The sequence below is a fragment of the Manis javanica genome, chromosome 6, assembly GCF_040802235.1.
Source record: "Manis javanica isolate MJ-LG chromosome 6, MJ_LKY, whole genome shotgun sequence".
NCBI lineage: Eukaryota > Metazoa > Chordata > Mammalia > Pholidota > Manidae > Manis > Manis javanica.
In genome coordinates this window covers 65,238,517-65,457,533 of record NC_133161.1, presented here as the reverse complement: position 1 = coordinate 65,457,533, position 219,017 = coordinate 65,238,517, and the positions used below count along the sequence as shown (strand labels likewise).

The 219,017-nt window shown below is 40.2% G+C and overlaps 1 protein-coding gene, 2 long non-coding RNA genes and 1 other non-coding gene across 18 annotated transcripts; 3 read left to right on the top strand and 1 right to left on the bottom strand.

The window, feature by feature from the left end:
- Nucleotides 1–2,813: 2,813 nt before the first annotated feature.
- On the bottom strand, nucleotides 2,814–122,063 carry ICA1 (islet cell autoantigen 1). Of its 9 annotated transcripts, none has more exons than XM_017658117.3 (14): nucleotides 121,938–122,063; nucleotides 104,540–104,630; nucleotides 101,569–101,734; nucleotides 98,219–98,291; nucleotides 93,349–93,472; nucleotides 89,232–89,430; nucleotides 40,819–40,944; nucleotides 39,628–39,726; nucleotides 28,277–28,371; nucleotides 26,216–26,268; nucleotides 24,851–24,913; nucleotides 24,706–24,738; nucleotides 15,346–15,615; nucleotides 2,814–3,074 (listed from the first exon to the last, which is right to left on the bottom strand). In XM_017658117.3, the coding sequence occupies exons 2-14, from the start codon at nucleotides 104,554–104,556 to the stop codon at nucleotides 2,953–2,955; spliced, it is 1,440 nt and encodes a 479-aa protein (XP_017513606.3). In that variant the 5' UTR covers nucleotides 104,557–104,630; nucleotides 121,938–122,063; the 3' UTR covers nucleotides 2,814–2,952. The 9 variants fall into 9 exon arrangements, with proteins under 9 accessions (XP_017513606.3, XP_036875706.2, XP_036875705.2 ...); XM_037019811.2 differs by lacking the exon at nucleotides 121,938–122,063 and adding an exon at nucleotides 121,612–121,920 and having other exon boundaries at nucleotides 101,569–101,731; XM_037019810.2 differs by lacking the exon at nucleotides 121,938–122,063 and adding an exon at nucleotides 121,612–121,919.
- On the top strand, nucleotides 54,949–89,202 carry LOC118972646 (uncharacterized). Of its 2 annotated transcripts, XR_005061709.2 has the most exons (4): nucleotides 54,949–57,912; nucleotides 65,021–65,131; nucleotides 65,230–65,363; nucleotides 83,378–89,202. It is a non-coding gene; the product is annotated as an uncharacterized lncRNA (long non-coding RNA). The 2 variants fall into 2 exon arrangements; XR_012132274.1 differs by lacking the exon at nucleotides 83,378–89,202 and having other exon boundaries at nucleotides 65,230–72,879.
- A 29,202-nt stretch (nucleotides 122,064–151,265) lies between the features above and the next one.
- LOC108395661 (uncharacterized) lies at nucleotides 151,266–206,283 on the top strand. Of its 6 annotated transcripts, XR_005061705.2 has the most exons (10): nucleotides 151,266–151,863; nucleotides 151,937–152,105; nucleotides 152,495–152,650; nucleotides 154,030–154,225; nucleotides 178,546–178,728; nucleotides 181,258–181,446; nucleotides 182,058–182,227; nucleotides 182,721–182,758; nucleotides 195,587–195,722; nucleotides 206,145–206,283. It is a non-coding gene; the product is annotated as an uncharacterized lncRNA (long non-coding RNA). The 6 variants fall into 6 exon arrangements; XR_005061707.2 differs by lacking the exon at nucleotides 206,145–206,283 and having other exon boundaries at nucleotides 181,258–181,376; nucleotides 195,587–196,943; XR_001852718.3 differs by lacking the exon at nucleotides 206,145–206,283 and having other exon boundaries at nucleotides 195,587–196,943.
- A 691-nt stretch (nucleotides 206,284–206,974) lies between these two features.
- Nucleotides 206,975–207,162, top strand: LOC118972673 (U2 spliceosomal RNA). Its single transcript, XR_005061746.1, has one exon. It is a non-coding gene; the product is annotated as a U2 spliceosomal RNA (small nuclear RNA).
- The last annotated feature ends 11,855 nt before the right edge of the window (nucleotides 207,163–219,017 follow it).

Here is a 219,017-nt window from a genome sequence, read left to right as displayed (position 1 = left end):
TCATAAACCTCCAACAAAAAGTGCTGGTTCTTTCTAGTTGGTGCCTTTCTAATTCTGAAGCTGACGAATGCTTTTCTCACTCTTCCAGAACTCAAAACCAACCTGACATTTCTAAAATTATTATTTTGAAGGCAATTAATCTATAAAGTACGTCAAAGCTGTGCCAGCTGGGGAAAAAAGTAAGAAAGGAAGAAACAGCAGTGTTTCTGGCTCTCTCCATTAAATGGGAGTATTTTTCATGCATTGGCTGGGGCAGGGGGAGAAGCCAAGGCGCGGGCGTGGATCCCTGGAAGCCGCATGTCAGTCCCCAGGAGCAGGGCTCCCTGACTCCCCCGGAGGGCTCCAGCGCCCCCGCGGTTCCGCCCAGCTAGCAGCAGGGGTGAAAGCACGGGCAGAGCAGGAAAGGGCGGGAGAGCATGTGGCCCCAAGGCTGGCCCCCTAGGAGGCCCCCTAGCTGGGCTGGCACCCAGGCAGCAGCTGCTGCTCCTTAAACTGGAGAGGTGGCTGAGGGGGCTTTGTGTGAGCCAGGATCAAAACACGCCTATCAAGAGGGATCAAGAGCCTGGCCAAGTGGACTGCAGATGGGAAAGGGAATTAAATCTTTTTTTTTTAAACAAAAATGTAAAGAAAATTCAGGGACAAAATGCCTCCAGGTGCAATTCTTTCCTTTTTCTTTGTAGCAAAGGCTGTTCAATTACCACAATCCTCTTCTCCCCTTCACCCACAGATCAACTTTAAAATACAACCTGTTAGTACTTAAAGTGATCCATTCACGAAGAACCCCGTACCTTCTTGCTCTCCCACCACTCCCCCCAACCAGCCCCCTAGGCCTCCAGCCCAGACAGAGGGAATCAGAGGTCCTGATCTCCTCACTAGGTGGCTGTGGGTTTCCACGGCCACAAACAAATGTGACCCGGGATGCAGCCATGAGTCCTTAATCTGCATTCCATACAGGCAGTACCACTCAGCTATCATTAATCCCATGCTTACAAGAAGACTCCAGGGTGACTACCAGGGAAGACAGAGATTTGGGGAAACAGAGGCGCTGTTCCCTGGGTTTGCAGCACCTCGTGGTAGAGGCAGATTCACAAGGAACAGGCCTTCTGAGCCAGGCAGGGTGCCATGTGTGCGCTAATTGGAAGAGGGCAGGAAGGGAACTGTCTGGGGGAGAGGCGGGTGGTTCCTCAAAGGAAAATCGTGGCTACACTTGAGAACTCTCCTGGGGGAGGTGGGCTCTGAAGGCTGCTGAGGCCTGGGGAGGCCTGTGATGGCAGCGGAGGGGAAGGAGAGGGGCATCCAGGTGGAGTGTGAGGCCGATGCCCAGGTCCAGAACTGAGAAGGGTCCAGGAAGTCCTCCGGCGTAAGTGGTGGAGGGTGGCGAGATGGGGCCCTGGGGCTATAACCTTTTATCTTCAAAGACCATGAATTCCAGGCTGAGGAATGGCTAAGTGCAGTTCTAATAAATGAGACTCCATCATCCATGGGCAGCCTGTGCTGGTTGGGCAGTAAGCAGAACTACATGAGCTACATGACACGGGAGCTCCTGGCCCCATTTTAGCTGTAGGTCTCTTCCTGCACGGAGGAGGAGGAGCAGGGGGAGCAGGGGGAGGAGGGAGATGCCACCCGCAGTCCCTGTCTCCAGGCCCCTAAGGTTGCTCCTAGGGGATGCTGGCTACTGGCTACTGCCTGGCCCTTCCACGGGGGCACACAGCAGGGGGCTGGGAAGCCCAGCATTCGTGCGTGCATGTGTCTGGGAAGTGGCAATAGGAGACCCTTTGGAGCAGGGGACTAAAGGTACAGAAGTGCAGCAGAGACCTCTGTAGCCCAGTGGAGCACACAGAACCAATTCCTGCCTCATCATCCATTCTACTGGCTCGGGGCTACTGGCTTACTGCAAGGGGCAGATGCAGGCTTCTGAGACACATGTGGCCTCTCACTTAGCACATTACAGGTGATGGGAAAGGAGGAGGCGCACCAGCCCTGGTATCTCTAATACTGGGAAGTGTTTGAGCAGCTTATGTGCCCACCTGCAAAACAGTTGCTCCTAACCCTGTCTAAGACACCACAAATCCATGTTCTTCTACCCCTGCCACCACATCTGGCAGTGCGGGAGGTCACAGCAGCAGCTTCTTGCAGGTGGGACCTGTCCTCTTCTGTCCGTCTCCAACCCCACGCCCACAGCACCTCCCCCTGACACCCCACAACAGACTCTATTAACTTGACGTTGCACATCAAATATCTCTTCCGTTTAATTTGAAAAAAAAAGTTAATATCACAAGGGGCTCCAGAAATACATGCTTTTGAATTCCCATCACGGAGAGGACAGAAGGGACACTGGCATGTGCAGAGGGGGCTGCTTTCCATACTCACGCTTGTGCACCAGAGCCCAGCACAGCTCCGCTGCCCATGGGGAAGACCCAGCCCGCCGGGTGAGGGCTGGGGGGCTGGGCCTTTGGTTAGCCGGCGTGTGTCCAGAGCTTGCTGGAAGGTGGCTTGGCAGGAAGGAAGCTCCCTGCATCCCCCTCTAAGGCAGAAAGAGGCAGATGGCACAAGAGGAGGCATTTAAGGTTCCTTAGCCTCTTGCTGCCTCCGAGGCTGTAGGACACATTATAGAAACCTGACACATGGTAGGTCTATGATTTGACCTTGTATCTCACAATAGCCCAACGACATAGCAGCAGCCCTGATGTGGATGTTGGTAGGAGAGCGGCCAGCCTGAAAACTGCTCCTGGATGCTCCTGTGTTGTTAGTCCTCACAGAGAATACACTAAAACCTTTTATACCAAATAAGAGTAAATAATTATACCAATATAAACAGGGCCTTTGACCCTTTTATTTTATTAAAATGGCACGTAAATAGTAAAACAGCATACTGATCACTTCATAATGTCTGCAAGCCCCAGGTGCGCTGCTCAGGCGCGGCATGTGGACACCCTCCTGCAGGCTGCAGACTCATGCGTTGAGCAATTCATGTTCTTTATCGGTTTTCCCAACAGCGTCAGGATTTGATAATGGGTCGAGGTCAGCGAAGAGGCTGAACCAGGCAGTCAGGTCCGAGGCAGCCTTGGCAGGCTCTGGGGAGAGAAGGGGAAACATCAGCGAGCGCACCTTCCCGGCACCGGGCTCCGCGGCCACGTGCACGTGGGTGCCGGCTCCTCACACAAAGGGGCAGTTCCCAGTCAGACAAGCTGAGGCAGGGAATCCCACGTCCCGCTGTGGGCTGGCCGTGTGACATTTCTAAACCATGGCCTGGAGCTCAGGGAAGGCAGAGCCCCAGTGTTAACTGTCCCCGGCACCCCACTCCAGGGGACGGCCACAGCCCACCAAGTGGCCTAACACCTCAGACCCCACTGTTTCACACACAGGAACTTTCAGAGTTACTTCAGAAATCAGACTGAATGGCTGAGGAAGCAAGATACCATCCAGTGTCCACTGGAGGAATCTTCTCAATCTGTTGGATCTGTTGGAGAAATACCATGGCCACTCTCTCTCAGCTTAAAAGCAGCAGGCCCAGAGGGGGTTTGAAGCCTAGCCAGGCTGCATCTCTTCTCTCAGGGACACGCTGCCTTCAACGCTGTCCCATCAGAGGAAGGAGCTGCCTGCTTCTCTCCCTGGACCCCAAATCGCCCGTCCCTCACGCTTGGGCCTCGCAGGAGTATTGCCTTCCACGGTCCTCACTGACCTACCTGCTCTAACTCCCTGCATGCTGCAACTACCGAGCCAAATTGTCTTCCAGATGAGAACAGCATTTTCCAAAGACTGCCTGATGCAAGTGATCCCTAAGTAAATTAGGGGCTCTTCCTTACATAAATCATTCCACATGAGAACCTAAGTTCATCGGCTCGGATGACCCAGGTTTTTTTCCTCCTCCAACAGATGGGAGTATCAAAAGCATGAAGAAAATGGCTGACAGGTTAGCCTTCTAGCAGAGGGCAGCTAATAATGTGCTTGCCATCTGGCTGAAACGAGTCTCAAAAATATAGGCGGGACACGCTGCTGCCAACAGGTTACACTAGAGCGGCAGGAGGGCACGGACGGATTATGCCACATAAACAGGGCCTTTGGGCTTTTCATTAAAATGGCACAGAAATGTTGGGACACTGGATTGATCAGGTTATGCATCTGACTCCCCTGTCTTTTCCTTCAAAATCTCTTTAGATATATTACTTTGCAATGAGATCATCAGTGCATCTATTATAAAGAGAAAACTTCTGCAAGTAAGGCTAGTTGGTAATTTGCAAGTTCTTACTATGTAACACTAATTGAATTCCACCTGCAGTTAGGTCTCAAGTCCCTTGATTTATTTGAATATGATAAACCAAGACTTGAGAGATCTCGATATAATTTGGTTGGGCGGTGGGGTGGGGAACAACTTCAAAATGGAGTGACTTGTCTTTCATTAGTCATGTAAGAGGTCATGTAAGGCAACTATAGGGCAAGACTGATTGATTTAGGAGACTTGGTTTATCTCTATTCTTGACAGAGAATATGAAGACATCTTAAAGAGAGTTCCAGTAAAAGCACGCTACCCCCTCATTTCCCCTTCCTCCTAACATCCCAAAGCTGGAGGCAGCCTCCGAGGGTGCGTGTGGCCTTGCTATGTGGAGCCAGGTGACTGTATTTTGAGGCAGCCCTCATATTCCCAGGCCTCCACAGTTGGAGTTTGGAAAACCAGGTGTAACTATTCACATAACACCTAAAAGAACATACTCAGAATGCTTTCTGATGCTAATAGACACTGCCTTTAACTTCCTGTGGTCACCAGAAGGGATGGAAGAGAGAGAACTATAAATACAGACAACACCTCCAGTCAAGCACATACTCATTTGGGGGTCTGTCTCAAAAGAGGATCCATGAACTTGAAAGGCCCTCTTTTGAAAATCAAGAAACCTGGCTGTTCCTGAGGAATACTAACTAAATGTCTTGCTTGGTGGTGCCAAAGTATTTTCAGCTAAAGAGAGCAAACCTCGGTGGTCTTTCCCACCAACTGCTGTTTCCACCCAATCTTGGGGAGCACCCAGTCACATGGAGACAGATACTTGATTCCTCTTCATTAGATTTGATAAAGGGAATTATTAATTAGGACATAAGGCCAGAAAAATAGCATGTAATTCGTAGGATCATGCAAAACTCTTCAGCCTGTAGCCCCTGCTTTGAACACTAGGTGTTCAAGTAGAAATTAGCAAAGATACAAAGAAAAGAGTATTAGTTCTGTGGGAAGAAGGGCAACTGTCATTCAAGGGGTAACCCACTGTCACCTTTCAGAGCAGGGCTGTTGTCATTTGGACTGGTTGCCTTCGGTGCTGGCCATGCAGCAGGGGAGGGGTGGCATTGCTCTCTGACCAGCCTAATGTCCAAAACCAGAGGTCATTAGGTCTCGGGAGGTCCGGTCCCTCTTCCCCACTAGTTGCTGGGCACACACATGGTTCTCAACCATGGCGATTCCGGAGCATGGGAAGAGGATAGTGTGACAAGACTGTCCCCCCTACAAACCATGGTTCTCACACTTGAGGCACATTTTAGGGGAGAGTAGATAAATAATCATGCCCAACTCAAAAAGTATGGAAAACTAGGGCAAAGATTGGATTTTGAAAAGCAAACAAGGCATTGCTAAGGTTAAAGTATTTTTGCCTTTAGCTTTATGCCCATTTTTCTTCTCAGGCAGCATCATTTCACAGTCACACCAGACTAACAGCTTTCCAAGGAAATCAAATGCCTTGTTTTTCTGTCACAAGTGGGCAAAACTTAAAAAGGTGAACACCTAATTAAATGTAGCAACAGACCTAGTAAACTGCATCTGCAGGTCTTCCCTACTTCCAATATGATCCAGTTCATTGATTTTCTATACAGCCAATTTAAATGGGGAGGTTTCGTTAATACAGAAAAGTAAACAGCAATCCAGTCCAAATAATAGAAGGGGAAAGAGAACGCCCCTTCACTTGATGCCTTACCCTTATAATGATATTTTGCTTGTGTAATCCGGCATTCTGTAATGGCCCTTGTGCTCTGACTGCCCTAATGATTACGAGGCATTTGGCACAGTCCTGCTGTCGGGGAAGACAGCATTTACTGTCTGGGCTGGATGCTTTGGCATGACTCATATTTTTTTTATTTTTTATTTATTTTTATTTTTATTTTTTTATTAAGGTATGATTGATATACACTCTTATGAGGGTTTCACATGAAAAAATTATGTGATTACTACATTTACCCATATTATCAAGTCCCCACCCATACCCCAGTGCAGTCACTGTCCATCAGTGAGGTAAGTTGCCAGAGATTCACTATGTCCCTTCTCTGCGATACACTGATCTCCCCGTGATCCCCCACACCATGCATACTAAACATAATATCCCTCAGGGCATGACTCATATTTAATGTAGACCCTAACCTATGCTTCTTTGCATGTCTGCTTTAGTTGTTTGTGTCAAGTCCCGTCTTCTCAATGAGACAAGGAATTGTTTGTTCAGTGTGCTCCAAAATGCCAGTGCAGTACAGCTAGGTGTTTGTGGCCTAAATCCATGCGGATTCTCACTGTGAAACGGAGACCATTAGATGATGTATCACTGTTCAGTTCATCCTGGTTAAAACTGTATCTCTTTACTGGGATGCTCTGGTCACAGTGTTTTCTACAGAAGAGGTTTTGTCTCTGCTAAGGCCCTCACAGGATATCATGTCTGGGTGGCAGCGTTCAAGTGGCGAAGTAAAACCAATTTCTGGAGCAAGAAAGCCACTCAGTATATGCCACAAAAATGACAGGATTTAATGCAGTTCATTTATCCTGCCATTCTAAGATCCGTAATCAGGGATGTAATTAGGGAATCATATTTATTAATTTGTGAATTTGTCCCATCTCCTAGAATTGTGAGCCCCTTGAGGGCAGGGATCATGTATTATTCATCTTTACATCCTTTAGTGCATTGTCTGGCACTCAGTGGGTGCTGGATTAAGATAAACTCTTGAAGAGCTCTTTTAAACCATGGGAAGTACACTTCTGAAGCATTCAGAGATGGCAGAGCAATGCTTGGCACAGTCCGTGTGATAATACCCACTGGCTGGCTCATTTCATTTTTGGCAAGTGGCACACAAACTTCTGCCTGAAGACTAACCAGTGACAAATAAAACAAGTGCCTTGACCTTGGGTCCAACACACTGCAAACATACAGAGGGTTTTAAGAAGTACTGTTAGTCATTGGGAGGGTGCTTGAACATGTAGCTAACATAATTCATAAACAATGAAAAGCACCAGATTTTGAGGGAACTTTCTGGGATGATGGGAATGTCCTAACAGTGGTTTGTGGTGATGGTTGCACGATATAAATGTACCAGAAATCTCTTAAACTGTTCGCTCACAATGGGTGAATTTTATGGTATGTAAATTAGAGTTCAACAAAGTAGTTTCTTAAAATGCCCAGATTTGGTGTTATGCAGGAGTAATGTAACCTCCCTGGTTCCTGAAAAACTCGTCCTTGAGCATCTTCCTTCTACACCCAAGTCATAGAAAACAGTGGTTAATGTGGAAAGTTAAAATTATGGTTCCTTTGGGTAGCAAACAAAGCTGAAAGGGTTAGCATCTCATGGTATATTCTACCATTTTCCCTACAATTCTGTCTCAGACACCAAGGGTAATAGAGAACCATGTGTGCTTAGGAGAGTCCACGCACCCTTCCCACCACCCCTGCAGCCTGGCCTCATCTCTTAGAGCTATGGTTCTCAAAGTGTGCTGCCCATACCAGCAGCCTGCGCGTCACTTGACAGCTGGTTAGAAATGCAAGTTCAAGGGCCAGCCCTGACCTACTGAATCAGAATCCCTGGGAGTGAAGCCCAGGAAACCGTTTTAACAAATGTGCAGTAATTGTTATGCATGTATAAGCTTGGAAAGCAGTGCCATAGACAGATGGCCCCTAGGGAGGCTGACTGCGCCACCATCTCTCAGCATCAGGGTCACCTTGGTTTGAAGCCAGAGCTGGAACAAGGAGGGACACCCTCCTAGGAAACAGCGATCTTCTTCAGGACCCAACGTCCTGCAGTTTTAAGTTCTTTGATCCTGACTAGCTCTCTGGGTGCAGGGAGACCAACACCCAGAAAGAAAGAACCCAAACAGATTCAGAGAAAAGCCAGGTGAGCGATAAGGAAGTCAACCACTTCTCAGTCCATGTAAGCTATCTGATACAATGGAACTTAACAAGATAAGTCTTCCCATTACAAAAACACGCTCAGCACTCATTTTTTAAAATGGCTGCAGAGAACACTAGGAGAGAGAGGCAGGTTCAAACCATTGTATTTTTCAGAGCATAAAATGAAACACATTCCTATGGAGGCAGAAATAAATCTATATGTCAAAACAGAGCTCTTCATGCTTTATGTAATAGGCCTGTTCCCAAAAAGTTATAAATAAATAAAAGGTCTGTATGTCAAGTCATAGTTTTAAAGTACCAGAAATACAAATCATATTCAAACCTATTGCTTAAAGGATTACAATGGCAGATTCCTTTATAAAGACAATAAATGCTCTCCTCATGGGATTCCTTTCTAACTGAATAGTGCTCACCTAAACACCCACAAACTTTACAAGTGACATGTGGAATCTGTGGATTTGGGAGCTTCTCTGTAGGGGATGACATGAAGGAAGATGGGCCTAGAGACATGGGGGACAGTGTATCTCAGAATTTTCACAAAGACAAAGGGCACCATTTTTCCTTTGTTCCATAATGTGAAGCAGAAACAGCAGCCAGTTTGCAGAGTCCCATCCCTTCCTCGGTACCGCTACTGAGCGCAAGTCTAACAATTCTGCTATATGTGCATGAGGGACAGGATGGTACAGCTGGGACACCAGATACATTTTTTTAAAAAACAAAGAGCAGTTACTAAGTTCAGCTGAAATGTCAGCCTCACTCAGCTCACTCTGGGAATTACTTAGGGGAGGGGTGCAATATAGGGTAATTGTGGATGGAATGCCCAGCCAGATTTCAAATGTCATGGCTCCTGTCAGGAAAAAAATGTGATTTAAAGGGAACTTAGTGTTGCTCATATTCCTGTAATTGGCATCAACTGTTCTTTAGTTGGTGTTAGTTGGCTGAGGCATTTTTCACATGAAGGGTGGCTAGAAAGATGTCTCCCCATGGCAAAGTAACTGAGCAGGAGACAGTGGTGCAGGGTGGGGGCAGGGGTGGCGAGCTCTGGGAACAAGACTGTCCTAGCCCTAGCGCTCTGTTCTCTGACGTGTCAACTGTGCTACTCGTTTGTGGGAAACATATACAAAACTTCATTGCAGCAATCCTGCCCCCTTTACTTACATAAGGGAAAATGTAAATCAACCAGAAATAACACTGGCCAGCTAGACAGCAAGTGGAGCCAAAATAACACCATCCCGAGTAGCACTTTATCCTGAGTGACGTTTCACTTGGTGGGAGAGCAGAAGCCCAGGCTGGGCTGATGGTCACCACCTGGGGAGCTTCAGGGTGGAGTTGGCAAGTAAAGGGGAAAGTGGGAACTCCATGGCCACGGTGGCCAAGCACCAACCTGCGCCTCACAGTTTCCCCTCTGAGCTCCAGTTTCCATACATGCCAAGGGTGGATACAAATTCCTGCCTCGTTAGGTTGTTGTGCGGATAAAATGGGATGCTGCAGGTGAAACTAGGGAGACTGAGGCTAGGGGATAGGGCCTCAATAAATCTAAGTTGAGTCTGGGTTTCTGTCTAGCTCAGAAAACATGAAGACCAACCTTGAGATTGTGTTAGGATGGTTTTGTTTTAACCTAATGGCTCAGTATCAGTTGCTCTTTCCTGCCCTTCTTACTGTCCACCTATCCATCCACAAGTCTTTTTTGAACATCTATAGTATTCCAAGCATTGAGCTATATGCTGATGGTGTGAGCAACACAAATATAGGCCCTGCCCGCAAAAACTTAAAGCAAGAGACAGAAAATTAAATCAATGCTACAGTGAGATGAGGATAAGTGGGATGATTCAAGACTGGTATAAAGGGAATAGAGAACAGAAGCACCGACCCCTGGCTGCTGGAAGAGGGGGAGCAAGCAAGAGTCCCTTGGGAGAAAGACACTAAAGCTGAGAACTTGAAGGATGAGCAGTTAGCTGTGCACAGCAAGCACATGGGTGTGCAGGCAGGGGACATGCTCTAAGGGCCGGGGAGAGCATGTGTCAAGGCCCAGTGGTGGAGACAGACAGGCTCACTGGAGTTCCATATGGTTGGAAGTCCAGCCTACTGACAACACACGGTTCTCTGGCAGAACAATGTCACTAAGTCATGCTAAGTAAAGGTGTGGGATTCCCTCATCTATAAAATGAGGGTGGTGCTGATGATGGTCATCAAGGTCCCTTCTCCGGACTAATGGAGGCACTTAAATTCTGCAGATATCCAAGACCTACGGACGCTCCTCGGCTGGCTCAGAAAGTGCTGCTGCTCTGAGGGAGCAAACAGCTCCACTGGCTTGTGACAAGAGCGTCTGCTCCATGTTCACATGACCTTTAAATGCACCAGAGTCTCTGTCACATCATTTCATTTGAGTCCCAGAAATATTAGTCACCTGAGCCAGGCTAAGACAGGAAGGGCAAGAGGTGAGCTCTGGTGGAGGAAAGGAACTTGAGATAACCCAAAGCTTGATGTGATATTACTCTTAAACGGAGACCCACCTTGGAGTTGGGTAAAAGCAGAAGAACATCTGGAAGGAAGGCAGGACTCTGAGAATCTGGAATGAGTCCTAACGCTGGTTTGCAGACTCCTACATTAAAAGATGTCCTGGTGCATTTTTTTGAGCAGATGGGAATCTTTTCAGTGTTGGTGTCTATTCCAAATGCAAACTCGGATGCGGTGGAGAGCAAGGAGGCCGCTGCAGGAGGCCTACGTTCCTGCCGCCCGCAGGCAGGCAGCCCTCTGGGGCCCCTCCTCCTCCCTCTAAGGGGCCTCAGGGAGGAACGACTTACGCATTGTGCATGGCACAGGAAACCCCAGGCCCTACCTGGCTGGTAACCTTGGAAACTCTTAGAAATCCTAGACAAAATTAACCCCTTCACATTTTCAGCACAACTTGATCCTAATGTAAGTGCCCTTGTGTGGCTCTCCTAGCGCTTGAAATGGGCGAGGGGAACAGAGGTACTTGTTCTCTTACTAAATCCCCCTTCCCTTCTATTCCCCCAGAATGGTGGGGGACCAAGTGAGGAGAGAAGCCAAAGGGGGGAGGAGGGAGGCAGAGGAGGATGGGGGATGGGGCTGCTGCCCTCCACCTTGGGCCCTCGCCCCTCTGGCCCCGAGGAGAGGCCACACCTGGAGCTCACAGGACCCAGGTCCAGGGCTGCCAGAGCCAGGGTAAGTGCACCAGAGAGAACGTGTGGGTGGCTGCTAGCACAGGGGAGGTTTGGGAGACAATCTTGGTCTCAAACACTCTATTCTGGAACATCACCCAACTGGGACGCTGCCTCCCCACCCCGACATTCTGCCTCCACGACAAGCTGGCTTTCCCTGTCCCTGTGTGTGCCCAGGATGCATAGGGCCAGGCTAACCATTACAAGGCTGCTCTTCCAGGAGCATCCTGGGAGGGCCATGAAGGGAGCCACCAGAAACAAGGCACTGAGAGGCACCAAGACAGAATGGGGACAGGCACAGGTTCCATAGTCAGAGGGCTCAGGTTCACAATCCCACCTGCCTCCTGCCAGATGCCGTGTGAACTCAGGCAAATTACTTAGCTGCTCAGCAACTCAGCTCCTCGGCTGTAAGATGGAGTGGACATAGCACCTGCCTGGGAAGAGTGTGGTGAGGATTAAGTACGTTCCCACACTAAAAGGTACAGGGGACAGTGCTGGGCATATAGCATGTACCCTATGGAGTCCTAGTTATTGTTTTACCAGCTCCAAATGGCAAATTCACAGAACTGCACAATCTTAGACCTCAACGTCTCTCAGGTGGGGGTTAACCAAGGAATAAGAAGACACTTGGGGAAAGGTGGATGGTGTTCCTTGGGTCTCTCCTGAGGGACGGGTGCATTTAATTTCTCATGTTACAGATGAGCATGCAAAGGCCCAGAGAATCTGAGTGGCCTGAGCAACCTTCGCAGAGTGAGTGCGGGAAGAGAGTTTGCAGAATAAAACCCGGGCCCTGATCTCCCTGCCACGGCTTGTTTCATTGAGCCAGTATGTCAACGAACTTTTCTACCTGTTTAGTCTGATGACTTACTCACTTCAGTGGTTTATTTCATTTGGTTTTTGAGGTGATCTGGATGATTGGGGAAGCAGTTTCAATACAACATGCCAAAAGTTTAATAGCTATTTAGATGCTTTTGCAATTCATGTATACAGATGGCTTTCCTAGACCATGGATGCAAAAAAACTCCAGAGCCAACATTCATCCTTTCCTTTTTTAGGGGCTCAGAAGAGTCCTGACAAAAGCCTAGAATGTGGTTATTCATAACTGGATTACATGATCAGTCATGGAAGCCAAGAGCCCATTCTTTACATGTTCTGAAGGTTTCCTGAGTCCTGGAAGTGCCATGGGTGGAACTGTGGGGTACCCGCAGGGAGTCTGCAGGTGTGGGGGAAGCTGAATGGGCTCTGCTTTCAAACACTCAGGTTCCACTTTTTTCCTGACATTTTGAGTTCCATAAACATTCCATCTGTGGCTGCTGATGTGCAAAGGAAACAGGGTGACTCAGAGGGTACAAAATAACCCCTTTAAACATTGATCTAGATGGATCCCCAGCAAGGGAATGGAAACACTAAGCAGCCAGAATGATCTTTTTAAAGCAGCCACAATGATCTTTTTAAATGCAAAGTTAGATCCTGTCCATCCTTGGTCCCAGATGTGATGGTTCCCAATTTCACTTGGTCCAAAAAAAGACACAAGTTGGGCCAAAAAAAGACACAAGTTCTTCCAAAGGCTACAATTCAAGGCCCGGTGTGGCCCAGGCTCTGCCTCCCCACCCCCACGCACCTCTCCCTGTTGCTCCAACCACAACACTCATCCTGAAGACCCTCGACCACGTCGTCCCTTAGGCACTGGCACAGGGGTTCCCTCTGCCCAAATCTCCACCTGGCAGAGTCTCTCACCTCCTGCAAGTCATTGCTCATCTTCTCTATAAGAATCCTATTTACTTCTGCAGCTCAGCCCACCCTGCCCCCTGCGCACCCCCCACCCACCCCATCGCCAACACTCTCCAGCACTCAGGCCCTACTTTTGCCTTTTCTTCCTAACATCAATCACTTTTTAAGCTACTGTGTGACCTGCTTCTTTATTTAATTTATTGTTCATTATATCCTCTCCATTAGAATGGGATTCCAGGAAGGCAGAAGCCTTGTCTCTTATGTTCTCAGATGAATCTGCAATGCCTGGTGCCCAGAAAGATCCAGTAAATATTTGGTGAATGAATGAGAAACTTGCTAAAGATTTGGCAGGGTGGCAACCCTAAGTGAGATTTTGTTTGCCTCGGAAATAAATGGCCTCCCTTTGTAGTACCTCTTTCTCTCCCTACAGTACGAGCTTGCATCTCTCTCTTGCATCTCTCTCTCAGCATACCTCCCACCTGAGACCTGAGTGTGGTGTGGTGCCTTTCCCCTAGACGTGGAGCAAAGCTGAAGTGCAAAGGCCCTGGCCACTGCTCTTGTCGTACCTCTCGGGCACAATTCTGGGAACCCGGCCATGGGCCCCGAGCTGAGATCCACTCACTGCCTGCTCAGGAAGCAGACGTGGGGCTCTGACTCCCTGGCTGTCCACTCGGCATTCCAGCTAAACAGAAGCACTGCCACCTCAGTCCCCTACTGGCAGCAGAGGACCAGTTTCTCCAAAGCTGCGCCTCCGAGGGGTTCATCCTGCAGCCCAGCTGGAGACTCTCCAGCAGCCCTAAATCTGAGTTGTGGATCTCTGCTCTAGCCTTCTCACTTTCCCACGGGCTGTTGGCACCTCCACTGCAGGTGGGTGGGAGCGAAACCCCAGGTCTCGGCTGCACTGCTCACCTGGAGTGCCAGTGACAGAGATGGTGAAACCCGGGGTGAAACTCAGGGCAGAGAAATATTTTTGGGCTTCCCTTACCCTTCTTATCTCTAACTCTATTACTGAAAATAAATGAGATGGCTACAAAATTGGACTCACAAAGGTAGATAAAAGGCATCATGCATTTCATACAAAAGAGGGAACTCTTGCTATGTCCGTGATCTCATCTCCAAAGACCTGAAATGTTTTTAATAGTTCATAATTACTTAATCATTCCAGCTCTGCTGTTTGTTCTCAGCTTTAAGTGTCAGATAAATGCATTGTTTATTAAGGAGATGAGTTCATGGAAAAACCAAAACAATGTGAGAGTTTCTTACTAGTGATTCCTGTCTTACCATTAAAGGAGGAAAAGTATGTTGAAATACTAGAAAACTGTTTCCTTCCCCACGTCTGTTTAGAAGTTGAAACGTAAAAACTTAAACTTCAACCTGAGCTTTGGCTTTTGCACTCTCAGTCACGTGCTCCCCCTGCCAGCCACCCTTGACCAGCACGTGTTCTGGGAGTGCCTTGAACCCTGACCAATGTTACTGACCACTTTTGATCAGCATGGAAACTCTTATTTCTGCTGTGACTGGAATGCATGGGACTATTACACCGTGTGTTTCCAGCCGGACAGGAATGGCTGAGCCCGGGCAGCCTCATGGTGGGGATGGGCCAGAGTTGGGATGGAAGAGAAAGCAAGGGAATGCTAAAACCCAGTGTGGAAAGAGTTAAGAAGGCCAATGTAATTAATGTGAGTCGGCACCCTGAAAGAGGGCTGTCTGTGGGGACATGGCAACTTGGCCCGGTGAGTGTACAGGAGAACCCAGCCAGCACAACGGCCTGGCAAGTGTGGTCAGGCCTGCAGGGCCATGACCGTGAAGGCAATCAGATCCTCTCAAGCATGCCATGAAAAAGCTCAAAATCAAAGTAAGGTGACAAGATTGAGAACAAAATGCTAGTACTGTAAAAGGTAACTGAGTAATGGATAACCATGTACGTAAATGTATATTTCTGATAATGTCTGGCATAGAGAAGAATGCTCTGCATACCTTATGTAACTCACAGGGCCAAAATGAATGTAAGTCACCCATGCAATACTGAGAAATAGATACAGGGAAATGAATCTAAACCTAAGTTGCCAAAAAAAATAGGTCTTACATTTTTATCTCAAAGCTGGAACGTGGTTCTGAGATTTCAGCTAAATAGTCACTGATATAAAAGAAAAACACAAACAAAACAAAAAACAGACAAAAAACACTGGATATAAAAGAAATACCAGAAAACATAGACAAAGAAGAAACAGGGCTTCGGATTAGAGAACAAACAAACAAACAAAACACCCCACTTCAACCCCCGTAGGACATACCCTGAAGTGAGGCCTGTAAGTCTTTCATATTTTGGTCTAAAAGCTGCGAAGGGAGGAATCCAGAGCCTGCCTGGAGTTTGGGGTCTGCCTCTCCCGGGGCCGCAGGGAGTGCTGGCTCCTTCAGCTGCTCATCTCCGAACACAGCAGCCCACTCTTTGCTGAACTCGCCCTCTTCCAGGGAGGAAGCACTGAAGATCTCAGTCAGCAGCAGCAGGTCGTCTTTGTCAGCACCTTCGGGGTCCAGGGTCCCTGCTGCTGGGCCCAGGCAAGCTGATCAGAGGAACACAGGACACAAGACATCACCACCAAGGGCCCAAGCCTTGGGCAGACATGCAGGGGGACTGGGAAGGGACAGACTGGGTGAGGGCCAGATTTAAGAAATAATCACAATATAAATTAATCCCACTATAGCCTCTCCCAAGCCCTTTCAGAATGAAACTTCTGGTTCTATTCTCCCTCATCCTCCTTCCCTCAAAGCAAGTCCAGTTTCTGAGCATCATTAGAACTGCACTTGAACAGTTTCCACAAAAACTCTAGGGTTTTGGTTTTTCCTTAATATAAAAATATTATAATAAATATTATTAATATATAATATAATAATAACTATTAATATAAAATGTTTCCTTAATATAAAATCCAATTTAGCACCCAAACATGTCTCAGACAGGAAACAAAGCCAGGACTGAATGCAGGTTGAAGATCTTAATTCCTTGTCTGTAAAGCTTCCTGGATCTTCCCATACAGTAAGTGCTAGGTCCAGAGCCAGCCCACCATGTGGCAGTGTGTCCTGCCTACCAGATGGGGAGAGGACCCTTGCCACACCCTGACTGGCCCAGGCAAGGAGAAGGGGTGGAGGATGTCGGGAAGTCCAGCAATGACCCGGAAAGGCATTCTCGCTTCCGTTCTCCTTCAGTGCAACCCGACTGCGTAAACCAAAGGAAAGGTGGGTCTGGTTGGCCTGAGAGCAGCGTGAAAGAATGACAGGAAACAGGGCACATCATGGAACTGCGTAGAGGATGAGTTTCATGGGCCAGAGACACAGCCCTGGAGGGTTTTTGGAATGAGCACTGGACCAAAGGGGAGTCCCTGGACCATTCTTTATTTGCTGTGTGACTTCAGCAGGACCCCTAACCCGTCTGAGCCTGTTTTTCATCTTTGAGTATTGTCAGGAAGACCAAAAGAAATACACCTGAGACTTCACTGCCTGCCCAGAAGGAAGACTTTAAAGAAGAGATCCACTCTTACAATATGAATACTGGCAAAATACTGAATAAGGAATACAAGAAGAATGGGGCACCACTCTCAGCAATCCTACTTCAAGACTTTTCACTGAGTTTTCTACATATTTCAAAAACCAAGGACTGACAGTTTTATTAACTGTGGCTTAGTTGTGGTATCTAATTGCCACTTAGAGCATGCAAACATTTTTGTTCTAAGTCATGAAGAGAAGGAACCTTCATGATTTATATTTTCTCTGGGCTATATTGTAATTCTGATACTGTCACATTAAGTGAGATTAACAGGTTTTCCTCAAATATATGAGATAATTAGTAGTGAAAGTTTTTTTTTTTAATCTTATCTTTGCTGGCTTTACTGGATCTATTTTCAACCACACTTTATATAAAGATGTACAGATTGCAGGGATTTTTGATGTGCTGAGCAGACGGGCTATAAATCCTGGAGGGGAGGAATGCAGTCACTCTACTATCACTGTGGTTTAAAAATAGGGGCAAAATATCACTTTAATTGGACAACTGTCTAATTTAGGAATTCTTATTGTTTGTTATTGCAGAAATTTGCACCGAGATACAGCCTGCAGGTGGGGTGGTAAGACAAAGGGAGGATGACATTTTATTAAACAGGCTTCCGAGACAGTTCTGCCCTCAAAGGTGGCACAGGACCCACCCAGGCAAGGCAGACATGCAAGTGAGACAGCCTTTGTCTGCGAGTGCAGGCAGGAAGCCTGGCTGTGACAGGACCTGTCCATCAGCCTGCCTCTGCGCAGGCTCCCCCTTCCTCCCTCCATCTCTCTGGCATCACCCTTCTCACGTACATAAGCTTCGCAAGCCTCCATACTTCCCACTTTCAGCTGGGACTGAATGCCCACACCTTTCCCTATGGTTTGCTTCCTAGCCTGACTGAAACCAGAAGATTGCTGAGCCAAACCTGTCTTACTGGAACCAATTCAAATCGATGTGTAGGCCCTAGAGGGACAGATGACTGTAAGTGAGCACTGGAAGCTGGAAGTGACACGTGTTCCTCCTGAAGTCACTCTACAGCCCTCCATTAAGTCAGACCCTGGGGTTGGCTCCACAGCTCTCATCTGGGTGTCAATCCAGGGAATATCATGACTAACATTAGCAGCAACGATAATAAACTTTGAGGCTTCCCAATATAACCACGGACTGGAGAGGCTCTATCTTTGTCTTTACTCTCCAGGTTTTGTGTGAGGGTATTAACTGCAGTCTTGCTAAGGTAGCATCTCTTCCCTCCTCTTCACTTTTCCCTTTGAGAAAACACCTTCTCTGCAGGATCCTGCTGAGATACCACTTAAGAGGCCCCATCGCCCCTCACTCCCAGGTGGACGGGCAACCCTGGCTGGCCAGAGCCCTTCCCTGCCTCAGCCATGGGGACTGACTCAGGGAGGGGCACACGCCAGAAGCTTCCACGAGTTTGGTATATGGAAGCTGGAAGGGAGAGGGTCTTCCTTCCTTTGGGATCCAAGTTCTAAAGATGAGGCTCCTGGTGACGGTGGAGCCAAATCTGGAGGGAAATAGTGTCAAGAGTTGGAGAGAGAATCCTGACAGCACTGAGGCCCTGCATTCAGCCCTGTCTGAAGCCAGTCTACCTCCGTGTGTCCCCGCTTACATGGATGGATATTCAGCACAGTCTCTTATTTTCTTTTTTAATGTTAAAGCTTAACTATTTAGAGAAGGGTTTCTATTACTTCTAAACAAAAGGTCCTTATAACTGTATCCTATCAAACTCAGAGTTACTCATAGAAATGAGAGTAGGACCCCATGGAGAGGATGATATTGTTTAGAGCTGTTTTGAACAGAGCTCTAGTCTGAGGTCCACCAATGCATTTGGTCGGTTATGTAGTGGCCTGGTTATTTAAAGGTTAAATACACCGGGCTGCACAGTGGATATTTTCTCCTTTAAGAGAACTTATTATGTAGCTCAAAGCAATGAAACCGGCACTGACTTAAACCAAAAAATAGGGAAACCCAATTATTGCTCTGATAATTAAAATGCTTAAAATTACTATACATAACTTGTAAGAAAAACTTAATCACAAGTAGAAAAGGACAGGTTTAGGTCTGTAACCAAACAAGCCAAGACTTGAAAAATAACACTAGTCAGTTTGTTCTTAAGAATCACACTATCATTTTTTTTAGAAATTATTCAACTCAAGTGTGAGAAAATGGGGGACACATGCACAGAAATGATAAGCACTGTGACAGAAGCCCTGCTAAGAAGAGCTCCAGGACCACAGTCAAAGCTTCCACCCACAGAGGCGAGAATGAACCACTCCTGGGTGAGGACGCCCATTGGCCCCTGCTTTAAAGGATGAGCAAAGGTTGTGGAGCTCTCTGCCAAACCCACAGCTATACCCCAAACCCCCTTCATGCTCTTGAAGGCTCTCAGGTCTCCAGGTTTACTTTCATATCAAACAAGCCAACCACAGGCATTACGGCAATAAAGGCAACAGACCGACACAGTCAAATTCTCACCCTGGGGCCTCCACCTCCAAGGCCCATCATGCTCCGTCTGCCATTCTCAGGCCAGCCCTCCCTGTGCCCTCCCCCTCCTTTTGGAGGCTCTGCTCCCAGCATTATTCAGCTCCAGCATCTGCAGTCTTTCATTCGCTGAGGTGTCTTCTCCCTGACCTCAGAAGCCAGGTGTCCATCCCAGAAAGTCAGTCTCACTTGCCATTGCTGGCTGCCCCAGCTCCCCCTTCAAGTTACTGTTCTGGTTTCTTGTTCCTTCTGCAGCCACACACTCCACACTATCACCACTCTTTTTTCAGCAGCTTGTAATCAAGTTCCTGCCTAATTACACCCTACACAGAAGCGGCTCTCTCCCAGCTCCCTTTCTCAGGCCTCAGCCTCTCCAGCACTTTGCATGTTGCCCACTCTGAGATGCATGTCGTCTCCCGGGAGTCCCCATGAAGCGGCTCTCTGGGGTGTCCCCCTGGCTTCTGGGCCACACTTTCCCTGCTGTCTCTTCCTATTCTGGTTGCCTTCCGGTTTCCTTCCAAGCCATCCTATCTCCCTTCCCATTGTTTTCTACCAGAGATCTTATTTTTTTCTCATGGTTCCAATGTGACTTGGGAAGATTCTAAAATCTCCAATTCCAAGTTTTTAACTATGATGACCAATTACAGACTCAGGGACCCTTTGGGGTTTACCTATAGGCGAGCCTGCTGCTGCTCCAGAAGAGGCACCTCCCACTGTATGCCCTTCTCAGTTTAGCTGTGAGGTTATTACTCTCTTACTTAAAACCCTCTGGGGCTCCCTCTGACAGCTGAGGGGAGCAGCAGTCAGGGGCCTCTACGGTCAGGCTGTGGTGCAGCCCTGTCAGCACCTCATGGCACTTCAGGGAGGCCTATGGTCCACAAAAGTCCTCTGCCTGCCATTTCTGAAATATGTTTTCCCACCTTCCTGTCTGGAAACTTGCTGTTTGCTTCCAATGAGATACCCAAAGAGAGGAATCATACTCAACTAAAAGGGATCTGAGAGGTCATCAACTCTAACTCATTTTACAGATGACGAAAAGGCAAGAGACTTGCCCAAGGCCATATGATTCAGCAGCTACAGATCACCTGGCGGGGGGACCCCTGGCTCCCAGGCCAAGATGTGTTCTCAGTGCAGCACACTGCTTGTACTTCAGAGCCCATTAAGGATCTCACATCTAAACTAATACTTAAGCTTTTGTAAAGCTTTGAGGGTTTCTAAGATCATAGCTCCACTCAGCTGCAGGCACCGCGGCAGAATGGCCTGAAGGGCAGTCCACCCAGTGTGTCTGCCCTGCACTGCCCAATGCTTCAAAAATAAAAACCCTATACCCCTGGGGAAACTGATCCTGAGCCAATGAGTTCTAACCAATTCTGACCTAATCAGTTTTCAATAAGTGAAGACGGACATACAGAGAAGCCTTCTCAGGTCAGCCAGACTGCGGGTAACAGAAAGCTAATGTGACACCCTGGGCACAGCCCACTCAGGTGGTGGTTTTGAAATCATGCTGGGTTTTCATGACCTCAGCAAAAATTAGGAACACAGAAGATGGAAACATAACTACATAGACAAAAAGCAAGAGCACAGGAAGACAGATAAATGTCACATAAGTTACCCTCCTCTGTGTGTGAAACAGGAAGACTCTGTTTCTCTGGTTTTCTCCCTGGTCCCCACTCTCAACATTATGACTAACTGTAAAGGCCGCACCCTTGCAACACACAAGAAAAACTCCAAACACCAACACTATCATCCCCTCGCCCAGAACAATGTGTGGGGAAAGATGGGTAGGAAACCACCTTAAGAAAATGGCTAACAAGAAAAATATTGTTCCTTACAAAAGGCTCTGGTAAAACAAATTGTACATGTTTGGAATTTAAGAATACTGCTTTGAAACTCCCTTCTGGTGAAAAAAGACATAGATAGTAAGAGGTGAGGGAAAATCCACCCCTGCCCACTCTCTGGTAAATACACACACACACACACACACACACACAGATACACACCCCAAATAAAACAAAACCCACGAAAAAACCCTTCCCTGCAAAAAAGAAAATCCAATAGTGCTAGATCCTGAGTGGGCATTCATAAAATACTCTTGATGACTGATCCTCAAGTCTGGTCCTCCATTTTAGCATCAGAACTTAACAAGCAAGCAATCTTCCTGGAAACCCTGACACCTGGGGCAGGGGTACACCCATAGAGAACACTACCGAGTACGTTGCGATCGAATTATAATGGTATTTGGTTTTAAAAGTGCACTATTATTTGATGAAAAGAGCCAAGCCAGCAGCTCACCCTAGGATGCTGAGGGAGACAGGGAGAAGGGAAAGTTTGTGAGAAAAGATAGCGGGCTTAATATTTGCCACATTACATGTGAGCAGGCAACCGGACCCCTAGTCAGCTATATATATAGAGAGAGTTTTGCATGACCTCAGGAGAAACTGCGCATGGGGACGTATGCTTGTATTACTGCTCTGGGTGGAAGGATCATGCCCAGGCCTCAGGAAGCTACTGAATGAACTTCCCAGTTGTTCTGAGAGTGGGTCAGAATTTGGAATCACAAGTCTGGAAGTAGTGACCATAGAAGTAGCAGAAGACAAACATTTTAAATGTAATGTGGACAACTAAAACTTAAAAATTGGTTCAGTTGGTCGTGTCCTAGAGAGGGATCTTTTGGTTAAGGCCAAGGAACTGAATTCATCTCACTCTCTTCTGCTGTACACCACCACTTTGTTCAGTTGTGTGATAGTTATTTTTCTTGGTCGAACTTTGAGGAACACAAAGACATTGACTATATAACTTGTGAATTGAGGTCGGGATTGTCACATGTGGTCATGAGGTAATTTCAGAGCCACTTTCAAGTATAATGTCACTCAGTTTCTTTTTCACTTAAAACACTTTAAAAACTGGCTCAATATTGGTTTTCCATTATATTATGTATTTAGTAGGAGAAACACATTTCCTTATGACACTGAATTGGAGTGATTTTCTGGGCCATGGCTTCTGGAGAACAGTCTTGCTATTGTCATAAGTGGTCTGTTTTTTGATAATATGATTCCACAGCTTAGCCATTACTTGTCTGATGGAATCATCACTGGGAGTGAACAGCCCCCAAGCATCAGGGGACTACAGCCTATAGCTCCCAAGTCCTGTGAAAAGCCAGTCATCCCTGGATTAAGCTCTTTTTATTTCTTGATTGTTTAATGCCTTGCATATTATCATCAGTGTTTTAATTCCAGGATTTGGACCTTTGGGCAGTATTCTGAAGGGCACACATTTTGAAGGCAGCTAATTAATGAGTATTCTCTTCAGTCACCACAAGTTCTCTGTGCAAATGAGGGAGTATTTTTATACTTGTGGCCATGCTAATTTTTTAGCTGATGCTACCTTAGGGGTTGACAAAGTAGAAGAGGCAGATAGTGGGAAAGAATGGGTCATGCCTCAAGAAGGGCTTTGAGGGTTGGCAGGGGAAAGGAGGGAAAGGAAAAATTATGTGACACTGCATGTAACTGAGAAAATCTGTAAATCAGTTTTCCTGCCTGAGAGCGCATACACATTTTGGAGAAGAGCACCCACATCTCTTTATATTCAGAATTAAATTAAGTGCCCCCCAAAAGGGTATGAGCTGCTATTCTATGACACAAAGATTGTAACTATAAACTAATGAGGCATAAAAGTTGTTCTAAATAAATATATATAAATTATATTCCAATGTATCTTGGCACATGCTTTGGAGGAAGCTGAAGGAAGTAAGCCTGTATCTCAGGCAGTGAGCAGCATTTCTGATTTAATTCTGTGAAGAAAGGCATGGCAACTGGGTTAGTGGTACACCATTACTACCAAGTTATAAAACCAAGAAGTGTGTTTTGTAAGGAGGGGGTAAACCTGAGATTATAGACTCATATTTACCTGTGTCAATGTAAAGAAACACCGGATGGACACAGGAGGGGATGGGAATACTGGAACAGACGAGAGTGGGCCACAGACATGGGAGTGAGAGGGTTATTTTTTTACTGTGTACATTTTATTATTATTTTGGTTTTTGTACTAATGTGAATATACCACCTATTCAAATATTATGTTTATTAAAAGAACAAAATTAAATAACAGATAATAAAAGCAAAGAGAAAAGTACATAAATGAGAGGCTAGCGATAGCATAAATAATCTATTTATCAAAATAAGTTGAAGCATATGTATTATAAATGATTTGTTAAACGTTAAGACTCGCTAAAACTAGGTGGTAGGTGCCTATTGCTTGTTGTATTACTGTCTTTATCTCACCTTCCTAAGACTGAAATATTTCCCTCTCCAAAAAAATAATTTGTCAAAAAAAACCACCTTTATTATCAAAGCATTCTATCCTTAAGCCAAGAGGGGAAATGTTTTTATGAAAATGGAGTTCATGTAATGGCAGTCTGGATTAACTACTTGCTTTTTTACTTTTGTAATCTGGTGCTATTTCAATATTTACAAATAACTAGTCATTTTGATAAAATACACATGGATATTCATGAAATATTGCATGGTACTTTGTGAGGAATGAGAAATTAATACGGAAAGCAGGTTCTGCCTTCAGGTTTATATCCTAAGCCCTGGACACTTATTTTGAGAGTTCTGTGGCCTTTCCAATTTTGAAAAAAGCTTCAACCAGTGCACTCTGTTTTTCAGATTTTCTTCCTCTCACACTTTGGGAAATAAATCCAAATCAAGCTCAGACTGAGTAGCGAAAATTGCCAACTGGGGCCCGCAGGATGATCTTTCTAGTCCTATACAGGAGACCTGTCAGACCAGGGCAGACTGTGCCAGCCACCCAGGGTAAGGGGTGCTCCAGAATTTGACTCAGAATCTTAGGTATATTGGACTCATGGTAAATCATTAGAGGGAAACCCTTGGGAGGATGGAGAGCAAAGGCTATGACCGGGCTGAGCACACTTAATTTCTTAGGATCATGCATGTCTGATCCAAATTCATGGTTTTGGATTCTCTTTTGGGGGCTTATTTAGTAAATGACCTTAAGTCTGGTAAATCTGGGTGTGGGACCTAGCCAGGCAAATGCACCCTCTGCATTTAACTGAAGCTCAGTGGAGATACAGCATAGTACACCACCGGGCATTTCTAGTCCTACTGTCTCAACTTCTGATCATTTGAAGAGTGTCCCTGTACCAGAGACCATGAAAGATCCTTTACATAATGATGTCCAATTCTGACATATTGTTATTGGTTCCATTGTACAGATGAGAAGAACTGAGGCCAAAAGAGCCTAAGTATAAAGCAAATTACTTGAGGCCATACCAATTATTTATGGCAGAACCACTATTCAGGTCCAGGTCTATCTGATCCTGAAAGCCATGTGTTTTCTACTATAGCATACAAGCTTTAACATAATAACTTTCAGCTTTATTGGTTTACACATTATGTAATTATACTAAGGATGACAGATCCACACACAGTAATTTGTGCTTGGGCATATTTCAAGTCATTTATAAAGACAAAGAATAGTTACCTAAAAACAGTTTGCTTGGGACTGCAAAGCTATTCAAAAGATAAACATTGTATTTTCTGCATATAAAAATAATATTAAAAAATTAAATTATAACCCCAAAGAAATGCATAAATCTTACCACCTTCCTCAGGTTTCATGTCTAATAGTTCATCTATAGGACCATTAGAGGAGGAGAAAGAAAACAAAATTATGAGTCAGCTTCATTTTGTAAGCAGTTTGAGTCAAATTTTTTAAACTGAGGCATTTTCTTTAATCTAGATTACCTGAGCAAGCATTTTGTGTAGAGCTTATGTCTAAGGCAGATAAAACATTTTTTCCATCTTCAGCTGTAAATATAATGTGCATTAGGTTATCACCAATTTAGAATGGTGTGTGTGTGTTCATATACTATTGCAATGTAAGGTAAACACACAGCTTCAGAAAGAAATGACACCCACAGAGTCACACATGCAGAAGCAGTGTTCCTCGTATTACATTTTACATTTTACTACAGCCATTGGTTCTCAATGAACACTGAGTTAACAGCCCTGAATCTTAGCTTTGTTTGGTAGAAAACTATATGATGCTAATCTAACAATTCTCTTTCCATAAACAGATGTGTGACAAGTAAGTATTGTTTGATGGTGCTAATGAACCTTAGCCATATGGGGCTGGCTGAAATCGAAGGGCAGATTACTGAGTGAAAGAAGCCCATCTGTAAAGGCTACATACAGCATGATTCCTACTATGTAATGTTCTGGAAAGGGCAAAAGTATGGAGAGAGTGAAATGGTCAGTGTTTGTCAGTGGTGTAGGGGGAGGGAGAGAGAAACAGCTGAAGCCACAGGGGATTTTTAGGGCAGTGAAACTATTCTGTATGACACTGTAATGGTGGATACATGCTATTATACAGTTGTCAAAGCCCATAGACTATATGATAGCAAGGATGAACCTAATGTAAACTAAGGAATTTAAGTGATAACGACATATCAGTGTTGGTTCAGACACTGTAACAAATGCATTACCCTGGTGGGGGTTGTTGATAATGGACACAGCTACGCATGTGTGGGGGTGGAGGCATGTGGAAAATAAATCTCTGTACTTTTCGTGCAGTTTTGCTGTGAATCAAAAACCTCTCTGAACAACAAAAAGCATGTGTTTGTGTGTCTATATGTCACCAATAGAAAAAACTTAAAACTTGATTTGCTTATATGTATATTAGACTTTCAGCAGGTCAAATAGAGGATGACACTTCATTATAATGGATTCCATTCCATGTACATATAAAGCAAGGTAATCAACAGTTACAGTCCAGTTAGAACTAGTAATGATAATAGTAGAATGTTATTCTGTCATTAAAGAAACAGCTGTCAAGTCTCAACTGTGGCTGCTCCTCTGACCAGCTGCTGCTGACGTGACCAGTGATGCTATTTTCTGGTTCAAAACATACAATCTTGCTCAGTAATGCTATAGGGTTGGTATCATTGATATTTGAAGATTTGAAACTACAACAAAAGGAAGGCAATTAACATAGAATTTTAGTAATTGGAAAAGAAGAAAGGCCTAGGAGAAGTTTGCCAAAAAAGAAAAGGGGCTGGTTGTTAAGCAGTAGTATTTCAGAAGCAAGTCTAAATAAATATCAAAACTTACTCTTAAAATTAGAGGATTCTTTGTGCTGGTTTTCATCTGCTAATGAAATTAACCTTAAAAAAAAAGTTTAGTAATTTAGTACTGAAAATGTTGTATTTATGATACAGCCAGGTTTTCTGTACAATATCTATTACTGCTCTGTAACACACATGCATTCACTCAAACACACATACACACTGAAGGTGGAATGATAGTCATTTACATGCTATACATATTTTGAAGAAGAAATAAATTTGTTGCCTTTCTTCTGTCCCAAGTCTTGTTAGGAGCGTTTTAATATCTGAATTTGGTTTCATCGCCAGGCTATGTACTATGTAAGTATCTAGGTAGGTAGTTAGGTTTATCTAAGACAGAGATACATACAGTTGCCACTTTTAAAAACACAGTTAAAAAACTGGTGGGCAAGTAGGTATTTATTCTGATTCCTGGTATAATAGGAGAGGACAACTCAGGAGGTTCACTAAATCACCTAACTCTCAAAGCATGATCGTTCTCAAATGCAGAAGATTGTCACCTACTCAACCTTACTACACCAGGGTAAGATCATGGCAGAGCTATATCACCACCCTGAGATTCAGCTGGTGCCTCTGAACCTCCCTCATAGCACAGTGGTTCATCATTACCTGTTATTTCACAACAAAATTCCTATTAATTTTTCATTTTTCATTTTAAATAGTTATTGGGCTATACTTACTGAACTCTTAAAAATTAAGTACTAAAATATGGTAGAAATCTTAAATTAATTAGAACTAATAAGATAATCTTGGTGATTCCCCTCTGAGTAAAGGCTAATGCTTTATTTTGATTGCAGTAACGTGTATTTTGAAAAGAAGCTGCCAGGACTCACTCCAGGCCCTGCCTCTTACTACCCAGGGGTTGTGGGCAGTCCTTTAACAGCTCTGAGCCTCACTTATACAATGGGAGAATGCCTACATTGATTATATGGAGGGTCATCATGAGAATGAGTCAAGGTAACATAAGTGAAGTGCCTGGCATTGTGCTTAGGACACAAAAAGTGCTCAGTAAGGGGCAGCTAGCATTACTAGTATTACCAGGCATAGGTTAAACTGCTTCCCCCTGAAACAGTCAACTGTATTAGATGTAGCTGTTTGTACAGTGAAAACTTGTTTTCATTTTACACTACAGACATTTTCTAACATTTGCTTTAAAATTAAAAAGGGCTAATATTGGCAGCAAATATTTCTGTGGGACAAAAAAAAATACATCTCTGAAGCTTTATTTAGACACACAGTAAAAACATAAGCCTGTTGTTCCTCTAGATTATCATCTAAACTTTTTGGTATGGAAAAGGAATAGCAAATGGAGGTAAGGTAATCTGTTTTGCTTTCCTAGGTCAGTCAGTTCAGGATGCAAGCTGACATCTCAACAGAAAAAGACACAGATTCACATTTCAACCTTCTCTTTGCAGTACGAGATTAGGAATCATGCATCACAAATGTTGAATGTTCATCTCAGTATTGAATGACTGGAGGTGCCTTCTTGGTAAAGAGGCAAGAAATGAGGATGGAGCAGTCACTTCCTGCACTCAAAGGTGCTATCTGCTTCACAGAGGAGAAAACAAAGTCTGAATAGTAGAGAACAAAATGTCAAAACCCAACACTTTGAGAACACCTTAGCTTTATATGTGTTCTGAGGCAATGTTACTGGTTATTTCCTCCTATGGGAGAAAAGCTGGGGGGATTTTCTACCTAGGACAGGATCTTGTAAATGATGGTGATAAAGGACCAGAAGTCCACGAACCCAAAAAAGAGTGGGTGGCTGGGGCTGAGGCCACAGGAGAGCGCCAGGGAGCACTGCAGACGTTTGCCCTTTCTTGACCCAGGGAATTCCTCACAAGTGGACCCCATCCTAAGACCCCAGAAATGAGTCTCTGATTGGGACAGTGAGTCCTGGCCCATGGGAATACATGCAGGGAAGTTTGGCCTCCATTTCAATACATCTACTCTGGGAAGCGCGGAAGTAAAGAATGACCGTGTCTGCAGCCCCAGCAGACTTGCTCTGTGAGGACTGCACTGCCCTTAGCTGTGCGAAGGGACTCACTGCTGACTCGGCTCTGTGGCAGCCTCGGCGCTCTTCTGCTGGGAGATCTTTCTTTCCTCTTTTTCGACCAGTTTTTTCATTGGGTCTTGTAAGCTCTTCATCATGATGGTGAGAAGGAAAAACAAAAGAGAAGGATGGATTATCAATAAAGAATTCAACCGCCACTAGTCCCAGCCACTGAAGCTTGACCTGGAGGCTTGGGGAGGTACACTGAACTAATCAAGGGGACAGAAATGGAATTTTCTATGTTCTTAGACACAACCAAGAAAGACTGGCCTATAAAGGAAAGTTGTTTTGTCACTAAACTTATATTTTCCCTTTTGTGATAACTTATTCAAAAGAAAGCCTTTTGGCTATTGCTAACTATTTTCCATCTTTCACATGCAGCTAAGATAAACATTCTGTTCTGCTTGCAGCCCACTCACTGACAGAGGAGCTTTCCCTCCCCCCAGAGATGAGACAGTTTCATTTTATTTTTAATTTTGTTTGCTATTTTCCTATCTAAAAACAGCTTTTAAAAAACAAGAGAAAACAAAACCTTTAAAAACACAAACCTAAATAGTGGCTTAACATATTCTGACAAGTTAACTCCCACAAGCGGACAGAGCAGGTGCACCCTAATCTTTGTAGATTAAAAACGGGTTAGAATCTTTTTATGGCACAAAATTTCTTGGAGTTACTGTTCTCAAGGTTTAACAAATACTTAAAGAAAGACTTTTTAAAAAGCAAGTGCCTGGAAACCATTACACCCATGACAAAACCTGAAAAAGCAAAAACATTTCTATACCAACTGAATCTTGGCTTACACAAAATGATTTTCTGGCCTTAACTAAAACACAAACTTACAAATACAAAAGAGCCATTTTAAGATACCCATCCTGCTTTTATTCTCAGAATGGTCACACTCCACTTTCGGTCCCTTCTCCTCCCTTCCTTCTTCCCATCTTTCGCTTCTCTAGGACATGCGCACCGAGGTGATCAGGTTTCACACCAGCTCTGACTGACGCGTGACTGCTGACTGGAGGGCTGCATGGAGACTCTCTGGAGGCCTGAGCTGGGATGGACCCTGGTGGCACCCCTCCTGTCAGCTCTGTCTCACTCCCTAACAGAGCACTTTTCCTCAAACGCCCAGGCCACCATGTTCTCCTTTTTCTCAAGAACCATAGCAGTTCTTTCTCTTTTTCCACTTCTAGTCTAAAGCTCTCTGCCTGACTGGAAAGATCTTCTAAAATGTGATCCTGTCTTACTGTCCTGGGTCGCTTTCCACTAACTGCCCGATGTGAGCTTTCCCTTCAGTTAGGTCTGTTTCCTCATGGTCTCCTGTGTGCTAGTTGCTTACTTCCTATCTTTATTCATTCTGCTGCTTTAACCAGAAAAGCTCTTTCTATCCACCCTCAGAAGTCCTATCAGTCTTTGCAAAGTCCAGATCAATTACCACTATTTTCCACAAAGCTTTGTCCACTAAGCACACCAAAGAAAGTCCTTCTATCTCCAAACTGCATTTACAGTCTTAGTAATATTTGATATCTATTCTGTATTGTCTCTTAAAAATATTTTTAGAATTAAAAATATAATAGAACCACATATAGAATGCTTGGAAAATTCAAAAAGGAAAAATTACAATTCTATTTTCCTAAAATAATGTTATTTTCATATATTTCATGTTTTTTTATACTCATACTATAACTGGAATTATTTTGTGTGTTTGTGTATATATCACATACATATATATACATACACACACATATATATACTTTTATAGGCATTAGATGATCTCTTATCCAATATAATCTGTGTAGGTATTTCATAATAAGAAACACTATTAGAGAATATTTAAAAAATTTTATACATCTTAAACATTTAATATTGATTTAAAACATATGTACATTCATTGAATGAATATATGTACACTCATTTGCCATTATTCTAATGTAAGGCCAAGCTTTTCTCATTGAAAATATGTCCCCAGATTGGAGTTTTCAAGCATTTTCTTGCATAAACCACATCCATCACAAGGCTTTGCCACCCATTTTAATGACTCCCCATTTCTGGACATTTAGAAAAGTATACTCAGGCAACAAATAGGTTTTGAGCACCTACTAAGTGCCAGATGCTATTTTGGATGCTGGAGATAAGTTGGCAAACAAAACAGACAAAATTATCAGCTAGTGATAGGCCTAGGTAGATAATTCAATTGGGGGCTAGGAAGTAATGGGGTCATTACTTCGGCTGACAGGAGGAGTGTCCACCATCCAGCTGAGAGTTAAATGATGTGAAGGAGCCAGCCTTGTGCAGCTCAGCGAGAAGAGGGGACCCCGAATGCAAAGGCCTAAAGATGGGAATAGCTTGGCTTGCTGGAGCCACAGAAAGTATGCCACTGGCCTGCAGGGTAGGGAACAAGAGGTCAAGTCTTATGAGACTGGGATAAAGAGCTCAACAGGGGTCCACACTGGGAGAATATATTCCTTTATATCCATATTCCTCACTATTATTCATATTCTTTTGCTTTTTAATCTCTCTAATGCATGGCACAGAATGGAATCCTCAGCAGGAGGGAGCAATTGCTATGAAAAGGACAATATTGGAACAAATAGGCAATTTGGAATATGGACTATAGTCTAGATGTTTTTTTTTTAATCTGGTAAAACCTGGGCACATGTGTGTATGTATTAGAAATGTGCAACCGAAAGGAAGAGTTCAACAGATGTCAAGGACTTACTCTTTTCAACAGATCTGCCAATCACAGCATTTACACACACACACACACACACATGTTCCAGCATTTTCAGCTGAGGTTCCTGTGACTCCAAGGCTCTGTTTCTGATTCTGTGACACTGGTTCTGGCCTCCTGGTTTGCTCTATTATCTTCTCATTCCATTTCCTTCTTATCAATCCACACTAGGCAGGGCCGGAACATGCCTGCTCTCAGCCAGCCCTGTCTAGCTGCCACCCCGCTTGCCTAAGCCCCTGAGATGTCCTTGACAGCTCCCTGGTTATCATCCCTTCTGTCTCCAGACTGACCTCCCCTCAAAACCACACTCAAGCAGCTCTCAGACAATCCCTTTGTAATGTAAACCACTCCTTCCTTCTCTCACCCCTTTCCCCCTTTGGGCCATTAGCAGGGACTCAATTGTCAGCTCTTCATCACCACAATCAAGTTTAGTCACTATTGTGCTTCAACAACAGAATGGATGCGGTTTCTGTTGCTACTTTACTTTATTAATAATAATTCCAGTGACAAGTGCTCTTCTCTTCCTACTATTACCATTGTCCCTGTAACAATTTGGCTGTTGCCGTTCAAGAGAGGTGCTAAATATGTACTTCTTGGTTGATAAATTACTGTATATAAGGTTAACTGCAAAAATTAGAGCTCTTTAGATAGGAAATTCAAAGCCTCAGGGGAATAATATGAAAAGGTTTATAAAATCACAAGCAAAATTAATATTGAGTACATGGGCTTGCTTATTAAATATTAGAATTTTGAGCACATACCAGCTTTACTGAGATATAGTTGACATACCACAGAATTTACCAATTTAAAGTGTACAATTATGGCTTTCAATATAGTCATAGAGTTGCACAACCGTCACCACAATCAAATTAGAACATTTTTAAGGGGCATCTCCTGAAGTAAGAGCTTTAGATTAAATGAAGCTAAATACTCCTCTATATAGCAGGGAAAAGAAGCACCATGACACATCTGGAACTTGTTTCTTACAAAGACGGTACACATTGAAGATGGTACACACTGTAGATTGTACACTGAAGATGTAAGAGGCTTCGAGGAGCTTTGAAACATCATGGAGGACAAATCATGTCCCCTTTCCTCCCTCAAAATTAGACCCTGGGTGTGACTGTCAGATACAGGATACTCTACACAGTGGACCACTCTCCACAAGGTTTTATTAAAAGGCCCAACTTGGGGGCCAGGATGAAGGTGAATTATTCTTCAGATTATTTTAAAGTCCACAACTCAGCTGAAAATGCTTAACCTTGTAGCATCCATAAAAGTCACAGGTGACAGCATTTTCCATGTGACATGAACACCTGCTCAGGTAAAATGAATCTAATAAGGTGGGCTGGCTGACTGTACAGACGAGGCACCCATCAGATGGAACCATTTTGAATCACCAGTTTATGGAAGCCACATTCAAGTCCACATCCAGAAATGAAATGTCACAGCATTCTGTTTCTATATGCCAAACCCATGAGACCCTTCATTAAAATTGCTGGTGAAAATCACTGTGCATTAGCAGCAATACAGCATCGTTTAAGGGAGGTTTTACATGGAGGAAAGAATGTTTTTAAACAAACTAACCTTTCTTTGGTAAGGCTGCACTGACATGCTAATAGTTTCCATCAATGCATAAATGATTTCAGGAAGCACACACACACTATGTAAGATCAGCATGACAGAGGAAACGTCAAGACAGAGTTTGCAAAAGTGTCTTAGAAAGGAAACAGCTTAATATAATAATGGGAGTTACTACTTCCTATATTAGGAAAATAAAAGGGCAACATTTATCTGAATTAAAGCAAAACAACTCAGCAAAACAAATTTCACAGACAAAAGGCCAGCAGCCAGCCCCAATATAATGACATAATCTAATGTTTAACTTTGACAATTGGGTAGCGTTTTTCTCTAATCTTTAAGACATTTAATTTTCTTATACTTCTCCCCATTAATTACACTGCATTTATATGTAGGTGCCAAATAATTGTATATAAAAGGAAATACAAGTGCTCAAAACAGTGAGGCATGGTTCAAAGATGCTGAACTCACTTGGGTGTGTGTATGTTGATGTTTAGATAATTGGTAGCATGTGAGGAATAAAAAGCTGAGGCCTGATGTTGGATATGAGCCTCACAATTCATGGATGTTCAGCACACACGTCCTCCCCACCTATGAAGTTACACATTTATAAAGACACCTATTATATAAAGCACATTACTTATCTAGGACCAGAAGGTATTCCTGAATTATACTGTAGAACAAAAAAGTTAAAGAGTAAAATAACGGAAAAATAGATGATCAAAAACAAGATTATGTGATCTTATTCTTTAAAATAAGATGGAAAATTGGTACTGGGAAGGCACCATAGTGTACAGGAAAGAACTGGACTTTGAAAATCAAGTGGTGCTGTGACATGGAAAGGGTCTTCACCCCTTGGGGGCCTCTGTTTGCCTATCAGAACAATGAAGCTAATGACAAATATATCGTTCTTGGGATATTGTGAGGATTCACTGAGATAATGCTTCAGCCCAGTACCAAACTCACTGTAAGCAACCCAAACGTGCTTTCTTATCAATGGCTTTTAAGATCTACAATGAATTAGATGCCTTAAGGGCTCATCTCGTGTTAGGTACTGTACTCCATGGTTTACACATCTCATCAAACCCAGATTAATACTGTATTTCTGCTCTCCTGACAGGGAAATGGAGACTCAGAGAGGTGAAATAACTTGCTTCAGGCCACTTAACCACTAACAGGTAGAAGAAATATTAGAACCTAGGTCTTTAAAATTCCACAACTAGCTAAGAAACAGTATTGAACAGCCAAGCCAAGAACATTCACTGACCTTCCACTTCATATGAAATGCCAAGGAGATCGAGAAATCTTCATCCCAAATTCTAAAGGAAGGGTTTTTAGGTTCCTACGTATCTGAAGGACTTACTTATATACGTGATATTTTTGCTTACAAGCAAACTCTTCAAAAGGTTATTTTTAATTGAAAGTCTGCAGCTTCTTAAAGTGGCACTTCTGCCTTCTCCTGCTCTCCTGCCTTATGGCCAGAAGTACCACCTGGAGGAAATGCCCCCTGGCAGAGTGGACAAAGCACAAGGGCTTCTGTTTCCAGCTCTGCCAGTGCTGGGCATGTGGCCTTGGGCCCTGGGTCACTAAGCCTTTCTGAGCTTCAGTTTCCTTGTTTGAAACATGGGATCAGGAACAAGTATACCCAATGTCCCAAGGTCATTTTGAGGGCTAACAAAAATATATGCACTTTCTCTCTGTCAATGCTGAACCTGACCATACTGCTAATTATAATACCCAGCCTTGCAAAATTAAGAGTCATGCATTCTGTGACAATTCTCAGAGCCATTATTTCGATCTCATCCTTAGCAGAGTACCTGTAACCACCCACACAATGGTAATAGTCTTTCCTTTCTCCTCCAGGAGGAGTAAAGGGATGAGAACAGGTGGGGTATGAGAACCTTGCTGCTGAAAGGGGGGCCTGAGCTGCCAGCTGCCTGGAAGAACAAACGCCAGTCATCATAAGGGATGGACGAACTGACGCTCAGCCATACTCTGGCTTGTCTACCTCAGATTTCCGTGGTGGCCATGGCCAGCCCCACTACCGGCTCCCTTCCCAGTGACCCGGATGCATCCCAATTTGCTGTTTACAATGATCTGACCTGGAGCAACTTGGGAAAAAAAAAATCATTCATTTAAATGCTGTGTAAAATAATGACAGAGAGAAAACTTGAAAGTCTAAAAGGATATTCTGGATGCTCGCCCTGAGTAATTGCCATGTTGGGACTGGCAACTAAAATAGCATTGCGGAGATATTTACCCAATTTTCATAAAAACTATTATGGCTTTATTTTCAAAGCAAGTAACTACAGAGCCATGTGGCTTGTCAGTAAATGTTCAAGTGATTAACTGAGAAATGTGGAGGTGGGTGGAAGAAGGCTGCTAGGCATACGAATTAGAGAAAAACAAAATTTAGAAAAGGATGTTTTTTTGAATTGTGAAAGCAAATTGCATTTCAGTCTTCAGAATGATGCTCCATATAACAGTGCTAAGTCTTAGATCCCAGGAGAGAAAGGAGGGAACGTTGGCACATCTATTTGGATGGTTATTTTTGAACATGCTCAGGGACAGGTTTTCAAATTCAGGCTTCCTTACAGTTAAAATACTGACACAAAGCAAGAGCCAGTCACAAAGCCCAGGCACATGTTTTAGACTTAGCCCTGCTGCAGGCAGGGGGCTCTCCTGCCTTTCTTGTCTGTAGGCCTGTCTAGTCCTCTCCCATCCCTGTGGGAATTACATGAGCCCAGACCAGTACCTGCGGGGCTGATTGGGAATGGAGCTGCCACAGCACTGTGGGAGTCAGTGAGTGGGTGGGTTGCATTATCCTGGGCAAGCTCTGCAAGACCTCCTGTGCCACTGCCATTCACAGCCTTTCCTGTGAAACTGACTGCATCTAGGGTGAAAAGGTAAGTAAGAAAGTCACTCAAGCTAGATTGCACAATCTGGCAACCTCAGCAAACCCTTCTGACAATGGCTGTCTTCCGGATCTATTACAGAGTTCTTGGTAAGTCCATCCCATTACCTCCGCCATGGGGCTGCTGGTGCCACCACTACAGCTTCCACTCTGACTGCCACCACCACCACTACACAGCTGAAAGGTGGCAAAGCCTGATTTAAAACCAGGTTGGATTGCTGCAGAGCTTGTACTCTTACAAACTTTGTTCCAGAGTAAAAAAATCTGGCTTTCCTTCCAAAAACATTGGAATAGGCCATGTCACAGAATCTACTTTCTACCAGACATTTCCATTAAACCGGCATTCTGACCTCTTTAAAAATACAAATGCAAAAGGACATGCCTTCACTTAACCAGCTCCCAGTGAGTGTTTTCACTTCTTCAAAGGGTCTAACATTCACTTCCCTATAAAGACATCTAACTCAACCCACATGCCAGACAGGGGAGAGAATGCCACTGACACCAACAGAATTTTACATTTTCCAGGGAGAAGTGACTTGACTCCTGAGGGCTCTCTGCCACTCCCCACGCCTGTTCTGGATCTGTGGGGAAATGTGTAAGTAAATGACATCCTGGAAGGATGAAGCAAACATGACCACATCTGAGGCTGGTAATTTAAGATGGGGTATGGCTTTTCTACAGACAGCATTTCATTAGTTTTCTTTTTTTTTAATGCTTTAAACTCACAGTCTACATTACTTTCTCTAAAAAACTGACAGTGCTTTCAAGATATGGCCAGTAATTTTCCATTCCTAGCCCCATAACTTGATAATTTCTACCATGAGAAAGATGATTTGGAATCAGCATAAAGCTAATCCATTAGTGGTAACCCATGTAAAACACATATGTTTAATAGCATCTTAATGAATCAATAAGTATTTATTCGAGCTCTGTTACAAGTAGGTTAAAAATTTCTGTAATATTAAATTTCAGTGTCAACTATTCCATGAATTGAAAGTGCTACAAAAATCTGTTATAAAATTAAAATGATGAAGGAATATGTTAATAAAAGTAGAATTAATAGAATTACATCAGACCTGAGTGACAAAGCAATAGCTGTTGTCACATAAAATAGTCACAGAATGTCTAAACAGTCACTTGGATATTTTTCAAACTGCATGAGGTGGAGCCTCAACTCACTTTTAGATTAAAAAATTATTTTGTAAAAGAACTATACATATATTCTAGAAAAGGGTTCATTAGAAATAAAACCTGAACTGCTGGGGCATGAGTTATCTCCCTGTAATTCTGCAGCCAACGGCTCTTCCCTCCTAACAGGACACACCAAGTGTTTAACACATTAATTACCATCCTTCATCAAGCATAAAACTAACAGTCAGGAAATACAGCTGCAGTGGTACAATTACCCACACACTCCGAATGCCCCCTGCAGCAAAGAAAACAAATGGGTTGCTTTTCATTAACAGAGCTTGGCAAACCTCTCCAAAGACAGTGTTTTTTTTTTTTTTCCCAGCCAGAGTCCCAAAAGGCATTTAAGGGGCTATTTATTTAGGTAAATCCTGAGAACAAATAAACGGTGAAAATATTTATTTAAATTTCAAAATATCCATTATCTATACACAGTGATATTCAGAAGAAAAGTAGATATATTGAAAGATGACTTGATTAAATCAAAATCCTTTAAATATAAGGCATGCATTTAAAAAAATATATTAGTGCACAGGAGTTGGTAAGTCAGGTAATAACTGCCCCACACTTGATCACGATACTTAAGGTACTAATGGCTTCCATTTCCATGCTTTGTGGCATATAACGATGTGCAACGTGTCTCTATCTGTGCAATAATGAGCTGTGTAATAACAGGAGTTTCTTACATAGGTTTAAGTTATATAAATAAAATGATTAGCTACTAACTTGAGATTCTAACATAATGTCATCATGAAAAGCCTAGATGAATTGCATTCTCAAGAGGTAATGAAACAGTTTATTTGGTGGATTTCTGGACATAGCATCCTTAGTATTGCTATAATCACACCTTAACAGATGCATTACTCTTACTGGGTTTAGATTACAATGAAACCATAAACTGTTACTTAAACCATAGTTTAAGGAAGGCTCGGGATGTAAAAAGCAATGGATAGAAATCTGCACAAAATATTTGTAACTACTGTGTCCTGAACCACTGCCATCAAACTTTCACAAAATTCTCTGCACTAAATTCTCTATGAAAGAGATCTTTTAACATAATCAGCTTGATCCTTTCTGCAGGATAATTATCATGGCAAAAATTAAGAAGCTGTAGTTTCCTCAGCACAGGTGACCAGGGATACATATAAGGACTCTACCATACTTGTGGCACAACTTCAATTTCATATAGTACTTTATGTGCAATTAACTCAAACCAGAACTTTTTTTTTTTTTTTACAATCAAAGACTAGTTTGATAAAGCAAGTACATACTTAAGGAGGGAGTGTGGGCGTGCTCCAGAGGGGGGCAGCACGGTGGGGTTCTGGTTGGGTGGTTTTATAGCTGGAGTTTAAGCAGAGGTGGAATATTCATCACGTTAGGTGGGGTTAACTTCTTTTAATTTTTATCTAGGATAGGCATCATTTCACCTGTCACCTGGCCAATTTGTTTTACATACAGTTGTCTTTCAAAAGACAACCTTTGAAATTGTATTTATTATAAAATAAAATCTGATGCGCGTTCATGTCCTAAAACCTAAAACTCTCTGCCTTATCAAAGGGTAAGCCATGGGATTCTACTCAGGCCTGTGTAGGAAATGTGAGTGGTGTGAGTTGTAATAATTTTAATCAATCTGCCTTGGACAGAGCTGCTTCCCACGGTGCTGGAAGCAGCGGTTAGTCCCAGGGAAGAAATGCCGTCCTCCGCGGTAACAGGACCAGTACCGAGGTGGTAAGGATGGCTGAGGTTCACTGTATGCTGAGCACGTGGCTGCGCAGAGGAGGATACACAGGCAATGAAAGGCCCTTGCCCTCAAGTGCTTACAGTCGGCCGACAGTCAAAAGGACACACACTGAATCCGTTCACCATTCAGCCTCATTCAGCCTGTCGCACGCACCAGTGGATGAACACGGGACCGGCTGATGGGGATTATGCTGAGCAAACTCCGTGGCCAGGTGTCCTATCTGGAGTCAGGGCACGTGCATCGCAACGTGAGCAAAATCTCTCAGCTTCCCCTCGGGATCTTCATTTAAAGGGCCAGGGTCTTAAAGGGGTTCTGTCTTAGTACGTTTGTAGATGCAGTGGCATTATAAACATCTCAAAATTGAAGAGATGTTTTAAGGCCAAAAAATTTCAAAAGCTTTTTACTGTTTGTCAAGCAAGGTGATGGGATTCTTATAACCTGCATGGAAAATCGGAGGGCATATAATTTCAAGGTGAAAGTTAGTTCTTCTTCTGGTCTTCTTCTAAAGACATGACCTGGCAACAAAAACCCCAGGGTTCTCTCGCCATCCTTAAAACCCTTTTGGAAGCCAAATCACTTCCTGATCTCAACACACATTCACCCTCAGCAACCCTCAGGGAGCAAAATGATTCCGCACCCAGGTACAGTACTGAGAATTAGACGTTTTGCATGTATCCCTTTTGAGATGAGAAATGATTGAGTTTAATGTTGCTTTTTCAATCAGAAAATATTGCTGTAGTCTTATGGAAAAATCCAATTCTGTATCAGATGGTACTTCCAAAATAAAATGAAATACCTATCAGAAATAAGGGAGGAAAGAAAAACACCTTCATAAATGAGCATATTTTGAATTTCACAATTAAGAAGTAATGGAGTGTGCTAGACTTACATAATCTTCTCTTTAGCAACATCAAACAAGCATGTTCAGGGAGCAGGTCCCATCATTAGACTCAAGTTCACCACAACTCAGCTCCCAGTCACATGACCCCAAGGTCCAGCCTGTGTTTTTACATTATGGTGGTTTACTGCTGTACTGACTACTGCTGCAGTGAAAAAGACTCTCCTGGGGGCATAGTTCCTCTTGAACATTTAGAGTCTGTTGGAATAATGATGCTTGCTGCAGTGGACATTGTTTGCAATATAAATAAAACTTTACTTTTCATAAGATTTTCTCCTGGCCGCCCTGGCTTTCATACCTTTAATGTAGTGAATTCATATGGTTGATAACCTCTGAAGCTCTCATGGATGGCTGCCATAGTATGAGACGTTTTCTCCCAAAAATGAAGCAGAGTGGTCTGCAAAGAAAGACAGTATAGCTGTTAATGTTTTGAATGTCCAGTTCTAGTCATGGGCTCAGAGAAGTGTGCCTGCCTGTGGCTTTCAAGGTCCTCCAAACTAAGATACCCACTCACCTCTGCAGCCCTATTGCCCATTATGCTTGTACTCATAGTCTGTATTTCAGCCCAGCTCAAAATGCCTCTTGGCTCCTCCAAACTGCTTCCTATGGCTTATGCTGCTCCAGCACCTGGGACATTCTCATCTCCATTCTCTTTGCACTTGTCCCACCTGATTCACTTTCCAAAACTCAGGCCTAATCATTAACAATCTATTTTTGTCTTCCCTTGACTGCTTCATCTCCCTTTTCAAAACCTCACTGGATTTTGTATAATTCATTCACTTAGCACAGCCTGCTCTCCCCTCGAGGTGGGGGTAAACCTAGTCCAGCTTTACTGCCTTTGACTTCCTTTCTAAACCTGAAGCTCCCTGAGGACAGAGAATCTGGCCTTATTGATTTTATATTCCCTATGATACCCACAGTTTAGCTTCCCCATTCAGTTGGTGCTCACTAGGACTGCTGATGAATACAAGTGCTATCCTGAAGGAACTCTGACACTATGAAGAGACAAAAACAAGTTCATTAAATTATGACTACTTGATAAGGAAGGGAGTGTGCCATGAGAAGTCCAGGCAACTATGCTGAGTTCAGAGGAGGCTTTCTGAAGGAAGTGGTGCTCAGTCTGGTGCAGGAAACCTACTGGAATTGGGAAAGGCACACATGGGGGGCAAAGGCACTCGGGCAGGACCCACCAAGGTGAATGCAGTGAGTGGGAGATCACAGGGTATGTGCTGTAAAACAGTGGATTATGTGTACACTGTATACTGTTTTAAGGGCACACTATAATACTCATTAGTGCATACAGGGAATATCTAGTATTTGGGTTGATTAAAATGTGGTCTCTGAGAAGGGAGATATAGGAAATAAATTATGAGAAAGGCTATCAGTACCTCATAATGCCCAAACCATACTTTAACTGCAAACACCATTTCCCTCTTATATGAGCCTCATAACACGTCTTGATTCATTTCAACAAACGTCATTTTGTTACCTGGTAGGTTGCTAGCATATGAGACAAGAGATTGCATCTGCTTGCTCCAAGAAGGTCTACTTTTTGACACACATCCATCTTCAACTTGTCAAAGCTTTTTTTGGCAAGTCGTACTTGTGTTTGTACCTATGAAAGTAAAAGAAAATCTCTGAACCACTCCAACTCTTAAGTAGTTAAAATTCACGGGTGAGAAAAGACCAATAGCAGGCTTATCTCTTTCATATAAAAGAACACCTTTGAAAATTCCAGGCAAGTAAGATACATTCTTTATCTCCAAAGGACGTAAACAACAGTACTGCATATCATGATTTTACAGCTGAGTAACTACCCTAATCATAATTTTCTCCACTGAATATTAAAACTCCTCTGTGCTCAAGGCACTCACCAACCGACCATAGTGTGAAAAGTCGGGAAACTTGCAGGGGAGCAAGGGAAGAACCTTTGTCCTGCAGTTTTCCTATAGTTCTTTTAAGCTGACTTCCCTATATACTCTTCACTCAGCTTCTCCTAACGTTAACAGCTTACATAACATGGAAGTTTGCTAAAAATAAAAGAAATCAACACTGATATAATCCTATTAACTAAACAACAGATGTTATTCGGGTTTCACCAGCTTGTCCACTATTATCCTTTTTCCTGTTCCAAGATACAATCTAGAATATCACATAAAGGACTTAGGACACAGCCTAAAAAGCTAGCCTCACGGATAAATGGCCATGTTTTTATTACTGAGCATGTACAGAAGCAATCCTCCATCCATCCCTGAGCTACACAGTGATTCAAAGATGAAGTCAAAGTCAGGAAAAAATGCAAAAATGTCTATTCTACATATTACTTGATAATAAAACAGATTTTAACATTTAATACAGCTATTTGAAAAATAGTAAATTCAAAATATCCCCTTCTCCAATATGAGCATCACTACCTTGTATTTTTAGCAGAGAAAACTAGCCAAATATTATTACCTTATCCCAGGTAATTCATGCAGTTGTAGTTACCAGGTAGGTAACTGCGAGCTGGGAGTAATGCTGATGCATAAACAATAGCTTTTATCACAGACTACTGGGGGGGGCAAGGATGAGGTCTACCTTGAGCACCATTATAGGATTAGCACCTGGCAACCTGGTACAGAGTGGGTGCTGAATGACTATTTGGTGACTAAATGAAGAAAATTTCCAGGCTACTTCAAAAGGTAAAGTACCTGAGTGCCATTATTTTAAAGTATAACCTTTAAAGTAGTTTTTGAAGTGATGATTTCATATTCTAATAAAAATAAGCAAGATTACTTTATATAAAATATATTAATTTTTACCACTAATAATATAGCTTATAATTCACAGCTTATAAAATATAGGACATTATATGACCATAGTAACAACTGATACAATTACTATTTGCAACAATTTAATGATTGAAAGAATAGATACAATTCACAATTGATACAACTGAACCATTAATACAAATCCCTGCCCACATGCCAGCCTTTTCTCTCCTAGCCTCTGCTATTACCCTTTCTGATTGCTGAGGGTAAAGGGCTTTGTCTGGGGAAGCACCTAACTGGGAGGACTGCTATTCTAGATTAGCCTCCCTGACTCCAAAGCCATGCTATTCTGCCTCCCAAGCAACTTGAGTGTTCCGTGGAACATCAACAAGCCCAGAGCTGAGTCTACCCAGAAACACAAGTTTTCCTTGTAGGTTCTATGGAATTGGAAAATAATGAGGCAGTACATTTAATACCACACTGACAGAATTAATACCCTATATGAATAGGGTCTTGTGTCTATAGTTATCTAAAACATTTCCTAAGAATTCCTCTGCATTCTCGGTATACCGAGCTGGGAAAACCAGAGAATAAAAGCCATCCGGTTCCTCTCAAACTGACCACACCATGAACTTAAATAAATTCCGGAGCTTGGTCATTTCCCACTGGTAGAGTGGAAAGGCCTAGATAAACGACTTGGGAGCACTGACTGTAAAATGAGTTTAGAGTGAGGTAAGTCGGTGATTTTCTGTCTTCCTTTGAGAGGAAAAGGGAGACACAAAAGAGAAAGCCCAAGTTCTGAGGGCAGAATTGGGAGACTGTGAAGGGGAAGATGTTTAAGCAGCTGAGACCCTCACTGCAGGGTCCTGGTTGGTGCAGCAATTGCTCAGGCCCAGAAGACCTCCTCAATGCGATCCTGAGAGGCATCCATCCCCATCCTTTCTTCTGAAGGAGAAGGTTAACGTAGGTGTGAACCTTCACGTGTGCTCACATTTGATGCATACTTAGCGAGCACTTCACTGGTGTCAGAACCAGTGCTAGGCACTGGGGAGTCATAATAGAGTAAGACACATAGTGGGTGGTCAATTAACAGTTAGGAATGGATGTACACAAGCATAAGGAGTCTCTAATCTTTTAGGGAAGACAGACACGTTAGCAACTATATTATAATATCATGCAAGTACAACACTAGACCTAAGAGTGAGGAGCAGAGGTAGCACAGACAGGGCATGATTAATGCTAGGGGTGGAGTGGGGTGGGGGCTGACCTTCAGGTGGAGGGCATTAAAGCACTGGCTAATGGCCTTAGAGAATTCCTACCCTCTGTCCTGTAACTGCTCTCCTTTCACTTTCACTCTGGCTTGGCCATGTAATTTGCTTTGGCCAGTGGGATGTTAACAAATGCTTTAAAAAAAAATGTAAGCATGCTTTCACTTTCTCTCTTGCTTCTCTGAGATGGCCATGAGAAGATGCCCAGTCCAACCTGAGGTCATGCCTGGTGGGGTATGAGAGGCTTGTGCATACAAGAGACATGAGGAGGACAGCCCAGTTGTCTCAATAGATCAGCCTTTGGCCAGCTGACCCCCGACCTGTGAGGAAGGCCAGTCATGGTGAGCAGTGCCCCTCTCTGCCCGACAGCTGGACTCACATGCATGAGGGAGCCCAGCAGAGACCAGCATTGCCCTGCTAACCCACAGTCCTCTGAGCTTATTGTCTGAATTCCCTGGGCATTTACAGGTGCATACTTCACACCATTATTGTGGCTGTAGATAACGGATATAAATGATAAGTAGGTAAACAATGAAAGCTTCTGAGATGGGGTGATAGCTAAGGTAGGACTTAAAGTGTAACCAGGAGTATATAGTAAATACAAGATCCACAAGATGGATCTGCTTATGGGAGGGTCTAGATTTTCTAATCAAATGCAAATTAACTTTTAGTGGGGCTATGAATTTTGCTTTCTCATTGACATTAACATAACCAGTTACTCATAGCTGTTTTTTTTAATCCCAAGAGAAAACTTATTTCACTTCCTTATAACACAGAACTCATAGATTAATATACTTTGAGATGTGCCCTAATTTAATTTTGTTTAAATTTTGTAAGGTAATTCTAAAAACCTAAAAGAAGACTTCAACACTTGACCCAGTGAGTTCTGAAAGACCATATGCTTTGTGTGTCAACAATGATTATTAAAATAATTAATGCACTGCTGAGTTTCCAAATGTTGGGCCCTTTCCCTGCCAAGCAAGGAGGATGTTACTGTTGGGCATTTTGAATATGGTAAAGTTCATTTAATATTTTGTGTTCCATGTCTACTCTCTAACACACATTTGCAGTCTACAGCCCAAGGAAAAAACACCAGGTATACAGTCAAGCATCAGCCACCATCAAGAGTCTAATTCTATATGCCTCCAGATGCACTTAAGTGAAAAATGTTTTATTATTCCTTTCAATCCCAGATAAATTATATTCAATTACATAAACATCTTGAGGAGCTCCTGTGGTTTTCAAGGTTCTTTAAAAAACCTTCAGTCAAATAAATGTACCCTTTGTTTATTTCTTAATTTTATTTCTGTTGCCCCACTTCTCTTCCCTTATTCTCCAAGCTCTAGGAAATGATCACATACATGAGACTCTCTTTAGTGTGAGTCCTACTTTCCCCAGGCTGTAGAAATTCAATTTACTAGAGAAAGGAGCAATGTCTTGACTGCCAGATGATAGGGCACTTCTCTGTACTTACTTGTCCTATCCTGAAATTCTACCTCTTGGCCCCAACTTGAACTATGTACCAAGAAGCCAAAGCTATTCATCCTCTTTGTGCAATCTGGCTTCCCCATCCAGTGGGAAAGGGCTCCTTATTACTCTGTAACCAAATAATTTGAGAGTAGTTTTGTATTTGTAAATGTTTTCTTTCCTTTTAAAATAAAATAAGGCAAAACTAAGTATCCTGCTCTTACTTTTTATTTTTAGGAAGTGGCTTTACCTCCCTCTACCCATTCTTTCAGAAAATACTTATTGAGGATTTTTTACATGCTGGTAGCACTGAGTAAAATGGAAGTAGTCTCTGCCATCATAGAGTTGACAGTCTGGTGGGGATTTTCACATGAGTGAGAACATAACTACAAACTAAATGAGGTGCTCATAAAGAAAGGAACATAGACCCACAAGAATGATTTACCATGGAAACTGACAAAGAGGATGTTCTTTAAGGAAGCAGTGCTCAAGCTCCATTCTGAAGAACTGAGTATGAGTAACTATGCAAAGAGAGAGAGTACTCCAGGGGAGACAGAAGTATGTGCAAAGGCCCTGGGGTGGAGGGCAAAAAGACAGGTTCCAGGCAGCCAGTGTAGCTGGGTTGCTGAGACTAAGGATAAAGGTGGTAGGAGATGAGGTGAGAGAGGTGGGTTGGGGCACATTCTGGAACTAGGGCCTTGTAAGCATGCTCAAATTTTAGCTTTTAACCTAGAAGCAGTGGAAAAGCACTGGAGGCCTTTAAGCATGGAAGAAACAGGAATTGCTATGTATTTCATATTTCTGATCTTATTGTAATTCCAATTTTTATAAATTTCAAGTTCCAATTATTCATTACTAGAAAAAAGATTAATTTTTGAAACCTGATCTTATATTCTGTGACCTTGTTAAATTCAATTATTGGTTTTAAAAGCATTTTTTTTAGATACCTTAGGATTTTCTTTCACTGTATATGCCTATATAGATAGATCTATGTACATACATCATGTTGTATAAGAATACAAACAGCTTTACTTTTTCCTTTCTAATTTGTATGTCTTTATTTGCTTTTCTTGCTTTTACGTACTGGCTCAAATAATGTTGAAAACAAGTTGCTGTACACACACACAACTGCCTTGTTTCTGTCTGACTTAGGTGGAGAAGTGTTTAGTCTTTCATGCTTAAGTATGATGTTAATTGTATATTTTTCATATAGGCCCATTATCAGATTGAAGATGTTTCTCTTTTACTCCTAGTTTTCTAAGAATTTTTATCAGGAATGGATATTGGATTTTATCTAATGCTGTTTCTTGATCCATGGAGATGATCATATAAGTTTGGTTTTGGTCTGTTCAAATAGAGAATTACATTGACTCATTTTAAACTGACATCCATTCCTTTGGTAACCACAATTAGTCAAGATTATATTTATTTCTAGTAATAGTCATTGTTTTGAAGATTATTTTTTCTAATATCACCTTGGCCACTTCAGATTTCTTTTCATTAGGATTTCCAGGCTATGTACTAATCTGTCATTTAACTCTTAACCTTAGCTGTACCTTTATATTTAAAGTGGGTCCTGAGATTACAGCCAGCTCAGTCTTGCTTTTTAAAAAATCCAATCTCTAATTTACCTTTCTCCATTTTATCTATAGAGACTCTACAACTATTTTATCTATATGAGACTTGCAAAATATTATCATAAGAAGAAACAGGGTCAGTCTGGTATTAAAGTGAATCTATTATGCTTCAAAATAATCCCATTTTTCCTAAATTACTTACAAACCATTTATATAGTAATCCATTCTAGATCTGATAAAGAATCAAAGTATAATTTATTACATTCAATATTTTAGTTTTTAAAATTCACCTTTAAAATAGGACTATATTTGCTTGTTATGTTTTTTCTGGAACCTCTGATTTCTCAGAGCTTATTAGCAGTATTTCTGTGCTTGGTTACATGAATTCTTTCTGGAACATGCTTTATTTTAATCCAGTGACTAAGTGTATTTAAATACAACTAATAATACACACTAGCCCCTCTCATAGATTGAGCTTCAAGTTTTTCTTAAGAGCTCCTTTCTGTACTTTTCAGTTTTAATACCACTTCCCTTAATGGAGATGAAAGTATAATAGGAGTTTAGTAGTTCTGCTTTATTTGCTTTCATTATTAGAATTAAATTATCCAAAAATATATTTTCTAGCTCTGTCCACAGTAAAGGTCTAAAAATCATGGCTAACTCAGAAGCATTGAGCACCCCAGGTGCCCAGATCATGGCCTCTAACTACCATGCCTATCTTAAAGTAACTAGTGTTCCAGTTACTAGTTACTTCAAACTGGCTGATTCCAGGGATAGGACAGGAAATATGTAAGATGATCCTGATGTAAGATAATATTTTGTTGCACAAGAAAGCAAGGAAGGGTCATGTCAAAAGAGGAGGCAATCTGAAAAGGCTCTCATTAGCCAAAAATAAACATCAATGAAGTAAGATTGCACTGGTGAAAACACATCAAATATATCAAATCCATGGGTTCATAATGATACTTAAAAAAACAAGGAAAGAAAGAAAATGAACTGAAGACCAAAAAACCTCATAGGCATCAGTAGAGAATGCCAGTGAACCAACTCAGTATTTTGACAAAGAACCAAACATTTTCCTGCTTTTCTCATCAAGCTGTACTATGTAAACTTTAGGAAGACCTGGTAGTTGATGATGGAAAGTTACTTATTACGTAATCATTCATGTTTATTAACAGAAAAGGACTCTATAATATATTAAGCCATCTGCTCCCAATATGGGCCTTTCTTCACACCCATAGCACTTTTGTTGTTATTAGAATGTTTCATAAACCTCAAATAATTCCAAGCTTTATCTCTCCTGGCAAGCTTTATCTCTTCTTAACTCCATTCTTTTCTCCCAAGAAATATTATTGAGTGCCTAGGGTTCTAGCTGCTGAGGATAAGCAGGGAATGAAGCAAAGTGTCTTCTTTTATGATGGCTACATTCTAGTGGTGTAACTGCACAATAAACAACAAAAGTAAATACAATGGTCCTTGACTTACAATGGCTCAACCTGTAATTTTTCAACTTTATGATGGCATAAAAGCCAATCTGCATTCAGTAGAAACTGTACGTCAAGTTTTTAATTTTGATCTTTTCCTGGGCTAGCAATGCTGCAGTAAGATCCTCTCTTGTGATGCTGGGCAGTGGCGGCAAGCCAGTCAACAACACAATCATGATGTATCACAGTTGATACACTTAAACCACTCTGTACCCATAAAACCATTCTGTTCACTTTCAGTACTTATTCAACAACTTACATGAGATATTCAACACTTCATTATAAAACAGTCTTTGTGTTAGATGATTCTGTCCATATAGGCTAATATAAATGTTCTGTACACATTTAAGGTAGGCTAAGCTAAGCTATGATGTTCTGTAGGTTAGGTACAATAGAAGCATTTTTGACAAAGATATTGTCAATTTATGAAGGGTTTATCAGAGTGTAACCCACCATTAAGTCAATGAAGATCTGTATATGGTTTGTTAGATGGTGATGATAAAGCAGCGTAGGAAAGATTTAAGCACTGGGTTTGGAGGGGTGGTAGAGGATTCTGCTTTAGATGGAATATAGTCTGGAAAAGTTTCCTGAGAAGGTGATCTTGGAGCAGGGACCTGGAGTAAGAGAGGCAGTAAGCCACGCACATATCGGGGAAGAGCACTCCAAGCAGAAAGAATGCGTGCAAAGGCCTCAAGGCTGCACTGTGTGTGGCTTGTTCAAGGAACTGTGGTCATTTTCTAGTTACGTGCATCTTTCCCATCTGTTTTACATGCCTTATTAAGATAGAAGTTTATTATCATTTGGATTAAAAAAACACTTACTCTATCTAACTCAGTGGGTTATTTAAAAAGCTCTATACTTTGAAAACCAACATATGAAAATATGAATAGTTTTAGTAATTTGTTTCTATAGAAAACTCATTTATATATCCATTTTTGCCTTTATGTTTTGTAATAAATCTAGTACATTGGAACTGAATGATATTTAAATGTACATATAAAATTTGCACATTCCTACCACCAACCTCTGCCCCCACTGGCCATCATTATAGCTTGGAATTTTCCCCCAAGACGGCAAGAAAAAAAGAGAGACAACTTACACTCTGCAGTGAAGGAAACAAACACTTCCCTTCTCAGCAGCATCATTTTAGCATTGCATTTCAGAGAATTACATTTAATACTGGGATAGTGATACTGAAGAGTAAGAGTGAGAGAGATTTTAGAACAAGGCCAGAGAGAGATGCATGTTCCACTGATACAAGGAAGTAGAGGGAAGGAATGGCACCATGGCACTGGAGAAAGTACTTCCACAGTTTGGACAACAAAAGGGAGAAGGGATCAACTCCTGGTCTTTCCAGGCTCAGCCCCTCAGCTAATGAAACAAGGTGGGGGGTGGGGGTAGAGGGATCTGTGGGGCCTGGTGGGCAAGCTCGGGAGGGGGATGGAATGAGTTGGCCAGGCTCACTTTCAACCTAACTCAAGGGGGTGGCAAGGGAGGTTAATATGAAGGGCAGGGAAGGTGAAGTCAAAGAAACAAAGATGCAAAAGGAGAGGAAAAAGAGGGAAGACTCTATACATGTTTAATGCTGCAGCTATGATGGTTAATAATCAGTATTTTGCCCCAAAGAAGATATGGTTGCCAATTTAATTCATTTTTTCCTAAAAATGCATTTTTAACTTTAACAATACAGCAGTAATAAATAAGCAGTGATAAGCATAAAGTTTTTAAGCTATGTTACTGCTAAATTTATAGATTAAGTCTTTCAGCTAGTATCCCCTTTACAAGAATGATGACTGTTTATTCAAGATGAGGGTTTGGGATCCACCTGTGTACTCAGGACAAGACAGATATATAGCTGACATAATCGCAGGTCATTTATATGAATATGGCATGTGACCTTTATCCAGATGCTCCTTTTCAGATACCAATAAAAAAGCCCCAAATTTCTTCCCACTCTGCTCTTCAAAAGTTCAGGTTTATAACATGTTCTCACTATGAGTGCTAAGTCATATAGGACAGTGGAGCACATCAATGCCTCAGGGTAATTTTCCAGGAATGCATAAAATACTGTGCTGGATGAATATCTTAATCAAAAAATTGTCTCAACAATGATTCAAGAGAAGTGGGGCCCATACCACAATCCACTCTCTTTTGAGTTTCCAGGTAAGACAGTTTTAACTCTCCTTTGTTTTTTTCACCTAATCCTGAGTTCCAAGTAGGGTAGGGAGAAGAACAAGGAGCGAACACTTGGGGAGGGCAGTGTTTTATAGCTGTTTCATATGTAGTTCCCCAAGGTAGGCAAAATTAGCCTCATTTGTATAGAGGAGAAAACTGAGGTATAAAATGATTTGCCTAAAACCAACCAGCCAGTAAGTAGACAGGCCACGACCTGCTGCAGTTGGCTATCATCATTTCCCCTCCTTTGACATACAGCTCTGCACCCATATCCTGCCTGCCTGCCTTTGGCCCATCTGATTCCTGTCCCACATCACCTGCTAGGCACCATGAGCTCCAGACATACTGAGGTGCCATTCTCCAGCTACTCTGCATCAAACCCACCTCCACCTTTGACACATTTCCTCTGCCTGGAGAGCCCTCCCCTTGCGGTCCACCTGGTAACTCTTATTCACCTTGTAAGTTTCCACTCCAAAGTTTTCTCCTCTGAGAACCTTTTCCTGTCATGCTCCTCAGCTGAGTTAGTAGCTTCTTCCTTTCTGCAGTTAGGAACTTTGCTAACACCCTTATGGCACAAAACTACAGTAAGTGCCACCTGCTCCCAAGTTCGCCCAGCTATTCTCTGGACTATAAGCTTCGTGAGGTGGACACTACACTACTCAATTTTATAATGCTAAGGCTGTGTGCCTCATAGGTAGCAGGTGTGCAAACACTGAGGGAATAAAGAGAGGATACGAGAATGAGTAAACAAATCAGGCCTTGCTTTCTCACCATGTAATATTGCTCTTCAAGAGCACACAGCATGCTGTTTGCTGAATTACTGTTAGACCTTCCCAGACACCAGCCCTCTTCCTCACCACGACCACCGCCATTTGCTACATATACCACCACCACAGGTGTTATACATGCATACACATTCTCATACAATTCTCACAATACTCCTACACCATAATTTTGTTTCTATTTCACAGAGAAGGAAACTGGGTTTCAGAACCATTAGGTAACTTGCCCAAGCTAACTTGACTGGCAGGGGAGGGGCAGGATATGAAAGTCCACCCTCATTTCACTGAATCCCTTTGTTTTCTCAACTGAAGCAAATCTCAAACCAGTGAGACTGACTGTATATTACCCAGAATATATACTTTATCTACTTACACAATATATCCATTGATGTAGGATCAAAGAGCAAAAGGTCTTCTTTTTCAAGCCCTTGGTAAACTGACTCACAGTTAAAGTTATTCATAACTATGTAGTTTATAATACGCAGATACATTCTAGACTAGTTTAGGGGCTAACACACTGTCCCAACATTCTTAATGCTTGTTCAGCTGGTGAACTTTTTTTTTTTCTGTTTTCTGTTTTTAACTTAAAAAAGCAATTCTGTCATCAGAAAATGTAACCAACTGAGTTCACTTCCTCTTTCAAGTCATTAGTGGAAGTAAAATTCAGGGCACAAGACTGAGCCTAGAATGCCAGCTTTATCAATTTCTCTCTAATCTGAGCAGCATGTATTTCAGAAGATAGTCAAAGGCTACAATACATATCTTTTTATCCTATTGGTATTTCTTGTACTTTATAGTGGTTTAAAAAATATGTCATTATTCCTTTTCTCTTTATTTCTCTCTTTTTTGGGTCATTTATTCATATTCATGTACTATGTGAAAGGCTGGAGGATTTGCTGTGTCTCTCTTGGTTGCCCAAGCTAAACCTGCTTTTATATTATACCACAAATTATTTTTATTATGCTTGTGGATTGTCATTCACTGTAAGTTATCCTAACTCACAAACATGAGTCAACTGATAAATCAACAGGCTAACTGATTAGTTGAAAATTATCTTGATTGAGCAGTGGTGTTTATGCACTCTGCAGTAGAGAGAGAAAGATCAGGCCTTTAAATTTGTGGATCCATTTTGTTATCCTTGAATCCCAAAGTCTGGTGGAACTGGGTGTTCAGGAGCATCTGAGAAGACTGAAGCATGAACATCTTCTCTAATTCCAAGAACATGGAAGGTAAAAACAGACTCTGTAATCTGCATATACTTCATGATCCAGCCCTCGCCCCATTCTCTGCTTTCCCTTCAGCCTTTCTCTCTTCCTCACCCTTTTCTCCCAGGGCAGTCTCCCAACACGCAAAGGGGTTTCATTCTCTTCTTTTTCACATGTTGTTGCCACTGATGATATATTTTTTCTTTTTCAAAATTCTGCTTGTGCTACCTCTTCCAGAAGACACACTTCAATTCTGAAGTCTGACTTTAGATGCTACTCCTTCGGGCCCTGACAGCACCTTGTAATACACCTTTATCATCTCACATGACACTTAGCACATTGCATGGTCACTGTTATTTAATTGACAGTCTTCTTTTACATTCTACAGTGAGCTTGTGGCTTATTTCCTTACCCCAGTAGTGATAGTAGGAGCTAAAAATGCTAATTAAATAAATAAATAGGAATGTGGAATGTGAGCAGATGTAACAACATGCACCATTTCTAGGTTTGGCCCATAACACCTTTCTCTACATGTTCCTGCATGTTTCCTTCCAGGATCAATGGGATGCCCACATCTAGGGAATGTTGGGAGGTATGTTTTAAGGATTGTAAAGCTGTTGTCAGCCTGGGTCTCTAAATAACTTATTAAAAGGGGAGCCAATCCACCAACCTGGATACCTGCCAAGGACTATTTGGTGACCAAACACAACAAAAGAAAACCTCCATTGGTTTAAGCCATGGAATTATGGAATTCCAGGTGTCTCTTTGTACACAGTCTGGCCTAGACTATTCTAACACAGGGGATGGCTTTAAGAAAAGGATAGTTAAAATGGCAAGATGCTACCATTCCTACAGGCATTTGTCAGCCATCCAAAGATTTGTTATTTCCATTACTATTTTGGTCATTCAACAAAAATGTTATCAGTGATATCAGGTAGTTACTAGAGTGTTCAAAAATTCATTTTAATGCCACTGAATTTTTTTTAAAAACTCATAGAACAATTATGAGTGGCTGATAATGGTGGGTGAACCCCAAAACAGTGAAACTATTGGAAAATTCTGTCGTGTTTTCTTTTCTCATTAGAACTGAGAAGTCCTAGATGACTCTGGTGAACCTCTGCTGATCTCAGGCCAAGTTCTACAGACTAACTTCCAAATTCTTATTAAACTTTCCTTGGAAAGGGAGAAAGTCACTTTTTAACTTTTTTACATAGAAGAGGTCTCTTGATACTTAGGGCTGTAGATGTATGCTTGAATGGTGAATAAATTAGAGAGCTGGACATGTAAATAAAAACAATACACCCCTCATTAAAATGGTCCTTTTATTTTTGAAGTGTTTCTAAATAACTGTGTCACTAAAACTCATTATAGTCTGTGCTTCTCTCCCTTTCTCTCTTCATACTACTTATTTTCAGTTGGTTTTTTTTTTAACTGTTTTAATGAGGTATAGCTTATATTATGGTACATTAAAAATACAGCCCTGTATACTCTGAAATATGTATGTACTCACATAACCACACACGGTCAATATGTAGAACATATTCAGCACTCTAGCAGCCTCCCTTCTATTCCACTCAGTCAATATCTCCTCAAAAACCAGTATTCCAAATATTCTGACCTCTATCACTATAGATTAGTTTTGCCTGATTTTGAACTTCATGTAAATGAAATTATGTGTTACATATTCTGTAATGTCTGGTTTCTTTTACTTAACACCGTGCTCATGAGATCCATCCATGTGATTGCAATGTAGTAATAGTGAAGCCTTCAAGTATTTATTGAGCAATTATCATATGCCAGGCACTGTGTAAGACTCTAGAGATAAAATGGTGAATAAGGCTATCCCTTCCCCTGCCTTCACAGAATTCACAGTGTAGTAGGGCGGCACATGTTAATCAAGCAATCAAAATGCAGTCTAGTGCTAGGATAGGAGACCTAAAGGATCATAAGGTAGGATCCCCACTCTAAAAGAAACTTCAAATTGCCAAGAAGACAAGATATGGGCACAAATAATAGAAAACAGAGTAGTGCTAGAAAATTACCCTAAAAATGGAATGAATGCAGGACAGGAGTCACATACAGTTATTTTTCGATATAAGGTATGCTATTACTAACACAGAAAGTTACCTCTTAGTTTCTATTAAGATGTTTTTCTTACTGACACAGTAGGAAGAACTAGTAGATTTGCCAGCATCTTCCATCTGTAGAATCAATGGGTTTTTAACTTCCACAAGCAAAGTCGTAATCGTGGTGCATTCTGAATTGGTAAATGCAATGCCTAATCATACAAGATGGTGTGAACATTCTGAAGGGCTTATGTTTCCTCTGGATTATATGTGTCTCATCCCATTTTTGTTCAGTAATGTGGTGCCTTCAGCTATAGACTTACATCAAGACCTGGTGCCACTTCCAGGCTCCGAGAGGACCAGAGACACTGCCTTCTGTGCCCACTGTACCTTTCGTCAATAAGATGTAACACGCTCAACAGTAAAAGGGTTCCATTCTCTACATTGAAGTAATAGTTGAATTCACACCATGATGTGTTTTGTTAAGAGGTGAAATAGAGCAGATAAAAAAGAAATTAGCTTCAATCATGATCCTTGGGGAATATACCACAATGCAAAATCACTAGATAGCTTTCTCTCTTCTCAGGCTACTTACAAATAATCCCTTTAGAATACATTTAGGTTTGGAGAAATAATTCATACTTGAAATAAAACCTAATGGCCTAATGTGGATTAAAAACCTATTGTGTGTCAAACATACATCCAGGAATGCACAGAAGATAAACAAAACTATCTTGGAGGGAAAGGGGAGAGATCTGTAAACCACCTTTGACATCATTTTGCACAAAACATTTTTAAGGTATTAAAGAAAATGAAAAGGGAAGGAGATAGATGAAGAGTTCTATTCTTCTGTGGTTAAAAAATAAAAAACAGAAGATGTCAGCTCAAATTCAAATTTAAACAATACTATGTGACAGTTAAAACTGGTATTTAAAATAAAACCCAATTTTAACCCTGATCTTTTAAGATGTATCTAATATATAAAATGCAGAACAGACTTATGGAACTTCAAATCAAATGATCCATTACCCATCCACTTGTTCACTGATGAAGGACTATGCTTCTGCAGTGGTTCTGAAATGTGCTTCCCGCACCAGGAACATTAGCATCACCTGAGAGCTTATTAGAAATGGAATTCTCAGGCCCTATCCCAGACCTACTGAATCAAAAAGTAGGATGGGGCTCAGTAGGATGTTAAAAAGCCCTCCAGGTGACTGACTGGGTTGCATGCTTAAGTTCAAAAACCAGCCTCCTGGAATGAAAAGGTTAATCAGGGCATGCTCTTTGAAGTCAGAGAAATTTGAGTTCAAATATTTGCACTTAGACATACTGTCTCTGTAACCTGGAACAAGTCTTTTAATCCCAGCTCTAATTTCCCAGTTAGTAAATAGAGACACTGTACCTTTCAGGGCTATTGTTAGGATTAAATGAGCAAATAATACATATGAGATCTACAGTGTATACACATCATATATACAGTACTTGGTACATGTAAGCACTCAGTAACTAATGTGGCACATGGAAGACCCTGGTTTTATGGGAGACCCTGGGTTCGATACTGCAGGAAAAGCTGTATTAATCAGACATGGCTACTTTCTTCAAGGACCTCAGTCTGGAAGAGGAGCTACACTAGCTTACAAATAATCATGATACAAAGTAGAAAGTGTTAGGTGGCAAGAGAGTGGTGTATAAAGTGCCCTGGGAGTATGAAGGAGTGGAGAAACCACATATTAAATAGGTTTTCAAAAGATGAAGCTTTTGAATAAGCACAAATGGAGGGAAGTGCATTCCAGATGAAGGGAACAGGTGAGAGGTGGAGAATTATGGATACACAGTTTGGCTAAGGAGATAACAGAAGGATGACCACATAACCTATTGTCCAAAGAGGGCCACTTTGCAAGTGAAAGGGAGCATCATTAACAGTTAAGTCAGGACAACAGTTGTAGAGGGGACCATGCATGTGGTCACCCTGGAGAATGAGAACTGGGGTACAGAGAGTGAGCTGGGTTTGTACAGGGAAGAGTCCACAACGACAGGCTGAGGACTCTGTTTTTAAGTCATGGGAAGCTGCGGAAGGTCTTGAGCAGGAATGTGACCGTGGCAGACGAGGTACCTGGGAAGATTACTCAGGCAGCATTGTGTAGGCTGCTGCAAGAATGGAGAGGAGGGAATGCATGAGAGGGAGATCACCAGAAATGATGAGATTTTTGAAACCAAATAAATGTGTCAGACAAGGATATGGAGAAGTTGAACCTGAAGCTATTTTCAAGCCTATGTCAACAAAACAAGGAAGTCAGGAGAAGGGGCAGATCATGGGGAAATAGCATGAATTCACTTTCAGATACAAGGTATTCCGTTTGATGGGCTCTGTTGCGTGCAACATGTGACTGGGTCCCAGTGTGCTACTGAGACGGGCAAGTGTGGCAACTGTTTCGAACGGAGTTCTTATTTCAGCAATGGTCTGTCCATTTCTCAAAAGAAAAGCTGCCCGACATCTTGATATAGCCTAAAGGCTATTTATATTCTCTAGATTTATTTTATTTCATGACCACTTAGGCCAATAATGCTTGCATTGTTATTAACATGGACCAGGCTCTTATTCTAAGCACTTAAAAATATTTTAGATTTACTCTTCCTAAGAATATTGCTTCTGAGTTATGATTGTTATAAATATGTTTATGATTGTGATATTATTATCCCCATTTTTCAGATGAAGACACTGAGGCACAAGCTGTTAGGAGACCTGCCCTAGGCAATACTGCTGTAAAGCGGCAGAGCCCCAAACTGAGCTGCAGAGTCTGCGGTCCTCACTGTGGGGCCAGGGGGCTTCTTACACCAAAGACATCCTGACGGAACCTGATGGGACTGGAATTGGAAAGTATTATCTAAAAGTCTCCCAGGCATCTTTTTTATGTATATAAAAAGATTTGAGGCATTATTTCCAGTTATAATTATCAAACTGCTCCACAGATGCAAAATAAATAGAATACTTATGACACTTTTGAGGACAAGGTATTCACAGATAGTATAAAAAAAAAACTGTCACGATGTGTGGACATATTATGGCATGTTTATTTGTTTCTAAGTCTCATCACTTCTACCCTGGAAATCTCTCATCCAGTCCCTCCTGTCCATCCCTGGAGCAGGTTACAGACAGCTACCGAAGTAATCTTCCTCAACAACTACTCTACCATAGCTGCTTCCTTCCTCAGGAACCTTCACAACGACTTAATTTCACAATGTCAGATACCAAGTCACAGAGTCAAGATCAAGCCTGAGCCACTATATTATATCACCTTCCAAATGATAGATGACCTTTTCCAACCACCTTTGTCATCACTAGTTTAAATAGTGAGTGTGGGTAAGGGCGGTGGCCTGGTAGGGCTAGGGTTATTCATACAGGACAGCAGGAGGTGGCCAGGCCTTTAGAACATTTGGGGGGTGGGGTGAAGAATTTTTTTAAAATCTGGGAATACCACCACTACTGGAAATCTGAATGGGGTCAGGGCTCTGAGAGGAAGAGAATCTTTTAGGCAGTGGCCCAGCAGGGCTGGAAGAAAGCAGTACTCAGGGAAGCACTCATGGGAATCAAGCCTCTGGTTTTGGCAGGAGCAGCCCCTGCATTCCACCTTTCAGTGATGCAAGGAGAGCAACACTCCCCCAGAGAGGCCAACGGGCTCAGACGAACTGTTAGAACAGCAGACAGAGAAGCCATGCTTCCCAGGGACCCAGCTTTGATAACTGGGGAGAGAAGAGAATTAAAACAGAAACCAAGGCAACGGGAAGGAAGAGAGGCATCCCCTTGTTGGGTAAGTCATCTGATTTGGATACCACCTTCCTGAGCTTTTACAGCCTCCAGTATTCATCTCAATCAATCACAGTGCTTAACCTGATAAGCATGTGCTTGGATGGCTGGCTCCCCCACTAAACACTGGGCCCCTTGAGAGCTGGAATTTGTATTATTTGACGTATCCTAGCACTTACCCCAGAGCCTGGCACAATGCAGGTGCCCTGAGTAAAATGCCTGTGGATGGACTGATGAGTGAATTAATGAAGGAATGATGAAATGAAGGTAGAGTTTCAATCAACTGGAGTCATTATAGTAGAAGGAGGATTATAACTCATTTACTCCAATTCTATTGTTTCACAGATGATGTGAGACTCAGAGAGGTTAAAGGGCTTGCTAAGCCCCCCCAGGGGGTTTAGTGCTAGAGCTGGACTGGGAACCCAGAACATGTGGGCTGTCCTTTCTCCTTCGTACCCTGCTAGGAGTGTGGAGACAGCTCCCACAGTCATTCGAATGTTTGTTGGGAATGCAGAATACATTTTCCCATGGAGACAGGTTTTTTTTCTTCCCCCCTTTTTTTTTTAAATGATGGTTCAGTTCCCAGGCCAGGCCACAAAAGCCTATTTACCCCATAGCTGAGCTCAACTATAAAACCAGCGGTAGCTCTGAGGCCTCACTGAACCCCCAGCTCCAAGCCTGCTATCTGGGGGGCAGGTGGGCAGCTGGCTCTGTGGGGGGGGGCAGAGCTCCCTTGAGCAGACCAGGAGTGTGGGGTAGGGGGCTGAGCAGGGGGGCTGGGCAGGGGGCCCAGGGGCAGCTGCTGGAGGCTAGGCCCCTCTGAATGCCTTGGTGGCTCTTAAGTGGATTGTTTGTAAGTTGGGAACTGTCTGTACTTAGAAACGCGGATTTCAAGAGGTAGGGTATCCTATTTCACTTGAAGGCCCACAGTAATGAGGGTTCTTTATTCGTAATGAAGGAGCCACTAATTGGAGGGACAGGCTCAGGAGGCCTGCTGGAATTTTGTACTCCTGGATCAGAACTGAGTAATATTATGCAGTAGCCTGGCAACCCCTTACTTCTGCATCAAATTCATATAAAAATCTATCATGAAGTGCCTGTCTAACATTCACTGTGTTTATTATTAATAATGATAATAACAGGGTGGCTTATATACAGCATTAAGCTGAGAAACTGAATGAATTCTCAGTTTCATCAAGTATTTTTTTCCCAGACAGATTAGGAACATTTGGAAAATCCTTACTCTCAGAGTAGGTTGAAAGCTTTCAGATTTACCCTGAGGAGACATGGCTCCAGTTACTAAAGGCCCATCCAAGAGATGATCTCTTTCCGTCCTCCACCTCTTCAAATGCAGAAATATTCCATAAACTCACAAATGTTGTAAAAGCAAATGTACAAAAGAGAAATTAGTGTTAATGGAGCTGAAAAAGTTATAGTAGGTGAATCAATTATAATAAGGTAATACAGTCAGCCTTCTGGACTTAACTGAAACGTGGTCAACTGCGTTAGAATGTTCTGGTGCCCCCTGGAGGATTCCAAAACCTAACAGGTTGTTTAGTACCTTTCTTCAGATGTTAGTAAATCCTACAGAGGCAATGTGTTTTTCTCCCAGGCTCAGATCAGCTTACCCTGGCTCAATCACATGCAGAGTAACAGAACAGGAACTAAATCTAACACTTAAAAGGTTTTACTCACCACAGGTTTATTGTTAGAAGGTAGGTTGTGGATCAATGACAGAATTTATTTTTGATCTGCAAAGTTTATAATTCCAGCAGTGCAAAGTTCACAGTTGCATGTGCGATCTCTCAATTTTTCCGGGCTTAGTGTTCAGTGAACAAGGAAGTTTGCTCCTGTGAACCATGCTTTGTCTTGCACAGACTTCCTGGAAAGTTAAACATTTAGCTTCTAAAATTTTATTGCCCTGGCATTCCTCAGAGACCTGACTCCAGTATGATGATGACTAAATGGCCAACAGAGTTGTTTATTCCGTAGCTGCAGAGCAGTCAGCAACATGAGGAACCACTGTCTGACTTCAGTAAGCTCCAGCGATAATAAGATCCAATAATCTAATAGGATTATAGCTGCTGGTCTGCCTTCCCTTCCCCACATCCCAATATACATGAGAGTGACTGAAATCACTATCTTGGTGAATAATGTGACTGATACCCTCCAGAATTAAATCACTACATCTGAAAGACATTGACTAGGTTTTACTAAATTTGCAAAGGCTCATGCCAGTACATTATTGTAACTATTATCAGAATAATTATAATACAAATGCAATATTATGTGTAGAACTAATATAAACTTCTTTCACCTTTTTTCAGTGCCATTCCATCATATACTGAATGCTTACTTTCTTAATTTGTATAATTAAAGGGGTGTATTAAAGTTTATAGAATTAATTCATCAAACAATTTCAGAAGGGCTGCAATAATTCTTCATATTCCTGGAAATCCTTCACCCAGATTCCCAAAATTTCTCCAACATTTACTAAATTTGTCTTTTCTTTTTCTTCATATACATGAACCGTTTTTCTTTTTCTGAACTATTTACTACGAGTAAGTTGTAGATACGATGTTTTCCTTATTCTTAAAGATTTCTATGTGTATTTCCCCAAAATAAAGAATCTGCTTATATAATCAGTATAGTTACCAAAATTAGGAAATTAATATTGAAATAATATTATTGAATCTGTAAAACTTTATTGAAATTTTTATCAATTGTGCATTGTGCCAATAATATCTTTTATAGCTAAAAAAAAAATCTAAAAAAAATGCATTCAGCTGTCATGGTTTTTCAGTTTCCTTTAATCTGGAACAGTTCTTAGGTGTATCTTTGTACAGACCAAGCATTTTATAGAATGTCCCACATTTTGGCTTGTTCTGTCCTCATGATTAGATTAAGGTTATATGCCTCAGGCCACATACAGCAAAAGTGATGTTGGCTTTTTCTCTGCACAGCATATTAGGAAGCACATATTGTTTATTCCCATTAGCAGCTATGTTAACTTGAATCTTTTGGTTAAGGTGGTGTTTGCTTGTTTTCTCCAGGTACAGTTACTATTTTACTCTGTTAATAAAAAGTAGCTTGTAGGGATATACTTTGAGAAAATGTAAAACCCTATTTCTTTTCAAACTTCCATAAATTAGTTTTCGCATTCATGGATGATTCTTGCTTGAATCCATTCGTTTTATGATGGTTGCAAAAGTGATTTTCTGATTCCATTATTCCTTCTCCATTTATTAGTAGGGAAGCTTCTCTTCTCCCTCATTTATTTACCTGTTTTTTTGGTTTTAATCGGTGTAGCTCAGGGATCCTTACTTTACTGAATAGTATAAATTTACTACCACTGCTTATTTAAATTAGTAACTTATTTTAATCCTTACTTTATTCCAGACTTGGCCAATGGGAGTCCCTTCAAGCTGATTCTTGGGCCATTTAGACATGTTCCTATAATTTTTTAAATGCTTCCTTTTTGGCATAGTAAGGTGTTCCAATTCTTTCCCTGCTTCAGTTTTGAATTCAGCCATTTCTCCACAGAATTATGATTTTAGTGAAGTATGAGGTATATAGAAAGAAAGATCTTGGCCCTATACAGGCTCATTGCTACCAGGCCTCATTGCTTCAAGAGGAGAGAGCTGGGAAATGTTTACACATACATATAAACAAATGTGTGCATTTACACATGCACTCACATACACAGCACACATGTACCTACTATGTGTATATATGTATATTATATGTATGCACACTATATATGTATGTGTATATTTTAGAACCCATGAGTTCACACCTATTATCTCCAATTTCATCCCAATATTGCAAGGTTTACTCTATTTGTTCCTTTTACCATAATTGTAGCTTCCTTCTCCCAAAGTGCAAAACCTGACTCCTATTATCCACACCTTATTTGTTCAATCCTAGAACATAAAGGCACAAAGACCACTGTTTGGGCTTCTTGAGCCAATGTGATCCCTACCTTATCTTATCAGCTCAGAAAGGAGAAAGCTGGGCTGTTTTAGGAATTGATATGAAGAGTGCAACTTGCAATGCCAATCCTCTCCATTTTTTTCTCCTCTAGGATTTTGCTATTCAGATCAATTAACTTTATATCAGAAACAAAGCATCATTTTGTCTCATTCTTGTAGGAAGACACCTTCAATTAGTTTAATATGTCACTGAACGTTTTGTGGAAAATGCCACGAAAGAACACCAACTGTTCTCGCCCCCACCTGACAAAGGTTTCTCTCAGACAATGCAGAAATAAGTCAGTTAAATGCAGCTTTTTTAATAGCACTATATTCCTTTTAGAACGTTTCCTTTTTGGCTGCTTGTGTGAAACTCAAGCCCAGCAAATATTCACAAAATCAACCCCAACAACTGGAGTACTTTCCATTGTTTCATACATTTATAAAATTATTCTGAGTGAAGGTGTCAATAGTTTTGTCTCAACTTTTACATTACCATGAACAACATTACCAACAAAAAAATGCAAATTCAACAAACATAATCAGCAACATACCAAGAGCCTAAAGATAACACTGGCTGAGATAAACTGCTACCATCTTTTTGGCATGGATGTACCTTAAAGAATGAATAGTTAGAAAGTAAGGGATTTGTGTAAAAATCGTGCTAATTTATTTCAGTATCATAATAATTCTACATTGCAAACTTATGAAATGTTTGTGGACCAAATTTTTTACCCTCTTAAACTGCCAAACTGCCTAGAGTCTATTTAAAGGGCTGCTGAGGAAGGCACTGTTCTTTGGGAATGAACCTAAGGACTTGTCTGTGTGTGGTCTATCAGAAAGGCCTCAGGCTGTGAACCCCAGAGACAGGGAGAATCCGAAAACAATCACCAAAAGGGAACAGCAGAATTTAAGGACAGAAGCAGAGGCAGATTTATATGAAACTGAGGGCGCTTGAATTTCAGGGCCCCTTCTAAGGCTGTGTGTCCTAGTTTGTATTTTTTTCCTAAAGAGAGTTCCAAATATCATATAAGCCAGGACATGGAAAAACTGGGTCTGCCCTGAATGGAAGGTCCTTAGAAATCACTAAGATCAACTGTCTGATTTTACAGATGAAGAAACTGAGGTCACCAAAAGACAACTTGCTGAGGTCAAAATGTGGACGTGACTCATTAATTAAAAGTCAGCCTATCCACACATTCCCTGCAGATAGGATGGTGCTGGACCACTTGGTTACATGGCCATAACTGCCCTGGCTAGGAGGAGTGGGCTTTATGGTTTATCCTGTGACCCATTCCATTCCATCACCACAGCTCACTAGACCTGGGGTTGTCACCTAATCCCAGGGAGTCATTCCATCTGGGTCAATGACCTGTGAGGTCACCTGTGATAAAAAGCTCTGCTCAAACACAGAAGACATTGATGAACTAGCCCAATCAAATTCTCTGTCCTGGAAATTTGAACTGGGGAATATGGAAAGAAACAGACAATTAGCAGTGGGGAACTAAGACAGACAGACTCAGGGCGTGGCTATGCACTCAGCTAGTTATTTGTGAGTTCTGTCTGCTGGGGAAGAGATGAGATAAGCCATTTGTCAAACCCTGTGAGACCCCCTGGTACTAGAATCTTTGAGGTCTAGTTGTGCTGTTCTTCCTGAGAGGCGTGCATGGCAACTCCAATAGCTGTGTTATTTCCCAGTTTCCCCTATGCCCCTGTCCCCATACTGGCCACCACTCCTCAGGGAGCACTTGAACCTTATGGAAAGCACTACATCAGCCAAACCTCAATTCCATGTTTTTGACATCCGTGATAGCAAAAAGCAGGGAACCAACTTCGAAGTGTGGTCTGAACTCATCTTTGAGGAGAAATGGCTCCTTTGTTTTCAGGAAAAGCACTTTAGTAGGTCTTTGATTACACAAGGGCAAAGCCAAGAACATATTCTGGAAAAGCAGTGGAAGAGAGGGAGGGAGTAGCTGAAGAGCTCTGCATTATAAAGTAAATGCCAATCTTCCCAGTGGACAGCATCTCTAACAGTTTCTCTTTAGACAAGTAAGACTTTAATCTTCTCTGAACCTCTGTGCAAGAGAGGGCCAATGGCATTCCCAGGCTGTGGGTCAAGCTCTCTCCTGATGACGCAGGAATGGCCTGACAGACACTGACTGAGGACACAGAAGCAGCCACAGTGGAATTGAGGAACACAGCATTCCTGAGCAATTCCCAAGAACGCTTGGGCAGGGACTCCCAGGGAAGTCCTTTGTCTCCAGGAAAAATAGGAAAAGTGCTTGGAGCATTATTACTTGATTGTTAAAGTGAAGTGTGACCACAATACTCCAGAAGTGAATGGGATATCTTGGTTTCATTTGGTTTCAAAGAACCTCACTGGCTTTCAAATACCATAACAAAGTAAGTAATTATAATCACCACCTAGTGTCACCTATAAAAACTAAGGGAAGAGTTTTTAGGTGTGAATAAATGCACATGTATGTAAAGGGGCCCAGGTACGTTTTGCCATAAGTATCTTTGCAACAAGCATTTTTGCCACAAACATTTCTATCACATAATTAGTTGGTCATAGGCAATTCTGCCATAATGGTTAAAAAAAAAAAAACCCACTGGTTGACAATATGGTTTCATTTCTCCATTGACACAGTACTTCCATCTTGATATTATATAAATTTTAGCCCTCATAATGGTCTACATGGTGGTGCAGATTTTTGAACCCACATTTCCCACAGAACTTTGGAGCTATCAGTGGACATGTGGAAATATGCCAAGAATCAACAGTTTTTACAGCACAATACAGAGCTCAGTTACAAAAATGCATCTACTATTCGGATACTGATATTTCTCTTAATGAAGGAAGAAATATTAGTGAAAAAAGCAAAAGTGTGATGTCAAATGAGGAGAGAAATCAACAAGCAAAAAAACTATGATACTATGAATGAAAGACTGAAGACAGTGCTTCAGTATAACTCACAGAGTAAAATCAGTTATTTATGCAGTTTTGCCTAAGCCTAAGCTATACATTTGAATGTTAAAATATTTTGTACTTCACAATAAACTTCATTACTCATTTTTCGTGTTTCATAATGTCCTTTTTTAATGTCCCTCCTTTACTTTTGGTGATTTTATCTTTTACAGCAAAAATGCCTATAGCCAAGTAGTTATGCTGTGATATGATGGCTGCAAAAATGTTTGGGGCAAAAATACAGCAGAGATGCCTAAGGCAAAAATATTGGACATGTATATAAAGTAAGTATTTGCATCACTTTTTATTATTTCTTTAACAGGCATCAGAGAACTGTTTCACACAGAACTAAATAATCAGGAAACTTATTCTTATTCTAAAGGCAGGCTAATTCAGTGGATCTGTGAAATCCCAAGTGACTTCAAATTTCCTGTTTTGCCATTAGCTGGCACCCTTCATGGTCCCAAAAAGGAGGAGGCAGTCCAAGGAGTCACATCCAGGCACGGTAACATCCAAGTAAGTACAGGAATGACCTTTACCTGTCCTACCTTCTTAGAAGCAAGGACACTTTTCCCAGAAGTTTCCATCCTGACCTGACTCCCTGTCACCTCTCACTAGCCAGAACTGGGTCACCTATATATTCTAAAACCAATCAGTGGCCAAAAGAATGGAATTATCAAGACTGTCTTGGACCAATGGTTCTCAAATTTGCATATAAATCAGAATCACCTGGAGGAAATTATTAAAACACAGGTTACTGGGCCCCATCCCCATAATTTCTGATAAATAGGTCTGAGGGGTGCTCAAGAATTTGCATTTCTAACAAGCCCCTAGGTAATGCAGATGTAAGCTGGTTGGGTACCACACTTTGAGAACTACTGTCTTAGACTAACCTCTTGAGGTAGGATGGATGTTGGGGAATCAACCAAAAATGTCTGCTTCAAGAGATTACTATCAGAACAGTACTGTTTATATTCTGGGATGACACAGTTCTATGAATTTTCTTTTGAAAATTAAAGTTCCCGTGTATTGTGCATGTGACATGCGATATTCTTTGTGGCATACCACAAGTCAAAATATGGAAGTAGAATACAAGCTAATGTCCGTGGGCAGAAAACGTGGTTTGAGTAAATGTCACCTACTGTTATAAACACGCACCCATCCTGCCTTGCACCCTGTGCTAGTCCACACCCTTCCCTTGCATACTTCTGTTCTCTGTTCCAAGGCAGTGGCTCTATCAACCGCTTGCCTGCTGAAGTGGGACTGACCTCAATCTGTCTCTTGGCAGAAAAGATAATGCAAGCAAAGGCATGAGTGTAAGAAACAGCTCACTGTTGGAGCAGCTTGATGTTTTTGCAGCACAAAATATCAGGCTGGAAGTGGTGTATGATAAGGCACTAGATTTGGACAAGAGCAAAATCACAGAAGGCTTTGTGGGACGCTGAGAAGCTTGAACTCCATCCTGTGGCCTCAACAGCCACTGAAAGGAGATGTGATGGGCTGGGTTTTGGTTTCATTTAGATTGCACTAGGTTGTCTGGCAGGCAGACTCAAAGCAGGGAGGCATAGTGGAGACCGGTAGTCCAGGTGAGTCACAAGTCCTGAAGGAGAGCTGAGATGGCAGGCTTACAGAACACGCAGATGTGCGAAATACTTAGAAAATCAAAATCTACAAAGCTGGCAATCTGTTAGATGTAGAAGGTACAAAAAAGTAAGGCCTTCAGATATTTCTTAGGTTTTTAGCTAGGTGAGTAAAGAAATGAGCCATTATGGGGTGGTGATACTGGGGCACAGAGAGATGAAATCTATTGTGGATGCCTTGTATGTAAAGCTTTGGCCCACCTCTACATGAAAGTAGAGATGCTTAATAGGTAGTTGGTCATATTGCAGTGGGTTTGGGGGAGAGGACTGGACTAGAGATATGGATTTAGAGTCAACTGTAGTTAAATCTGGAGCATGAAAAGATCACTCAGGAAAAGCATGAAGGTGAAGAAGACTATTTAGCCAAGGATGGGGTCCTGGGAAATACCAACATGAACGTGGTGTGCAAAGGCACAGGCAGCAGTAAGATGGCAAAGGTAGGAGGGAGATTAGGGTGCAGCCTTTTGTAGAGTCAAGCTCATAGAGTTTGAATCAGGAGGGAGTAGTCAACACTGTCCAACATTGTAGAAAAGAGGTTCCTTAAGATAAAGCCTGGAAAAAACAAAAACAATTTGACAGGATTTGGACGTTGGAAAGTCATAGACATTTCAGGAGAATATCTGGGCTGAATTATAAGAGGTGGGTCAATGGAAAATTTTTTTTTTCCTTTTTGAGAGTTGATGGGAAGGGTGTGGAAGGAAATCAGGTAGTATTCACTGAAGTGGGGGGCAAGGTCATGAGCTGACAGTGAGGATGGAGGATTAAGTTGAGGAGGGTTATCAAAGTTTGGGATAGTCAAGAGAGGTTATTGTCCTTTAGGTGTTCTGAGGTTGACACTGTCTGTATCTGGGGTTCTTTGATTTTCCAGAGCATTTGCAACCACAAATCCAGCAAATTATGCATATTTTAAATAGGTGTGCCACTGGATGACAGGAAGATATCTGTGAATAATGCTTAAAGGGACTGATAGGTTTATGTGACCAGAGTGTATTTTGCAAGAATGGCCACAGAAATATTTCCAGTCCTGCACAGGAGAGACTTTGTAAAAGTCTTAATGAATAGAATGCAGACACGATGCTAAATGACTTCTAAGGCAAAAGGCAACACAGCTTCCAACTTGCTCTTTATCTGGGGATGCTAGCATGCTGTGAGGAAGCCCAAACTGCCATCCATCTAGGAGCTGATGCTGGTTGCTGGCTGGGTGCTACGGTCAAGCATCCTGAGAGAAGAGCCAGGCTGACGCTGTACTGTCCTTTGCCTTGCAAGTCACAAGGGTCATTTCTGTGCCTTGTCGAATTCCTGACCCACAAAATCTGTGAGCATGATAAATAGCTGATTTATTCCACTATGTTTTGGAGTAATTTACTCAGCCATAGTAACTGGAACAGCATCCAAAGATCCATTCAAGTGAACATGAATATTAGGGAGAAACAAGATATTCCTGGGTCCCAAACACAGTCATCAGACATGCTGTTAAGTTCTTGTTCTGATTCCTCTTGAATACAAGATAATATTTTTATTTACTTCCCAGATTTCAGCTTAAATGTACCCTAAATGTCTATACCTAAGGCACAACTTTATCCCTGAAATGACCTGTATTCAAATACTTTACTAACTCTGAAGATTTCTTTAACTAGTTCTGTATTCATGACAACTAATATTTTGTCACATCTAAATAGTTTCCCAGTGTGTTAGAGACTATTTTCAAAAATAATTTATTGAATCTCAATACTACCTTTTTCTATCTTTGGGCATTAACCCAGACGTACAATACACACACACACACACACTCTTGTGTATGCCTAACAATAGGTCAAAATAACAGAACAATTTTTCAGCTCATTAAAGAATAAAATAATTAAAATTCTTTCAGTAATTTTTAAAAAATAGCTAAACCACATCTAAGAAAGCACAGATACATAAACCATTTTAAAACATGGCTCATGGTTTCTATTTAATGTCCATTTTCATATTTTGGAGCCCAGTACAGAAAATAGAGGTTATCATACCCTTTCCTTCTTGGGAAATTATTTTTTTTGACATAAAGTGGTCAAAGACATTCTATAGACTCTGACCATTATTGAGTAAATACTAAGCATATCATCAAACTGCCCCAACACCCCACCAACATGAATGCTGATTTCACTAGAAACTCCCTGCCTCCAAAATCACCAACTAGATTTATATTCTTTGATCACAGCTTCCAATCCTTGGGTTCACCTTCTCAGGGATCCTCAGTATAATAGCCAGAGCTTCATTCTCACTGATGCTGCAGATCCACTGACTTCTTTCTTAATTCTCCTCCCTATTTAGCCTGTATTATATGAGCATCATTTCAATCACTCCTCAGCTTTTCTTGTTTATCTTCATGTCACAGCTGCCTGGAAATCTCCAGTTGTGGATGGACCCAATCACCCATATTCTCATGGGTGCTTGCAGCCACCTTTGTGCTGCTGAACAAAAGTCACTCACTGGGGCAGAGTGGTATTATCCTATAACTGCATTCACCCAATACAAGTATCCCATATGGTGTCTGCATGTCAATTAGAACAAGACACTTTTCTGTCAGAAAACTATGGTGATACCTTGATTCTGAAAGAACAAGACGCTTTACTGCCATCTGCCAGAACCTTGTCATAACAAACATGCAAACCTGTGATGATATGATGCAAACAGCACCCCTCGCAGGTATAGCAACTTTGTGCAATATACAACCTTGACAGCTATACATGGCAGTGGCCCTGAAGACTACCCGCAACCAGGCACTCATGCCACTAAATGTTTCTTTAGTAAAATATGTCATCCTTTCTCCTAGTTTCTTAAATCCAACTCTTCTTTCTTCTCAGAGGATGTCTATTTCTGATACTTTAAGGAGAAAATCGGAGCCATCATATGCAAACTCCCTAATTTTCCTACCATCTGATCCACAATCTATCCACTATTTGTACCCATCCTTTATTCTTTCTTCTTCCTACTAAGGACCACTCCCTTTGTGTTCTGTATTGCAGTCCTTCTAGTCTAGGTGAGGACCCACCAAAACCAAGTTATTCCTTTCTCTTCATTATCTTCAGTTTTGTACTCTACCTCCCTCCCGTTTCTCTGCAGTCAAACAAGCTTTTGTGCCTCCTATCAGGAAAAATATCATGCTGAGGCTTCTGCCCTTTATCTGCACTCTACTTCCCACCCAAGGTTCTCCAAATGAGTGGTTCCCATGCCCCTATGTTCTTTTCCTCCTAGCTCCTCATTTTTCCTTCCATAAATGCACACTTACTCAATAATTCTATAAAAAGAACTTGTCTGATGCTAAACCAGGTACTTCTTTTACTTGTATCCTCATTTTCCATATCAGTGGGGATCTTCAGAGTAGACAGATTCTTCCTTTGAAATACTTTCAGTGGTTTTGGTTGCCATGACACCAAAAAATCTTGCTTTTTCTTTATTTTTTTGGTCTCTTCTCCACCCAACCTTTAAATGCTGAAATTCTAGTCCCCTTTCACTTTGGATGCCAAACCCTCTCCCAAGGGATCTCATCTTTTCTCATGAGTATCAGTCACAGATACTAGCCACTCCTAAATGTGAATATCTCATCTGGTCCTCTTTGTAGACCTCGAAAACACAATGTACAATTCCACTTGGATCTCTCTCACACTCATCTCCTATGTAACACACTCAAAGAATGAATTATTGCTCTTATGCTCCCAAATTTCCTTTCATTCTATGTTCCATGGCTCAGTAAATGCTGGATACTCCCTCTACTATGCCAGACACCTGGGGTCCATCCTTTAGTCTTTTTTTCCCCTATAGGCAAGCCTTCACCATATTCTGGCCATGCTAACCCAAAGCAGATCCCAAGTGCCTCAACTTGCCTCCACACCGAAACTATTATTACTGCCAACATCATTAGTCATCTTAACACTACTTAATGTTCCCCCTCAATCCATTCTTGCCATTCTCCCTCCCTTGTCCATTTCTCAATATACTTTCAAAAATGCATTTAAAAATGTATCTGTTCATTTTGCTTTCTTGTTTACAGCCTTCATGTGGCTTCTCAGTGTACTTACCTCAAATTCCAAAATCCTTACCTATTCTACAAAGTCCTGCATAACCCGGCTTTTGTCCTTCACTGACTATGCTCCAGCAATGTGGACATCTTTCCTCCCAACCCTTTCCTACCCTAGGATTTTAACATGCTGTTATTTCCACGTGGAACCTTGATACTTCTGGCTGTCACCAATGCGTCCTCAAGCTCTTAGGATTAGTGATCCCACACAGAGAAGCCTGCTCTCACTTTCATTTCTAAATGAGGTCCCAGCAACACACTCTCATAGCACACTATAATTTTCTTCCACTGGTTGTCAAAATTTTTAATTATATATCCTTCTGTATGAAATGTTTATCCTGTGTCTGTAACTCTGTTAGTTTGATGAGGACAGGGACCATGCCCGTTTTGCTCAGCACTGTATCCCCACTGCTGTGTACACAGTAGGGGCTCAAAGTATTTGTTGAATGAGTTAATGCCAACACTTAATGGCACCTGTGAATTGAAGTACTTTCTTCTTCTTCCATTATCACAGTGGACTGAATAGCTATTAGTGGGAGTTGTTAGAATAAGGTAGCTAGCATGTCCAATTTATATAAAATAGCACCAAGTAATAAGATGCTCAGATATCCAGACAAAGGCTTGGAGTAACATTACCTGCTGATATCTACACATTCATATCTATCACTTAACATCAATCTGTGATTTCTTTTCTTCAAATTGCTGTTTCCCACTAAGCAGTGGGCCCTCAAGGCTGCCTGGGCTCAATGGGAGGCAACTGGCACATGCTTGGAGAATGAGTTAATACTGAGTTGAGGATGAGAACTTCCAAAGCACCAAAAGCAGAGCACAAAGAAACTCCAGGAACAGTGAAGATGCAGAAAGCAAGCCAAATGTCATGGAATATAGAGATGCTGAGCTCTGAGGAACCGTTGGCTTTAACTATCCTGCAGAAGTTCAGCACGAACAGAGCTCACTGCTCACAACCGAGGTTGGATCATGTAAAGACAGGCAGGAAAAATGCTGGGAGCAGCTGCACGACTGGCTCTGGGCATGCATGTGTGTGTGCAGTCTCACATTCCTGCCTCACATGCTCATTCCTTCTGCCTCTCATACACACCCATCTCTCCAAAACCTGGCAGTATCTCTAGGTTTCCCATAGAGGGTAGTCACCATAATGCTTGTTTTTCCTTGTTACCTTCCCCCAAAACAAGCAGAGCCTTAGTAACCAGCAGTAAATTCAAGCTCATTTCCTGTTTCCCGCTCAGAAAGCTTGGCTGATGTGCCCAGTCTCACCACCAGTTCTCTACAAAGTCATGCTCAGGATGAAAGAAGCACTAAATCTGGAATTAGCTGGGAAAGGGGGTCTCGTCTATGCCCAATTTTGCTGGGTTCTCCAACATAACATGAGTGTCGACCTTCCTCCTTACGTTGTCTCTCTCTCTCTGCACTGGAGCTATGGCTTAAAAAAATGGAAAATTGAATACTCTGAGTGTGAGCAGTTATTATTAGAGATTATTCCCTCAACCAGCTTATCAATTTTAATTTTAATAGAAATACCTTTAGTTTGGAATAAGTGGCAAGTTCTCCCAATTTAGGTGAAACTTCATGGCTTCCCGTGAGTTTCTGGGGTTTGGGGGAGGACCTTAGGGAAAAGCCCTACATAGACTCTGCTCCTCATTTGAACACCCAGCTACCAGGCATAGTCTCTCTCCATTATGAGAGTCTTTGTCTTATCTCCTCAGCTAAATTGTAAAGTGGAGAAGGGTGTGTTTTCCATATCTGTTCTATTTTCCATCGCATCCACCACAGTAAGTCCAGTAATTGGCCACTGAAGCCACCGAAGCAAGATTAAAGAATGAAAAGTAACCCTCAAGTTTTTGCTCATAGTCAACTTATCTTTGAAGTGAATGCTCTTTGCAAAGGTAGCTTTTTGCTCCAGAATCAAAGCAAAATGGTAAAAAATCCAAATGTTGCCACAGAGAAAGGCAACATCTAGATAGTCATGTTGGGATGAATCTCCTCTTAAAACACCTCTTTAAAAAAGCTGATTATTTCCTTGATAAACATTCCCATTAATTTTCTATATACTGTTCTTCATAGAAGGATGAGTCTGTCCCTCTAGAAGCTTCTTTCTAGGAGACTTTGAGAGGGCTTGAGAATCCTGACCAGCATTTCAAGGAAAAAGTCTGTCCTTAGAGAGGGAAAGATGTGGAAAGGACAAGGCAGGCCATGATGGCCTGATTCACAGTAAGATGATAAGGAACCGTGAGGTTATAAAGTTTGCTTTTGAAAACAAGAATTAATCTCTAAATGACAAGGGATTCTCAATAAATGCACAAACATGCATAGAAAAACCTTGACACAATAAACGAAAAAGGAATATGATTTCTGCCTGAAGCAGAGGGACAAAAAAATAATAATAAAGGGTACCAATTGGAGTCACAAAGCATTGTCTCATTTAATTCAAGGTCCTCAATAGGTGCAGTGGGCCCTGATCTGGAGGAAGCATGCACATTCAATTTCTAAGGTAGAAACTGTAACTGGGTAAGGCTGGCAGGGTACTGACCTCTTTGGTTTAAATGCTAAAAGGTTTACAGACCTCTTCACTAGAAAATGCAAATATCGTGTGGACGGATACACACATATTGGAAGGGGACACACAAGATCATCCACTGGCTCCTACATCTAAAACATCCAGGAGTGTCTACTGCTTCTTTACAATCTACAAAATAGGGAGGATGGTTTTTGGCTCCCTTCCGACTCTTCCCAAATTAACACTTAGTTTCTTCAGTATCTTTATTGTCAAGTCGTTCTGCAAACCAGTCTGATTACAGAACCTGAAGAGCTTCAGTTTTACTAGGAGGGGTGTGGGCTGCACTGGGTGGACAGAGTGGACAAGGTCATGCAGATCACAGAGTTGGGGGGTTAAGTTAGGTGAGCACAGTAGACCCTTGTGCAGAGATGCAGCATGGCAAGACCACTGTTTGGAGAAGGCATTATTTAGAGGAAGTGAGTGTGTGTGTGTGTGAGAGAGACAGAGAGACAGAGAGAGCGAGGAGAGAAGGCAAGGAGTATGAAAGGGCCCAGCAAGGGAAAGGGAGTCACGGTTATTAGGTCTTTCAGTAACGTCCCAGGTGATGAAAACCCAACGTTACCTGTTGATATCTACACATTCATATCTATCACTTAATATCAATCTGTGATTTCTTTTCTTCAAATTGCTGTTTCCCACTAAGCAGTGGGCCCTCAAGAGGGCCCAGCCCATCCACCGGGGTGGATGCAGTGAGAGGAGGAAGGGACCAATGCAGGGGACATTTGGAAGGAGATCTCCGCAGGATAAGCATGATGGCTGCCTGGATAAGGGAGGAGAAAGTAGGGAAAAGTCGGATTTTTCCAGTTTGGGGCCTAGGAGACTGGCAGGGCCATCAACCAAGATAGGTACGTTCTAAAATATTTTCAGAAAGGGAGCTTTTGGGCTGGTGAGCGATGGAGGTGCTGGGAGAGAGGGTGCCTAGTAAGAAAATGGGCTTAAAGCAAGACCTACCAGCCAACACCAAAAACGTGGAATTGAAGTTGTGAGAGTTGATTAGGTTGCTTAAAGAATGTTAGATGATGAAGGGAGGAGCTGAGGAAGGCTTTGAGGAATGCCCTGCTCGTCAGCCTGAGGAGAAAAGGCACCAATCAGTGCAAGAGGAGAAAGGAAATGTATCAGAAGAAGCAGGATAGTGAACAGCTAAGAAATTACTCATTCCTCTCAATTTCTGGGACTTTGGGTATAGCTCCCTGTACCAGCGTTAATATGTATCTGCCTCTCTTCAAGACTGTGTGGAGGGCTGTTCAGGGCAGGGACCCCCCACTGCTGCTCTGTACCTTCTGCATCTACTTGACACAACTGCCTGACAGAGAAGGAGCCACTGAGAAAGACAAGTGTCAAGGGCACTGGTGGGAAGGAGAGGAGGCGGTACTGTCCAGCTCCGACAGCCCAGAAGGGATGTCAAGTCTGCAGCAAGATAATACGCTTCAAAGTAAGACTGCCAGGCAATAAAGAACTATACAATTTGTACCTCCCACGTTAGCAAGCGAATTTGATCATACTTTAGTTATGGTTGTGGTAGGGCTGGGGTGGTTAGTGACCAGAGAGAGGAAGGGGGAAAGCCCACCCATCCCCTCCTGACCGGGGAAGTCAATCAGGGAAATGGGCAGTGACACATGGGACCCAACTTTCTCCCACAGAGGGAAAAACTAAAGGCACAATGTGGTATGACCCCACGACCTGCTAGGAGTTGGCAAGGGGGTTGCTTCTCAAGCTGTCTCTGCTCCAAATAGGATCAGCTGCCTCCCAGTAAAGGGTGCAGTTGAAGAAGAGGGCTGAACTTGGCTCCCCCATATCTCCCTGGGCCCTTGGGGTTTGGAGGGGAAGAAATCCAGAGGGCATCAGATGATCCATGGGAGGAAGGGGAAGACAGCTAAGGTCACTGGCTAGTGAACTTGCCAGGGAATGGCCCTGGATCAGGTGTCAAATTGGAGCCCATGTTAGTCTGAGTTGTTATGAGGGTCATTCATCAAGAGAAGGTGGCTGAGGCTTCTAGAAATTGCCAGAGCTGAGGAAAGAGACCAGGCATTATCGTAGCCAAAGCCTTCAGGGACACGCCATACAAGCCCAGAGTGGTGGTACTGCAGCAAGACAAGAGTGGGGACAGATGGTGGCTTCAAGGGCATTATCAACCCTACCCACCTCCAGAACAGGTCAGCCCATTGCCTTCCCAGGGTGGAGAAGTGGGGTGGAATTCTGAAAGAGCATCCCAGATGATTCTACTCAAATCAGTGCTAAGCAACTGAATTTTGAATAGACTCAACATTTAAACTCATACAAGGGAGGCTATTTAACCTCATTTAAATAGCAAGTCTAGAAGTCTTCACTGTGCATGCTCATAAAGAAACCACTTTGGGACTAGAAAATAAGGAGATGTGTGGGTAGATGTGACCTAAGCAAATATACAGCCCTTTTCCTGCCTGGCACAGCCATATTCTGTTTGACATTAAGAAAGTTATTTAACCTCTTTAAGCTTCAAAATCCTCATCCATGAAGAGAGGATCATAGTATCTACCCTTTGGAAAATTTAATGAGCCTATTCATGTAAAATGCTGAGAACAGTAGCTGGCACATGATAAACTTTTAGTACTATATTTATTGATTTTGTTATCATTTCTACTATTACATTCAGCTTCAAAATTTCTTTGGGCCTATTGAAGAATGGCTGAATATTTTGTCAAGAAATGTCAGAGTACTGTATTCCTGAAATTCTTCATTTATGATTTCACAGCCTCTAGTGCATCCCCCCAAGCACAGAAATGTCATGCTGGGACAAATGAGAATTACTGTTTTCATACCATCCCTGCCTCTTCCTCACCATCTTGGTACTCGCTACAGAAAGTACCTCAAACCCAGGACATTATTTGTTGATGAATTACGTGAGCTGTAATAACAAACCCCTCTGCAAAATGACAGCGGTGTTGTAGGGCCTGGTGATGAAGCCTTCTCTGTCCTAGGCTGAGCTGGTCCTAAGAGGATGGAGGTAATAGACAAGCTGCAGGTAATAGACAAACCACAGAAGCAGGAAGGATGCAGAGTGGGAGGATTTATTTGTGATGCTGCAGGCATTTTAAAACATGCATATAGAGACATTAACAGGGCCAGATTGATCCTGGAAAATTCCCTGTGTTGAACATGTCTAAATTAATTCTCAAAATTATTTTCTGTGTACCCACAAGGTAGCATGATCTTGAGTAATCAATTCTAGATATTAACAAGCCTGAGACTCCATTCTAGCTTTTTCAGTCTTGAGTCAGCCTGGAGAACACTAAGGAGGATTTAGTTGAAATAGGAGAAAAGATTTAATTAGCAAGGTTAATCAATACTGATTGTAGATGTGCAAAGCAAGCATATTGCAGTGTTCTGACATACAAATCTCTAGGCTCTAGGGTTAAAGCAAACATATACGGCAAGTACCAAAAAGCATAATAATAATAAAGTGGGATTCCTAGAAAATTAGATGGCTTCATTTAAGTGACTTTTCCATATAATTAAGTTTACTCTTAAAAAAAAGAATTTAAAAATACGAATCTTCATACATTTGACACCTGACATCTTGAATGTCTGCCTTGTTAAATAGAGTAAATTCCCCTTTTTGTATGGGCTGGTCAGCATTGTGAGTGTCTATTGTGAGCACTATTCCATGGTGACGTCCTGAGAAAAGATGTCTCAAGGTGTGATCCATGGACTCCCACCAGGGAACCACCTTGGGAGCTCATTAAAAATCAGACCCCTAGGCATCACCCCAGGCCCTCCGAAACAGAATCTTTAGGTGAGACCCAGGGTTCTCCATTCTCCCTGTCCAACTCACTCCTCAGAGGATTCATATACTCAGCTCAAGCCAGAGAGGCCCTACCTCAGGGTTCGTTGGGTGTATTGGAAGCACTATACAGGGATTCATTAAGGAAACATCTTACCTGGCCTGCTATCTTTCTGTGTGCCTATTTGCTGTAGGGCCTCTGTTACTTTCCTCTTATGGTTCCAAACCTTTCTATAGTGTGCTGGCTTTAAACATGCAGGTCAATATGCACAGGATCCTGGGATGGGTGCTGGCCTTTCTGATGTCTCCTTCCCGACCATGGGCCTTATCCCATCTGTTCAGACCAGGGGCTCTGAGCTTGAAGTACAGCCATAGAATTCAGGCACCTGTTTCCAAGAAAGCCACACTGGAGACTAGCCATTTCCTCTCACAGGGCACTCGGGGAGGAGTACTCAGGGCTGAGCACAGGAACATGCTTAGATGTCCAGAAGACAGACTGATAGGTGAGCTTGATGAGAGAAAAAAAATACACATGTTCTTTAAGGCTGCTACTAAAAGGAGCCCTTGGGGTCAGAGAAAATGAGGACACAGGATGTGGAATGTGCTAGAAGATGTGGCTGCTACTTGAATGTGAAGCTGGGTCTCTACCACAGGGACATCTTCTCCCACAGTGATTCGCACTACACAGAGTTTCATCAACTAAATTAGGAGGAAGTCAGAGCAGGATGGTGGCAAGAGACTGACTTCAGAGTCACAGGCTGTGGGTTTGAATCCCATTTCGCATATGTGGCTGTGGGCACATCAGTCAGACTCATGTGGTCTTAGCTGTGAAATGTGACAAAGAATTCCTCATTCCCTGAGCTTTAATGAAGTAATGAATATGAAACAGCTTTGTAAACTGAAGACCATTTTACAAATATTTAATCAGAAATATTCTGTATTATGTACATATTTAAGTAGCTGCTACATCTATCTATAAGGCAGAATGCTAAGAAAAACCCTAGGCTGGGAAAAACTTCAAATATGTTAATTATCTTACATAAATACGCCTATCATATTGTTCAATGTGGAGCTTAAATATCTGCTGTGCTTTTGTACTGTGAGAAAGATATCTTTTAAACAAAAAAGAGCAGTATTTTGACTTTTGCACAACTCATTTAAATTCTCTTACAATATGCTGTTCTTACTTTCTTGATTAAGTGAAAAAGCTGATCAAATCTTCATTTTATTTTCAAAACTCTCTTTAATGTCAATTTCTTAATATCTACTTTACTCCCACAATTTATTAGCTGAAATTGCAAAATGGTGGTGAAAACAGGGACATGCCAGGGAGAGAAGGGGAACAAGTAGGTCCATATAGAAGACAAGGTCTTAGCCCAAACCTAACCTAAAATGCACTCAAGAAAGAAAAGAGGGAAGCTAACTTAGGAAACCTAACTAACCGTTGTCTGGCTTCACATCACTACTTTTAGCTGTTGTTTTTTATTTTAAAGTGGAAATCATGCGAAAAAAAAATTTTTTTTTTTCTAAAGGCAAAGCTAGTTCTTTCAGCAGAGAATTAAAATTAAAAGCAGACGGAGGCCCGGATAACAAGTACCAATAAAAGCTTTAGCTGACATAGCTTCAATTTACAAATCACTGGCTTTTCCTGGCAGAGCTCAGGGGAGGAGGGTGAGGAAGCATCGCCTACACAGCCTGGGTGAGGAAGATATGGAAATCTTTAAAATGAAAGATGCTTTCAACTCCTTATTAAAACACTTGATTTATGGGGACCATGATAAAATGCCAGGAACATCTGAGTATGCTATGCTGTCTCTGGAAACTCTGGGAGCAGCTATGTCCTTATGCCTGCCTTCCTCGTCGTATTTGACTTTGACATGTTTACTTTGTGAGCAGGAGCCCAATCCATGTAGGTACACAAAAAAGATGTGTGGCTTAGCATCTGCGTGTATTTCAATTTCTTTTTATCCAGAGCATTAGGAAGCCCCTGTGAGAGTATTAAAAATAATCTAATAACAAATAAATACTAGGAAGCCCAAGGGATATAGATTGATTTATGGCAAATGATATCTCAAGAAGTTTTTAATGACAAAATTAGGGCTCACAGGAGAGTAGGTACTCTTGGTTTTGTCTGTAAAACCTGGAAGACTACCAATAAAAAGGAACTGATGAAATTGCAGCGTTTAGAGAAAAGAATTGAGAGACATAGTATAGGAAAAGATTTTGTCTCAGCATATTAAACAATGTGAATGAGCACTCAAAGTGGATGATCAACACAGCATGCGTCATTAAAACCAGCAGAAAACCTCCAGGTTAAGAGACCAAGTATCAGCCCATAAGATGCTGCAACTCAGAAGGGCCCATCGTGGGGTGAGAAATATGGAGGCTGTTCCCTCCGTAAGAGCTGCCCTTTCTCCCTTTGATTGTTTTTTGGGAAAGGATTTTTCTACATTCTCACTGGTACAAAACAGAGAATTCATTCTGTCTAGGATGGAATTGAGGGGAGATGGGAAAAGTTATCTTTTCACTTTCTCACCTTTTCCCAGACCCTTCAAGACAAGCCTAACTCTGCTTGTACCAGTTCTTTTAAAACAGTGGAGGCTTTTAAAAGAAACACTCTTTTCTTTCTTAGTTTTGGTGGGTTCCCCTCAGGCGTTTTTGATCTTTTCATCCCAAAGTGACTTAACCACCTCACATGGCTCTCCCTGCTGACGGCTTTAGAAAATGACTTCATCCCCTTGCCCTCCATCCGGCTGCCCATATGACCTCACCTTTGGAACTTGCCTCCAAAGCTTGTCTTCTCTCTTCCTTTTATTATTATTAAAACCCAAACCAAACCAAAACAAAAACCCTTCCCATTTTGTCAACTTCATAGAGCTTTCTGCAATTATCCTTTCCTTGTACCAAATCTTATCTTCTCACTCTAATCTCATTCTTTTATATATTGTTTTGATAAAACATGACACAAAATTTAAAAGGTACAAAAAGGTACGTGGCGAAACTCCAACCTCATTCTCATCCCTGCTTAGCTCCTCTCCTCTCATCCTCCAATCTTGTCTCCTGCCCCAGAAGCAATTATTATTGCCATGTTCTCCCATCTTTTTCCCCCAATTTAAGATGAAAAAAATTGAAAAGGGAACAAGACCCTACATGTAATACATTTTACTCTGCTAGTTTCCTTTTAGTTTCCCTGTCTATTTGAGATATTTCTTTATTTCCTCTGCTTTCATTGATGGGCTTTTCTTTTGGTCCCTCCTTCTCTGAGGTTATATTCCAAGTCTCTTCACCTGGACCTCTCTCAGAACATGAACTAATAACCACGAACTATTTTTGCTTGTGAGAATGCAGAGTCTCACCTCTAAATGCCCAGAAAATAAAAAGATCTAAAAGAAGAAAGCAGAAAAAAAGATGTCCTGTCCGTTTGTTTATGTAATTAATCTATATGAAAAGTGCCTCTTATTCCAAATGTCAGCAGCCACCAGAAGACCCACAGTAAGGAAGCATCATCTAAATGACAATGGTTGTCTCAGAATCACAGCTGGGGAGCGAATTCAAATAGATGGATGGACAGATAGATGGGTAGTTGGATAGAAAGAGCCAGTCAACTGTGAAGTGTTACCAAAGCCCTAAAATCATATTTCATTTGATGGGAACAACAGAAGCCTGATTAATGCATGTGGGAATTTTATTTCAAAGTCATACCAATCTTTATTTCAAGGCCCTGCTTCTTACTCCTCCCTGAGTCCATGTACAACTAGCCAGTTTAAGACGTTAGGGCCCTTACGTGGTTCGTTTATCTTGTGTAATGGATGATCAAAGTAGATAATTGCTGAATATGAAACAGAATTTTTAAGTTGGGACAATTTTATTTTACCTGTCCTTAAAATATTATGCTAGATGGGTAAGCACACAACACTTTGAAGCTGCCTTCTGTTTAAGATATTACTTTTACCAGAAATGTATTGAAAGGAGGCAAAGTGAAGCCACTCTTTGAGAGAAGTGAGTTCAAAGTGGAGGAAGACTGTGTACGCTTAGGTGAAAATAGCCACCACTGGTGAGGTTATAAACTGGGCAACATGATGGCCTCTGGGGGATAATTTCCTTCTGTGATTAAGATTACATTAGTGCTCTGGAGACCAGTGAATAATATCGAATGTCTCTTTTTTTAAAATCTCAGAACTGTGAATGGTAAATACCAGTTTTATATTGACTCATTCTTTTGGTAATTCAAACATTAAAGTCTGGATGGAGTTAGGACTTGGGAAGCAAGGGGATTCTGAGTTTCGTTGAGAGACAGGAAAGCTGTGGATGGTGTAGGATGCCATCAAGGGCCAAATACAGCTTGGATAATCTTGCTAGAAATACTTTGTTTGGGGTTCACAAAAAGAATGCAATCATTTAAAATGTGCTACACAAAACCTTTCAATATCTCTTGAAGACAGACTAATGCAGAACCCAGGTCTTTTTTTTTTCATTTAGAGCTATCTTTCTGAAATACTAACAGTCCATAACGAATTTACAAATCCAGTCTGATGTAAGAGTAACAATTTAGACAACCACCAAATCATTATTTTCTTTGTTACCAAAAATGTGGTTGAAAAGAAGAATGTATTTGAAGAAAGTTGTTTTTAACTCTCCGAAAAGTTAGTACAGTACTATATGGCTGTTTGGCATTCAGGAAATAGTAGATACACTGCTCTGGCTTGAAATTAAGTAATATCTACATTCCATTTTGTCCATCTAAGTAAACCACCATTTTGTAAAACAGGAATATTTAGCAGAGTGGGATGGATAACTAAGGTATAACATTTAAAACAAGAGTGCTAAGCTAACCCACTAGGATGCAACTGTTTTCTTTTATACAAAATTCTTGAAGAGGGTAGAAACTGCAACCAATTTGCCATGAAAGAATTAGAGAGCTAGCTGGGAAAGATGGTATTTGAGCTGTTGGCCAAAAGGAAACAGGTAATCTAGAGGAATATATAGATATGACAGACTTGCAGACCAACTAGGGAGACAGTAACTAGTACATCATACCACTTGAATACAATAATTTTCCATGTAATCATAATCTAAAATGACACCATTGTCAGGAGCTACCAGAAGGAGACAGACGCAGACGGGACAGTCTGGGGCTGGGCAGGAAGGCAGGATCGGGGAGGGGGTGTCACAGGCACCAGCCATCCCTCTGACCATACAGCAAAGCACAACGTGACAAAACATGGAAATAATGCATCCAAGAGAGTCTAGCTGCGGTAGCAGCACCACTGAGAAGCTCTTGCTTGAAGACAGGCTCATTACATTGCAGCATTTTGATCTGGAACCTGATGCTTCTACTCAGTAAAATCTGTATGTTTTGTACATTATCATCCATGAAGTTCTAGAAACCAGGCTTGCATATACCATCCCATACACATACGGCCTAGGAGGAAAAGCCAGGCAACCTGGCACAAGGGAAAACTAACTTGGACCAGGTCAGTTCACACTTAGATATCACACTTTTGTCCAGAGTCCACTCTGAAATCTGAGAGTTAGGCAGGCTTTCCCCTCAAACAATTGGAGAAGTGCCATATGCAAAGTTTGGTACCCATCTCTCCCCTCCATCTCCACCTCCCCCATGAAAAGATCTATTTTGAGCAGCTACATTAGCTTTTAGGATAGTACATATGTTTATTTTTAGAAACCGTGCCAATATTTATAATTCTTAGAGAAATTAAGTAATATAAATTATGAATTAGTATGTGCAGACAATATCTTCAAAGATGATAAAATCAAATGCTTGCGTAGCCCGAGTCTCATTGGCAGCCTGGTCCATGCTGCAGAATGGATGAACCTTGGGGACATTATGCTAAATGAAGTAAGCCCATCACAAAAAGACATATATTGCATGGTTCCACTTACAGGAGTATCTAAAGCAATCAAATTCCTAAAAACAGAAAGCAGAATGATGGTTACCAGGGGCTGCAGGAGGGGGAAATGGGTAGTGGTTGTTTACTGGGTACAGTTTCTGTTCTGCAAGATGAGAAGGTTTTGGAGATCTGTTGTTCAACACTGTCAATGTACTTAAACTCTACCGAACCTGGATACTTAAAAATGGTTAAGATGGTAAATTTTATCTTATGTTTTACCATAATTAAAAAGTGTTTAATCCCCAAATTCCTCAAGCTCAACATGTACTAGAGGTGCCTATAAGTCACAGGCCTGCAAATTCTTTTCTGTAAAGGGGCAAAAAGTAAATATTTTGGCTTTGTAGACCACAGTCTCTAACTATACAGCTCTGGCATGGTATTGTGAAAGCAGCCATAGACGGTAAGTACATGAATGGGTCTGATTGTGTTACAATAAAAACTTTATTTACAAAAACAATTATCTGGTGGGCCTTCGGTGTCTGACCCTTGCAAAAGTATTAGTATCTTAATAAGAGATAAATATTATCAGTCCCTAAATACTAAAGTTTCCTCTACCCAGGAATTATGAAACACTCTTCTTTTTCAGAGAAAAGATTAGAGCAACAGCGACAGGATGAGCTGACTCAGCAGGACCAGGACTTCTGTGCAGTCGGAGGAAACACTACACTGACGACGGGCATGGTAGGCCTGCCCCGCTGTCTATGCTATTTAGAGATGGAATCATAAACACTTAGAGCTCGAAGACGGTGTGGTGACCATCTAACACCTATCTCCCTCAGTGAATGAGAAATTGCCATAGGCTTACCACACCTATCCACGCTGTCCCAGCTGGAGCAGGCAGAGCTGGGAACAGGGTGCAGAGCCATCCCAACTCTGAAGCCACGTTCCTGCCTCCTCTTTCCAAACAGGAGCAGCAGCCACCCATCACCAGCTCCGGGGCAGTTATTGGTTTCATGCATGCTCTTCCACATGGTTTTGGCTTAACCCTGAAACTAATTTTTGCTATTCACCGAGTTCAGGGGGGAAAACCAATAAAGACACATAGAGCCCCAAAGGCCTCATCTCATGAAATTCAGAAGGGAAAGTGAGGGTGTAATTATTTGTTCCCTTCCCAGTTGTACCATGTGGAAATGCATGTTTTTCCTGGGGCATTTAGGCAGCCTAAAGAAACAGCAACCCAAGGAGGGGGAGGTTCAGCAGCTAGATTCAGTTTTCTCAGGGACCACAAAAAAACAGGCGCCCGAGTTCAGTGACCAGAACAAACAAGGCGCACACACCAAAGACTGAGACTGACAGGTGGAAACAGAGAGTTATAAAACAGGTAGGTTAATAGGGTGTTAGCTGTACAACAGAACTCTCACTTCCCCCATAGAATTTTGGGACTAGCAGAGATGGAAGAGATAACAGGTCTCCTTATAGGCACTGCTTAGATACCCATTCAGCGCTGGTCTGCTGTACAGACCCAAACCTGACATTCTCCACACTCACTCAACCAACTCGCTGGGGGGGTCTTGGCCTGCCCTTGGCCCTGAACCAAAGCAGAGCATTGGGTTAAACCAGAAAGCTGGATGGTCTAGGCAGAAAAGAAAGGCCTTTATCACTGAATGGGGAGATGGCTGACTAGTGATAACCCTGCACTACTTGGCATCTCCAGCTCCCAGGGGACTTGCCCTCAATTGCTGAAAGAGCCCGACCTCTGACAGAGACCAATGATTTCAGCAGTAATTAATGATACTGTCAAATTAATTAACCCAGGTCTTTGTCCACAGGAAAAAAACCCTCTAATGTCAATACTGCTGTTTACTAGTCCTTGACCAAGCTCTATAGACCCAAACCTTCAGGTGGGACATAGGGACACCACTGACTGATGATCCTAATAAAGCCCCACATATTAAGCCACCACCCTTCGTTAATAAAATTCACAGTAACATATCCTTTGACAATATGACTTTAGTGAATTAACAGCTTTCCAAAATCTGAGACTATTTTGAATAGATACAAGCCTTAGAATACCTGTGTGTGCCATTCACATTTCCTACAATACCTTTTAGATACCCTTTTGCAGTATGGCAATGAAACACTAGACAAATGCCATTTAATAAACGGCCCTCATTAAATTGCCGGTTCCCTTGTCCTTGTCTATAAGGACTCCGACTCATACAAATGCGCACATATACATTTCTTTCTTTAGAGGATTCAGAACTATTTGCTTACACCTAACACAGCTTTTATTCCATTTAGAATAATTACCCTCCATCCCCTTTCTGACTTTCAAGAAAAACAAGACACTTAATTGACCACAAGAGGACTCTCTCAAGGGCATCGGGCTACAAAAGCTCTTCTGTGAGCTCACAACTTGGGCTGATGTAATCGGCTACAAGGAGCTGACTTCTATTTTTAAATCATCCCCTTTTACTCTGCTTTCAAAGAGCACATATATCACACATTGTAACTGCTCATAAAATATTTTGCTGTGTAGTGTCCTGGCCATTCCCCTCCTGGGGTGAATCACACTGTTAGGAGGGGCCTCCCACAGCACCCAGCCACCCAGTCCTGCTCACTGAAATTCTGCCACCATTTCCTATTCTTTGGTCTCCGGGAGAATAGCTACATATGGGCACACTCTCCAGGTGTCTTGTTTATCATGGAAATTTTGACGAAGAAGAGATGACTAGCAGGGTCCTTCCTCAGAGATGGGATCAAGCTTTTCCACCTCTTTGTATTTCTATCCCCTATACAGGCACTTCTAAATGCTTATTAATGTTGCTGCTGAGAGCTCTGTCATCAGGCCTATGTGCTTCAAAGATGCCAGAATGGAAACAGATTATTTGCTGTGTTTAATTTGAAGTTTTTCATACATCATTTCAGTCATGCTCACTGTGTGTCATTAAAAAAGTTTCGTAGCATTTTGAAAGCCCTATGGAAAAAACCTTGGTTGGAGGTGAAAGTACACTTGATCTTGCTTAATATTTATTTGTACTTATTCTGCTCATTTCTAAAAAGAACGAAGAGCTCTCTGATTAAAGTGCTGCTTTTACAGAGTCTGGCAGAGGTCAGAACAATACATTTCCCCATTCTCCTTCCCTCCTCATTTCGTGAACAGCCCATGTCTCATCTGGGTTTGTTCCCCCCGCAACCTCCCAGCCTTCAGGCTTGGGTCCCTCCGATCCCTTCTCCACACTAAGGTCTGAGTGAGCTGGTGAGAACACAGGTGGCTCATGTTCCTGCCCTTCTCAATACCCCTCCGTGGCCCCAGCTGCTGAGGGGATGTCCCTGTGGCCCTGCTTTCCTTTCTGGCACCATCTTCCCACACCCACTTTGCCTTCTGTGCTCTGTTTATAAGGACCTCTCAGGTCCTTAAAAGTGTCCTGCTTGCTTTCACCTCCAGCCTCTGTCTACGTTGCTTCCTCAGTCAGGAACTCTTCCTACTCCTCCCCCCAGCTCCCTCCTAGTCATTCTTCTTGTCTTATTCAGAAGCTGCCTCCCCTGGGAAGCCCTCCTAGGTGTGCCTGTACACTGCCTGCTACTTTATCCAAGGTTTCCTCAGACTGCACCATGTTGACGTGCTCTGTCCCCAGGTGACTACACATGGGGGGAGGGCAGTGATCATGTCTGCTTATTCATGACTATGTCCTACAGCATGTGGACTAGCACGCAGTGGGGCTTCAATATCACTTGTGGGATGAAGGAATAAATGAATGAATGCATACTAGGACTGCAACCAGGGGATCACACCAATGAGGTATGAGTTAGAATTTTGTCTCTTCAGAGGATATGGACTCAAAGAACAGAACTTACAGCAAAACACTACTTTAGTTCAGGATTCATCAGCTGGCATGTGAAGGAGGCAGCTGGCTTGGAGACTGTAATTCCCCTCCCACAGTGACTCCTAAGGAGCCACCCACAACTGGACCCCTCTTTCCTGAGGATTCAGACATGCTTTTCTGTAACACACTTTGAAGAGATAAATGGAGACTCTGTTCAAAATGGAATCTCATTGGGACAAAACACTAAAGCTCACTCAGAGTGAAATTTCACATTACAAACTTCAAGTGAACAGCAAACTCCACAATTTAAATTCATTCCAAAGAGGGCAGCAAGCCACAAATTAGTAATGCTACTTCTTACCTGCAAAACTACACATCAATTTCCAAAACATAAGGTCAGTTGCATGTGGCAGGAATGCCCTAGAGGTCTGAGAAACCCTGGGTTTGGCACTTCCAACTAAATAGCTGGAATTTGGCCATCTGATATAAATGCTAACTTGAGGCCAGGCATCAGGCTGGCTCTAGGGTTATGGCAGCGCGGAGAACCAGTCTGGTCCCTGTCCTTGTGGGGAGTCCAGCCTAATAATCAAACACAGACTTCAATACAAACTTCTTCAAGAAAAAATTCTCTCCCTAAATTCTAGGTACACCATGTTCAGCTATTAAATTAAATCCACCACACATGGGATTGTGGAGTAAGGCATCATGTCAGCTACTTCCGCATGGTAAAGGATTTTTTTTTAAAACCATATTTTCCACAAATCAACAGATTGATGACACTAAAGAGAGGGTAATGTTTCAACATTCAAACCAAATGACGAAGGGCTTGGTTTTTATTTCATCCTTACACAGCTAGTAACCACCCTCTAAAACAAAACCAAAATAAACACATTTCTGTGTGAAATTCTCCTGCCTTTCAGAATAATCATATGTTTACTTTTATTATCTGGCACACAGAAGGTGCCAGATAAATGCTTGTTGAAGTAATAAATCACAGGAGAGGTATCACTATGAAAATGCCACTGTCAATTTTAGGTGTGCTCTTCAACTTCATTTTTTTTCTCTTAGGGAAAAATATGCATTTTTTTCTAGGATTCTGATTTTCATTTTGGGCTAGTTACTTAATACAGATATACTTTTCTTCATTATAAAATAAAGTCTGTCTTGATTATTGTGAGACTTAAAAGAGGCAGTAGATATAAAGTGATTGGCTCTATGCCCTGCAGATAATATTTGCTTTTTCTTTCTTTTCTCTTTTTTTCCTCTCTACTCCATCCTCTTCTAACCCCCAAATAAAGCATCAAAGACAAACCAAATTACTGGTGTGATTAGGAAGTCGGGAAATTTTCAAATGCAGACTGAGATCACCAACATCTAGCTCTCAACCCTTGAAAAGTTTTATTTACCATTTTGTGGCCTTGATTTTTTCTTTTATAAAAAGAGTGAATTTCACTAGTCCATCTTTAAGGGGCTTTTCAGTTCTGATTTTCTTTGAACTCAGAAACCTGTCTCACAGAGAAGTTAGATTCTATTAACACATTAAGGTCATCTGCAATCAGAAATAAAATGGCTTCTGATTCCCTTTATAAAGAGGGATTCTAGATTACAAATGAAAATAAAACTTGACTTCTAAAAGAATTTGTCAGTCTAATACATAGGCCAATAATTGGTGACCCTATTCTTAAGCAACAGAAGGTCTCTCCTTCTTCCCCATGGCACACATCCCCTCCCCCGCTGCCCGTGCATCCAACATCCCACACATCTAACCTGTACCCCGGGGGCGGCTTCCCATTCCCAGCACTGCAACCATGTACTTCAAAAGAACTCTAGGGCTTTTACACAGTATCACTAATTACAAATGGAACATTTGAAATGCGTAAGTCAATTGACACAATCTTACGTCAAACCTAACATTTGCTTGATTTTTTTTCTTTCACACCCTGAAATATATCCAAGCGGAGCTGAACAAAGAACTACCAAGATTGTACACAACAAAAATCTCTCTGCGTTTTCATAAATACTTAGTATATGACTGCCACCTGGTGGTCGGCTGTATTCTGGTATGAGCAAATAGCCAAGCAGCTAAACGGATGTGAGATGATTAAAAAACCAACCGAACGTTGTTCCTCTGCGGCTCACCAGTTAATTTGGGGAAATTTAAGAGCATACCCATCTTCTCAGCTATTTCCCTCAGACAAATTTCTGAAGAGGACTACTGCATTTTATTTAATCCTGCACCTAACCCCCAGTGCTCCTGAACCACTTCACAAAACAAAAGGAGCATTTTCTATTAATTTTACATTCATTAGCAATCAAAAGACTCCCGCAGTCAACTATTCTCACCTTCCAGTTTCATTTGAGTTAATCTCGATTTTTAGTTATGCGTGAAAAAGCATTTAAAAGTGACAACCTTACAAAAAGTGCACATTATGTGAAAATCTGACTCAATTAGAACCAGTTACCAAATCCCAGCAATTTCCAGCTGTCTCTTCTATCTTATCCTTAGAGAATTATATATCACATTAATTGGTATTCTGTCACACAAAAAGACACCAGTAATGATTAATTGTATCCTCAGTGCTTTTGAGTTATTTCTACACTGGACGGATTCAAATCACACCTCATTACCTTCCAGTAGGTACCCCTTTTGGCAACCCTCATGAAATATCCTACCTTCCTGAACTTCTCCATTTGCTTATAGAGGTCTGGATCAAGCTCCTGTGACACATCCTTCATCCATAGTAATGCCCCTCTGTATTCAGTCCGGCACTGCTCCATGCGGTTCACTGTCAGCCAAGTGTCTGAGATGGCCCGGTGCCGAAAAGTCTCCACTTCTTGGTGAAATCGACACAAAGGATTTCGCAAGGCCAACCTAGACAAGAGGATAAAGCCGTGATCTTGAAACTAAGCAGGCGAGCAGTTTGAATCTTTGCTAGTTTACCAACCTTAAACTCATGAGCCTAGAACAGGGCCTGGAACATAGTGATGCTGTAGAAATATCTGATGCATTATAAATCGAAATGCTGTGAACTGATGAGTCAACCAGAGATGACTGCCCATGTCCTGAACCCTTAGATGACTTTTACTTAATGGTACCCCTGGGAAGTATCTCCACCAGAATCCCTGGGGGTGGTCTCATACCTGGGCAAAGAGTACTTGTTTGAAGCTGATACCAGTACTGTTAATGGAGGAAGCTGGCATAACCATTTCCCATTTCTACCCTTCGCCACTCCCTGCCTTCTGCTCCTCTGAAGCCTGGCCCTCTGAGGAGGGAGGGACATTCATGGCATTAGGGTCTTCCTGGCTAGGCTTTGGATTCCTCCCCAAAGGCCAGGGCATCTGCTGCTGGCTCCAACAGTCACCGAGAAGGAAGCATGAGCAGAAGCATTTTGCGATGGTCTAGGAAGGGGAAGAAGGACATTTATGGATGCTCCACTGTGTCAGGAATTTTCAGGTAGGTTATGTGATGGGATCCTTATAAAAAACAAAACTTAAGGATACTAAACCAGAAATGAATGTATATTATACAATGAAAGGGATATAAAATAATTATATTAGCTATAATATACCATCATTTAATCATCAAAATAATGTTTGAGGCATATCCAATTTTGGATAAAATATTTACTTCAGGGGGCTAAAATACTTTTTCCATCTTTCTGCCAAAAATGAGTCCTGTCAGAAGTATTACACTTTTAAAATTCAATGGTCTCCATGAAATTGTGCAGCATAGTTTCAAAAAATAAAAATGGGTGTTTATATTCCAATATTAATGCAAACTTATTAAGCTAAAGGAACAATGGTGTTAGTGAACTGAAGTCAGCTCTGGGAGGTTCCATCAATGTCTGCAATGTATATATGGTAAAATTACAGATGTGGCAATAAACTGCTTACAATAAAATCCCTTTTACTATTTTCTTAGTTTTCCTCTTGTCTAAAAAGTACTGTTTTAAAATATTTTAGAGGTTTCTCTAACAACAGCTTGCTGTCATCATCCTACCTTTGGTGTCACACATGTTGCTTTCAAAGACCTACTATTGTGCCATAAAGTTGGCTTGTGTTCTGTCACCACTGGATTAAATTAACACTCACCTTTCATCAAACTGAATGAGCAGCTGTAGGAATGACTACCAAATAAATCAATAACATAAATGCCAATGTGAAGATTTGTAAAATTGAACACTTCTACTTAAAGAGAGAGAGAGTCCTTGGCTGTCCCCCTAAGGAACCCGCTCATTTCTGGGCTCCTTTCTCACTTCCCTTGGACTTTGCTTATTTTCCTGAACTGGCTGGAAGGAAGTCTTGTGAATAAAATATTTTCAATGTCTTTGACTGTAATAAAGTTTGACAGAAACTTTTCAAGATGGAATGACATGATAATAAATGTTAAGAGCTTGAAGAAAAGAAAAAGGCAAATAAAATCACCTCATTTTTTTCTGTAACTCACTTCATATAAAATCAGAAAGGTGAAAAACCTGTTCACTTATGGTATCCGGGACTGTGGCTAGACCAAGGAAAAACTTAGTAACTGAGAACATCAAACATCAGAGGAAGATTGGCTCTTATTATTCATTCATGAGTATCACCCAAAGGGAATAATTAATGAAGTACCCAACAGTCTGCTCCAAAGACCTTCATCCTTTGTTAGGAAAAGGGGGAAGTGACCCAAGTAGTGGATAGTTGGGCTCATGTTAAATATATCATAGCATGCCCAGATAATGGAACACTACACTGTGGTGGTTTAAAAAAAGCTATATATATGGACATCAGGTTTTAGGGTTATTATATAAAAATTTTATTTGCTAAATGTAAACAAAACTCTACAGAAACTGTAGGATATGATGCTGTTTCTATCAAAAATATACTCTGGCATTTTCCAAATGATGGCCCTTCAAGGTTTGAGAATTCATCTTTGTGAGAGCTTTATGTCATGTCATCCTCCTATGTTCATGCGCAGGAGGACTGGTTTGGATGTCATGTGCCTGGTGAGCAGCTGAGAACAATGAAACCAGAGCTGTCTTGCAGGAGGCCACCTTCCAAATTCTAAAGCTGTCCAAGCTGCATTATATCATGGATATAGTACAGTTTGCTGTTTTACAGTAATGATGCTTTCAAGTATTATTTGCACTGTTTTTCTTTATTTCTTTTACTGTTTCTGTGTGTCTCTAAGGTTAGATTATATACAATGTCAAGGTACCCTATGTGTCCTTTATGAGGTCGTTTGGTACACAGCTCTGCAAGGGCATATAACTGTATCGCCATGTTATAAACTAATTGTACGATCAGTGCTGGTAACTCTTGCAGCAACTATGTTCAGGGATTTGGCTTTGCTTCCCAGGGATGGGTGGAAGTTTTGGCAGACAAGTAGGTATGAGAACTTTTCTCATTGAAATCAGTGAGAATTATGTTTAACATGAGAATTTACTCTATGAAAGTTTTTCAAGACCCAATTATCCTTGTAAGGCTGGGGAAAGTGTATATGCATAGAGGATATCTCTATGCATATACACATGAAAGGTCCTCTCTCTCTTTCAAGGGGTTAAAAGTAGGTCATCTCTCCTAGTAACATTTTAGCTGTTTCTAACTTTCTTTTGATTGGTCTCTGTTTTTAAAATTTTTTCTAGCATGAGTATGTATTTTTTTTTCAGAGAAAAAACAACTTTAAATAAGACTAAAAGGTGTAATTCAAGATTACAGACATTTTCCTTCAAAAACAGGGTTGCAGAACTATTGGGAAGGTCTTATTCAACTATGAAAGCTGGCATTGGCCACAAAGTCAGAGTCTGAATGTTATTAGGAAGAACCAAAATGCCTAGGAGTGGCACCACCGAAAAACTGACACATTGGTCTCTTTTACCTTAATTTTCATAGGAACACCTATGTAACAGGCCAGTGGCCTACACTTGGCTTGCAGGGAGAGAAAGCAGTAAGGTTAAACTAATTAATAAGGGAAGAAAATGTTGGACAATATGAGTTAAGTGAAATTTTTATAGCCTGCATATTTTTGGAAACTACCTACAAGCCTTATTTAGGTATAATCCTACCTAACATTAGTGAGTAACATTTTGGAGGCTTGTCACTTAGCGGAGGAGGACAGAAGAAATGTCACTTTGCTCAGGCACAAAATGCAGGTGCTCCAGCTTATTCTACAGGACCATAAAAATGAGTCATGGTAGTGTTAAAAGAATGTCACTAATTTGCCACAGTTTTCTCTGCACCAGAGCTTCCTGAACTTGAATGTGCATGGAAACCCACTGGGGAGCTCATTAAAATGCAGGTTTGGATTATGCATTTCTGGGGTGGGGCCTGGATTCTGCATTTCTCAGAAACTTCCAGATGATGCTGACATTGCTGTCCAGGGCCGGAGGAGAACGGTTCAGGGCATCATGAACACTACCTCTCTAAAGTTAACTGGCCCACGGAGAGCAGAGAGGGAACCCTTCCACCTGGTCTCATAAGGCCCCTGCTTTCATCAGCTGCTGTAAAGGGACAGACAGGCTGTTGTGAGCATCTCTGAAGGTCAAATACAAGCAAAGGACAGCACTCACAGTAACTGGCATACAAAAGGCCTCCTATAGACCAGGGAGATATGAAAAAAAATGAGAAATTAATAGGGAGGAAAAAAATCATACATGTGTCTTCCTCAGAAGGCTAAGCACAAACAGACTAAAGAGCGCCTTGGCCTCAGTGAAGAGCCTTCTAAGGAATGCAGGAGAGCCCCCTTCATGAGTGAGTGGGTCCCAGATTCTCCGCCGATCCCCCAAATAGACACACAGTGAAGCCCACACACCTTTGCTGGGAAGAAAAGCAGAGGGCCTTTCCCGCGGCTTGCATCATCTTCCCTGCTCTGGTTTTATCTTGGAAGCCTTGGGATCGGAGGAATTTTCCCAGTTCGTTTTCTTCTTGAGACAAGACTGAGGAAGAAAAGACCCAAAGGAGCCGTGAACAACAAGCATCTTTATTAAAGAGATGGGAGAGACAAGCCACAAGGTCCCCCCTCTCCTGGAGGCACAGGCAAGACGGGACTGAATCCAAGTGGCAAGTGACAAGGTGAGCATCTCCCCACACCCCACATTAACTTCCATGCTGTTCTTCCATTTACAAAGATGGGAGACCAAATTCACTTGAGTACATCTGTCAGGGCGTTTGATGTCCTGTAATCAGAACCAGAAAATGACCTCTGTGCTGAAAAGCAAGCCGAAGATGTGCGGCTTCCAAATGAAATTAAAAAGTTAGCTTTGGCAAGTAGGACTGTGGGAATCTTGTAACTGCCTGTAATGTAGGGTCAGATTCCTCCTATTATTCTCGCTGACTTTTTGATCTCTTCTTTCTGAGTTACCTTCTACTTGACTGTAAAACAATTCAAATATCTTATGCCTGACAGGGTTTTGGTGGGAGGTGGGGGTGGGGGTGGGGATTGAGAGTGGGTAAGTAACTGGGTTGGTGACTTAGATTTTCTAAAATGCAGAGCTGAAACAAAATCTGAATTGGTTATGCCTAATCTTGGCCTTATTTTTAAAGACAACCTCAGATGGCACTTGCAGTGATGCGGTGACTGTACAAGCTGTCTGCAGACTGATTTGGCAGTTAACATAAAAACCCTAGGGCTATATGCATCTTTTGACGTTGCACTTCTATTGCAGTGCATCCTAAGGAACTAGTAAAATGGGCACAAAGATGTATACACAAAGAAAATCATTTATAATAACAAAACTCTCTTGCTCTCTACTGGGGAAAGATTTAATAAAATAGATGATGATCTACATGACGGAACAGTGGGCTGTTATACAGCCACAGATCCCAAATACACATTCACCAACAGCTGAGCAAAGAGCGACACTGCTTTTTTTGTCTAAACATAGCACTTCGGATGGATGTAGCTTGACTACTGTTCTTATTTCACATTTCTTTATTGATGCATTTACACAGCATGTGCTCTAAAAATGCTTTCTAAATGCTACTGGGATGCCTGTGCGTTTTCATAAACAACCCAGAATTCTTTCAGAAGGCATCCTGTTTCCCACAACTTCTCCAACAGAAGCTGCAGAATGTTAGCCAGGAACCACGCATCCAAAGAAGAAGGTTCAGCTTGCTAACTTGTGACTGCAGCTCATGCCAAACATTTCAGTGCAAGATGCGTTTAGAAGCCAGTCTTCTTGAGAGGTAAATGACTACCCTCCTTCCTCTTCTATCCAGTTCAACTGGTCAAAGTCTTGCTGAAAGGCTACTTTCTCTGTGAGGTAGTCGATCCCTGTTTCCTCTATGATAGCAGTGCCTTCCCAGCATCTGAAATTACAGAGTTAATGGCTGCATACGTGTCTATCTGTCCCATAAGACTCTCAGATTTCTCAGGACAGGGACCTCATCCAAACTTTGGCTTCCCAAGGCTGAGCATAAAGGTTTATTCAGGGTACTAATTAAATACATATAAAATTGAACCAACTATCCTTTTTGCCTTGTTATCCCTGCACATTTAATTTTACGTTAAATGCTTACTTGATATTTATGCCGTGAATCTATGCAGTTCTAAAAAAATACCTGTAAGTTTTGTTTTTTTAGTACTTCCCATTCTTTCTCCTCTGCACTTACTAATATGGGACTTCACTCAACATGATTCTCATTATGGAGAGAACTTTCACATTTTTGTTCATAATAGCATGAAGGTACTCTCACTTTTTTTTACCTTGAAGCCTCAAGTCACATACAAATGAACACATTTAACTTAGGGCTAGAAAGACACCAATTTGTGGTGCCTGAATAATTATGTGTTTGGTGAAATGCACTCTTCCCTAATTAAACCTGAGTAGGCTGAAGTATTAGAAAACTCAGTTTTGGTTATTTTTCCCACTTCGAGGAGTAAGCTTGGGGTGATAAACTGGTTTCACGTTAAAAGGTGGATGTGGAGTAATTGGCAGTGCTGCTCAGAAGGTAGTGGAAAAAGTTTGAACCATATCAGGCTCCAGGCTGGATTACTTAGTGATGACTGTCATTTTCCAAGTATGAATATTCATTCCTTAATTATAGTGACAAAATTAAAATACTGAAATTAATTGATATAAGTCTAAAATTCAAGTGCAATACAGGTGTCAGATAACCCAACAGTTTCTACTTAAAACATTTCACTCACCTGGGACTCAAGAATTCAAAGATAAATAAAAACCTTTTCATATTTAATTGCTGATTAGATTTTCAGACGTGCTCTAAAAAAGCAACTCAAGAACTATGCAACCAATTAGCCTGGCAGCATTAATTCACTGAGCACAGATTTGTGGATGATCGAATATACACTGGGCATTGTTCTTGTCGCTGGGAATATAGAGATGGACAAGACACATGAGGGTCCTGCTTTTACAGAGCTTGTGCTCAAGCAGCAGGAGATAGAAAATAAAAAAGCATGTAATCATGAACTCAAAACACAAAAAGAAAAGTACCAGATAGAGCAACAAAGGAGGGAGACGAAGATACTGATGAGCAGCTGCTAAAGCTGGGTGGTCAGGGGAGGCACCTGGGACAGTTGACCATTCAGCTGGGCTCTGAATGACAAGAAGGGGAGGTGATTAGGGCAGGGACATTCCAGATACAGGAAACAGTGAGTGAGAAGGCCTCCGGTCACACGACTGGTAAGGAGGTGAGCTGGGCCAGCTCCCATAGGAACTCAAACACCTTGGTCTATGGGAATTTGGATCTTACTTTAAGTGCTATTGGAGGATTTTAGCAGAGGAACAATATGATCCAATGTGCATTTCCCCAAACTTCATATTTTACAATAATTTTAGGCTTATAGAAAACCTGCAAATAGAATCCCGAGTTCCTCCATACTTCCTTAGTTTCCCCTAGTGTTAACATCTTACATAACCACAATTACCAAAAGTAGGAAATGAACACTGGCATATTACTATTAACTAAACCATGACCTTATTTGAATTTTACTAGTTTCCCATTAATGTCCTTTCTCTGTTCCAGGATTTGACATTGCACTGAGCTGTCTCCTTCTGTCTGGGATGGTCCCTTTCTCATCTGTCTTGTCTTTCATGCCTGGACACCTTTTAAGAATATTGGTCAGGTATTTTGCAGAATGTCCCTCAATTTGGGTTTGTCTGATTTCTCACAATTTGATGGGGTTACAGACTTTTGGGAAGGACACCCCAGAGGTGAAGCACCCTTCTCAGTCCCTGGTATCAGGGCTACAACAAGACCAACCCACATTACTACTGGGGATTGTAATCCTCGTCACCTGGCTCAGGTGGAGTCTGCTGGGTTTCTCCACTGTAAAATTATGATTTTTTTCCTTTTTTTATTGAGGTAGCATTGATATACAATGATTTTTTTCCTCCTGTAAGTATTAAAAATCTTGGGGGGAAATACACAAGAGTATGCAAATTTCTAGTTTCTCCTTAAACTTTTGCTCACTTTCAGTGATTGTCATCATGCTTACCTTGATGTTTGCTTAATGGTGATTTTGTGGTTCCCTCATTTCCTATATTTATTAATTGGAACTATTGTATAAGGAAGAGCTGTCTCCTCTCCCCATTTGTTTATTTCCATGTAGACTGAATGGATATTTATTTTACTTTGGGTTATAATCAAATACTATCATAATTTATTTTGTTGCTGAAATTGTCCCAGCTTTGATCATTGGGAGAGCCTCTGACTACAGTGTAAACAATGGGCTGGAGGAGGTAAAAGTGGAGATGGGGTCATCAGTTAGGAAGCTGATTAGAGATCAGGTAAGAGAGTGATGGTAGTGGCACAAACTAAGGTGGTGGCAGAGAAAGGAGAATCTGAGAGCTATGTTCAGGTGACAAAATGGACCAGCATTTATGACAGACTGGATGTGGGATGAGTGTTATATGTTCTAACTTTCTCATAACTCAAGACTATGAAGTCATAGCTCTGGAGAGGTCCTAGCTCAAATACTTAGTAAATAGTAACATAGGTAATTCACATAATTCTGCTTCTAAATCCTAGGATTTTATATTTAAAATAGTCTAAATAAAAGATTATTAATGAAGAAGTAATAATTTAAAATTTGTGATTATTGCAAAGGGGTTTGGCAGCAGTCAGAAACAGAAAAACTTCTTTTTCTAGTCTCAGAAATACAGAAGTTATACTATTGAATCATGTACAAATGGAAATTTAAAAACATGCTAACACACAATGTCATTTACCATTTCAGAGGTAACTTTGTTGGTAATGATTTTAAGACACAATGACCATAAGAAAATTTTGTTCCCTAATAACCCAAAAACCAACATAGAAATGTTCATGACGTGCTGTCAACAAAATACAGTCAATTAATTAACTAGATTTCTCCATTTGGTTATTTAAGAGAAACAAAATCGGATATAAGACAGCCAGGGCAATCAAATCAAAACAACCCAAAAGTTAAAAATCCCATTATATAAAACAGAAAAATTTCACAAAACCATACAAAATTCTTGTTGTGGTATCTGCACTGGAGACAAACAGTCTATATAAGGGATTTCTGATAAAATTATTAGAGACCTTTCTGTCTATCCCAATTAAAGAGCAAAGACAGACATTCCCAAAATAGTAGTTTCTTTGTCTTACTTTCTAAACATATGAAATAATACAATAAGGCAAAATACCCTACTTCTTACTATCTATCTGGTCAATATGCATACTTATGGCATACTTACAACATATTCTCTTTTGATAGAGTACAATTGCTTTAGACAAGTCCAAACAGGTTCTCTGAATCGAGTGAAATAGCTATAATGAAAATATAAACAAATGCTAAATAAAACAGTGTAATGAAAAATTACATTAAATAAAACCACAGTATTTGATTTCCCCATTAAAAACAAGATCAAATACCTATTTGTGCTTGATATTATATGATGTACTATACAGAAATAGTGACCAAAGCCTTTAAATATGTTATTATTCTGTAGTTATTGGAATTTGCCATCTCTATGACAAAAATTAAGGTCTGCAGAGCAATGATTTCCTCCAGATTATTGAAATAATAGTTGAAAACCAGAAATCCTAAATGGAGGGCCCAATTAGAGGACTTGGTAAACCAGAGACCCAATATTCATTCATAATCTAATTTATTTCACTTACCACTTGCTCTCTCCCTTTTTTTAAATGGGGGATCTGTCAATTAAACCTTATAGTTACAACACACATTAGTTCATTTTATGATCCTAATGTATTTTGTGGCATGCTTAAATAACCCTTCAGAAAGCAAACAAAAATCAATCAGCTGAATGTTCTTTTTAGAAGACATCTGGTAAAATGGAGTTTAGCTGGTAACCCCTATCACTCCTTCTTTTCCCAATTATTTCAGAAAATATACAGAGGAGAAACTTAATGTCACGCCAAGGCCATAACAGAGAAAAGTAAGGGAAAAGCAGGTGGGCTCTACTGGGAAGAATCTAACTAGATTTTAATTTGTGGTAATCCCAATCTTCACTTCAGAAACTGAGAAAAGCTCAAAACAAGAAAGAACAGGTATTTCACACTGTCTCCATCCTCTGTCCACTGCCTCAGAGAACAGGACTAGTATCAATTTGAAAACCTGGTAGACAAACATTCTGTCTCTGATGAGCCACCCAGTGAGACAGGGCAAGGCTTCCCCTCTCTCTCTGCCTGTTCCTTGGCCCTGGTGATGTAGCAGTTAATGTCCTGGTATTAGAGAGCACTTCACTTTTGAGTCAAAACAGATGATCGGCTCCATAATAAACAGGGCCAAATTATATAAGAAAAATGAATGCACACATATATACTTGAAAGATTGGAAACCCTATCCAGGAATGCTCAATATGATAACATGTGGTCATGAAGAATATAAATTTTACTAAATCTCATTTCAACACACTGCATCCTCTATCTGTTTAGTAAAGAAAAAATAAATTTACTATAAAATAAAACAGAAAACATCAGTCTGACTCTGTTTCTTAACAAATGCTTGCTATCAGTATTCTGAGTCACAAAACACCAACACATACGAATTCTTGACTGTAAAAGCAAGGAAATCTAAAAGTGTCTCAGGAGCTGTTCTGTTACTCGTTTTTTAAAAACTGAGGTATAAATTAAATGTAATAAAATATACACATCTGGAGTATTCAGTTCTGTGAGTCTGACAATTATATATACTTGTGCAACCACACGCAAATGAGAAACATTTTTACCAACTAGTCAGTTTGCTCTGCTGTCATTACATGTTAGTTTTTTTTGTTCTTATACTTAAGAGCCATTTTTGAGAAAATGATTTCATTAACAAGCAGTTTCGGCAAATATTTAAACTGAGTGCAACATTTCTATATTAACTTCCCAACAGACTGCAATAGCATCTGACTATTATAGCATGGTACACAAGCTTTCTGTGCCAGTGGAACAAAAGTTCTTGTTTAATAAGCTGGCCTTTTATGGACAACCTAGTGTAAGTACACATTAAAATAGTTTGCACATCCCTCACAAAGGTTTCATTGATGGGATGCATTCTCTCTGTAAATACCAACAGCAGTATTAATATTTCTGCAACAGAAACCTTTATCATGTGAAAGATTATTAGTCACAGCTAAGTACTTTGGACAATGTGTGCCCAGAATAACAGCTATTTTGATTAAAGTACAATTGGTTCAGTAAAAACTCTGCTACAAGAGCCTCAATATAAATATAAAATTACTGTATTGTATTTAATATACTAATAATGAGCACATTAAATTTCTTTTTGAATAATGCTTGCATTTCCTAGGTGGCTAAGGAGGAAAAAACAAAGCTATAAAATGTGAAAAGCATATGCAACTTATAATCACTGGAACCCTATTTAGAACACTAACATCAGGATGGATGCTTCCTGGTTCTACCATTCTCCACTGCAGCAACCTCCATTAGCACGTTCCGGTCAAACCCAGCTTCTGTCTGAACAACTCTAACGACAGGAGAATGGGTTGGGAACTAACATTAACTGCACAGACATGCCCACTTACTACTTCTTGAATGTGTTCTGTGTATCTGGCTGAGGATACAATGGTGGGTGAGGCTGACATGGAATTTGCCCTCCTGGTGGAGGGAAGGCAGGTAAACAAACGAACACTTGAGATAATTCCATGTGAGATGAGTAGTATGAAGGGTGGCCCTAGGTCTGGTTTTATCCTCAGATGCATAGAATGAATTACCCCTCTTCCACATGACAGATCTTCCTGTACAATTGATGATGAACATACTTCCCCCTAAGCTTCTCTGTTCCAGTATAACCATGGTTTCCGACATCCAGGCCACCCTTTCTTGGAAAGCTTTTTGAAAACTTGGGCCTTTTATTTTCATTCTATTAAATGTTCACTCATTAACTTTAGCTTACATATTAAATTTAGAGATCTATATGAATCCTTATCAGATCATGTAACATTTTCCTCTCAGTGCCTTATTATTCACCCAATGTGGCAAGTATGCTTTTTAAATTTTAATCTAAACTATTGGCAAAATGTCCAACAAGACAGGGAATTAGAGAGCTTTTTCCCAGTTACATTAGCATTTGAGGATTAACCAGGTAGGAAGTTAGCTTACTGCATCATTAACTAGTCTGACTAAATATCTGCTCAGTTTACTCATTCTAGAGTTTTCCAGGGTTCATTACCTAGCCAATTACACTCTACTTTCCAGGATCTTTTGCTGTCACCCTTTTGCTTTTTTAAATGAAACATCTGCCTGATGCTAATGTGGATATCACTAGTGGTGGCTGTTGGATTACATTATTTTTTCAACACATATGCATTGAAAATTTACTATATGCCATGAATTCCAGTAAGTGCTTGAAAAATAAGTTAACTGAGGCATACTGGTGGTTGCCTGACAATTTGTAGGTTTTCAAAAAAAAATGCTGGGATTGAATTGATCTGACCCTAGATTTTCCTCATAAACTAGTTGACTGAAATGTATTTGCAAATAGAAAGCACACCTACACTTGCCCAGGTGGGTGCACTCTAGGACCATGAGCCTTGCAAGGTGGCTGTGCTGGGACTGAGAGCAGTGAAGTGCTCACCTCCAGCTTGGCATCCAGGTCTGCATCAGAGGCGACGACATGCTCATCTTCCTTCTTCCCTGTGGCTTTAATAAAGGCTTGCTTTGTTTCCCAATATTTCTGCTGCATCTTATTTACAACTGACTTGTCTTGAGCACACCGATCCTGTAAGTCCCAAGGATAACTGCTAAAAAAACATTTGAAGAGCTATTTTATCCTTGACTTTCATACAGATTCAGTTATTTTAGTGTGAATGAAATTATCCAAACATTATATTATCCATTTACAATATTAATAAGTATACACATACTTTCTTGTATAGTCATTATACCAAAAATGTTAATCAGTGTTAACTTACTCCAAAACCTTACGAGTTAGTGAGGAAATTAAGCAACTTTTGCAGGAAATCAAGAAACTAAACCTTGAAGAGAGTTTAGCTATCAACAGGTTGGACACACCCCTTTTAGAAGGGGAGCAAGTGAGGCCAGGCCAGCTCAGGGACTGGCTCCCACACCCTAGTGAGTCAGAGATAAAATCGGACACGAGCATTCTCTCCATTCCAGCATTACAGCCAACAGTGAAGCAATGTCAGAAAAGCAGAGATAAGTAAGGGGCTGAAAATAGCATGCTGAAAATCTGTCACGGACAGATCTGCAACAGGTAAACTCAGAATCAGCGAATAGAATGGTGGTTACCAGGAGCTGGGTGCAGTGAGTGGGAAACTGCTCATCAAACAACATAGGCAAGGTGAATAATTCCAGAGATCTGCTGTACAACACTGCACCTACAGTTAACAATATTGTGTTGTACACTCAAAAGTGTGTTAAGAGGGTAGCTCTCATGTTAAATAGTCTTGGCATGGTCAAACAGAGTTTTAAAAAATTAAAACATTTTTTTTAATGTTACAGATTTCTGATACTAAAGCTTTAAATTCTTAAACACAAATGCTTAAAATACAGATAGGGAGCCAATCTTCAGGGAGAATAAACATAGTGAAGACTGAACCCAAAAGTATGTAAAGAAGAAGAAAAAAAATTGGAGATGAAATGGAATTCTGTAAAAGTAGTCAGAGTGCCTGAAATGTTGATTAAAATGTTTGCGGTTGGCGCTCCACCCCTCATGCTGGTTGCACCCTCCTCCTGTCTGGAGGTCCTGCTCCAAAGGCCCCCACAGACCCTAGAGGTCTCCCCTTCACAGACATGTACCTTCTTCCCCGTTGGCCCTCACACTCCCACTGTGCCAGGCCTGCGTTCCTAAAACACACCTTGGTGAATATCGAAATATCTGTATCTCAAAATGTGATGATTTATACTCCCCTTCCAGATAACATTTACAATTTTCAGTTCATACATCTACTGTTACACAGTCAGAATGGGTTTCTAATGACCTCAGCAATGGTTATTATTAGAGACAGAAGTAGGATTTGGGAGATTTTCATAGTTTATGCATTACTTAAAAGTTTTATTATGAGCTTCCACCAGAGAAAAAGATGAACGTACACATAACTCTGATGTAAAAGATAATTTCTCTATATAATATGTGCATTAAAAGACTGGAAAGATACCCCCCCTCTAAAAAAAAACTGATTATATTAGGGGAATAGAATTTTCAAGGGGGATAAGGTAGACTTCTTTGTATTGAATCTGTTTTTTTTTTTGTTTTTTTTTTGCCAGAGGTCATGGATTAACAGGAAAGAAATCTCAATTTGAAAAAAAAAAAAGGGACTTCAGAGATCCAGTAAACATTTCTCACCCTTGTCATTTAACAAATGAAGAATCTTAGGTTGCAAAGGTTAAGAATCTTGCCCAAAGTCACACAGGATGAAAATCCAGGCTCTCAGTCCCAGTCTAGCACTCATTTCCATGTTCTCTTCAGCCCTTGCATTTCAGCAGCAAGCAGTGAAGTGGCAGAGGAAGTGGGTGAAAGACTTTGGGGAAGGATCCTCTTCTTGGGGACTTGCCACTCTCTCTTGAGTGGTGACTCCCTACTTCCCTAGCCTGTTGCCAGGATATGATAAGTCATTGTGAGGGTAACAGGATGGAGCCATCCCCGTGTCATAATGAGGCAAGATGGAACAATGAAAAACACAGCCTGACCACTTTTAGTTAGAGATCTGTCAAATGGGGATACTTAGGGAAGCTAGAGCCCTTAGCCATTTATTAATTACCTTTTAAAACTCATTACATTTTAATTGTAAAAATTCTTTAAAATTTTGACATTTGATATTATAGAGGACTTGGGCCTGATTCTTTACTGAGAGATTGGGGATCAAAAAGTATACTCCTTATTATAATTAATTGCACATTTGAAACATGAAAATATAGATCATATTTTTTCATGATATAAATTAAAGGAGGCAAAACATGATAAAAGATCTGCTTGCCCAGTGGGTCATGGGGTCAAAAGGCTCAGAAACACTGCTTCAAGCAGATCTGGAATTTGCAAGAAGTATAACATGCTGCTTAGATGTGCTATAGATACACAAATGACAGTACTAACATTGCCAGGATTACCACATGTCATTCAGCAGCATCTCCTTCTAACCACCATCTGCTCCTGAGGTGCTCATGAAGGTTGAAGTCATTACTACTATAATAAGTTAATGAATCTGAGTTTGTGTTCATTATTTTATAGCTGCCCTATGTAAAATTCCCTTATAACATTAACAGGAGAAATTGTAAACAAGATAATGATAAAAATGGTGTTGACAAAAGCCAACATTAGATTCTCAAGGGAAAAGTTACCTATAAATGAAGTTCTTAGAGAATATACGTTAGGTAAGAACTTATATTTTTGATTACTTGGATTCCATATTTCATTTAGTAGGAGTATGGAACTTAACTATACTAAACACTGGATGGGGGCTAATAGGTTATTTACTACTAATGTGACTCTTGATTTTTCTACTCAACAGATATTTATTGAACATATACTATGTGCTTTCCTCTTTCATTAGCCTCTTCCAATTCAGAAAAGAGAACAAAATACTTACCATTTGTGTCCTGACATGTTTTCTTCTTTTTCTACTGTTGATGATTTGGGGAGGAGGGGCAGGAAAAAGGCATGAGAGGATAAGTTATAACCTGAAACAAAACAAATATGTTTAACAGTTACACAGTATATTACAATCATGTGTTAATTTGACACACAAACATTTTCAATCTAAGACATTCTTACTTGTATTTTATGAGCCAAACACAATTACATAGTAACATTGCACACTGGCTTTGAAAATACTGTAAGAAACACTGGAAGAAACACCCCAAATGAAGTCTAAGAAGTAAACAGGCAGGTTGAATGAGGAAAGCAGGTTGCAGAGGACTACATAAAACGTGAGACCATGAAATGCAAAGCTGTACCATACATTACTAAAGTATACCAATATTACAAAGCAAAGGAAAAAAGAACTGCTTAGGAATGACTACTCAGTTTCAATGGCAGTTACCACTGCAGTTTGGGGTGGAGGATTATCATGTGGTGGGGCATACAGGGGCTTCAGCTGTTCATGTAGTTTTCTCTGTTAACCTAGGTGGTGAGTAAATTGCATCCATATGCCTCTTTGCAGATTTGAAATATTTCATAAACGTGCTTGCTTACACATGATACAGAGATTAGCATGAGAAACCTCAAACCAGGAAAACCCAACTAAAGGAAATATAAGCCAGGAAACACAATGGATCATGTGGTAACTGTAGAGCTTGTGGGTGGGGGGACAGGCTGAGGAGGTCCAGACTTGCTGGGGTTTCTCCTCTTCATCTTTTGTGAGTCCCAGGAACTGGGAAACAGTAGGGTTCTGGTACTTAGGACTTGATCCTGTGGTTGGCCTTTGGTCATGCTGCCCGCCTCTGTCCCCTGCTGGAGATGGACCCCTACCCTGAGTTGTCCTTGGTAGGTGGGTTCTGGCATAGGGTCCTGCATTTGCTGAGGTTCCCCATCACAGGGGTGAGGAAGGAAATGATCACAGCCACTCTAGTATGAGGGTGCTGGCCTGGCCACAGGGAATTTCTTGCCTGATCCCTTCTCTACATCCAGGTAAACAGCCCTCCATTTATTATTTATAATTTTACTTGAAATAAAGTTCTTAGTTGGCCAGAAAAAAAAGATTCATGATCAGTATTTCTAAAAAATGAACCAGCACATTGTAAAAACAAACAACAAAGAGTTGATAGGCTAGAAGGAGATACTGAGAAGGGTATGGAGGGGGAAAATGTGAGCACTTCAGTTTTTCCTGGCCTAGCACTGTATTTTCACCTCATGACTAAATATGGACATAAATCCATGCCTTTGTCCCTCATTCCCTTTGCCCCACTCACGGAGCCAGACAACTTTGCGGGCACAGCCAGCCACCCCAGCCACACTTGCCTCCTGCTTCCCAGAGACAGTGGAGGGCTCACCACCCGAAGGAATGGCCTCTGGCCAGACACAGACTGCTGGTGGCCAGACGAAATGTTTGGCTTATGAATGCTTCCGGCTATTCCACAAAATCAATCCAACAACTAGTCCTCTGCCGCAGAAAAGGTCCTGGTAACCAGTAGCCCTCAAATGATTACATTTTTTTTAATGTTAAAAGATTTAAAAAAATGTTTCAAGGAAACCAAGTTGAAGTGTTGAAATTCTAGGCTTCAGGTATGGGGAAAGAAAGGAAGGAAGACATTTTCTTAGAGTGCCCAGATGCCTCTGAAATGACAGCCTGTAGTAATCAGTGCCTGTCTTCCTCTGGCCTGCACCCAGTGCTTGGGGAGTGACTCTGAGGACGGGGAAGCCCAGCCCCCTACTCAGTGAGGTCATGGAGAGGCCACCAACATCTAGTCCTCTCCCCACCTACACAGCTGTCCTCCAAGGTCACATTTAGCTCACAGCTTCCAACTAAATTTCTCACAAAAAGGCAGTGATCAAGGAAATGAAATTATTACATTCTTCCCTAGAGTTTGATTTCACCATGAACTAGAGTTGATATTTATTTTTTATTGTGGTAAAAAATACGTGACATAAATTTATCCTTTTCACAATTTTTAAGGTATCCTCTTCACAATTTTTAAGTGTGTACAATACAGTATTAACTGTATTACATATTGTTCTATTACATATTTTCAGAACTTTTTCATCTTGCAGAACTGAAATTCTATACCCATTGAACAGCTCCCCTTTTTCTCCACCCCCAGCCCCTGGCAACCACCACTCTCCTCTCTGTTTCTACGAGTTTGACTCTTAGATACTTCATATAAGTGGTATCTGGTTTTTTTTTTGTAATTGCCTTATTTAGAATAATGTCCTCAAGGTTCACTCATGTTGTAACATATGACAGATTTTCCTTCTTTTTTTAAGGCTGAATAATATTCCATTGCATGTATTTAGTATATTTTCTTCATCCTTTCGTTCATTGATGGACATTTAGGTTGCTTCCACATATAAGCTATTATGAATAATGCTGCAATGAGCATGGGTATGCAAATATCTCTGACATCCTGCTTTTAATGTTTTTTGGTATAAACCCAGAAGTGGGATTGCTAGATCATATGATAGTTCTATTTTTGATTTTTTGAAGAATCTCCATACTTTTTTTCCACAGCAACTGTATCATTTTATGATCCCACTAACAGTGCCTCAAAGGTTCCAATTTCTCCACATCCTCACCAACACTTCTTTTATGTTTTTTTTTTTTTTGCAGCTCTGCTAATTGATGTGAAGTGATATCTCATTGTGGTTTTGATTTGAATTTCCCCAATCAGTGATGTTGAACATCTTTTCATGTGCTTATTGGCTATTTGTATATCTTCTTTGGAGACACGCCTATTCAAATCCTTTGCCTATTTTTTAATTGGGTAAATTTTTTTTATTGCATTGTAAGGGTTCTTTGTACATTCTGGATACTAACCCCTTATCTGATATATGGTTTGCAAATATTTTTTCCTATTTGGTAGGTTGCTTTTTCACTATTGGTTATTTCATTCGCTATAACTTCTTGATTACTTTTTGATTATTAAAATATTTAACAATTTAAGTTTTTGGTAGTATAACATAATAAAAATTATTGAACAAACTGTCCCTTTTACCTGGACTTCCAGACTATTCCCAAATTATGGTGCCATATGGCAGTGTTCCTCAGGTATTGTTTACAGACCACCTGCATTGGAATGTTCTGGGGCATTAACGTGCAGATTCCTGGGCCTTATACCTTACCTACTGCACTAGAATTTCTGGGAATGGGTCTGGGAATCTGCATTTGTAAGAGGCTTTGCAAGTGATTCTTAACCACATTAAAGTCTGAGTACCCCAGCTAAAAGGCACATAGGAAAAATCCTTTCTGGAAAGGATCTTTCTTAAACAAGCTACTGGATTATACGACACTAGAGTAAAGGAATCAGGGGTGGCAAAATCAGGTGAACCCCTACAAAGCATATCTGAATGACTCGTGAGAAGGTGGCCACAGCCAGGGCTTGCATCCTTTTCGTGTATGTTCCAGCCCCACACACCAGGGACGATTAATAAACATTTTAAGATTTCCTGATAAAATCCATGCTCATCTTGTTCCTCATTTCTAAATCCTCATTGCTAATTCATTACTTTAAAAAAATCATTAAAATTCTCATCCATTCATTCAGTTCAGTTCAACCAAACTGTTCATCAAACATGCACTAAACATCTAATTAATATGTCTCAGGCACTGTCCTGACCTCAAGGAACTTACAGTCCAGTTGAAATACACCAGGAGTGAAACCAATATAATATTGCATGTCAATACTTCAATAAAAAAAATTTTTAAAGAAATATACCATGAGCTACATACATAATTTTATATGATGGAACATACATGTTAAAAAAGTAAATAAGAACATTAACATTTTTTCAAATAATATATTTTATCCAGCCCAATATATCTAAAATATTCTTTCAACTTATAATCAATAAAAATATAACTAATATATTTTACATTGCTGTTTTTGTACCAAGTCTGAAATCTGGAGAGTATTTCATACTTACAGTACATCTCAATTGGGATTAGGCATATTAAGAGCTCAATGGCCACATGTGGTTAGTGGCTACAGTATTGAATAATACCAGTTAAGCAGGAAAGAAAGGTATATAAATATAGTTTCCAGATCCAGGAGACTCTTAATATTTGCAGAAACATATAAAGAGATACTCCTGAATACCCAAATTTGTAAATTCTGTTATAAAAATATCATTTCCCCTGTAAAATACAATAACATCTATGATTAGCTAATACTTTAATTCACAGTTCTGCAAAAGGAAGCTACTTCTTTACCTCTGCCACAAGGCACTTATGAAAGAAACCCAAAATGAATGGTATCATGTCTCAAACTTTGTAATGGCACAGAGACTTTTCTAAATTAAGGCTTGTGACCACGTCACCTTGGGAGATAAGCAAAGAAGAGCAGTTTGAAGATGTTTATGGACTGTGAGTTCCATGATAAGAAAAACAAAAGCACCAATATTATTAAATTCAGCATGACTTGACCATATGAATGTTTGTGTTACACTCTACTCCCCATAGAAGACAAAGCAGATAAGCCAATAATTAAGACCTGTTCAAAGTAGTAAGAATGCAATAGCTAATAGATCAATGAAAACAACTTCCCAGTTTAGATGTAACAACCCTGAGGGTGGGTGGATAAATTAGTAAGGAGTCTTACTCCGACTCTAAGACAAGTAATAAAGGGGAAAGATGTCTCCCTGCTGACAGGTGGAATGGCTGTGGGGGTCAGTACCTTCCTAGGTGACCCTAAGACTACCGACCTAATCCTCTTAGACTCTCCCAGGCTGCACCTTGGTGGGGCTGCAAACATTCACCTCATGCTCCAAGGCCAGGCAGTAAAACTTGAGCTATGGGGAGAATTGGAAGAACAGGGAGGATGGATACTTTGTTCAGATTTTACATTAGGGTTCTGAGCAACAATTATGCTCATTTTTTCCTCTATGCTTCTTTTACATGCTTGCTGTGTTGAGTCTTTAATTGTACCCACCCCATGTGGATGGATTACAACTGTCCCACTTGTTTTTATTTCCTATAGCCACTGAAAAGCCATACTGGGTGGCCAATACATAAGCAGAAGTTTTTTCCAAATACCCCAAGGTTCACAGAATGCTAAAGCAAGCCTGGTTTAAGCAAAGTCTGATGCATTGCCAAATTTCCTCCTTGGAAATATGACATGGGAAAGTATTTTCATTCCATATAGGGGGGCTTGAGTTGCAATGAACATTTGCTGTGGCCCAGGAACCTTTTCTATGAGATTACAGAGTTAGCTGATGGAACCTCAGAATAGATTTGAATTATGCAAAGAATCTAAAATTCTTGAGCCTACCCTTACTCAGAGTAAAGGTAAAATTAAGAGTTACATTTCACCATATCAGTACTCTCAGCCCACAATACTGCAGTAAGCTTCTTCCCAAATCACATTTCCTGTGTGTTGTTTCTTCTGTAGGTTCATGTCTCAAATTAATTATCTTTACAACTTTAGCAGTTAATTTTTCTCTTCCATCAGTAATTTTTTCTATTAGTTGGAGTACTACTAGGTGAAACTGAGTCCAGAAACCCTTTTTTCCTGTATCTGTACTGAGCATGTGGTAGATTCTCTTGAATTGCAGATCTGAGCCACTGCCAAATCTGTCATTTTCCTCTCTACCTTATTCAAAATTTCTATTTTCTAGCCAAAAATTGTCACTATCTTAGAGCTCTTCAGTTCTGTTGTGCACATCGTCATTTAGCATTCTTTGGGAAATTGGCCTTCTCTCCTCCATAAGAAACACACTTTTCAAGAGAACAGAACAGAGTCTTACAGAATAGGCAGAGGGAAAGCAATGAGCAATTTCTTCCACAGTGGAACTACATGGCATGTGCATTCTTATAACTTAAAGGAAGATGAGATGTGACAGCAGAGATTTACAGGCCAATCTCTGAGTCCACCTATTGTCACTTGCAGTATTTAGATAAATTCTGTATCCACTGGAGGGTAGACACTCAATGCTGTTTACCTTACATTTAGTGAGCACCTTCTATGTTCCGTCTCTGCCAGATACCTCGTCTTTCACATATGTAACAAATGTTGGAAGCCTGTGGCATGTTTCTTGGGTTTAGCTTCCAATTGCATGATAAGTTATATAACTGTCTGCTAGTTCCCTCTTCCCATTATTTCAGAGAGTAACTTCATTTAGAAATATCAGCAGTTTTCTGTATTTTGTTTTGTTCTGGGGTTTATTTCTCTGGTGCAATCTCAGAACTAATGTAAGTCATATAATTAAGAGCCTAGAGGAGGTTGAGAAACAATCAAATGAAGCCCCCCTTCCTTTTAAAATGAGGCCCTGGGATCCAGAGAGGTAGAGAGAACAGAGAGAGAACAAAGCCAATGAGCATCAGACCTAGGGTTCCAGTGCAGGCTCCTGAAGGCTTTGCCTATGAACGGAGGAAATATAAATTTGTCAGAGGTTCCAGGTACCAAGGTACAACACTACTTAATGTTTGTATATTTCTTTTGCTCCTGGTATTCATCTTTCTTCCAGAGGTTTACCTCTGGTCACTTTCTCTCATGTCAATAATGATTTTTATAATTTCCTATGAAGGGCAGGAAGTGTGTTGTAAGTATAAATATAAAATATTGTCAGCAGACACTGGAAAAAGTCAAAATTCCTCCAAGCATAGCTGACTATATTTTGTGTTATTTTTTAAATCTTGGTTCATCACATCACATTCATTCACATACAGTTAAGAAAGAGGGGTATTAAGGAGGTAGGAAGGTGAAGTAGTCGTCCATCCTTTCAAAAAGCTAAACATTAGTTAATGTGATTTTCACCAGCTTTTATTGGTGTTCTTTTTGCTACATGTCAGCTAGCACACAGCCTTTCCTGTCAGATTTTGATAAGGTTATGATTATCTGAGCATTCCATATAACTGTAAATGGATTCTGTTTCTAGTTGAGTTTTGTGTAAGTAAAAGTGAAACACGATCGTGCTTTAATTTTGTGAGTCATGCTTTAATTCTATGAGTCAGCAACTCTTACAGAAGGAAAACAGAATTCCAGCATTATTCAAGACAGCTAAAAAAAGATGGATGAGTTTTTACTTAAACCTTACACATGCAAGTCACTTAAAATTTGCATTTTCTGGTAATGAACTGAGGTTTTAGAATATTTTTTAAGGATCATCTAATTCACATTTCAAAACAGCTCAGGTATTACATATGGTCATTAATTAAAGCCTCCCTAAACTTATTAAAATCACATTTTAAAATATCTCTAATGTCAACATAACTTGACTCTCAATATGCTGCTCAATATGAAATAAGAGCTAGTAAACCTTTGGCCATGCTACAAACTTGGGGATGGTCCAAGTCACCTCCCCCGTCTAGCCCCACTTTACTCATCTGTAACAGACTAGGTTAGCTGACATCTAAGATGCTCTGTCACAAAAACTACAGAGCTGATTTTAATTACTTTTTTAGAGACAGTTTTATCTAAGAGAAAGCTTAGAGATAATGAGCACATCTTCCTTTTAACAATGAGGAAATTGGGGTTCTAAAAATGGAGAAGTCTCATCCAAGATCAGGTTAAAGATCAAGTTCGCAAGGAGGAATGCCAGGATTGAAACACGTACCACCAGTTAGTAACCTGGTCCTCTCCTGAGTCTTTTCCTCTATTCTGAGAGATGTTGTGTGTTCTCAAAGGCAAATACCAAACAGAGTATCTCATATTCTAAGAAGCTAAAATAAAAAGATAATATATTCTTTAAAAGGCTTTCATCCCCAACATTATTAGGAGTTAAAAATATTATGCCCTCACAAAACAATCTGTAAACAAACCACAAAACAAACTGCTCACAAGGGGTATGGTCTAAGTCTCGCTCTTCTCTCTCTCACGTGAAGCCCTCCTTGCAAAGGAGGCTTGCTGGTGAGTGCTGAGCCACCACCAAAACCATGGCAGGAATAACAAAGAGGCTGGCATGTGAAATAAACCTCAAAGAAATCTGTAAGAACAAATCATGCAAAATGAGTTGGAAGACTGAAAACAGAAAAAGGACAGGTAGGTTGTTTTTCCTAAAGAAAAGATTGATTTAAACACTTTTGCTGTACAAATTATATTCATCTTAGATTTTATTTAGGTTGGTGTATGTAACTTTCAAATGTCAATGCAAATGTAGTTATACAGATTTTAATCTCCGGGATTTATGGTGGCTTTTCTCTAAAAGCTTAACCTCAAAAGGTAAAGAATGAAGGAACACCCTAACTCAGACAAAGGTCTCAATCAGCTGCTTCAAAGAAATACTATAGCCCTCAAAGGCCAGCACAGAACATTATTAAATGATAGGAATAAATGTTTTCCTTACATTATAATTCAGAATTGCATTTCATAAATCTGAAAGGCTCTTACAAACATTATTTTAAGGGATAACACCAACTTAAAAACTTTTTTATGAAAGAATAATCTGAGATAAATTAACTTTATCATCTAAAATTGCATTGTCCTACACAGCAGCCACTGGCCAGATACTGAGCACTTGAAATACGGCCAGTTTGAAATCAGATATGCTTTAAATCTAAAATATACACAGGATTTTGAAGACTTAATAACCACCCCCAAAAGGAAAAATATTTCATTAATAAATCCATATTTTACATTTATTTATATTTCATGTTTATAAAATTATATGTACTTGATATTGATATATTTAAATCTTATGTAATGACACCACTATATTATGTATTATATTACATATACATATTTACATATTCTATTTTATAATCATTTATATATTATATACATATTTTTATATTTTATGTTGAATAATATTTTGGATATATTGGGTTAAATAAAATATATTATCTAATTTCACCCATTTTAGTTTCTCTAAATGTGCCTACAAGAACATTTTAAATTACATATTTGCTGCCATTGTATTTCTGTTGGACAGTCTTGGCCTGAGCCATTAAATGGGCTAGAAATTAATTTTGTAATTCAGGTCACCAATATTCTATACAGATACAAATACCTTTACACAGTTTTTTCTCCCCAGAATCTCTGATAATTATTCTGTCAGAAATGTCATTAGAAAAATAAAATCTCATATATGTATATATACAATGACCTTTTTAAACAACCTAAGGCACATAATGGCTGCACTCAACAATTTCCTAATAGGTTGCTTTAAAAAAGGTCCAATTATATATGTAAAATGTACTATTTGTTTCAAATCAGATTCATGGCAATGAGAAGTGGATATAACCTACAAATATAAAATGTATCTACATATTGATAGTGTAATACATTATATATAATTCATATACAAATATATAGAAACATGAATGTTTAATAATATTGCAGATATGACAGAAGAAAAAGTATGAATGTAGCAACCACAGCTATGAAATTACACATAAGCATAAGGTCAGCAATCAGAATAATTCGGGAGACACTAATGTTTACAAGGTTCTCTTTCTTTAACGTTACATTTCTAATTTAAGGCATCTTAAAGAGATGCTCAAGTAATTTCTTAGCCTCCAGAAGATCATTCAATGCTAAGAAAGAATTTATAGATCATTTAGATCAATCTCCTCTTTTCACAGAGAAGGGAACTGAGGCCCAGCACTGAAGAAAATTTTCCAAGGCACAGAGTATTCCTTTTTCATTAGTCTTAAATTACCGAAATACACAGACACCAACATGTGGTTGATTAGATATCTATGCTTTGCCCAGGTCCCGTAAATAAACCACCACAGCATGTTTCTCTGGAAATGGCACGTATTTAAGGACTTTTCTTGGTAAAGTTGTGGCTGTCAAATCACCCAGGCAGGGGAGGAAGAAGCAAGAGGGCCTTTAAAGAGAAGCTGGCAGGAAAGAAGCCAACAGAAAGGTCTGTGTTTTCATGTTCTCCAGCGGACAGAGCCACCTTGCCTCTGCTGGGTCATCTAGTTGGTGTTGAGAACTAGTAAAAGGCCGCTTTTCCAGGTTCTCTCTCCTTTCTTAGAAAAGGAAAAGAAGCTTAGGGGATTCAATAGCAGCAATGCCCAGAGTGACTAAGGCACAAGACTGGCTACTTTGATGGGGACCAGGAAAGACCGGGCCATTGGGCAGAGAGCTGGCAGGGCAGTAGAATGAATAAGCATGAAGCAGCCCAAAGGCCTAGAGCTCTAGGTCAGAAGTACAGAGAAGAGAAGCAGGAAGCAGAAAGGGGGTGTGGTATGCCCAGTTTACCTAATTCATAATGATGCCCATGCCACCTGTGGCCACACTGAGGAAAGAGCATCAGATAAAAGGATGGCCTTCAGGGAGTAGCAGGTGCAAGAAACCTCCCCAGGGTGATCACGGCCAGTCTTCTGCCTCATGCACAGTGGGGCTCATGGCCCTTGGCATGTGCTAGGCACCTTCTCTCACAGCTTCCACTCCTCGTGCACCACTGCTCACTTCTTTGGAATTATCCAGCACCAAGTCTATAACCACTGCGGTTCCCTTTTTTCCCTTCTGAAGGGATGGGTTTCACTCCCTTGACTTTTCCCACCTTAGTCCATCTATTATCCCTTCATTTTCAAGTTAGTCAACCTATCCGTGCCCTCAGTCCCTTTCATCCTCCAGTTACCATCCTCTTTCTTGTCTTCACAGAGTTCTTCTAAGCCCACACAGCCTGGTTCCTTTCTCCACCACACCAGAGAAAGTTTTTCCCTTTGAGCTCAATTCAAGTTCTCAACTCACTTGACCTTTGACTAAGTTCCCCTTTCTTGACTTCTCAGGAAACACTCTCTAGACTTTTATATCTTTTCAGTTTTCTTTGTCAGCTCCTCTTCCTCTGTGCCCACATCTCAAATACAGTGATCTATAAGGTTCCAACCTCAGTTATCTTTTTATTGCACATTACTTGCTCTCTCTAGGTGATTTCAACCACTTTGGTGGCTTCCCCCAACAGTTGTAGGCCAATGACTTTCAAAATTAAACATCTCTCCCAAGATTACAGTAGGGAGGTGGAAATGTGTATCTGGTGCTCTGGAAGGGCATTTAAATTTCCATCTCCCTACTGTAACCTTCACCTGGATGTCCCATAAACTCTTCAAATCTAGTACATCTAAAAACTAAACTTCTCTCCCTCCATCTCCGCCTCCAAATCATTCTTTTTCCTGTGGTCCCTGTGTTAATTATCAGCACAAAATCCACTCAGTGGCCTAAGTTGGAAACTTTATCTCTCTCATCTCTTGTAGTCAGTCTCCCAAGTTCTTTCCAACCTACTGTTTAAACAGCTATCATTATCCTTTCTATATTCACAGCCAGGACTTAGTCCAGACCTTCAAAGGCAACCTATCCCTGTATCTGTTCACCCAACCCTTTTATATCATTATCTGAACTATAAGTATAATATGTGAATCTAATCATACTACCACCTACTCAAAATGCTTTAATTTTATTCTCTTGCCACCAGAGAAATCCCAAACTTCCTGGCAAAATACTGAAGTCCCTTTACATCCTGTCTCCCTTCCCAAAAGATTTTACTATACCTCACATAGAACCACTCCCTCTGATCACATCCAAGTGCTAGAGCTTTCCTGAACACACTGTGCCACCTCAAGGCTTTGGGAAGTCTCCTTTCACTTGAGATGCCCTCCCCTTTGTCCAACTAGCCATCTTACAGCTTATTTCCAGACTCTCCTCAAATATCACCTCCTCAGTGAAGCCTTCCACACTCCAACACTCAACCTCCTGCCCCCAGGGACCTCCCACGCCTGCCCTCCCCTACACCAATGGTACTCTTCACTCCCATTCTTTCCTGCAATAAGCTAATTACATCCAGATCTCCTCCACTGGTCTGCAAGTCCCTTGAGGACAAAGATACTAATTGGTTCATTTTTGCCTGCTTACACCAACCACAATACCTCAAACACAGGAGACCCTTAGCAAATATGTGCTGAACAGAGTACAATCGTTTTGTCTACCATTTACCAATCATTTTACATGTGTGGAGCACTTAACACCACTCTTTCATCCCCCACACTACCAACATGAAGGGGATACTACACCACTTGGCAAGTGAGAAAAAAAGCTTAGAAAGGTGAAGTCATTTGCCCAAAGTCAACAACTAGTAAATTCAGGCCTGCTTTAGACTCCTGAGCTCCTGTTCTCAACCATTTCACTCTACTCCTGGATGTAAGAAGTTGGATAGTGGGCTCCATTTCTATAAAAACAATCTTTCCTAATTACAGGCTCAGGTGCTGTGTTAGTCCCAAATCCATTACCACCAAGTGCTTGTGTACAATAAAACCCTTCTTATGGACTCCTAGTGGCTATCATGGTTCCTACCAATAAGGGGAGGAGGAACATTTACCACAATTATCTCTTTGGTCTCTGGCTTAGGATGCACTAGCGCAGGAACATGAAGAGAAGGCTGGATTTCCCCTAAGTACCATTACATTTCAGACACTGGCATCCATGCTCTATTCTGGGAACAGAGAAGTGGCTGTGAGAGATCGTGGTAATGGTAAGTAATGGAATGGATTTTAATGTGTGCTCTTTGAAAGTAGCTGCAATACTTTATAGTCAATCCTTGTACAAATACTCTTACCACCTAGGATGAGAGGAACTTCCACTCTCAAACCTAGACTCTCAGGGTTAACAATTATCATTATCTATATATATATATTCAGTGGTCCATCACTGAACACATAAACCTTGTGGTTCGCACCCCACAGTACTGCACTGCATTCAGTTGTCTTTTTTAGTCATCCTCTTCTATAATTATATACATTTTGTTAAATGTATTCTAAAACAGACCTCTTCAATTCTCTAATTCTAATGACTTTTTACTGTCAGTCTCTATTTCTTACTAATAACTCTACCACCTCCATGATTACCCATCATGCACATAACTGAAACCAGCCCTGCGTGACCCTGATTAATTCATTTAATCTCCTCAGCTCACAGATAATCAAATTTCCCCAAGTTCCCTCTGCCGACAAGGCACACACATGCACACTGCGCTCCAGACAGAGGGCTACCAGCCAGTACTGTCTCCTGGGCTTCTCCCACCTGTATTCCCTCCCTTTGTACACCTGGGTGCTGCGGTGGGCACTCTCTCCACTCCCAAACCCTGCTCACCTGCCAGACTCCTTTAGTCCTTTACAGCTCAACTCAAGGGCCACTTCTAGGACTTTTCTCAGGTTTTATCTGCTCTCTCTCCCTACTGGTTGGAGTACCTCTGCCCTGGGTTTCATCCCATCCCTGCATGGGCTGAAATGTAATTGTCACCTGATTCCTCTATCTTCCTTACCAGGCTGTAGGCTCCTCTGGAACAGGGTAGGGTCTGGATCTTGTCTTGGGATTCCCTGTACTTACACAGCGCATGGTACATCATATCCACAACAAATGCTTGCTGAATACTGAGTGGCAACCCTACTCCTATGATTTGGTCAAAGACCTGGTGAATGAGGTCATCTGACTCAGCAGTAGAGACTTCACATTAGGAGCAATGCCATCTTCTCAGCTTTTCATGAACTTCTCCCTCACTAGGTTTATATTCGAATAAGTAGACAGCATTAGTTGAGGAACTACCACATGTGTGATACTGAGATGTATGCTTTGTGCACAGTATGCTTATACTGACAACACTGCCAAGTAGACACAATCCTCATTTTACGGATGAAGCCCAAAGCAGTTCCTAAGTAACTGCCCTTCAATCCCACAGCAGGAAAGCTTTGTTTTAAAAGCATGTGTAAAATGTGCTAGTATGTAGTCATCCTTGAAGTAGAGACATTCATTAGTATTAAAATTAATTATATACATACACACACAAGTCCAGTAATTTGGATGCTGGAGTAGTGAAAACATGGACAAATAGGATTTACAGAGGTCCAGAGCAGTTCTACCACATGTATTATCTGGGGCTAATCCTACTTACAGCTAAGGGGAATGAATATCAAAGATCATGTTTGTCAAAGTGTTTTGTTACGGAAGAGGAGAGAGGCCCACCTTAGAGCACTATGCTGCAGAGAGTGGTGCTTTTTCTCAGAGTAGTGGAAGGACCCTGGGTAGCAGAGCCACGTGAGGTGTTAGCAGCTGATGGGAGAAGCCAGGCTGGGAAACCACATTTAACAAGCCCCCATATGATTTTATTTGACACAAAGTATGATAAATACCAGGTTAGAACAATGCTTTTCAGAATTCAGTACACACACAAATCACTTAGGGATCTTGTTAAAATGCAGATTCAAATTCAGTGGGCCAAGGTGGGGTGGGAAGGGTCAAGATATTGTATGTCTAACAAGCTCCCAGAGGAAGCCAATGTTGCTGGTCTATGGATTGCATTCGAGTGGCAGGGGTTTGAAGGATCTATCCCCACTGGAACAAATTAGCTTTGCTCTGTTCCTGGACCACAGATTGCATTCCCCAACTTTGCGGAGTATTCCAGAAAGCCCAGCTCTTACTTAGCTGGTACAGAATCACTTCAACTACTCAAAACCAAATTGGAACACATTCCCCATCACAGAGGAAAGACAGCAGCATCTGTTTTTGATACAGACACACATATGTTTAACATGTGACAAAATAATTTGTGGCTACTACTTGAGTTTTGTTTGCTGTACAAAATATTTTATCTCTACTCCCACCACCACCCCACAAGTTGGATATTCTTGCTCTGAAGATAAGGAAATGAGGACACAGCATAAGTAACTTGCTCAAGGTCACATGGCTGGTCAGATGTTGCAGCTGGGATTCCAGACCTGCTCCATTGGGATCCAAAGCCTGCATATCCCTCTGCACATCCTCCATAGTGCTAGACATGATTGTGGTCCAAAATAGGACAGCTTAGGGAAACAAATGGGGTAAAAAAACTTTCTCCTATACCAGTCTTTGAGTTTAAGACTCTGCTGAGGCAGATTTTGGATAGGGATGACACTAGGGATAAGGTTAATTAGTGATCTAATTTGCCTTATGGACAAAAACATGCATATAGCATCTCTGTCCACAATTCCCCAAAATCTGATAATGCAGATGGAATAAAATGGACACTGTGACCAGTACACTGGTCCTCACTGTGGCCAACTCCCCTCAGGTTTATAGCTGTGGGGCTAAGCCAATAAAGAGGAAAAATATTTCCTGATCTTTGTGGCCTATCAATTTCCCTTCCTTCTCTGTGTGAGTTTGCTGTAACCTTAAAGTTCACACCAATACAAGTTTACCCTACCATCTAATTTCACAGTTGCCACACCGCCCTGCCTCTGATAAAACTTTCTGCACTTGAAAAAATGTACTGTTTAGACAAATACATTGAAAATGAAGCAATTTTGAAGGATTTATTATTTTTTAGTAACAAAATTTTCTATATTTTTCATAAGGCTGACATAGGGAGAAATGCACAGCAATAAAGAATCTCATAGAAAGCAGTTAGACAGATACTCAAGTGTACCAAATGGAGGAAAGACAGCTAAAAAATAATCTGCCGAGCCATTACCCATAGGTGGAGCAGCAATGGCCACTTTTTTTAACCTCAGGTCTCTGCTATCATTATAAGTACTCAGTATAGCTTAATTGTCATTTTCTAAAGATTTGTCTTTAATCACAGTACAATTATTTACCTATGTAATGCAAAAAAGTACAATTAGAAAGCTACATCTCCTGCAATTAAATATACATATGGCAGTCTAAATGTAAACAGTGATATCTGAACTATTAAGGATTACGATCTGGGTTTGCCTCTATGGTATTCTCCACAAATGATGTTTCAAAAGTAAAGGCTGAAACATAAAAAGAAAATGATTTGAAAACCCACTTAAAAGTACTTTTAGAATGTGTATGTGTGCTTTACATAGAAGGTAAGAAACTGTGTCTGGAGTATTGAATTCAAACTAATAGGCATTTCCTATTTCACTCCTCAACCCCCAGGAACAGTTCAGATCTCAGAAAATCTAAACTAAAGGTCCACAGAAACCAATCTGAGATTTTTCTGGAGCAACTCTACTGAAATGTTTGGACACAAACATGTTTGCAATGAGTCATAATTTATAGGACCTTAAGGGCCAATACCTAATGTAGCTTTCTTTCTACATTCAATATTCTCAAACCAGAATTATTTTCCAGGCCTTGATAATTTTGTATAAAGTTACCTGATCTCAGTGCTGTTACCAACCACACTTACTAGTGCTGATTTTTTATGCTACCTTAACAGAAGAGAACGTGATTCTCTTTCTAAACTGGACTTATCTCTAACCAGGCGTTAATGCCTTACGCCAGATAAAGGGCACAGTACTTTTAAGACCCCCAAAGAGATAAGGGGACTTGGGGGCACTCCAAATAAAAAGACAGTGGTAAAGGTTAACGGGGGAGCAGCCCTAGGCAAAGGCGGACATAACAGGATATGTTCGTTTCTAGAGGAAACAGGAGCTGCAATAGCCCAGGAGCAGGAAAGGCGGAGTCAGCAGCACCAAAGGAAGCCGGCGCACTAGGGTTTGCAAAGACCTGGCCTGCTTCGGGACTCCTGCTTCAGTCAGGTCGGAGGCTGGTGGGCACCTCGCCCCTGAGAGACCGAGCGCAGGCCTACTGGCACTAGTGGCCATAAAGAGGTACCCATCTGCTCCCCGCCACCTCCGCCTAAGACGGGCAATAGGGCGAAGAGAAAAAGCAAGCCCCAAGGGCCGGGGCAGGTGAACTTGTCAACAAGTCAGCCGTGGACTCAAGTCCCAGCCCCGAAGAGACCTGGAAGACCCGGGGCCGGCGCTGCTGGGAAGGCACTGAGTGGGTGGATGGGGGTGCAGCCAGCGCTGGGGCTGAGCTGGGGCCGGGGCGCGCGCCGCTTCCCTCCCGCTCCCCGCAGCTGACGCACGCTCATGGCGCGCGCATCATCCAGACCTTCCCAGGCCCGAGCGAGGAGGCGGGGAAGGGGAAGGGGCTGCTGTGGCTCCCGCTCCGACACCGGGGGCAGGAGGAGGCGAGCCGCCTGGCCCCGCCGCCCGCCGAGGGCAGAGATGGCAGCTCAGGGCTGGCGCCCCCGACCGTCCCGTAGCCGGCGGGTGTCTCCCGCTGCAGCCTGCAGCCCGCCCGGCGCGCCCCCGCCCCGGCCCCGGCCCCGGAGGGCAGGTACCTCGGAGCCCCGGCCCCCAGGAGCCTCCCGGCCGCGGTCAGAGCGTCCCTCCAGCTCCTTCGTACGACGTCAGCGTCAGCAGAAGGCGAGGGAAGGGGGCGGGGGAGGCAGGAAGCGGCCCTTCCTGCGGCGGCCGTCGCCAGCCGGAATAGCAGCCGGCGGAGCCCCTGCGCGCCGCGGCGCAGCGCAGCGGCTGGGGGGAGCGGGCGCCCTCGTCTCCGCGAGCGCCCGCCGCCTCCCTTCCTCTGTCCTCGGGAGACGCCCCGCGGGGCGACCGCTTCTAGCGGGAGCCCGGGACCCGCAGAAGGGAGAGGCGGTGGCTTCACCTGGGCTGGGGCGGGTCCGGGATGGGGGCAGTGGGTCTCCCTTTCTCTACTCTCTGCGGTCTTTCTTAGACCCCCATCTCCTGGGGTTTCCTCCTCTCGGATCTGCTACCCAGGGTGACCCCGCCCCTGCTCTCCCGCAGGTGTTCCACGTGTCCAGAGCATTTGCGTCACAACGACCTAGCCGACAGGTGGGAACCGCAGCGAACGCCTCAGGGTTCCCTTGGCGCTGTGCGTTGTGCGCGCTGCTTGCTTCCACGTTAAATTTCTGTGGCTTTAGGGCACAGGAGACTCACGACTTCAATGCCAAGAAAAATTACAGAGGCCTGTACCTGGAAATCAAGTTTGGACTCAACAGGAAAAAGGCTGTATGAAAAAACAACTATGTGTGTATATGTATAGATCTTTTTCATTCCCATATATTCATGTATCTTTTTAGTAGTAGTTTCATCTTCTCCTACCCTTTGTCATGAGAAAAGAACCAAACCCTTGTTTTTGGAGTACCCTACAGTGTTCACACGAAGAAAAAGTGTTGGAATAGGTGGTTCCTAAAATTATCTGTGCTAAAATGCAATCCCAAACATGATATGACTAGATCCCTGGTTATGTTATATATTTATAAATATGTTCATCGAATACTCCTTGTTGAAACAGTTTGTAACAGAGTGGAATGAAAGGTGGATATTAAGTAACGTTGTAAAAAAAGTCTGAAATTCACAGCCAACAGAAAGGCGCTGCTTGCTGTGTGCCAAGCATATGCTGTATGCTTTACATTTGATCTTTACAACAACCCAAAATTCTAGAGAAAGTTATTATCCCCATTTGACAGATGAAGAAGCTGCTCAGAGTGTTATAAAGGCATTCAGCTAATAGGATATTGAGCAGGGGTTTGAATCCAGGGTTGTGTGAACCAAGAGATTTAGCTTAATCTCAAGCTAGAAAAGTGCCTGACCAGATGGAAAGAGAGAAAGTATAGGAGATACTGACATTTTAATAGAAAGTTAATCAGATGGCAAGAAATTCATTCAAAGCTCAAGAAATTCATATAACACTTAAAGTTGACATTATTCTTCAGATATATTCTTTGTGGATTCTGTTTGCCATAGATTTGAGCCTGTCACCCAAAATATGAGTTGGGCAAACATCAAGTCCTTAATAAATGTTTATGAATAAACAAATAATGAAATAGCAAATTGTGGAAAGCTGAGAATCATGAGAAACTTTGAGGAAAACAGTGCTCTGAGATGTTTAGCTTTTGTAAGAAACATTAAAAGTAACCTGTTAATACAAGCCAAGTGATTTTGCTGTTTGTAAAAAGGAAAAAAGGAACAAGCAAAACTCTTTAAAATGAGAAAATCTTTGCAAAAGAAGAAGTTATTTTAAAATATTTGATCCCAAGAACCATTAACTATGTGTAAAATCTATTATTGGGAGTTAAAAAGAAAAGGAGATCATTATTTTTTAACAGAAGTAAGTGTTATTTCTAACACAGTAGGTGCTCAATGAATGTTGGCTGAGTGTATCGCTTAGTTGATTGAAGCATTGAGAGAGAAAAAAGATCTCACAATTTCCTGACTCTTATGTTCTCCTTTCCGCCAGTGGTGATTTACTAGTTACATGAAAATGTATTAGAGACCCTATTCATCAAAGGCTGGCTTTGTGGCAGATATTTACATTTGTTACAAGAGAGTCAGTAAAATGGCATGTTGCTTGTGTGTTTACAGTATCCCCTCAAAATGCAGGTAATTGGAACAAGCACTGAGGAAGTGAGGAAGAAGATTAATTTATGTAACTAATTACTTAGGTTTCCTTTTACTTTTCTCAAGGCCAAGGTGAAAAGCTGGGCCATGAATCTAACAATCTGTCATGGAGGCTAAATTTGACTTCCAAGGCAATATGCAAAAGTGAACAGATATGTCATACCAACACTATCTGGTCAACATGACTCTGAAATGCCTTGGGCTCCCAGAGAGTTTAAGATAAAGCTGTAAATGACTTTTCATCATTATTAATGTTGTCCTAACATTAAGATAATATTTAAGGAAGGAAATAATAAACTCGTGCTTATTCTTCATCACCACAATGAGTGCTTTTCCTTCCCATTTAAAAAATTGCTCCGTCTAGAACATTTGCATTTGTTTCCAGATATCAAGTTGTTTCAATTTTGCAAAGCACCCACAAGGTGCTAGTGAGAATCTGAAACAGTTTCTAAGAATAGAACAGTTGTTGAATAATGGGACCTGAAATTAAGAACTGAGGTGCCTCAACACATATATACATATATATAAATGTATATATGGACATATGCAGACTATTCTTCCTCTTGGTAAATGGGCACCATAATGCAAATGTGCTTACCATTCATCTGGACAGATATTTATTGTTTTCTACAGCTCTGAAATCCTTTTATTTTCTGGTTCATCTTTGTCAGTATCATATGTCCTCATGCTACTCATCCCAGAGTAAGATGCTGAAACAAAGTTCAAGGTATTATTATACCAATGTGCTTAATAAGAACAATACATATAAATATTCCCCAAAGCTCCAATCATTCACAAAGTAATTGCTTTCCCTTCAGAGTTGCTGGGAGATTAAAATTCCGTAATCTGTAAGAATAAACTTTGAAAAAATGTTTTAAAATTTAAGTCATTCATTCCCTGTATCATGAAATATTTAAAGAGGAATTAGATGTACTTAAGAAATAAGTGTCTTGGCCAATTGTGGCTTAATTCTCATGATCATTTGTGCTCTCTGCTGAGCAAAACAAAGCTTCTGTTACACTCTCAACAGAGCTAGTTATATCTTTTAGCAAATTTGTGTGCACATGTGAAAGAGAACAAATGTTTAATTGATAACATTAACTTTTGTTAATTAAAATTACCTTCCTTTCCCTTCAAAATTAAGGCTAACATAAAGAGAGGAGGTTTATTTCACATTGAGGAGAAAGATAATGATTTTCATTGTCACACCAACTTAGATTTCTAGGTAAAGCATCTCCTGTCCCCCACCCCCAATATCATCCATTGGAACTTCTGCAAGAAAAATGCTGGTAATAGCGTTAAAATGGAACATCTTATTCACTGCAGGTGGAGAATTTTTGTCTGTCACGTGCCATCTGGTATGATCCTGCTTCTGACTAGGAACTGTGCTGGGATTTGAGCAGACCTCACTCCAGAGCTCAGAGCTGTGCCCTGGTCTCAGCAGACAGAGCTGATGACCTCTCAAAGGGTCACCATCCTGTAGAAAACAGGAATGACTGGCAGATCGAATGGATGGAACTGTCTAGGTCTTTGGTATTTCACCCTGCGACCATCTCTCTGCAAAGGGACAGCCTAAAAGAATCACTGAACTTGGGCATATTTGGTAAAGGTAATTCAGATGAAGCATGGGCCAACTATTTGATTCAATTAGGGGAAAGAGGCTGAATTAAGATTATAATTGATATTTCCTAACTCTCGATCAGATGCATTTTTCCTCTTATAATTTTAACTCTATCACTAACTTGCTTTTTCAGAGTCTGTTAATCATTTCAAATATTTATTCTCCCTTGTATTCTATAGCAATGTAAAGTTCATCTGAGTCCATTGCTGCCTGGCTAAAGGCTGTATTTTCCAGCTTCTCTTGCTGCAAGGTGTGTCCATGTGACCATGTTCTGGCCAATAGAATGTGACTGGAAGACACAAATGTAAATTTTGGGTCATGCCCCTGAAGGAAACATGCTCCCTCCTTTGCCTTTCCTTTTCCCACTGGTTTGATCACCTTTGGACATGCAGGTTAGGGCAACATGTTGGGCATGGCAAGAAGCATGGATCCCTAACTACCTGCTCTGTTGTACCTCCCTGGTCCTCCTGTGTGGATTGTTTTATAAGGAAATGAAGTTGATATTTTTTTAGCTACTATATTTTTCAATATTACTGTAGTTCAACCTTTATCCTAATCAATCCATCTGCCCCATGATGTTGGATTAGATCTTCATTTCTCATGAAGTTTATAGTCTAAAACAATGATTCTTAATCTGGGTCACAGGACAAGTGAGAGTCTTTGGTGTTAGTACAAAGCATCATGGGATCCAGTTCTCTAACAAGTAATGTCTGCTGACAAAACACTTGCTTGACAAATAAATACTGCAGTTTTTAAAATACATGTGATGTGGTTACAAAACAAAATTATTCAAAATCATTAATGAAAGTTTTGAGATACAGGTATGTTCGTGATGACCTTTTTTAGCTTTGTACATCTGAAAGTCTATTTCACTTTGTTTTTGAAGTAAAGAAGCAAAGGCAATTCAGTGGAGAAACAGACTTTTCAACAAATGGTGCTGAAACAACTGAATATCCACAAACCAAAAAATGCCCATAGACACAGAACTTGAACCTTTCACAAAAACTAACTTATAGTGGATCACACACCTAAATGTAAAACATAAAACTATAAAACTTCTAGAAGATAATGTAGGAGAATATTTGGATGACCCTACTTTTGATGATGACTTCTTAGATATAATACCAAAAGCACAATCCATAAAAGGAAAAATGGGTAAGTTGGATTTCATTCAAATTAAAAACTTCTGCTCTGCAAAAAAAAACTGTCAAGAAAATGAGAAGATAAGCTACAGATTGGGAGAAAGTATTCTCAAAAAACATATTTGATAAAGGATTGTTCCCCAAAATATGCAAAGAAATCTTAAAACTCAATAAGAAAATGAATAATCCAATGAATAAATGGGCAAAAATTCTGAACAGACTCCTCACCAAAGATGATATACTGATGGCAAATAAACATATAAAAAGATGCCCAACATCATGTTATTAAATAATTACAAAATAAAACAAGTTACCAATGTATACCTAGTAGAATGGCTAAAGTCCAAAACACTGAAAAACACCAAATACTGGTGAGGATTTAGAGAAAAACAAATTCTCATTCATTGCTAGTGAGAATGCAAAATACTCAACCACTTTAAGGGAAGACAGTCTAGCAGTTTCTTACAAAACTAAAGATACTTTATCATATGATCCTGCAATTGCATTTCTTGGTATTTACTCAAATGAGTTGAAAACATGTCCACACAAAAACCTGGATGTGAATGTTTATAGTAGCTTTATTCACAATTGCCCCAAATTGGGAGCAACCAGTCAGGAAAGGTCACACTGTATGATTTCAACTATATGACATTCTGGAAAAGACAAAACTATAGAGACAGTAAAAACAATCAGTTGCCACAGGCCCAAGCTTGGGTGGAAGGAAGAAGGGATAAGTAATTTTTCTTAATACCTAATATTTTGAGTGGCATGTCTGTTTTGGTTATTTCAGCTAGGAGCATAAATGTGGTCCCAGGCACTCAATTTTGATCACAAATAGAAGTTCCTCCATTAATGAATTAGCAGTAACCTTGCATTATGTATTTTCTGTATCAGTATGTACTATATGCATTTTGGGGGGCTGGGGGAGTCTAGGAGTTTTTTTTTTATATTGAAGAAGGGCCCTGTGAACATCATTCCAACTGAATAGTGGGCAAAGGCCAGGGATGAGCAATTCATAAAAGAAGAAAGTGAAATAGTAAAAATGACAAAAAGACCATTTTTCAGTAACAAATTTTCAACTTAAAACATTTTTCCTTATCATACTGGCAAACATGAAAAACAACGCTCACAACTGATGATACAAGAAATGACACCTGTCATGCTCTCATAAACAGAAAATAGAAACAAAAACTTTACATTATGGAGGGCAATCTGGCAATACAAAAGGTTAGTTTCCCCACAGAAATAATTAGGTGAGTGTCCAAAATGAACATAGGAAGATGAGCATCTCAACACTGTTATAACAGTAAAACTTTGAAAACAGTAAATTGTCCCACTAAAGAAAGATTAGTTAACTTATGGTACATTTACATATTGGAACACTGACAGCTATTTAAAAAAATGAGGTTAAGATGTTTCTTTTTCAAGTGAAAATAACAGCTTGCACACCACCCTGTGAAATATGATTCTATTTAAGTAAATATTTTATATAAGTATAGGCTTTTAATGATATTCACTAAAATGTTAACAGAGGCCACCTCTGGGGAGTGATTTTTGGGTGAGGTTAGAGGTGGTGGTTTTCATTTAAACTCTTCGGTAATACTTTTTTTTTATAGTGCACATATAGTATTTTATAATTCATAAAAGCAAGAAAGACTTAAATTTTGACACTACAAAAAAATCTTCACATTTGTAAATATTTGGAAATACTGGTTTATAGGAATTCTAAAGTTCCTTATTGATTTAATACTGTATACTTCTAATCTGTAGACTAACCTTTAAGATTCCTTCCAGTGGTAAAAGTCCACGGCTTCCTCCCCACCTTGCTGTCATCACTCTGACTGAAGTGAATTGTTTAGGTAAAGCTTAGACATTGCCTGACGGGAGGTACCCTTACACTCGTGCAAGTGCTTCTTATTTTTCCTCATATTTCAAGTGACTTTTTTTCTGGAGGCGATCTTGAACTGGTTATGAGAAAGTCATTCAGGGTTCAAAAGCTAGAAGTGGTTCTAGGACTCATTATACCTCTTTGTGGGATCAGAGGTTATCTAGATTTGAATGGGAAATGAGAAATAGTTTTCTATTTTATTCCCAGATTCAAAACATCACTACTAGGATGGCTTATCACTTTTTTCAATAAGCATTTATTATTTCCTACTTAACGTAACTGAATCATATTTTCCTCCCAGAACTCTTTCTCTTACTTTACTTAAAAGCCTTACAAGCTTAAAAGCCTCAAAATTATTTTGAATTCCTTTCTAGCAGTTTACCTCATATAATCAATTAGTTGTTACATTCTAGTTCATTACAAGTTTATGATTCACTACGAGAAACCACAGTTTCTTTTCTAGGGTCTGTCAGCTGCTCTGTCCATTTTTCTGTCCTATTTCGATTGCCATTCCAATCTGGCTGTTTCTTACCAAGAATCTGAAAACATCTTTCCACCAAGGATTGTACATTTAGACCAACACTAAGTCAATTTGGGTTGTCACAATATCAATATTTTAAGTACATGTTTTTGTCTATACTTTATACTAAGAATTGTGTGTGTATGTGGAGGGGGTTGTGGTAGGATGGAGGGGATGATCAATAAAGTAATAGAAGACATAAGCCATGCTTTAAAATTATGAGTGTGGAGTGAATCAAACTATTAGGATTGCCCAGTTTCAAGTCCAAAGGTTACATCAAAATCAATTGCCTGATATAAAAATTCAAAATCTTTAGCAGTCCTGATTTGCCTCACTTACCTTTCAACACCGATTTCTGCTTCTTATCTCTGCTTGTTCACCACCCCCCACATTTGTCTGCCTCTCCCAGGACTCTTTCACACAAGAATGATCATTGTCTCCAACAGCCAAGGCTAAACTTTCACTGTAGACATCCTTCAACTCCTTCAATCCTTCAATTTTGTAGTGTCCCCAGCATTCCTGGCCCTTTTCTTGTCATTACCACCACTGCTACTACATTTCCTGTATCTCTCAAATACATATTAGAGTCTTATGAAATGCATGCTGAAGCAATTTCAAATGAAAACTTTCTCAATTAGGAAAATATAGACTTACAACCCAGACCCAGCTCTAGGAGTCTGCATTTTTCCACGAGAGGTGTGCATAGGCAATCAGGTCTTGAGGGCAAGACTCTGTCATCTCTATCTTGTGTGTCCCCATTACATTTACCAGTGTGCCTTAGATGAACAATCTTAGGTGTTCAGTGGAAGTTTGTTGAATGAACAATGAATGGTTTGTATACAACTAGATCTTCTAAGGGTGGGGTGTCCAGTTATTTCTCTTGGCTTTGTTTTGCTAAATTCTGTCCGTTAATTTGAAAACATTTTTTTCAACCTAACTTTGACATCCAATACTATTATCTTATAATACTCATATGCTTTGATATTCTTTATTACAGTTTTTCCACCCTTATTTTATCCTCAAAGTCATGTAAACACTTATGCTATAGACTGTAAATGTTTGTGTCCCCCTAAATTCATATGTTGAAACCTAATCCCCAATGTGATGGTATTGCGAGGTGAAGCCTTTGGCAGCCAATTAGGTCATGAGGGCTGAGGCCTCATGAATTGGATAATACTCTTATAAAAGAGATCCCAGAGAGCTCCTCCGCTGTGTGAAGACACAGCAAAAAGACAGCCATCCAATGAACCTAGAAAACAGGCTCTCACCAGACACTGAATCTGCTGGCACCTTGATTTTGGACTTCCTAGCCTCCAGAACTGTGAGAAATAACTATCTGTTGTTTGTAAGACAGTCTATGGTGTTTCGTTATAGCAGCCCAAAGAGATCAAGACAACTTGCGAAACATGCACATTCCTCAGGCCCTTTCCAAATCTCCTGAAGTTGAAAATTTTGTGGACAGTCTGGGAAATCTCTATTTTTAACAGGTCCTAAGAATCTGTATTTTTGACAACCCAATGGCCAGAGAAATTTGGAAACCCTGTTCTAGTGAGAAACTCAGTAAGTATTAGTTTAGGTTAATGATTATCTTTGATCTTTATGCCAAATACAATTCCATGAGCATTAACTTGACGTCAAAATACCTGAACTCCTATCTCTGTAATTACCATCTAGGTGGCTTGGGGCTAGTCCCAGGTTTCCCAAACTTGTCTGCAAATTAGAATCACAGGGGCTCTTTAATAAATTTCAAAATCCAGGCCACACCTAGGACCAATTATATCTCATTCTCTAGGGCTGCAACACAGGCATCATTATTTTTTGACATTCCCCACGAGGTTGATTCCAACATGCAAACAAGTTTGGGACGCACTGAACTAATCATTTACTCCATTAAGCCTGTTTCTTTATGAGTCAAATATGGACAATAACATTCTAAAATGTTATTAGGAATTAATCTAATTAATGTACATGAATATATACCTTATAAATGATCAACTATATAAACCTAATACATTATATTTTAGGCTTCAAAATATTTTAAATAAAAACGTGTACAGATAAGAATTTTTACATTTTCTGTATATTTACATTTTTTAAATGCTTATAGTTGTGATTGTCATTTCAACAGTTTGGTAGATTCAGCTAGAAAAGGAAATCCCCATTCAGAAAGCTGTCCTTACAATTTAGGTGCATTTCTTTCACAGGGCAGTAGTGTATCTGTGGTCCTGGTTCAAAGCAGCGGTTTTCAGCCCTTAACACTTACCAAGATCTTCCTTGGCTGGGGTTTCCCCCCAGGATTTCAAATCAGTAGGTCTGGAGTAGGATTCTAGTATCTAGTTTATAAAGATCAACATGTCATTCTAATGACCTTTTGCTAAACCTGGTGAGTTTTCTGTTTCTGTTTAGGCCTTCTGCTCTATTTGCCAGATTTAGTCACCAATGTTCTACTTCTTTAGTGTCAGAAATATCTCTTCCTCATGTAAAGCAGAAAACAATGTTAGAATAGTTTAAACAATATTTTAATCCATATGGGTACCATTCCTTATTAGGACTACCATTCAATCTTTTCTAATCTAACTTAAAACAAGTTTTATTTTAAATGTTCCTGGCTTTTTTGATATATACTCAACCTTCCCAATGGCTATAACCACTATTTCCCTTTTTAAAAAGGTAAAGAATGTGTGGTTCCCTTGCTGGCCTGGAATCTCTCTTTCCAAGACAGGTTCTTAAACATCAGTGTTTATGTGAAGCTCCTGAGAGGCTCATTAACAATGCATACTCCAGACCTAGTGCATTAATCTTTGATAGACGCCCAGGATGCTGGATTTTAAGTTATATCCCTAGGTTTTTTTGATGCACACAAAGTCTGAGAATCATTGGCTTCACGGAGCAGAGAGACTGGGGTAGCTTTGGTAAGGTAGAGCATACTCATGTAAGGTTCATAGGAGCCAGGTGTGAAACTCTGTAAGGAACTCTGTGTTCCTGCCTCTCCTTCCTGTGCTCATCTCCCTGCAAGTAATAGTAAGTAACTATGCTGTTATTCAGCAATCTGGGGAGGGTTACTGAGCGTTGGTTGGCATTAGTTCACAACCTTGGGAGTTTCCCGAGTGAAATTTGAAACTTGCTTATCCATCCCCTGCTCAGGGAAGGCAAGGTGAGACAGAAAAGAGGCAGACAACTTCAGGAAGGTAAGTGGCAGTTTGAATAAGTGAAATAATTTGCCTGTGAGTCTTGGGCGTCTGCAAGGTGAGTGGATCGCCGCACCCACCTGCCAGAATTTTAAGAGGTTTAATGGAATTCAGTCCTGTATGCCATCCAGGTAGTCTCAACATCACGTTGCTTTCTCATGGCCGTGTCCTTTAAATGGCTCCCATTGTGGAAACAGGGCAGAATGTACATTCCAAGGACAGGGAGGGGGTAAGGGATCTTCCACTGCCTGGGTCCAGCTCCCAAGTCAACCAGTGGTCACATCTTCTTGATGACTTCAACAACCAGCAAGTCTGCAGTAGTTAAGGCTGATCGGCTTGTGTTGCCATTCCCAGCATGGAGCCTGGGTGGTCAGAGAAGATGCGGTAAATACTTACTGGTTTACATTGAGGAAATACCCCTGTTCCTTTTTTTTCTGCTTTCCTTTCCTTCCTCAACCTGACTTTTTCCCCTCTATTGTCTTTTCCCCCTGGTTTGTTAGTTCTTGGAATACTCTTGAAGAAACACCGATCTAGAACAGATCTAAACATCAAAAGAAAAACCCCTATATCTGAAATCATGTGGATATAGTTAAGCCACCCAATGAAACTTCAAATTGCAGCAATAGCACATTTGGTATTTCACTTGGGTTAATTATTTTCACTGTTACGTGTAATTGTATTTGGCCCATCTTTAGTTTCATCACTATTCTTATATTTCTATTTACTTTCATTTACTAGCATTTTAATACATCCTGAGGCTTCATCTGCCTTTGATTTCAGATAAACTGTGTTCTTTCTGTAAAATATGCAGTAAATGATTTTCTAAAATATATTGGATTGGTGGGAATACATGATAAAGATGGGTCACTGGATTTTCATATTTGTTATTTTATGCCTTAAGGAAACTTGTGAATTGTTAATCAATTTTAATATTAAATCAGTATTGAATAAGCGTTAGTCTCAGCAGGACTTAAAGCCAGTAGAATCTTAAGAAGAGACTTTTTAAAAAGCTAGATTATGATAAAAGCAGGCAAATGATTAATCTATTTCCAAAACCTTTGCTTAAAACTGCTATTATGTATAAAGGTCTCTGTCCACATGCCCTCCACCCCCTACTCCCAGCATTGTATTCTTTGCTGTGATTTGGAAAGGACTAACCACAATGGCTAGATCAGTGTTTTAAATAAGAACCATAATCTTCCCTGCACCATCTCTCCCTTTGTGTAAGCAATATTACTTTTCACATAAATCATGGCAGTTGCCCCTCCTCCTGAAACTACCCTCCCAATGCATTCTGTAGCCTGAGGCTAAGATACACTTTCTAAAGTGCACATTTAATTATTTCTCTCTTTTGCTTAACATCTTCTGTTGGTTCCCTTTGCAGTGGTCATCTGTTGTTCTGGTCATGGAATCAGAAGCTGTCCAGTGGCCATGTTTTTCCCAGGAACATGTGTGGGAACCCAGTCACCAGTGAGAAAGTATGAAGCCAGCCAGTGGGAGAAGCAGAGAGGAGACAGGGAGCAATCTTCTGACAGTATCTGAGGCCCTGGTTCAAGTGGTCCCTAGCCCCTGGCTGTACCCCATACTCCCAGAAGTTGATTGTTCTCATGCATCACTTGAGATACCCCTGTACATCCTATAATAAGGCCTCCCTTTATAAGTCAGTTAGAAATAGGCTTTTGCCACTTTCAAACAAAAGAGTCTTCTTTAGAATCATTTCTAAGGCCTTTCATGATATGGCCCCAGCTTATCAATTCAGTCTTTAAATAACCTTTAGGAAGAGGTTCAGCTCTAAGTGACAAATACAACACTGACAAACAGGCTTAAGTAATAACAGACTTTCCATTCTCTCATATACCAAGAAGTGAAGACAGATAAGATAGTGATAGCGATGGTTTATCAGCTCAAGAAATGATAATGCCTTAGTAGTCAGCTCTTTGTAACTCTCTGGGTCTTGTTGATTGCTGTAGCAGTTCCAGATGAACCTTAAGACCTATGTTAGCATGTCAGACAGGGAAGGAGGTAGCAGCTTTATCCTTGGGAGGGTCTGTTTTTAGTATGGAAGGGAACCACAGCTGACTTCGCCTTAGATCTCATTGGTCAGAATTGGATCACATGTCCTACTGTAGCTTCATGATTGTTAGGTGAAAATTACCTCCATTCATTCCCTAGCTATCCATGAATCAGTGGATCTGTGGCAGTTCTGTTAGCAGAGGAAGCAAAGCAGAGCTGTAGCACAGCCAAGGAGCCATGTTTACCACACACATATTTCCATTACCCTCCCTGTCCTTCGACTGCCACCAAGCACCACCCGCAACCACGATGCGAAGAGCCAGCCTCACAGCATGGCCTTCAGCACCCAAACACACAATCAAAGCAGGCAAATGATTGTACTGTGTGGTTTCTGGGCCTTCACACCTAACTTCTGCCTTACCCCAAACACACTCTCTTTCCTTCATTTACTAACATCCTGGTTGCTTGGTTCCTACTTTTCTCCCTTTAGGCCTCAGCTGCAGCATCCCTTCTGTTGTGAAGTCTCCCCTGACCCCTAATACTACAGCCCCTTCTTCTTAGTTCTGTCTCAGAACCTTCAAACTATATTGCAATCTTCTGTCTTATTGTTTACATCCCCTACTAGAGTGTAAACTCATTGATGGCTTATTGATGGGGTCTTATTTCTCTATGGCCTCACATAGAGTCTGCACTTAGTAAATGATCAATAAATACTCATGAAAGTAAATTAAGTGAAGCATGTTTTTGGTTGCACTCAAAATCTGTTTGTGTTAAAATCACTTAATAAAAGGCTCATAGGAACATGGCTGTTAATTTACTTATGATATTTTTTAAAAGGAATAGACAAAGTGATTTGTTAAAAAAAATTCCTGATAGACATTTGCATTTAAAAGTCTCAGTATCATGGTATCCAAAGAAAGGGTATGGCAAAGGATGATGTCCTTTTAAGAGAAGACAGTATTTATTGTGTTTGTCTCACATAAGAGCTAAAGATTCTAAGAGCTTTTGAATGGTCCTCGAATAGTTTTCCAAATGGGAAGATTTCTGCATATGATTCATAACTTAGAAACTAAATGTAGCTAAGTGATGAACTTATTTGAATTTTATAGGATTCTATCTTACTCTTTATCTTCTTGCTACCGTGTTATTAGGAAAAAGCAATAATGTGACATGACAAGGGACTTTCAGTATCTTTTGTAAGCAGATGAAGTTTAAAAAAGGATGAGTGAATGAACGAAATGAAGTAGGAGAAAAAGAATCACTCAATTTCATTACTGTAACAGAACAGCAGTTTGAAGTTAAATACTGAGTTTGTAATTTATTTGAAGTAATGAAGCATCCAATCACAAATTTTTTAAGAGAATTTACCAGGCACAGTGAGTTGGGGCTTCTTTGGATTTCAGACATAATATTGCCAGTCTGGGTGTCATACACTGACCTTTTGCAGGGTGACTACCCAAAAGCTGCTGGTTTGGAGTGGGGCCCAAAGTGAGGGGGCTCTCCAGCCAGTCCACACTACAAGGAAGCTGCCGTGCCTTGGGCCTTGTGAGCCATTTGATCCAAGGCCGATGGAACGGTCTGTGACCCACTTAAAGTGGTATGGAGCCTGGGATAAGCCCCAGGAAGACCATCACAAAGGAAACCCTTTGTGTTTGGGAAAATGCAAAGACCTCTTTAGCAGATAACCCTTCATTTTGAGAAATGATTCCTGGCTCACTGCTAGACTCATGTAGAGACTGAAACACTCAACCATCTGGCATAAGATGGCCATGTACCTTGATACCTGACAAGAGATGGTGTTGTCGCAGATACTTAATCATAAAGCCAGGCATTCCTAGCAGTAATCCACATCAATCCACTGAAAGGAGGAGAAACCTATGACGCTGAGCCTGTGAGAGGCCTGAAGACAAGGTGAACTCTATGAGCAGGTAGTTGCACACCTACATTACTTTCTTCCTTATGCCTCATAGGGGTTTCCTGTGACCAGTGGACCAGGGATGGATTAACTTGAACCTGGTGTACAGATGGCTTTGCATGATATTCTTGCACCAGACAGATGAGAGGAAGTGCCATGTGTTCTTCAGAGGAGCCCTGAACTACAACTGAGAAGGAAAATTCTTGTAGTATGTAAATTTTGAGCAGAAATTTCATTGTTCACTTTCATAGAAGGGAAACATTGTCTACTTTGCTTGTGGTCAGGACTTACACAGTTCTTGAGCTAGCAGCTCAAGGTGATTAGGCACAGAGGTGATTTTCAAAATCTGTAACAACTAAGTTGACTGGAATCTAGCCCTGAAACTGAGGACAAGGACCCCATATTGTGCCAGAGCTTAACTCTTTCATTGTTGGATTGTGGGGACCATAGAGATGTCTCTGGCAGAAGGATCAGAGTGATACAGGCAGTGGTAGGTACATGGAGGTGGGCAGTGGCAATGTTTTAGAGATGACTAAGGTTGAATGAGGACATACTGGGTAATTTTGAGTCCTGGTCTGCTGAAATAGTCAGGGACTTGGATCGAGATTATAGAATTGATAACAATTTATCAATTGGGGGTTTTAGGGAAGGGTGGAAGGACATTCAGAATGGGGCCAGAGTGTGAGAGTATCTGTGGCCATGTGAATGCTCAGTAAGAGGCCATCATTGCAGAAGAGGTTCTTAATAACAGGAAAACAAAATGATTCTTTCTGAGCATCAGTCATCTTCCTTCTCCAGCCAGTCTGCTGGTTTATGGACAAAATAGCTGTGCTGGCCAAAATGGAGGTGATGCTTAGACTCAACAACATTTCCTTTCACCCAAATTGATCCATATAGTGTTAGAACAGTGACTAGCAATGCATTTCTAGGGAACCTGATCTACTACCCCGTGGCAAATAAATTACCTCCAGTTGAGTATGTGCCTTCATCACGGAAGAGAGCCGTTCAGCATCATTGGAATAGTCTTTCCAGTTTCAGATTTGCTTTCCCTGTGAACATGCCTCTAAACCATCATGGGATTCCACACAGGCTTCTGACTGATGGACTCCCTGCACTGCAAAACAAGCAAGGCAATAGGCTGCTAGCTGCGTGGCCTTACTGTGTAAGTACCTGGCCATCCTGAGAAGCTAGGTTTCAATAGAATGAACTACTGGAAACTTAGTAGCAACACTATCTAAGAAGTAGTGCCTTATGATATTGGTGTGATATGTCATAGGAAGTAGAACATGAATGAAAACAGTGACCATTAAATTTGATATTGTTTTCACAGCTGGAATGCAACCTAGGGGTGAAGGTACCTCTTACAATTACACCTATTCTTTCGCTTTCAGAATTTTGCTTTAACTCTTTAAAATGATTTCTTTGACTCTTTTAGCCTGAGGAATTTAGTACTCAGTGGAGGAACATTTCATCCAAGGGTTAAGAAAATGTAGGTTTTATTAGATTGGAGCTGAGACTGCCACCTGGATGTGTTAGATTCTTTGTGTAATCAGGGCAAAGATCCTTGGCACACTGTGGTGTTGGCTGAAAGCCAGGAGAACTTGGAACAAGCAGAGAAGGAATCTAGCTGATAATGTCAGCAGAATGCCTGCAGGATGAAGAATGTAGCATGCACCAGTATTTCCTTGCTATGCATGCTGTTTATTAATTTTTTTTCTTTCCTCTTTCTTTCCATGGGTATATAATGTTACCTAGGTAGTGGTTAGATTTATCATGCAGTCAGTCCATAGGCTGTAGAATACTGAGAGGGGGTTGTAACAAAGCTGAAGAGGAAGGGACCTAAGCCAGAGGTCCTGGACTGGAAAGCCAGTGTCTCACCTCTGTGTGCAGTGGCTGGAAATGACTGGTTTCTTCTATTGAAGCTTCTATTGAGGTGTGGCTGGGTTATGTGTTGTGAGTGTTTTTTTGGACATAGGGAAAGAAGGTATGTATGTGAGCATAAGTGTGTGTGTGTATTATGGGAAGCCAGATTGTAACAGATGGCTTTGAGGTAGTTGTATGGCCAACTGTGACTTCTCGTTTCTCAGAGACATTATTCACTAGCACACAGACATAGGCCTAGGAGATCACAGCTGGGCTATGTGATTCTGTTCACCTGGTCAGAGATACTTGCCTGGGAGTTGCCCCCTGTATTCTGCATCCTGATTATTTACATTTGGAATGGTGAAACAGAGAGGTGCGAGGCCATTTGATCCAAGTCGCACCCAAGGGCCTTTGTCCTTTACTCCTTTAGATGTCATGAAATGCTCGAGAATCCGTTCCATAATCTTTCCTTTTAGTGTAAGTCAGCCAGAGCTGCTTTATGTCCCTTGCAGCCAAAGAACACATCAGTTCACTAATATAGAAATCAAAGACTACCTATGCATATGGTGATCGTACATGGAGTTGCTCAGTTTTAACTAAAAATCAAATATTTGTGAAGAAGAGAGCTAATAAGAAGAAAAGAAGACTTTCAAATTAGTCTTTTCCTTCTCCATTCTCACTCTTGTCTTAATTTTTTGGCAGAAAAAATTCAGCAGTAATTACTGGAATAATTATGTTTATTTTTCTAAAGTTAAAATTTGGATCTGCAGAAGAGATGGCTTGGGGAGGGATGTAAAACAGCCACCTGGAATCATCAGTTCTTTACGGGTAGCCTAGTGTACTTAGTCTAGTGAGAGATCTGGTCTGATGGACAGGAAGTAAAGATACACCATCTCTGAGGTTTCAGTTCTGCTTTCCATGGTTTCAGTTACCTGTGGTCAAATGTGGTCTGGGAGCAGATGATCTTTCTTCTGACCAATTGAATCCTCAGAAGGTCCATAGCAGCCCAACTCTACATCACAACGCCTACGTCATTCTCCTCACTTCATGTCATCACATAGCCATTTTATCATCTCCTATCCTCACAGGAAGAACAGGGGTGAGTACAGTAAAGTATTTTGAAAGAGAGAGCCATAGAGACCACAGTCACATAAGTTTTATTGCATTACATTGTTACAACATTTTTTATTATCAGTTGTTGTTCATCTCTTACTGTCCTAACTTAAATTAAACTTTATCACTGATATGTATGTACAGGAAGAAGCATAGTATATATATATATAGGGCTCAGTACTATCTGAAGTTTTAGGCTTCCACTGGGGGGGCGGTGTGGATCTTCGAACATGTCCCCTGAGGATAAGGGGGACCTGGAGTAATGGGAAGCAAAGGGTCAAAGAAATGTAAATGCAGAAGCTGTGTGAAGCTGTGCAGTGCTAGCTTTCTCATATCTGTACCATTTTACTAATCCCACTGCCACTGGGACAAAGATACATATTCTGATGGTAGTGGGTGCAGGCCATAAATAAACTTGCCAAATAAACAAAATTATATATTGTTGGCTTTAGGTATATTATGCAGTCAAGTCACCCCTTCCTGTTTATTTTCATTTGCTGGCCTTTCCAGCATTCTCTCCACTGAAATCGAATCTCCTATATTATATATCAATGCAGTTATTTTCAAAGTTTAGTAATTCTAATAGTTACCTAGGATGTGCTTGTTAAAATGCATATCCTGGGCCTACCCCTAAGAGGTAGGACCAAAGAAGCTTTAGTTTTAATAAGAACCAAGATTTTCAAATGCATTTAGCCATTGGTTGAGCAACCATATAAATTATTTTCCAAACCAGGACACTTTCGAGAGTGAAGTGAGTTGTTAATAATTACTCGGGAAGGACAGGTCCCAGGCAAACCATGACATGGGCAGTCATTGATCACATTCGAGAAACACTGCTAAATGAAATGAAATTTCTGTCATAGCAACCCAGACATCACATTTAAACTGATTGTGGTATACAAGTCTTTGTTCTAAGTGAGAAATTTTCAACGTAAAGAAAAAAGAGATGAAAATCCATTTATTTTTCAGCTGGGGGAACTGCCTGCCTAATGCACATCAGCAAATTCATAAAACCTTTGATAGGCTTGTTTTGCCCAGCGATTTTTTTGAGATAGTTCAAGCACTTTGAAATCATAAAAGTTTTTTTCCTTTTTTCTTTGCTCTTTCTATTCCTCCCTTCCTTCACTCACCCATTTATTTATTAAAATTCTTTGACTAATACAGAGGACTAAGAAAGTCAGAGGCTGGGAGAACACAAACATGGATCCTCATTCCTCTTAATAACCATAAAATGCAGAGACAGCCCAGTTCCTGCAACCAACGTGATTTGCTAATGTTCTGGACAGTTGTTTAGCCCAACATCATTATAAATAAAACAGAATCTAAAAGAAGCCATGTGTTTTACTTTAATGCTAGTTTAACAGTTTAACCAGTAACACTTTAACCTTGAATGCTTAAAGGACTAGTTTGCAAAATATTTTTAAGTGATGTTAGACCATAGATATGAAATAATATCCCTTTTGTCTGGCATGATTGTCATTGTGTTTAGAGTTACACTTGTGGGTGAAGACTAGGTACCACTTTGTTCTTTTCCAGTTAACTCTGGGTTTGCATTATAGAGAACAGATGAAATGTGTCAGAAGAGTAGGCACCTGCCAGGGAGAAGGAAGGCATCAACTATTTCAGGCCACTAATAAGAAATGGTATTTGCTGCAGAAGTAAATTAGCAAATTACATTCATGGTGATGTAGACAAATTAATTTTTTTGAAAAAAATCCTGCTCTTTTGAATTATTTGCCTCATAGATAATGATCCCTCTCCCCGATTTTTAAAGTTAAGAGTTCTAGTTGGCTTGGAAGAGCTTCATGGTATTTACTGTTTCTCTCCTTTATCAAAAAGAGAAGGGATTTACTTAGGCAGATAATACCATCATCCTTTGATCTTTGTTGATGCTGTGTCATCTTATAGATGTTTTTAAAGACTTGGAAGAACATGAAGCACTTTGATGGAGAGATGAATGTTTTTTAAATAAGTTATTTTTTTTCTTTGACCTTTTATCTTTCATAAATACAATTTAGTAAACACAATTTAAAAATCATAAATTGATATTCTTTCTTTAGATTTAGCTCCCCTGAAGGAATTCAACAAGAAACAAAGGTCAACTCTAAATAAACCTTTCTTATGCATAGGCCATACTAGAGTGTGTGTATTTTTCTATAAAATAAATGTCACTTTCAGTTTTTGTTAACCCATGTTATGCCAGAAAATTTGCTTATGGTTCTTTCAGACATTTTTTCTTTCTGTAAATCTATTACTATGAAACTAGTCCCTTCCTGACTTCCTGTTGTGTTTCTCTGCTATTGCATTACTGGTATTTATTGTGTTGGAATAATCTCTTTATAAATTAATTTTACCTTTTTCCTCTTAATTTTTTTCAGTGCTATTGAATTTTTCAACTTATACTAGCATTTTATTATTAATTATTTTCTGAAGAGGCATTCATACTTAAATGAGATTTATTGTTTACCAAATTTAATTAAAATGTTCTCTTTTCTCAGTACATTAAACCTGTAATTGTTCTTGGATCTCCATATTTCCTAATAGTTCAATTCAATAACGGAGAATGAAAACATTTGTACATTGATCTAAATGATTTTCTCAACTTTCCTGTCTCTTGTGGCTACTTGAACATTATTTATTTTACCATCTTCAAGATCTCTTGAATGTAAAAATTTGTTCTACCTCTTTTAAATAAAGTTATTCTATCTATAGTTTTTCACATATATACTCACATATCCCACATTTGTGTTACTTGTCTTCTTTTTGTCTATTTATTATCTAGACATTTACTGAATGTTAGGTTATGATTATTATTGTTTCTTCCCAATTGCAATTTTTTTGATTATAATTCTAACCCTGCTCACAAAAAGTATACTTAAGCTCTCTTATTCTGATTTGAACTTTATTCCCTTACATAGTTAATTGAATGGTAGAATATTTATAGACCTAACATGACTACTACATAGATTAGCTCTAATAATTCTAAAACTACCCAGTGAAATTGTCTATCTAAGTAGTCTTTGTCCATGTGTAAAATTTCATTAAGTTCTGCAAAAATTATAGAAAACTTTCTAAGAAAAATTATAGAAAGCTCAGAAAACTGAGCTTTATTGGCAATAATTTTATTTAAAATGGTAAATTAAACACAAGTGAATATACTGTAACAATATCATTTGTTATGCACCAACATTGTCAAGTTGATAATTTCACCCCACATAAAAAAAAAAAGTAGACATATGAAAAATTCTTAGCCGGCATATAAAATCATTCCGTTCACTAAAAATTGACCTTTTTTCAAATAAAGTTTTGTTTTTAGATCTTTATGTTTTACTCTATGAGAAAAGAATCAGAAAAAATAGGAAATGAATATAAAAGGGACATTTTGCTCAGATGATTTAATTAGCTGGAAACTATTGCTATTTGTCAGCTCTGTTCAGCCAGGCCTGAGTCCCTAAATGCATTGGACATCCTGGGACAGCTGGGAGGAGAATTCTTGACTTTGGTCTCTGCTGCCCTCAGGGCCCACATTTTGATTGATTGGAACCAGGCCTGGCTAGCATTTTATGACTTGTGATGTGATTTATAATAAATATGTGGCTGGTCCTTGTTCTAATTTCTGGCACAGAGCTCTTACAACCCTTGAAACTTCCCAAGTGATGAGACTGATAAAGATTTCTTTTGTTTTGTGAATGAGTTGACTTTTGACAGCACCTAAGGATGGGGACTGGTTGCCAGGAGAACCCACCAGGGGGTTAAAGGGTTAAAGGTCTGTCGCATTCCCGACCTCTGGGGGAGGCAAAGGAGCTAGAGGTTGGATCAGTCACCAATGGTCATTGATTTAATCAATCACAACTGAGTAATGAAGCCTCCATAAAAACCTAAAAGGAGCTTCTGGGCTGGTGAACACGTGGAGATTTGAGGAGAGGGCTGCCCCTGGAGAGGAAATGGAACTGCGTCCTTTCCCCATGCCTTGCCCTATGCTTCTCTTCCATGACTGCTTCCTGTAATCTAGTAAGTAAAATGTTTCTGGGAGTTCTGTGAACTGCTGTAGCAAATTAAGGGAACCAAGGGACAGTGTCATGGGAGCCTCTGGTTCACAGACAGTTGCTCAGAAGTACAGGCAACAACCTGGGCTTGTGACTGGTATCTGAATTGGAGGTGGGAGCTGGCAGGTAGGACTGAGCCCTTAACCTGTGGAATCTGATGCTATCTCCAGGTAGATGGTGTCAGAATTGAGTTAAATTGTAGGATACTTAGCTGCTGTTCAGAACATTGCTTGGTGGTGTAGGGGAACCTCCCCACTACCTATCAGACTTGGTCTCTGAACTGTTTCAAATTCATATGTTTAAAAGCCTAATTTATAGGTACTCCTGAGAGATTTGTATATGCAGGATTAAGATAACTACTCCCTAATAACCAAGAGATGAACCAGTCTGATGAGATTGGAGTTAAATGTCACAGAGAAAAGTTGTCAATTAATGGTGGAGACTGGACCTGAAAGGTCAAGTGGACTTAGAGAGTTAAGTCTGCATGTAGCCTGTTCCAGCTGGTTTTAGAGAGGTCTCTCTGACTCGGCAAAGCAAGCCAACTGAGGGGGAGTAGAAGGGACGGGGGTGGTTAAAAGAAAAATGGAGTTGATAAGACAAAAGGAAAGGTGTAGAGGTTGGGGAGAGAAAGAGAGAATGAGAAAATGTTTAGCTTATCACAGCCAACTTGTTTTGGTCCTTCCTGAGGGCTTATTATTTAGCTTTTCCCCTTGAGAAACTGCCCTTTTCCCTGCTTTAATTTTAGTGACTCTATTCCATGAATTCAGAGGACTCTAACTGGAACTTCTAGACAGAAACTTAATCATTACTTAGGATCATTACACTACATAAAGGGGAATTTAATCTCTGCCTCTCTCACATGGCAGCCTCAACCAGCAGAGAAGGATTCTAGCATTTTTTTTCTCCATGAAGGGAGATTCTAGGGTAAGAGGACTTTTTTTTTGTCTCTAACCACATGCTTAGTTTTCTGTCCCTATGGGACAAATGGCTAATCTGATCAGTTAGCTTCTCCTGCTGATTAGGCCACAGTTTACCCCAGCACCCTGAGCAGGATCCCTGTGTGAAAGGTTATGTGATTTATAATAAATATGCAGCTGGTCCTTGTTCTAATTCTGGCACAGAGCTCTTAAAACGCTTGAAACTTCCCAAGTGATGAGAGTGATAAAGATTTCTTTTGTTTTGTGAATGAGTTTACTTTTGACAGCACCTAAGGATGGGGACTGGTTGCCAGGAGAACCCACCAAGGGGTTAAAGGGTTAAAGGGTTCATGTTTTGCTCTCCTTTCTGCCCTCTTGCTCCATGCTCCAGTACGTAAGAGAGCCAGAGCCTTTCCCCTGTGTGGGCATAACCCAGCCAGGTTTGCTCTGCATTCTCTTTACTCAAATGTAGTCTGACTTAGGCTGCTGGCACATAAGACAGCTTGGCATCAGGCAACATTCTTCCTTGTGAGGCCCGGTACTTCCTTTATCCTGGGTCAGCAGAAAGGCTTTGTACTAGTCTTTTCTCTCATTGCATTATAATAATAACCCATCCTCTGATAAAAGAAGTGAAGCAGATAGCAGTTTAGTGTAGGGGAAACAGGAATACTACTTAGGTCTTCTGGCCTGAGCCGTGTCCTCCAATCTAGCTTACTGTAATGCAGAGTGATTGCCAAGGTTTATCAAACTGCATTTTATTTATTTCCTGTCTGCACTTGTATGTTTGCTCTGTGGGTAGGAAATACTGGTGCAAGGGAGAGATGACTGGCACCTGGCCCTCTCAGTTAGATTTCATTTTATTATTTCAAATGGAATTTAAGTTTAAATGATCTTTAAGAATTACTTTGATCATTTATATGTTGGAGGCTTTGTTTTAACATGTGAAAAACTGTCATCAATTTTTATTGGGCCCTTTTTATGAAGTCTGTTTTATTAGTTTAATTTCTATTAAATACAGACAGACAGGTCACAATTTCAAAATCTTGGGTACAGGAATATTTAAACAAAATCCTAGTTCATTTCAGTGTCCTTGGTTGAGCAAATATTTACAGAACACCTGCTGTGAGCCAGGCAGGATGTTGGGAATACAAGATGACTCACCTGAATCATGAGCAAGGACATAGCCCTGTGTATGCTAGATGTAAGGCTTGCAATGCTCTGTGGAAACACTTTGAAACATGGTTGCCAGCTAAATAGGATGAAATACAATTCTTGAGCATTGTTTCTAAACATAGTCTGTGCCTCAGCACATTTTCTTCCTAAAACCCAGAGATGGCGCACAATGCCCCAGGCTCTGCTCCTGCATCCCACCTAAGGTTCCGGTCACTTCTCTGCTCCGTCAGACCTCTTGCCAGTTATTCTTCTAATGGGAAGTGCTGTCTTCTCCGTGCTGTATGCAACTGTTGTCTAAACCAGGCTTACTCCTCTTTGCAGTCACTGATGTTCCCAGGACTTAGGTATTTTATCTTTAAAGTGTACCTTCTTTCTGAGACTTTTCACTTGCATTTCCTACCCTTGTTGTTGTGTATAACAGAATTTATAGGTTCAATCTTTTTTTTTACTTTAAGTTAGTTTTTTCCAACCCTAGAAGATACAGGTTTTAAAGTCACTTGCAACTGAGGCTAAATCATTTTTGTTTCTAATCCAATACCTAAAATACTGTCCCTAAAGGTTGCTGATATTCATTTTCCTGTGGCTTTGATTTGGTAGAATTTGAAGTCCTTGTTAAGAAAAGTACCTAATACCAGCATTCCATTGTTGAACAGGATTAAACAAAATATACCATGTGTGGGTATAAGTGTGATGCTTACTGGTCTTGTTCAGGAAGAATTGTGGCATCTATAGCTCAACATCTTGGAGAATTCAGGCTGTGATTAGGAAAGGTCACTTCTGACCAAATGGAGTTTTAAAATGTTGACAGGTGTCCCATTCTGAATCAGTCTAAGATTTGAGCTTTATTTCCTAGGAAATAAAATGAGAAAATATCGGTGTGGATAAAATGAGAGTTCCTGTGGCCAGGATTCTCACCTGTCCTTGGTTGACTAGCTCACTGCACACCTGTGGGCAATACGTGGCTGTTGACTCTATATAAAGAGCTCTGCGTGCCCCACACTGTGGCAGGGCTGCAAAGCTGCAGGAGAGCAGAGCAGAGGCTAGAGTGGTGGCAGCGCCGAGGACAGAGGCCCAGATGATGGCTCTGCAGGACAACTGTGCAGAGAAGCCCAGAGGATGTCTGTGTGGGTAGAGAGGCCCAGAGGACAGCTGTGAGGGCAGAGGGACCCAGAGGCAGAGACCGACCATAATTTATATGGTTGCCCAATCTGGGTGATCTGCCATCCTCTTCTGTTAGATGGCAGATGTATGCTGAGCTCCAACAGGTGCTACGAGAGTTAGGCATAAGAAATGCCATCTATAGTCCAGAGAATTATGGCCCAGATGAAGAGATTTTCACTACCGGGATGAGAAATATTGTACTTCGAATGGCTCCTATATCCTTCTATGGGTCTCTAGTGGCCATTCTTTCCCCTCACTTAGGGCAGCCCATAAGGGAGGTGACACGTACAGTAGCAGACTTAGGAGAGGCTGAAGCAACGAGAACCTGGAAAGAAATAAGACCTGTTACAAGAAGAATTTAAGGGGCCCCATGAAGGTTACAAGGACCCAGATGTGGGTTGATTTAATACAGGCTGGAGCAGATGGAAGGAAATTAGATGGGAAGTCAAATATATCTCACTAGAGCTATGGCAACAACTGAAACCAGAGCAGCAGTTCCAGCCATTAAGATTAAAGAGGCAGAGGTCAGAGACAGAGTCACAAGTCTGGCATGTGTGTCTGCAAGACTTTTTGCTGGAGAGGCTGGAGAACAATGTTCGAGCTTCTTTGCACAGGGGCCATTGCAGAGGACTGAGGGCACATAGATTGAGAAGAAAGCAAGCCGGAGGGGTGGGGTGTGGATAAAATGAGAGTTCCTGTGGCCAGGATTCTCACCTGTCCCTGGTTGACTAGCTCACTGCACACCTGTGGGCAATACATGGCTGCTGACTCTATATAAAGAGCTCTGCCCAGTGCTCTGCGTGTGCCACTGTGGCAGGGCTGCAAGGCTGCAGGAGAGCAGAGCAGAGGCTGGAGTGGTGGCATCACCAAGGACAGAGGCCCAGAGGATGGCTGTGTGGGATGACTATGCAGAGAGGCCCAGAGGACAGCTGTGCAGACAGAGGGGCCCAGAGGCAGAGACCGGCTTGCTACATGCAGACTCGCTCTGAGTGAATGGGATTTTAGTGACTGACTTGCCACCTGGAAATAAAGTTGGGTATAGCCCTTTCACCCCAAGAACATTTTGCTGTCAATTTCTTTGGTCACATTGAATCCATAGCAAACTTGCTTGGGGCTGAAACCCATTGGCAAGACAATTGGGTATAAATATTGATCTGGCATCCTCCAAGCACCATGAGCTCAGGCTGCTCACATTTGGCATGGGTCTGGCTGCCTCTCTGGTACCGTGCTGCACTTTATCTGGCTCTCCAAAATGGAACCTATGTTGGCACGTTCTATCCATGAATGCACCCGCTGAAGCTCAGGTGGTAATTTGCCTTTTGATTTGCAGCCAGGGGCGCTTCCCAGTTAGTGAGAGAGACTGATAAAAAGGGTAGTGAATTACCAAAGGAGGTAATTTGGCTCCATTTCTGCTGATAAAGTCACCCAAGCAAGTTTTCCTGAGGCTGTGGTAATCTGGAAGGCTGTCTCTCACTTATCCATAGAATCTAGAAGCTCTGTGGCCATATTGCAAAGATAAGCTAATGAGTATGTATTACCCAATAATAGAGGCTGCACTATCTTTCTTTGGTACTGTAAAGAACACCAGGTGTTAGAGGTAGGTTTTCTTATCACTTGCATAACAAGTTGCATGTGCACTAAGTGTATGAGAACAGGTGAAACACTTAATCCAGATTCAGAGTTAACTAGTTAACTATGAGTATAACAGAAATGAACTTGGAAATGACTAAGTACTTGTTCCTATTATGAGTCATTTATGATGGACTTCAATGGACTGGTTATGTCATAATTAGTAGATATTAAGAAGACTTTCTTATGGACAGCTGGGTAGTATAAGGCAACCCTTCTTTAACTTTAATATGCAAAGAAATCCCCTGGGGATCTTGTTAAAAATACAGGTTCTGATTCAGCAGGTCTTAGAGTAAGGTTGCCTTTCTAAAAAGCTCTTAGATGATAGTGAAGCTACTGATTCATGGGCCACCCTTTGAATAGCATGGATTTAAAATTAAGGGTATTATCATCCCTCAATTGCATGAGAGTTTATGAAACACTCTCCCTAAAAATACACATATATTACATATCTGGTTTATAGGTATTTTTTTGTCTTTTCTGCTCCTTTAAATTTATTCTGTAATCATTGGATGCCTTGGATGAAAATTTCTTCAGACTCCATGACTTTTCTGCTCATGCTTGTGTAATAGATCATCCTACTGTCAATTAAGATTATGAACCAGGCTCAATCCAGTAATTAGATTTGGGAGCCAAGATACTAACCATGATCTGACCTTGATTTAACAGGCAAACCTTTTTTAGCCCAGCCTGGGACTGCTTCCCCTGAAAGTCTGACCTGGAAAGAGGTTCTCAATCAGATTTTTTCTATTTATCCATTTTGAGCCTTTTGTTCTAAAGCTGATCCTTACTCATGGGGCATTTTTGAGGAGTCTTTGTTATTCTGGGTCCTGGGGACCTCACTCCTGTTGCTGGGTGGTAGAGCCATTTGGATGCCAGGTGGCCACTTGCTCCTCCTGCTTTGGATCCTAGGAATTTGGCCTCACTTCCAGCTTTTTTTTTTAATTGAAGTATCACTGATATACAATCTTATATTGGTTTCAAATGTCCAACACAGTGGTTTGGCAGTTACCCATATTATTAAATCCTCACCCCCACTAGTGTGGTTGCTATCTGTCAACATAGGAAGATGTTACAGAATCACTGACTGTATTGTCCGTGCTGTACCTTTTACTTCCAGCTTCTTGCCGCTCCTTTCTAGGATCCCTACTGGGCCAGATTCCCACCCACTGCCTAACTCAAGTCCACAGGTAACTCTGGTGTCATGTGATCTGTAAAATTGTGGCAATGTGGATGGATCTGCCCCCAGAGCAGTTATTCAACCATCCCTGGCCCTTTAGATTTCCTGGGCAGAAGGCAGCTGGTTGGCCTGGGGTCCCCACATGCAGGGATATGCCACCCAGGATGGCCAGCTGGGCCCATCCGAGTCCTTCTCACTAAAGTTGGGTAGTGGAGGCTATTAACAAGGCACCAGCACTTTCCAATGTTATCTCTTCATAAATATTCCTTCCCTTTCCCTCTCTCAATCCTTTCGTATTCTCAGAGTGCATCAAGGGGTTCAGAAGTCATGGGATGGATTCAAAGAAATTTCCTTTGAAATTCTTTATATGGCAGTTTGGTACCTCACTTTCAAATGTCCCTGTCATTATTATTCTTGTAACAGAATGTCAGCAACCTAAGTTTGGCGAGCACAAAGTGCCAAGAGGTGGGTGTGATGCATTTCCCCATTTTACTGAAATGGGGTGAAGAAACTGAAGTACAGAGAAATTCTGGAGAATGCTGCATGTGAACCTAAGAAGTTTTGCTCCTGAGTTGGTAATCTTAACACTATGCTAGGCCTTTGGTAGAAAACCTCCTCCTATTTGAAGGCAATTTAATGGTATATCCAAAAGAGAATATTAAAAAGCAAGTGGTATCAGGCCTGCAGAATAAAATCTTTGGATAACATTTTTGTTTCTAGGGCCTAATTATTATTGTCTAAAAGACGTAGCCTTGGATTCCATTTCCCAAAGTGGGTTCTGTGAAACATCAGGCCCATGGTTCCTTTAGCTATTCAACCCACGTGCTGCACACCACACAGGGAAATCTGTGCCTCTTGGAGGTCACAACCTATTACCATGTTACAGATTCTAAGAAATCTTGAAGAAAAAAAAAGTGTATTTAATTCCAAATTAATTTGATATTGGATTTTTAATTTTTTTAACTTTTTTTGGCTACATCAGTAACGTTCTTTGGACGTTCCAAAGAACTGGCTTTTGGGAATTTTGTAATGGATCTGTTCATTAATTTAGGAATGAGTGATGGTGCATCTACTAATTATATTTTCTTCTTCTTTGGCTGTAAAGAATGTTTAGCTTGCAGTCACCTTTTGCATTAATTTGACAAATTTTCGGAAGGGTATTTTGAAGAACTAACCCCTGCCTTTATAAATAACACCAAAAATAACAAAGCAGTAATGTGTTAACATTTGTGTAGGATGTGAGGTTTGGTGTAGTGATCCTCAACTTTGCACATTTGAATCACCTGGGAAGCTTTTAAATATCTGATGCTCAGGCCACACCCCAGGCCAAATAAAGCAGACTTTCTGGGGTAGAATCCAAATCCCTTCATCCAAGCTCTGATATGACTCACCCACAGACCTTTTGATGAATCACCTAGATATTTAGGTGATTTCAAACTACTTCTCTGAAAAGGAGATCAAATGGTCTACTAATCAAAAGTTTTGTCTGGCTGAAATAAAATGAGTAAAACGCATAACATTTTCTAATTTTTTAAAGAAAGGAACCAAATGCATACTACTTAATGTTTTGACATCATGGCAGTTATCTAGGATATTTCTTGTTGAGGCTTTGCAATTTATGACCTTTTGTGTAAACCCCTTCTCCTCATTTGGCTCCCATTTGTCAATTTTATATTTCCAGACTGCACTCTACTGAAAATAATGAAATTAGATCAATATAGTTATGTTAATGGATGTAATATGCAGCTCATTTGAAAGAAAATGGCAATGCATATTTTCATACATTCTACATTACTCAACTCATTGACCAGAAATGTGTTAATGATATAATGCTGTTATTTTGAATGCCAGAGAGGTCTATTGATGGCACCTTAGAGATAAAAAGCTACTTAATGTGCATAAAACTGGAATAAATGACTGCGCTGAATATATTTAAATTATCGTTAATGTCCTGTTTTTAGCAGCAAATTTTATTCAAACTCATCGACTATTTTTCCTAGGACTTAAATAAATCAACTATGCATTTTTATTCATCTCAGCTCACACCATTCCTTGTCATTTTGCTTGAATAATGAGCATAATTCTGTTTGCCAAATAAAAGAAAAACAAAATCATGGAGCTATAAAAAAGCAAAATACAAGACTTATGTCATTTAACGAGAAGTAGCCAGGACTCAAGTCTTACTTGGAGTCTCAGTTGCACACATTTCTTTGCTTTCCCTTTTGGTCTTTGCCCTTCTTGTTTCTCAATTAGAGATTTCCATTTGTATTGGGAAAAACAATACCGATAGCTGAGGAACTTCCAAGAAATCTTTGTAGTATCTTTAGGAAATAGAAATATGTTATCTACTTCTGAGAAGGCAGTAGCAGTCATGAGGATGGGAAGGAGGAGATAGGAAGGTGAAAGAATTGCTTGTTGGAGTACTTGAATGAAGGTGAGGATGCAGAAGGAGTCCTATTGGAGAGAAAATGGATTTGTGTCAATTGAAGACTATTTGCTGTTCTATAGAGAAGCCCAAGGATTAGCAACAAAAGATATTAACATTTAATCTTTGTACTTATAAAAAATTGAGAAACTAAGGTATAAAGAAATCCTGGGTAGATCCATACAGTAAAACGTCATTTGTGAATTTCATAAATATGAACTACCTTCTAAGAGTACTGTTTAAATGTCACCAGCCTAAAAAGAATGCATTCTAACTGGACTTCGATTGGCAAGTTCTTCTTCACCTCCTTGTCCTATGTGAAGATCTGGTTCAACTGGCAATACCCAAGAGTGTGGCATTTTAAAAAGGGAAAAGGTGAGTAAACACTGTTACCTGGATCTGAGCCCCAGGACAGAGACAACTGTTCTGATACAATTTTTCTTTCTAGGTGTGGTTTACTGGCCTAAAGGGCATCACTGAGCTGGTGTGTTTGTTTCTTTTTAAATAAAAATCCATGGAATAGAGGAAGCACTAGTAAGGAATTTTGAAAACAAAAGGAAATTTCCTCTGTAAATAGCTGGGAACTAACTGGAGCCTCAGTTTCATCAACTGTGCAGGTGAGATGCCATCTAATGTCTCTGAGAACCAAAAACTATGAATTAGCCTAGAGCGAGACAGAACATATTTGCTTAAACCAATGGTGACATCTGGTGGCTAGATATGCTAATGACGGCTTTAAAAGCCTTTCCACTTTCCAGAATCTTGGACAGGCCTGTTTTTTTTTTTAAATGGCTGCCTTTTCCATTTGATAATGTTCCACAGGCCAGTTGGAAATCTTACTCAGATTTGGTCTTTATAATTTATTGTATATATTATGAGTTTTTTAAAATGATAATTATGTAAGTGAATGAACATGTTTTTCAGTGAGTGAGAATGATAATCTTTTTCTTTTAAATGCAAGACTCTAATAACTCTATAAACAAGGCTCTTATTTCCTCTGGCTCAGGAGCTACCCCTCTGAAGGAGAACATGCTGGTGCCATGAAATTGCCTGGATCAACGCAGGCTGTTAAAAGATAAACTGAGGCATATTACAAATTTCAAGAATTTATTTGAGCAAAAATTGATTCAAGTTGATCGTTAGGTTTCTGTCAGGACAAACGGTAAGTATTCCTGGCAGTACTGAACAACCCTTTGGATGCTTGTCCCCAAAGAGAGTACAAAACATAATTACCCTCCCAAGATCCAGAGCAACTCCCAAAAATAATCAAAAGAAAAAGACTCAAACAGCTCCACCAAGGCTGGCAACAATTGCAGAACGTTTGGTCATGTAGAAATACATGACCCTAGCCACAAGTGGAGTGCAACCCACATTTCTGTCCATATTTTGGGGTCCCGCAATCTGACGGATGCCAAGCCAATTATCAGGAAACAGAATGAGACAAGAAGGCCCCTGGCAGAGAGAGGATCAACAACGAATGGGTACCTGAAGGCAAATTCATGAGTCATGATTAAAAAATTTAATTCTTATTAATTTCTTTTACTTGGCAATATGCATTTGGAAAGGAAGGGACAACGTGAAGTTTTACTTTCATCTGTCCACCACAGGTAGAGACCTGGGAGAAATGACTTTTTTAAGAATTTGTGCCCTTTGCTGGTTTCTGCCAGTTTTCCCAGGATCCTCTCTGCAGGCTGTGGAATAATCAGGGCGTCCCAGTGGGTCTTATCTCAGTCACCAGAAACTGTAGAGGAGGAGAAATAATTTTCTTGCTATGCTTTATGGTGAGTGCTGGGCTGAGACCCATTTTTCTCTAGGGCACATTGTAAATGGATTAACTTACCTAGGGCAAAATTCTTCTTTGTGGACACTATTCCAAGACGACCTTTGGTAAGTGTCTTGCCAATGGGTTTCCACCCCTGGCAAGTTCACTTTTGATTCATTGAGACAGAAAAATGACAATGCAATATTCTTGGGGTGACAGGGTTTATACCCAGCTTTATTCTCATGGTGGCAGGTCAAGCTCTAGAATTCCCTCTGCCTCAGGGCAAGTCTGCATGCCCCAAGTGGGTCTCTGCCTGCCTGCCTGCCTCTCCATCCTGACAGCCCTCAGGGTCTCTGTTATCAACGCTATCACCACTCCAGTCTCTGCTCTCCTGCAGCTCTGCAGCCCAGAGCACCTGGCAGAGCTCTTTACATAGAATCAAAAACAGCACATTGCCCACACGTGTGCAGTGAGCAAGTGGGCCAGAGTCAGGTGAGAATCTTGGCCACAGGATCTTTCATTTTCTCTACAGTAAGGTTAACCTAGTTTTAGTTTAAAACAAAACTTCATTCACGTGTGGCTTCACACTGGACCCAATCCAGCTTAAGTTGGACCTGGTCCAACCCTGAGCCGGTCCGGTTTCCAGTCGGACTCAGTCCGGTTAAAAGTCGGACGGGGTCTGGTTTCCAAGTCGCACCCGGTCTGGTTCCAAGTCGGACCCAGTCCAGTTACATGTCGGACTGCGTTCGGTTTCCAACTCATACCAGGTCCCGTTACAGGTCGGAACCCTACTGGTTTCAGGTAGAACCCGGTCTGGTTTCCAAGTCGGACCTAGGCCGACCCTGGCCCCAGTCCAGAAAAAGAAATGCTGAAGTCTGAAAATTCCTGACAGAAAGCTGCAGTGTGAGGATTGGAGAGAGGCTCGGTTACGACCTCTGGAAGCAGCAAGAAAGCGTGAGCTCAGGAGCTCAGCAGGTACCTGTCTGGTTGCGCCTTGCTCTTGGGGGCCCTGGGCATGGGGGCGTCTCCTTTAGTTCTTCATACCCCAGACTGTTCAAAGATAAACTGAGGCATATTAGAAGTTTCAAGAGTTTATCCGAGCCCAAATCAGTTCAAATCCAGCAGCATCCAATCTAGCATATGGGAAGGAGCTCTTAGGAGCTGTACAAAATGAAAGATATTCGTAGGCAGAACGGAGTGGCAGTAAGGAAGTTATAAGAGGCAAAAAATAGGGTTGGCTCTTGCAAAGCTCGCTTTAGGGGACCGAAGGGGTCTATCAGGCAGATTACCTAGCTAGTGCTCATCAGGTGGTTTCTGATTGACTGGTTTAAGATTTCATTTCTAGGAAAGCCAGAACTGAAGTTAAGTCGTACTTTGGTGGTGTGGGGCTTACCATGGCATTTTGAGCCTCTTGTCTTGTTTTTAACAAGACTTAAATTTAAAAATAAATTCACTTGTTGATTCTTTCCTTTATTCAATTCACTCTTGCGCCAACCTCTGTAAAGGACCAGTGGGATTCAGAAACAAAAGCATGCCCCTCAACTACTGAATCCTCTGATTTAGAATCTGTAGAGCTGACCACACACTGGCCTGGGTCTGGACTCCCTTTAGTAAATATAGACAGCGTCAGGGTAAGTCTCAAGTTTCATTTTGTTGGTCATTATTTCCTGGTCTGTCTTTCATGGGGGCTTACCCCTGCGTTCTGAATCCCAATTTTCCTTCTCTCACATCACTCTGAGTTTCTAGAGTATGCATGTGTCAGCACCTAATAGTGCCTGTCACCTGGTAGATGGTCAATGTGATTGTTAACTGACTGCCTGAATGAATGTGATGATGCCATCTCTCTGCTTAAAATCCTCTGAGGACCTCCTGTTAATGTAAACAATAAAGTCCCACCTTTGACTATGGCCTTTAAGCCCTGCTGACCTTTCTAACCTCAGTCATGCAGCCCCATCTGTGTTGGTCCTTTAAAACTGTCCTATCTGAGGACTTTTGCACACATTTCCCCTCTTGCCTAGAGTAATCTTTCCTCTGTCCTTCAGATCCCAGTTTAGGTGTCTCATTCTCTGAAAGGTCTTCCCTGACTTACTACTTAAATAGGTTCCTCTACCATTTTCCATTTCAGCACTTTTTCGGTTGCCTTTGTAGCATTTACCTCAATTTTCAATTATTTAGTATTTAATGTATTTTAAAAAACCCTCCCCTTTGCTTTTATTCCCCAACAGCTAGCTCAGGGCCTGCCTACAAAGATAGTACTGGGATAGCAATACAGGGGTAGGGCAGTGCATAAGTAATCATGAAGGAAGATTGCTGTGTGTATTTTTTAAGTTTCTGAAGAGAATTTGCAGGTAAAACAGGTTTTTTTTCTCTCTACTCTAAGCCTCAAATTTGCTCTAATCTTCTGGGATTAAGGTTTCTCTAACCTTCGAAAATGCTAAGAAAATTTCCTTTTTGTTTGTAACATAATTCTGGTTTCCTGTTTTGTAGATAATCTCTCTGCCATTATAAGGTTCCTTTTGTAGAAGCAAAAGCACTGGTACTTTGTTAGAGTAACCAGAATGTACTAAGAACGCCAACCATTCTCATGTCTTCCACTGTCATCCTTACATCTAAGCCTTCACCTTCTCCTGCCTCTTACCTTTTGTCCTCCACGTTGTAACCAGAGTTAATTTTAAAAATAAGTCAGTTAGATAGTTTGTCCTTTTTACAATACTGGCTCTGTTGCATACAGGCACTTATGATGATGTTATAAAATCTCCCTCAGTTTCCCTATCTATAAAATAGGGATAGTAAAATCACCTCTTTCATAGATTTGTTAAATGATTAAATGAATTCATATGTGTGAAGGACTTAGAAGCAGTTAAAATACATAGTTTGTGCTATATATGGACTTATAAAATATAATAACTAAAATCCTCATGGCTTCTCATTACATGTAAAATACAGACTATTTACCGTGAGTCTCTAAGGCTCTACATTATCTTATTTCCTGACACTCTCTTCAAATTGCTTAAGACTCTTCTCCTTGCTCACTATTCAGCCACATTGGCTTTTTTCTTCCAGCATTCTGGATTTAAACGTACCTTTACCAGAGCCTGGAATGCTATTCCTCCCGATCTTTGTTTCATTCTCTCCTCAGCAATTCAGTTCTCTCTTAATACATCGCCTCTTACAAGAAATCTTTCCAGACCACTTTATCTCTCACTTTTCTCTCAGTTATATTCTGTTCTGTCTCTATGGTTTTCTTCCTTAACAGTTGCCATAATCTTCAATTATCATATATGTTGATTATTTACTTGTTTATTTCCTGTCTCCCATACTCCCAAGATAGTTCCATGATATGAAGTACTTTATTTACCTGGTTACCTTTGTGTGTGGATATAGAGCAGTGCCTGGCATCTAGTAGGTGCTTCATAAATATTTGTTAAATAAATTGTCAGTCTTATAAGTACACTTAACCATCTGGTGGAATTATTGCTATTTGATTCTTCTTGGCTAATGCATAAAATATATGGTTTAATATAATCTTGATAAATTAACTATAAGCAGTTATCTGGAATTAAGTAAATACCAACTTAGATGATTATAGTTCAAGGAATTGTTTTTACCTCTCATAGTTGCATGTTTCAGGGATTTTTTGATGTTTAGTGCCCTGAATAATTTAAATAGGTCTGAAGTGTAATTTTTTTCAGTCAATAGTACTTTTATTAAATCATTATGTAAAACTGCTATCTCTGATCATCCCTGATAGATACAATTTAAGTTATTTGTAATTGTTAAAGATAAAGAAAGAAGGAAATAAGGCTGGGGTGTTTTCTTGAGATTTATAGCATAACTGTGCTTGGAGGAATGTATATTCTGATTCATGGCACATTTGATCAGTTTAGTAAGAATAGAGTATAGTGATAGCCTACTGCAGTGTTACATACAAAACTGTGAAGGAATATGGAGGAGGGAGTCATTCATCTTGACTGGACAGGCTTTGCATGTAGTAGTGGTGAGATTAATAAGAATAAGTCAGATAACCATAATTCCTCCATATCAAAATCTGTAGGGCAGTGCTGGGACAGCCAATGTTAGCGTCATTGTTACTCAATGGGCTTTCTGCAGTGAACCGTATATTTCTGGAAAAAGATTCAGTGCCTATTAATACTCATAATTTTCTAAGATTTTGCTTCAGTTCTGATATGTTGGACAATGGATACACTTTGTTGGCTTCTATGGCCAGGCATCTGTCAAAAGTGGCCCTACAGCAAAGTGAATCAAGAGTTGCCCAGAGCATTCTCACAAGCTCTGCTAGATCAGGACATTTAGGACATCATATAAACATATCCACCTCTTTCCATCTCTAGCTGGTACTAAGAATACCTCTTAGTTGCATGCAAATGAATCCTTCCAAGACTGGTTTGTGTAATTTTTCAGTAATTTTTAAAAAGAGTGACATGTTGGGTTTGGAAACTTTCCTCTACTGAATCCATTGAATTGGTCATTGTTAGCTGTTTACCTAGAACAATGTGAAGTGTAAAGTAGAATATAGAACAGTTTGACCAACCTGTCAGAGTGCACAATCTTTGTGTTCTTACTCAGACTGCTAGTCAGTTCATTGCTAGAAACTTTGTGTTTCTGTTTTATTTATTGCTGTAATGGTTAGATTTTTAATGAAAACAGATTATATTTATGCTCACAAAACATGTGGTTAAACAGATACTAAGTGATATGGTGGACAGAGCTGAAAGTAACCAAGGCTTTCCACTTGCTTGTTTCTGTGTCTTTGTGTGTGCCCTCCCCCTGAGTGTGCGTGGGACCTGTGACTTGCTTCTAACAGACTATGCCAGAGATGATGGGATGTCACTCCCAGGGTTAACAGAGGACCCTGAGCTTCAGAAAGGAACATAGCTCAGCTAACACCTTGATTACAAACTTGTAGCGAGGTTGTAGCTAAGTTGTGCTCAGACTCCTAATAAAAGTACCAATTGTTTTTCCACATGCACACACAAAACATCATTATAAACAACTTTTATGATGTCATATATAATGTAACTACCTTATATGTGAGACGGTATTCTCTATATTCCAAAATGGATGATACAGTATAGGGTGGGTGTGGGAAAGGTGTCTGTGCAAAATAAGTCAAAGGCAACTTACCTGAGGAGATAGGAATTTCTTTCATGGAACAGAGAGCTTTGGAAGGAAAGTAATCCTAATGGGGGTTAGTCGTGTTGCTTTTGCATATAGAAGGCAGAATTCCCCATCACTCCCAACCATTTCACATTTCCCCTGGGAGAAGAGAGGAGGTGGGGAGGGAGGTAAGGCCATAGCCAACAAGATACTGGGGAGAGCCCACTCCTCCCTTCTTTTGAGCAATGCTAAGTATAGAGAAGAAAAGCCATTTGCAGTCTGTTCTCCAGACTGGAAATTGTTCAGAGGGCTTGATGGGGACCTAATTATTTTGGTGGGGAGAGGTTAGAAATCTGGGACTTGGGAAAGAGGACAAATGCATGGAGAGGATGCATTTGTGGGAGGATCCAAATATGCTGGTGTAGGAAGGTTGAGAGGAGATAGAAGCAAGAAATGAAGCAGAAGAAGATGAGTCGGAGAAAGGAAGAGGCAGCCTTGTGAAGCCTGGGGAAAAGTCAGGTCTTTCCTCTCCATGTTCCACGTGGTGCACCCTCTTCCCACACCCCACATCAAAAGAAGGTAGTGGCTGCTTGTGTGAAATGAGGGAGTAGGATGTCTAGACCAATGACCACAATGCCTGAATCCCCGATTCCCTTCCTTTTCTGCCAGCCTTGCAGCACAGTTCCCTCTAATATACAGGTGCCCAGTGCAGCTGGCTTGCTAATTGTTGCCCCTTAATAAAGAATTGCTTGAAGGTTCCCTGTGGCTGTGACTCACTGCGGCCACCTGCGCCTACAGACTAGGCCTGGTTGGAGAAATAGTCAGTGCCCTTCTCTTTACCCCTGGTAGTTGGATCCCAGCCCTCTAGGTATTTAACAAAGGAGCCTTTACACACTTCCAGATAAAATTGAGAGCTCTAAGAAAATCATCAGAAGCCCAACTGAGGATTGTCTGTGCATCTGAAACAAAATAGGAAATATTCTCTGTCTGATACCCTTCCCTCCCTCCCTCATCTCTGGGGTCTGATAGAAACCTACTCAAATGAGGCTGGCTAAACAAGAAGAAAGCATTGCCAAGAAGCAAAGGAGTCCAGCATGTCTTCTCGCAGGCAAGATAGAACAAACTGCCATTATTAAATAATTAAAGAAACCTAAATAAAATCAAATGATTATTCAATGCACAGATCAGTCAAGATACAGGTGAATATTTAGAAAATGAGAGAAATTCCTTTTAGAATCTTTGAGGTCCCCTTCTAAAGTATGCAAATGTGGCAAACATAGGAATCCTTAAAGATGGAATCAAACCTCAGCCCATTCCTCAATTCATTGTTGGCTCCCTTGTCTTCCCAGCTCAGTCCCTTGGATCTCAGAGATGGAATGAAGCTCATCACTCGGTAGAAAATGGAGGGTGGAAATCTGATGGCTCTTTTTCAGGTTGTGTTGTAATGTGCCTGCTTCAAATTGGTTCCCTCACATTTGTCTCTTCATTTTATCTTGTCATCAAAATGGCTCCATCAAAGAAGCTTCATCGATAGATCATATACTCAAAATAGAAAGCAGGCACATTACCTCAGCACAAGACTAGTTGTTATGCCATCTGCCCTTATGAATATGCCTCAGTGACACCCACATTAATTAAATCAAGTCTATTAGATCTCAGTGATGACCTAATTCCATGTCTTGCACATCAACAGCTATTTGTTTTGTACCAGTTATCAGGACAGGGTTACCAAGCTCTAAGAAGTAATGTAGGTGGTGCTTTCTAAATGACATACATCAATTTAAAGTGGGTTTACTGCGGCAGGTCACCCATGGTAGAATTATGAGATCAAACCTATAATAAATAATGTACACAAGAGGAAGAGAACATGAATAAAGTATCTTGAGTTATTAAAATTCTTCAGAGGAATCAATTCAGTTAACAGCTATTCAGTGAGTACCTACTATGTTCCAGGCATTTCAGTATAATAGTGAACAAATGGACGAAACAATTCCCTGCCATCAGGGAGCTCTCATTTGTGCAGGAGGGTCAATAAAAACATTGCAAATTCAATGTGCAGTGTGTCAGAAAGTGGTAAGTGGTATGAAGAAAAACAATGCAAGAAGGGGTAACATTTGAATTCTAATCCATCTGCAATTTCTGATGGCTTCCTTTCAAAGTATATTCAGAATCCAACCTACTTCCACTTCTCAGGCCAAATCACCAATACAACAAGGCTAGAATAATGCACTAGCCTCCAGATTGGTTACCCTTCTTTAATTTGTTCCCTTTCAGTTTATTCTTAATACAGCATCCAGAGTACAAAGAAGTTGATGCTTCTTTTTAGAGCTGCTGAAAAGAATTTAAATAGTTTCATTTATCTCCTCTGAACTCTCCAGTGGTAACCCAGAGTAAAAGCTCAAGTCTTCACAATAGCCTTCCAGGCTCTGCATTAACTGGCCTTTGTTTTCTTTGTGTTCATTTCTTAATAATCTTTCCTCTGCTCCTGCCCTACTGGCCTGCTTTTTGTTATTTGGACACTGGGCATCACCTGCCCCAGGTCTTTACTCTTGCTGTCTCTCTGCCGAGGAATCATCTTATTCTTTTTGCTTTAGATGTCACCAGATCTCAAATCACTTTTAGAATCTGCATGGGGCCATACTGATGGTTCCTTCACAAAGCAGAATAAGCAGGGAATTTGACACCAGTTACCACCTTTAACCAGTTTTGCTTGCTACACTGTCAAGAACCATGTGCCACATAAAAAGGATGACAGCACATGTTACGTCTTGTTCTGTTCATCACTTCTCTCCAGTTCCTCTGCTACTCACTCTGTCATGCACCCTCGCCTTACTCTTTGGGCTGTGCTCTCATCTTCCTGGATATGCCTCTGGTTCCTTGCGTTAGCATCCTGCCTGTCTATGCTGGTGATGTGCCTTTGAACTTCCTTGGCATGGACCTTCCATCTGCTCAGATCCAGGGAATGTTTCTAACTGAAAGTTGTCACCAAGCTCACCCACGCCTCATACATAGGAAGTGGGATTTGGACATCACTAGCTTGAGAGGGTAACTTTCATTTTAATGTTAGTGATAAATAGAAAAATGGGGTCCAACATATAACATTTTACCTTAGAGCTGGTAATGACCCTTAGGGTGGAGTGGAGGTTCTTTATTTAGTTCTTTATTCTAGAAAAAGCTTCCCTTCTCTCATTTCTTTCTCACTTTTGATGAGGAGGAAATGTTGTTTTGATTGGATATTTACATCACTAGGCCATTAAAGGGTGGGGTTATTAATAGGAGTGCTCTCTGCACTTCTTGTCTGTCTTTTGCAGTGGTGACAAATTCTGTTACCTTTCATTCTCTTCAGTCCTTTCATGCTGATGACCTTTGTGTAGCAAGACTAAACGTTCAGGTGTGATCTCAGAGGAGGGAAGACGACATGGTCCAATTGTCTTTCCAGAGTCCTCTGCTAGTAGAGAGTCTCTTTTAAATATTTACACATATATTTAAAGTCATCATATATGATGTATATCCTATATAAATAAAATGACTCTGGGACAATTTGATTATTCCTAGTTTCCCATAATTTATACCATAGCATCTCAATTCTTCTTTCATTTCTAATGAATGTTTGAATTATCCTCGCACACAACCTCGGTAGCACAAAACTAAGACTACTTGTTCACATATATGAATTCTTTTATTAGGAGTTTGCATAGAACACAACAGGGATGGTTTGTCTCTGCTCCATGATGTCTGGGATCCCATCTGGGAAGAAATGAATGGCTGGGGGGATGACTGATGGCCAGGGAGTGGAATCATCCGGAGGCTTCTTCCCTCACGTGTTCGGTATCTGCATGGGGATGACTTGATGGCTGGACTTGGCTAGGACACTGAGCTGATGTTTCTGCCTGTGTCTTTTCCATGTAGCTTGGGCAGGCATGTAACATTATGATTTTCATTACACATTAAAAAGTAGTATAGTACTGTCCAAAATAGAGCTGCCGGGTTATGAAAAATTCTTTCACAAATTCCACGTTCCAAAATCTTTTAGGCCCTCATTCAAGAAATCGTTATTCTTATCTCCACACACAATTCCAGTAGGGGTGTGTCTCGTATTACCTCTACAGCAGATTGTCAGCAGCCAATTAGTCAAGGCTGAGTGCTGCAGGCAAGGGGACCAATACAGCAGTGATTATCAGATTTGTATTAGGGCAGCAGATGTATTTTTAATCATTTGAAGGAGGTATAAGAATCATGGCAGCTCAAAAAGAACAACAGTGTGAACTATTGAGTATGGAAACCACTAGGTCAACACAACTCACTAGCTCTTTGAGCCAGTGTAGTGTGGCAGGGGACCAATTATATGTACTAGTTAAGGACACAGGTTTTGTAGTGAGACATTTGGGTTCATATTCCTAGTTCTGTAACTTAACAGCTGTGTTCCCTTGGTTCTGTAAAATGGACTTATCAGACCTATCTCATCGGTTTTTCTTGTGGGGAAAGGGAGATTAAATGAAGTAAGGCACAGTGTGGACGGTAAGCACTGATAAGAAACTGCATCATCTCTAAGAGTCCTGCTGATGACCTTGAATTATTAACAATAGGGCACATTATAATACATGGACTTGTTTACTTAAAGAAATTAGGAAATGTGCCATAAATATTGTAAGTATTGAAATTATAAAGGCTATAAAGTAAAATATCTGTATCAGACAGGGCCTGGCAGGAAGCCACCTATTTAGTTGGGTATTATGAAGAGACCCTCGCAGAGGTGTGGGCGGGGTGTAGGGAAAGCAGCCGAGAACCATGTAGGAAGGTATTACCATCCTTGGTCTAGGGGTGAGGGGCAGTGACCAGGACTAAGACCCAGTAAGCCTATGTGAAGAGGGCTGCTGAGACCTTTGGCAGAAAGATGTAGCCAGCCTGTGGAACCCCTCAGGGAGGCAGGTGGAGGAGTAAGTACCCTCACCTCACTGTCTAATCTGCCTGTGATCCTCATTGGAACCCACTGGAAGCCAGCGGACAGAGCAGCCTGCTGATGAGGCCTATGCCAATTAGTCTCCTGGGACTGGGAACAGAGTGAACAATAATGCTGTTTCTCATCTCTCAGATAAGGAAAGATGAAAGACCAACAATATGCAGTTTGTAAAACATACCTTAAAACAGACCTTCTGTGAAGAAGACGAAAGGAGGCTTCTCTGTGTGGGTTTCTGTTTGCCTCCTCCTCTCCCTCCACCTGTTTTGATTTTCTGTGACGATCACCTATGATGTAAGATGTGTGTAGCATTTATAGCTTGTGCAGCTGTCTATTTAAGAGGTTCTTCTTGTTCCTAGATTGCAATCCGCACTCAGTGGGCCTGCTGGGTGCTGAGAACTGTGTTAGAAGCTGTGGGTAAAACAGTCTAAGGGGGAACCTTGATCCATATCTTGCAAGAACTTAAAATGTAGGTGGGGAGGTAGGACAAACCCAGAATATTACCCATACCCCAGAAGCTATCCTCATGCCCTTCCACTTACGACATTTTCCCTCTTTTCCAAGCATATCCACTTACCTGATTTCTTACACTATAAGTTAGTTTTGTTTGTTTTTGAGTTTTATATAAACAGAGGCATGCAGTATGCATTCTTTTTTATTTGGTTTCGCCTCAACAATAGATTTTTGTGTTCATCCATGTTCTTGCATGTGGCAATAGTTCGCTCATTTTCATTGCTTGTAGTTTAAACTTACCTTACCTAATGATAACACCTGTTAACAACTCTTCATTGGTAATGGTGCTTGAAAACTTATTCCACTTTTTTGGAATGACTCCTTTTTATTCAGTATAATGACTATTTCAACCCCCAAACATACTAAATGAATATACTATAGGAAGTGACAGTTTAACATCATGATTTCAGGGAGACACATTTATCAAAATTCTTAAACAATTGTTCCTAGTCAAAGAATGTCATATGGAACTAATTCTAATTGTGCGCCATGCTTTCCCAGGCCCTGAATGTGTTGTTTTGCATGGATACACCAAGGGAGAGGCTGAAGTGGTGTCTTCCATGACTCTTCAGGCTATTGTATGAATGTAGTATTTCTACTTGCTTTGAAGAGCTCTCATGTTTAGCCCTTATTTGATCCTCTTATTTTGTTTTACTGTGCTATTATTTTGTTTATAGGTGCAGTTTGAGTGCACAAAACCATTAACTCCCCAAAGGCTGAAAAGTTGTTACAAAAAATGGTGTGGAAAAAAGTAAAAAGGATGAATACAATAACCCTTATGTCATATTACATTTTACGTGCAAACTATTTACTTGTAAACTATTGCTTATTACTTACATAAACTAGTTTTCATTATTCAGTTGATATGTTTTCTTTCTGTAATTATTGTTTGGGTCTTTATGATTAGAATAAGATACAGTAATTTTTTTCATTAAAACTAATAAAAATATTTTTCTTTGAATGTTTTTCATTTAGTGGCTGTATCATTGTGATTTATAATAACAAATGTATATTTGGTATTCTTCCACTGTTCTTGGCACATAGCTCCTAAAACCCTTAGAATTTTTAAATGAAGAGAGCCAAAAAAGTGTTTTTTTGTTATGTTAATGAGGCAACTTTTGGAGCTCACCTAAGAACAGGGACTGGTTGCCAATAGAACCAATTGTGTGTTTGGAGGGTTGGAATTTTTAGTCCCACCCCTTTGTCCTCTGGGGAGGCGAGAGGATTTGAAGGTTGATTCCATGGCCAATAGCCAATGATTTAATCAGTCATATTTCTGCAATGAAGCCTGCATAAAAACCCAAAAAGGGCAGGGTTCAGAGAGATTTTGGTCTGGTGAGCACATGGAGAGAGGGGGAGAGAGGTGTGCCTGGAGAGGGCATGGAAGCTCTGAGCCCTTTCCCTGTACCTTGCCCTGTGCATGTCTTCCATCTGGCTGTTCCTTAGTTATAGCCCTTATCATGTAAAAATTAATTAAGGGAAACCTCACATGGCATTGGTAGGTAGGCCTTCAGGAGAAGCTTCCCCTGCTCATCACTGTTTGTAAATCCCAGATTCTATCAGAATAGATGGACACCATACTGTTTTAGTTGCTTTACCACCTAGCAAGAAGAAGGCTTCCATCTTCTACCTCCCCGCTACAGCCCTGACAGTGCAAGACTGCCACAAACTCAGCCAATGAGGAGCCACAATATGTGGGAGTTGTAGTTTAATCCAATGGATGTTTGCTTAGAACAGGCCTCCCAACTTCGCCCCTTGCCCTGTAAAAGTATTTCTCTCCTTTGTTCTCCAGATATGCCTATGGTTCTGCTGTTGCTTACACATTGGATTGCAATTCTCTGCTATTCCTGAGCAAATTTTTTAAGGCTGGTAAGATAACTGAACTGTTTTGATTTTAAGGTTAACAATAATAAACTGGAAATCTAGTAAGTAACATCTTTCTCTGAGTTCTGTGAGCCATTCCAGAAAATTGACTGAACCCAAGGAGGGGGTTGTTGGGACCTCCAGTCTTTCAGCTGGTTGGTCAACAGCACAGGTGATAGATAACCTGGGCTTTCAATTGGTGTCTGATGTTGCAGGCAAGTGGGTGCAATCTTATAGCCTGGGAAATGGTGGGATCTGACACCATTTCCAGGTAAGTAGTGTCAGAATTGAGTTGAATTGTATTACGCAGCTGGTGCCCAAGATTTGCTGGGTGGTGTGGGGAAACCCCCATCTGCACACTGGAATTGGTGATCAGTCATTAGTGGCAGCATTTCCAGGAATGAATTAAAGTCATTGAGCAAAGGATGATACACTCTATTGCATGACTATGCCTTAACTTCTTTATCCACTCTATTGTTGATTGATATTTTGGCTGTTTTCCTATTTCTGGTAATTAAAAATAATGTTTTATAAATATCCTGTATAAGTTTTTTTGTATACATGTGACCACATTTCTGTTGGTTATAAACGAGTAATTTTTTTGGTATGTGCACATGTACAACTTTTGTAGATAATGCGAAAGAGTTTTCAAAACTACTTATACCAAATTACATTACTGTTAGTCTTAAATTTTATCTATTCTTGCATATATGTAGTAATATTCCATTGTGGTTTTAACTGGCATTTCCTGATTATTAAAAAGTTGAGCATCTTTTCAATAAGTCTGTTAGCCATTTGGATATTCTCTTTTGTGAACTATCTAGTTGTGTCTTGTACCCATTTGGCATATATATTGATGTATAGGAATTCCTTATGCATTTTGGATACTGGCCCTTTGTGTATTATTGGTGCAAATATGTTTTCTTATCATGTGACTTGCCTTTTCACTCTGTTAGTGGTGTTTTCTGATAAACTGAAATCATTAATTTTATTGAAGTCCATTGTATCATTCTTCCCCTTATGGTTAGTGTTCTTTGTGTTGTTAAATAAATCTTTGCCTACCTCAAGGTCACAAAATGTTTTTACTGTTATCTTTGGGATGCTTGATTGTTTCACCTTTTACATTTAGATCTACAATCCACCGAGAATTGATTATTTTGTATGATGTGAAGTAAGGGTCAAGTTTCATTGTTTTCCATACAGATATCCAACTGACTCAGCACCAGTTTTTGAAAATATGATCCTTGTTCACTGCACTATGGTAGCACATTTGTCATACATAAATCAAGTGATCATATATGCAAAGGTTTTTTTCTGGGCTTTTTACCTCTCTGTTGCTCTATTTGTCTATTATTATATCAGCCGCACACCTACTTAATTCCTATAACTTTCTAATAAGCCCTGGTAACTGGGTAAGCCCTCCAACTTTTCATTATGCTTGTCTTAGCTATTCTTGGTCTCCTGCATTTTTCTAAAAACTTGAGTTCAACTCACACACACCCACAAACACACACACAGCTGGAATTTTAATTGAATTGCATTGCATTGAAAATATGGTTTAATTTAATTTGGAGAGAATTAATACATCTTTTCATTTATTTGGATGTTTCATTTCTTTCAATAATATTTTATCATTTGCTGGTAGAAGTCTTGTATATCTTTTATTGGATTTATTTCTAAATATTTGATGTGTAGATGCTATTGTAGATGATGTTTCATTTTTAAGTTGCTTGATGCTGGCATAGAGAAATACAACTGGTTTTGGTCTGACATCCACTGACCTTACTAAATTCACTTACTAATTCTGATAGCTTATTTGTAGATTCTTTTGAATTCTCCACATGTTCAATTATATTGTCTATGAAAAACGACAGCTTTATTTCTTCAAGGCTCCTCTTAACCCAAGGACGGAGACTTTTGAAGTCTGGGCCTAAAGCAGACAGTGCTTCAGCAAATTCCCCAAACTTGATAGACTTTGGACTCTTACTTTTTTCTCTCCCGCCCCTCTCATTGTAGGGGTTATGGCTAACTGTACAGCTCAGCAGCTCAGCTACTCCTTCTAGACAGACAAATGTCAACAAGCAAAAGTGGCTCACTGTCGCTGGGTTCTCTCCTTTTGGCTTCCCTCTCTTATTAGCTTTTTGATGATTTTTTAAAAATTAAGGTATCATTGATCTGCAATCTTATGAAGGTTTCACAAGAACAACATTGTGGTTTCAACATTGACCCATATTATCAAGTCCTCTTCACCCCATTGCAGTCACTGTCTATCAGTGTAGTAAGATGCTATAGAGTCATTACTTGTCTTCTCCATGCTATACTGCCTTCCCCATGACCTGTTTATATTGTGAGTGCTAATTACAGTGCCCCTCAATCCCCTTCTCCCTTCCTCCCCACCCACCCTCCCTAACCTCTTCCCTTTCGTTAATGGCTAGTCCCTTCTTGGAGTCTGTGAGTCTGCTGATGTTTTGTTCCTTCAGGTTTGCTTTGTTGTTATACTCCACAAATTAGTGAAATCATTTGGTACTTGTCTTTCTCCACCTGGCTTATTTCACTGAGCATAATACCCTCTAGCTCCATACACATTGCAAATGGTAGGGTTTCTTTTCTTTTAATGGCTGAGTAATATTCCACTGTGTATACATACCACATCTTCTTTATCCATTCATCTATTGATGGACACTTAGGTTGCTTCCATATCTTGGCTATTGTAAATAGTGCTGCAATAAGCATAGGGGTGCATCTATCTTCTTGAATCAGGGATCTTGTTTTCATCAGGTAAATTCCTTGGAGTGGAATTCCTAGGTCAAATGGTATTTCTAGTTTTAGTTTTTTGATGAACTGCCATATTGCTTTCCACAGTGGTTGAACTGGTTTACAGTCCCATCAATAGTGTAGGAGGGTTCCCTTCTCCACATCCTTGCCAGCGTTTGTTTCTTATCTTTTGGATGTTGGCCATCCTAACTGGTGTAATGTGATATCTCATTGTGGTTTTAATTTGCATTCCCCTGATGATGAGTGATGTGGAGCATTTTTTCATGTACCTCTTGGCCATTTGAATTTGTTTTTTGGAGAAGTGTCTATTCAGATCCTCTGACCGTTATTTGCTTTTTGGGCATTGAGGCATGTGAGTTCTTTATATATTTTGGATGTTAACTCCTTATTGGATAAGTCATTTACAAATATATTCTCCCATATTGTAGGATACCTTTTTGTTTGGTTGATGGTGTCTTTTGCTGTACAGAAGCTTTTTAGTTTGATATAGTCCCATTTGTTCATTTTTGCTTTTGTTTCACTTGCCTGAGGAGATGTGTTCAGGAAAAAGTTGCCTATGAGGGTTTTGCCTATGGTTTTTTCTATGAGTTTTATGGCTTCATGACTTACATTTAGGTCTTTGATCCATTTTGTGTTTGTTTTGTGTATGGAGTTAAACAATAATCCAGTTTCATTCTCTTACATGTAGCTGCCCAGTTTTGCCAACAAGAGTTGTTGAAGAAGCTGTCATTCCCCATTGTATATCCATGGCTCCTTTGTCATATATTAATTGACCATATATGCTTGGGTTTATATCTGGGCTCTCTATTCTGTTCCATTGATGTATGGGTCTGTTCTTGTGCCAGTACCAAATTGTTTTGATTACTGTGGCTTTGTAGTAGACTTGAACTTGGGGAGTGTAATCCCCTCAGCTTTGTTCTTCCTTCTCAGGATTGCTTTAGCTATTCAGGGTCTTTTGTGGTTCCATATGAATTTTAGAACTATTTGTTCTAGTTCTACTTGTTGGTATTTTGATAGGGATTACATTGAATCTGTAGACTGCTTTAGGCAGGATGGCCATTTTCACAGTATTCCTCCTATCCATGAGCACATGATGTATTTCCATTTATTCATGTCTAATTTCTCTCATGAGTGTCTTGTAGTTTTCAGGGTAAAAGTCTTTTACCTCCTTGATTAGGTTTATTCCAAATTATTTTATTCTTTTTGATGCAACTGTAAATGGAATTGTTTCCCTGAATTCTCTTTCTGCTAGTTCCTCATTAGTATATAGGAATACAACAGATTTCTGTATATTAATTTTGTATCCTGCAACTTTGCTGAATTTGGTTATTAGGTCTAGTAGTTTTTTTTGGTGGATTCTTTAGGGTTTTATATGTATAATATAATGTCATTTCCAAATAGTTACAGTTTAACTTCTTCCTTTATCAATTTGGATGTCTTTTATCTCTTTGTGTTGTCTGATTTCTGTGGCTAGAACCTCTAGTACTGTATTAATAAAAATGGTGAGAGTGGGTATCCTTGTCTTTTTATTGATCTTAGAAGAAAAGCAGCTTTTCACTGTTAAGTATGATGTTGGCCATGGGTTTGTCATATATGGCCTTTATTATGTTGAGGTAAATACTCTTTATATCCATTTTGTTGAGAGTTTTTATCATGAATACATGTTGAATCTTGTCAAGTGCTTTTTTAGCATCTATTGAAAAAAATCATGTGTTTTTTTTCCTTCTTAATATATGATGTTGGTTGATTTTCAAATATTGTACCATCCTTGCACCCCTGGGATTAATCCCACTTATCATGAAGGATGATCTTTTTGATATATTTTTAAATTTGGTTCGCTAATATTTTGTTGAGTATTTTTGCATCTATGTTCATCAGGGATATTGGTCTGTAATTTTCTTTTTTTGTGGTGTCTGTCTGCTTTTGGTATTAGCATGATGCTGGCCTCATAGAATGACTTTGGAAGTATTCCCTCCTCTTCTTCTTTTTGGAAAGCTTTAAGGAGGATAGGTATTAGGTCTTCTCTATATGTTTGATAAAATTCAGTGGTGAAGCCATCTGGTATAGCAATTTTGTCCTTTGGTAGTTATTTGATTACCAGTTCAATTTCATTGCCGGTAATTGGTCTGTTGAGATTTTGTGTTTCTTCCTGGGTCAGTCTTGGAGGTTGTATTTTTTTAGAAAGTTGTCCATTTATTCTAAGTTATCCAGTTTGTTAGCATATAATTTTTCATAATATTCTCTAATAATTCTTTGTATTTCCATGGTGCCCACAGTGATTTTTCCTTTCTCATTTCTGATTCTGTTTATGTGTGTACACTCTTTTTTCTTGATAAGTCTGGCTAGGGGTTTATCTATTTTGTTAATTTTCTCAAAGAACCAGCTCCTGGTTTCATTGATTCTTTCTATTGTTTTATTCTTCTCAATTTTATTTATTTCTTCTTTGATCTTTATTATGTCTCTCCTTCTACTGATGTTGGGCCTCATTTTTTCTTCTTTTTCTAGTTTTACTAATTATGAGTTTAGACTGTTCATTTGGGATTTTTCTTCTTTTTTGAGGTAAGCCTGTATTGCTATATATGTTCCCCTTATCATGACCTTCACTGTATCCCACAGGTTTTGAGCTGTTGAGTTGTTATTTTCATTTGTCTCCATATATTGGTTAACCTCTGTTTTAATTTGATCATTGATCCATTGATTATTTAGCAGAAAGTTGTTAACCCTCCATGTGTTTGTGGGCTTTCTTGTTTTCTTTGCATAATTTAGTTCTAGTTTCATACCTTTGTGGTCTGAGAAGTTGGTTGGCACAATTTCAATCTTTTTTAATTTACTGAGACTCTTTTTGTAGCCTAGTATGTGATCTATTCTGGAAAATGTTCCATGTACACTTGAGAAAAATGCGTATCCTATTGTTTTTGGGTGGACTGTTCTGCAGGTATCTGTTAGGTCTATCTGTTCTAATGCATTGTTTAGTGCCTCTATCTTCTTACTTATTTTCTTTCTGGCTGATCTGTCTTCTGGTGTGAGTGGTGTGTTGAAGTCTCCTAAAATGAATGCATTGCATTCTATTTCCCCTTTAATTCTGCTTGTATCTGTTTGACATATGAGGTGCTCCTATGTTTAGTGTATAGATATTTATAATAGTTATATCCTCTTGTTGGACTGACCCCTTTATTATTATGTAATGTCATTTTTTGTCTCTTGTTACTTTCTTTGTTTTGAAATCTATTTTGCCTGATACATGTACTTCTACTCTTTCTTTTTTCCCCTTATTATTTGGATGAAATATCTTTTTTCCATCCCTTCACTTTTAGTCCATATATGTCTTTGGGTTTGAAGTGAGTCTCTTATGGACAGCATATAGATGGGTCTTGTTTTGTAATCCATTCTGTTACTCTGTGCCTTTTGATTGGTACATTCAGTTCATTTACATTTAGGGTGATTATTGAAAGATATATACTTACGGCCATTGTAGGCTTTAGATTTGTGGTTACCAAAGGTTCAAGGGTAACTTCCTTAGTATCTAACAGTCTGTCTTAACTTGCTTATTACTCTACTATAAACACAATCTAAAGGTTCTTTTTTTCCCCCATTCTTATTCTTCTTCCTCCTCCCTTTTTAAATATTAGGTGTCCTGGTCTGTACTCTTTGTGTAATGCTTGACTAACTTTGTAAGCAGTTGACTTAATTTTGCATTTGATTAGTAATTAATTTGTATGCTTCCTTTATTGTGGTTTTATTTTCTCTGGTGACAACTATTTATCCTTAGGAGCACTTCTATCTAGAGGTGTCCCCTTAAAATACAATGTAGAGATAATTTTGTGATGGTAAATTCCCTCAACTTTTGCTTCTCTGGAAATTGTTTAATCCCTGCTTCAAATTTAAATGATAATCTTGCTGGATACAGTATTCTTGGTTTGAGGCCCTTCTGTTTCTTTACATTAAATATATCATGCCACTCCCTTCTGGCCTGTAAGGTTTCTGCTGAGGAATCTGCTGTTAGCCTAATGGAGTTTCTTTAATAAATGATAGTTTCTCTCTTTGGCTGCTTTCAGTAGTCTCTCCTTGTCCTTAATCTTTGACATTTTAATTATTATATATCTTGGTGTTGTTTCCTAGAGTTCCTTATGTTAGGAGATCTCTGTACTTCTGTGAACTGAGAGACTATTTCCTTCCCCAGATTTGAGAAGTTTTCAGTAATTATTTCCTCAAAGACCCTTTCTATCCCTTTTTCTCTCTTTTCTTTTGGTACTCCTATAACGTGAATATTGTTCCGTTTGGATTGGTAGCACAGTTCTTTTATTATGTTTTTATTCCTAGAGATCCTTTTTTCTGTATTTACCTCAGCTTCTTTGTTTTCTTGTTCTCTAATATCTATTTCATTTACTGTCTCCTCTACCTCATCTAATCTACTTTTAAATCCCTCCAGTGTATGTTTCATTTCAGATACTGTATTTTTCAGTTTCTGTCTCTTTCTTGAAGTCCTCCCTGAGATCTGGAATGTTTTTCTGGAGCTTCATGAGCATGTTCATGATTTTTATTTTGAAATCTTTATCCAAAAGATTGGTGATTTCAGTTTTACTTATCCCTCTTTCTGGCATCTTTTCCTGTATTTTTGTTTGGTATAAATTCTTTTGCCATTTCATTTTTTTAGTGATTCCTGTGGAATAACTTTGTGTATTGGTACCCGCTACAGAAACTCTACTCTCTGGGGCTGCCCAGCACCTGTAGCAATGGCAGGGGTTGCAGGCAAGCAGAACTTGTGCCTGCTGGGAGGAAAGAGTTCTTTCCTGCCTTCCCAGCTATATTGCCTGCCTCCATTGCCAGGTCCAGTGTGCCAAGTATGCAGGGGGGAGCCTCTGCCTGTAGCTACTATAGGTGGGGCCACCCTCCAGCTGGCCTGGTGCGATGGTGTGGGCAGCACATGTATAGGACTGGTGCCTGCATGGAGAAAGAAGTGGAAGGCTTCATGCAGCAATTGGGTGCCTCAGAGCTGTGTTGCCAGCCATGGGCATGCAGCATCTGAAGGTCCTGAGAGTTCCCAAGTTACTGGGCTGAGTGTGCTGGGATGATTTTGTCCACCTGCCCTCTCTCCTGAGCAGTGAGCTCTATGTAATCTTTGCCCCTTTAATGCCCCTCTCACTGTTGGGAAGTCTTTTGAAGTACCTGCCTTTCTTTTGTTGGGTTTGGAGGACAGTTGTTGTGCATACCTGTTCTACACAAGTGGATGGAATCTCAGTTTCTCCCAGTATTCTGCCCATCTTTGTTTTCCAAACCCTTTAATTTCCAGAGTACCATGTAATGTGGGTTTGTGCTCCCAGAGCAGATATCCAGGGCTGGGTGTTCAGATTTCCTGGGCTTGTACTGCCTCCCTGCTCCATTTCTCTTCCTTCCACCTGCTAGCTGGGGTTGGGGGAAGGCTTGGGTCCTGCAAGATCATGGTTTTGCTACTTTACCCTTTTCTGTGAGGTCTTCTCTTTTACTCAGATGTAGGCAGTCTATTCTGCAGTCTTTGGATTGCTCTTTCAGGATTAGTTGTATTTGCTGTATTTTTGTGTTATGTGGTTTTGGGAGGAGTTTTCTGCCTCACTTCTCATGCTGACATCTTTTTTCAACTCTAGCTCTTTGATGATTTTAAAGGCCATTTTAAAAATATTTCATCCAGTGTTTCCCAATTTGTCTTCTTTGGAAAGAATGATATTGATTACCAAGTCTGCTATTATCAAAAGCAGAGGTTCATTGGATGTTTTTACAAGGCAGTTTTGAGAAAGAAAGTGTACTGAGTCTGAGGACTAAATTCTGATGTCTATTTGGGAGGAGAGGAATGAGTCATGGGTGAAGGGTGCTGACAGAGCCAGGTCACAATGACCTTCTGGCTTGGGCTGTGCTCTGGGATTGCAATAATTATGGACAAAGACACAATTGTAGAACTCTGTGTAATGTGGATGGGTGTAAGGTGTCCTCCTAGGTGCACATGGATACTTCCTTCTTAAATAAGCTAAACATGGCAATTGGTGTTTACCCAAAGTGTCTCCTTTCTTAAGCATCCATTTTTATTTTTAATTCCTGGGACTATAATGGCACATGGGATTCAGCTCAATGAAGTAAAATTGAGTTCTAAATCGAATAGTTCAGACAAGGAGCTATGTTCATGATAGAGAAAGCCTTTAACATGTTCAGGGACTAGAGATTCCATTTGTTGACAAGCTAATTTTTTTCAAGAGCATTTTGCTAGGTCAGATCTACAAATTATTGGCATTCTGAAATAGCTCTGTTTTACAGAGACCTTACTTGAAATGATATTTATTATACTGAATTTTAATTGTAATTCTGGACCAGGTTTTCCTGATGTAATATGCATTTCAGTGAGATTCCACCTGAAAGCTGATGTAAAAGCTTGAGCTAAGGGGCCTGCCCTCACAGGGGCTGAACCCAGATGTACACCATTACTGAGCCTTCTTGAGATGTTATTCCACTCCTTGCCTTATGTTCTTTCCCTGTTTGAAGAATACACTATTTCATTAGGAAGTAATACCTCTTTAAAAATTTCCTACAAAAAAAAAAGACAAAATCCATCTTTCGCTGCTTATGGAGTTGAAAGATCAGTAATCAGTTTAAATTTTCACATGAAAATGACTGAAGGCCTCTGAAGATCTCTTTTTCCAATACTCATGCAGCTTAGGTGATTCAGGGACACTTGAGCACTGGAGAGTCAGCTTTTCCTCTTTCTTTGCTCTTTAAGAATCCAGGACTTTGTATGTTTTTCATTAGCTGTTAGGGAAACAGAGTTAATAACTACATAAGCATTTTCCACAAAGTAGTGTTTTGTGGTGTTATTTGAGGCAGAATTCTATGAAAAAGAAGTATTTTCAAAAAGCTCACTAGCTGTAAAGTTGGAAACAGCCAGGCTTAGGTTATTATTAACCCCACACAACAAAACTATCTGGGCAAATTGTCATGGCATATTATTCAAGTGATATCCAAGCTAATGGTTGTCCTTCTTGACTAGAACCTGCCCTTTGCATCCAAATAGTGGGAATACATTTTTATTCCATAGTAATGAAAACAGTAGAAAGTATAAATACAGTATAAAGAATACCCAGAATGCAGTAAAAATCCTTTTAGGCTAGAAGAGCAATTTAGTAAAATTAAACTATCAGTTGTAATAGGGAATAAGTAACAGCAGCAACAGAAACGATTACTGAAGCCTCAGATACCCAAGGCACCTGTGCACGTAACTGGTGGACACAGCTCCTTCTCAACCCCCACAGAAGTTAATTTAAGCAAGTGGGCAAAACCTTGAATGAAATGCATCTTGTACACTGCACTATTGCCTAAGAAAACCCGCTCTGTTTTATGTGGTGGTGAATGCACATAAGTAATGAGGGGGGTCAGAGGAAAACAGAATGCATTCATATTTCTAGTTGGTTTAAAAGGATTTACAAATGTGGGTTTGAAAAACAAATATTCTACAGCCACGTTTTATGCTATTGGCCTGATATGTCAGTTTTAGTTGAGGAATCCTGGATGTGCTGTTTGTTTGCTATTACTACTTGCAGAGTATTCCTAAATAAAGATTTTCAACAGAGAAGATGGAATGATGTCATCAGAAGGAAGAGAGACATGGCTTATAGAGTAAAATGATTTAAATGTCAGTGAAAACAATAAATGGCATTGGTATAGCACCTTGAGAATCAAACTTTAGAGAAATGTGAATAAGACACAAAGTGCTGGTAAAAAATTTCAAATTATAATTTCCTTGGAATAACATTACCTGCAGTGTCAAAATGTGACAGTTATATCTGTTGTGCTATATTGAGGTACCTTGAGGCACTATGTTAGGATTGCATTCATTTTAATTGAAGCCAGATTTTTTAAGGTTTACAGCCTCTATAATGTATACAGACATACTTCTCCAATACATGATTAACTCAGGTCCATTTGGAGGGAGAGGAAAGTGAGGAAGACAAGGATTGGACACTCAGGTTCTAAGTAAGGGAAATGGGAAAACAAACAATCGCTCCAAGACCCATGTAAATACCAACACTTTTTAGGACTATAAACCATTACTTCAGACACTCAGACAACTAATTAGTATTTCCATTACTTCACACTGTCTTCTAGCTGTTCTTGGGTAGTGCTGGGCAAATAAAATTCAGACACCCAAACAGACTTTCTTCAATCACCACAAAAATCCCCACAAAGTTGCTTAAGGGATGTCTTAATATGTACAACTGGAAGAGGTGGGTAAGAGACTAGAGGCCCTGTTATATGACAGCTATTGGGAATACAGAGATGACCAAGACATAGTTCTTATCTTCAAAGGTTCCATGACCAGTTCGGAAGCCAAATATGTTAGCAAATAATTGTAAACACACTACGGTGGGCACTCATTACAAAAGAGATTTGTGCAAAATAGAGACATGCGGGATAGGTAGAGGTGGGGTAGGGAGGGCATAAGGAAATCCCAGAAAAAGGTGCCTTTGAGCTAATTACCTAAGGATGAGTAGGAGTTCACTGAGCAGACGGGGAAGAGAAGGTATTCTGAGAGGCACATATTCGTACAGACCTGAAGGTGTTTTAACAGATCAGAGCCACACATTGAACATGTGGCATGGGACTGGGAATGACTGGTGAGAGGGCTGGAGAATATACAGACTGAGAGTGACAGGCTCAGGATTCAGATGTTGTCTGGTAGGCTAGGGGGGCATGTGTAAGGGTTCTGAATAGGAGCATAAAATGATTCTATTTGCTCATTAGGAAGACCATTCTCTCTGTTCTGTTGAAAGCTGATTGGAGGAAGCAAGACTAGAGCAAGGAATGTTGATTGGGAAGCCATTGCCAGAAATCAGTCGTGGTACAGAAAAGTGGGAAGATAAGTACCAGACTGAGTTACAGCAGTTTAATTCACTAGGACAGGGAATACAGGTTTGGGAAGGAAGGTGATTAGTTGAGTTTTGGATTTGCTGTGTTTGTGGTCCTGGGTGACATCAAAGTTGACAAATGATAGTGTAGAGGACAAGTAGAGAGTGGCATGGCCTGGCATTGATCTTAAGGGCAGTGGATATTCATTCAGGTAGGCTAGCAGAGTTCCTTTCTCCAAGGTGTTCATCATCTATATCTGAAGTTTAGGAGAATGATGTGGATTTTAAAAGAAAAATGTCCCCTGGAAGTTTAATGGGCTGCAAGTCACTCTCAACCTTACATTAAATAGAGTAAATAATAATAATCTGAGCTGATCTTAGATTGGAGGAAATGGGAGGAACTAGTTTGGGGATGTGGGAGAAACTGCAAAAAACCCGAGGCTCAGAGAGTTGAATGAGGCAGAGTCAGATCTGTCTGCCTACAAAGCCCATAATACTGTTTCTATTTCATTATATTGGATCCTGAAAATGGAGAGGAAGGAAAATTAATAGGATGAGCATGGGTGTTAAAGTGAAAGAGTTATTTAAATGTATTTGATAGATATAGATCCTTGGAAAAGATGTTCCTGTGGCTTGAAATGCCTGTATTCAGGCCTTTTCCCAGATCCTCAGATCTCTAGCCAGGGCCCAGAGGGTTGTATTTGAAATAAGCCAAATTCAAAAGTCATTATTTTACTTCCTCAAGACACTAATCAATCACTGGTTATAAACTTTCGATCCCATGGCTTTGCTTCCCCAATTATCTAATACGTTGGGAACATATTGACAGCACTATTTTGAGGTGATGTCGACTATAGGTTTTAATCTTAAATGTGCTTATATTTCATGATCTCATTTAGTCCTCACATAAATCCTATAAGATGACAGCATTTTTCCAATTTCAGTTTTGAGGAAATGGAAGATCAGAGTGGCTATGTGACTTACTCAGATCTGTGCAGCTAGTAAGAGCTGGTGCCAGTACTAGAAAATGCAAGTCTTTTGACTTTTTAGCAATATTCTTTCCACAATACCACAGACATAGAGAGAAGGAGTGGGAAGGAGAGCATATGCAATAGTGAAAAGAAATGCAAAGCAAAATGCTATAAAAATCCTGTGAACAGGGTACTGACAATCTTTGCTTTCAAATGTATCATTATGTCTTTCAGGCATCCATCCTTTTGTTTTGTCTGATATTTTTCAAGGATTCTTAGGCTCTCAAGATCTCAATGAAGTGCCACTTGATATAGTCACACAGGCTGTGACTGAAGGGTCCTGGAGGCTGGGGAGTTAATGGAGCTCAGAAGCCTACTGCACTGCAGTCAAGCACAGTGCCAGACAATTTCCTTGTGGTAATGAGCTGAGCTTGCTGGCGTCATAGTCTAAAATAGACCCATGGAACCATGCTACTGAATGTAAATGGCAGCAGCTGTGAATGGCGGGCATTCTAGGCTGACTCGGGGCTGGGGATCTGCTGTGACATAAGCATCACTGATACGATTTTGAGTTTTCCTTTGGTTTGTCCCTTATCACTGATAAGATTTTGAGTTTCTGCTGATAAGGCACATGATATGAGCAGAACTCTTAGCCCCTCTTAGGTTTCAGTTCCTTCCACCTGTCAGCTCTAGTGGGTGCCAGTAGAAGTGCCTAAGTTTTCAGAGTGCAATGTTGAGTCTTTACCAAGTAGTGTAGCCATCAGACCTTCCAGGGCTCTCCTACAGCACTTCCACACATCTTAAGAAATAGTTATTTCCACTGACTGACCAGGGTTGACCAAAGATTAAGTGGTGGTGGTTCGGTCTTTGGAGAGGAGCAAAGATGGCAGTGAGGTACACCTACAAAACTCGCTTATACCTTTTCCTTGCTTGTCTCACCTACCACTGCTGTTGAGGGCAGGCTGATTAGTTAGTTCCTTCCAGGAACATTCATCTAAATCTGTAATAGTCAAAATACCTTCATAATACAGCTTCCAAGGTGCAGAGGGAACACTGCTCCTATCGCCTCTTTCCCCTTGAATGCTGCAAATAAAAAAAAGGCTGTTTCAGCCAGATACACAGAGTAAATTTAAGAAAAGTCTGTCAGAGTATTAAAATGCCTAAGTAATAGCAAAAAGAGTTAAAACTGCACTTGCAGGGACTCAGGGTCATTACTTTTGATGAATATTTTCCTTTTTAAGAGGCAGAGCTAATATAAGTAAGTAGACCAAAAAGGATATTTAAAATATATGCATATATTGCCTTTTGTTAAGATCTTTAACCCTGGAAAATCATGTCCATAATTGTAGCTCATTATCGTAATTGGATCTGTCCTACATTATCTCACAATTTATTCTCATTACTTCATAGGTGATCAGCCTTTTGAAAGGAATGTGGGCAGAATTTTCTGGTATTTATTGTGAAAGTGTCTGCCTTCTCTTTCAAACTCTATTTAGATATTTGGGGTGTTATAATGGTGATGCTAAGTTTAATTAAAAATCACATTAGAAAGATATTAATATTCATTCTGATGAATGAACCCAGGATTAACTCAAAAATTAAAATCTCTGTAATGGCTAATGAGGTGAACTATGCTGGGATGCCCATAAAAACAGAGATGAATCATAAAAATGACTGAAAAATTGAAGCTCTTCTTCCTGTTTTCATGCTGTGTGTATAGGCAGCAGACCTCATCAGTAACAAGTCATTTCAGCATATGCTTGTGTCCAAGAATGTGAGGCCACGTGATGTTCCTGACCCACCACTTTGCCCGTGAATTCCAACTGCTTGAAGGGGATCGAGATCTAGAAAGTTTTACCTTTTCTCTTCCTCTATTTCTCTCATTCAAAAGAAAAACATAAGAAATAACCTGTGTTTCTAACAGTTGTCGGTTAAAATGGGTTTATAATCTTTTGAGGTGGAAAGTAAATTCTGCACTTTCAATTTTCTGTTTGTACTATAGATTCTGGAGAAAAACTATGGTTGAGAAAGGCAGAGCCATAGCTATTTATGCAAAATATGAAGGGAAAATTGCAAAATTAAGGTTATTAACAACTGTTTATGAGAGTGGTTCTCTCATGATCCTAAAATGTTGAGACAAATATAGACATTGTAGGGCAAATGCTGGGACTTTCTGGGGCAGACTGATTTTTCAGGGAGGGACAATCATGTGACAGGACAGATAACTAGGACTAGGGAAGGAAGTTCACTGTGAGTGAGGGCTTGGGCAGTATGCTCACGCGCCGAGGGCTCATCCTGTGGAAAGGACAGGGACTAGTGAGGGAACCCTGGCTGAGAGACTACTAGTCTTCATTGGATGCTGTGGGTGTTTCTCTAGATAATCATTTCATGGCAAATGTGGTGGATGGGGAAAAAAAGGGAGAACAAAACCAATTTTTTTTTGTATCTTAGAAGTGTCCTTGGAAGATGGGATAGTACAGTGTAGTGGAAAAAGCTCTGAGCTGAATTACAAATAATTTCCAGTCCTCCTTTGCCTGTGGGATATTAACAAAATTTCATAGCCTGGCTGGGTCTCAGATTCCTTCCCTCTGAAATTAGGAGGTTAGAGTAGACAGTGATCACTAAGATCTTTCCAACTTTAGAGTTCCAGGAAACTTACAGGGAGTATAACCAAGCTTCTCCTATACAAACAGTATCAGGATAAAAGCAATAACCCAGGTGTGGTGGATTGATCGCAAATACGGCCCCAGTAATTTCCCTGTCAGTTATCTGCCTCCCTTGCAAATGACTTTACAGATTTTTCCATCAAGAGGTGGAGTCTATTTCTGCACTCCTTATGATTTGCATTGACCTACAGAATAGGGTGGAATTGGTTGTGTTCTGAGTCCAAGCCTTGGTCTCATGAAGTTTGTGCTCTTTTGCTTTCTCTCTCCCTCTCTCTCTCAGACAAACCTGAGTTAATTCACTGGAGGAATGTGGGAAACACGTGGAGGAGAGCAGTCATTTCAGCCAAGGCCACCTAATTCAGCAGGTCCGCAGCCGGCCTGTACACTGACTGCAGACACGTGAGTGGGCCAAGACAACATGAACCAGGCCAAGCCCAGGTCGCCAGAGCTGCCCGATCCTTCTAGACTTGTGAGAAATAAGAAATGTTTCTTGCATTATTCCAGTGAGTTTTGGGGTGATTTTATACAATAAGAGCTAACTGATAAATGAGACTTCCCTAGCTCTATCCTTGACTCATTCACCCAGGAATTCAGTCCCTGGTAAAGTCCTCTCTCTCCAGCCCTGAATATTTCGTGGGGGTCCTCAGGCAATGTTTCTTAAGTGCTTGCGAAAAGTCTGGTGATCAGTTAGAGAGCATGGGCATGTTGGCACTGCATTGGTGATACCCCTTGTACCATCTGGGACCGTGGCTTTCACACGAATGCTTCATGGTAGCAAAGCTTCATCAAGGGGACCGTGGCAAAATCAGGAATGCCTGCCTTCTCATCTTGTTATCTCTGTCACGTGATTAGCAAAGTTGTGTCAATACACCTAATGTCTTGAAGAAGTTTAAATAAATTCTAAGTTTCATTTATAGCCCTCTCTATTCCTAGGGCTTAGCCACTAGGCCAGGGAAAGAAATGGAAGAAGATGCCATGTTATGTCCAGAACACTTCTTCCCTTCAATGATTGAGGCTTTGCTGTTGGGTGAATTTTCTCGTGCCCAACTCCTTCCTTCCTAAGTATGAGTTCTTTTCTAGGAGTCTCCTTTGTACTCCCAGTACATACACTTCTGTAACTTTGCCACACCATCATATGAGACATACCCAGATGTGTTCCTGTCCTGGTCCAGGATGGAGCTGGGATATCCCATTGCAGCTGTTTTGAAATCTGCCGCCTGTGTCCAGAGAGGAGCATGGGGAGCCGAGAGGTAGTTACTTAAGTGTAATTTACATGTTAGCTGTTTCTGATGGCAATGCACCTGTGTTTGCATGTTATTTCTTAATATTTTAAGTTCATTTTAACCCAGACAATGATGGAAACTTTTCAAATCCATCCTTCCCCACTCATTCACACCTAAAAATTTAGTTCTCAGCATAAACTCTGCCAAAAACTTTGTGGGGACAATGAAGATGGGGTTTATATTGCATAGTGTATTAGTTAATCTAATCTAGGCTATACCTTGATAATAAATAAGCCCTTGAATCCTGGTAACTCTACACAAATAATATATATTTCTCTCTTATGTAAACTCTAATGCCTCCTCCATCTTTTCCCCCAGCTTTATGGAGATACAATTGACAAAAAAACTGTAAATTTAAGGCATATAACATGTTAACTTGATATATATTGGAAAATGTCTACAACCATAGTATTAGCTAATGCCTTTATCATGTCATATAATTATCATTTCTTTTTTGTAGTGAGAACATTTAAGACTTACCTTCCTGGCAACTTTCAGGTATATAATGCAGTATTATTTACTATAATCACTATACCCCTCCTCCATCTTGTAGCTACACCATCTGTATCACTTTGCCTCCAAGGTCACAGAGCAGGAAAAGGACAGAACAGGAGAAGATTTAGGGGGAAAGTTAACATATTCCTTTTGCTTACTTTCCACTGATGATTGATTTCACTTATCTGGTTGCATGATCCCACTTAGATAGCTGTATAGGGGCTTGGACATGTAGAGCAATACAGACTCTTAGGTAGGCACTTATAGCCTCTCCATTCTCTGCCCTTCTTGTCATCAGATTTCCAATGACTCCCTTCTTCACAACCATAGGACATCACAACCCAGCCTCAGAGGAGATATCCCAATAGTCCAGTCCAGTCACTTCATCAGTCTTTCTAGAGTACATGGGCCTTTCTACCAGGTCCACGTAAAGCTCTTGTTGATAAGGTAACCTATGAACTGAAAGGAAAATCGTAAGAACTTCCCTGCTTCACTGGATCTACACTGGTGGAAAGGGGCAGGAAAACCATGGTGCATATTCCTGCTTGGAAAGGGCAAAATTGGGGATGTTCAGCAACACTGCAATCTCCCTGGGAAGATGTGGGGAAGGCTCCTTTGCTCTGTGGGCGGGTATTGTTCCTGGATTAGGCCTTAGTTCTGCCCTTGAGCGTTCTTTCAGCCATTGTGCTCTGGTTGCAAGCTTTGCCTCTGAGATCAGCTTCCTTTGCCACTATTCTCTTCAGCCACCTCTGAAGCGGGCACTGGGGAACATGGCCTACTTGAGAGCCGCATGGTTTTCTCGCTCATCTTTGTCACTGGAACACTGGGGACCCAAGAGCTGCGAGTCTCAAATGTCAGTGTATTTTTAGTGCAGACTCATGGTTTCTTTGGTGATGTAGTTCCCTCACAAACAAAGTAAGATTCTGATATATTTGCTTCCAATAAGCTCCATGTGTTTGTGATCATAGCTTATGTTCTTTTCTAGACAGACAGAGTTCTAAAAGCTTTGTTTCATTGCTTCTCTCTTCCAAGTATTTGTCAACTTTGTGCTGCCTTCTTTGAAGATGTCTGAATAATACATGGGGAATTCACACACTTAATCTGATCCTTGTCCTGGGCCATTTCATCCAACAGGAAATTTCATTGTGATTTTGTTGCAGTCTTTTGAGATCTCAAGTTTTACTGTTTGGGCTCTGGAAGTACTCACTTTTTCAATTTTCAAGTCTCACAGTTTCTGAGCCATGCCTATCCCTTTCACTTCTGTTTGCAAACCAGCCAGGTTTTCCTAAATTTATTTCATCCTTGTAATCTTTTGCCAAACACAGGAAACATTCGCTTTCAACATTCTTTCCCTCAGTCAGTGGGCTTAGAAGCTTACGGTCTGCCTCTCAAATTACCACGGGAAATAATTTCATTAAAATGCTTTCCCAGGCATAAAATGGATTGTCATCTCCCCAGCTTCCAATATGGGATTCCTTGCTGCCTCTGTTTAATTGCTAATCCATTGCTGCAAATTTTAGGTTTCTTTGTTATGGTTTATTACTGGTACAGTTTCTGAATTTGTTAGGCGAGGCTGGAATATGCTGTGGAAACAAATATCCCCATCCCAACCTAATTTGAACACAAAGAAGTTTTATTTCTTCTTTATGCCCAATCCTTAGTCCTATTTCACTAAAGGCCATTATTGAAAGCTACCATAGGGTCAGAGGGGTGTAAACTGTGAGGAAAGTGGAAGAGTAAGTTCAGGGTGACATTGACATTTTGCTTGGTAAACTTAGATTACATGTCAGTATTATTGTTTAATATATATTTATTTGTATGTTTATTCAATGTGATTAAGACAGTTTATACTGTCTGAATCATTGGCTCACTCCATTGAGAAGAACAACTGGTAAGAATAGGGAGAGGAACAGACTTTATCAGATTTACCAGAGTGAAAATTAGCAGAAGCTTGTGTTAGTGGACAGATAAATAAATCTCCTCTATGGTACAATCACACTTATTTATTTTTTGCATACATCACTAAATGACTTTTGTGCTTTCTTCTGGTGGCTTATTGGTAGAAAACAAACAGGGTTTTTTTTTCTTTTATCCTTTCTCAGTTTTTCTTTTATATATATATTTATTTTGTTTTATAATTTATTTGCTTTATGGTTTTTAGCAAACTTGATAAGTAGGCTTGGCTGGTATAATTATCATTTTCCTTTATGATGTGGAAACAAAGGCACCTGTGAGAGTTCCTGGCACATTGAGGTTCTTAAATTTTAATGTTGAGTGAACAAACAGGTAAATAAAAGATTGAATGAATGAATGAAGCAGATTACATGACTTGTTCTAGATTGGTTAGTAAGTGACACAATTTAACCAAGTTTTCTATGGCTTGTTATCCCCGCCTCAAAGCAGCTTCAAAATGCAGGCTTACCCTTCTGCCATAAATATTTTCTTTAGAGTTTTGCTGATGAATTGAAGTTTCATAACAAAAAGAAAGCAGATGGCTTTTGGGAGGGACTTATACTTGCTCTTTGAACTGTGTTTCTGTTTTGCTTGCTTATGCAGAGTGTGCATGAAGGTTGCCAGAACCTTAATTTCAAACTGCATCATTTAATAAGATACAATACGGAGAATTAGGAAGAAAGGCTGCAGGGGAACATCATGCTTATTATCTTTGTAATGAGAGGACTATTTTTTCTTCCATCAATTGCCAGTGATGGTTTTTTTTGTTTCCTTTCGTCCGCGTACAATTGTGATGTTCAATGAGAGGAATGTGAAGTGCCACTTTAAAGCCAAACATTCAATTCCTCCTAATTCACAAGGGAGAGAAGGAGCAAGTCGTGCAGCTGGGAGGTGATGTTTCTTCCCAGCAGCTGTCATTGAAGAGACACGTGCAAGCCATAGAAGTCATCTGCCACAAGAACCCATCCAGAATTTGCTATGTGCATCTCCCTTACTAACGTGACATGAAATAGTGAAGCTTTCAAAATCAAGTACTGAGACTTCGTTCTTTTGACATGGGTAAAATGAAATGGAGAGCTAAGGCAATTATGTGGATAAATCAGGCCAAAAATATCCAACCATTGAGGGGAAAAGTTCTTTCGGCTCGAATTATTCAGAGTGACTGTCCATGTTCATCAATCGGTCAGGATAATGAGTTTTATCCTATACTTTGCTTTGTCACTATAGATATATCTTTAGTCTATGCATTTGAATGACTTTGTGATATTTCATTTCACTGGAAATTATAATAATTGAATTTGCAAGCACTGTGTTAAAAAATTGCTACTGCAGTCCAAGAGATAATAGTCTAAGAGAATTTAAACTTCATTATTCTGTAGCTAGCAGGGTTATTGGAATGGAGGTAGAAAGAGAGGTATGAAATCTGTTGGAAATCAAATGCTTGTAACTAAGCTGTCCCTCCCATTTAGCATCCCATTATCTTAAAATATCTTGGTCTGTAGCTTAATCTGCTTTTCTGGTCATTTGACAACTGGTTAAATGAGCCTGAAAATTTCATCAGGTCCCATACAAAAATAATGTATTTTTATATTATACATACAAGTGACTCCTTTTGTGTACTGTTAATATCCCTTATTTATATACAAAGAGCTAAATGTTTCAGATATGTGAAGGATAAGCAAGGTCAGTCCTTATGTCTGCCAGTGCATTGGCATGGAGCTTCCTACCTAGAATCTCAAGTGTGCTTCACCTACAGCTATCCTTCCTGGGTCTTCATGCTTTCAGAGCCACCAGAATCACCTCAGGAAGTCCAGGGTCTCCCAGCAGGCCGAGGGAGAACTTCTGAGCACCTAGTTACTACCTTGGGTGGCCTGGTCCTGCCAGTCTACTGTACGTGAGGGACAACTCATCACTCAGAAGTTACAAATCATGAACGTGTTCACTGAAGCAACACAATACTAAATAAGAAACAAGTGCTTCATATTGACAGACTTAAAAAAAAAATCTCTACCATGAAACTGCACCATGAGGAGCGACCCAGAAGAATGACTCTATTGCTTCCAGTCACAATAACAATATGAAATTTTGGTTTTCAAAATGGAATAATATGTGTACTTTCCCATTGAAAAAATACTTTGCATAAAATTATCAGGAAAAAAACTAAAGGAGAAATAAATATCACCTAGAATTAAATTAATCAGAGATAACCACTTGTGGAAGGAATGTTTGTGACTCCTCCTGTCAAAATTCAGAGGTTGAAACCCTAAACCCACAGTGATGGTATTTGGAGACTGGATCTTTGGGAGGGAGTAAAGGTAATAAGCCCTGATCCGGTAGGGCTGGTTCTCTAATAAGAGGAAGAGACGCCAGAGCTCTTTCACTGCTGCGTGAGGACGCAGCAGGAAGGAGGCCGTTTGCAAACCAGGAGGAGGGTGCTCACTGGAAACTATGCTGGCACCTTCATCTTGGATTCCTACCTACAGAACTGGGAGGAAACGAATATCTGTTGTTTAAGCCATCTGTTTTATGGTATTGTTATGACAGCCCAGACAAACTGATATCGACTAATATTTTATATGCTTTTATACTTTAATATCCTTCCAGGCTAAAATATATCCACATATATACATACATAAATGCATACAGATATGGCACTATACCCACTGTTTTCTATCAGCGCTGTCCAATAGATATATCTGGTGAATCACACACATAATTGAAAATATTTTAGTGGCCATATTGAAAAATTTGTCTTTAAAAAGGTGGAAATTACTTTAATATGTTTAATTTAATCCAATATATCTAGAATTTTGTCATTTTGACATGTAATCAATATGAAAATTACTCTTGAGATAGCTTATGTTCTTTTTACATTCTGAGTCCTTGATATGTGGAGTATATTTTATACGTATTGTACATTTTAGTTTCTGTTGGCCACATTTCAAGTACTACAGACAGCCACCATTTGGACAGAGCAGGTTGAGATCAAGGGCTTTTAGTCCTGGATTTGAGTTGGGACTCGGTGCTTTAATTGCCGATGGCCTTGGGCAATTTAATTAACCCTCTAAGCCTTGGATTCCTTGTGTTTAAAATGCAAGTAAGCAAAGTATCTATATTAAAGGATTGTCATGATGCTTAATCGATATGGTAAAACATTTACACTGCATGGTGGACAGCACTCAATAAATTTTGGCAAAAATTACTTTTGTAGTTCTAGAGTATGAATCCTCATTTTATAATAAATGCTCATTTGTATACCTGAAACCATCTTCTCATCTAGTAATTTCTTTCCATAAAGTCTAAATTAATAGGCACCTACCAGAAAGTAAAGTTGTGACCATCAAAGGTCCTGTCATGTCATTGCAATTCAGTCTGTGTGGGTTTGTTTCTGATCATGCTTTGGGAAAAGTGCATGGGTGACACCTTGCTGTCACAAAGATCTTCCAGGGCTGAGATGTGACTTCATATTGAACTGAATTCCAAGATATAATGGGTTGCCTTATGTTGAGAGCTCAGGCAGTATTTGTAATGGTGGTGAATGATGAAGCATCTTTTAATTTCTTAGTTGACATGCATCATAATACTGCAACCTTTGCCGAATTAAGTAGCCATTTCACATATTGACAGTCTCAGCAAAAAGGCTAGGAAAATCAATTCTGAACATGAATTACAGCATCTCTTTGAATATCATCTATTTCTGTTGTTTCTAAAATCAGTGCCATGGTATCTTCTGTTTCCTAGTGGTAGGATATTAATGAATTCCTGCTTCACATTTTCTGTGCTTGTTATAATTTTTGTCAGACAGGTAATAGCAGTTCCTGGCACAGTAACCTCTCGAACACTCTCTAACTTGATTTGCTGACAATTCCTATCCTCAGCTCTTGTGACTAGAGAAGAGGTGGAGTAGAAGGGTCAGTCAAGGGACAGAGATTATCAAAAAAGTTTAAATAACTGAATCATTAAGATGCTGATAACTTCCCATATGACAAAGATATTAACAAGAAGAGGAAATAGTATATGAAAGCATTTTCCCTGAAATGAATATAATGGGATTGGGAAGAGGAAATCATTACCAACCTACTTCATTCATTGCAGTCTGAATATTGGCCTTTCATACTCATCTTCTCATGTCCTAGTTCCTGCTCTCACTTTCTGTCAAGAATAGCAAATCAATGTGGCGTTTTTGTGAGGAAATGAACTGGCCTTAACTATGTTCTTTTAAAAATAAAACTCTTCACTAGTTATTTTTAAATGTATCCAGTGGAAGTGACAACCAAAGTGATTTGATATCCACCAGCATCCACTTAAAATTAACTAGAAAAAACTCTTCTTTAAGAGTTAGTTATCTTGTTCGCTTTTCTCACTTCCTCCACAAGTATTTTATCCCAATGAAATACATATATTTTTGACATTTCTTAATTGATATCCTAGTTCTCTGCTACCAAAACATGTTTATAAGTTAGAATTGGTTTTTTCCTAATTTTGTAAGGCTCTATAAGTCAAAACTTTTTTCTCTATTGAGTTGTAACTTTAATTAACTAATAATTTATCAAGCCAGAGAAAACATTTAAAATTTTTGGTACATCATTGCAAAACATAAAAAAACACTAAAAGCTCATTTCTTAATGAGAAAAATTGTGTCTTTGGGTTTGTCTCCTGGGAAGGGGAACTTAGGGTGTCTCGATGGCAATATTTCAAACGATCCCTTGAGACAATATACCATGAGAGGGTAAGGTGTAAGTTGGAAGTGTTTTTCTTTTGTAAAATGGGAAAAGAGCAACTATGAAAGGAATGTGGGGTGAGGAAAGGAAAAATTCAGAAGGTACAACTGTAGGTCAATCTCCTGCAGATTAGTTTTCAGAAAGAATATACTGTATGTGGAAGCTGAGGATCAGATCAGGAAATTGGGTTCCTTGAAATTTCTGTGCACATTTCCTTCTTTGGAATAATCTTTGTGAACTCTTAGGGGTTAGCAATTTTTCTCGGAAGACTTTATAACTTTCCTGTAATTCTTGATGAAACATTGGATGAATGGAAGGGATTCGAAGAAGAAAACTGCTTTCAAGCTCTCCATCATATTCTAGGCATAGAGACTGTTTGACAAGGAACAAGTTCTGTCAGTGTAGTATAGTGGAAAGACCTTGTTTTGGGGGCTGGTTTTGATTTGTGGTTTTTTTACTCATTAACAATTACACTGCCAGCTTAACTGTTGTTATTAGTGAAATTGGGATAGCCTGTAAATTAATCTGTCATTAGTGAAATTAAAATAACCAAAAAGAGATGTTACAGAGTTGCTGTAAGATTTCAATGAAATAACGCAGTTAAAGCATCTGGATCATGAAACATATAATAGGTGCTCAATAAATAACATTTAGAAAAATGTACATGCATAATCAGTATTTACTTTCAGCAAAATTCTTCAGAGGAAGGATGGGCTAAAACATGCCCTAAGATTGGTCTCAGTTTTACTCACAATGGTAACCAGATATTTGCCTCCTGACTCAGGGATAATCTCATTTGTCATTTTCTGAGAAAAGAGGAAGAAACAGCAACCTACTGCTCTCCCAAATTCTGCTTGGAAAATTGTAGGAATTTTCTTAGCCATCTGCAAACACAAGATGATAGATGCAAAAGCCACTCAGAGAGAAGGCCTCTTATTCTAGACACTGATCAGCTGAATTCAATGCCCCAACAAACAGCTAGAAGGTTTCATTTCACCAGAGAAGAGCTCCTGCTTTGAAATGTTTTCAGTTTCCATGACAAAATATTCTTTCACAGCCTTTGCATCAGTGAGCTGCTTTGTATTTCTAGTGCAGCTAAGCAATTAAAAGAAGATGAATAGATGTATTCTGGCATGTGTGGTAACAAATGGTGTACTTAAGGTGACAAGGTTTTCTGTGTTAACTGGCTTCACAGTCACTTGCAGGTTTTTGAAAAATATTCCCTTTTATCAAGAGTTTTTCCCGCTTAATCTCAGTTTAAAGGCTATTTTTTCTCAAAGCAAATTGAAAGAGGGCTTTTCAAGTCATCTTTGACGGGACAAAATATATGTACATACTTCCTCTGTGCAGAGAAGCGGCTGCTTTTTTTTATAACAGCTCAAAATTGTCTCAAGTTTTAAGCATCAAGCTGTTCACCATTAGAAGATGCTCATATTGGGTACAAATGATGGGACGTCTGCAGTTGGTCCATTTAAATTACTTCTCTATGGCTCGTGTTTTTTGGTAAGGTCGGTGCAAACTAGGGAGGATCTTCAAGGATTTTGGACTTAGGATATTTGGATCTAGATCATTCCCACAAGCTGGGAATAATGGGAATTTAGATACCATTTTGATTGCAAATTGATTCAGAAAGAAGCAGATGGCATTAATAGCCTTTTAATCTTTAGTTTGCATTGTCTGTTTTATTACATTTTGCTCTTTCGGAAAATTCACCTGCTCTCAACTTCATTTAGGAGCTCTGCAGTTGTTTGATGTTATGTTTATTAAATCTGGCAATTAGAATCATAGGGAACACTAACTTACTTGTTTATATATTGTTTTGCAGCTTCAGGAAATAAGCAGTGTGGTAGAAGGTAATATATGCTGACTTGGAGGAAAACAAATTTGGATTCAGTTTCTGACTCTGATACTTTTAGCTCTTCAACCATGGGCAAGTTACTTGACCTTGTATAGTTACCAGTTGCAAATCTAAAATGAGGTCCTGGGATGGATCACATTCCTTAAGGGTGGTAATATGGTTTAGCGGTTAAGAACCTGTCTTTGCCATCAGACCTGGATTTGATAAACCTCTTCCATGTCATAAACTGTGAAACCTTAGGAATTTCATTTTATCTTCCTAGGCTTTTTTATTTCCTTACTTAGAAAAATAAATGTTAAAATAATAGTAACTACCTTGTAGGGCTGTTGTGAGGATTAAAGGTGATAATACATATGCTTGATAAAAAAGTAGTTCAGCTGAGAACTCTTACTCTAAAAAAATTATGTACCATTTTAAGGTTGTCAATAAAGACTCAAATTGTAGAACATTGAATGGGAATTAGATGATTTCATCTAAATTCCTCATATTACAGATAGAAAAAAAGTAAAAATGAAGTGGAGATTAAGTTACATGCTCCAACTCCCATACCAGTATCTTCCTGCCTCCAACTCTGTAACAGGTGGATGTGGTATATTTGACAAATAAATATGCTGTTAACTTCAAGAACCTCCAAGTATTGTATTTCATCCCCATATCAATGAACCTATAAAAAACTTCCCTGTGGGGGAAAAGGAAACTTTATGATCACTGTATTCTCTTTCCTGTAAATTTTTCATGCGTAAGCAAAGGAATGGACAAAGAAGATAGGGGGTTCAACCTTTGGCAGATGAGTTAAGACATTTATCAAGACAGAGTCCTTTGCCTAGTGAGGACCCATCTGTGACTTTCAGTAAGTGAAAAAATATCTGCAGACTACTCCTAAGAGCTGTGATAAAATTTTTACATTGAATATTTAAATGTTGATTCCAGTTCTTATTCTTTCCATGGAAGATGTTTCCAACCTTCTCCAACCAGTTCGTTCAAGAATTATTTTTATTGTACTTTCACAGAAACATTTTGTCTCTTACTTCCCTTCAGTCAGCTGAAACTAACTGGAGTTTCCAATGGAGAAAAGGGAAAATGTGAAAACTCAACCATAAAACAAATAAGTATTTTATGACCTGCACTTTGTGAGGTTACTTTGCTGTGTGTTCTGGCTAAATGGTGCCTTTAGACATAATGAATCTTACCGTCTGAGAGACTGCTTGAAGAGGTTAGAGCACTTGCCAGTTATTTAAACCTCTAAAGTGGGACATTAAATGCCAGAACACCTTCCAGTATTAGGGCCTGCATGCTAAACACATCTTGACATTTCACAGTTCTGTGCACGGTGTCTTTTAAAGATAACCCTTTCACTGTTACCCTCACTCTCAACCCTTTTCTCCTACAGTGGAAAAGAACTTTATGCAAAGGCATAGAGAACAAATACTGTACAGGATTTATCTACAAAACATGCTGTGGCTGGAGCTGTAATGTGTACCCATATTCTCCAGTCTCCATCTGAATAAAGAAAGTGGTATCATGGGATAGGCTGTTCTACAGATAACGAGTTTTAAACTCATTCATCCTGAGAAATTTCAACTGATACAGTTTGCCTATCAAATGGATTTAAAATTGTATTGTCACTGCACTACTTTCTATGGTGATTGCATCTGCTTTGTGGTTCCATGCCTCAATAGACGGTTTGATTGTATATATCTGCTGCTTTGTTCATATGATTCTGTTTGTAATGATCTGTAATGTATGACCCTGCTATCCAGTAGTAAAGCTGAACATACCCCTTCTGTGATTTTAACTAAGGAGTTCATGTGTTTCTACTGTTATTTTATGAGAGTAAATGAGGATATCCATTTGTTGGTGAGTCTTTCATTTTCCTTTGTTCCTTCTTTTTCTCCCTATCTTCTTCTCTCCCTCCTCTTTCTTTCTGTCTTCCTTTCTTTTTTGATCTCTGTATCTTTCTCTCACTGCTTGGGTTTGATGAATATTTCTGCTGAATTTTTGCAAGAGAAGGTAAGTTGTCAATGCATTTTCTCTTTGTTAATGGCTTCAGTGGCCTATCATGTATCTGAGTGCTGAGTGCTGGGAATAGACAGTGGAGTAGATGAGGCAGGCTTTCACTTGGTGATCTGTCCCCAACTGTCAGGAAATAGTCTTGGATCTTTGACTGAAGTCAAGGACTGTCATTTACCTCATAGTCTGCTGGTTCCAGAAACGAGGCCAGGATTATTTTCCCTTGGAAAGAGAATCAGCTATAGTTCCTTCAATAGCCTGGATTTCACTCCTAGGTTCAATTAGCTATAAAGAGAGCTTTTATAGCAAAGAGACTTCACCAGAGAGAAATGATGCTAAGTCAAATGGAATATAAAGAAAACTATATTCCAAACTCTTTCTGATGAGTAATTTAATATTAACTGAAATCTGCAGTTGCAGAATAATAATAAAAAAAACTCTGCTGCTTTATTAAGGGAAATATTACTAAGCTGCCTTGCTGAAGCTGGTCTCTGTGTCCTTTCCACAAAATCACCCTCTTAACCACTCTGACTAAAACCTAAAAATGTCAATATAAGCATCACAATTTTATTAAATTTGATGCTGATTCAAAATAACTAGATGTAGAACATCATTGAATTACAAACTGACCTTGACGTGGAAGAAATGGGCAGCTGTAAGCTGGTCGAACTGGTTTAGTCCAGATAGAAGGGGAGGAAGAAAAACTATGTGTACAGAAACCAGAGGGGCAGAACTGCTGCTGCACAGACAGCAGAAAGCAGATGAGGAGACACATGAACCACTTCATTCCACATTCTACTTAAATATTACCTCCTTGGAGAAAAACTGACCACCCAATTAAATACAGAAACCTGCATCACTTTTCATCCTTCATTCAGTGTCATCTTTCATTATATATATATTTGTTACTACTAAAATTATATTACATATTAATATACATAAATATATAAGTACACATAAATGTATATAAGTATATATTAAAAATATACTTGAAATATGATTATTATCTGAATTTCCTACTAGAATACAAGAAAGGAATAACTTTGGATCATTGCTGTAGGCTCAGCACCTAAAATAGTACCTGGCACTAAATATTTGTTGAAGCAAAAATATAAAAAAATGGAAAATATAAATTGGCTATGGCACATTGTAGCTGGAAGATTTAGGGGCATTGATTACTAGTAGTTCTCTCAGCCACTCAACATCTTTTGGGCTTCATATAAGAACCATGTTTTATTTGGTACACAAATGGTACAATATTAAAAACTTGTCACAGATCTTGAAAAGACAGATGAGAAATACATATAGTTCAGTCTTTGCCAGAATTTCCTATGGGGTCTATTGCATTTGGAGAAGTTAGAGTGGATTATTTCTTAAAAAGAACATACAGCAGGGGTATGAAATTTAATAGTATTTATTGAATATAAGTAGAAATATATAACTTTTAGTGAACAGTAGTAGCTAATATTTCCACAGTGCCAGACAGTGTTTAAATACTTTACATGTACTAGCTCTTTTAATTCTCAAAACAGTCCTCTGAGGTAGGTTTTGTCATTAGGCCCTGTTGTGGAGTGAAGATTTTGCCTGGGCTTTCTTCCTGGTTCTTGGGAGGTAACCTCTAAAATCCTTCAAATTTCTTCAGTTATAGGGCTGTCTTTTTTTGTTATTAGTGGTGGGCCCTGATGGTTTACACTAATGAGATGATTCGTGATAGGCCCTGTCTTGCCTGAGGGTTTCAGCCGCAGGCAAGTTCACTATGGACTTGGTGAGAATGGGGAATGACAACTGTATGTTCTTGGGGTAAAAGGGTTTATACACGGTTTTATTCTCATGGCATTAGGTCAAGCACTAGAATCACGCCTGCATCCAGCATTCTGCAGGTTCATAATCCACCTCCGTCTCTGCCTCTAACTAGAGCACTGGGCAGAGCTCTTTATATAGTGACTCAGTTAATAATAACTTATTTCCCGTGTGGAAGAATTAGCCTAGCAGTAGATCAATTACATCATTAAGTAATTTAGGGACAGGTGAGGCTTCTGGCCATAGGGACTTCCATTTCCCCCACAGGTCCCTATATAGTTTCAGGATGGGGACTGGCTGTGCCAGAAAGACCAACAATGTGACTAGAGGTTTGGGTGTTTGGGTTTTTGGGGCACGCAATATCAGTTCAACCTCCTGGGAGGAGACGTGGGCTAGAGATTGAGTTCAATTATGTGGCCAATGATAGTCTATCATGCCTACATAATGAAACGCTAGACATTAATGCTTAGATCTGTTCTGACTTCACAGGGAGAAGACATGGAAGTTGTGCATTTGGAGCCCTCCCAGACAGACCATGCATGCTGGGTCCCTTCTTTTCACTGGTTCTGTGTTGTATTCTTTTGCTGTAATGAAGCTGTTACAGTACAGAACTTTCCTGAGTTCTGTAAGTTGTGTTAGCAAATTTTCAAACCTAATAATGGGAACTCCCAAATTTGTGGCCAGTTTGTCAGAAGTGCAGGTGGTCTGGGAACCCCTGAATGTATGGCTGGTGTTTGAAATGAATGCAGTCTTGTGGAGGCCTGAGCCCTTAATCTGTGAAGTTTCACCTTCCTCCAAGTAGTTAGTATCAGAATTTCATTGTAGCCCTACTTTACAGATGGAGAAATGGAGGCAGACAGAGATCAAATAATTTTTCCAAAGTCCCACAGCTAGTAAGTGGCAGCATCAGGAATTAAATCCAGGCTCTCTACCTGCTCGTCATCCGTATGCTGTTTTCTCTTTTAATTGAAGAACTGAAGAGCTTTTTTCAGTTTTCAATACATGTAGGATTAGAATGAATCTGTAAGAATTTGTTACCCTGTCCACATTTTGATTTTGAACTTCTGGCACCCAGAATTTTAAAAGAATATATTTCTGTTGTTTTAAGCCCCCTGGTTTGTGGTGATTTGTTACAACAACTCTAGGAAACTAATACAGTATCTCAAGCTTAATATGACCAGAATGGGACTCTTGATCTGCCCCCACCCAAACTGCACTTCCTTTTAGTCTTGCTTTCTCAACAAATTGTAACCTTATCCTTCTGGTACTAAAACCAAAATTTGACGAGTCATCCTTGATTTTCCTTTCCCTTGCTTCCCACCTCCCACCCTTTATCAGACCCACTTGTGCCTTTATCCTCAAAGCAGATGGACCTTTTCCACCTCCACTTTTCTTCAGCTCCATTGTTACCACCCTGGCCAGAACTACCACCATTGCTGGCTTGGGCTACTGCTAACACTGTCTTCATTGTTTTCCTTCCTAATGCACTTGTCCTGTCATCCTTAAAACAGAACCCAATCTTTTTACTCTGGCTTACAAAAACCCTACCTGACCGGACCAGTGCCTACCAACCTGAACTCATCTCACCTCACTTTCACTTTCTGTGCTTTAGACATAAAGATATTCTTTAAGTTTCTCAAATAGACCAAGGTAAGAATTAGTTGCACTATTTGCTTTCTTTGCCTGGCATACACTCCCTCTGCTCTTGATGTAACAAGTTTCCTATTGTAAATTAAATATCAACTTCAGTATCACCTCCTCTAAGAGGTCTTTTTCTGATTACTTGGTTTAAATAGCATTTCTAGTATTTATTTCCTGTCACCTGAGCCTATTAAAATTCTTTGCATTGCACCCATTATTATCTAACATTTTTCTTCTGTATGTGTCTGTTTTGCCTCACTAGGATATAAGCTCAATGAGAATAGGGAACTTGCTTGACTGGTTGACCACAGCTTCGTAATGCCAGACCAGTCCTTGGCATGTAAGAGGAGCTCAGTAAATATTTGTTAAATGAATAACTTTCATTCTCCTTGCCCCTTGCAATACCATGTGAGAATATTGAGAAAGGTTTTCAAGCAAGCCTTGGGCAGATCACTAAGGCAGCGGTGAACTATCATCTAACATGCTCCTTTTTTATTTTTAAGAGTTCTTTATATACATTAGTTCCCTCAATGGATTTGTAGAGTGTTCCCTGCTGTTGACATACACCTAATACTTAATTGGGATGATCACATGTCAAAAAACCCACATATTAATTTCTCAAAAAAAAAAGTTACAGGAGCTCTAAAGTTGTTAGAATTGGTGAGGGGGATGGTTCATTGTAGTCAGATGATGAGTAATCTGCTGTTAAGTGGTACCTATAAGCCACTGGGCCCTATTGAAGCATGCCTGATTTAATCAGTTTAAATCACAGATAGTGAAAATAATTTTTACATTTCACTGATAGTTTTAGAAATTTTTATTATCATTAGGAAACAATGAAAACCAAATCAGTAAATTTCTGAAAAATGTTGGCCTTTTAAAGAAGCACTTGTGATTGTCTTCACTTTTTAAAATAGGAGTTTCAATTCAACATCTATTTAACTCATGCTTTCAGAAGTTAAATTTTAGGTTGATATAAAAATGCTTGACAGATTCATCTAATATCTCAGAACAAGTAATAGCCTAATGAGAAGTATCCTGTTTTTGTATGGTTTTAGCACAGAGAAACATTTAAAAATGTTTAAAACAGATCAAAGAAAAGATATTTTGAGACACATGAAAATTATATGAAATTCAGATATCAGTGTCCATACAACACACTCATGTTCACTCATTTACATGCTCTGAGTGTATTCTCACTACAATTCCAACAGAGACCAAAATGGCTTATAAAGCTGTGTATTTATTATTTGGCCTTTTCTGAAAAAGTTTGCTGACCCCTGTCCTAACATATAAAAATATTTGAATAATATCTTTCACTCTGCTCATCTTATCTAATTGAACATCAAGGCAGTAAGTTCTCAACTCAATTAATTTTCCTATATCTAAGAACTATTACCATTTAGTATAAGAATAACACAAATATGTAAGAAATGGACCTGCCCACATCAATTATAAGGGCATTATCAAAATGTTCTTCCCTAGACTATATGAGAGTAGGGCACTTTGTTATGGTGTCTATTTATATTCAGGTATACCATTCAGTCACACATGCATTTAGTCTTTGGTGCTGTGACACAAAGATGAACAAGCAAATCCCTATGCTCTAGGTGTTCCTTACCAAGCAGGAAGCTCACCTTTTCATTCCTCATGCATTTCTCAAGCAACTCAGTGAGTTGCTTATTATTAGAAGGGAAGCAACAGAAATGCAGAAATCAGGCAATTTGTCTAAGACCCTGAAACACTAGAAATTCCTGTTTCTTTTTTTTCTGGACTCAGGTTAACACAGCAGTGGAAGAGATACACTTTTACAAATAGCATATTGCTGAACAAATGCATAGGAAAAGGAACCTAAGGACAGTTCAGACCCAGCCTGGAAATATCTGTCAGGGAAGTCCATGCCAGAAAAAATTCCCGGCTCATGTTTCTTCCAATATCTAACAGAGTTCTGTGTATGTTCCAGGCTAGACATGGTTGAGGGGCAAGCACAGGGGACATTGGGAGTGGGAGGGCATCAGACTGGAGTCTGCCTTTAGCAAATATATTTCAATGGATCACAGACACCATACCAACTTCGCATTAAAAAAAAAATCCCAAAAAGACTTGGTGGAGCCCTGTAAAGTATAATAATGTAAGGAAGAACAGCTTGGGTGCTGAGAAAAGCTTTGCAGTTTGACCTTTCTCTGATGCAGATGTGATGACCCTTTTCCATTCCACTTGGAGAATGAATTCAAATAAAGGTACACACAGGTGTCCTGTGGAGCCCAGGTGTGGCCTTACAAATGAATGCACTGCCAGAACTCAGAGCAGCCGGGTTTGCACATGCACTGACACTCACTTCTCTGCCTCCAACTGGAAAGGCAATCAAACGAACAAAGACTGTAGAATTTGCAGATGTTGGAAGGAAATGGCTCCTCTCTCTAGCCTCAGTTATATATATGAACTTTTATAAACACACACACACATGCATATTTTTTTTCTTTCCTGGAACAACTTGAGAGTTACTGCAGGCTTGCAGGATTCATGACACTCCCCTTTCAGTCTGTGTCATTTTGTCCTATAGTTGTTGATAAAGAGTTTGAACACTTAATTAAGGTGGGGTCCATCAGATTTTCCCACTGTCAAGCATATCTTTTCCTCTTTGAAATTAGTAAGCAATCAGTAATACTTCCAGACTGTGTGAATGTCCTCTTATTCAACAATCTTTCACTCTTGTTTTATCATCTGTTGTTGATTCTTGGATCAGTTGTTGCTGTGGTCGTTTGCCTGTGGTGACATGCTGATTGTATTCACCTTTCTACATTGATTAGAGTTTTTCTGTAAAGAAGAACTTTTTTCTTATTCACCACCACTTAAAAATATTTTTTATTTGTCATTATAACATGCATACATATACATAAAAACATATAAGCTACATTTTGTATCTGTATGGACTGATGGTTTTTAAAAAATTCATTGTCTTAGAATTGTTTTTTGCCATTCTTAATTATGATACTCAAATTAGAATCAGTTTAATTTAGGTCCACACTAACTTAGTCCTGCTGCTGCGAAATCTGTACTGGACCAGAGCTAACCTGGGAAATACGACTATAGCTCTTAAGAGATGTTAAGCATTACCTTCTCATGGACAGTAGGAATCATCTACATAATGTCTTGTATCCATCTGTGGAAAGTACCCACGCTTTCTGCGTCCTCTGGAATGCCTGTCTTCCTGAGGAGGTTGCCCTTCCTCTTCTGATTCCTCACACGTCTTCTGCCATCTGGTGGTAGGTCACTGAGCCTACAGGAAGTGGCCAGGCAGACAAAGCCCTTAGGTATCTGGGGACCACAGCAGGACCTGTGCTGTCCAGTGCTGTCCACACATCGAGTGACAAGAGTCTTTCCTTTTAACTGCTTGTGAGTTTTTGGGGGAGGAAAGAAGATGGGAAATTGTGCTGGGATCTGTTACAAATTCTGAGTTCAACCCCGAGAAGCTCTCTGAGGGACACCATTAATACTCATTTTAACAGATCAGAAAACAGCTAAATATTCTGTCAAGGTCATATGGCTTGTAAGTGGTAAAGCCAAAATCTGAACCAAATTTAGCTGACTTTGAAGCTTTTTTGAACTTTGTGTTCTGTCCATTGACTACACTGACTCTAATGTGTGTTGATCAGAGAGAGAGAGAAAGTTGCTTATGTTGTTAATCACTGGAGGCTTCCCAAAGTTTCAGACTGAAATTAATTGTGTTATAAACAAGATACGTTAGAACACAGTATTATATATACTTTTTTTCAGGTGAATGCTGTTCACTGATATCAGATTTCCTCATTTCCATAATAAATTTAAGGGAGGCCATATGGTCAAGTACTTAAGAGAGCCTGGATTTAGTACTCAGGCCTGACTTTGTTCAAATTTGTCTCTGCCCCTCGAATCTGGACAAGCCTGTAGGTATCCCTAAGTTTTAGTTTTCTCATGCATATAATGGTAATTCGTATATAATATTTAGTTTAAGGAGTTGTAAACATTTTGTTAGATAATATATGTAAAGTGCTTGGCTTGCGGTCTGACAGAATTTGCACTCAATATCTGATGATGACTGCCATTATTAGTTTTGAGAGGAGTGAGTGGGAAACCTTTTAGGCTGGGAAATGTTCCTCAGACCTGAAAGCTTCCTTGATACATCTTCTAAGAGATGAAACAGTGAATTATTCTTGCTTTTTCCCCTTGACCTTACTTAACATTTAAATTAAAGCAGTTCTTAGCCAAACAGTTCCAGGATCTTAGTACCTGTAAATCAGACAGTCACCTGTGACTGATACATGGGACTCTTAACTTTTTCCTTTCTCTGCTTTTTTGCGGACCAGAGTCTTCAAAGACCACCTGACTTAGGAAGAATAGTTATTTGAGGTCATCAGTAATTAATCTGTGACAGTTTTAAATCACTGGCAGATAAACTTATTTTGGGTGACAATTTTAAGGCAAATTTTTGTATTTATCAATGTTGCTAAGAAAGCAATGGAGCATCACCTTTCACTGTCTTTAAATACTCATAGCGTGACTTTCTTTGCGTGAACAGGTGCAATTTCTCCCTTTACTTACTGCTTATCAAATACATGACATTTAAGTTTATTAGATACATGTATTTTCTTGTTGTATTTCATAATTTTGTAGAGTACTTTGCAATGGATTCACTGAAAAATATTTATTGAGTATTTATTATATGTCAGGCACTAAGTTACTCTGCAGGTTAGGGTATTAGAAACATTAGTAAATATAAAAATACATGTGTCAAGCACTATGCCTATACAGGCAATATAAAAATTAAATAAAAATCAGTGAGATGTGTTCTTTTTTCTCAATGTACTTAAAGCCTGGTTTTATCATCACAATTTAATGAAATGAGTATTATTAAATACATTTAATGGGAGATGAGGAAACAAGTTAAAAGAAGTTGAAATAACTTATGCAAGAATATAACTTATAACAAAGAGAGTTAAGTGGTACAATTACAATTTGGGCTACTCAAATATTTTTATGATACTGTTTTATTTCCTATATTGGCTTTGGAACTGTATCTCATTTTTTAAAAAAACATTGATCTGGGATAAAGATGTGCATTCTTAACTCATTATAGTCTACTTAGAATCAATGTTATACAACTTCCCATAATGTAATAATACCCTTCCATTTTTTCCTTACTGATCTTTTAACCATTTTTGTTGTAAGTTCTATTTTTACATGTTATTAACCCCATATTTTATTGCCATTAGTTTTGTTTAAATAGTAAATTCTCCTTTAAATTGACCTTAAAAATAAGAACAAAATTTTATATATTTATTCATGTAGCTACTTTTACTGGTACTCTGCATTCCTTTGTATAGATCATTATTTTACTCTTGTATTTTTATTCTGTCTAAAGGATTTCCTTTAACATTTCTTCTAGTGTACATCTAGTGATAAATTTTTTCATCTTTTGCATCTCAAAAATACTTTATTTTGCCTTCATTTTTGCAAAATATTTATGCCAGGTATAGAATTCTAGGCTGACAGATTCTCTTTTTCTTTCCACTTTTTAAACAAGTTAATTGATCTTCTTGCTTGCTTTGTTTTGGATGAAAAATCTGTTCTCATCCTTATTTATTTGTTTTGATGTTACATGTTCTCTTTCACCCCATCCCAGTTCCTCTCCCCTGGCTGCTCTTAAGATTTTCTCTTTATCACTGGTTTTGACCAATTCGATCGATTTATTTTGGTTATTTAACCCATATTTCTTGTTCTTGGGGTTTGTTGAGCTTCTTGGATCTGCAAGTTTTTGTTTTTTATCATTTCAGAAAAATTTTGGCCAGAATTTCTTTAAGCATGTTTTGCGTCCCTCCTTTTTTTTCCTTTCCTTCAGGGAATTTTAATTATATAAATCTTAGGCCACTGAAAGTTGGTCCACAGTCTACTGATGATCTGTTCATTTTTGTGAATTCTTTTTTCATCTTGTGTTTCATTTTGGATAATTTCTATTGTTACTTCTTCAAATTTACTATTCTTTTCTTCTAAAATATCTAATCTGTTATTCCTGTTCCATGTGGTTTTCAATATCCATGGTGATTTACAAAACTTAAAGTTTGATTTTTCCAGATTTCTGGCTTCAGAGAATCTCCCCTTTAAAAAAATATTTCTTGTCTCTACATAATATTATGAACATATGCAATACAGTTATAATAATTATTTTAGCATCCTTGTCTGTTAGTTCTAATATTTGTCTGGCCTGGGTCAATTTTACTTTATTAACTTAGCTCCTCTTTATGAATTATATATTCTAGCTTCTTGGTATTATTGGTACATTTGGGTTAAGTGCAAAACATTGTGAATTTTATCTTGTTGGGGGCTGAATACTTTTATATTTCTACAAATATTCTTATGCCATTTTCTAAAATGAAGTTATTTACTTGGAAACAGTTCGAACCTTTTGGGTCTTGCTTTTACAATTTGGTAGTTATGGCCAGATGATCATTTTGTCTAGAAATTATTATTCCTCAGGTTTGATGTAATACCCTTGTGAGTACTCAATCCAGTGCCCCACGAATAATGGGGCTTTTCAGTCTGGCCAGTGTTATTGGGCACCAATCCTTTTCCTGTGCAAACACTAGGTATGGTTCCTTTTAATTCCATGATCTAAGGTAGTTTCCCCAAATGAATCTGTTGCATACCTGAGGGAGACTGGAGATTTCCAGGGTTCTCCTTGTGCAGATCTCTCCTTCCTGGTACTCTGTTCTACAAACCCCATGTGCCTTGTTTTCCCTGGATTCTAAGCTTCATCTTGTCAACATAGAATGTTTGATGAGCTCTGAAGGGTCTCTCTCTCCCTGGTAGTGGCTTGGAAACTTTTAGTACAGGAAGCTGGGACAATTATGAGGCTCATCTTATTTATTTCCTATCTCTCAGGATCACTGTCCTTTGTTGACTGATATCCACTATTGAAAACCACTGATTCATATATTTTTTCCCTTTTCTCTTATTTTAGGCTGTTTTGTTATTTTATCTTGGCTGGAATTGGAAGCCTCTCTTTTAGTACTTTAAAGATGCTGTTTCATTGTATTCTGGCAACTATTGTTTCTGATAAGATGTCAGAGTCTTCCCTATTATTACTCCTTTATGTGAAATAAATTTTTCCCATTGGTTGCTAATAAATATTTCTTTATTTTTGGTGTTCAGCTATTTTACTACCATGTGCCCAGGTATGGTCTTTATATTTGTACTATTTTTGGTTTGCTCTGCTTCTTAGATCTGTGGGCTGGTGGGTTTTTTTTTGTCAAATTTAGGGAAGTTTCTACCATGTTTCTTCAAATATTTTTATGCTTAAATCTCTTTCGTTCCTATCCTGTGAGACTCTAGTTGTATGTCCATTAAACATCTTGCTACTGTTCCACAGGACACTGAGGTGCTGTTCATTTTTAAAAATTGTTTTCATCTTTGTTCTTTAGTTTGGGTAATTGCTGTTGAACTCTCTTTAAGCTCATTGATTCTTCTATTTTCATTGTCCAATTTTCTTTCAAGCCCATCCAGTGGGTTTTTCATTTCATCTATTTTATTTTTCAGTTCTTGAATTTCCATTTGGTTCTTTTTTTCAGTTTTCATATCTCTACTGACCTCTATCTATTCATTCATTCTACCCATTATTTTCTTTAAATCCTTTAATGTGTTTATAATAGCTTTTAAAGGGTACTTTTCTGATAATTTCAACACCTATGTCATCCTGGGGAACTACTTTCATTGATTTTTCTTTTTTTTGACTGTATGTCATAATTTTTGCTTATGGATAGCAGTTTTAAAAAATGTATACTGGATGTTATAGATGAGACATGATTTATGGACTATCATGTTTTCTTTTAGTAATGTTGAGTTTTTTCCTGGTTGACAGTTAATTCATGGCGATCACTTAGAGATCTAAGAGAACCACTTAGACAAGTGGTTCTCAACCAGGAATAATTTTGTTCCCTCATCTGAAGAGACATTTAGCAATGTATGTAGATATTTTTGGTTGTCATAACCTTTGGATGGTAATGGCATACAGTGGGTAGAGACCAGGACTCCTGCTAAACATGCCCCAATTCACAAGAAAAGCACCCCACAACAAATAATTATCTGATCCAATATTTCAGTAGTGCTGAGGTTGAGAAACCCTACTGTACATATTTTTGATGTTGTTAGAAAGGGTCTTTCAGGTTTTCTCCCAGTGCTTTCCCCCATGCCTCCTAGAGCATGTCTCTTATTCTAGAGCATAGTCCTTATCTCTAATGTGTGACCATTTTGGGGCTTAACTAAATGCCCAAAGTATTTAGTGGGATCTCTGTACCCCTCTGACTGGCTAATAGTCCACAGCCTCTTGGCACTTTACGCCCTCTGGTATCTTCCTTTAGGAGTCATTTCCCAGCAGCTGTTCTCTGCTGGCTTCACTGGTCTCACTCTGCCCAAGTGCAGTCCAGTGTTGGCCAAGGTCCTGAGGGGCACCTCCAGGAAGATTTTTGCATCTCCTCTATTTCAAGTGCTTTGTCCTATAAATTTTAGCTTCCTAAGCAACACTAAATTCCAAACTCTGTCTCCTCTGCCTAAGGAGTTTGCCCCTTTCTATATTTCACTTGGGAAAGTGCCTGAGATAGGAATGTGGGGTCAACAGTGAAGCTTAACTCATACCTTGTGTCAAGAATCACAGCCCTGTACAGTTTGCTGTCCAATAGTTAACAATTGCCTCATACACTTTTATAGTTTTATAGTTTGAAGTAGGTGTGGAATTCCTATGCCTGTCATTCCATCATGGCCAGAGGTAGGTATCTCAGTAATGGAACTTGAATTTCAACTCTAAATCTCAGGTTTCTATATCATTTGTTAAGAGTAACAAAATATTCTTTTAATCAGAAGTAATTCTTTGATAATAGATGAAGATAAAGTTATATAGTTTTCTTCTCTAAAAAATACTAGAGAGGAACATTTCTGCTAGATCTACCTTCTTAACCCATTCTTCAAGGCCACTTCAATGTACCATATATGTGATGTCTTCTTTCTGTCAGTGATAATAATAGCTGTCTTCTATTGTATGCTTTCTATTGCCAGGCACTGTGTCAATAGGTTTACCTACATTTTATTTTGTTTAATGTTCACAGCAGCCTTATTTTCCTGGTTTTACTTACAAAGAAACTGAGGCTTTAAGAGCTTAAGTAACTTGCTCATGTTTTCAGAGCTAGTTAAGTGACAGAGTTGAAACAAAGACCTAGATTTGTCTGACCATAATGCCTCAAATATGTAATCAGTCAGAGTAGGCTCATTGCTGTTACAAACAACCCTACATCTCAGTGATTGAATAATTTATAAAAATGTTTATAGCATTTTATAATAACAGTTTATAAAAAATGTTCTTATTCCCATCACATTCCAGCATGGGTTGATGGAAACGTCTGCCTCACACAATCCGTCCTTCTAGTGGCTGCATCATTCCCTAGAGCCTTAGAGTTCCCTGCTCCTCTACTCCATGAGAAGACAAAAATGAGTGTAGAGGATCTGGAAGTTGGAAGCTTTTCAGGCTGGTAAGTGGAGAATACATTCGTGATCACAGTTGGGCAGAAAGCAGAAGTCACTACAGAATTCCACCTAACTACAATAAGCCTGGGAAATATAGTCTGGCTGTGTGGTCAGAAAAATAAAAATGAATGGGTTTTGGTGAAAAGTAGCAAGTTCCTTTGACACCATATTAAGCCATATTCTCCCTTAAGTTGCTTGATGGGAAGCATTTACACATTTTGCTCTAAGTGCAGTTTTTCTTGGCTGTGGATCTGGTTTAGCACCACAGATAATTCTCCAGGCTTGTGAAAGTTAACACAAATGATGTCCTAAGGAGATTTCAATCTTAAATTCATGTGTCCCCTTGTCCTTAACGTTAATAATAATTATCATCATCCCCAATTCTAAGCAATACATTTTTTATTCTTAATTTTTGACATTTCAATCTATGGGTGGTATCTATAGTATTTTAATTCAGTCACTACATTCATTCTTCCATCATACCCTCCCATGATGCCCCTTAGATCTAGGTCACTGTGGAGTCTATGGGTTGTTTCCTTGCACTTTATATTGTCTGTGTATCAGGCTTTCAGAATGATGTCTTCTAGTGCAAGCTCTGCAGCTGTAAACACAAAATAAATGTTAGAAAAATTCTAACTGCCATGAAAATAATATTGGTGCTAAATTAATGGTAAAAAATAAATCACAACCGTTTCTCAGCCTTTTGGCTAAGATTAAGTGTAGTACTTGTTCTTATCAGTTTAATCTGACATGTCCTCTATCTGAGGGCAATATATTAAGTAGATTTTTGGAGCAGGAAGATGGAATAGTAGCTTCCTTCATACACTCTAAGTATCAACCTGGTGTTCAGTACTTCCAGAAAAGACGCAACCCCTTGGGGGAAAAAATAACCACATATATGAGGAAGACACTTCCAAATAGGGCTGCTTATGTTCCTTTGGGAAATGGTGGTAACACTTGGGACACAAACAGTTAACTTAGAAAGAGGCAGATCTACAGAGTACTCTAGTCAGATTGCTTTGCTCAGCCCACAAGAGTATTCCTTTTGATTTGAGTATATCTATCCCATGTCTTTGGTTAGAGAGTTTGAACAAATTCCCTAAATATCAGTCCAACTGCACCTGCCTTAATCCCAGACCTCCTTTGCTCCCCTTATGACAATATATCCCTATTTTTCCTGTCTTTGATATTTTCCTTCCTAATTCCCCCTTCAGAGGACTTCATTACCTTTTGAAGTGCAGTTCACCTTATGTATTATTCTCGCTCAGACACTTTTGGCACCAATGGCACTTTTCCATTTCCAAACCATGGTTCTACCTTACGTTTCTAACTTTGCCTCTGGTTTCTTCCCTCACACATGCTCTGATCCATCCAGCCCTTTGTGTTCCCAGAACTTGTTCCATGCTGTCCCATATCCATGCTCTTATGACTTAAATTCTCTGTGTCTGGATACCTTCTTATTCTTATCTCTACTCCTTAAAATCCTGCCTAGTTTTCAGGGCTCAAGTAAAAGTTTCTCTCTTCTGTGAAGTCTGCATCATGTTTCTGGTTAAATAAATCTCTCTTTTGCTTGTGTTTGTATAGCACTTTGTGCTAGTCACAGTCTGCTTTGTGTCCCTTCTTCTCTACCAGGTCCCTTGTAGAGTGGTAGAGTGGAGAGTCTCCTTGTGAACCTTCCTGTCTATTTCCCACAGTACCCAGAATCACGCCTTGTTCAATGAAAATTCATAGAAATGGTTACTGGGCAAAACTAAAAGCAGGATGAGACATCAACTATACAAATACCTTTTCCCTGAATTAATCTCAAAACTAATAGCAGATTATCTTCAGAATGATTTGGTAATATGCTTGAGATAAAGAACTTATGCACAACCTAAAGGTGCATTTAAAGGGTCTCTTTTTTAAGAAAATGAAAAACAGTTCTTCAAACAGTTAATTTTTAAATAGATCTATAGTATCTTTTGGCAGTCTACATTTTCTTAAAGATAATATTATATGTATTAATTAGGTAGGAAGGAAGGTTGGAATTATCCTTGTAAAATATATTCTGAATTCCAATTTCCAAAAAGGCATCTTAAATGATAGGTATTGAGTGTGCCTGGGATGATGCCACTGCAAGTGGCTTCTTTAGCAATGTCCTGGATACCATTCTACATCTAGATTGGCTTTGCCCAGAAGCAGCACAACTTATGTTAGAAAGCACAATGGCCAGTGCAGTGAGGCAAGTGGAAAGGGTTACATCTGAGAGAGCCTTCTCAGAGAATGTATATCTTCATCAAAATTCTAAATGCATTGAAACTGTCATTCAAAGAGTTAACATCTGTGAAGAATAAAAAAATGCAATGGAGAGGTTTCAGCAAGGCATGGGGAGACTGATAAAATTATCAGTGAATTAAATTCAGACAGATGGCTTTGGAAAGGAATGAAGTACACAAACCTTATGTAAAGTATAATGACTCACTCTGACAGGGGCTTTGTCAACAGGGTAAGCCTTTCTTTTTAAAATCAGTTTTTTAAAGCAGTTGGAAGTCAAATTCTTCTCCTTTTCTGAAGGTGTTTTTAGTACTTAAAGCAACAAAAACAACAGTAGCTTATAAAGCTGCCTGGATGGCCTCAGACTCTAAAGTGCCCAGCGTAGGTGTACAGCCTTGCAGAAGGAGGCACCGTGCACGCTGCTTCTCCTCACTGCCCTCAGATTCCTGCCCACATCAATAGGTCCGTGGCAGTTAAAATATTTCTACAGAACAGAGGCTAATCACTAGCTGTGCTTACAACAGCAGGACGGCAAGGGAAGCTTTCAGACATTAAACACATATGCGCACATATGCAGAAGAAAGACACAAATAGGCTGGTTTCTGCTTTTAAAAATTTCAATTTTTATCATTATTGGTTGCATTAAATAAAAATAGAGCTCATAAACAGAGCATACTAACTATCCTTTATATTTAGGCAAAAATGATGAGAAAATAATATATTATTTCTGTCTCAGGTCTTCTTTTTTCATATGGTTTCCATTTTATTTTCACTCATTTGCCTCTAGGGACCCCCTCTTTTGGGTGATAGGCTCCAGCATATTCACGCTTGGATGCGGATGGCCAGGCTGCTTCTTAGCAATGGACTTTGCCTTTGTTCCAGACCAGATGTTCTGTTTCTCCCTGGTAACAGTTTGCATTGTGGTACCTTATTATACGGCGCTGTCTGGAACTGGTGCCAGGGTAGCCTCCGAATCAGCCAGAGCAGAGCTGAATCAATGAGACAGCTGGCAGCCTCCCTGAGGAGGGAACGTTTTTACCTTTTTGATTCATGCAGTCTCCACTAGTTCAGATCCAGGATTCCATGAATGATTTTTCTTAGCGACAGGTGAGAACAAAAAAGCTTTGCAAACCTAATTCAATGGAAGCTGGAGACTCAGTGCTATTGATTAAAAGGAGAAGATGGTGAAGAGGAACTGTACACACAGTCCAGTTGCATTTTTCCCATAATTGACTTCTGTGCTTCTGCCTGTGTTGAGGTTGTCAGGTTTGCTGGGAGGAAAAGCTTGAAAATCAAGAGGATTGTGTTTATTGACCTAGGGTTAGGATTTTAATCATGTATCTGAGATTGCATGTTATGTACAAAAACAAGAAGATTATTCCTTTTTTCATTTTTTAGCTATAAAATGCATGGATCTATTGCTAACTTTGCTAAAAATTCAAGGTTACTTTAATGGGCTTGTTCACATCTTCCGGCTTTAATGTTTGGCATGTGTTTATTTGTTAGGGGTTTACACTCAAGCAAAGGATTACCACTCAGTTGGAGTCCTTGCCCTAGGCCATTCACATCAGCACACTTTGGGGTCAGCAAGAACACTAGCCCTGCACTCCCTGGTCTCCTGTTGCTATGACATAGGCCAGTTCTTGAGCCATTGTCACCAGATGACCTTTAGGAGATGAGACAGTACAGTTTCTGGGGGAATCCAGTCCTGGTGTGGCTGAGAGGCAAAAATGTGACAGTAACGGGAGTCAGGGACCCTGAAGTGCATCATCTGTATCAGTCACAGCAGGCATATTAGCAACATGATGGATGACACCCAGCCACTGACCTTGGTGCGTTAGCCTTTGTCACATAAATAACAGAATAAGTCAAAGCAGTGGGCCTACGTACCGTCAGGTAGGAGTGATAAGCTTTGACAACAGCAGAGGGAAAATGAACATTAGTGGTAAATGTTGCCCATATTTCTGAGCCAGGAGGAACAGGTATCCTATTGTTCAACCTTTGAATGGGATGAGACATTTCAGGAAGGGAGAAAAATCAATGTTATCAATGTAACAGTATGAATTTTTCTCTCTTAAGTATGACTTAGAGAATAGCAAGTCTGTAAATACTCTCATAGGGTGAAAACTATTATAACAAAGATTTCTTTAAATCTGAGAAAACAATAGACTAACCAGTGAGCAAATCCCATATAAACTGAAGATTCATCTCTATTTGTAAGATACTAGCTCATATACATGTAGTTTGACATTCAGTTGGTAACAGATAGCTTGGCATGGGAATAGAAATAATTTAGTCTGGGATTCCCAGTGATTTTCCCATGATGGTCCTAGGACTTGTCTCTCAAGCAATCTCCCAAAGCTTCATAGTTACCAACAACCTATCCCAAATCCCTATTCTGAGTTTAATTATTACTTGATTTGTCATAGAAAGTAAGGAGAAATTCTCAATATTGTATTTCAGGAATGAGCAGCAGAACATGTGGAAGGCTGGTTGGCTATAGAGGATAAAGGAAACAAAGAAGAGCTTATAACCAACTTGCTCTTCATAGGAAAGTGAGGTTAGAATAGACTGAAGCAAGATCTGCCCATTTGTTTTCCAGATGGCTTTTATGCCATGTGGTAAGGAATTCAGTCAGCTTTTCAATGAAAACAGTTAGTAGTCCTAACTATACTCCTGAGCTAGTAGAATCACAAAAATCCTGTCTCATCTCTTTTGAAATCAATATTAAAGAAGCAAGAGACCCAGGTACCAAGTGCTGGTCTCTCCTTCTAAGCCGAAATATTCACATCGGTGTCCTGAGCACCCAGTTAACGTGAGTCAATCAGGTGGCTTATTTACATTTGGGGTCTGACCCTGCATATTTCCAATCCAGCTGATTTCAGTTGATACGTATTTTCTTCTCAAACACCTGGGTGCCTACCCCCACGTCAGCCATCAGTAAAGAGGCTTCTGAAGGCAAACAAGTAAGACACAATCTGTCACAGCAGGCTTCATAAAGTTTGGAATGTCAAGAGGTGGGTATAAACTGAAAATGCATTCAAGAGTCAGGAAGGATTTAGGGTTAAAAAAGAGAGCAATGTTCCGTATACTAGCTTTATTAAGGAAAGGAAATGAGGGAGTGTTTCAGAGTCACTCTTTCTTGAGGTTGATGTCAGGCAGGATGAACATACCGTCTCACAGAGGATATGATGATATGAGCTATTTGTCTGATCCAGCAAGACACTTCTCATGCTCTCTAGTTCTTGTGATGGGAGTAGACACTGTGAAGCCACAACATCTGGAAGGGTTTTGTTTGGCTGTGTGGACTACTGTCTAGAGAGAGAAGAGAGGGTATAAGCCCTGATGGTGTTCTGAATGTGTTTCCTTTCTGAATGAAAGCCTAAGATGCTGCTAGAATGAAAATCGAGTTCTCTTGGTAATCCTTCCCATTCTTCTTGACCACAGGATTTATAAAACATTGCTCTTTGGGTCTAGGAATCATTTTGGGATCACATCATGATAACTCTATGTTTGTGCTGGGAGCGCAAAGTTGCAACGTCATACTCAGCGGTGCTGGCGAAAGAAGCAGTTACCAGAACACGTTTTAGCCCCGCTTGTCAGAGAGAGTTTTACTCGGGCACAAGGGAAGCATTAACTTGCACTGTATCCCTTTTTGCAGGCTTAATTTAGTTTTTTCATCCCTTTAATTTTGTGATTCCAGTATTTTAGCTACAATCCTGTAAAGACCTTAAACAGCTCTTTATTATGAAGCCAGGGTATGGGTGTTTGAAGAAGAATAAACAGGGAGCTGCAGAATTTATAGGAAAACTGCACGATGGACTTTTTATTCACAAAGAACATTGGGGTTACATTGGCACAAGCCACATACCTTTTTAATTAATAGTGATCAGCAGCTACAGTAAGTGCTTGAATTTTTTTCTTTTATGTGCTATGAGTCCATAAATTAAGCATCCGATTCTGATTGCTATCATAAAAGCATCCACCTATTGCTGCCTACCTCCACTGCTTACATCCCCTGCATCAGCTCCTGCTCAGTTTAGAGCAGTGAATCAATAATGGAGGGAAAGGCTCTTTTAATATGTTCAATTTCCATTCGCTTTAAGTACTATAATGAGAAAGAAATGTCAACAATACATTTCACTTTCCTTTTTGGATCTATCTCACAGTTTGGTTTTGAGGGCAGCAATATTATGTTCTAGAATGTAAGAAGAAGAGTTTATACCAAGAGCCATTAAAGTAAACTGAATTGTCTAGGTATCTTTTTTTTTTTAAGCAGGGCTTCCTCTCAGTTGTAGGCTTTCAAGTTGCTCATTCCTCTAGGATTTTGCACGTGCTATTTTGATCAGTTGGATTGTATTCCCCCCTTTTCTGTTCTCTGCTTCTTAATATTTCCAATTCTAAGAAAAACTCAAACAAAATACTTTAGATTATTCTCTTCTAATCTTGTCTGTAGCCAAATCCTGTTCACTCCCCTACTCAATGGTTCCTTATGCTCTGTGAAGTTAATATGAACAGATGGTTATTAATTTATAACTTAGATGCTTTCAAAAAGTTTAAGAATGTTTTTAAAGATCCAAACAGATTTTCTAATTTCAACAGTGGTATATGTAGTAGTTATGGCTTCAGGCGAAACCACAGAGTCTATATATAAGCCAAAGTATGGGGTAAGTACAAATATTTAAAATTAAAAATCAGCATCAGGGGGTGCGGAGCCAGGATGGCGGCATGAGTAGAGCAGTGGAAATCTCCTCCCAAAAACACATAGAGCTATGAAAATATAACAAAGAAAACTCTTCCTAAAATAGAGACCAGAGGACACAGGACAACATCCAGACCACATCCACACATGCAAGAACCCAGTGCCTTGTGAAGGGGGTAAGATACAAGCCCTGGCCTGGCAGGACCCTAGCGCCCCTCCCCCCGGCTCCCTGCGGGTGGAAAGAAACCAGAGCGGTTTTTTTTTTTTTTGGCGAGTGCTTTTTGGAAGCCTTAAAGGGACAGGGACCCCTTTGCTAGGGAGGCAGGGCGGCGGGACTGGTGAGCAGGTGCCTGGGACCGGCGCCTGAGGACAAAGATTATCGCGCGTTTTCCCCTACGGGACCAGTGAGCGGGTACCTGAGACTGGCGCCTGAGGACGGAGGAAATCGCGCGCTTTTCCCCTTTTTTTCCCTCTTTTTGGCGAGTGCTTTTTGGAAGCCTTAAAGGGACAGGGACCCCGGTACTAGGGAGGCAGGGCGGCGGGACTGGTGAGCGGGTGCCTGGGACCGGCGCCTGAGGACAAAGAGTATCCCATGTTTTTCCCTGCAGGACCGGAGGGCAGGTGCCTGAGACCGGCGCCTGAGGACGGAGGAAATCGCGCGTTTTCCCCCCTTTTTTTTCTCTTTTTGGCAAGTGCTATTTGGAAGCCTTGAAGGGACAGGGACCCTGGTGCTAGGGAGGCAGGGCAGCAGGACCAGTGAGGGGGTGCCTGGGACCGGCGCCTGAGGAAAAAAAAAAAAATGACATGTTTTTTCCTTTTTTTTTTTTTTTTTCTGTTCCCTCTCTCATTGTTGCTGTTGTTGTTTTGGTTTGGAGAGTGCTTTTTGGAAGTCTTAAAGGGGCAGGACAGGACACTTAGACCAGAGGAAGGGAAACTGGGGATCTCTAGGCACTCTAACCCCCTGGGCAACAGGGAGCACAGAGGCCCCTTACGGAGATAAATAGCCTCCTGGCCACTCCCCCTCCAACGGGGCTCCACCACTTTGGAGGAGCAGCCCCAGCCAGGCCACACCCACAGCAACAGCGGAGATAAACTCCATAGCAAAGGGGCAGGTAGCAGAAGCCCTGTCTGCGCACAGCTGACAAGCATAAGCCACTAGAGGTCGCTATTCTCCCAGGAGAGGAAGGCCACAAACCAACAAGAAGGGAAGTTTTTCCAGCGGTCACTGGTACCAGGTCTGCAAACTATATCACCATGAAAAGGCAAAATTACAGGCAGACAAAGATCACAGAGGCAACACCTGAGAAGGAGACAGACCTAACCAGTCTTCCTGAAAAAGAATTCAAAATAAAAATCATGAACATGCTGACAGAGATGCAGAGAAAAATGCAAGAGCAATGGGATGAGATGCAGAGAAAAATGCAAGAGCAATGGGATGAAGTCCGGAGGGAGATCACAGATGTCAGGAAGGAGATCACAGAAGTGAAACAATCCCTGGAAGGATTTATAAGCAGAATGGATAAGATGCAAGAGGCCATTGAAGGAATAGAAGCTAGAGAACAGGAAAGTATAGAAGCTGACATAGAGAGAGATAAAAGGATCTCCAGGAATGAAATAACACTAAGAGAACTATGTGACCAATCCAAAAGGAATAATATTCATATTATAGGGGTACCAGAAGAAGAAGAAAGAGGAAAAGAAAAAGAAGAAGATAGAAAGTCTCTTTGAAGAAATAATTGCTGAAAACTTCCCCAAACTGGGGGAGGAAATAATCGAACAGACCATGGAATTACACAGAACCCCCAACAGAAAGGATCCAAGGAGGAAAGGAGGACAACACCAAGACACATAGTAATTAAAATGGCAAGGATCAAGGACAAGGAGAGAGTTTTAAAGGCAGCTAGAGAGAAAAAGGTCACCTATAAAGGAAAACCCATCAGGCTAACATCAGACTTCTCGACAGAAACCCTACAGGCCAGAAGAGAATGGCATGATATATTTAATGCAATGAAACAGAAGGGCCTTGAACCAAGGATACTGTATCCAGCATGACTATCATTTAAATATGATGGCGGGATTAAACAATTCCCAGACAAGCAAAAGCTGAGGGATTTTGCTTCCCACAAACCACCTCTACAGGGCATCTTACAGAAACTGCTCTAGATGGGAACACTCCTAGAAAGAGCACAGAACAAAACACCCAACATATGAAGAATGGAGGAGGAGGAATAAGAAGGGAGAGAAGAAAAGAATCTCCAGACAGTGTATACAACAGCTCAATAAGCAAGCTAAGTTAGGCAGTAAGATACTAAAGAGGCTAACCTTGAACCTTTGGTAACCACGAATCTAAAGCCTGCAATGGCAATAAGTACATATCTCTCAATAGTCACCCTAAATGTAAATGGACTGAATGCACCAATCAAAAGACACAGAGTAATAGAATGGATAAAAAAGCAAGACCCCTCCATATGCTGCTTACAAGAAACTCACCTCAAACCAAAAGACATGTACAGACTAAAAGTCAAGGGATGGAAAAACATATTTCAGGCAAACAAGAGCGAGAAGAAAGCAGGGGTTGCAGTACTAATATCAGACAAAATAGACTTCAAAACAAAGAAAGTAACAAGAGATAAAGAAGGACACTACATAATGATAAAGGGCTCAGTCCAACAAGAGGATATAACCATACTAAATATATATGCACCCAACACAGGAGCACCAGCATATGTGAAACAAATACTAACAGAACTCAAGGGGGAAATAGACTGCAATGCATTCATTTTGGGAGACTTCAACACACCACTCACCCCAAAGGATAGATCCACCGGGCAGAAAATAAGTAAGGACACGGAAGCACTGAACAACACAGTAGAGCAAATAGACCTACTAGACATCTATAGAACTCTACATCCAAAAGCAACAGGATATACATTCTTCTCAAGTGCACATGGAACATTCTCCAGAATAGACCACATACTAGCCCACAAAAAGAGCCTCAGCAAAATCCAAAATATTGAAATTCTACCAACCAATTTTTCAGACCACAAAGGTATAAAAGTAGAAATAAATTCTACAAAGAAAACAAAAAGGCTCACAAACACATGGAGGCTTAACAACATGCTCCTAAATAATCAATGGATTAACAAATTAAAATAGAGATCAAGGAATATATAGAAACAAATGACAACAGCAACACAAAGCCCCAACTTCGACACAGCAAAAGCAGTCTTAAGAGGAAGTATATAGTGATCCAGGCACACTTGAAGAAGGAAGAACAATCCCAAAAGAATAGTCTAACATCACAATTATCGAAACTGGAAAAAGAAGAACAAATGAGGCCCAAAGTCAGCAGAAGGAGGGACATAATAAAGATCAGAGAAGAAATAAACAAAATTGAGAAGAATAAAACAATAGCAAAAATCAATGAAACCAAGAGCTGGATCTTTGAGTAAATAAACAAAATAGATAAGCCTCTAGCCAAACTTATTAAGAGAAAAAGAGAATCAACACAAATCAACAGAATCAGAAATGAGAATGGAAAAATCATGACAGACTACACAGAAATACAAAGAATTATTAAAGAATACTATGAAAACCTATATGCCAACAAGCTGGAAAACCTAGAAGAAATGGACAACTTCCTAGAAAAATACAACCTCCCAAGACTGACCAAGGAAGAAACACAAAAGTTAAACAAACTAATTACGAGCAAAGAAATTGAAACGGTAATCAAAAAACTACCCAAGAACAAAAACCCCGGGGCCGGACGGATTTACCTCGGAATTTTATCAGACACACAAAGACATAATACCCAGTCTCCTTAAAGGGTTGCAAAAAATAGAAGAGGAGGGAATACTCCCAAACTCATTCTATGAAGCCAACATCACCCTAATACCAAAACCAGGCAAAGACCCCACCAAAAAAGAAAATTACAGACCAATATCCCTGGTGAATGTAGATGCAGAAATACTCAATAAAATATTAGCAAACAGAATTCAACAGTATATCAAAAGGATCATACACCATGACCAAGTGGGATTCATCCCAGGGATGCAAGGATGGTACAACATTCGAAAATCCATCAATATCATCCACCACATCAACAAAAAGAAAGACAAAAACCACATGATCATCTCCATAGATGCTGAAAAAGCATTTGACAAAATTCAACATCCATTCATGATAAAAACTCTCAGCAAAATGGGAATAGAGGGCAAGTACCTCAACATAATAAAGGCCATATATGATAAACCCACAGCCAGCATTATACTGAACAGCGAGAGGCTGAAAGCATTTCCTCTGAGATCGGGAACCAGACAGGGATGCCCACTCTCCCCACTGTTATTTAACATAGTACTGGAGGTCCTAGCCACAGCAATCAGACAAAACAAAGAAATACAAGGAATCCAGATTGGTAAAGAAAAAGTTAAACTGTCACTATTTGCAGATGACAAGATACTGTACATAAAAAACCCTAAAGACTCCACTCCAAAACTACTAGAACTGATATCGGAATACAGCAAAGTTGCAGGATACAAAATTAACACACAGAAATCTGTAGCTTTCCTATACACTAACAATGAATCAATAGAAAGAGAAATCAGGAAAACATTTCCATTCACCACTGCATCAAAAAGAATAAAATACCTAGGAATAAACCTAACCAAAGAAGTGAAAGACTTATACTCTGAAAACTACAAGTCACTCTTAAGAGAAATTAAAGGGAGCACCAATAAATGGAAACTCATCCCATGCTCATGGCTAGGAAGAATTAATATTGTCAAAATGGCCATCCTTCCCAAAGCAATATACAGATTTGATGCAATCCCTATCAAATTACCAGCAACATTCTTCAATGAATTGGAACAAATAATTCAAAAATTCATATGGAAACACCAAAGACCCTGAATAGCCAAAGCAATCCTGAAAAAGAAGAATAAAGTAGAGGGGATCTCACTCCCCAACTTCAAGCTCTACTACAAAGCCATAGTAATCAAGACAATTTGGTACTGGCACAAGAACAGAGCCACAGAACAGTAGAACAGATTAGAGACTCCAGACATTAATCCAAACATATATGGTCAATTAATATTTGATAAAGGAGCCAAGGACATACAATGGCAAAATGACAGTCTCTACAACAGATGGTGTTGGCAAAACTGGACAGCTACATGTAGGAGAATGAAACTGGACCATTGTCTAACCCCATATACAAAGGTAAACTCAAAATGGATCAAAGACCTGAATGTAAGTCATGAAACCATTAAACTCTTGGAAAAAAACATTTGCTGTATTCCGATATCAGTTCTAGTAGACAAACATGAGTGACCTCTTCTTGAACATATCTCCCTGGGCAAGGAAAACAACAGAAAAATGAGCAAGTGGGACTACATTAAGCTGAAAAGCTTCTGTACAGCGAAAGACACCATCAATAGAACAAAAAGGAACCCTACAGTATGGGAGAATATATTTGAAAATGACAGATCCGATAAAGGCTTGACGTCCAGAATATATAAAGAGCTCACACACCTCAACAAACAAAAAACAAATAACCCAATTAAAAAATGGGCAGAGGAACTGAACAGACAGTTCTCCAAAAAAGAAATACAGATGGCCAAGAGACACATGAAAAGATGCTCCACATTGCTAATTATCAGAGAAATGCAAATTAAAACTACAATGAGGTATCACCTCACACCAGTAAGGATAGCTGCCATCCAAAAGACAAACAACAACAAATGTTGGCGAGGCTGTGGAGAAAGGGGAACCCTCCTA

Excerpts from the sequence above, each read along its gene's own strand:
- ICA1 (XM_017658117.3), bottom strand. Across the intron at positions 93,473-98,218 it reads CTATCAAAAGAGAATATGTT|TCTTGTCTCAAGAAGAAAAC; the intron begins GTAAGTATGCCA and ends TTTCTTCCTCAG. Across the intron at positions 89,431-93,348 it reads TGCTTTTCTTCCCAGCAAAG|GTTGGCCTTGCGAAATCCTT; the intron begins GTGTGTGGGCTT and ends CCTCTTGTCTAG.